This window comes from Marmota flaviventris, chromosome 2 (genome assembly GCF_047511675.1).
Source record: "Marmota flaviventris isolate mMarFla1 chromosome 2, mMarFla1.hap1, whole genome shotgun sequence".
NCBI classification, from domain to species: Eukaryota; Metazoa; Chordata; class Mammalia; order Rodentia; family Sciuridae; genus Marmota; species Marmota flaviventris.
In genome coordinates this window covers 91888125-92129567 of record NC_092499.1, presented here as the reverse complement: position 1 = coordinate 92129567, position 241443 = coordinate 91888125, and the positions used below count along the sequence as shown (strand labels likewise).

The following is a 241443-nucleotide window of genomic DNA, read 5'->3' as shown; positions in this document are numbered from 1 at the left end:
CCTCCAGTGTTCCAGAAGGTGCTTCCACTCCGACTTGAGCTGGGGTAGGGGCTCAGAGGGACCCAGCGGAGGGCCCAGTCGATTGCCTTGGCGCCAGAAGAAGCCGCTAGTTAGGATGTGTCCCCGATAAGTACTGTCTGGCAATTCCGCAGCCTCGCCCTAAGTGAGGGAGCCATCTTGTCCCTCTGTCTCCGAGTTTATATCGTCTCCATCTGTGTTTGTGCGTCTGTATTATCGTCTGGCGGTTTTTTTTTTTTTTTTTTTTTTTTTGGTCACTGCCTGCCAGGGTCCTGGTTTCCATCCTCTGTTTCCCTGTCCTTGCCCCAGGCCCTGGGTGTGCTCAGAAAGGCTGCGCAGTATTGGGACAGAATGACCTTCCGGGCCCTGAGTCCCTGGTGAGTTGTTATTCCAAAGATAGTGTTTGGCTAGTCTCCATCTCTGCTGAGTGTAGGACTCATGAGTGCTATGAGGTCAGACTGCAGCAAAGGGGATTTGAGTAAAACCCAGGAAAGACCTTCCCAACTACAAGTGATGTGACACCGGGAAATCAGTAACCTTAGGAGGCCCTAGAGAGTTCTCAAAACAGAAGGGGTAATGTTTGAACCAAAAAAGAGGTGACGGTTCCCAAACCAAACAATCAGGGAATGGGAAGGAGAATTGAGGAGGCCTGGCACTGTTTTATGACTTACTGGAATGTCTTTATAAAAACGGTGTTGTGAGTCTACCCCACCAACCCATTCCTCCAGGTGTTTCCCCTGCCTGTTCTGCACTACAGCCTCTTTTACCAGGATACAAGAATCATTGTGTGAATATATGTACCAGACTGAAGGCCTGTCTTTTACCCTAGGACGCCAGCTGCCGTCTTCTTCTTCTTCTTTCTTCTTTCTTCTTCCATTTACCTCACTCTTTGGGGATGGTAGAGGGTGGTAGAAAGGAGCAGATTATCTGATTCAGCAAGGCTGTCTGTGAACCACATTCTGATTGGGCAGTGTCTATTTGTCAAATACCTCACAGCAATCCTGGTCCCTAGCATGGAACGTGTGCTATGGCAAAACAGCCATTGCATTCTCTATCCAATTGAACATGTCTCTGAAAATCCTTTTTGTAGCAGAGAAAGGGAAATGAGTACTGGTAGAACATTAGTTGGTGGGGATGCTTCACTCCATATGACATATGAGATAATGACCCCCACCCCCATTTGCAGCTCTGAATCTGGAAAACAGCATGAAGAGATGTGCAGACCTCCTTGTCTGCAATTGGAAAAGAGTACTATGTGGAGGCAGAGAGTCAGAATGGATTGTGGGAATAGGTAGGGGTCAGTTTCCATAGCAACTCTAGAGCTAAGGCTTTTAACTGGCATAGGGTCTCAGAGTAAGGTTCAGCAGCAGTTAACCAGAGGCTCTGCTTTCATCAAGTCTAACACAGAATAGACAATAGATCTTAATGGTACAGGAAAGGATTGCACACTGATCAGATGGTATCGGGGCAGAAATTCAGGCCTGTAATCTCAGATCCTGCTAGAGTTGGGTTTTATTAATTATAGCTGTAAATATAGACTATGATAAACTAGAATCACCTATGTGTGCTGGATGAGTACTCAGCAGGACCTTTGTCAAAGGCAGACAATGTCAGAAAGGTTAGCTACAGGTTTCTCTTTTCCAGTCACTGGGTGATGATTCCATCATATTATCAGAAAATAGTTTTAAGTGTCAGATTGCACATACTGTTTATTCAGAGTGCTCTGAAAAGAAAATTGTATTCATATCTGTGCTCTAGAATTTTACAACTAAAGGCAGAAAATACAGATGCATATGTGTACAAAATATGGAAAGCTGTATAAAAAATTAAGAAAATACATATATAAATTACAAAGCATATTTTTACATAATAAGGGTTTTTAAAAAATTTTTAGTTGTTGATAGATCTTTATTTAATTATTTATTTATATGTGATGCTGAGAATTGAATCCAGTGCCTCACACATGCCAGGCAAGTGCACTACCACAGAGCCCCAGCCCCAGCTCCTACATTATAGGTTTTTATATAATAGGTTTTCACCTATTACGTGTAAACATTTAGGAAGTGTACTGTGGCAGAAGCCTAATAGCAAAAGGATGTCATTCAAAGACCCATCCAGGGGGATTGTTAGGGATCTGCCAATATGCATGAATGTGAGGTACGTACACGAGGGTGTACAAGGTGACTATGGAGTCTATTATAGTGTTTCATTTAACTGTCAGTCCCTGTATTGACCACATAAGAGCTTTGGGGAACTCCCTCATTCTGTAACTTCTTCCACGGTCTTATCAAGCAAGATTGGCAGATATAGCGGTACAACTAATGTTTTCAAACTGTTTGTGCTGAAGGACCTTTATATTGTGTAATGGGTCTCTTAAGGGTGTATTACTGAAAAAGGTAGTTAGAAGAGGAAGGCAGTAGTATAAGCTCTTGCCTTGGGTGCGCACTGGAATGGGCACAACACAAAAGATAGAATAAAATCTCAAATACTATGAAAGGTGTTATAGCTTTGGCTGTGTTTGAACCAGTTAGGGAGTTCTCAGCCCCAGGCCTCTCTGAGTTCATAATATATGGTGGTGAATTATCCAATAAATAAACTAAATAAGTACATTTACATAGTGGGAGAGCCATATCTATAATTTTTCTGAAAATAGCTTCATATTTTATATTAAAAATAAAATATTGAAATTGCCAAATGAGAAAAATCATTTTGTGGCAATTAATCACATTCATCTTGAGGTATGTGTATGTATGGTAAGGGGAAAACATCATAATCTTTTTTAAAATTTTTTTTCAGTTGTTGATGGACCTTTATTTTATTTACTTTTATATGGTGCTGAGAATCCAAACCAGTACCTCACACATACTAGGCAAGCACTCTACCACTGTGCTATAATCCCCGCCTGAAAACATCATAATCTTTGTAGTGTTTAAAATCTTCATGAGATTTCAACGAGCTTTGGTAATTCATAAAGAAAAGATGCTGGTTTCTCTTCTAGCCTGATGAATGTCATTAGTTTTTCTGGGGATTTGAGCTCATTTGGCAGAATTCCAGCATGCTCTGCTAGATGGTATGGTCCTACCAACCAAAATATCCAAAGGGAGCCGCACGCAGCTCAGATTCCCACCCTGTACTCAGTTCTGCTTATGATGCGTTCTTCATACAGAGAGAAGCGTGTTGGATAACAAGATTGCTGTGTCAGAGGCTTATTCTTGATTTTTTGGGAAAATACTATGATTATAATGCATACCAGCAGTCATAAGGTCATCTTTTAGCATGAACAGCTCATTCATCTATAAAGGACAGATGTAAAACAACCTCTAAAAAGACTCTGAGTACAATAATCTCTAGAAAGTCTGAAATGGATGAGAAATGCTGCAATTATTACTATGTGTGCTCCACAGAGGAGGCCCATAATAAATATTTATTGAGTAATTTTCTTAATTATTATTTATTCACACTAAGTAAATGGGTAGGACAAAGGCAATGAATTTACCTTCCATCTACAGAGCATTGTGAAGGACAATGAAGAAATTTCCTTTTCATCCTGTTGCCCCATGCTCTTTTATAAAGAAAGTGATCCTCAATGTGAATAAGAAACCTTTATGGATACTGTCTTCCTTTATTACTTCCATTAGCCTGTGGTCTCTGGCACCATCCTTTACTTTAGTGTGAGCAAAGCTATCTCTTATTGTGGGGAACTCTCAAACCTAAGTGTATGGTATTACTCAATTTTGAGATCATGACTGTGTGAATCAAATTTTGCATTATCAAGGGAATACTCTCTGTGTGTTTCATTTGCTGGCATACAGTGAGTACTCAAACAGTTTTGAATAAATTATGGACATTGTGCTAAACGTATTTAAGAGGTTGTTCCATTTATTTCCCAAAATACCCCCTATAAGGTAGGGTACTATCATTATAATTGTATAGGTTGGGAGAATAAAGCAACTTTATTAGAGAAGGTAAGCAACTTGCCTAAGTTCATGTAGTTGGCAAGTAAGGAAGTCAGTTTAACAGAAGAAGCTGTGTTTAGTTAAGTCATATTCCTAATTATCTATGGAATGAAATGAAACCTTAGTTTACAAATAAAGTAAAGCATAAAGGTAAATGTAACTAAATATCTAGATGGGAATTAATCATTCAAGAAAAAAGGGATAGCCTAAACAGAAAGTATAGAATGAGGGAAAGATAAATGGTTTAGTTTGACTGAATGAAAGGGGTAATGCAGAATATATGCAGGAGGAAAGGTTGGAAAGGGAAGTTAAGGTATATTATGAAGGATCTTCAAGAAAGAACAGAAGAGAAAGAAGAGGAAAAATATTTGTGATTTTGTGGTATTGTAAAGTCCTCAAGGTAGTAGTATGCTTTGCATATTCAAAAAATACAAGGGACCTAATGTGACTCTAGCAGAAAAGTGAGAGAAAGAAGAATAGAAGATAATAGGAGCCAGATCACATGTTAGCCAGGAGCAGTGCTTCACACTTGTAATCCCAGTGATTTAGGAGGCCGAGGCAGGATAATCATAAATTTCAGGCCCCCCGGACAACTTTTTTTTTTAGATGTTGATGGACCTTTATTTTATTCATTTATTTATATGCGGTGCTGAAAATTGAATCCAGTGTCTCACACATGCTAGGCATGCACTCTACCACTGAGCCACGACCCCAGCCCTCAGCCTGGACAACTTATCAAGACCCTGTCGATCCTCAGCACCACATAAAGATAAATAAATAAAATAAAGGTATTGTGTTTAGCTACAACTAAAAAATAAATACTATTTTTTTTTTGGTAAATAAAAAGAAAAGACCCTGTCTCAAAGGGAATTATAATGCACCAATAAAACAATCAAAAAGGGCTGGGGTTTTAGGTCAGTGTAGAGAGTGCCCTGGATACTGTCCTCATTACCAACAAAACCAAACCAAACAATACACACACAAAACTCCTATGAAGATTTGATTTTTTTTTTTTTTTGCCATGCTAAGGTTTGGGTCCAGGGGCTCACAAATGCCACACAAGTGCTCTACCACTGAGCTACATCCCTGGCCCCATCACTTGATTATACTCTCCATAGGCAGATATCAGTGGTACATGTTTATGGTTGCCACAAGTACACACTGCATGAATAAGTTTATATCAAATTCTAGAATGGGCAAAATTAATCTACAGTGACAGGAAACAAATAATTGGTTGCCTATGGCTGGTTATTGATTTCAAAGGGTACAAAGGAATATTTTGGGGTAATGAAAATGTTCTGTATTTGATTGGGGTGGCAGCATCAGACAAGGCACACACACTATACATTTGTCAAACTCAATCAAACTCTATATTTAAAATGGATGCATTTTGAGCGCTCAGCAGTAGAGTGCTCGCCTAGCACATGTGAGGAGGCCCTGGGTTCAATCCTCAGCACCACATAAAAATAAATAAAGATATTAAAAAAGACTTGTTGATGAACATATGTAGTTGCTTTTATCATAAAACAAATCAACCTAAATATCCAGCAACAGAACTGATAAAAACAAATTGTAGTATATGTACACAATAGAATACAACTGAGCAATAAAAAAGAGTGAACTACTGATATATGGCAACAACATGCAAAATGTTGTATAGAGCAGGGCGCAGTGACTCACTGCTGTGATATCAGCTACTTGGAAAGAAAGGTGAGGCAGGATGATTCCAAGTACCAAGCCAGCCTAGGAAATTTATGGAGTCCCTGTCTCAAAAAAAAAAAAAAAAAAAGGTTAGGAATGCAGTAGCTCAGTGATAAAGTACCCCAAGTTCCATCCTCAGAAGAAAAAAAAATTTTTTGTGGTACACTAAAGAAACTGGCCGCCAAAAACTACACGCTGTTACAATTCCATTTATATAGAGAATTTATTGTAGAGAATGGGAATGTAGCTCAGTGGTGGAGTGCTTGCCTAGCATTTGTGAGGCCCTAGGTTTAATTTCTAGCATTATAAAAATTAAAATAACAATAAAATACACTAACTTCTCTTTTTTAAATTATTTTTTTAGTTGTTGATAGACCTTTATTTATTCATACGCAGTGCTGAGAATCTGCTGAGAATTGAACCCAGTGCCTCACACATGCTAGGCAAGTGCGCTACCACTCAGCCCCAGCCCCAGCCCCAGCTCCAGTAACTTCCCCCCTTTTTTTTTCCTCCAGTACTGGGGATCAAACCCAGGGTCTTGTTTGTGCATGATAGACAAACTCTTTACCTCTGAGCTACATTCCCAGCCCTTAACTGTACTGCGTGTGTGTGTGTGTGTGTGTGTGTGTGGTACTAGAGACTGAACCTAGAGGTGCTCTACCACTGATCTACATCTGTAGCCCTTTGCTAGTTTTTATTTTGAGATAGGATTTTGCGAAGACTGGCTTTGAACTTGCAATCCTCCTGACTCAGCCTCCTGTGTTTTGCCCAGCTTAACTGTACTCCCTCCACTTTATTCCTTCCTTTCCCTTCCCCCCCCCCCCCACACACTTTCTTTCTTTCACGGTACTGGATGAACCCAGGACCTTATTCATGCTAGGCAAGTGCCCTACTACTGAGCTATATCCCCAGCCTAACTCTTAATTTTTAAAATATTTTTTACTTGTAGATGGACACAGTACCTTTATTTATCTTTATGTGGTGCTGAGGATTGAGCTCAGGGCCCCACACATTCTAGGCAAACATTCTACCACTGAGCCAATACCCCAGCCCACTAATTTTTAATGAGAATATGCTCTAAGGTAAAAATCAACTATAAAGAAATGTTAAACTGCTTTCATTGGTTATCTCATTTTATACACACACACACACAACACACACACACACACACACACACACACACACACCCTGGAGCTAATATACATGTAGTAAACCAAAGCAAAAAAAAATTACATTAATGTTATCAGGAACCAAGACATTGATCATAAGAGAAAAAGCTACAAATATAAAATCAAAGAAGCAGAGTAAAATCCCTGAAATCCCAAAATTTAATTGGAGAAACTAAACAATGACCAATCTAGTAGCAATCAGTGAGCATGCTAACCATCCAGATTGGGATCCCTAAATACCACTTTCTACTAAAATGAACTGACATGCTTTAGAGAAACATCTGATTCTAGATATGAGGCAGAAATTATCCAAATTAAACATCTATCTTTTTTACACCAGAAAGCAAAGAAGCCATCAAAGACTACTAGAATCACATCAAAAGGGCTCTGGAGCTAACCTGAAGGGATGCCCCCAAAGATGGGACAATATACATTTCAAAATGAATAACTGCAGTAACTGTAATAACAATGAACAATAACATATCATATTTGAATCAAAGCATATCAAATATGTTAAAAATTCATGGGCGCATTATTATTCTAAAAAATCATTGATTGTCTTTGGAGTATGCAACATTACCTGTCATATTTTTGAAAACTAGTAAATAAAGGGAAAAAAATCAAGCATTTATCACAACTTTCCTTAGGTAATCAAGTACTTGATGAGGAGAAAATTCTTTTTTATAGAAATCCAGCTAATAAGTGAAACTATATGTGAAAATTAGAATATCAACATTTTGTTGCCCCTCCCATGAAAATGTGGCAACATTTGAACCTACTAATCAATTTTAACAAAATGGAAATACATTCAATCAAATGTTAATTATGTGCCTCCTGTTGGGTTAAAATAGAAGGTATAGCTGGGCATGGTGCGCATGCCTGTGATTTCAGTGGCTCAGGAGGCTAAGGCAGGAAGATTGAACCTCCAGCCTCAGCAATTTGGTGAGGCCCTAAGCAACTTAGTGAGACCCTGTCTCAAAAATAAAAAAGAGCTGGGGATGTGTTTCAGTGGTAAAGCGCCCCTGGGTTCAATCCCTGGTACAAAAAAAAAAAAAAAAAAGAAAAAAGAAAAAAAGAAAGTGTAAGATACCACTTATGATGTATTCTTTTTTTTTCATATTGTAGAGTGGATATATTTTATCACATAAGTATGCTTTTATTTTGTTCTTTTTAGTTATATACATGACAGTAGAATGTATTTTGACACATCATACATACATGGAGTATAACTTCCCATTCTTGCAGTTGTACATGATGTGGAGTTACACTGGTTGTGTATTCATATATGAACATAGGAAAATTATGTCTTATTCATTCTACTGTCTTTTTTTTTTTTTAATTTTTTATTGTTGGCTGTTCAAAACATTACATAGTTCTTGATATATCATATTTCACAATTTGATTCAAGTGGGTTATGAGCTCCCATTTTTACATTCTACTGTCTTTTATGATGTATTCTTGCAAAAAAAAGGAAGATGAATCTAAACAAGTTTTTATATCCAACTCCCTACAATTTTAATAATTCTCCACTTAGGTATTAGATTGACTTTGAGGTATCAGTCTAATACCTAAGTGGAGAATTATTATATATAGTGTTATTATGTATAATATGTGTTTGGGATTTGCATATATTTATAATTTTATTTATTTATATATATATATGTAAGTTCGGATTTTGGAGAGGTGTGGTCTGAAGATAGAAAGTTGGGAGACATTGACACATTGATGGTATTTACAACAATGAGCTGGATGAGATAAAGATAGGAACAAGAGTAAATGAGGCACAGTGGCACATGTCTGTAAATCCATTGATTCCAGAGGCTGATGCAGGAGGATTGCAAGTTCCAGGTCAGCCTGGTCAGCTTAGGGAGACCCTGTCTCAAAATAAAAAATAAAAAGGGGTGGGGATATAGCTCAGTGGTAGAATCCCCTGAGTACCATCCTCAGTACTGGGGTTAGGGGGAGCTGGAGTAAACAGAATTTAAAGTATTATTAGTACTCAGTAAATATATTCATGATTATCATATGATTAAAATTCTTTCTTTTGACTTTTTAACATTTCTGCAATATTTTTATTGTATCCTGTATCGTAATTTGTATACATGTCTTATCTCCTCAATAGATTATAAGTTTTTTTTTTTTTTTAATATTTATTTATTTATTTTTAGTTCTCGGCGGACACAACATCTTTGTTGGTATGTGGTGCTGAGTATCGAACCCGGGCCGCACGCATGCCAGGCGAGCGCGCTACCGCTTGAGCCACATCCCCAGCCCAGATTATAAGTTTCTTGAAGGTAGCGATTGAATCTTGTTTATGCATTGCTCCTCCTCCACTACTACCATGGAGTCAAAATGGTGACTTGCATGTAAGTGAATTGAAATTAATAAACGAACTTGAGTTCATAGATAAATTTTTGGTCAAGGTTATGGGTTTTCTGACCTTCTCGGGCATAAAATTCATGAGATTCTATGTGATAAGCTCATATGTGAGCAGGACAGAGGTGTGTTACTGTTATTGCAACTAGCTCTGAATTTATTAGTACATTAGCTCTGTACTACCCATATCAGCTGTTTAGACCCCGCCTGGTTGAGATGACTCTGAGTAGAATGAAGGGGACAACAGTAAGGTGGGGAGTAGGACCCAAGGCTAGACACTTGTGCACATGACTTTATGTAAACACACATTTACCTCAGAAGAGTAGTGCACTGTGTTCTCTGAGGAAGTGGCTCTTATTATTTAGATTTCTCAGTCCCAGAATCTAAAAATTCACTTTTTCCCATTGGGACTTAAGAGTTGCTGGGTTTTTTTGTTTTTTGTTTTTTAATCTACAAGAAAAACTTTTTCACCTTCTACTGTCCTAGCTGTAATTCCTGACAGTTTCCAAAAGCTCCAAGAATATTCCTTCTCTTATCATCTTATTACTGTTGAGTGCAGATACTAAGCCTACCCAGCTCCAATCTTGGATAATTTGGTACTACTTTTTCTTTTTTCTTTTTACACAACCACAGTATAAGTACCAACATCAGAAAAATAACATTGGCTCAGTACTATTTACATAATCTATAGACTTTATTCAAATATCACCTGTATTCCCATTAGAGTTATTTATACAAGAAGAAAAACCAAATTCTTGTCTAGAATTAAATTTTGGATCACATGTTGCATTTAATAATCTTGTCTGTTTAGTCTTCCCAAGTCTGGAAAAGTTCCTCAGTCTTTCTTCACCATTCTTTCCCTGCCACCCTCACCCCCCACCTTTTTTTTTTCCTGAGATGAGATCTCATTGTTTCCCAGGCTGGCCTTGAACTCCTGGGTCCAAGAGCTTTTCCTGCCTTAGGCTCTCAAATAACTGGGACTATAGTCTTACATTACAGTGCTTGACTTTCTTTGCCATTCTTGATATCTCTCTCTTTCTGAAGAATATGGATATTAATTTGTAGAGCATGCGTCAATTTGGATATGTCCTCATGATCAGATTCAGATTATGTGTTTTGGGCAGGAATACAATTAAGAATACAATTAAAGTGATGTTGTATCCTTCTTAGTGTATCTAAGTGACCTGAACCCAGGGTTGCTTAACCACTGAACCACATCCCTAAAATTTTGTCACCTTATTGGTGATATTATTTGGAATCACTTGGTCAAGTTTGTGAATACCAGGTTTCCTCACTGCAAATTTATGATTTGTTAAAATAATTTAGTATATCTTAGGGAAATAGTTTGAGACCATGTGTATATCCTCTTTTGCATCACATTGTGAGTTTTAGCATCAATAATATTTATTTTGAATCATCTTTGTTGTGAAATATAATGCACAAACTGAAAAAAATGTATAAATTTATGAGGTATAAATAATACACCTGTATAATGACCCTGGTAATAAAAATAGAACATTTCTAAGCATATCCATTGACTCGTAATGAATTACAACCCCTTTTCCACTCTAAAATTAATAATTAGTACTTTTATAAAAATTTTATTATTAAGAAAAAAATTATGATTCAGATATTCATTTTTCAATACTAAAGTCTAGTGTTGTCTTACTAAAAATTTTTTCTTCTTGTAGTAAAGTCTGCATAACAAAAATCTCTACTATTATAATCAATTTTGGTTTTTGTGATGCTAGGGATCAAATCCAGCTTTGTGCATGCTGGGCAAGTCTCCTAGTGTCAAGCTATATTCCCAGCTCCTCATTATAACTTTCTTTTGTTTGTTGTTTTTGTGGTACTAGGGGTTGAGCCCAGGGGTGCTCTATAGAGTTACAGTCACAATCATTTTTATTTTTTATTTGAGACAGGGTCTTTCTAAGTTGTCCAGTATAGCCTCAAACTTGCCATCCTCTTGCCTATGCCTCCTGAGTTCTTGGATTATAGGTGTGTACCACCACACCCAGTCATTATAACCAGTTTTAAGTGTTCAGTTCTGTAGGATTAAATACACTCACATTGTGAAAAGCTATCACCACCATCCATCTATAGCTTCCTAAACTGAAGGCCCAAAATGAAGCTCTGTAACTTGTCAAACAGTTAACTCCTCATTTCCCACTTCTCCTAGCCCCTGGCAACCACCATTCTACTTTGTGTGCCTACTCTATACATCTCATAAATGGAATCTAATAATATTTATCATTTTGGTGTCTGGCTTATTTTACTTAATATTGTGTTTTCAAGATACATCTGTGTTGTACATGCTAGTACCACTCCTTTTTTTTAAGGGGGGGGGTAACCAGGGATTGAACCCAGGGTTGCTTAACCACTGAACCACATCCCTAAAATTTATTTAGAGTCAGGGTCTCTCTGAGTTGGTTAGGGCTTTGCTGAGTTGGTGAGGCTGGCTTTGAACCTGTGATCCTCCTGCTTCAGACTCCCAAGCTGCTGAGATTATAGGTATGCACCTGGGCACCCGACTGAATGTTGGTACTACTCCTCATTCTGATCCTGTAATCTTGGCTTTAGGGATTGGAAAGCTGATATAGAGGAGGAGAACCAGGAACTTTTAAGTCATTGGTAGATAATTTTAAGGAAAAGGGAATCAGCAAAGGCATCGGATGCTACACAGGTAAAATGATAAGGTAATATGACAAGTTTCAGAATCAGTCATTAAGAAACCTTTAAAGTAACCATTTTGTACCTGAAAAGTGTGCTAGGCACTACATTTAGGACTAGTGAAGCCAGATTGCACATGGTTCAGGAGTTACCAGCATGGAGAAAGTGAAATTTGCAGGGAAATGAAAGAAGAAAGCCTGAGAGCTTGATAGAAAAATAGAGTGGTGGGGCAATTTTACTGGGATTTGGAGATTTGAATACTTCTATAAGAAGAGAAAAGAAACTGGAAAAGGGACAGGAGGTTGGGGGAAATGGCAGTCTATCAATATTCAAATAGGTGAAGATTCTGTCAACCCCCACCCCCAAACCTTTCTGTTTCCAGGTAAGTGGCTCCTGGTAGGGTTGAGCTCTTTGGTCTACATATTTGAAAAGGTGGGAGGAAGGACACTGCAGATAACACTACAATAAAAATTGTGCTTGGTTTCTAACAGAGATTCACACTAAGAGGATATATAGCTCACTGGCCAGAAAATGAAGACATCTAAAGGAGTTGCTGGGAGCTGGGGTTGTGGCTCAGTGGCAGAGTGCTTGCCTCGCACATGGGTTCCATCCTCAGCACTACATAATAATAAATAAATAAAACACAGATATTTAAAACAACAACAACAACATAGTAATTATGTTAAAAAGGGGGGGCGTTGCTGTGTGCTGCTTTGCCACATTATCTTCAGAATCTCATCTATGCTTGGGACATGAAAGATTGGGGCTCTGGGAAGGTTCAGAAAGTGGTTAAAATGAACAGGAGTGATAAAATGTGATACAGACACACAATGGAATATTATTTAGCCTTAAAAAGGAAGGAAATTCTGACACAGACTACAATATGGATGACTTTGGAGATAGTGAAATAAGCCAGAAACAAAAGGACAAATATATTGTTACACTTTTATAAGATAACTACAATACGCAAATTCATAGAGACAGGAGAGAGGATGGTGGTTGCCAGGGGCTTTGGGAAGAGGAGAATTGGCAGTTAGTGATTAATCAGGATAGTTTTTCTTTGAGAAGATGAAAAAATTCTGGAGATGGATGATGATAATGGTTGCAAAATAATGTACTCATTACCTTCTGAATTGTAAATTTTATGTTATATATTCTTTTTTACCATGATTAAAAAATGAATATCAGTTTTACAAAATGTTAATGTGTGAATCTAGGTGGAGGGTTCATGAGAGGTCACTATTAAATCTTTTTTTAAATTACATTCTTGTTGTAGCTTTTCCTGTTGTTTTGAATTTTTTTCAATATAAAATGTTTACTTAAGAAAATTAATAGGAGGAAGTTCTGTAGAGATAAGATGCACATATCAGCTGGGAATGTGTCTAATGCAGATGTCACAGGTATCTACAGTTGTACCAGCCTTGAGACTGAGGTTAATATAGTTAATTAACTACCTTAAGTAAGTTTGTTTTCACATCTTAATTATATCATCACCTCTTTGTTGACTTAACCTCCTTCATGAGGATGTGCATTTGAAAATTTTTCAGTTTCTTCTGTTTTGTTACAATATTTTAATTACAAATTTCTAGAAACACGTACATGCAGTCTTTGGATAACAATACATTGTAAAACCCAAAAAAAGCTTTATGTCAACTTTTAGCAACTTGTCACCACTTTTCCTCAATCATGGCTATAAAAAACTTCTGCAGTTATATAGACTAGGTTCAAATTCTACTCCCTTACTAGCTCTGAGACGTTGTGCAATTTTTTCATCTCTCTAAGCTTTGCTCCTTTCATCTGTAATCCTCAGAGCTATCTGGCTATTAGGTAAGATAACATAAAGCGGCAAAGTAATTGCCATATGGAAAAATGAAGTATATGTTATTAGTTATATCACTGGTATATAATTGGTCATGATCATGTAGATTCAAGTGTAATGGAAGGCAGCTGAGGGGTCAGAATCAGTTAATAGAGTAACTGTCAGCTAGTAGTACCTTACTATTGCAGCTTAAAAGAGATATATAATTGTTTCCCTATCATTAAATTTAGTACTTGTCTGATCCTCAGTGGAGTTCTCTGCCACTGAGCTCCAAACTATGAGTTTCCAGAGGAAAATCATGAAGCAAATCTAATGTCTGATGAATAGAACCTGTAAGAGAAGATTAAACTGCCTGAGATTCTTCTGCTTAGAGAAGTCCGTGAGGGGACCTCAGAAAAACACTGATAAACCAAGTAATGTAACGTTTATATTTGTTTGGTTGAGATTTATTGTGAAATTATAGGACCAAATGAGATGATCCCAACTTGATGTGAATCTGTCCAGGTTTTAGATATACTAGTTAAAGACAATATGAGAGGAAATGATTTTAAGATCTAGAAGGAAGGATTTAGATTAAATGATTAGAAGAAAAGTTTCTGACAATGAGTTGTGTTAAACTTTAAAGTAAGTTAACATAGGGACTAATAGAATTTTCTTCTGTGGGAAGACTTTAGAGGTAGTGCCGCAGTCTGGCTGGGCACAATCAGGAGCCACTTGTCAAAAGAAACTAACTTTATTTTTAGAACCACACACGCCAAACAAAACAGCCTCTCAGGAAAAACCCTCAGAGCCCAACTGCCACCACCGGCTTTCCACAAGCCTCTCTCTCCCACACAAGCTTCTCTCCACCTCCCACAATCCTCCTGCTCTTGAGGCCGATTGGCTGGGTCACGTGGGCGGAGCCAAAAAAGTCCCCCAATGAGCAGCTCCGTGGTCTGAAAGGGCAGGGAAACAGCCCAATGAGCATCACCGCAGAGGAGCCAATCAGCTAGATGTTGCTGGGGCTGCTGTGAGCCAATCATCAGCCGGCAGCTGGAAGTTTGCTGGGGCCCCTTCGGCTGTGGCTCTCAACATCTCCCCCTCTCTGTTTAAACAACAAGCATGTGGCTTAGGGACCGTGCCTGCCTTAGGTTGTCCAATAGTACATATGGTCCTTTGGTACCATTGCAATTGGGTCTTACCCGTCACTGACTACCGGTCCAGTATATAGCCACACCTGTGGAGAGGTCTTTGTACCAGCGGGGGGGTGAGGTTCTTTGCCTCACCTCTGTTGGCCCCCAAATTTTAGCTGGACGATCATGACAAGCAGAAGGGAGGAAGATACACCAAGCCAATTGACGGCTCCTTTTGGAAAAATTGTACCACCAATGACATCATCAGCAAAAATACCCCAACACTACCACAAGTCGCTGCACCAACAGATAGTTCACAATGCATACAGGTGAGCTCACAATGTGTCCAGGCAAGTTCTGCAAGCAGTTCAGTGATGGCTATTGTAGAAGCTGTAGATTGGTTTTATCTTTGACTTCACCAGCACTGGGATGAAGATAGGAATTCTGGCAAAAATGGCTAAAGAAAAAATTATGTAACATTACAGAAGGCACTAAAATAAAACAATTTTCTTAACAATTTACATTGTCTTCACCGGCACTGGGATGAAGATAGGAATTCTGGCAATAATGGCTAAAGAAAAAATTATGTAACATTACAGAAGGCACTAAAAGAAAACAATTTTCTTAACAATTTACATTATCTTTAAGAGAATTATTAAATATAATGAAAAGGAAAGGTGAAAGTAAACAAACAGATCTGTTAACCTACTTTTTTGTTTACATATTAAAACAATCCTCAACAGTTGTTTACCCAATTTAAATTAAACCATATAAATCACGTGAAAAAAAAATATTTGGATCCATTTTATCATGAGCGCTCATCATATATGATATATGGACATACATACATTCAAACATATAACACAAAACACAAGTGTGCACACATAATATAATACATACAACACATAACATTATAGTAAAGGCCTTATAACTTTTTACAGGTGAAATCTCCATTGCAATGTTTAAAAACTCTATAGTCAAAGAATAGAACTGATCAGCAAAACATTAACCTAGGTCTGTATGAGCTCAAAAAACAAAATAGAACTTCATGATATGGCAAAGGGCAATAATAAAATAGATATTGAAAAAAGCATCCTGGTTCTGTTGCAGATGTAAGAATAGCCAAACTGGAGTTTTGGATATCCGTTGTTATGGATTTGAGCCAAATCATCTTCTTTTTGGTCTGTAGAAATCGCTTTAGTTAATCTTTCTGGAATCCAAATCGGCTGCTGTTCTCCCTGTGGAAACACACAAACAGACCCCCGACTCCAGACAATCACTGGGTCAGGACCTTGGTTAATCTCTCTGGAATCCAAATCGGCTGCTGTTCTCCCTGTGGAAACACACAAACAGACCCCCGACTCCAGACAATTACTGGGTCAGGACCTTTCCATTGTCCTGTTAGAATATCCTTCCAAAGTACCTTGGGCTTATGCACATTTTTTGGACACATATGCCTTTCCGCAGCACTAAGTCCTGATGAATCCAAATTTAAAAAGTTTAGAGTAAAAAGGGTTATTTTAAGTTTATCTTTGGGGAATATATACCCCTTCCCAATTCCTTCTTTTTGCTTTAATAAGTACATTTTAATAGTTTGATGAGCTCTTTCAACTATGCCTTGTCCCTGTGGATTGTATGGGATTCCTGTTATATGAGTAATGCCAAATGTTGAGCAAAATTGTTTAAAAGAGGTAGAAGAATAACCAGGGGCATTATCTGTTTTTAACTGTTTTGGAACACACACAGTGGCAAAATTTTGTAAGCAATGAGCTATAACGTCTTTAGTTTTTTCTCCGGCATGAAGGGAGACCATCAAAAATCCAGAAGAAGTATCAACTGTAACATGCAAATATTTTAATTTTCCAAATTCTGGCAAGTGTGTGACGTCCATCTGCCAAATATGGTTAGGTATCAATCCTCTAGGATTGACTCCAAGATTAACTTGTGGTAAAAAGGTCACACAATTTTGACATTGTTTTATTATTTGTCTAGCTTGTTCCTTAGTTATTTTAAAGCGCTTTTGTAAAGTATTAGCATTGACATGGAACTTTTTATGAAAATTTATAGCTTCTTCTAGTGTAGAGAAAATATGTATGTAATGTGTAGTTTTATCTGCTAAATCATTGCCCAAACTAAGGGCTCCAGGCAATCCTGTATGTGCCCTGATATGTCCTATAAAGAATGGATCTTTTCTGTCCCAGATTAGACTTTGTATAGTGGAAAGCAAAGAGAAAACAGTAGAAGAAGGGGAAATCCTACCAGCATCTTCAAGAGATACTATAGCATTAACTACATACTGACTATCAGAAAATAAATTAAATACAGAATCTTTAAACATCACAAAAGCTTGTAAAACTGCATTAAGCTCTACCTTTTGAGCTGATTGTTTGGGTACTAAAAATGTAAAAGTTTGATCAGGGGTACCTACTGCTGCTGTACCATTATTTGACCCATCAGTGAATATATTTGGAGCATTCATGATAGGTGTTTTTCTTGTCATTTTTGGAAAAATTACAGGATGCAATGACCAAAAAGACAATAAAGGATTAGATGGTAAGTGGTTATCAAATGAAACATTAGATTTGCACATGATTATTGCCCAAGTATTTAACTCATTAGCTAACTCATCAATTTGATTCATAGTATATGGAGTAATAATTTTATTGGGAGAAATTCCAAACACTCCCTTTGCTGCTTTTATTCCTTTGAGTATTAATTGTCCTACAGCCTCAGGATACCTAGTAAGAATAGTGTTAGGAGAATAAGATAAATGTATCCATAATAATGGACCTTCTTGCCAAAATACTCCTGTAGGAATATTTTTTGTTGGTAGTACAATAAATAATAAAGGCAAACTTATATCAATTCTATCCAAATGCATATTTTCCATATATGTTTCAATGATTTTTAATGCCTTTCTTGCTTCAGGCGTTAACATTCGGGGTGAATTTGGATCTGATGGACCTTTTAGGATATCAAATAAAGGTCCCAACTCTCCTGTTGGTATACCTAAATAAGGCCTTATCCAATTTATGTCTCCTAATAACTTTTGAAAGTCATTAAGTGATTTGAGTTGATCTACTCGTATTTGAATTTTTGGTGGACGGACCATGGTTGAGGATAATAGAACTCCTAAATAATTAATTGGAAAATTTAATTGTACTTTATCTATTGCTATCTCTAGATTATAATTTTTTAATAAGTTTGTAAGTGTGGCATAACATTCTAGCAATGTGTTTTTATCTTTGTGTGCTAATAATACATCATCCATATAGTGAAATATTTGTAGTTCAGGATTTTGATTTCTAAGTGGCTGGATTACTTTGTTAACATAAATTTGACACATAGTTGGGCTGTTAGCCATCCCTTGAGGGAGTACTTTCCATTCATATCTCTGATCAGGACCTTCATGATTCAGTGCAGGGATAGTAAATGCAAAACGTGGACTATCCTCAGGATGAATTGGAATTGAAAAAAAACAATCTTTAATATCTATAACTAAAACATACCAGGTTTTTGGCAAAGCAGACAATTGAGGAATCCCTGATTGAGCAGGTCCCATAATAACCATCTCATTATTAATGGCTCTTAAATCTTGCAATAATCTCCATTTACCAGATTTCTTTTTGATGACAAAAATGGGAGTATTATGGGGAGATACAGAAGGTTGTATATGTCCTTCTGCTAATTGTTGTTTGACCAGGTCATGGGCTGCTTATATCTTTTCTTTAGTCAGGGGCCACTGAGGAACCCATACTGGTCTTTCTGATTTCCAAGTAATTTTTATTGTCTCAGTGGCCCTTTCTGAAAATCCAACCCATGTCTGTCTGTTCCTTGATCTATTTGTATTGGTGCTGCTATACCTTGTTCTTGTTTTTCTAATCTTTTTCCTTTCCTAAAACCTTGTCTAGTCATAATAGTGGGTGCATTTTGGTTGATGTTATTTGTTAATGTCAAACCTAATTGATCTAGGACATCTCGTCCCCATAAATTTACGGGAAGATGATCCAATACATATGGTTGTATAGTTCCTTCACATCCTTCAGGATCCTTCCAATCTAATACCATTGCACTTCTATGGGGATTAGTTGACACTCCTAGGCCTCGAAGCGTTTGAGTGGCTTGTTGTAATGGCCAATGTTTTGGCCATTCTTGACGAGAGATGATGCTAAGGTCTGCACCTGTATCCAGTAGCCCATTAAATTCATGTCCTTGAATATTTAGTTTTAGCATGGGGCGAGAATCTAAATTTAAAGAAAGCATAGCCCAATCTACACCTGTGGAGCCTAATCCCTTGGAACCTCTTTCTACAGTACGACTGGAAAATTTATCATGTAGGCTGGGTATTATTAGTAACTGTGCTATTCTATCTCCTGGTGAAATTACTGATATACCCTTTGGAGAACTGGCTATAATTTTTATTTCACCTTCATAATCGGGATCAATTACCCCAGGACTTATCATAAGTCCTTTTAGAGTAGAAGAGCTGCGTCCCAATAATAAGCCTACTGTTCCTTTGGGAAGAGGTCCTTTCACCCCTGTGGGAATGATTTGAACTCCCATCTCTGGAGTTAGTACTGCTCTGGCGGAGGCGCAGATGTCCAACCCTGCGCTCCCTCTGGTTTGTCTGATGAGGGATCTGATGGACAATGTGTCCTGGGCACTACCCTGATGGGGTTGCTGGGTTCCTCCAGTGCTCCGTATATTTGTGGTTTTGGGCCCCGGAGCATTGGGCCCCCCTGTCCATTTTTTGGCAATGGAGCCCGATGCCTTTCTCCACGATATCGTGGATAAACACCTGGTCCTTGTTCGTTTTTTGATAATGGAGTACCCTCTATGGTGGTTTGAGAACGGCATTCATTAGCCCAATGTCTCCCTCTACGGCATCGTGGGCAAATACCTGGTATTCTAGTCCTTTGATACCTAGTTTTGTTAAACCCTCCTCCAATGGGGCAATTCCTTTTAAAATGTCCTGTTTGTTCACAATTGTAGCATGTTCTTGGCCTGGCATCTAAAGCCTGTTTTACTGCAGCTGCCACAATTTGCCCTTGTTCATTAATGTCTCTGGCATCTAAAGCCTGTTTTACTGCAGCTGCCACGACTTGCTCTTGTTCATTAATGTCTCTACATAATTTAATATATGTGTTTAAATCTTCATGTTTCCATGGTCTAATGATATCTCTGCACCAATGATTTGCTTGCTCATAAGCCAGGTGTTTTAGTAATGGCATTGCTTGTTCTGTATTCCCAAAAACTCTGGTAGCTGTTTGAATAAGCCTATCTACAAATTCAGCATAAGGTTCATTAGCTCCTTGTATTACCTTAGATAATTGACCTTGTAAACCTCCATGTCCTTGTAAAGTCTTCCATGCCTTAATTGCATCTACAGCAATTTGTGCATATACACCAGGATCATATGCAATTTGTTGCTGCTGATCCTCATAAGGTCCCTTTCCTAACAACATATCTAGATTTCTCTGAGGATAACCAGCTGCTGCATTTCGCCTAGCCGTCTCCTTGCAAAATTCCTCATTGGCAACCTTCCATAACAGGTATTGTCCTCCATTTAGCACAGCTTTACACATATTAGCCCAATCTGCTGGCGTCATGTTCAAGTTGTTAATGGATTCGACCATGCTTACAGTGAAGGGTGCTTGAGGACCATAGGTTGTTACAGCCTCTTTTAGCTGCTTCACTGTTTTGAAATTTAAAACTTGGTAAAATCGCTGCCCTCCTGCCTCAAATACAGGGCATGTTAATATTTGAGATCTTGTCTCAGGATCCCAACTATCAACTGCGGGGGTTGGGGACCTCCCAGCATATGGAGGTGGCCTTGTTAGTTGGACACTTACGTCCTCTGGTGATAGAAAGGTGTTAGTAGCAGTCTCCTGTTGTAACTTTCCCCCTGATGGCTTTTTCTGTTTTACACTTTCTTTCTCTGTCTGACTAGCTTGAGAGGCCTTCTCTTTTACTTGAATCTTTTCCTCTGACTAACTTGAGAGACCTTCTCTTTTACTTGAATTATTATGTCTTCTCCTTCCTCTACCATTGTCTGAACTGAAGGCTTTGGATTAAGCAAACAAGATACGAATGTCCACAATGGCAATGTGCCAACTGGCAGAGTCCCTGGGCTTTTCTTTTCTATTCTTTTTAAATCTTCACCATGATGGTTCCATTGTGATATATTTAACAACTCCTCCTTAAAAAGCCATGGGCTACATTTTTGTATTGTATCAACGTATGCCCTGACTGTTCTTGATTTTACTGAGATGCCTCCTTCCTCTAACAATTTACTTAACACTCTTTCAGTTTGTTTTTTGCTAATTTCTGATCCCATATTTCTACTATAATACAACCCAACAAGATGACGCCAAACAAAACCGAGACAGAATGAAATAAAAAGGGAACAACAAAAAGTCATTATAGCCTTTCTATCCTCCTGACATGTGCATCCGTCCTTTCTCCCTATCTGTTCCTCAGACGTAAATAGTTTTTCCTCAGATGTGAGCGGTTTTTCTTCCGTCTCACTCATCTCCAGGGACAGGCAACTTAAAACAAAAGTGAAGCAAAATAAAAGAGGAATCTTAAAATGGCTACCCATCCTCTCGCCCTGCCCTCAGGGGCGAGCAGTTTCACTTACCCTCAGTCGCTCCCCCTGCGAGCCACCAAATGCCGCAGTCTGGCTGGGCACAATCAGGAGCCACTTGTCAAAAGAAACTAACTTTATTTTTAGAACCACACACGCCAAACAAAACAGCCTCTCAGGAAAAACCATCAGAGCCCAACTGCCACCACCGGCTTTCCACAAGCCTCTCTCTCCCACACAAGCTTCTCTCCACCTCCCACAATCCTCCTGCTCTTGAGGCCGATTGGCTGGGTCACGTGGGCGGAGCCAAAAAAGTCCCCCAATGAGCAGCTCCGTGGTCTAAAAGGGCAGGGAAACAGCCCAATGAGCATCACCGCAGAGGAGCCAATCAGCTAGATGTTGCTGGGGCCGCTGTGAGCCAATCATCAGCCGGCAGCTGGAAGTTTGCTGGCAGCTGGAAGTTTGTTGGGGCCCCTTCGGCTGTGGCTCTCAACAAGGTAGATTAGATTTCTGTCTGTGTGAGGTGGCTTAGATAAATATATACCTATAGATAGGTAGATGTACTGATGGTCCTTTGCAGTTTAGGAGTCATTAAAGGCCTATGACTTACCTGTCTGCATTAAGTCACAGTCTCAGTAGCTAACCATTCTGCCTATATTTTCTGATCTTTTCAGATAATTTAATGATTAATTTTATTGCCACACTGCTGAACGAGGAATTCACAGTTTTTCTTCACAGTTTTTTTTTTTAAACTCTTGATTTATTTAGTAATGGAATGGCCAGGCTCATTTATTTATTTTTAATCATGTTTCTCGATATTTAAATCACCTGGTTTCTTTCTTTCTTTCTTTTTTTTTTTTAGAAAAAAACAAAAAACAAAAAACAGGACTTTATCATTCCCATCACAAAGGGCAGGTCTTTGCAGGGCAGAGGAGCAAGTTCCGACAGTGTGGAGGGGCCCATACTTGCCAGCAATGAGAGGGTTCTGCAGGACCATAGTGACGGAGTTCTTGCTTAGAAACATCTTGGAGATGTAGCGGTCCTTGTTGACTGGCTTGAACAACTATTTGCCCTTGCTACTCTTGGGGACCTTTGTGCCCATATTCACATTTTCTGCATTGTGTTGCAGTTCCTGTCAAAGGCCTTTACATGACCCAGGAGTTTCTTCTTGTTATGGCAGCTGATGAGCACTTGGGTATGTTTTTTGACTGGCTTGGCGAGCACAGAGAGTGGAACTGTGTTAAATTCCTCTTCTTCCTGCTTAAGCAACTCCTCTGGGCTCATCTCACTCTTGGACTTTTTGAGAAAGCTCATAGTGGTAACTGCCACCCTTTTTAGTTTTATGGTTTTGACAAAGAGTTGTTTGTTGAATAATTAGGAAGACCTGTTTGTTTGTGTCTAGTTAGTGTTATGTCACTAACTATACTGGGTATTAAAAGAACTTGGTCCTTTGGGGATTACATTTATTTGGTCACTGGTCTTTTGCATTGGAGTGGAGAAAGAGAGGAGACAATTATAAATGATTTTAAGATTAAGAAGTGAAATGTGGGGCTGGGGATGTGGCTCAAGCGGTAGCGCGCTCGCCTGGCATGCATGCCGCCGGGGTTCGATCCTCAGCACCACATACAAAGATGTTGTATCCACTGAAAACTAAAAAATAAATATTAAAATTCTCTCTCTCTCTCTCCCTCTCTCTTTAAAAAAAAAAAGTGAAATGTGTCTATTGTGTGGTTCATTTCACTTTTTTCTCTACCAATGAAATATTCTAATTATATTCTAGTTATAGTAATAATAGATTCTAGATTTTTTTCAAGACAATTTCATTTCAGAGTCAGTCCTTTGGTTCACATAAATAACATATACTCAGTCTTTTGGTTTGGAAAATATGATCACCGTAATTTACAGCAGCAGGAAGAAGATTGGTAGGAAGCTCCACTTTAGCTTAGCTTATTTCAAGTGCCAAATTGGACATTTATAGAAACAGAGAATCATATTTGGGCTGTGCCTAAATAATTCTGAGCCTGGGGTACAGATATAAAACTACCTCCTATTCACTACCTACTATGTATACAGTTGGCATTGTGCTAGGTACTTTCTCTATTGACAGCTGTTCTGGCTAAAATTCTATGCTAGATCCACCGCCATTTAAATAGAAACAACAACAAAAACCAAATACATATGTCTTATGGTGTCTAGTTCACTAATAGTTGTAACAGCTGCCACACCCTCTATAAGACCCTGGCATCATAATTAGGATAATTGAATCTCAGGGCTTGGAGGATCTTTGAGGTTATAGAGTTCGATAGAATGACAGCTGTTCTCTTTACCACGGATCTGAGAATCACAATGCTCAATTCTCTCAATGGGAGGTGCAAAACATGTCTGGGGCTGTAGTCTCTGTAGGCTGTGATCCCATAAAATAAAGTGCGAAGATAAACAAATGAAACCTTGAAATACCTTCCAGGCTGGAAAGGGCAATGGGAAGAAATATGGCTTACTGAGCCCCTCAGACAATGTAAGAAAACAATCAATCAAACAAAACCCCCCAAAACCTAAAACTGGCAGAGGTGTAAGGTGAGAAGCTTCAGGCCCCTTGAATACAGGGAGAGGCCCTCAAAGGGATCTTGATTGACTTTGGTAAATCCCAAAGATCCTTCCTTCTCATCAGCTCTGAGGTACTAGCTACCCTCAATCCTCCTCTTTGCCCTTTTATTATTAGAAAGCCGGGAAACTCTTTTTTTCCATGGAATAGAGGGAAGGGGCTTTAAGGTACATGAACGATAGAAAGCAGGTGGAGATTCTCAAGGGTCTGAGTAGTGGAAAATACAATCGTCTTGGAGACAGGGGAATAGATTTCATGCCCTCTCAAGGTCCCTTCGGTTCAAGGATACTGTCATTCTCTGGCTGTACTAAGGGGAGGGCCTGCAACGTCCAAGCTGCCATGGAAACGCGCCGCCGTGTTCCTTTTTCTTACGTTGGGGCGGGGCATTCCGCCTCAGCCACCTATCATTCACAGGCTTTCTTGAGTGGCGAGCAAAAACAGCGAATGGGCGATCGGATTCTGCGTGACGCGACGGGAAAAGGGGGAGTTCGCGGCCGGTGGCGGCGGTGGCGACAGTGGCGACCTGGGGATAGAGCTGGAGGGACCTGGGGAACGTGCAGAGACCTCTAGCTCGAGCGCGAGGGACCTCCCGCCGGGATGCCTGGTACTGCTTGGAGAAAAGTGGGGGCTCACATGGCTCTGAAAGCTTGGGTTTCGGGTCTGAAGGGATGGCTGACCGGAGGGGGCGGGGTGGCAAGCATGGCGGCGGTGACGGGGAAGGGGTTGGAGGACCCTAAGGAGGGGGTGGGGAAGCAGGAGCTAGGAAGGCTGAGTGGTCTTGAGGAAGCGTGAAGGGCTGTGGGGGTTCCAGCGAACAGAGGTTACAAAGCAGCATTTTGGGGGCAGTAGAGGCGGCCGAAGGACGTAGGGAGAGTTGTGGGGGGATGGAAAAAGGGGCGGGGAGAGTAGAGGTTAGGAAGGAGGGGAAAGGGTTTCTGTGGGTAGGTGATGAAAAAGAAGAGGGAGGGAAGGATAGGTAGGCTTATTGTAAATAGCGAGGAAACGGGAGCTTAAGAGGTATAGTAGGAAAGTGCTTGCAGCGATTGCAAATATCGTGTTCTAATCGAAGGAGCCCTGGACTGGTCCCCTTCCCAGCCCTGGTACTTCCGCCCCATTATTTAGGCTTAAATTCCGTGAGGAAGGCGCTTGTAGGTTACAGAGAACCGATCTTTTGTTATTCCATTCCAGGGGAGCAGATGGACCCTACAGGAAGTCAGTTGGATTCAGATTTTTCTCAGCAAGATACCCCTTGCCTGATAATTGAAGATTCTCAGCCTGAAAGTCAGGTTCTAGAAGATGATTCTGGTTCTCACTTCAGTGTGCTGTCTCGACACCTTCCGAATCTACAGACGCACAAAGAGAACCCTGTGTTGGTGAGTGATATCTTGTTTGAAAACGATGGAGCAGTTTTTCCCCCAATTCAGCCCAACCAGCATACATAAGTATTTAGAAGATCACTATCTTTTGGATAAAGTTGGTTGGGAAAATGAAATCATTTTGGACTGTTAGAATATATTGGGGAAATTATATATGTATATTTCCTAGGATGTTGTGTCCAATCCTGAACAAGCTGCTGGAGAAGAACAAGAAAACAGTAATAGTGGGTTCACTGAACATTTGAAAGACAAGGCTGCAGGTGAGGTGCTTAAAGCTATCAGTCCCTTTTGCATTTTTTTTTAAGGTGTTGTTGGAGCAGAGTGGATTAAACATTATATGGTTGTGATGAATGTATGTAAGGAAGTCTAGTGCAGTATCTGGTGCATAGTTAGCATTCAAAGATTCATGATGTTCAGATGTGGCTGACTAGATTGGTATTGTCTGAATTTCTGAATTTGTATGAAAGTTTGTTGGTAAATGCCTTTTGTGCTAATATCCCATTATTATTATTATTATTATTATTATTTTTCAGTCCCTGTGGATTCTTCTCATTTGGATACATGTGGCTCCATCAGTCAAGTCATTGAACAGTTACCTCAGCCAAACAGGACAAGCAGGTATATTAATGTTTGAAGGAGTTTATTTAAATTTATCAAGAGATATCAACTCTTATGAGCACCTGTTGCCTCATCCCAAGGATAAATCAATCAATCTTTTTGTGAATTAGGGAATGGGTTTTGAGGATGGTATAGATAGTACTGATGTTGGGAATCTCTCTTTTGCAAAGGTAAATTTTTTTATAGCTGAATATTCAAATTGTAAGTATTCTATCTTATGCCTGTGAAACAGAATAAGCATTTCTCTTAATAAAGATATAACTTCTTAGAAGAAAATATTTAGGCATGTTATCAAAACTATTAGGTGCTGGGCATGGTGGTGCCTGCCTATAATCCTAGCATCTTGGGAGACTGAGGCAGGAGGATTGCAAGTTCAAAGCCAGCCTCAGTAACTCAATGAGACCCTGTCTCTAAATCATATATAAAAAGGCTAGGGATGTGGCTCAGTAGTTAAGTGCCTCTATGTTCAGTCCCTGGTACAAACAAAAACAAGAACAAAAACCTGTTAGGCGTGCTTTCTATTTACCAACCCAAAGTACCTCACCAGTTTTAGTCCAAAATGTTTAAATTGTACCATAAACAGTATTCATTTACTGTGTCCAGTTTTTGAATTCATCCTTTGCATTAGGCCCTATGTTGTATGTTTGACTCCTAGAATTGTCTGTGCTCTTCTTTGACCTTAAGAGAATTGGGGCAGAAGACTAATTTTTTTTAATAACTTTGTTTAATTTTTTTTAATATAGTGCTAAGGATAATTTCCAGTGCCTCACATGTGTTAGGCAAGTGCTTCTGTTTCTATATTCACCTGCTTTACTCCTCTTTATTATCTTGCTTTGCTTTCTAGGCATTTAAGTTTATAGTATCTCTTTAGGAATACATTCTAGGCTTAGCTGTGTTTTTATGGCTAAGCACCTTATAATTTCATTTAAATTCTATCCACAAAACAATTGTACAATAAAGGCATTGTATTTCTTCCATTATATACTAGGAGAAACTGATGGGTGAAGAAGTTAAATAACTTTCTTTAGAATACATTGATAGCAGGTGACAGAGCTAGGCTTTGAATCTGTTCCTTTTGATTCAAATGCTTTTTCCTTTTTAACTGTTCAGTGCTTCTTAGTCTTCTGTCCCAATTCTCTTAAGGTTGAAGAAGAGCCCAGACAACTCTAGGAATCTTGAGGTGTCAGGGTAGAAACAGGACATAGTAAGAGTAAAGTATTGGCTTGAGATGATTGAAGACTTGTTTTAATTTTTTAAAAATAACTTTTATTTGTTTCATTCACTTATTTATTTATTTTTTTATATGGTGCTGAGGATCAAATCCAGTGCCTCACATTTGCTGGGCACAACCCCAGCCTCAAGACTTGTTTTATCTTAAAAAAAAGTGCATTTTTTTCTGGTATATTTTATACTTTGTATTTGCACATAAATTTCTTCCATAGCGAGTAGAAATGAATGCTTTAGAAAAGTCTGCAAACTTGTGGGCTCATGGTTTTTATTAGACCCACACATGGTAAAATATGTTTGAATTAATTGGCAAAATTTAAAAATGGGGAAATTTGTTGTAAAACCTGGATTTCTGGTTTCTGGCTTTACTGGTCTTTATTGGCAACAATTGGTTGGAACTGTGACTAGTAGCTAACCTCCCCTAGATGAAGCGTGAGAGTGCAATGGTTTTCCGTAGTCCTACAAGTCAGTATTGAAGTTGGACACTGAGGATAGGTGTTTCTTTGTCATTTATCATAGTGCTTGTGCTTTTGTTTCTATACTCACCTGCTTTACTCATCTTTATTACCTTGCTTTGCTTTCTAGGCATTTAAGTTTATAGTATTTCTTTAGGAGTATATTCTAGGCTTATTTGTAAGGCTAAACACCCTTAGTCATGAAAAGGGGGAACCGGAAACATGCTACCTACATTTTGAAGGAAGAGGTATTGTTTGAGAAGTTCCATACTACTACAATTTCTTTTCTGCATCAATGTGTTATTGTTTCTCTATTAAAAAGATTGTGTTACTATATTCAATAATAATGTGCTGGCACTGTGGCATGTACTTTAAAGGGGTTTTGTTTTCAGAGATCTTATAATTTAATAGGGGAGACAGATTTAGACAAGTCATTATGTAAGTAGCTCTTCATTTACGATTGTAACCATTGTGAAGAGGAAAAAAAACCTAATATGGGGAATAAGGGAACACCTTTTTTGGGGAATGCAATCTAAACAGTAAACATGAATTTGCTGGGAATAGTTGAAGGGCTAAGGAAAAGCATGCAGTGTGAGAGCAGGAGCTTTCCAGACATGAACTACAATTGCAGAGGCTATGAAGCTGAAAGGAGTTTGAGGTTGATTCCAAAAGATTGAAAATTCTTTAAATCATGTATTAATGATGAATTTATCTTTATTTATTAAAGCAGATATTTTGGGAAGAAAGTCTACTTTGGGAAACTTTCTCTGTCATAAAATTCCAAAAAATTTATCTTACCTTATCTAATGTCCTAGTGATATAGCCTGACATACCTAAACAGGGAGTGTCCTAAAATATAATACAGAAGAAATATAGATATTTTTATTTTCCCATTAAACTGTTTTTTTTTTTTTTGTTTTTTTTTGTAGTACTAGGGATTGAACCTATGGGCACTCTACCACTGAGCTATATCCCCAGCCCTTTATTCTTTAATTTTTTAAAAAATATTTATTTTTTAGTTTTAGGTAGACACAACATCTTTATTTTTTATTTTATGTGGTGCTAAGGATCGAATCCAGTGTTTCATGTATGCTGGGCGAGCACTCTACCCCTGAGCCACAACCCCAGCCCAGCCCTTTATATTTTTTGAGATAGGATCATCTCAAATTGCCCAGACTGGCTTTAAACTTACCATCCTCCTACCTCAGATCCCCAAGTTGCTGGGAACACAGGTAAATGTTACCACGCTTGCCCATCAAACATTTTTAAAATTAAGATAATTTTAGATTGATATGCTATTATAAGAAACAATACAGGGATCCTGTATATACCTTGCCCAGTTTCCCCCAATGCTAACATTTTACAAAACTATAATACAGTATCACAACCATTTTTTCAACATTGATAAAATCTACAGAATTTATTCAGATTTCTTGTTTTATTTGTATTTGTGTACAGGTGTGTATATTGAGTTTTACACTGTTTAATTTTCTGTGTAGTAATGTATCTACCACTACAGTCAAGATAGTGAACGGTTCCCAATACACGAATATCTAGTGTTGCCCTCATAGACAAACCTATCTCTCTCTTCACTTAAACCCCTGGCAACCACTAATTCATTCTGCATTTATAAAATTTTATCATTTCAGAATGTTAGATACATACATAACTTTTTGGGATTGGCTTTTTTTTCCCCCAACAGCATAACTCCTGGGAGATCCACCCAAGTTTTGCCGATATCAGTAGTTTATTTCTTATTGCTGAGCAGTGGTATGGATATACCACTATTTGTTTAACCTTTTATTTATTGAAGTACATCTGGATTGTTTTCAGCTTTTGATTATTGTGATAAAATTACTATAAACATTTGTGTATAGGTTTTATATGAACTTAATTTTTCATTTCTTTGGGATAATGCCCAGGTTTTCAATTGCTTTGTTGTATGGTAATTGCGTCTTTAAGAAAATACTAGACTATTTTCAAGAGTTTTTGTATTGTTTTATAGTCCCACCAGCAATATATGAGTGATCCAATTTCTCATTATCCTTGCTAGAATTTTGTGTTTTTTTTTTTTTTTTTTTTTGGTGGAGGAGTGCTGGTGATTGAACGCAGACCTTTAACCATGCTAAGCATGTCCTCTACCACTGGGCTATATCCCCAACCTCTTCACTAATTTTTATTTTGGCCCCTGTGATAAGCGTACAATAATATCTCATTGCGGCTTTAATTTGTGTTTCCCTGTGGCAAATGATATTGAATATTTTATCAGGTTTTTATTTACTGTCTGTCGATCTCTTCAGGGATGCCTGTTCATATCTTTTGCCCATTTTCTAATTGGATTATTTTTCACAGTTGTGTTTGGAGAGTTCTTTATGTATTCTAGGTACTAGTCCTCTGTAGAATATGTGATTTGCTAGTTTTTTCTCCTACTCTGTATCTTTTCATCCTGTTCACAAAGTTTTTCACAGCAAGTTTTTAATTTTGATGAGCTATGTTAAATGTATGTGTGTATTTATTTATTTATTTTGTGATACTGGGGATTGAACATGGGAACTGTTAACACTGAGCTACATTTCTAGCCCTTTTAAATCAATTTTTTTTGGAGAACAGGGTCTTGCTAAGTTGCTGAGACTAGCTTACTTGTGATTGCTTACTTGTGATCTTCCTGTCTCAGCCTCTTGAGTAGCTGGGATTATAGGCATGCATCATTGTTCCTAGTTGCTAAATATTTTTGAATAGGATAATATAAATACTTATTTTATTTTTTTAAGTTTATAAACTGGATGTAGTGGCATATGCCTATAATCCCAGCTCCTCTAGCAGAGGCTAGAGGATTGCAAGTTTGAAGCCAGCCTCAGCAACTTAGTGAGATCCATTCTCAAAAATAAAAAAAAGTTAAAAGGACTATATCAGTGGCAAAGCACCCCTGGGTTCAATCTCTAGTGCCTCCCCCAATCCCCAAAAGCCTAAAAGTGAAAAACAGTTCTTCCCTGTCCTAGGTTCTCTTTTACAAAGGCAACACTTCATTTTTTGCTACTCTGAAAGATTGTCTTCCTAGATCTAATACTGTTGTAAAACTATAAATGTTTTTTTCTGTGTAAAGTAATAATATTGTACTGTCATCTCTTATTTTATCAGATTAGAACAAATGAATTCTGATAATAAGAGATGGGAGTTTAACTCATCAGTAACCCCCCCCATTTTTTTCCCTCCCAATTTTTTTTTTTTTAAAGAGAGAGAGAGATAGAGAGGATTTTTTAATATTTATTTTATTTTTCAGTTTTCGGTGGACACAGCATCTTTATTTTATTTTTATGTGGTGCTGAGGATCGAACCAGCGCCCCGCGCATGCCAGGCGAGCGTGTTACCGCTTGAGCCACATCCACAGCCCCTCTCCCAATTTTTGATAATAATTATTTTAGTTCTTCTGGCTCCTTTTATATTTCTAAGTAATTAAATTTTATTTTCTTTTTACATTATTTTTAGACAGTGAAGAAAAGTTTAACCTCAGTACTATTTTTTGTCTATACTCTGATTTATTTTAACCCTCTTCTATTTACTTAATTATTTTATAAATATTTTAATTGAGTATTTCCTACATGCCAAATGTTCTTGGGTTTTAGGGATACAAAAGGATCAGAAGAAATTAAAACCCTAGATCTTTTTTGGGGGGATGGTACTAGGCATTGAACTCAGGGGCACTCGACCACTGAGCATGTCCTCATCCCTATTTTGTATTTATTTAGAGACAAGGTCTCACTGAGTTATTTAGTGCCTCACTTTTGCTGAGGCTGGCTTTGAATTTGCGATCCTCCTGTCTTAGCCTCCCGTGCTGCTGGGATTACAGGTGTGCGCCACCACGCATGGCAAAACCCTAGATCTTAATGTGGCTTACATTCTTGTATGGAATGTAGTAATATATGAAGATTAAGTAAGTAAGTAAATAAATATATATGTGTGTGTATATATATATATATATATATATATATATAGAGAGAGAGAGAGAGAGAGAGAGGGAGGGAGACCATTTGATATTGATAAGGTCTGAAGAGAAAAGTAAAAGGTAAGGGAATAGGAAGGATTAAGGAGTTACAAGTTTAAACTGGGTGAATAGGGAATGCTTCTCTGATGAGACATTTGATTGAAAATCTAAAGTGAATAAGTGATCTCTGCTGTTACCTAAGTTAAGTACTGTCCATACATAGAGAATGGCACTTGCAAAGTATGGACATGACTGGAGTATTTGAGAAATTACTAGGAGGTTAATATGATAGGCGTGGATCAGACTAACAGAAATAGGAGAAGAGTTTTTTTTTTAAAGAGAAAAAAAAGGAGGACCAGTTTATGTAAGCTTTATGGGTTAACATGAGCAATTTGGCTTTTATTTTTGGTGAGATAGAAAGGCATTTAAGTGTTTTGAGCAGAGGAATGCCTGATCTTAGATTTTTGGGGCAGGATGTGGAGATTGAATCTAGGGGTACTCTACCACTGATTTATATTCCCAATCCATTTTATGTTTAATTTTGAGAAAAGATCTTGCTAAGTTGCTCAGGATCTCACTGAGATGATGTGGCTGTCTTTGAATTTTCAGTCCTTCTGCCTCAGCCTTCTGAGTTGCTGGAATTACAGATATGTGCCACAATGACTGGGTAGAATAAAGGGGAGACAAGGGCAGAGCCATAAAGACACTCCAGAAATTATTTTAGGAAACTACTGAAATAACTTAGGTAAAATATAACAATGGCTGGTTTAGGGTAGAAGAGAATGAAGAATAGTGATATTCTGAGATTTGAAAATAGGATTTAAAGATGGATCAGATTTGGAGTATAGAGACAGGAAGGAGGTAACAATAATTCTAGGGTTTTGGTTCAAGCAAGAAGAATAGTGTGGCTATTAATTGAGATGGAGGAATGCAGGAGGAATAGTTCAGTTTTAGACAGGTTAAAATTGAGCTATCTTTTGAGCATCCACCTGCCTGTACAAGTCTGAAGCTCAGGGGAAAGGTCTAGGCTGGAATTTCACATTGCAGAGTCTTTAAAAACAAACAAAAAAACCTTTATTTTATTTACTTATTTTTATGTGGTGTTGAGGATTGAACCCAGGGCCTCGAACGTGCTAGGCAAGCGCTCTACTGCTGAGCTACAACCCCAGCCCTCACATTGCAGAGTCTTAAGCATATCAAAACCAGGAGTCTGGATAAGGGGGCGAATATAGCTAAAGAAGAGGTCTAGGGACTCACTGAGCCCAACAGCATTTAGAGGTCAGGGACATGAGGAAGAACCAAGAGACTGAGAAGAATCAGATAAGTGGTTTTGTGCTGTCTTTTTAATTGCTTCTCTGGTACCTTTTGTCACATTTGCTCTGGGACTTTCCCCATATTTTGCAAGATCATGAATTTGGTCCTCCCAGTTGTATGGGAAATGTTATGTTTTATTTTATTTTAATTAATTAATTAATTAATTTTTGGTGCTATGGATTTAAAGTGTACTTTACCACTGACACATCCCCGTTCCCCACCTTTTTTTCCCCCAGTTTTGAGACCGGGTCTCCCTGTTGCTTAGGGCCTCACTAAGTTGCTGAGGCTGGCTTGGAACTTGTGATCCTCCTGCCTCAGCCTCCCTAGTTTTGGGATCACAAACATGCGCTACAATGCCTGGCTGTTTTTGTGAACATGTTTGCTTAGTCCTTTTTCTCTTCCTTGGATCATGGCCCCCAACTCTGCAAGTCTGTTTTCTCCTCTTTTATGTTAAAGTTAGGTTGAATGCTCTTTGTATGAATTACTACATGTAGAAAGTTGTAAGGAAGCAAAAAATGTCATCTCTAATCCTGCCACCCAGAGGCTAATTGCTGTAAACATTTTGGCATATTTGTTCTTTTTTTGTGCATTTAATTTACATAGTTGACATCACATGGAAAGTAAGTTTGTATGTAACATTTTTCCTGAGTTCTTACTTTAAAAGTTTAAAAAAAAATTTTTTTTTTAGTTATAGATTGACACAATACCTTCATTTATTTATTTTTTATAGTTGTAGATGGACAGCATGCCTTTCTTTTATTTATTTTTTTATTTTTATGTGGTGGCTGAGGATTGACTCCAGTGTTTCACATGTGCTAGGCAAGCATTTTACCACTGAGCTACAACTCAGCCCTATTTCAAAAGTTTAACTTACAGAAGAGATTAAAGAATATGCGTCTGTTCTGTGTATGTTCATGTGTGTGTACTTTTATGAAATACTGAATGGTTTGAATACTTTAACATTTGTCCCCTAAGAATAAATATCTTATATGATATGATCATAGTGTTATTATTATACCTTAGAAAATAATAACTACATATTATCAAATAATATAGTTCATATTCATATTTTCCCAATTGTGTCAAAGATGTCTCCCATATTGGTTTTTTTTTTTGTTGTTGTTGTTTGTTTGGTTCCAGGGATTGAACTGGGGGCACTTAACTACTGAGCCACATCCCCAGTCCTATTTTGTATTTTATTTAGAGACAGGGTCTCAGTGAGTTGCTTAGCGCCTTACAATTGCTGAGGCTGGCTTTGAACTTGAGATCCTTCTATCTCAGCCTCCTGAGCCACTGGGATTACAGGCATGTGTCACCATGCCTGGCCCATATATATATATATTTGTTATTGTAGATGGACAGCATGCCTTTATTTTGTTTATGTTTATGTGGCGCTAATGATTGAATCTAATGCCTTACGTGTGCTAGGCAAGTGCTCTGTCACTGAGCCTACAGCCCCAACCCTCTACCATATTGTGTTTGTTTTTAGAATTAAAACATTTTGTTTTGTCATAAGAAGCTTTATGAACTAATATCAGGTAATGGTATTAATTAATGTGCTAGGCAAGCATTTTACCACTGAGCTACAACTCAGCCCTATTTCAAAAGTTTAACTTAATGAAAAGTAATACTTAAAGTCATGACAGAGAAGATTGTACAAGTATGAACATTACAGTATTAGGGAAAATGAGTAGGGTTTCATACAATTGACAGAGGTGAAGAAGCCAGTGTTGTTGAATTAGTACTTAATTCTTTAGAATATGCATGCCCTGACAATACAGAATACCTTGATCAATGTTTACCATTTGTTTTATCTTTTTAGTACAGTGGAAAAAATGTGGCATTATTCCTTCATATTGGTTGTACATGGGGGATTGTTAACACCCAAGTGATAACAATCAATTAAAATATTGTTTAATCCTGCAAGACTGTTATAGCATTTTAAATAACCTGCTTACTTTCCAGAATACTTACAGGTAATTTCACATTAGTGAAATTTAATTTCACATTAGAGCAAATTTGAAGCCCACCTGAAAGAATAAAGGAAGTTCAGTAGCCATAAAGCTAAGTATGAAATAGAAAAACCCCATGGTAAGTTTTAAACAGCAGCTCGGTATAAATTTCCAATACAGTAAGACTGGGAATGAAGAGTTTTTGTCCAAAAGGAATATTCCAGTGAACTTTTGAACTTTGAATAAAGAAATTTCTAGAAAAACTGAAGACTAAAGAGTAAAAAAAAACTGAAGAAGTAAGAGTCTTCCAGCAAAATTGAAATTTAATTTTCCAGTTTTCCTTCTCCCAAAAAACTCCAAAAGATACCTTTGGTAGGCATAGATTTTTAAATTTTCATATTTAGAATTAGCACGGCAGCAGCAAATAATTATACCAGTATTACTCAGGATTGATAGTTTTTATTTATAGAATTAATTCCTGGTTTGTCATAAAAGGCTTGTAGAAATGACAAAGTTTTACTATGACAAACTAATTTGTAGAAATGACAAAGTTTTACTATGACAAACTAATTTATCTACAGTCTGAAAGATCTGGAAGTTCTGCTGGCATTAGTATCATTTACAGTGGCAGAAGTAATTAAGTAACTGCTGAAATAACATTAATCAAGCTTAAATTTCCACTGAGAACATTTTATAGTCAGAGAGTAATGTTAACAATATCTATACAGAAAGGAAACAGATATTATGATTTCAGAGATCAGAGTCTTAAGTTATAAGATGATTTCAGATTTTCTAAGTTTAGTTGATAAAATGGTTTGATGGTCTAGACTCACAGAACAGAAAACAGATAAATCCACATCACTCCACCCCTTGGTAAACAAAGAATTGTTTATCCTTTTCCTTGTATTATTGCAAATATTGATGCCAAATACCCTCAGCTACCAAATTAAGATACACTGAATGATGTATATATGAGAAGTTATGATTAAAGTTTTAAGTTCAAAGTCAAGAAATAGACTGTTTTTTAAAAAACATGGTAAGGAGAAAGAAAATATCTATGTTGAACTAAGAAATACTTAAGCAAGGTTACAAATGACTAATAACTAAGAACAATAATCTTTTTCAGTATCTATTTTTTTTCCTTTGCAAAAAAAGCCATTTACAGTTCAACAAGTTAATTTTTATAAATGCTAGGCATATATTTGTGCCAACCCATTTTAGTATGAGCAATTAAGTTTTAACTTTATTTTATTTATTTTTTTGGACCCCGTATCCAGTCTTGTTTCACACATTGCATTTGATTGTTTCAAACATTGTTAATGTTGGCCCAATATTTCATTTTATAGATTATGGAATTATTTAGTCATTTTGCTAATGCTAAACTTAACAGGTTGTTTCCTAATAACAGTAAACTTTTAGAAGTTAGTTTACATAAGGATCTTTCCACATTTCAAATTATTTCTTAAAATTGAAATGTTTGAAATTAAATTACTGCTATGAACATATTTCCAAGTTGTTCTCCAGAAAGGATCCCTTTATTTTTAAATGTTTTATTATTTTTTGGTACTGGGGATTGAACCCAGGGATACTTAACCACTGAGCCACATTGCCAGTTCTTTTAATATTTTATTTAGAAACAGGGTTTTGCTGAGTTGCTTGGGGTCTTGCTAAGTTGCTTTGAATTGTCGATCCTCCTGCCTAAGCTCCCAAATCACTGGGATTACAGACTTTATCACTGCACCTGGCTGTTCTTAAATTTTGAAAAAAAATTATTTTTGCAATACTGGGGATTGAACCCATGGAACACTCTTAATTACTGAACTGCATCCCTACCCTTTTTATTTTTTACTTTGAGACAGGGTCTCACTAAGTTGCTTAGGGCCTAAGTTGGTGAGGCTGACTTTGAACTTGTTATCCTCCTACTTCAGCCTTCCAAGCCACTGGAATTACAGGTGTGTGCCACCGTGCCCATATACTCTGTTTTTATATAAACAATATGATTATGTGTATCTTACCTTAGTTTGGGTGGCACTGAGTAGTAGAATGGTATTTAAAATGTTTTTTTTCTGATTTGTTTGGTAAGATTGGTTTCTTTGATTCTTTTATGTGTGTAAAGGTACTTATTATTTATTTATTTTTTTCAATGAGTTGACTGCTGTCATTTATTGGGAATCTTTGTATGAATTCTTTTTTTTTTAATTTAAAAAATGAAATTTATTACAGTAATTGAATTATAATTAAAGAAGAAACCAGGCCCAAATGGCTTCAACAAAGGAAAAAATAACTCAGTCTTCACAAAAGGAAAGAACAAAACTCATCTACAAAAACTCTTCCATAAAATAGAAAAAATGGGCAGATTCTACCAATTAATTTTGAGAACAACCTAACATTTATACTAACCTGACAGTTATAATAAAGAAAATTATAGGTCACTATCACTTATTTTTTTAAATTTGAAATCATGCAGACTGTTTCCTGTATGATTTATTGCATTAGAAATCAATCACCTTAAGATATGTAGAACCCCATCCCCATGTCTCAACTACTTCAAAATTAAACAGCATATTTATAAATATCTCACAGGTCAAAGAAGAAAGCACAAGAAAAGTAAATAAAAAGTGGGCTTTTGTGGTACTGATGACTGAACTGAGGGGTGCTCACCCACTGAGCCATTTTTTATATTTTGTTTAGAGACAGGGTCTCACTGAGTTGCTAAGTGCCTCACTAAGTTGTTGATCTTTGAACTCATGATCCTTCTACATCAGCCTCCCAAGCCGCTGGGATTATAGGCATGCCCATTGCGCCCAGCCTAAAAAAGTGTTTTGAATTAAGTGATAACAAAAGCTTAAAATATCAGAATTTCTGGGATGAAACAGTACTCAGATAAACACAATTTAAAGTACTTGTATCAGAAAGAAGTTAGATTAACAATCAGATTACTTTCAAATTAGATAGTAGGGAGGAAAAAATAAGAGTAAGAGCAGAAACATGAAATAGAAAAGAAGTAATACAGCTAAAAGTTGATAAAAATCTAAAAAGTCTAATCAGGAAAAAACACAAAAATTAATTCTTTATGTTTTATGTAATTTAATATTTTATTATATTTGTTGCAGGTATTTTCCTAATTTAGTGTTTTAGTTCTATCATGTTTTTTGATTGTTGTTAACTTCTTTTAAATACATAGTTTTCTTTTATATTTTGTTGTCTATGAACCTTTACTTATTTTTATGGGTGTTGAGAATCAAACCCAATGCCTCACACACGTGCAAGGCAAGTGCTCTACCACTGAGCTACAACCCCAGCCCCCTACATAGATTTTTTTTTTTAATATTATATTTTTTTAGGTGTAGATGGACACAACACAATGCCTTTATTTTTTATGTGGTGCTGAGGATCGAACCTGGGTCCCGCCTGTGCCAGGCAAGCGCTCTACCACTGAGCCACAATCCCAGCCCCCTACATAGATGTTTTAACTTGCATTTTATTTGGACTTTCCAGTTCTATGTATCCTAAGGTTTTTTACTATTTTTGTGAACTTTGTCCAATTTAATAGCTGTGTTTTTTGACTTCCTTCCTGCTTATCCATATACATCTTTTCTTATTGCTTATCAGTAATTCTTCTGAATACAAGATTTTTAAAAAATCACTGCTTGTAAATAAAGTTTTTTTACCTTAATTCTGCTTTATTTTTGTGTAACTTGATTCAGTGCAGTATATTAAAAGTTGTTGACTTTTTGGGTACTTTCTTAGGTAGGAGGACCAGAGGGGTGAGATATTTTACATTTTCGAATTTGGGGAAGAGGTATTTGATATATGTAGGGAGTCATAGTAAAATTCAGGTGCTTTGAACAGTGGCCCAACCTATTTGGAACACATGATTTTGTCCTTCCTCTGTGTAGTGTTCTGGGAATGTCGGTGGAATCCACTCCTGATGGAGAAGAGAAGGAAGAGTTGGAAGAAAAGGAGAAAGAGGAGGTAGAAGAAGATATTTCAGAAGATACTACACACTCCTTTGCTGCTGAAGGTAGCTTATGCCTTCCTTTTTCAAGATAGTAGATTGTTTTATATTCCTTTAATGTGATAGTGTAGATGTCTCAATTTTGTTTATTTTATCAGGTTGTTTTTCTCATGATTAACTTAAGAGTCATTAAGAAATTTGCTCATAATTTACAATTATGAGCTTTATGAGCTCACTATTCCACAATTTAGATCGCTAACTTGGTGTTCTGGAGTTTATAGCTCTTTGGATAGTCCCCTTTCTGCATATTGACTCTTTCCTCCCCGCCCCCCCCCTTTTTTTTTTACCCTAGTGCTTGAGTTTGAAGCCAGTGGTGCTTTACCACTGAGCTCCATCCCCAGCCCTTTATATTTTTTATTTTGTTACAGGGTCTCACTAAGTTGCTGAGACTGGCCTCCAACTTGGTGATCCTCCTGTCTGAATCTCCCCAGTAACTGGGATTACAGGGGTGCACCACCATGCCCAACTTCTTCCTCCTTTTTTTTTTTTTTAAATAATCTTTTTAGTTGTAGATGGACACAGTATCTTTATTTGTTTATTTTTTTATGTGGTGCTGACCATTGAACCCAGTGCCTCACGCATGTGAGGCAAGCGCTCAACCACTGAGCTACAGCCCCAGCCCCTTCTTCCTCCCTTTGTATTCATTCGTTTTTGTATATGTTTAGCATCTGAATTGCTGTTTGTGTGGGTGTAGTTTATGGTACACCTTTAGAATATAGACATGGTCTACCATATTAGATGCTGTAATATTTTGTGGTACTCAAGTTTTTTCCTGCCATATATTTTTCCCCTTCATTTTTAATGCATTTACTCTTGATTTTTTGGTGTTGTTGTTGTTGTTATTTTTTTTCATGGTGCTGAGGATCAGACATGCCTCATGCATATTAAGCAAGCACTCTACCACTGAACTACATCCCCAGCATCTTTTTTTGGGTGTGGAGGGCGCCAGGGATTGAACTCGGGGACACTCAACCATTGAGTCACATCCCCAGCCCTTTTTTTTAAAATATTTTTTTTAGTTGTAGATGGACACAATACCTTTATTTTATTTGTTTGTTTATTTTTTTTAATGTGGTGCTAGGGATCAAACCCAGTTCATCATGCATGCTAGGCAAGTACTCTACCACTGAGCCACAATCCTGACCCCCCAGCCCTTTTTTGAATTTTATTTAGAGACAGGGTCTCACTGTTCCTGAGGCTGGTTTTGAACTCCTGATCCTCCTGCCTTAGCTTCCAGAGCTGCTGAGATTATAGTCATTTGCCACAGTGCCCAGCCCTAGCATCTTATTCTTGATTTTTTGGGAAAAATTTGGGGGCCAGGGCTTTGTGAAGGACTTAACATGACCCTCCCTTTTTTTTTTTTTTTTTTTGTACTGAGGATTGAATCCAGTGGTGCTTAACCACTGAGCCACATCCTCAGCCCTTTTTTAAATTTTGTTTAGATACAGGGTCTCACTGAGTTGCAAAGTGCCTCACTAAGTTGCTGAGGCTGGCTTTGAACTTGCCATCCTCCTGCCTCAGCCTCCTGAGCTGCTGGATTATAGGTGTGTGCCCCTGTGCCCGGCTTTTATTTTATTTTTTTAATTAGTTATATATAACAGTAGAATGCACTTTGATACGTTATATATAATAGAGTATAATTTCTCATTCTTCTGATTATACATGATGTAGAATCCCACTGGTTGTACAGTTATATATGTACCTAGGGTAATAATGTCTGATTCATTATACTATCCTTCCTACCCCTATTGGCTTCCCTCCCTTTACTATCCTCTACCTAATGTAAAGTAACTCTGTTCTTTCCTAGCCTCCCACCTAATTGTGAATTAGCATTTACATATCAGAAAAAACATTTGGTCTTTGTTTTTTGGGGATTGGCTTATTTCACTTAGCAGTATATTCTCTAGCCCTATCCATTTACTGGCAAATGCTATATTTCATTCTTCTTTAAGGCTGAGTAATATTCTATCTCACTCACACACACACACACACACACACACACACACACACACCACATTTTATTTTTTTATTTATCCATCTGTTGAAAGGCACCTAAGTTGGTTCCATAGTTTAGCTATTGTGAATTGAGCTGCTGTAAACATTGATGTGGCTGTACCACTGTAATATGCTGATTTTAAGTCCTTTGGGTATAAACTGAGAAGTGAGATAGCTGAGTCAAACAATAGTTCCATTCCAAGTGTTCTGAGGAATCTCCATATTGCTTTCCATAATAGTTACACCAATTTGCATTTCCACCAGCAACTTTTCCCCTACATCCTTGCCAACATTTATTGATTGTATTCTTGATAATTGCCATCTGACTGGAGTGAGATGAAATCTTAGAGTGTTTTTGATTTGCATTTCTCTAATTGCTAGAGATGTTGAACATTTTTTCTTAAATTTGTTGATTAATTGCATTTCTTCTTCTGTGAATTGTCTTTTGAGTTCCTTAGCCCGTTTATTGATTGGGTTATTTATTCTTTTGGTGTTAAGTTTTTTGAGTTCTTTATATATCCTGTAGATTAATGCTCTATCTGAGGTGTATGTGGTAAGGATTTTCTCCTATTCTGTAGGCTCTCTGTTCACATAATCTTATTTCTTGGCTTTGGGAGTCTTGTTAAGGAAGGCAGTTCCTAAGCCAACATGGTGAAAATTTGGGCTTACCTTTTCTTCTGTTAAATTCAGGGTCTCTGGTCTAGTGCCTATGTCTTTGATCTACTTTAAGTTGATTTTTGTGCCGGGTGAGAGATAACAAAATTTCATTTTATTACATGTGGACTTCCAATTTTCCCAGCACCATTTATTGAATATTGAATAAGCTATCTTTTCTCCAGTGAATGTTTTTGGCACCTTTGAACATGACCCTCTTTTGCTAAGGGCCAGCACCTGCACATTGATAATGTTGTAGAATTGTAACTGATTTCTTGGAATTTTGTTCCTAGATCCTGCCTCATCACAGTTGGGCTTTGAGGTTCTGGAACTCTCCCAGAGCCAGGATGTTGAAGAACGTACTATTCCATATGAAGCGGATAAGGAGCAGCTACATTCAGTAACCACCAACTCTGGTTATACCAGGCAATCTGAAACAGATGCAGATACTGGTATGAAATATGTTTTCTCATTTTTGGATTTTTTTTTTTAAAGTGTTTTCCTCCCTTGCTAAAGCTAGTCATTGTTTTCTTTGATAAGTTTTTTACCAAAATTAATATAACCTAATATAAGTGAGTTTGCAGAGTTGGCTGGTAAATATTTGTCAGTTGATGGCTTGCAGATTGAAGTTTCCTGTTAAGTAGGTAATTGATTACTTTTCTTTTTTTAGAATGGTGTGTGTTTGTGTGTATGTGTGTGTGCTTATTTATTTATTTGATACTGGGGCTTGGAATCAGGGATACTCTACCATTGAGTTACATTCCTAGTTCTTTGTATTTATTTTAATTAATTAATTTGTTATTTATTTTTGATACCAGAGATTGAACCCAGCCCTTTTTGTTTTGAGACAAGGTCTCCCTAAGTTGGCTTAGGATCTCACTAAGTAGCTAAGGCTGGCTTTGATCTTGTGATCCTCCTGCCTCTGCCTCCTGAGCAGCTGGGATTCCAGGCATGCACCACTGCGCCTGGCTATTCTTTTTAAGACAGGGTCTTGCTAAGTGGTGGGTAAGTGGCTGAGGTTAGCCTCAAACTTGTGATCCTCTTGCCTTGACATCCTGAGTTGCTGGGATTATAGGCATATACCACCTTGCTTGGCTTGTATATATTGTTAAACTGGATTTATTTCTGTTGAAGTATTTGCCTTCTAAAAATCATTTAGGTGGCTGGGTAGTTGGCACACGTCTGTAATCCCAGCGACTTGAGAGGTTGAGGCAGGAGGATCGTGAGTTCAAAGCCAGCCTCAGCAACTTGGCGAGGCCCTAAGTAACTCAGCAAGACCCTGTCTTAAAAAGAAATGCCAGGTGCTATATTAAAAAAAAAAAAGTGAGTGGAGGGCTAGGGATGTGGCTCAGTAGTTAAGTGCTCCTAGGTTCAATCCTTGGTACCCCATCCAAAAAAAAAAAAAAAAGTCATTTAGGTGGACCAGTAATATAGCTCAGTTGTAGGGTTCTTGTTTAATGTGTGCTAAGTCCTGAGCATGATCCTCAGTACTGGAAAAAAAAAAAAAAAAAAAACACATTTAGGACTGCTTCTGGTACTTTGATAGATTAAATATTTCCTTCCTATCTTCTTCTTGTCTTCTTCTAAAACTTGAAGCAGTTAAGCATGAACAGTCCAGTGAAGATATCCCTATGGAAGAACAGCCCAGCAAAGACATCCCTGTAACACTAGAGCCCAGTAAAGGTATACATGCACTAGAAGAGCAAAATCTACCACCTACAAGGTAAATATATGTATGAAAAAAAATATATGTATGGGTTTTTGCCTTTGGATTATATTAACTTCATTTTGCCAAGTGAAAACATTTTTAGAAATTGTTGATATGTTTTTTGCCCTTTGAAATTGGTATATTTCTGTCCAGTAGAAACATTGATGATTCATAAATATTGGTCATTTTTGCAATATGTTTGTTCTTATCTTACTGTGGGCCTTTTAAAAGGTGATTTATTGCTGCTGTAACTATAAGCCTGACTCTATAATCTTTAGTTACTCTCCTCTGTAATCTTTGCCCAGAGTCTGTAGGAAGTCTTTTTAGCTTCTCTGGTGTTAGGCAGAATCACATGAATACAATGTTTGAAAACCTACTGTTTCTATACTTGAGCATCAAGATTTCTTTGGATCTTTAGGTATCCTGCATCTGGTAGTTTATGATATAGATATATATAGATTTCTATTAGTGTTTTAGCTTCTTAACTTGGTATGAATTTGAAGAGTGAAGATATGCCTCTGCTCTGTGATGATTATTTTATCCAAAACTTTGCCTCTGATTATTTTACCCAAAATTGCCCCTGATTTGTATGTGAAGTTTGGATATGACAGGAAAATTGAGATGCTTCCAGTTTGGGATGAGGATGCATAAGCATTCAGTTTTGTTTTGTTTTTTCCTTCAATAGGAACAGTGGGATTTCTTGGGTATGGTGGCCCATGCCAGTAGTTCAGGAGGCTGAGGTAGGAGGGTCTAGGGTTCAAAGCCATTCTCAGCAAAAGTGAGGTGCTAAGCAACTCAGTGAGACCCTGTCTCTAAATAAAATACAAAATAGGGCTGGGGATGTGGCTCAGTGGTTGAGTGCCCCTGAGTTCAATCCCTGGTACCCCCCACCAAAAAAAAGAAAGAAAGAAAAGAAACCCAGTAGGATTTGAGGTCCTAAACAAAGTTGAATATTAAGAGAAGTTGTCTTGGGCTGGGGATGTGGCTCAAGTGGTAGCATACTCACCTAGCATGCATGGGGCACTGGGTTCGATTCTCAGCATCACATAAAGACAAAATAAAGATATTGTGTCCACCTCAAGCTGAAAAAACACAAATATTAAAAAAAAAAAAAAAACAAGGAGAAGTTGTCTTTCTAATGTAAAATGCTTAACTTAACAGTGGCAAACTTTTTAGATTTTTTCTTTAAGAAAACTAGAACAAAATCCACAATCTGCAAAATAAACCATGTAAGAAATTCTTCCAGCTAGTATTTCTTCCTGAATAGGTGAAACCTCTGGGAAGGGGCTGAAAATGAGTTTCTTAAATGTGTGAGTATTGTCATTGTGAAGAGCTCTTGGTTTGATCATGGGTTGATTAGATCAAATGGAAAAGATCAGCTGAAAATAATAGGTGTGTGGCAGTAGTGCAGAAGATAGTTCACATATAAGTACTTTTCTGGGAAGGTCATCATTTGATTGCTTCCCTTAGTGGCTTTGTGTTCTGGATCAGAATTCTTTATATAGGTCTGGATAACAGCTCATGTGACAAAAATTCCCAGATCACTTATCAGAAATTTTGGAAAGTTCAAAGTACAGGGTGAGCAGAATTGAAAAGAGGTGTTGCTGTGTGAGAGACTGAGGCAGGCTTTGAAATGGGCTGAGGCCTTTGCAAAGTAACTTAATTCACTTTCAGTAGGCAATTACATAGATTACAACCTTCTGCTATTCTTGAAATCATTGATGAAAATCACAAAACAAGTAAAGTTTTTTAGTTAAAAGATCAAAGCAATTGAACTTAGAATCCTTTTCTCCTGATGCTATGAATTTTCTAGGTCAGAAGACATGTCTTTTAGTCCCAAAGTGTCTCTTCCTGCTGTGGAAACAAAAGAACAAATGTGTGCTCAAGAACTTCTGGAAGGTGGACTGCAGGTTCAGAAGTCACCAGAGCCTGAGGTTTTGTCAACCCAGGAAGACTTGTTTGACCATAGCAATAAAACAGGTACATAGGATGATCAGTTATTATAACTCCTTTTCTCCTCTTATTTCTGAGGTTGCTGTTTTAAGGTAGAAAGCACTTTAATAGTTATGCTGACATGTTTGTGAAATGTAATGAAAATATGTTTCTAGCCTATTAGTGAGAAGGGCTTCTGGGGAATGATTGCTATTTGACATTTTAATATAAGTTTCTCTCTTTGGAGATATTGAAGAATAATAGCTAATAAAATATATTCGATAATATGGACAGAGTAGCCTTTTTTTTTCCTGTTACCATGTTTACTAATGCCTCAAGTCCTAAATATTTTAAGTCAGGTTTTTCATGTTCACTTTGTTTATTAGTTCACCTGCCACAAAAAGTAAGTTAAAAATCTAGCAGAAAGGACATAAAACAGAAGACTACAGTGGTATTTGCTTCATACTTTTGTATTCTCCCACCCTCCCCATTTCACAACTTCAGGGAGCATGAAAGCATTAGTAATAACCCTCAAAACATAACTTGTTGCTAGGTGTAGTGGAGCATGCCTGTAATCCAGCAGGAGGATCTCAAGTTCAAGACCAACCTGGATAACTTAGACCCTATCTCAAAATAAAAAGTGGAAAGGGCTGGAAATGTGGCTCAGTGGTAGAGCACCTTGGGTTCAATCCCCAGTACTGCAAAAAAAAAAAAAAAAAAGAAAGAAAGAAAAATATTGTATTGATTAAGGAGATAAGGAAATAAGGCTGTATTCTTTTACTATTTTGTGAGATAGATTTAGAAGGTCACCAAGAAGCCTTCACTGAAGCTACAGGTTGTTTTTAAGACATTTATTTTTACTTAGGATTAATAAAGTTGACATTCCATTTGTTGCTAAGGAGAAGAATCCAATAGGAAACTTCATGATACATGTCAGTGATGGCTGCTTATATATTCTTTTATTAATGCATTATCATTTTTCGTCTCCTTTGAGGAGGCCCAAGTTCTAATTATGAAAATTGCTGCATTCGTATCATCAGGTGTCATGCGCTTTGTTTTGACTTCTCCCATCTGCATCATGGCATGAGCTTTACTACATCTTAGGTAGACCTTGGAATAAAAGGCTCGCTTGCTGTTTTATAATAGAAGCATCACAAGGAAGAAGAGCAGCCAAGCAGAGGTATAAGGATTCTTTTCCTCTCCAAGCTTAGATTATGACAGAAAGGACTAAGGAACGCTTTTCATCAATTCTTTATTTTAAAAACCCATAATTTTTGGGGGGTTGATGTTCACAGAAGATTTGTGTTGTATTGACAGTCCATTAATTATATACAATTAGAAAAGAATTTCTGCCCTCTTAAAACATGGTTGAAAATATGGATGTTACTGTTTTTGCAGTACTGAGGTGTTTTTTTTTTTTGACAACTCTGTAATGGCAGTCTGAGAAATGAATGCAACCAGAATTTCTGTTTTTCCAATAGCTTCTGATGGTTGCTCCACTCCTTCAAAGGAGGAAGGTGGGTGTTCTCTGACTTCCACACCTGCTACCACTCTACACCTCCTTCAGCTCTCTGGTCAGAGGTCTCTTGTTCAGGAGAGTCTTTCCACGTAAGTAAGCCTGTAATATCTTGGGCCAAAGCAACATGTCCCTGAGGGTCATAGGCTGTTTTTGAAAGAGTTAAAGTTGCCTGCTAGCTCAAAATTCTTCTTAGAACCAAAAGAATCTGGGCTTTAGAGTTTTGGGAAGGAGAACTTAGTGGCACTATTGAGGGAAAATAGATCTGGCTTTCCAATGGAGGCTTTATTATAGCCCAAAATTTTCACTATGAAAGAAAATGTTACATATTCAAAACAAGCTTTCTGCTCCTCCATTTTACTAACAGTTTTTCCCATATAACAGTATAGAGTGGAGAATAGGTTGTTATAGTTGACAATTAAATGTATTTTTTCATCTCTGTAGGTAGAGCAAAGAGGTTTGTTTTTTTTAATAAAATTTGCATAGTCTTCCTATTATGCAAAAAATGGAGTAAAAAGATTTTTTTATCTGTAATCTACAAATGAATTATATTTTTAACGCTTATCATGTTTTTCAAAATCATGATGTTCTTGTGTCTGGTTTCCCATTTCGTTCTTACTCTTTAAAAAAAAAAATTCTTATATTAGAAATGTGTGGTGTGGGAAATAGTTATTCAGTGGTTCTTCCACTGGTCTCATATTGCTTTGTGGGGGAAATTCTATTATCTGAATGACTTAGATATTTTTTCTATTAAAAAGTAAAAACTTTGGGAACTGTGGTTATGGTTAAATAATCTGTGATTCTCTCTTTTTATAAAGGAATTCCTCAGATCTTGTTGCTCCTTCCCCCGATGCTTTCCGATCTACCCCTTTTATCGTTCCTAGCAGTCCCACGGAGCAAGAAGGGAGAAAAGGTGAGCTCTCTTCATCTGTCTGTTGATCTAAGATTAAAAGAGGGCTGATGATGTTGCCCACTGGTAGAGCCCTTTACTAGTATGCAAGAAGCCCTAGGTTCCATTCCCAGCACCAGGGGGCAAAAAAAAGCAGCATTGCATCTCTTCCTTCTTGCAAAATATTCTGTTCCTTTATACTTTAGGTCACTGTGCCCTACGCTATTCAGGAGGACTCCTGTCTCTCTTTCAGTTATATAGCCTAGTGTAAAGTGCTCTCCTCAGTTGCTTTTCTAGCATAAATTCTTCTTAGATTTTTGTAATACTGACTCAATTTTTACAAAGACCCTTAAGGAAAAAAAAAAATAATAGTTGGAAGTTGAACTCAAATTAATATGGTGAAGAACTGGATTTTGAATTTTTTTTTTTTTATTACTAATGGTCTGGTAGTCTCCAATAGCATGCTAATACATCATTCTGGTGAGAGAGGACCAATAATTCTTTCTTATACTCTTTATAAACTATTTTTTGCTATTATTAAAATAGTTTTATCCAGCGGTTGGCTAGGAGCAAGTGGAAAAATTTAAATTTATTCACATTCTGAATAATGTGAATAAATTTAAATTTTTTTGAGGACTTAGTGATTTTATATTACTTTATTCACATGAATACTTCTCTTTTCATTTGCCTGGTTTACCTTACTTATCTAAACTGCTCTTTTGCTCTGCCCTCATCTTCTATCCAATTATTTAATACATTTCTAAATTCTGCTGTTTCTACAAAGAAGTTTTTTCTAATTTATGATTTTCTTCTTTTCATTCTTTCAGGTATTAATAATATTATAATAGCATATATTTGTTGAGTACTTAGTATATGCTAGACACTGTTCTAGGTGCTTTTCTTTGGTTTTAGGTGTCTCTCTATGGTTTTTCTCATTGAATCCTTACAACAATCCTAAGAAGTAGGTATTTCTTTTACAGAAGAGGAAATGGAGGCACAGAGAGATTTCACACCTCATAAGAGGCAGGATTTGAACTTGGGCATTTGCCTCTAGAGCTTTTGCTCTTATCTGTCCTGTAATGTGCCTTATGTGGTATCCTGTTGTTTCTGCTTGAGTACTGTAAATTTACAATTTAATTGTTTTTCAAGGGTAATTTATCCATAATAAAAGTTAATTTTAGAGTTTCTTCTGCTAGCAAGTTTGTCTCTAGCTATTTTCTCTTAAAATTGAATTATCTAAATAGATTAATATGATTCTAACTATAATGTGATTAGTGACATCTTCAGTTAAAAATGGTAAATTCATTCTATTAAAAATTCTGTTAGGGCTGGGGATGTGGCTCAAGCAGTAAAGCGCTCACCTGGCATGCACTGGGTGCTGGGTTCGATCCTCAGCACCACATAAAAATAAAATAAAGATGTTGTGTCCACCGAAAACTGAAAAATAAATATTAAAAAAATTCTCTCTCTCTCTCTCTCTCTCCCCCTCCCCCCTCCCTCTCTCCCCTCTATCTAAATTCTGTTAATGCAAGTTAAGTTTGGTTAATTCTTAGAACAGTTTCCTCTGTCTTTAGTGCAAACATTGAAAATATATAAATGTCATTATATTAAAAATGCTGTCTTTGTGATCAATACTCATAGAAAGTTTGGAAAATGTATAGGAAAGTAATGAGAAAACAATAAAATCACCTGTGATACCACAATCCATATTGAATTACAATTATCATTTGGATATAGTCCTTTCAGAGTGTTTTCTCTTAAATATGAAAAAGCGTTTTTACAGGCATCATATTATATGTATGATTCGGTTTTCTTTTTTCCCTATGTAACATATTTTCCCTTGTGAGTTGTATTTTATTTTATATTTATTTATTAATTAAATTTTTTTTTTTTAGTTGTTAATGAACCTTTATTTATTTATTTATTTATATGTGGTGCTGAGAATCCAACCCAATGCCTCACACATGGCTAGGCAAGTGCTCTACCACTGAGCCACAACTATAGCCCATGTAAAGCATTTTTATATATAGTGCCTAAAATAGCAGGTCCTTAATGTGCCTTCTCAAGACAAGGTCAAAAGGTGCAATAAAAATACTTAGCACAGCTGTGGGTAGTGTATTAAAGGCTTGTGGCACCAGCTTCCAAATTAGCATTAGACCTGTATGCAAGATTGAGGCCAAACTAAACAGATACAGTAGGTGTTGGGAGTGTGGTTGCTAGTTACACAAATGTGGATTTTGTGTAAAACTAAATGGCATAGGAAGTTTTATGAGAGGTCTAGAGGAAGCCTAGTTGGGGTTAAGCTGTAAGGGGGAAAAGGCTGGCTCTAAGGAAGGTTCTGGTAGCCTACAGGTGGGTAGTATAGTATGAGAAAGCAGTGTTTTGTGTTTTGTGTGTGTGTTCCTTCCTGAGTAATTGGTGTTAGGTTTAGTGTCTTAGTTCTTTCATAAGTCAGTGCTGATTGATATTAGTAGGGTTTTTTTTCCTTCGTCTTTCTTTTAGCATCCACCCCTCTGCACTAAACAGTTGTTAATGCAAATATAATGAGTTAATAAATATGTAGATGTTTATTCAGAGTGCTGAACAAGTTCACTGCCTTATAAGGCCTGGGGCAGAATATGTGATGATTAAATTAAATGGCATGATCTGGGTATTCTTACACACACAAAAAATGAGCTGTATGTAATTAAGAAAGGGGCTCAGAGGAGCCAAGTTAATTTATCATATTTTATGGGTGGGTGGGTAGGTATCCCCAGATGAAATCCCATTTTAATCTGTATATAAAAATAGAAGTATGGTCACCCTTCCTGAACCTTTCCCAAAGAGGACATATTGCTATGCCCCAATATATTATAATTCCATTGTTTTTCTGAAACTTAAAGTCACTATTAGAAGCCAAAATTGCTGTATATAATTGTTGGTTGTGATGCTGAATTGTAATATTATGATTCTTTCTTTCTTCCTTTCTTTTTATTTCTTTCTTTCTTTCCTTTCTTTCTTCTTTTTTTATAAGTAGATGAGCCAGTGGATATGTCAGTGTTGTCTGAAGCAGGACGAGAGCCTTTTCAGAAAAAACTTCAAGGTGATGAACCTGTGGAAGTAGAAAACGCCCCTCTCCCACCTGAGCCCATTGTATTACCACAAGCCTCAACACCAGTGTCTCAGAGCACACCAGTCTTCACTCCTGGATCACTTCCAATCCCATCCCAGCCTGAATTTTCTCATGTGAGTATTGTGGAAAAAGTTCTTTTCTCCTAACATCTTTTTTTTTTTTTTCTTGTGGCACTGGGAATTGAACCCAGGATTTCGTTCATGTTAGGCATGTGCTCGACCACTGAACTGTATCCCTAGCCCAACATCTTGTTTTATTAAAACAGTTTTATAAAATTCACCCATTTTAAGTGATCAATTTAGTGATATTTTGTAGAGTTGTGCAGCTGTTATCACAATCTACTTTTAGAACATTTCAAAGTCACCAAACATTTTAATACACTTTTTGTTTAGATTTTGAACTGTTTTTAAATATTTTAAGCATTTTTATTAATTGTTGATGAATTTTTAAATTTTATTTATTTATTGGTATGTGGGCTGAGAATCGAACCCAGTGCCTCACCCATGCTAGGCAAGCGCTGTACCACTGAGCCACAACCCCAGCCCTGTTTTTAAATATTTTGAAAATGTTATTAAAATTGAAAAGGTTCATGAATCATTATTCTGTCTTAAAACTAATAGTTTTTTTCTTTCTACATGTCTACTTTTTTAAAAAATGAAGCTTTTCATAGCAAACACAACTATAATCTTCTTTTTCCAACCAACATTGTGTCACAATAATTTTCAGTGTTATAGTCATGTTCACGATAGCCTTTCGAAAGTTGTGTAGTATTTCTGAGTGAATGTACCATAATTTAATTAATCATTCTTATACTGAGAGCATCAGAATGATTTTTAATTTTCTGGTATATATTTTCTTCTGACAACAAGGGAACTAATATCTAATTTGCATAATTTTAAAGTTAAATATTTAAAGAAATTAAATATAGGTATCAAGATGAATCGAAGGACCTTAATTACATCTAAGTGACTATTTGTTCAATCTAAATGTCTCTTCTTGTAAGACTTTACATAGGACAATTGTGGTGTTATTAGGATTATTTCTTTTATGGTTCTTGTTTGCAGGTGTTATAACCAGAGTTAAAATGAATTGTAATGAAATATGCCATGATTTTAATGAGAAGGAGACAGCAGGAAGAAATAATTTAATTGTTTCCTGGTGTATTAGCTTCTTTTGTCCAAGACTTCCATTTTATGCAAATTATTAGGTCATTTGGTGGAGTGGTTAAGAACTAGGACTCCAGAGACAGAATTTCCTGGAGTCACTACTTTGCTATTACTATCTCTGTGATCAATTGAAACCAAGCCTCAGTTTCTTCATCAATCAAATGTTGAGATTGATACCATCTACCCCCTAAGGTAGTCATCAAGGATAAATGAGTGGTAAATACTGCATAAGAATATTTATTGTTGACAGTGAAAGAGCTGAAGATAAGGTCACATAGAACTGAAGTGGATATTCAACCGCTATATATCTTTTTTTTTAGCTTTTATTTTTCTGTCAATGATGTACATAAACATAATGTAGTACAGAAGAGTTATCAGAATTTATGGATAAGCTATAAGCTCTGACATGAAGCATTGAGAAGAATTTTCCAGAAAATATAGGTGATCTTAAAGACTGTGATAGATGTTTATTAGTGACCAAAGAAGATTTTTATGGGAATGATGTCTTTGAGAAGGTATTCTTATTCATGGGGGTGGGAAATGATGCCTGGTCACAGAGAACTGACTTTATGCAGATCAAGGCACTATTTAAAGAAATTGTTCTATATTCAACATTTACCAAATATATTAAGGAAGCTGTAAAATCAATAATGAAATTCTGAGACAAATGAGTGACTCCAAATACAGTGTAAAGATTCTGGAAGCTACTATGACTCTAGTCAAATTTCTTTGGACTCATATTTTAAAATGTTTCATTCAGTGAAGCCCTTGCCTTTTAGAAAATCTCTTAAGAAGCTGGGTGCAGTGTGTATACTTGTAATCATAGCGCCTGGGGAGGCTGAGGGCAGGATGGTTGCAAGTTCAAGGCCAGCCGCAGCAAGTTAGTGGGGCCCTAAGCAACTTAGGCCCTGTCTCAAAAAAAAAAAAAAAAAAAATAATAAGAAGGGCTGGGGATGTGGCTCAGTGATTAAGAGCCCCTGAGTTCAAAAATAAAAGAAAATCTCTTAAGAGGCTGGGTATGGCAGTGCTTGCCTATAATCCCAGCTACTTGGGAGGCTTGGGCTGAGGCAAGAGGATCACAAGTTCAAAACCAGCATGGACAATTTAGCAAGTTGCTGTCCTAAAGTAAAATTTACAGAGGGGTGGGGATGAAACCCAGTGGTAGAGTGTTTGCCTATCCTGTACAAGGTCCTTGGTTTAATCCCCAGTACCACCAAAAAACAACAATAATTTAAAAAGAAAAAAAAAAAAAAAGAGGATGTTTATAATATAGCTTTCAATTTTTTTAAATTAAAGATTTGATTTGAGGTAATTAATAAACATTTGTAAAAGTAAAAAAAGTTAAAAATAACATCTCTCCCCAGTTCTATTGGAAGGCAGCCTCTCAGTTTTCTAAGTTTATTTTCCCCCTTTTTGATATTTATCTCCATAATTCTACGTACCATGATTACATTTTTATAAATTCTGGTTTAAAAAAATTTGAGCTATTTCCCCATCTTCTAAGTATAAATTATATTATGATTTATTTAGATCATTATTTGAATTAACATGGCTGTGTAAACACTAATTACAGTAGAGCTTGTGGACTATTATCAGTCAATTGTCAAGATTTCCTTTCAGGGGCTGCGGATGTGGCTCAAGCAGTAGCGTGCTCGCCTGGAATGCGTGGGTCACTGGGTTCGATCCTCAGCACCACATAAAAATAAAATAAAGGGGGCTGGGGATGTGGCTCAAGCGGTAGCGCGCTCGCCTGGCATGTGTGCGGCCCGGGTTCAATCCTCAGCACCACATACAAACAAAGATGTTGTGTCTGCCGAAAACTAAAAAAAAATAAATATTAAAAAATTCTCTCTCTCTCTCTCTTAAAAAAATAAAAATAAAATAAAGATGTGGTGTCCACCGAAAACTGAAAAAAAAAAAAAAAAAAAAAAAAAAATATATATATATATATATATATATATAAAATCTCTCTCTTCTCTCTCTCTCTCTCTCTCTTTAAAAAAAAAAAAAAAAAGATTTCCTTTCAAGATGTTCTGGAGCCTCAAATTTTTTTTCATCTTTTTGGAGGAACCTCATTTGGAGTCTACTGATTTCTAATTGTTTCTAATTGTTGTCCTCTGTGCCTGGTGCATAACCGTAACCTCCCTGGACTGTCATTCTTGGAGTTTCCTCTCACCTTTGTTTTGGGTATTTCTTAGACTCTATGTCTCAGTAGTCCTTCTTTTCTTCTGCCTTCTCCTCTTCTTTTTCATCTTTCCCTTCTTTTTTTCCCCCCCATCCCCACTGCCTCCTCCCTTGTGCATACTAAGTATATGCTCTATCACTGAGCCACACCCCCACCCATTCCATATCTTTAAAAAATTTTTTTATTAGTACATTATAATTGTGACATATTCAAATATGCACATAACATAATTTGCTCCATTTCATTCCCTAAGTACCTCTCTTTTCTCTCCTCTCTATATTTATTTGATTTTCTCCCTCATGTTGATGGAGGACATTCTCTGGGAACTTTTATTCTATTCTCCTACTTGATTTATAGTTTATAAAAGTATAGAATTGTAAATTGGTAATGTTCTTACTTTCAAAGTTTGTTTTTATTTTGGTATTGGGGATTGAACCCAGGAGGGCTTTACCATTGAACCATGTCCCTAGCCCTTTTTATTTATTTATTTTTAATATTAGGTCTTGCTAAGTTGCTTAGGGCCTTACTAAATTGCTGAGGCTGCCTTTGAACTTGGAATCCTCTTGTCTCGGTCTCCTGAGTTGCTGAGACTACAGGCATGTTCTACCACACCCAACTTTTAAAGTATTTGAAGGCAATGTCTGTTGTCTTTGGATTTACAGTGTTGCTGTTGAGAAGTTCAAGGCCATTCTGATCCTGATTTTTTTTTGTGTGTGTGCGCGCTAGGAATTGAACCCGGGGTGCTTAATCATGGAGCCACATCTCTGGCCCTATTTTATATTTTATTTGGAGACAAAGTCTTGCTAAGTTGCTTAGGGCCTTGGTAAATTGTTGAGGCTGACTTTGAATTTGTGATCCTTCTGTCTGAGCCTTCTGAGCTGCTAGGATTACAGGCATGTGCCACTGCACCTGGCCCTTATCCTGTTCTTTTATCTTGTGACATGTCATTTATTTACTTATTTATTTTTGACATTATGGGCCTTTATTTTGTTCATTTATTTATATGCAGTGCTGAGAATTGAACCCAGTGCCTCACACTTGCTAGGCAAGTGCTCTACCACTGAGCCACAACCCCAGGTTCTTGTGACATGTTTTTTTCCTCACTCAAATCCTGCAGGATTTTCTTTTTGCTCCCAGTATTCTGAAATTTCCAAGTCTTTGGCATGGGTCTATTTTCACTCATTGTATTGGATGCTTGGTAGGCCCTGTTAGTTTAGAAACTCAAATTCTTCAGGAAATTTCAGATATTTAATTTCTTCCTCCATGTTTTTTTCCCCCCTGTTTTTTAATGGAATACCTATTATATGATTTTTTTTTTTTGATGGTGGTTTTCTATTGTATGAATGTTGCAACTCCTAAAGTAGACTTTAATTTTCTTATTCTGTCTCTTAACTTTTTATCTCTCTTTTCTGTTCAACTTTTTGGTTGATTTCCCAACAGTCTTTTTGTTTTTTTAAAAATAGTTTTATTGAGATGTAATTCACATACCATATAGTTCTGTGTAAAAGGTGCAATCCAGTGACTTTTGTTTTATTTTATTTTATTATTTTGAGGCACTGGTTGTGGAACCCAGAGAGTGTCTCCAGCTCCCAACAACCTTTTTTTTTTTGTGGTGCTAGAGATGTGTTATGGTTTAGATATTAGGTGTCTCTCAAAAGCTCACATGTGAGACAATGCAGGAATGTTCAGAAGTGAAATGATTGGGTTCGGAGAGCCTAAACAAAATTAGTGAATTAATTCCCTGATGGGGATTAACTGAGTGGTAACTGAAGGTGAGAGGGTGTGGTGGAAGAAGTGGGCATTGGAGGGCTGCCTTTGAGGGGTATATATTTTGTATCTGGCCAGTGTAGCGTCTCTCTGCTTCTTGATTATTATGTGAGCTGCTTCCCTCTGCCACACTCTTTCAATTTGATGTTCTGTCTCACCTCTCGCCCCAAGGAATGAAGCCAGCTGTCTATGGCTTTGAACTTGTAATCCTCCTGCCTCAGCCTCCAGAGCTGCTGGGATTACAGGCTTGTGCCACTGCGTTGGCCCCAGATAGGTTTTAGTTGGTTTGGTTTTGATGCTGGTGTCAAACCCAGGGCTTATGTATGCAAAGCACGAGCTCTGCCACTGACCTATAAGTCCCAGTCCAGTTTTGTTTGTTTTTATCTCTTTTAAGTAGGGGCTTCCCTTAGGTGTCTGGGAATGCTTCATTATTTGATGATATTTAGGGTTTTTTTGTTTTATTTTGTCTGTGGTATTGGGGACTGAACTTCTCTACTCATGCTAGACAAGTGCTCTGTTACTGAGCTATACCCTCAGCTATTTGCTGATGTTTAAAAGTGAAATACCAGAAAGATGATTGGTAGTTCTCTACTGGTGGTTGGGCTTGTTGTTTCTGGGACTCACTGTAGTGTGATCTGTTGGGACATTTTGTTAAGACTGCCCTAATGTCAATAATTTTGATTGTCTTGGCCTTGTCAGATTCCCCAGGGAAATGTCTAATCTACTATATCTTGGCCTGGCTGTCATTGTACTAGAAGTTCATTAATGGAAAAGGACTTTGTGTGTTGGGGGGTATTCAGAACATAGGTTTCATTCAGCAGGTGTATTTTCTTTTAATCCCCCAGTTTTCAGTATATATTGATAACTACCTCTTGTCCTCCAGTCCAGGGACACAATACTCTCTCTAGGGAAGAGGAGGTTCAAGGAGAAAGGATAGGGGAGTTCAACTGCTTCTTAATTAGATTTCCAACCACTCTTCCTCCTGTTTTTAACACCACCCTCACTATGCTTCCAGAATTATCTGGTGCAACTGCCAAATCTTGTGACTTTTATTTTTTTTTCTGGTGGGGATTTGGGGAGTGGTTTGGTTGCATAATTCTGGTTGCTTCTTTGCTTTCTCCACTTAGGAATTTAGCTTTCATTAATGTGCCAAATAGATTATCACTCTTCCAGAATTTTTTTCTGGAAAGATAACTCTTCCAGTTATTATTTCTTCTTCTTCTTCTTCCTCTTCCTCCTCTTCATCTGCTTATGCTGCTGCTTCTCTTTCCTTCTCCTTCTTCTTAAAAAAAAAGCCCCTTTATTATTGCTTATTAGGGTTTCAGAAAGAGTTCAAGTAGATGTGTATATTCACTTAGCTCTTTAAAAAAATTTATATTTTAGTTGTTGATGGACCTTTATTTTATTAATTTATTTATATGCAGTGCTGAGAATCGAACCCAGTGAATAGTATTCTATAATGTGGACACCCTTATTCATTAACCAATAAATGACATTTGGGTTCCTTCCAGTTTGGGGCTATATTATGACTAACACTTGTTATGAACATTTGCATACTTATCTTTGCGTGGACATATGTTTTTATTTTTCTTGGGTAAATGCCTACTAATAGAATTTCTGTCATTTGGTAATACATGCTTAAGATAATATTGTACTGTTTTCCAAAGTGGTTGTACTTTTTTGTGTTCCTACCAGTAATGAATGAGAGTTCCATTTGTTCTATACACATACTTGCCAATACTTAGTTTTGTAAGTTCTTTAAACTTTAGCCATTCTTGTGATATATAGTGCCATTTCATTATGATTTTAATTTTCATTTCTGTTGACACTAAGGCTATTATGTCTTTGAATTTTAATATCTGCTTTGTGAATGCTAGTGTGTTGTGAGATAGTAGAAAGTAAAATGAGTACATACTCCTACTTTGTGAGATCTGAAATGGGCTCTTTATATCCCAAAGATTGTTATGTAACAGAGCCCATCATATGCATGACTCAAGTTTAGTAGCTTGATGGTATACAATTAAACTTAAGTGTCTTCCTACTCTTGAAAGGGTAAGGTAGCGCTTTTAGGTTTTTGTTTGGATTATGCTTATTCTCTATCACTGATTTTATAAGGCCCAAAACAGTGTCTTGTGTAGATAAAAGACTGGTGATTTGAACTTTGTATTTCTGAATTTATTTCTTTTTTTTTAATACCTTTTTTTAAAATTTATTTTTATGTGGTACTGAGGATTGAACCCAGTGCCTCACACGTGCTAGGCAAGTGCTCTACCACTTGCTACAACCCCGCAGCCCATAGAGTACTTTTATTTTTTAAAAATATTTATTTTTTAGTTGTAGTTGGATACAATACCTTTATTTATTTATTTATTTATTTATATGATGTGCTGAGGATCGAACCCAGGGCCTTGCCTGTGGTAGGCGAACACTCTACCGCTGAGCCACAACCTCAGCGCCCCCCCACCCCCACTACTTTAATTCATAGAGTACTTTAATTCTTGATTTAGAAATTTTAGATGAATGCAAGAGTTAGATATAAAAGAAATATGATTGTGGTAATTTGTCACTTTTTATTCTTCCTTAGGACATTTTCATTCCATCACCAAGTTTGGAAGAAAGATCAAATAATGGGAAGAAAGGTGGAGATTTGCATAGTTCATCTTTGACTGTTGAGTGTTCTAAAACCTCAGAGATTGAACCAAAGAATTCTACTGAGGATCTTGGGCACTCTTTGACAGGGGATTCTTGCAAGTTGATGCTTTCTACAAGTGAATGTAGTCAGTCTCCAAATATGGAGAGCTTGAGTTCTCACAGGATTGATGAAGATGGAGAAAACACACAGATTGAGGATACTGAACCCTTGTCTCCTGTTCTCAATTCCAAACTTGTTCCTGCTGAAAATGATAGTATCTTGATGAATCCAGCACAGGATGGTCAAGTAGAACTGAGTCAGAATGATGCTAAAATCAAAGGAGATGACACAGAGAACAGAGATGACATTAGTATTTTAGGCACTGGTTGCAGAAGCAGAGAAGAAACTGTTGCAGAAGATGTTTGTATTGATCTCACTTGTGATTCAGGGAGTCAGGCAGTTCCTTCTCCAGCTACTCGATCTGAAGCACTTTCTAGTGTCTTAGATCAGGAGGAAGCTATGGAAATTAAAGAACACCATCCAGAGGAGGGGTCTTCAGGGTCTGAAGTAGAAGAAATCCCTGAAACTCCTTGTGAAAGTCACAAAGAGGAGCCCAAAGAAGAAAATATGGGGAGTGTTCCTTTGCACCTCTCTCTGACTGAAAGTCAATCCCAAGGATTGTGTCTTCAAAAGGAAATTCAGAAACAAGAATGCCCAGAGGCTATGGAAGTTGAAACCAGTGTGATTAGTATTGATTCCCCTCAGAAGCTGCCAGTACTTGACCAAGAATTAGAACATAAGGATCAGGAAGCTTGGGAAGAAGCAACTTCAGAAGATTCCAGTGTTGTCATTGTAGATGTGAAGGAGCCATCTCCCAGAGTTGATGTTTCTTGTGAACCTTTGGAGGGAGTGGAGAAATGTTCAGATTCCCAGTTGTGGGAGGATGTTGCTCCAGAAATAGAACCATGTACTGAGAATAGATTAGATCCCCAGGAAGAAAAGAGTATAGAATACGAGGGAGAAGTGAAATCAGCAACTACAGAAAAGGAACCTGTAGAGGAAGACTCTCCACATCTTCCCTTGCCTTTAGTGAGAGCAGATGAACCTTCCAGACCTGACCAGGAAATGAAACAGCCCCAACCTCAAGAGAAAACAGATAACTCATTAACAGAAGACTCAAAAATGGCTAATGCAAAGCAGTTAGGCTCAGGTATAGATGCCCAGCAGCTTGACAAGGCCTCGGCTCATGTTTCACAAAGCTTCTGTGAAAGTTCTAGCGGTGAGTGTGATGTATATTGTTCTAAGTATACAAACAGATTATAATTTATAATGAAAGATAGAACTAAATGCTTGTGTCAGAGCTGAACATTAATTTGAATTTCTGTTTATGAATGGCCAATAATATTTGGGAAATTTTAATAAGATTTTGTTGCAAGTTGTAGATGGCATTTATAGATGCAGTTATTTGTATCAGAGATCATTTGAGATTCATCAGCTTTGTAACTCAGGAGTAGTCATATGAGTATTTACAAGTTTTACCCATCTTTTTTTTTTTCTTTTTTCTTAGGTCCTACTTTTGTGCATACGTTCTCTTTTCACATATAAATATGTGAGAGAGAGAGAGAGAGAGAGTGTGTGAGTGTGTGTGTGTGTGTGTGTGTGTAGAATTGTTGTATATGTACATTTAATTTTTTTTCCAGTGTTGATATCAAACCTAAGGCCTGGCACATGCTAGGCAAATGCTCTGCCACTAACCTACACCTGAAGCCCTAATATATTTTTATATTTCCACAATTATTTTGAAGTACAAGGATATTTTTAAATAATAAAATCATATTCAAAACTCTTGTTACTGAGTATGCAGTTCCTGGTTGTTTCCTCCTATGGCCATTAAGTAAAATTTCCAAATCTGGTTCAACATATATATCTTTTCTTAGTGGTGGTGCTAGGGAATCTTGTGCATGCCAGACAAGTGCTCTACCACTGAGCTATGTCCCCAGCCTTTAACATATGTATATTTTAAATCTTAAACTAGAAAAGATATTGATTCTTGTTTTTTAGTCTGTTTTATGAAATTCGGCATCAGAACATAGATTACTTTGTAAAATATTGGTAGGATATCATGTGTGACATTAGCTGCAAGAATTCAAACTTTCTAAATCTCCAGTTAGTATAACATAAAAACAAAACAAACTCCAAAAGCAAAAAATAAGAAACACAAAATACAAACTTAACAAGTTTGTAGGGATATAAAATTGAGAAAATGGCATTTGGACCACATTGTATCTATCAAACCTTTTGGTTTGCCTGGAGTAGTCACAGTTTATTCCTGTTGCTTAGATGTAGAATGTATTTTGACATATTATACATACACGGAGTATAGATGTGATTTTTTTAAAATACTTCTTTTTGTTTTATTTTTATGTGGAGATGAAAATGAGACAGTGAAGACTGGGTGAAGATAGTGGCAGTGCTGCCTCCAGGGCCTATAAAAGTCTCAATTTTCTATTAGGTTGTAATGATGCAGTTAGACAAATGGTCTTAATTGTGTGTGTGTGTTGCGGCGGGGGTGAGGGTGGGGTGGTTATGGGGATTGAACCCAGGGCACTCTACAACTGAGCTACATCCTTAGCCCTTTTTTAAAAATTTCATTTGAGATAGGGGTGTGCTGTCATGCCCAGCTTAAACTACTTTTAATAAGTCTTACCTGCTACTGTGCAAAGGAAACTTTTTTACCAGGAAACAATTTTCAGTAATTAATGCTTACAGATTACATTTACATATTATGGCATGTCACATAGAAGGATCTACTTGAAGGGTTAAATACTGATTTTTCAAAAGTCTGGATTATTAGTTATAATATAGAAGATGGTTTCTGTCAAGAATACAGTAAAGGTAATCTTTCATTCTTGATTCTTTCAGGAATGAGGTTTTCTGAGGTGTTTTATTGTTGTAGTTTCTATATTTCTTTCAAATTCTTTGTTGTAAGGAATCAGCAGAAAATGAATATTTATCTACCTGATGTGTTTTCCCTTCTGTAACTATGGTGAAAGTCTTTGCCAATTAGTGTAGTGTTGAGATTCTCCATTCACACTCTTTATAATTTCTTTAGCTGAGCATATATATTTTCTTTTATTTCCAGAGACTTTTTCATTTTCTCTTTTCATCCGTTCACTAATTTATTTTCCTCATAGATGTAAGTTTGTTTTTTTTTTTTAAAGGAAAGAAGTATCAAGGTAATTGGTATTAATAAGAATAAAAGTGGGAGCTGGGCATAGTGGCTTATGCCTGTGATCCCAGTGACTTAGAAGACCGAGGACGGAGGATTGCCAAGTTCAAAGCCAGCCTCAGCAAGTTAGTGAGGACCTAAGCAATTTAGTGGGAACTTGTCTCAAAAAGTGTTGGGGTTGTGGCTCAGTGAGCTCCCAAGGTTCAGTTTGGGTACCAAAAAACAAAAACAAAAAAACAAGAATAAAAGTGAAGTGGATGAAGATGAGAGAGAGAAACCATTTTCATAAATAGTTTTGACTGGGTGTGCTCAAGTATCACTATTTTGAACTAGCCCAAAAAAGTAATAACAATTTTCAATATATTAGATTTAAGAGAATATTCTAGCACAATTCTTATTTTTCCCCAAACATGATCACTTTATTAAAAGAGATAAAACTATTAGGAAACCAGAAAATATGATTTTGGCAATTTGCTCATTCTGATTAGCAAAATTTTGGACCTGGGACCTAATTAAAAAGTAGTTTGTATCTTAACGGATGTTGTTTATAATAATTTAATAACAACTAACCAAAATGTGTAAAGGGGGATGCTCATGTGTGGAATTCACCATTATGCAGAGATTTAGATGTGAACATTACTACTTTGGCCTAGAGTGAGTGATCAATACTCCTGAATCCTAAACCCTCAGATTTTTATTTTTAAAATAAATGAGTATTTTGAAGTCCTTTGAGCCATGAGATCCTTTGTTACCTCTTTTTTTTTGTTTGTTTGTTTTTTGAATTTTTTTTTAGTTGTAGTTGGACACAATACCTTTGTTTTATTTATTTATTTTTATGTGGTGCTGTGGATTGAATCCAGTGCCTTACATGTGCTAGATGAGCATTCTACTGCTGAGCCACAACCCCAGCACCGCCCCCCCCCTCCGCTTTGTTACTTCTTTTGCAGATTATTAAGTATTAACATCAAACTTCTCTTTGGAGAATCCTATAGACTGCTAAGGATTATAAATGAACTCCTTGGGTTCATTAGCACTGCAGTGAATTCTATTATCCAGATTCTACTTGAAACTATCCAAATTTTCATCACTGTGTATCTCCAGATGTACTGTTTGAAGTTCAGATGTTTTTATGTTCCTTTTGACCCCGTGTTCCTCAGGCCTTCCAAATTTGGGACTTCTGTTTGTCTGTTGTCTGGTCATATATTTTTTGTCAGTCCTATTGTTGATGGCTCTAAAGAGAGCAGAGAAAATAGTAGGAGATTAATTTGCAGACTTGGTGAAGGTGATAGGAATAGAATAGAATTTGGGAACAAAGGAAAGAGCAATTGAGATTTTTTGTAGCTGTCCTCATTTTACTTATTTTATACTTCTGTTTATCATTGTTTTGTTTTCATTTTTTATTTCAGAAACCCCATTTCATTTCACTTTGCCTAAAGAAGGTGATATTATCCCACCATTGACTGGCGCAACCCCACCTCTTATAGGGCACCTAAAATTGGAGCCCAAGAGACATAGTACTCCTATTGGTGAGTGAATAAAAAAAAAAAAAAATAGTGATTTTTTTTTTTTTAAGGCAGGCTTTTGGAGTTATCATTCTTTGTGCAAGTGATATTTTTAGATCTGTGGAGTTGGGCCTGACTGATGAAGTTAATTTTTTGTTGTTGTTTTAGAAGAATAGGGCTTGGTGTTTGATTGTATGATTTTGCTCCCAAGATATAAGAGGTGATGAAAAGAATGAAAGAAAGGGTGGAGGGATGGAAGAGGGAGAATTACATATAAGAATTTTATCACATTATTTGCAGAGCAGTAGAATCTGAGCGCTAAGTAGTTATACAGAATTGTTTTATAAGGAAGAGATGAAAAGTAAGGTAGAAGTACTATTTATTCAGAAACCTGGCTAATCGTCAGTCTGCTGCTTGACAGGGCAAGACTTAGATCCTCCTTCCCTGAAGCAGCCAGTAGACTTCTACATTAACCTATTTGTTTTCTCTAGTCAGTGCTGGGAGGTAACAATCATGCCGTCTGGAGTCTCCTGCTACCTATGCCTGATGCTGGCAGATGTGGGTTGGCTGAGGGCTCATGCAGCATCCTTTGTCCAGATGCAGAAGTGGAACTGAATCCTGTTGCTCCTCTTAAGACCAGGTGTTAATACTAGTTCGTAGTTGTTGATACTTGTGACAGGATCTATCCTAGGAACCCCTTCAATCCTGCAGAGTTTTGGAGCCAAACAGGCAAATTGATGACCTTGAATTGCTGTTTTTCTTGTTTGTATTTTAGTGTTCTTTCTTTCTTCCTCCCTGCCTCCCTTCTTTCAGGTATTAGCAACTATCCAGAAAGCACTGTAGCAAACAGTGATGTCATGTCTGAAAGTATGGTTGAGACCAATGATCCCATACTTGGGAGTGAAAAAGGGGCTGCTCCAGAAGTGGATGAGAAACTGTGTCTGAGAATGAAACTGGTCAGTCCGGAGACAGAGGCGAGCGAAGAGTCTTTGCAGTTTAGCCTGGAAAGTAAGTTTCATTTTATGTTAATCTTGGGTAATTAGTAGTTCTAAATCATCTGGGAAGTATTGATTATCTTCTGTTTATAATGATTGGTACTTTTATAATTTAACTAGATTTGTGAGGTCCTATTCTCAATTTTTTTGGTTTCTGTTTTGATACTGGGGATTGAACTACTCAGGGGCACTTTACCACTGAGCTGTATTTCCAGTCCTTTTTATTTTTTATTTTGAGACAGGGCCTCACTAAATTGCTGAGGCTGGCCTTGAACTTGTGATCCTTCTGCCTCAGCCTCCTGAGTCGCTGGGATTACAGGCGTGTGTCACCATGCCAGGTTATTCTTATAGATTTAATTCTTTGCTTTTGGCTAGTTCCTGTCATGTAACTGAAGATATGCCATTTTATAGTCTCTGTTGTTTCCTTGTATTTCTGTATTAAACTTGTGTTTTCATTAAATAATTGTTTTTCACATTCAGAAATAGTTCATAAGAAGGTAGAAAATTTGAATTGTGGATTTTACATTGTAGATTTGTGTTGACTCTTTCTCATATGAATTGTAAATTGTTTGGTATGGCTGGGAAACAGGAGAGTACCAGGAAGTGAATGCAGAATAGGACCAGGTTCTGAAAGCCGTTTTACATCATGCTGAGAAGCTTAAGAATTTAGACAGGAAAGTTGTAGGATCATGTTTGCTTTTTTCGAAGGATTAGTTATGTGTTTTAAAATTTTGTACAAGATGATTCTGTTGTTTGCCTAGCCCATTTCCTATTCTTCTGCCTTGCAAAATCCTACCCATTCTTTAACCAGGAAGTGGGGTTATTGGTAGATGGGATATAGATGAGGGAATTACTTTGAGAGGTGAACAGAATAGAACCATGGGGCTAGTTAAAGTGAAAGTAAATAGGGGCAGAAAAAAATTACTTTATACATATATTGTATCATCTCATTTTCATAATAGTGGGCCAGGGTAGGCAACCATCTTCCCATTTTATTGGTGGGAAACAGAATGGTTTTTAAGTTATGTGCCTAATGTCATAATTGATAAAAGGTTGACTGGACTTTGAGTCAGATCTAATTCTAATGCTGTTTAAGGGGGCTAGAAGGGGAAGGAGTCTCATAGAAGAGATTGTAAAGGACCGTTCAGAGAGGAGAAAAAAATGGGTGAGTAGCATGAAGTGATGGAAACCTACAGGGAAGAGAGTTACAAGAAGATAATGTCAGATACAGGAACTGACGTCTAGAAAGATGTGCCTGAAAATGTAGTTGGATTTGGCAATTAGGATTCATTTGCTAACTTAGACAAGAGCCATTTCAGTGCAGTGGTTAGCTATAATGAAGATAATTGGGGAAAAATGGGGATGAAGAGAAAAATGAGCAACAAATGAACTCCATACTTTTAAGAAGTTTATATGAGAGGGCTGGGGTTGGAGCTCATTGGTAGAGTGCCTGCCTCACATGTGTGAGGCACTGGGTTTGGTCCTCAGCACCACATAAAAATAAATAAAGATATTGTGTCCAACTATAACTGAAAGTATATATATAAGTTTATATGAGAAAGGAAAAGAAAATGTGGTAAGTTATAGGGAAATGGAGGGTTGAGGGATAATTTATTATTTTTACTTGGGAGAGACCTGAACAAGTTTATACTGAAGGAAGGATCCAGAATGGAGAATATAGGTTAAAGATGAGGGAACAGGTAATACAGTTGATGAATCAAGGTCCTGAAGGAGTTGGGAGGGAAAACTTTCAAAGAATGCATAGAGTAGGTAGGCTTTTTTATTTGGCTGTACTGGGTTTTGAACGCAGGGCCTTGTGCACTGAACTGTATACCTAGCTCTTTTTATTTTATTTTGAGACAAAGTCTAACTAAATTGCCCAGGCTGGCTCAAACCTGCAATCCTCCTGCTTTCTTAGCCAATAGGATTTCAGGTGTATGCCAGTGCACCCTACTAAATAAGAGGGACTTCTGTTCTCTCTTACCAAAGGGAGTACTTTTAGCTAATAAAGTTTGAGCTTTTGTCAGACACTTTACATGTATAGCTATTAAATCTCATAACCTGTGGAGTATGTCCTGTTATTATCCTCATTTCATAGATGAGGAAACTGAGGCACAAGAAGGTTGAGCACCTTCTCTAGTCACACAGAAGAACCTGGATTCATATCCAAGTGGTCTAGTTCTAAAACTCTAATGTTATTCTGCCATTCAGTGCTTACTGACTTGAATAATTAATGGGAAAGTAGTACATGATTTCATCTTTTTTTTATCATTTTTTCTAGAAAAATAAGAGCTCATCAAGAAAGAGTATGTGGTGCTGGGTGAGGTGGTGCACACCTGTAATTCCAGAGGCTTGGGAGGCTGAGGCAGGAGGAGTGCAAATTCACATCCAGCCTCAGCAACTTAAGAAGCCCCAAGCAACTCAATGAGACCCTGTCTGTAAATAAAATATAAGAAAGGGCTGGCTGTGTGGTTCAGTGGTTAAGTGTCCTTGGGTTCAATTCATGGTGCCAAAGTGCAGTGGAGGGTGGGGGAAGAAATGTGGTAGCTTTGAATCTTACTTTACATCTGAAAGAGAGAAAAAAATGTGGTAGCCTTGAATCTTACTGTAGATCTGAAATTGGGAAGAAAAAATATTAAGGATGATCACATCTGTAAACAATACCACCTTTCCCAGTATTGAGGGCACAGTAGTATGCACTGTAGTCACAAACCTACAAGGATGGTCCTGGTTTATCTCTACTATATGAGGAGACTATGAACAACAAAGTAGTTTACCCTCAGATTGGACTAAGTGCAGGAGCTTGGACATGGAGCTAGGTTTCTGTTTCAGAGCCAGGGCTTTAACCACTGAAATTCACTTGCCTTCTTGATGGACTAGATTTCATTGAGTCACAAATATTTTAGAAATATTAAAAAATATTTAAGGGTAATTTTTTTCTAAGAGCAGAATAAATTCTAAGTGAAAATTCCTTGACATTAGTGATATTCATATGAAAATGAGTCTTTTTAGTATCATCCTTAAATCTTTGGTGTAGGTTCTTTCTTGGAAATGTATCTTATTTTTCAAATGTCTTATTTAAAGTCCTTTGGGAAGAACTTGGGTACGTTCTGTTTATGGGTATTCCTAAAGTGGTACTATATTTGCACATCAACCCAAAATATTTTCCTTTATGTCTTTTTTTTTTTTTTTTTTTTTGTACCTGGGATTGAACCCAGGGGTGCTTAACCACTGAGCCATATCTAGCTGTTTTTTGTATTTTATTTTGGGGCAAGGTCTCACTGAGTTGCTTAGGGCCTCATTAAATTGCTGAGGCTAGCTTTGAACTCCCAATTCTCCTGCCTCAGCCTCCCAAGCCACTGGGATAACAGGCATGCACTACCATACCCTGCTCTCTTTCTTTCTTTTTTTTTTTTTTTAGTTGTATATAGACTCAATGCCTTTATTTGTTTTTATGCGGTGCTAGGATCCAACCCAGTGCCTCACACTTGCAAGACAAGTGCTCTACCAATGAGCTAAAACTCCAGCCCTTTTTATCTTTTTTATTAAGATATATTTTAATTTTCTTTTTTAAATTCTTAAATTGCTTCAAATTATTTTTATGACTTAAATATATATACACATACATACATACACACACACACACACACACACACACACACACACATATACATATATTTTTTGGTACCAGGGATTGAACCTCGGGGTCACTTAATTACCTAGCCATATCCCCAGTGCTTTTTTTTTTTTTTTTAATTTTTTATTGTTGTAATGTTTTATTGTGAGACAGTGTCTTAGTAAGTCCTTAGTGCTACACTAAGTTTCTGAGATTGGTCTTGAATTTGCAATCCTCCTGCCTCAGCCTCCCAAGTCGCTGGATTATAGGTGTAAACCACCATTCCTGGCTAATTTTAAAATTTTTTATGTGGGGAGAGATGAATTGGGATTCAGGAGAAGCTTAAATTTTATTATTTTTTTAAATTTTCATTTTAAACGTTACTGTTATATTTCTGTTCAGACTGACTCGTTTTCTGTGGGAAATTAGAATTAATTGGTAGAAATGAGAAAAACTTACCATTAAATTATAAGAAATTTGTTTATGTTCATGTATTAGTCTTATTTCTATTTCTTTTTGTTATTTGTTGCAGATACTAGTAGAGCAGGATAAAGGTTTTTAGTTGTGATACTGAATTCTGTTTCTCTTTCCTCTCTTTTATTTTTATTCAGAGCCTGCAACTGGTGAAAGAAAAAATGAATCTGCTGTTGCTGAGGCTGTTGCCAGGTAACCAGAACTGGTTGCTATTTAGAGGAGTTCAATATAAAGCTTCTGGTAATGAAGGGAAGATGATTTATCAGCAGATATACAAACTTAGCATGAAACTCCAGCATAGATTGAGGAATGTTTTGACTTGATCAGAGGCTTTCTTATTAATACTTTTTAAGTCCAAGACTTTGCTATTTAAGGCTTATCGTCCTAAAACTCAGCGTTTAGAGGACTTTGCTCTTATTCATGAGAGTGCGCCCCTCTTCCCCATTGTTCTTGCTTTTGGTGAGAAAATAGAGGACTGAGCAAGAATGAACTGTGGACGTTGTTCCTTCTGCTCTTTTGTACTCATCCACAGGCCTTAGGCCTTTCTCTCTTCTTTCTGCCAAATTAACTACTATGTTGAGCTGTTATTTTTGCTTTGTCACGAATGCCGTAATGCTTTGAGGAAAGTGTTATCCCCTACTATAGTTTTCATGGTGAAGCTTTGCCATCTTGTGGCTGTGAGAGAATTGTTTCATTTATTTTTGACCAGAGTCATCCAGCATGAAAACATTAACAGTAGTTGGTTAAATAAGGGTCAGGTTTCTTCAATCAGAGGCTAGACAGGTACTTTAAGTAAGTAAAATAGACTAGGTACAAGACTGTTGGAGTGTTGAGAATGGCAAACTGAATAGGTGCCCCATTTAAAACAGTATATCCCTGTTCAGTTATAGCCAGTGGTTGTTATTTGTGAATGCAGATTTACTATTGTCACATGTTTAAATTTTTTAAAGAAAAATTGTGTGTGTGTGTGTGTGAGAGAGAGAGAGAGAGAGAGAATGAAAAGTAATCCTGAGGTTTCAAAGTTAGGCAGCAAACTGAACCATGGCTTTGAGGGTAACAGAGGGGGTAGATAGATAGATAGATAGATAGATAAAATAGATTGGGATTGAATCCAGGGCACCCTACCACTAAACTATATCTCCTAGCCCTTTTTAAGTTTGTTTGTTTTGTTTTTTTTTTAACTTTGAGACAGGGGTGTTGCTGAGTTGTCCAGGCTGGCCTCAGACTTGCTATTCTCCTGCCTCAGCCTCTAGAGGTGCTAGGATTACAGGCATTTACCACCATGTTTGACAGATATCTGGATTTTTAAAAATAAAATTTAATACTTGTCAGTATACTAAATTCAACCTTCATTTATGTTGACCCATCTCCAAATTCTTTGATCTATTCTTAGCCATGTCTTAGTTGCTCTCTGGACTTTTATATATTTAATCTGAATGAGCACCTTATGTTTCTTATTTGGTAGAAAATTCAACCCCCCCCCCCCCCCATTTACTTTCCAGTGCTGAGGATCTAACCAAGGGCCATGTGCATGTTAAGCTAGTGCTCTACCACTGTGCAATACCCCCTGCTCAAAAGACCCATTAATGATATGTGGTCATAAAAGTTGAAGAAAGTGGCATTTGTATCTGGTCTCTTTGACTTTAGCAGAATTGTGTGCCAGGCAATTGTTATTAGCCTGTATATGTGCATTTTCAAAGGGGATTGAATGTAATGCTGAAGCTTTTGAACCCTTAGGGCATAATGTAAGGTGGAGAAAAAAACCTTGAGCAGAGGGTTGGGATAGTAGATAATGGAATGAGATGAAATTCATTAGTATCTTTGTGAAACAAATTTGGTATGTAAGAAAATGTTTTTTAAAATTTTTGATCATTGATTTTTACCTTTGAGTTCACCATAAGAAGTCACTTAAAAGTAAGCTTTTTTTTTTTTAGAATATTATAACTGATCACTGCTTCCTTTGCATTTAGGTGAAACTTTTAAGTGTTACCTGTAACTGGACTGTATTCAAATTTCTTGGCATCACTGTATTTCTCAATCATGTTACAATGGAAAGTTTCAGGAGTGATAGAAACTTTTAAGCACTAACAAAAATAGAAATATAAAGCATGACCATGTTTCAAAGATTGCCAACTTGTGGCCATTCTTGTTTCATTTATAAATACTTCCAGCACCCCCTTCTGCACTGGATTATTTTGAAGATAATTCTAGCATTATGTCATTTTATCTGTAAATATTTTAATGCTATCTCTAAAACATAAGGGTTTTTATTTTAAAAAGTCAACCACATAATTGACAATGATTTCTTTTCTCTCCCTCTCTCTCTCTCTCTTTTTTTTTGGGTACTGGGGATTGAATTCAGGGGCACTTGACCACTAAGCCACATCCCCAGCCCTATTTTGTATTTTATTTAGAGAGGGTCTCACTGAGTTGCTTAGCACCTTGCTGTTGTTGAGACTGGCTTTGAACTCGTGATCCTCCTGTCTTATCCTTCTGAGCTGCTGGGATTATAGTCATGTACCACTAAGCCTGACTGACAGTGATTTCTTAGTGTTATCAAATATCCAGTGGTCAGATTTCTCTGCTCATTTTTTTTTTTTTACAGTTTGTGTCAAAATTGCATTTGATTGATAGGTCTGAATGCTTTCTTAAAATTATATATTCCCCTCTCCATCCCTCACATTCTATAGTTTCTTACATTCTGGATTTTAATGATCACATCTTTATAGTATTTAATATAGTACTCTGTCTACTTATTTCCAGTGAATCTTACTTGAAAGTTTATTAGGCTACTTTGAAATATGATAAAGAATTTGCATTTTGGTGTTTGGAATGCAGGGAAGGGATTCCCTCTTAAAGGATAATCTCCAGAGGTACTTTTTCTTCCTAAACTAACACCATATATTGCTTTAATGTATTGTCTTAGTCCCCAGAAGACCATGTCCGTGTTTAGCTGTATCTGTGAAGCCCGACAAGAGGATGAGACTGTGGGTGAGGATCCCACCTCTGTACCCATCAGGTAAAATTTATTTTCACAGCATTTTTGGGGGTATATCAATTTTGTTTGGTACCAAAATTCATATGTACTGCTACTGTTTTGTGAGCTTGAGCTTTTTTTTTTTTTTAGTCTGGGGAACTAGGACATGTGGATTGAGTCATAAATGAGATGTTATGAGAAATTTTAGTAAATATTTTATAGATACAGATTTTATCTGCCAGTTGTATTAGTTCAAAATGACTCAGTCTTCATAAATTTAATATGTTATTCTGTTCTGAGGTTTGTTTTTTTTTCTTAGCTGAAGAAATAATGTTTGCTTTTAACAGATTTTTATTCTCTTAGTTTCCTATAGGGCAACATATGAGATGCTTAATATCTCAAATTTAAAAAGTTTTTCAACCTTAATGAATTGATTTTTCCATAATTTCTTTATTTCATAACCTTTTAGGATACTCTGAAGCAAGAAAAAGCAAACAACAAAAAATCTCTTGAGTCAAAGTGTTTCTTTTCTATTTAAATTATTACAAAGTACCATGTTGGGAATATATGATTCTTACATTTAGCATAGGGGAAAAAGAAATGGCAATGGAAGTAAACTTGTATTTTCATTATTAAGTAGTATCTTTCATCTCTAGAATTCATTGATTTTTTTAAAATAGATAATGTGATGATAATTTGTTAGTAGGTATATCCCTAATAGTGTATTGGTAGCATTTTTTCTGTGTTCTAGAAATAGTTAGAAGAGACATGTCAGTGCCTTTACTGGGTAATCTGATTATTAAATGTGAGCTTGTTGATATTCTTAGGACTTCATTGGCCTTGATGGCAAGAAAATCAGAGCCTCTTTTGTGTTCAAAAAAAGACTCATTGTGTCAAATATCACTTTGTGTGATTCTAAAAGTGGTATTATGGCCTAGCTTTTACTAAATTTATTGATGGCATTGTATCCTTTTTATTAGAGTGATTTAAAATAGAGGGGCAAAGGGAAAAAGAAGAAAACTAACAAAAAAAAAATGTTAGGAACATTAACCTTTGGTAGAACAGGACATGGGAAGCAATCTGGATTTGATTGCAGTTGTTCCATGGTCAGACCTATACACAGAACTGAATGGTTACAACTTTCTTAAAGTGGAGACTTATTTATTCTTCCCTGATTCACTTTGGATTAATTTTATCCAGGCTTTTTTGCTGCTAAAATTTGCTTTCTTAACATCTGTTTCCAAATCTTGGTATATAGTGACCAGAGTACAATCATGTAGCTGTAACTAATGGAGAAAGAAGTGTGTACTACTTATAATTTATTGGATTTCCTTGCTTTTAAAGCTCTTTTCTGATGCCAAAGATTCTTCCTTTGGTGATTATTGAGACATTAATATACATTTTCATGGTGGATTTTTCTTATGGCTTTGTTTTTATCTAAAGATTTATAAACTTGGTAGGAGTGGGACAACACTTTTTGCAATATATATGTTGCAATTATGGCTTTTTTTTTTTTGAGAAAAAAGAAAAAGTTAATTGCTTTGCTAAAGCAGAGGAGAAACACAGGGAACTCCTGTCCCAAAGGCTGTGATTCTGCCCATCATGGGGAACAGGGTTTTTAAAGAGGTGATTCAGAGAAAATGAGATTAGGGAGGGGAGATCAGGAAAGAAAAGATCAGGGAAAAGAAGAGCAGGGAGGAGAAGAGCAGGAAGGAAGAAGTTAAGGAAAAGAAAATCAGGGAGGAAAAGGTCTGGGAGAAGAAGATTGGGAAAAAGAAGAAAACATGTAAGTTTCAAAGCCACAAGGAATATAGTCAAAGCATCAAGTGAACCCCTGTTACATTTCTCCACTGTCAATTTCTGGCTTCCATTTTGATGGAAAGTGGGTGATAATATCTCAAAGCTACTTCCTGGTGAAATGGGGTGAAGATGGGGGAAGTAACTCAAAGTCCTTGTTCTCTATCCTTGTTCTGGGTGGGATGTGGACAATTAAGGGCATTCAGCATCAGAGTAGTTCAGAAATCTACAGTGGCAGATAGCAGGTGACTGGACAAGGCATACATAGGGGTAGGGATCATGCTAAGACAACAATAAAAATAGCAAAGCATTAATTTTTTGTAAACAATTAGCACAAAAACAATTAGTATTTCAGCCAGTCTCTGAAAACCATGAGGACAGTAACTCAATCTTATCAGTGAAAAACAGATCAAGTTCTTCAGTGTATAAGAGATTAGGAAGATTTGTAGGTCTATGAAATCAGACTCAAATTAACTCAGGACAGATTTGCAACTCTAGTGATCATTATTATTAGACACTCTCACACAAGAACCCTTCCTTCATAGCCTCCAGCTTTACTTAAGAGTCAGCTTAGATTCCTCAGAGATCACTCTTGGAGATGTGTGCGAAGCCTCTTGGCTCCTTTAGCTTTCCTCTACCAGTGGTGCCACCTGCCAGGATGGCTCAGGCTCTGGCTGACCACTTGTGGCTTCTCTTGAAAGTATCAGGGACATTTCTGTCTCCAGTGACCCTCCTCTTTGTAGAATGTACACTGATTGGCTTACTGTTCTCTAGAGTCCTCTCTATTAACCAGAGTTGCAGGGCCCAGAGAGGGGTCCCCTTTTTCTGTGTATCCTGGCTGACCTTAGAGGGCAAGGGCCAAATGTTGGCTGCTTTTCCCTTAGCCCTTTTACTTCCTTGACTTTGTCCCAAGTTTTTGGTTTTAAACACCCAGAAAGCAATTATTTTTTTTTTTGCCTCTGTATTGCTCTTATTAATTTATCATCAAATCTCATCAGTGAATACACACACACACACGAACTTGAGTGGCAGAGCCTGTACTTTTAACATTAATCATTTGAGCAATGCTAACATGAGAATGATAAATACCAAATTTCTGATATTTTGGTAGGGGAATCTGCTGAATATTGCTAGTGTGGTAATGAGTTGCTTTTGGTCTTTAAAGAGGGAAGAATTCTGATTACATATTTGGAGGGGGTAAAAAAACCAACCTTAATACTTGAGGGGGAAGAAAAAGTTCAAAATAAAATAGAACTTTAGGGCTGAGGTTGTGGTTCAGTGGTAGAGTGCTTGCCTTGCACATGCAAGGCCCTGGATTAGATTCTTAGCACTACATAAAAATAAATAAATAAAATAAAGGTATTTAAAAAAATAGACTTTACTTTAGCAGTGAAATTCCATTCAGAGGTTCTACCCCAATGTCTTAGTCTCTTTGGGCTGCTATTATAAGCTGTCATTACACTGGGTAACTTATGTTTTGGAAAGTCTTAAAGCTTTGGCAAACTTGATGTCTGGTGAGGGCAAGGGCCTCACTTTCTATGAGGAAGCTCTCTGAGGTCTCCTTTATAAGGGCATTCATGAGGGTTCTGCCCTCATGACCTTACTCAAAAAGGCCTTACCCCTGAATAAAATTACCTTGGGGGATAGTATTTAATTTATGATTTTTGAGTGGACACAGATATATGAGGTAAAATGTGTAATCTTACTCAAGGGTGGGAAGTAATGGTAATTGAAATTATTAATTGAATCCTGACCCTTTTGGCTTTTGACTTACCTTCATTTTTGCTTAACTAATGATATGTTAGATATCTTAAAGGTTTAAACATAAATATTCAATTCATATAGAAGGTGAATTGAGTCTCTTGGTTTTCTTTTTTGGATACCAGGGATTGAACTCAGGGGCACTCAACCACTGAGCCACATCCCTAGCCCTATTTTGTATTTATTAGAGACAGGGTCTCACTGAGTTGCTTAGCGCCTCACTAAATTGCTGAGGATGGCTTTGAACTCACAATCCTCCTGCCTCTGCCTCCCGAGCCGCTGGGATTACAGGCATGAGCCACTGCACCTGGCGAATTGAATCTCTTTAATTGCTTTATTTTGTGCAACTAGTATTGGTTACACATCTATACAGTACTTTTTTATATATGATCATTTATAAGACTTGTTAGAAGTAGGTGCTACTCATTATGAGTGTCTCTTCTTCATTGGAGCATAGATCCACATTCAGCTGAAGTTCCTGAGAGCACAGAAGTTTATTCCTTATCCTTCCTCAATCTTCTATTATATTAAACTGAATGGAACAACATAGACACCTTAAAAATGTTTTCTTTTCCTCATTCAAGATCCAGAGCAAAGCAAGCCCTAAAGAGCTATTCATGCTTCCTTTATTCTTTCTACCTAGGTGAGTTCAGCTGCTAAGAATGAGAGCTGCTCCCAAATAGGAGAAAGCCCAAATTCGGTCTTTCTTTGGCCAAATACTTAAAGCAACAAACATATGATGTGGTTTCTACAGTCTCAAGGTTATCTTCAGGATTTATTTCAGTTTATGCCTTATAAAATGTGATACCCCAAACTGAAACATATTCTAGATGTGATCTCAGCATGGTCAATTACGAATGGATTTTTTAATCTTTATTCTGGCTATTTAAATATTATGTAGACTAAAAATGCACTAGTGTGTGTTTATTTAGTCTTTTAAAATTTTTAGTTGTAGATGGACATAATACCTTTATTTATTTTTATGTGGTGCTGAGGATTGAGTGCCTCATGTGTGCTAGGTGAGCGCTCTGCCACTGTGCTACACCCTCAATCACTGTTTATTTAACCTTAAGTAGAGTTTTCAGCTTATTGATTCAGAGAATATTCATTCTTTTGTTCAGCTTACATGTATTAAGCACTCGTTTTGAACTATGTGTTACATGTTTTAAATATAAAGATGAATAAGATGAATTTCTATGTAACCTCCTAATTTGGAGTTAGCCTGGGCCCTTTTTATTCTGGAGAATTGTTAAGGACATTTAAGTTCCTAGTCACCTCAGAAAGCATGATATTTAATTTATAGGAGACATTCCGCAAATGCTTGTGGAATAAATGAGCAAATCACTGATGCCTAAGTGGAAAGACTAATGAGAAGAAATGGACTGTATCTTTGAGAACTATCTTTGAGGAACCAAGTTACTCTGAAATTTTATCTGTAAATATACCCATTTAGCTAGCAAAACCAGAATCTCACCAACAGCTTTCTCCTTTAAAGATTGGATTTCTCATGCACAAGAGAAGGGATGATTATAATTGAGCTTGAGACAATTTTAAACCCTAAGAAATCCTTTTTTGTTGTAACTCAGGAAAGGAGAAAGCAGGCTCGGGGGAGCCAGATCAAGTGTGTTTTTATGGGGGGGACAGGAGCTCTGTTGTAGTAGCCCCTGGGCCATCACGTGGCAGCAACAGGTGCTTAGATAAGTGCAAAAGCCAACAGTGTTCAGAGGGAAAGGTGTTCAACAGTGTTCAAAGGTGTATTGTGTCTACTGCACATATGGGAGGAGGATGCATTCTACTTTCACTCTTTATTGCCTGAGGTTTCCACAGGTGACTTCCTGACACTCTGTGGGCAATAGCTTGGATTTAGAGACAACACACCATTGCCCTATTCCATTCACTCATTTATATTTATGTATGAGTTGTAGTTTGGAAAGAGGTTCTCAAACCAAAGCTTACTTTCCTTTTCATTTATTAAATTTCTTCCTTAAGTATCATTGTGAGATGCAAAGGATTTTATATTTTCAATTACTTGATGGTGTCCATGTCTTTCTGAAGACATTCAAATAAAAACTGTAAACACTGAAGACTCAGGAAGAGCCACACTTGGTATGTAGCTCTCCGGTTTCTCAGACTGGCAGAGCTGTAATGATGGCTGACCTCTAGAAATGTCCTCTTACTGTTAATTGGAGATGGTCATTTGTTTTCCTTAGAAGTTGCAAATAATCCTTGAAGGGTTGATTTCCCATCTGTACTGTCTCCAAGTTAGTGGAGACTGCCATTGCAAATAAATATTCTTCAGCTCTGATTCCTGTTCACTAACCTTGATTCATTGCTATGCAACTGATGGCCCCTATCATTTTTTTAAACCCCTGATAGAGTTCTCCAGTTCATCAAATTCCTGATAGCTTAAAGGGTTTTTGTTATAGCCAGAGGCCAGGCAGGCCATTTCAAACTGCACCCTCCCCTCAGCCAGATATTAAATTGCCTTACTTAAGATCATTGTAGGTGGATGGAGGTAAATATTGCATGGATTTTTTGTGTCCTAAGAAAAGGTGATAAAGATGCTAATTAGGCATATATTAGAAGTGATTCTTGGAAGTTATTGTAGGGAATTAGATTATATGCACTAAAGTACTATGATTTTTTTTTCTGATAGTAAGGCAGAGTAGGAGTGCAACATTGAATAATGGAATTTCAAGTTCATAGCAATTCAATGTTTATAAGTCATTATTATTAGTGGAGGCTATTTGCTGTCCCTTCATGCTGTGGGAAGGTAAAACCAAAGCTACTCCAGGAGAAAGTAATAATAGTACTCAGAGACTGTCAACATTAGGGTAGAAGCAACACTTTCCTTGGAGACAAACTGCTGAATAGATGTGTAACATAGCAGTATAAAGTGCAATGCAAGTTCTATTTATATCTAAGCTGTTTAACTTGCAATATGCACATTTTGAATTTTTGAAAAATATTTGTGGTAACATTTAATATTCTATTTGGCATGGTGGCACATGCCTGCAATTCTACCAATGACCTGGGAGGCTGAGGTGCGAGGATTGCAAGATCAAGGCCTGTCTCAACAACTTAGTTGAGATTCCATCTCAAAATAAAAAGGACAGGGAATGTAGCTCAGTGGTAGAGCACCCCTGGTTTCATTTTTCAATACTTAAAAGAAATATACATCTACTATCAAGAAAATCAGCAAATATCTTTATGTGGCCACACTTAAAAGGTATAGGATGGCAGGTCTAACACATGCAGTAATTTGACATCAGGGCATTCCACATTAGGGTAGTTAATTGTGTTGGATGAAAAAAAAAAAACTTCCTGGTAAAACAACTTAATGTTCTAGTAAATCAGCTTTCTATTAAGTCTATTTCTACAGACTTAAAATCAGCATGCTACAATGATGCAGCCACATCATTTATACACAGCTGTTCATAATAGCTGAATTCACAATAGCTGAACTATGGACCCAATCTAGGTGCTATTCAACAGATGAATGGCTAAAGAAACTGTGGTATATATACACAATGAAATATAACTCAGCCTTAAAGAAGAATGAAATTAAGGCATTTGCCAGTAAATGAAAGGAACTAGAGGATATTATACTAAGTGCAATAAACCAATCTCAAAGAACCAAAGGTCAAATGTTTTCGCTAATTCACAATGGGGAGGGGAAAGAATAGAGGTAATTTGGACTAGACAGAAAAAAAGTGAAGGGAGGGGAGGTGGCATGGGTGTAGGAATGATAGTAGAATGAATTGGACATTATTACTCTGTTTACATATATAATTACATGACCTTTGTAACTCTGCATCATGTATAACCAGACAAATGAGAAGTTACACTCCATTTATGTATGTTGTGTCAAAATGCATTCTACTGTCATGTAGAGAACAAATAAAAAAATATTAAAAAAAAAAAAAAGATTGGATTTGATTTCTTAAAGTTATTAGCCAGGAGGAGATAAATGGTATCTGTAATGCTAGGTATCAGTTAAGGAATCTTAGACCTATTCATTAACAAATGAGACATCTTAACCTAGTTGATTTTTTTTTTTTTTGAAGTAGAACTCTAAGCTGTCTTGTATTGTCTGTGACTTCAGTGATGTCTCTACATCTTAATTTTCACCTTATTTTCCTGCATTAGGTTTCAGTGGTCATAACTACTGTTAGGAAGAAATGATATGACCATTTTAGCCTCATGATGGAATGGTCCTGCTACCATTACTTGTTCATAGGAATGCAATTGTGATGGGCCTCACAAAGTGATGTGCTTGGCCATAGTAATTTCTCTCATCCTTGTGTTACTAAAATTGTCTGAGTTCCCCATTGCCACTATACATTCTCTGTTTCTCTTTTGTTTTCTGTCTTATTTGACACAACATCCTGGTTCACTTCATCCATTTTCTGTTGCTAATAACATAGTACACAGTGTGGGTAGGTTATAAAGAAAGGAGGTTTATTTGGATCATAGTTCTGTTCCTAAGTCAAGGGGCTGCATCTGGTCGTGGCCTTGCTGTCAAGAGTCTCATGATAGGGCAGGGCATCACATTATAAAAGAGAGGGAGTTGCATGTATTAGCTCAGGTCTCTTACTTGTGCGGAACCTACCCTTATGACCTTATCTAATCTTAATTATCTCTCAAGTCCCACCTCTAAAATGTGATAGTTGGATTAAGTTTCAACCCTCTTAATCCCGTATGACCACATGAGTTTAAAAGGGAAGGAACCATGTTCACACCACAACACATTGTTTTAATTTTAGGGGGAACTTACTCCATTTTCCAAGTACTCAAGAAGAGGAGGAGAAAGAAAAATTGGAAGTTGATCAAAGGATTAGGCAGAGTGAACAGCCTATGAAGCCCATCAGTCCTGTTGAGGATTCTGCCTCTCTTGCCTCACATCAGAGGATCACACAGGGGCCATCCAGCCCTCAAGAAGAAGTGATGGAGATGGATGTACAAGAAGTCCAGAAAGGACAGAACACCAATCAGGAAAAATCTAGTAAGGCCTTGATTGAAAGGCCTACCCAAAATAATATAGGAATCCAGACCATGGAACGTTCTCTGTGGGTCCCAGAAACAGTTTCAGCTGCAACCCAGACAGTAAAGAATGTATGTGAGCAGGGGACCAGTACTGTGGATCAGACCTCTGGAAAACAAGATGCCACCGTGCAGACTGAGAGGGGAAGTGGTGAGAAACCAGTCAGTGCTTCTGGGGATGATACAGAGTCACTCCATAGCCAGGTGAGAGCATACCAGAACACTTCAGAGGCCTTGCTTTTGACTGAATACTGAGAATTTAAGTTGTAACACTTCTTCCTAATGACAACTCTTAGAAGTTTTGTATAGTTTTGTTCAAAGAAAAGCAGCTTATCCAGGATAGAGTTAGGGTGGTGAAAATTATAGTTAACTCTACAGTGGGTATTGTTTTAGGGAAAGTGGACTAGTGCTAGTTTGTCAAATAGGCCTTTAGTGGAATAGAAAGCAAGGATACAGTCTGGGTCCTACAATTTTCTCCACAGTCTTTTCCTTCTGTTTCCATTTCACATCCTTTGTTCTAATTATTAGAGCTAATTAATTATCTCTCCCCTAAATCTGTTTCACCAGCATTTCCAGGAATTCAGACAGTAGAAAATAAAGTGTATCACAGTAGTGGAATCAGAAAGAACAGTGACAGGCATAGAGAGATAGGGAAGGGTCCAAAGTGACTGGGAACTAAAGGAAAGAGGCTAAGACTAGAGACAATGGGACTGATGAAAGTGAGGTTAGAGGAAGAACAGGTTCCTAGGATAGTGTAGGGAACTGTGAGTACTAGTAAAAATTGAGTAGGTAAGAGGATAAGAGTAGTAGAAATGTGTTAACAATAGAAGTTCATAAAGTTCAGTTGGCATTGCTTTTTATCTAAAGAACAGTTGGAACTGTAAATTTGTATGTTAATTAACAAGGCATCATCAAAATGAGAAAGATTATAATCTAAGAATAATGTACTTTTAAGTATCAAAATTTGCTTAAATACCCCTAGACATAAGCAGTATTAGGTCATTTCACATCAAGGCATGCTGACACATATCTTTCTAGTGTCTGACTATATAGCTGGTCCATTTTCTGACTTATCTATAGATGAATAGAAAGCAAAGCAGCTGGAAAGTTTCATCATGTTAGATTCATGAATCCTCTGAACAGCACTCATCATTAAGAAGTTGATTTGTGATTCTGGCATTTACCGTTAGACCTGTGCTTGTGTTCTGTATCTGTCATAGGGGGAAGAAGAGTTTGATATGCCTCATCCTCCACATGGCCATGTCTTGCATCGCCACTTGAGAACAATCCGTGAAGTGCGTACAGTTGTCACCCGTGTCATCACAGATGTATATTATGTGGATGGAACAGAAGTAGAAAGAAAAGTTACTGAGGTAATACCCTGGGTCTGTGTGGCAAGTTTCTTTGTATTGAAAACTCATCTTGCACACCCCTTTTCCTATGCCACTAGTTCTAATACTTGGTTTTCCTCCTTCTCTTCCTCCTTTTCCTCTCCTCCTCCTCATTATTATTATTATTATTATAAAAGATATAAGAATTGGGTTAAAAAAGAGAAATTCTGTATTCTGTGTTTTCTTCAAGCATGGCTTGCTCTTTGATCTTTGGTCAGTCCCATTAGGTTTTTCCTTTTCTGTAAAAAACAGGTTGATAAATCTCTAAATCTTTCATGTATACAGATTTTATGTATCAGGGGCTGGGATTGTGGCTCAGTGGTAGAGTGCTCGCCTAGCATGCATGAGGCACTGGGTTCGATCCTCAGCATCACATAAAAACAAAATAATATGTTCACCTAAAACTAAAAAAATACATAAATAAATAAATATTTTTTAAAAAAATTTTATGTATCATTTTAAATCTTTTGAAACTCAGATGAAGCTTAGAATTCCCTTTTTAGATGCATGTGTTTCTTTGTTGTTGTGTTTTATTTTAATTTGTTTTAGTTATACATAGATACAATATCTTTATTTTGTTTATGTATTTTTATGTGGTGCTGAGGATCAAACCCAGTGCCTCACATGTATGAGTCAAGTGCTCTGCCACTGAGCTACAATCCCAGCCCCTCCTTGTTGTTTTTTATGTCTAGTCATTATATTCTTTTTTGGTCTCTATCTGTGTATTGTCATAGGTCATGGACTTGTTGGTAAGAGATGCACCTTAGTTTTTCAGTGAGATTCATTATGGACTTACTAATATGTCGTCAGTACATAATATTGGTATTTATTGACTTGTTAATGAACAATGTCATTTATTGACTTAATTTAGATTTAATATTGGCTGAGATTAGATAGATTTTCTAAAGATCTGAGATCTTTATTGGTACATATGGTAGTATGTGGAACTATTTTATTAATTGATAGGAGGCACAACTATTATCTTCCTCCTTTCTTATCTCCTTTATCCAGACATTTTTCTGTAATGATAATAATAACCCTATTTAACCCTACATCGTGGCATAATTGTGAGCTAACCATGTAGAAAGTTGTGCTTAGGAAGAATTAAACTCTGGTATATATGTTTCTTAAATGGAACATTCCTATTGTTCAGTAATATACAGTTGTGATCCTCATGTTAGATAACATTTGACATCAATTTGAGAAATTGTCTTTTATTCTTTATCATATACAGATTCTCAAAAATATTATAAAATATTGATTTATCTTCTTTTTTCTTTTCAATGCTGGGCATGGAACTCAGAGCTTCATGCACTGAGCTACATCCCCAGCTTTTTTTTTAATTTTGAGACTGAGTCTTGTTAATTTCCTAGGGCCTCAAATTTGTAATCCTCTGGCTCAGGCTCCCAAGCAGCTGGGGATTATAGGCATGTGCCATCATACTTGGCTCAACTTTATTTTTAAATATTTATTTTTTAGAAGTAGTTGGTCACAATACATTTATTTTTATTTATTTTTATGTGGTGCTGAGGATCGAACCCAGGGCCTCACACGTGCTAGATGAGTATAGCTGAGCCACAACCCCAGCCCCATTAAATATTTTTTAAAGCATTTTTGTTCATGGATTTTTTTTTTTTAAGTTGATGATAGACCTTTATTTAATTAATTAATTTATTTGTGGTGCTGAGAATCGAACCCAGTGCCTTACACATGCCAGTCAAGTGCTGTAGCCACAACCCCAGCCCTGTTCATGGAATTTTTTATGTCATGATTTTGGGGAATTTATGAACTCAATAGTTTTATTGAAAAATAATTTGCCTTCGTGAAAAATTGAAACTGCTGTAGTCCACATTAGTATAATATATCTGTGTCAGATATACTGTATTTTATATACACAGTATATACAATATACTGTATACATGGTAATATATATACACACACACAGTATATTAAATAGAATATATTATATTGTGTATATAGTATAGTATATACAGTAATATATAATATATTGTGTATTTGTGCCAGATACACTATATTGTTATACTTAGTACTTCATTTAGTATTTATTCTGATACTTTCTAAAGTATATATTTCTGGAAACAATAGTACTGTTAGATAGAGGGAAGAGTTTCATGGTCATGAATAAGTGTAAGATACCAAATGTTATTCAACCCTATCACTACCACCATCGTCATAGAAATTCACATATAATCACATTTAAGGTTCTGAGAAGAATTCTGGTAAATATGGCTATTTTAGTCTGTTTAACCAAGTACTTCCTGAACTTATTTTTCTTTGAACATATATTAAGATAATGCCTATTATATGTCTATGGAGTATGGTTTGTTAAACACTAATTAAATAAAATAATAATAAAGACTAATCTTTAAATAATAACTTTAATATTTACTCACATAACATTTGTTATGTACCAGGGATTATTATAAGAACTTTAGTGAACTAACTTATTTAATTCTCAAAATTTTGCTGTGAGCCGGGCATAATCCCTACGGTGCATTATGTAGCACCATAATCCCTGCGGCTCAGGAGTCTGAGGCAGGAGGATTGCAGGTTCAAAGGTTCAAAGCCAGCCTCAGCAATTTAGTGAGGCCCTAAGCAACTGAGTAAGACCCTGTCTCAAGATATAAGGGCTGGGGTTGTAGCTCAGTGTGTGAGGCATTGTGTTCGATTCTCAGCAGTGCATATAAATAAATGAATAAAATAAAGTCCATCAACATTAAAAAAAATTGAAAAAAAAAAGGGGCTGGGATTCAACTCAGTGCTTAAGCACCCCTGGGTTCAATCCCTGATACCCCCCCTCCAAAAAAAATGCTGTAAGATAAGATAGGGTTATTATTATCATTTTGTAGATGAGGACACAGAGGCATAAGAAGTTAAAATATTGACTAAAGTTTTGTAGAGCCAATAGAAGAATGAGTATTCAATTCAGGTGGTATAATTTCAGAGCTTGTGTTCCCAATCTCTACATAATGCTGCCTTTGAAGACAAAAAGTGATATGTGCCAAAAGAAAGGCACATATCATGGTAGTTCTAAGGAGGAATAAATTCATTGGAAGATAATTTTGTTTAAGTCTTTTTGGGTGAGAAAAAACATTTTGAGATGGACATTAAAGATTTTAGATATTGGGAGATAGGAGGAAAGGGCTTGGTGAGCAGAGGCACAGAGGCAGAAAGCAAAGAGCATACAGAAACAGTTGGTGGGCAGCACATAACAGACGTGTGTGGGGTGGACAGGGATTTGGGCAGAGAACTCTGGGGAATACTCCTAGGTGTAAAACTATTCATGTTCTGGGAAGGAGAGAAAACATAACAATGAAGAACTTTGCTTTCTGTCATCTCTTACAGCTCTTGTTTCTTTTGTCATCTTTTGAAGATTTTTTTCCTGTGTTTGCCAGCAGTTTCCTAGTACTGTGGCAGACACTGGGACTGTGAAGATGAAGAGATAATGTTCCTGATCTGTAGGCACTTACAGTTGACATGTAACAAGACCAGAACTTGTTGACTGCTGTAGTAGAAGGGTTGGAGGATATGCTAGAAATAAGGGATGGAGGCTACAAGCCTATTTGAGGAGGTCGAAAGGCCTCACAGAAGATATAGTGCTCAGAGGAGTATGGCAGATAACACTAAGAGGTAGGGTAGGAGGATATTCCAAACAGAATGCAAAGTAGATGCAATGCTGGATTATTATTTTTACTCTCAGTGACAAAAACATGTTTGGTAAGGAAGGCTGAGTAAAGGTACTATTGAGATTGGTAACGGCCTAGGGCCTAGTGCTTTATATGTCATAGAAAAGAGGATAGACTTTTTAAAAGTATTTTTATTAGTTGTTGATGAGCTTTTTTATTTTATTTGTTTGTATGTGGTGCTGAGAATCAAACCCAGTGCCTCACACATGCTAGGCAAGTGCTCTACCACTGAGCCACAGTCCCAGCCCAAGAGGGTAGATGTTTTTATCTCCTGTGTTGTGGGAATCATTTAAAAGTTTTTGGGAGAAGGAGTTACATGCTCAGATTTGCATGTTGGAAGTGTCAGATTGGCGACAGGATGACAGTGAATTGTAGTGGGTTGAGATTAGAGGCATAATTTAGGAAAGAGATAATGAATGTCAAGGTAGTACTGAGGCAGTAAGGGCTGAGAGGAGAGAATAGATGCAAGAAATATATAAAGGGAAAAATTGATAGACCCTTGTGAACTCCTGAATGTGAAGATTTAGGCAAAAGGAGCAATCTAATATGACGCTGGGTAGCTACATAGATGGTGGTACTGTGAACTGAGACAGAGAAAATAAGTAGGCTTCTGGTTTGCAAGACAAGATCCTTCATTCAGTAAACATTCACTGAGGGCCTCATTTGTGACAGGCACTGTACTCTATTTTGGTATTATATCCAGAGAAGATGGTTAAGATTTCTGTCTTCATATAGCATATGGGGCAATACACAGGAAAATAAGTGAACATATTCACTTTTGGATTGATGCAGTAAGATGTAAATCATAGCAATTTTGTTAAATAAATCATTTTTTAAAATAATTAGTTTCAGGTGGACACACAATACCTTTATTTGATTTATTTTTATGTGGTGCTGAGGATCGAATCCAGTGCCTTACACGTGCTAGGCAAGTGCTGTACCACTGTGCCACAATCCCAGCCCTAAGTAAATCACTTTAAACTGGGGGAAAAAAATAAAGCCATAACAGGCTAACTTAGAACTTTGGCTCCAATCATTATAAGAGTAGGAGCCTCTACTGTTTTAAAGGCAGTTAGGCTGGCTATTGATTTTTGGACCTGCTGTAAACTGAGATATAGCCTAAGACCCCTACTTATTTGCCATGTCTGAGAAAATAAATCATCTTACATTCTGGGCTCATGACACCTACTTTAGTTAAGTGATCTTGGCAGATTGTACTAACTTGGATCCAGTTAGAGCCAGAAAGTTGGATAATAGGAGATAGTAATTGGAGAGTGGCTTCTTTGTAGTTGAGACTTTGGGGGTGTACAATAAGAACCTATAAGTAGATGCTGAGGTCAAGTAGAGGAAAAGGATAATGATGGTAATTAGTTCAGAAAACTAGGAAGTTGCTGTGAGTCATCTAATGGATGTGAGCCATTGAGAAGATGATAGAAGCAGAGATGGGGAAGGCAGGAGGGCTGTGAACCAGTAGTTAAGGTCATCATGTGAGAGTGATTGGAAGGATACTAGTAGATAATAGAGGAAGGGGAGAAGATGGTTGAAAAGAAGAGTGGTTTGGTAGGAGTATGAGGTTGGGAAATAGAAATGGTATTTATATTAATAGTATTTATGTAGCAGGGAAATCTTACCCTTTTAAAACTCTTTTATGGAAGTTTGGTTGAAAAAAATTTGCCTTCACTAGATAGAGCTGCTGGGGATGTGATAAGCACTGTGGATATCTAGGATTCATTCATAGAGGCAAGGAAATAAGAGGTTCATAGATTGAGTTTTGAATGTGTTAGATTTCAGGTGTCCGGTACATCCAAGGGGAAGAATTTGGTAGGTGTTTGTGTCTCAATTAAATGCCAGTAATTTAATTGAGTTTGTACTGTTAGATCGCAGGGGTTGAGTGTGGTAAACCTACCTAGGGAAAGCATATAAGAATGAGGAAAGAAATGAGAACAGAATCCTGGAAAATACCAGTTTTAAAGGCAGAGATAAAGGAGCCCCAAAAGAAGCATAAAAAGGAGTAGCCAAAACAAGACTCCTAAAGTGCAAGAAATAAAATCAAGAATTAATAAATGTGATGGACTCAAACTAAAAGCTTCTTTTCAGCAAAAGAAACAATCAATGAGGGCTGGGGATGTGGCCCAAGCAGTAGCACTCTCGCCTGGCATGCATGCGGCCCGAGTTTGATCCTCAGCACCACATACAAACAAAGATGTTGTGTCTGCCGAAAACTAAAAAAAAAATATATATATATTAAAAAAAATTCTCTCTCTCAAAAATAAATAAATAAAATAAATAAATAAGTAAAAAGAGCAGTTTCTTTCTCAATGTAATATTAGGATACTTAACACTAAATACTTCCGCTTCTATGGAACTTTAAAAAAAAAAAAAAAAAAAAACAAAGAAACAATTAATGAGGTGAAGAGAGAGCCTACATTTTGAGAGCAAATTTTTGCCACATGTCAGATAGAGCACTAATCTCCAGGATGTATAAAGAACTCAAAAAACTTCACACACACAAGAAACAAACAACCCAATCAATAAATGGGCTACGGAGCTGAACAGACATTTCTCAGAAGAAGATGTATATTTGATCAGTAAATATATGAAAAAATGTTCATCATCTCTAGCAATTAGAGAAATGCAAATCAAGAAGCATAAAAAGGAGTAGCCAAAACAAGACTCCTAAAGTGCAAGAAATAAAATCAAGAATTAATAAATGTGATGGACTCAAACTAAAAAGCTTCTTCTCAGCAAAAGAAAGAAACAATGAGGTAAAGAGAGAGCCTACATTTTGAGAGCAAATTTTTGCCACATGTCAGATAGAGCACTAATCTCCAGGATCTATAAAGAACTCAAAAAACTTCACACACACAAGAAACAAACAACCCAATCAATAAATGGGCTACGAAGCTGAACAGACATTTCTCAGAAGAAGATGTATATTCGATCAGTAAATATATGAAAAAATGTTCATCATCTCTAGCAATTAGAGAAATGCAAATCTAAGATTTCATCTTTACTCCAGTCAGGATGGCAGCTATCAAGAATACAAACAATAATAAGTGTTGGCAAGGATGTGGGGGAAAAGGCACACTCATACATTTTAGTGGGACTGCAATTTGGTGTAACCACTCTGATAAGCAGTATGCAGATTCCTTAGAAAACTTGGAATGGAACCACCATTTGACCCAGCTATCCCACTCCTCGGTCTGTACCCTAAGGACTTAAAATCAGCATACTATAGTAACATAGCCACATCAATGTTTATAGCAGCTAAATTCACAATAGCTATACTGTGGAACCAACCTAGATGCCCTTCAGTAGATGAATGGATAAAGAAACTGTGGTATATATACACAATGGAATATTACTCAGCATTAAAAGAGAATAAAATTATGGCATTTGCAGGTAAATGTATGGAGTTGGAGAAGGAAAATATCATGCTAAGTGAAGTAAGCCAATCCCAAAAAAACCAAAGGCCAAATTTTCTCTGTGATATGTGGATGCTGATCCATAATGGGGCAGGGCATAGTAAAAATGGAGGAACTTTGATTGGGCAAAGGGAAGGGAGGGTTGGGTAGGGGCCATGGGGGCAGGAAAGATGGTGGGATGAGATGAATATCATTACCCTAGGTACATATATGGTGTGATGCTATATCATGTACAACCAGAGAAATGAAAAAGTTGTGCTGCAATTGTGTACCATGAGTCAAAATGCATTCTGCTGTCATATATTTTTAAAAAATGCATTCTACTGTCATGTATAACTAATTAGAGCAAATAAAAAAAAAAGAAATGCAAAAAATAAAAAAAAAGGAGTAGCCAAAAAGGTAGGATAAAAAAAAGAGAATTATGTTATGGATTTTAAAGAAGGGAGACGTAAAAAATAATAATTTCATAGGATTAGCTAAGTGTATGTATGTGTGTACATTGCATATTGTCTTCCCAGAGAGACTGTAAACTTGTTGATGGAAGAGTCATATTATACTTCTCTGTATCCTTTCTGACATTTAACACAGTGTCATGTGAACAGCCTACACTCAATGGCAGATGTTGTAACCTGTATGCTGTAATTTCTTTATTGTGTGCCTATAGGGGACATTGCTGATTGGTCCTTTGAACCCTGGGGTTTAGCCTCAGAAGGCTTAAAACTAGGCTCTATGCAGCCACTACCAGCCCATTAAAGTGGGAATGTGAGATGAAGCCAAATTGACATTCTTTGTTCCCTTCGTACTGAAAACTCATAGATTGATTACAATCATTTCGGTCTTCATTTTTTCTACAGTGATAACCATTTTTAGTCCATTTTTTACTATAATTGTCTGCTTCCTTGATCACTTATTGAAAGGTAATATAGAAAAATCATGTTAAAAAGTGTGTAATTAATGCTGCCACTGTTTGTGTTTGTTTGGATTTTTTTTAGTTGTAGATGGACACAATACATTTATTTTATTTATTTTTTTAATGTGGTGCTGAGGATTGAATCCAGTGTCTCACACGTGCTAGGCAAGCGCTCTACCACCGAGCTACAACTCCAGCCCCTGCCCACTGTTAGTGAAATACTTGGAAGGACTCCTAATGACCCATTTTCTCCTCTAACCTAACTACCTACCTCCTTGCTTTTCTTCACTAAGGAAATTACCACTGTCTTCTAGGTTAGAATTTTTGCTAACAAAAGGTTGCAAACTTTTCCAATAAAAAGATAACAGCTCAGTATAAAGGTTTCTTTCTTATTAATCATTTGCTATCTTTACTTTTTATTGAGATTTCATATATACCCAGTAAAATGAACAGATCCTAAGCATTGAGTGACCTTTGATTTTTTTTTTTTCCCCTTAGAGACAGGATCTTGCTAAGGAGTTAGTTGCCCAGGCTAGCCTGAAACTTGCAGTCCTCCTCCTTTAGCCTTCCAAGTATCTGAGATTTCAGGAGTTCTGACAATTTTATGTAACTACTACTCAAAATAGATACAGAACATTTCTATTATTTCAGAAAGTTCCCTCCTGATTTTCACTTTTCTGAATTGAAATTTCTTGCTATCTCTAGAGGATTTTCAAACCATCACATTGGCACTGTTACTCTGCTTTCTTTTAGCTTTTGTATCCATTTCTTCTCTGCAGGAGACTGAAGAACCAATTGTAGAGTGTCAGGAGTGTGAAACTGAAGTTTCCCCTTCACAGACTGGGGGTTCCTCAGGTGATCTGGGGGATATCAGCTCCTTCTCCTCAAAGGCATCCAGTTTACACCGCACGTCAAGTGGGACAAGTCTTTCAGCCATGCACAGCAGTGGCAGTTCAGGGAGAGGAGCCGGACCACTCAAAGGAAAAACCAGTGGGACAGAACCTGCAGATTTTGCCTTACCCAGCTCTCGAGGAGGCCCAGGAAAACTGAGGTGCAGACAGGGTCTCCCAAGAGAGAGTCACAGCAGGGGCAGGGTTGCTGACATTCTAATATCACAAGAAAAGGGGAGTAATGGGAAATCCCTGTCTTCGATTTAGGATGAATTGACTTCGTCTTCATCTCCATTTATTCCTTTCCTATTTGGGGTTGGTATGGGAGGAGCCCTGTGGAAAGTAGATTTTGTTGGCAAAGAAGCCCTTGAGAAAATGTAGAAAACAGGTGAGGGAACTTTGGGAATGCTGGGCAGTTGCTTCTACCACCCCTGTATTCTGCAGCCTACCCACATTTTGGTTGGGAAAACAGGAAGTTTGGGATGGTGGCCCCACTTGATGTATCTCTTAGCTTTTTTTTTTTTTTTTTTTTTATCCTTTGAAGGGCAGAAATGGGTGTGCTGGTTTTAAGGGCAGCAGTAGGAAGTTTTGTCAGGAGGGAGTAGACATTCATACAGGAAGATGTCCTTCATTTGTTATCTCATACTTTGAACTCTCTGGCTGAGATTTTGGTGGTGGATGTGTGAACCACCTTTCTGCTGCCCTAGCACATGTAGATTGGTTGGAGGGCCACGGGGAGACTATGAAGGAGGATCCAGTAGCAGGTACTATCAGACTAACCTGTTTTCATTCTCTAGTCCTAGAAAAGGGGTCAGTCAGACAGGGGCGCCGGTGTGTGAGGAGGATGGTGATGCAGGCCTTGGCATCAGACAGGGAGGGAAAGCTCCAGTCACGCCACGTGGGCGCGGGCGAAGGGGCCGCCCACCTTCTCGGACTACTGGAACCAGGTACCCCGGGTAGTGTGAGATAAATTTAGTCTGTGACTTGTTCAGAAAATAATAGGAATAGAGAGAACAGATGGGAGTAGAGAGTGTGTGGGGTATTCAGAGGGAGAAGAGGGTCCCATGCTGACTGGGGAGTGGGCAGAGTGAGACCATGAGAGCCCAAGTTTACTTATGCCTATGATAAGGTTAATAAAGAATGGGCTACCCAGAACCATAGACAAAGGAGTGGGGAAATTGGTAGATATGAACTTCTGTCTTATATTCACTGCCTTTTTCTGTCTCTTTTATCTCTTTAGAGAAACAGTTGTGCCTGGCCCATTGGGCATAGAGGACATTTCACCCAGCATGTCACCAGATGATAAATCCTTCACCCGAATTGTGCCCCGTGTGCCAGATTCTACGAGACGAGCAGACCTGGGTGCTAGCGCTTTGCGTCGAAGTGATTCTCCAGAGATTCCTTTCCAGGCTGCTACTGGCTCCTCTGATGGCTTAGATGCATCCTCTCCAGGGAACAGCTTTGTAGGGCTCCGTGTTGTAGCCAAGTGGTCATCCAATGGCTATTTTTACTCTGGGAAAATCACACGAGATGTTGGAGCTGGGAAGTATAAATTGCTCTTTGATGATGGGTACGAGTGTGATGTGTTGGGCAAAGACATTCTTTTGTGTGACCCCATCCCGCTTGATACTGAAGTGACGGCTCTCTCGGAGGATGAGTATTTCAGTGCAGGTAATAAAAGAACTAGATCTGTAGAGATTGTGCCCTAAGACTGTCTATATTCTATTGTGTCAGTAATTACCAAGACATCTCCTCCAGCCTGTTCCTTTTCTAGGATCTCTAAAGTCAGAGATTCCATTACTATGAAACAGTTTATTCTTACCACTTGGTTTTTTGTTTGTTGCATTTTTTAAATAAACTTTTTGGAATAATTTTAGATTTAGAAAAAAAATTGCAACGTACAGAATGCTGATAGCACAAAGTTCCTGTGTACCCTCTATCCAGCTTTCTTTATTGTTAGCATCTTAAATTGGCATGACACATTTGTCAGAAACTAATGTTAGTTCCATACTATTAACTAAACTCCACACTTTACATGGTTTTCACCAGCTTTTCTTTCATGTCCTTTTTCTGTTTCAGGATTTAATCCAGGATATCACAGTATTTTTAGCTATCATGTTTTCCTTTGTTCACATCTGATTTGTGGCAATGTCTGTCTTGTTTTTCATGACCTTGACAGTTTTGAGAGTACTAGACAGGTATTTTATAGAATGTTCCCCAGTTTGGGTTGTCTAATATTTTCTCATTAGCCTGGAGTTATAGGGTTTTTTTGTTTGTTTATTTTGGTACTGGGAATTGAACCCAGGCACTTTACCACTCAGTTACATCCCCAGTCCTTTTTATTTTTTTATTTCTTTGGAGACAAGGTCTTTCTAAGTTATTGAGGCCTTGCTAAGTTGCCAGTGTTGGCCTTGAACTGGTGATTCTCCTGTTTCAGCCTTCTGGGACACTGGGATTATAGACAACGCACTATGATACCTTGCTTAGTTACGGGTTTTTTATAAGAATGTTAAAGAGCTGAAGTACCCTTTCACCATATCATATGGGAGCCAAGGGAGATATATGACATCACTGGTGATGTTAATCTTTATCACTGGTTATGGTGACATTTGTCAGAGTTCTGCACTTTCAGTATTAGTGTTTTTCATTTCCATATTCTGTTCTTTCACCACTGACTTTTAAACTTGCTACTTGTTTTGATAGGAACTTGGTAGGTGAGTGTGGCAAGTACATTCAGATCTTTTAACACAGGAAGAAGTTGTTAGTGCTTCGTTTGCATGCTTGACTTCAATTGCTGTTTGGTTTTTGAAGAATGGTGCTGCTTCTTATTTTTGTAGAAGCCAATATTATTGATGGTGAGGGATTTGAGTGTGTGTTTACTATTTCACGAGCTAAGTTTTGAATATATTGGCTTCTCTGAACTAATTTGGGGATGCTTGTTTTTTGTTTTTTTTTTTTCATTTAAAAACATCCTGACTGAGGATTTTCTTGACATGGATTGGGATATAATGGGCAAAGCGTCTTTCTGTTGCAGTCTTCCGAGCTCTCTCATATTTGGAATTCCCTGAGTATTTGCTGTTTGGCCCTTTATTTGTGTTAATTTTGGATAACATCATCAGCTGTATGAGGCATCAATTAGGAGCATCACATAGATTGGGGGTCTTTTATGATCTTTGATTCACAGTATGGATCAAATGCATTTTTGTTCTTTGAAGGACAAAGCCCCTGTTAGGAGCTCACTTTTGGCCCTTTTAAGACAGACAATTTAGTATCCAGAGTGAATAATGGCAGTAAGGGGTAGGGACTCTGTTCCATTTATTGAGTCTGTCTTCTATTGTCAACACTAGATTGCTTCTAGTAGTAGTAGTTCTCCATTAGTGTTAAATGTATTTTTGGCCTTGGGCTTCTTTGTCTTTTTGAGTTGATCTCTGTGACTTAGTTTGGTGATAGAGATTGAAGCTAGGAGATGAATAAACAAGGGGAATGATTCTGTGGAACAGATAGGAAAGAACCAAGGCCTGCTTTCTTCTCTGTAACTTTTTTCCTTGGTGAGATTCTGGGTTTCTTAAACACAAGTTAATAGGAGAGAAAAAAAATTGTTTATAGGAGTGAAAAATGTTAACAGTAAGTCCTTGTTTTTTTTTTTTTTTTTTTTGTCTTTTGTACTAGATATTGAATCCAGGGGCACTTTACCACTGAGCCATGTTCTCATCCCCCCCCCCCCCCCTTTTTTTTTTTTTTTAAATTTTAAGCCAGGGCCTAGCTAAGTACTGAGGCTGGCTTGGAACTTAAAATCCTTCTGCCTCAGCCTCCTGAGTAGCTGGGGTTACAGGCTTGTACTACCACACCTGGCTCAATAATGCCTTGTTTTTGTTTTATATGTGGTATGTATATGCTGTAGATTGTTGATTGATAGAGGAGAAGAGGTATTTGTAACATAATTGGAAATAGGCCTTTCCTAAAATCACACAGCAAAATTAGACCTAGGCTCAGGTCTGCTTGAATTCTAGTCCATTTTCCTTTTATGCCCCATATTGTGTACCCCAAACCTAAGGACCTTATATTCAGGTTCTGAATCAGAGCAAGAACAGGAAAGTAGGTAACGGGGAGGAAAACTTAGGTAGAAGAAAGAGGATTTACTTTTTTCTTTTCTTTACTCTGTATCTCTATTCTGATTTTGCTACACAGCACACACACACTTACACATGCTTTTTTTACAACAATGTCATTTTTCTGTTTTCTTTTTCTTGTACTGTAGATTGAATCCAGGGGTGCTTACTCACTGAGCTATATCTCCAATCCTTTTTATTTTTTATTTTAATACTCTCTCTCTAAGTTGCTTATTAGGTCCTTGCTAAGTTGCTGAGGCTGGCTTTAAACTTGTGATCCTCCTGTCTCGGCCTCCCTAGTCACTGGGATTATAGGCCTTCACCACTGCAAAGCTTATTTTTCATCTACAACTTAACATAAGACGTGACCACTCAGCTTCCAAAGAAACCATAATGGAAAGGTTTAGTAAGTTATAATGGAGTTGTTAAGAAACCGCATGCCATTTCACTTGAAGGGAACCATTTGAACCACTAACAATCCATAAAAGTGGCCTCGAGAAGCTTCAGTTTATTTCATAACTGAAATTTTTCTTAATCCTATAGTAGTAGCTAAGTATGTCCTAAGTGTTACTGTTTGGAATTTACAACTGGAATTCTGTTAAATCTTAACATTGAGTCACTATTGGATCTCTGAGTTCCCTGTCTCAGGCCTGCCTTGCCTTTTGAGAGGGTGCTAAGCAGCTCAAAACAACATCAGACTTCTTTTATGTTTTTACCCTCCAGGAGTGGTGAAAGGGCATAGGAAGGAGTCTGGGGAGCTGTACTACAGCATTGAAAAAGAAGGCCAAAGGAAGTGGTATAAGCGAATGGCTGTCATCCTGTCCTTGGAGCAAGGAAACAGGCTTAGAGAGCAATATGGACTTGGCCCATATGAGGCAGTGACACCTCTCACAAAGGCAGCAGACATCAGTTTAGGTAAGGCCTTTGCTTTTTGAACAACTGCCTGTGGGACCTTTGCACTGCTTAAAGAGGGAGGAGTGGTTTAGAGCCATCAGCAGTGTTTCCTTAACTTCTTTCAGTATGTGGCTTATCAGATGGTGATGAGCTCTCATTTCCTGGAGAACTATTCCCTCATCTGTTTCCTTCCCAGTACCAAATAGTCCTTAGGTTTTTCTGGTCTCCCCAGTTGTATAGGGGATGAAACACATCTCAGTCATGACAAAGACTGAACAGGAAATAAGATGGCCTTAAAAAAGAGGCTTCCTGCCTCTTTTGGAGGTGGGGAAAAGGCACTTTGGCATCTAAACCAGGTTCTTCTCAGGTTCTTGGAATTCAGGCCTAGACCACTTGATTTGACTGATCTTTGGCTTATCCTTTGTAGACAATTTGGTGGAAGGTAAGCGGAAACGGCGCAGTAACATCAGTTCTCCAGCTACTCCCACTGCCTCCAGCAGCAGCAGCACAACCCCTACCCGTAAGATCACAGAAAGTCCTCGCGCCTCCATGGGTGTTCCCTCAGGCAAAAGAAAACTTATCACTTCTGAAGAAGAAAGGTCCCCTGCCAAGCGAGGCCGCAAGTCCACCACTGTAAAACCTGGTGAGCGATTCATTTTGTCTCATTTCCCTCAGCAGATGATGGCAGAATGCCGAATCTGGTGCTGAAGAGATGTAGCCTAATACCTGGCAACGGCACTTCTGTCCTAGTTATAGTGGTTGGGTCCCATAAGCCTATATGTGGTACTAGAGGTAGTTAACTGCATCCCATGTCCCCTTATACTCAACAGAGTTCAAGTGGGGTTAAATAGGAGGGGAGGACTTGATAACAAATATTCATTGACTCCTGTTTGGGTTCTTGAAGGGAAAGGAATACTGAATTTTAAGCAGAATCAAATCAGGTGAGATCTCTTTCTTTGCATCATCTTCTGCCTCCTAGGAATTCTGCTCCCATCTCTGCTGCTCAGACTTTCTCAGACTTCATATTGAAGGTTTACCTCAGCCTGTGTCTCCGTTCTGCCTACTTTTCTCTAAGCAACCCCTTTCTAGTAGCTTATGTTCAGTGTTGAGAGGAGTTCAATCCATATGTTATTTATTGATTCTCTGCAATGGCTGACTGAGACCTGTGAAATAATTTTGGAAACAAGTCCTCAGTCTGCCCTGATGGTATTCTCATGCCAGTGCACTGATGAAATTCTGCTGGTTGTCACTATGTCCAGGCAGCAGAACTCCTTTTGTTTCCTGTGTGTTTGTTTTGTGTTATCTCCTTGTCTGTCTAGCACCACTACTGTGTTTTGAGGTATTTAAAAACAACAGCATCAGCAGCTAACTTTTATTGAATATTTACTGTGTGAGGCATGGAGCCTGCTTCCCATGTATTTCCTCAGGTGTAATCCTTTGAAATATAGGTGCTAGAATTTGTTTTCCAGTTGAAGAATCTGAGGCACAGAAAAGTTGGCTAATTTTCCCAAAGTAAACCAGGATTCAAACTCAGGCAGCCTTGATTTCAGAGTCCAGCCTTGTACATGTGATATCATATTGCCTCTGAGACTGTTCTCTTGCTGCTGGTTTTATTTTAGGGAGGCATGCATGACCTGTCTGTCATCTTAGCCTCCTAGCAAACCTGTGATTCAACTTCTCCAGGTCAGGTATCTGCTTTCTTCTCAAGGACTTGACTGGGGCACTTTATAGCATGGGTGTTCTGGGAGTCCTAGACGGACTGGTTCACTTAACATACCCAGGTGTTGGAAACTAGGAGTTAAGACAGGGTATTTTGATGTGGCTTCATCTACATGTAAAAGCACTTTACTATCAAGTATTCTCTGCACCATTCTGGTAAGGGTCAGATATGGGGGGGTAGGAGAATTTCTGGGCACTGTTCTTGGTAATAAAAAAACCCTTTTTTTTAAAGGCTGCTTCAAAATATCACATATCCTGGGGGAAGTCAGAGCACTGGGCAATGAAAGTGGGCTGAAGACTTCTGCTTTTCACTCTTACAACTCCTTGTTTCTATTAGAACCACCTCTTAACTTCAGATGGCCAAAATGTATGGTTTGGATACGTAAAAACATACTAGCGATTTTCACTTACAAAAACATTATCATGGCTATGTAAAATTTAACTGTAAATTTCTCTTCATTGTAATTTGACCCTGTGTTGTTGGCCATTTAGAGTGCTTGGCTGTAGTAACAGTCTTTGGGTCATAGCTCAGAAACATTCTTTAGGGCATGGCCTACCCATCAGATCATGCTTGGTGCTAGGGCCTTTATATCACCTAATACCTGTGCTCTTTTCCAGGTGCAGTGGGGGCAGGAGAGTTTATGAGCCCCTGTGAGAGTGGAGACAACACAGGTGAACCTTCTGCCCTGGAAGAGCAGAGAGGACCTTTACCCCTCAACAAAAGCTTATTTTTGGGCTATGCCTTTCTCCTCACCATGGCCACAACCAGTGACAAGTTGGCCAGCCGCTCCAAATTATCAGATGGTCCTACAGGAAGCAGTGAGGAAGAAGAGGGTAAGGCCCTAGAAAGCCCTAGGGACTCTGACTTGAATGTTTTCTTCATTTTCATTCACTTTATGTACTGGTTGGTCCCCTACTGAAGCATGGCAGGGGCTGGGCAAGTGGCAATTAGGATCTTGGATAAGGAACTGAAAATTAATTTGTGTCCTGCTTCTCGGTTTATAGTTTCCACAGAATTCCTCTCAGTGAATGGTTCCTCAAAAGAACCTGGTAAACAGATGGGTGATAGATTTTTTTGTCATCTGTTTTACATATAAGGAAACAAGCTGAAAGAGGTTAAATAATTGTATTTTGTCTATAATGATGGCAGACTTGGAATTAGAACCAAGTGGTCACTTTACCGTCCTGCTGCCATCCAAGTCAGTCATGAATGCCCTACCATCTTTTCTATTTGTGTTCTAGGAACAATTTCTAGAGGAAACTCAAATTGGTGAGTCTTATTCTCTTGAGGTCTAAGTTTAAGACTGGGAGTGTGTGTGTGCTGCCCAGTGCCCAGGATAATTTGAGAGAAATAGCTTCTAGGCTTTTTTTAGCTCTCGTATTTTTATTTAACTGTAAACTAAATTTATATAGTTGTCACTTTGTGTTTTGGGTGAAGGTTGAAAAGAGGAGAGGTAAAATTTATTTCAGTATTCTGACAAGTATGTGATCTATGAGAGAATGAACAGATACGAGTGTGTACTCTACTGTAAGTAACTGACAGTAATATCCAAATGTGTCTGTCAAGGCTAAAGGACTAGACAGAATGATGGTTTTACAAGTCAGAGCCCTAATGTTGAGTCTTACAAGAGTTGAAATTAGGGAATGTGGTTGAAATAAAACAGCATTAAAGATCTGTGATTATTGGCATTTCAGGTGTGTAAGATGACTTTCCTAATTTGCCAAAACTTCTCACCAACTACAGCCATGTGGACAAGGACATGGGAAGAGTGATCAGTGATCAGAAAGTTGAAATTAGGATTTATGCTATTTGGGAGGTGCACAGAGAGGCTGTAGATAGAGATGCTCTGGAGCAGGGAAGTTGGGTTGTGGGAACAAGTATAATTAATGTATGGGATTTTCAAGTGTCCCGTGTGTGTGAAGCCTAGTTTGTCTTACAGAATTCAGATATTTATCTTATGGGAGATAAACAAGGTATGTGAGGAGTTTCCTAGCCAAGAGTTTAGTTTTACTTTGATCACAAACATTGATCGGATATTTGGGGAGTCCCTTGAGGATTCTGTGTAAAGGTGTGTCCTGGAATTAAAACAATGTTGTCTTTTTTTATTTTTGCTTTCACAATATTGCGCTAATAAATTCTAAGCCCTTTCCTAAAGTAGCACTTTACAAGATTATACTACAGATGTTTTGTTACTTGGCACAGCATAGTCAAAAAGACTAACTTTGGTATGAGATCAGGCTGTTTCTTCAGTTCCCTAAAACTCTGTATGCCTGTGTTGAGACCTAACAAACTCTACTCAACAAAAATTAAATGAAGAGGAATTTGAAGGTTTTTATTTTTTACTTAGAAAGTATAATTATTTTATGCATCAGTTTTATGTTGGTTCCTTCATACTTATCCCAACAGCACCAGAATCCTTGATTTTTTTTGCAAATGAGAATGCTTAAGGTTACCTTTATCTCAAGAAGGCTGAAGATAGCAAAGGATCATTTTAGTATAGCTATTACAGGTGGCACACACCTGTAATCCCAGCTACTTGGGAGGCTGGGGCAGGAGTATATCAAGTTGGAGGCCAGTGTAGGCAACTTAGCAAGACCCTGTCTCAAAAAATAAAATAAAAAGGTGGGGATATAGCTCAGTGGTAGAGCACTTGCCTTGCATGTGTGAGGCCCACGTTCCATACCCTGTACCACAAAGAAAAAAAGAAAAAGAAAAAACATTCTCTGCTGAATTAATAGTTTTTTTTTTTTTTTTGATGAGGCAAAGAAAAAATTACAACTTTATTTGAGATATGTAATTTCAGCAAACATATCCATTAAAACACTTAATCTCTTCATCAGCTGCACAGAAGTTTATTTTTAAACAGATATTCAAAATATTTAAGCCCTAATCCTATCACAGCTGCAGCTGGATCATCAATTATAGAGTTACAGGTTTATGTTCACTCTCACCAAAATGTCTTACAACATTACAGTATTTGTTTTGAGAATATTTTTCATGTTGATGAATTAATAGTTTTTAAGAAACTATGTGTAATAGATTTTATAGATAAACAGAAATTATTTGATGCCAGTTTATAACAGGAAGTTGGTAAAATATTTAAGTTCATCTTATGAAACATTATTAATGAGTTAGGAATATGGCCCTTGGTTTTGTTAGATGGCATATCATCAAGGATCATCAAACACAGACATTGACTCTGGAGTTGAGTTTATTTTGTAGTCTTATCCTCGTTCTAGATAGTGGAATTGAGATCCTCTTCATTTTAGTCTCAAGTTGGGCAGAGCCCTCTTACCTCAAAAGTAAACTGAATCCAAATTAAAGTTGAGAAGAATTGGAGAAATGGACTGCTTAAACAGGGAATACTGATCATACAAATATAAGAAACTGTTATGGGGGATTAAAATCTAAATGGGTCAGGACTGGAATCAGATATAAAATAAAAAGAAGTCTTGAGAATCTCGAGTCAAGGACCATGAAAAGTGTCAGCAGAGACTAGGTGTCTTGGTGCTAAAGATTGTGACATAATACATTAGCAAAAGGATGCTATGACAAAGCTGTGTTCTGAATTTCTTATAACCATTTAGTTTCTAGTTTGGGTTTTCATTTTGAAAAGAATGTATACAATGTGGAATCAAGAAAAAAGCAGTGAAAGTGAACAGGCTGTTCTGTCACACCTAAACAAAGATGCAGAGACCTGGGATGGGCCATCACCACCACCTGAGCAGCTCCAGCAGGCAGGGAGGTCTCCAAAGGGCATCTCTACAAGGGGTCTGCTCTACCAGGTTTTACTACTGGGGACAAGGGGGAAAGGGAGTGATCCTGGCATTGAACTTTATGCATTGGGTTGGGTTTTTTATTTGCGATAAAATTCAGTTAATTAGCACATAATTTCCCAGAAATCCTAATTAACTAAAATCTCTAATGTCTTGCTTTTCTTTTCTTTTCTTTTTTTAATGTGTTATTATATATGAGAGGAGCAGATGGCAAGAAAACAAGCTCAAATTAGATATTTGCTCAAAAGAAGCAATTTCTAATTGCCTAGGGTCATTACAGCTTCAGCCTCATCTCTCATATCTTCTACTTCACCCTCAAGACTGTAGAGCAGTCATTGATGTTCAGTGTCCTGAGGTACTTCAAGATCATCAAAGGTAGATAGTTTTCCATGAAAAGGTTGAAACAGGATTTTCTGATTAACCTTCACTTAGTTAAAATTTTAAAACCATAATTTCTTTGTGCATTCTGGTTTACCAAAGTTTTAGTGTACAGGGGGTAAAAAAGGCTAATGAAGTGGGAATTTGAAGGCTTTATTTTATACAAAAAGATAATCAGCTATTTATCTCCACAGAAGGCAGAACTAGAAGTAGGTGTAGTTTGCCACAAGATTTAGGGTAGACTTAAGGACAACTTTCTGATGATACGGTTATTCAAATTAGAATAAGTCACTTGGGAAATGGTTACATTGTCTATTTCCATGAATAGTCCCTGATCCAAATCTTAGTGTGCAGGATCCTTTGATGATTTTAGGTCTAGGACCTACCTCCATTCCTCCTTTTCCCACTCCCTCCTGCTCTTGTCCCTTCTTTTTGGCAGCATTTTATAGGCCTCAAGACAGATTTCTTTCTGACTCATGGGGAAGCCCTTGTTTTTGGGGACACACTACTATGGAGATAGCTGGGGAGTAGAAAATGAGGCAGTCAGAAGCAGGCATAAAGTAGTAAATAAGAAACCAATCAATTCAGTAACTATTACCTTGGTTATCTGTTTTTTTATATAGAATTTTTAGAAATTCCTCCTTTCAACAAGCAGTACACAGAATCCCAGCTTCGAGCAGGAGCTGGCTATATCCTTGAAGATTTCAATGAAGCCCAGGTGAGGAGTCTTTTTGTGTAGCTGTCCAGTGTGGCAATAATGAAAGTCTGCTTTCTTTACTGAGAAAAGGCCCGAGAGGATCCAGGAGGTTAGATTAAAATAGCCAGATTTCAGGAACTGGGAAACTGTCAAAACATTGCATGAACCAGATGCAGTGGTAAAACACTTGTAATCCCACCAATTTAGAAGTTGAGGCAGGGTGATTGCAAGTTCAAGACCAACCTGAACAACTTAGTGAGACAGTGTCTCAAAATAAAAAAAGAGCTAGGAATATAGCTCAGTAGTAGAGTGCCCTGGGTTCAACCCCAGTACCCAAAAAGTGGGAAAAAAATGTCATTGCATAAAGTTTAGCTTTTATTCTGTATAAGGAAATGTATAGAAGTTGGATTAGTTAATGGCTCTGGTTCTTCTTCTGGGATAAAGCATATTGAAATTTATGTTTAATAGAAATCCCTTTCATGTTGTTGATTTAACTTAAAAGGACAAATACAGGGGCTGGGGTTGTGGCTCAGGGGTAGAGCGCTTGCCTAGCATCTGCAAGGCCCTGGGTTCAATCCTCAGCACCACATAAAATAAATAGATAAATAAAATAAATGTATTGTGTCCAACTACAACTAAATAAATATATAACACACACATACATATATATATATACACAAATATATGTTACACACACAGATAAATATTTAATAGATATATCAAATACATGGGTTTTGGTTGTTCCTAAAAGGACTTAGGTCCTCAGATGAGAGTCAGGGAGAATGTTTAGGGAAACATTTTGAGTTTTTGAGAAAAGTGGCCTCAGTCACAAGGACAGACTAAATCATATTTTGGAAGAATCTGAAAGTCTTCCAAGCTCTTCTCCATAGCTTATTAGAGTGAAGATCTTTCCATCTGTTCTGTTCCTTCCAGTGTAACACAGCCTACCAGTGTCTCCTAATTGCGGATCAACATTGTCGAACCCGGAAGTACTTTCTGTGCCTTGCCAGTGGGATTCCTTGTGTGTCTCATGTCTGGGTCCATGACAGTTGCCATGCCAACCAGCTTCAGAACTACCGTAATTATCTGCTGCCAGCTGGGTACAGCCTTGAGGAGCAAAAAATTCTGGATTGGTGAGTATTTGAGAGCCCATCCAGAGCTGAAGAGATAGGAAGACAGCAAGCTTTTGGAAGAATCTAGGTGAGAGAATAAACGTTTTTAGAAACTGGAATGTCTGTAGAGTAAATTACAGAATTTGGATGTGAAATGACTTCACCAGCTCATCTAGCTTTGTTTCCAAAGCTTAGTTCCATATTGGCTAGGAGCCCTTTGAACATGTGTGAGAATTTATATGTAGGTTCAATATTCCCAACCTATAAGGTCAGGGAACAAAGTTTTAAGTAAGCACTTAAAAAAAAAAAAGCTCAGGCACATGATTCAGATTATTCCTAGCCCCTGGACAAACATGGTAGTCAGAAGGGTAGGATCAGAAGGCCAGGGATCCTGGAGAATACACATAATTCACCAAGAGGGAAGGGAAGGGAAGGGAAGGGAAGGGAAAGGAAAGGAAGGGAAGGGAAGGGAAGGGGGTGCCTTAGTACAGGGCTGTTTTGAAAGAATTCAGATGTACCTGAGTTTCTTTGCAGAATGGCTGTTTGTTGGTCATTATCTGTCATGCTAAGATCCTTTCCAATTCCAAAGGGCTTGCTCTCTCTGAATCCTTCATAGGCAACCACGTGAAAACCCTTTCCAGAATCTCAAGGTACTCTTGGTATCAGATCAACAGCAGAACTTCCTGGAGCTCTGGTCTGAGATCCTCATGACTGGAGGGGCAGCCTCTGTGAAGCAGCACCATTCAAGTGCCCATAACAAAGGTACCAGAAAGTGTGTGTGTGTTTTGTTATTATTCCAAGTACCCCACTATCTGTTGGGCCTGTGGTGTAATCTGAGTTTTGGTAATTTCACCTCATCCATTTTTTTTTTTTCTTTTCTTTTTTGGTACTGGGGATTGAACTCAGGGGCACTCAACCTCTGACCACATCCCCAGCCCCATTTTGAATTTTAGAGAGAGGGTCTCACTGAGTTACTTAGCACTTCACCATTGCTGAGGCTGGCTTTGAACTCGTGAGTCTCCTGTCTCAGCCTCCTGAGCCACTGGGATTACAGGCATGTGCCACCACACCCAGCTTTACCTTATCCATATTTCTAAGAGAAGAAAAGTACCACCATTAAGAGGTGTGTCAACATAAGTGAAGCACTGAGCTGTTCACGCTTCTGTTTCCAGTAGTATATTTGTTAAGACATTTCTACAATGTCAGCATATGTTTTTGGTTGTGATCAGGATTGTTTGACATAACAGGGCTTTACAGTTTGGGTAGACTATACATTATTTTTTTCTGTTGTTGATGGACCTTTATTTTATTTATTTATATGTGGTGCTGAGAATTGAACCCAGTGCCTCATACATTCTTAGGCAAGTGGTCTACCACTGAGCCACAACCCCAGCCCACATCTGTCTTTTTTTTTTTTTTAAAGAGTTGTTTTGTTTTTTTTTTAATATTTATTTTTCAGTTTTTGGTGGAAACATCTTTATTTTTATGTGGTGCTGAGGATTGAACCCAGCACCCGTGCATGACAGGCAAGCGCGTTACTGCTTGAGCCATATCCCCAGCCCCCTACATCTGTCTTTTTCATGGAGGACTAAATTGGCATCCTTTCCTCATTCACTTTCCCCTACTCCTTGCAGATATTGCTTTAGGGGTATTTGATGTGGTGGTGACAGACCTCTCATGCCCAGCTTCGGTGCTGAAGTGTGCTGAAGCATTGCAGCTGCCTGTGGTGTCCCAAGAGTGGGTGATCCAGTGCCTCATTGTTGGGGAAAGAATTGGATTCAAGCAGCATCCAAAATATAAACACGATTATGTTTCTCACTAAAGATACTTGGTCTTACTGGTTTTATTCCCTGCTATTGTGGAGATTGTGTTTTAACCAGGTTTTAAATGTGTCTTGTGTGTAAGTGGATTCTTTGCATGGATCTTGTATATAGTTTTATTTGCTGGACTTTTATGATAAAATAAATGTTGAATCTCTTTGGTTGTAGTAATTGGGATTTCTTCATCTGTGTCTTTGAGCCTAATCTCAGAATTAACAAGACAAACATAGTTATCTTTGGAGGTTTTTAGGTTGCTCACTTTAGGAGGACAGCTAACTAATGAAGATAAAAATTTAAGAGTTTAAGGAAAATTTTGAGGCATCATTATCAAAAAGTTATCCCAGGCTGTCCAAAATGTTATGTTTCCAAAAACTCAATTTTAAGGTAGGTCAGAGACCAGGTTAATATGCCAAAAGTTGAGTGGAAGAGGAGAGAGCTCTAAGTTTTTGACTGTTAAAGTTTCTCTCCATACACAGAGCTGAGCTCACTGACAGCTGACCTATGGGTATTCCCCTGACCTGAAAAAAATTGAGTGGTCAGTGACCATAAGCTTGATGGGATGACTTTCTGTAAGAAAAAATATTGAAAACTCTAGTGGGAGGTCCGATATATTATTAATGTCACAATTGCTAGAAGCTCTATCTTCCCTGTACCTAGCATCATCCCTGTTCATGTACTCTTGTTCTCTAAACAGAGCCCAACACATTTTCTATAGGGAGCCAAACAGGAACAATTCCTAGGCTTTTTGGGCCATCTGGTCTCTCAGGACTACTCACCTCTGCTGTGAGAAGATGAGTGCAATTGTAGGCGATAGGTAAACAAATAAGTGTGACTGTTTAAAATAAAAACAAAACTACATTTACAAAAACAAGCAGTAAGCCAGAGTTTGCCAACCCCTGCTCTACAGGCAGGGGAGGGAGGGAGGGGAGGGAGGAAGGGATGGAAGGAGGGATCATTTCTAGTTGACCACTGCACAGACTAAGGGAATTATAACATGGTGGAAGAGGCAGAGATGAAGACCAGATTCAGTTCTGCAAATGAGACCAGAACACCACACTTTTTCCAATTTTGGAGGGAGATGTTAAGTGAATATTTACTTTATTCACACTGATACCAACATTAATGATTATCCATGATGATTGGGTCATATCAGGGGAACTTTAATTCCTGTCACTTGTCACAAGGTAGAATAACTGGCCATAATTTCCAGTAACAATTTGACTCCAATTTTCTCTTAAAAGATCTTTTTCATTGGTGGAAAAATACTTTAAATATATTGTTACCAACTAGAATTGCCCTTTTACCTGTCCATATGAATTGGAACTTGCAAAATTCTTAAGATTCACAGGTTTGAAGATCCTTAAGGCTGGAAGGCTCATAAATTTTAAAGGAGGAAAGAATCTGTGTAGGCATGTTACTTGATACAGGGAGAAGGAAAGTCTTTCTCACCTTTGTATTTCTTACTTGCTGGTAACATCCAGCATTCGACCTATTTGTAAACATTCCTTTTTTATATATAATCCCCTCTCCCCCCCCACACACAAAGAAACTTCTGATCTTTGTCATTTACTACCGTATTTCCCACACCTTGAATAGAACCTAGGCACATGGTAAATGCCCCATAAAAAACTGATGAATAAATAATGAACATGCCTAGCAGATGCTCTTAGTGTAAAAGGATGGGAGCCTTGTATGGTCAGCAGAGGGACAGCTGACTCCACAGGTTCTCCTTGGTGTGGGCAGTCACATTCCAAATGGGAATGATGGGAAGGACTTCTACCTTTGGATTATTTCTAAGAGAAAAGGTAAAGCCCTCTTACTAGGCTGCAGATATTTGGTGAATGGCTAGAGAATAGGATGAATCTTCGGTAACAGACTTGAGAATGTGGTGAGAATAACTGTTATTTCGGCTTATGAACCAGTAGTTTTCACATCCCGAAACTACAAAAGAAAAAAAAAGAGCCTCATTTAATACCATGCTTTCCTAAGATTATCTTCAAGGAAATACAAATCAGTGTTAAGATAATGTCATCTTAATACTCAAGAGTCTGACTACTGATAAAACCACTTTAAAAAAAAATCTGCTCTGAGGCATTTTAGTGAGAAAGAAAGGCAATGAAGTTCTTTTCTGAATGGAAAGAACACAGACCTGAGAAGCCAAACACCAGTGGATCTCACTATTAGATTAAAAAAACTTCAGTGAGAAGGGGTGGTCCTGTCCTTTCACAGAATTAGAAGCTAGGGGCCAGCAAAGCACAGTGCCTTTGCTACAAAGGTAGTTTGTATCACAGCTGGGAGTAGAAGGCATACTTCCTCCCAGCTCAGCAATCCACAACCTCGCAAAGGACTTCAAACCCCTCTCACTATCAGGTGTTTCATTATTTTCCTATGATGATGATTTTTTACTGGAAAAATAATCTTCATTAAAATAATTAAAGATGGTCAGACACATACCTGTATCTCTGAGCCTTGTTTATAGAATGAGGGTATTTGGGATCAAATGATGGCTAAAGTCTCCCTTCAATTCAGTTCTGGAATTATGCAACTCATTAAATAGCTACACACACACACACACACACACAGTTTCCCAAGGGTTGTCCCTACCTGCCCAGAGTTCCGCCAGCCTGGGTGTAGTATTTGTTATAATCTAGTCGTAACAGTAGTTGAGCCAAATCTGAGTTGATCTGATGATTCCGGACACTGGAGAGAATCTTGAATAGAAGTGAAGACTGGCGGCTAAAGCCCTGCAAAGAGGGGGACTTAAGCTGGCATTCCCCTAAAACTCACCAGCTCTCCATGTGGAGGCCTAGAGCAGGAGAGTTCCTTGCTCAAAATTCCACAGAATCACCTGGTTCCCATTGCTTTTTTTTTTTTTTTTCAGTGCTGAGGATTGAATCAAGGGCCTTGTGCATATGAGGCAAGCACTCTACCAACTGAGCTATATCCCCAGCCCCCATATTCCCATTTTTATTAGCTCCTAAAATGATTTGGTCCATAAAATTCATGACTTTTTATGAAAGTACTTTCTCACTAGTAGGAATTTAGCAGCCGGTTTCAAGTGAATATAATTCTATCATGTACAGGAGTTGGGAGAACTTTTCTTTTTCTTTTTTTGTTATAGGCAGATAATTATAATCTCAGTGAGACAGGAGATTAGCTCAAGGAAGTAAGGATGTAGGATGTGAGAAAGCACAATGCCAATGCACATTAGGTGGGCTGAGTACATTCTTCAGGGCTGAACTATTTTTGAACACTGTGAGGTGGCATTTTAATCATCTACTTCAAAATCAACTGATACCAACATTTTAATCTTTGTATCTTGTTATTTCTGTGTATATGTATTGGGGAAATGCTTTATTGACTTGGAGGAGAGATCATGAATTTTCCTTGGGCAAGACCACCACTGTCCTTTGGATAGGGCTGTACACTTCCAATGGCGAAGCAGACTCACCTTCACGAGAATGCTCAGCTGGGCAGCTCCACGCTCATCTAGAGGGCCCAGGTTCTGACTGACCAGTGAACAAAAACTGTGACAGAGATCTAAGATTTCATTCAGGCAGTGAAACACCTACCCAGGAAAGCGAGTTAGCATTAGGAAAAAAGGAAGATGCATCTGTGAAGTGAAAAGATTTGGGAAAATGGTCTAACAGTTGACCTCCCATATCTGACCTCAGGACAGACAAAACCACTTGCAAGGATGCTAGCCCCTCAAATGCAACATGTGCAAAACAGAATCATACCTTGCCTGCATTATTCTCTTAATCCACCCTGCACAAAACTTTAACTCTATCCACATTAATCATAATTTCTTAGAAACAGTGTGTTCCTACCTGTGAGCTGTGGTGTTCCTGGTATCTGGGATACTCTTCTCTGTAACATCAGTTTAAGCCCCACACTCAGTGAAGTGCTTCTTCCCCATTGTAGCCTTTAGTGAGCTTTCACTTCTCTGCTGTATTATCTGTACTGTTCACTTGGCAATTGTTCAGGCCACTTGTGTTGTTATCAATCTTTGTATGAATATATGTTTTGTTTCTCCAACTAGATTGTGAGCTCCTTAAGGGCAGAGCCATGACTTATACCTCTTTGTATTCCCAGTGCCTTGCATATAGTAAGCACTCAATAAATATTTAATGATGATGACTTGCTCTAATAGTCTGCTTTTCCACAAGGATGCACCCAGGCCATGCATGAACAGGGTCTATCTAACAGTGGTTTTGGTTGTTTTCAATTCATGGAATCCTCTGGAGTAGCATATACATAACTCATTTTTCCTTGGTGTTGCAAAAGTTCAAATCCCAAATACTAGAACAAAAAGAAGTCTATAGCACTGGTACTGTGGTACACTCAACCAGCTCCCATCACAGTTAAAGGAGTCACCATTGTGCTAGAAACTACAAGAGGTTATTATTTTTTTTTTAAATCCTAGAATTAAATCAGCTGTGAGCTTTCAAAAAAAATCTGGACCCCTCTCTAGGAACTCTAATTAAAGTGCTCTAGATCCTAGATTTTTTAAAAGGTCCCAGATGATTAAATGTACAGCCAAGATGAAAAAAAATGTCACAAAGGAGACATATGTGTACTTACAGATATATACAACTTTAAAACAACTGGTCGATCCTGGTCCAACAGATTTCTAAGAAAATGATCTCTTTTTGTTGGTTTTTCTATAGTGTCAGAAGGATTTTTTAGTTTCTTTAACTCCTTCTAAAGGTTAAATATATAATTCTTTTATCTATAGCTGTTCACCATATCCTATGATACACATTTCAGAAATTCAAACACATTTAAATTCCCTGTTAACATTCTCTTTTGGTTTTGCTTTATAAGTTTTTAAATGGAGTTGAACAAGTATTTAATGATAATTTTATATCCTGTCAATGCAGAGTATCTAAAAGAACAGTCAGTGCAGTCTAAGAAAACCAACCAGCCTTACTTACAGGTTTCAATAAGATAAAGGACTGAGCCAGCAAATTGCTTAGGAAGTGGTCGTGAGCCAATCGGATGCTTTCAAAGTCTCGAGTAGAATTGATTTGATGAAGCAGCTGTGAGAACTGAGACTCCAACACATCTACCTGATAGACAGTTACACAATTTTTAGCACCTTGCACATTCTAAGCACCTTATTTCATTCTGTCCTATGCTTGACAGGAAGAAACAAATTCATTGTCCCCACTCATCTTTCCTCTAACAAAGCCATGTTCAGGCTAACCAAAGACACCCTGATACTGCCCAGCCCTGTAGGAAGTTATCTGTGTAATTCTTAACCACCCTCAATGTCTTAGACCACTCTCCACTGCCCCAACACATCCCCTCCACTGACTGACTTAATTCTAGAGAATTCCAGAAGTTCTAGCAAACACTAGGACAAGTAAACAATTAATGCTTGCTGATAAAGATCCTAATTCCTTATTCCCCTTTATCTGTGTATTTCCAATTTTCTCTAAAATGCCCTCAAGACTCGTGCCTAGTGATAAAACCCCTGATCTTTTTCCAACTCTAAGCACTTTGCCAAACAGAATTCCTCTGTCTCCTGCCAACCTTCTAGATTTCTTTTCACACCCCTTCCTTCTACTAATCCCCAGAACACACCTGGAGATAGTATTGAAGATTATCTACCAAGAAGGCCATGTGATTTCTTAGGCGCCACTTGACTGCATCAGTCTGGTTGGACTTGAGGTGTTTACGCTGCATTTGTAGGGCCCAGCAGTGCTGCAGTTCAGCTTGGACCCGGCGCACACTCAGTAAATACTTAAAAACAACATTGTACCTAGGACAGAAATATCAGGCTATTCAAGAAACAAACCCCCATGCCCGTCTACGGGACAGACACAGACTCTGCTATCCACCTCTCCCCCAAAAGGCAGGTAGGAAAGAATGGCTAGAGATGTGAACAAAGACACTGTGGCTTCTTTATACAATGAAATCTTACACAGCAGTCAAAATGAATGAATATGAACTGTATAGCTGTATAACACAACAAAATGACTCTTAGCAATATGATTCTGAATGAAATAGGTAAACTGCAAAAGATCACATATGACCTTTTAAGTAACTCTTAAAACAAATGAAAGCAGGGGCTGGGGATGTGGCTCAAGCGGTAGCGCGCTCGCCTGGCATGCGTGTGGCCCGGGTTCGATCCTCAGCACCACATACAAAACAAAGATGTGTCTGCCAATAACTAAAAAATAAATATTAAAATTCTCTCTCTCTCCCTTCTCTCACTCTCTCTTAAAAAAAATGAAAGCAAAAAAAATATGAGGGAATATAGTTTGATATTACAAAACTGTACATCGGGGTTTATATTAATAATAGTCACCTTGACAGGACGGGGAAGGACCATGTAAGTAGATGAACAATAATCATCAATGTTCTAGTTTTTATGCTAGGAAGTGATGTGATGATGATGTGTGTGGGAAGGCAGGCAGGTAGGAGGGTCTTGCATGTACCAAAAAGAATTTGTTAGCAGACCCCTGCCTCCAACAAGCTGAGGGGCTAAATGCTTACTGCTGAGACCCTGTACTGAGAAAACCCAAGAGAAGAACAGCTAGTTTTTGGTAGAGTTAGAGATTTACTTGTTCACAGGCAGGTTTGCAGAAGACAGTCTAATTCCACTAAGTTTAAAAATTTTTTGATATACTTCAAATGGAAGAGACGTACTGAAATAGTAGACCATCTCTGGACATGATTTGAACACATCTAACAATATAGACACTTTTTAGATAAAAGTAAATTGCATTACAGACTGGATTAGGTTATAGAGATTATTGTTAGTTTTCTTGAGTGTGATACTGGCACTGTAGGTCTGTTGAAAACATCCCTTTTTGAACTGCACAGGAGCCAAGCGAAATAGCATATCTGGGATTTGCTCTAAAGGCTGTAGCACAACACAGGGGAGGGAAAGTTGAAGGAAGCATCTTAATGCTGGTGGTTACTGAAACTGGATAATGAGGATGGAGACTTGTGTTATAGTCTATACTTTTGTTGATAGTTAGAAATTTTCATAATAAAAAGTTCAAAAACAAAACTTCCAAACTAGATTTCTTCAAGAGTTAATAACATATCAAGTGAGGAGGAAGTGGACTACGGGCCTGTGGGATGCTGCGGGCTATGGAGCTTTGGAGGCTCTCTGGACAAGGTCCCTGCAGCTTGCTGGGCTCTGAACCTGCTGTAGAATCTTCTCCCTAGAACTTGTCTAGCTTACATCAAGGCTGTCATTGCATAAGTGATGCCTACTCTAAAACAAGTAGACAGAGGCTGTACAGAACTGGGAGGATGGAAAAAAAGGGGTTTAAAGAAGAGATGGCCCCATTTGCTTATTATTTTTCCTTTTCTCTATTCCTCTAGCCTCATGAGCATGACAATTTCCTCCCTTTCCCTACAGCTCTGGTTCCTCTGGTTTGGGGATATGAGGTCCTGCAACAGCACTGGGCAGGCTCTCATGATATAGACAAGGCTGGCCTTACAAAGTCTCATACCACCTTTATTTCACGCCCCCAGAAGGGTGTCCCTGTTGCCTTTCTCTGGATGTAAAAGGAAGTGATCTCCCTAGAAGCTAAAATCCATAGCAAACACTTGGGCTTTCTCAAGTATAGCAACGAAAAAATATTATAAATGTTAGGGAGGAAACTCATCAAGTCTGATGGAATCACTAAGGTCCAGACTCTTAGTGTGGTACTGCACACCTCATTCTCCTGAGGTTACAACTGGCAGCCTATAAACTGCTTGTTATTTTGCAAGCTTTTAAAAAAAATTATGTTTATAAGTATATATATCCCCTTCCCATTCATTCCAGTTCCCACCATTCCCTACGGTGTCATGTCTGTAGCCTCACTTATTAATGTGAAACTGTCTTGTCTCTGAAGACATGAGTTTGCAATTTCTGATTTGTAGACTGTTAAAACAAAACAAACAAAAAAGTAGCTGTCTTGGTCCATCAATTCTATACATGCTAATTTCTTTCCTAGGAAACAAGGTGGATAAAATTTACCTCTAACAAACTCCAAAATACTCACTTTTCCAGGACAGCTGGGGTGAAGAGAATGTGTAGAGGCCATTGTACTTTGTAGGAAAGACCAAGGGCCGCCCAGCCAGATGCAGGGGCTTCCCGGGGGGAAGTTTCCCGAGAAGGTGCTTCTCTTGCCTGAGTAGCATCTGCTAATTAATTAATGATCAGGAGAAGAAATGAAAAAAATAAAAAAAGACAAATTGGTTAATCCAGAGTCAGATTCAACAAGGTGAATAACATTCATGGAATGAGTATTCACTGGTGTCTGCAGTGTGACAGCACAAGGGACACAAAGGTAGAGGGCAAGGAAATTGCTATGTGAGGTTCTCTTGAAGGGTCTTTTGGATTCTTTTTTCAATGTTATAGTCTGGAGGCTGGAAGTAAATAAATAGACACCATTCCAGCAGCATTACCAAAAACAAACAAACTACAAAAAATACATCCTGGGCATCTCACTAGACTTCTGGACTTTTTTTTTCTCCTGTAAAAAATTTGGGTACTATATTCATATTGCTGGTGGCACTGCAAATTGGTGCACCCACTCTGGAAAGCAGTATGCGTATTCCTTAGAAAACATGGAATGGAACCACCATTTGACCCAGCCATCCCACTCCTCAGACTATACCCAGAGGACTTAAAAATCAGCATACTATAGTGACATAGCCACCTCAATATTTATGGCATCTCAATTCACAATAGCTAAACTGTGGAGCCAATCTAGATGTCCTTCAATAGATGAATGGATAAAGAAACTGTGGTACATATGCACAATGGAATATTACTCAGCATTAAAAGAGAATAAAATTATGACATTTTCAGGTAAATGGATGGAGTCAGAGAAGGAGAATATCATGCTAAGCAAAATAAGCCAATCCCAAAATATCAAAGGCCAAATGTTCTGTCTGATAAGTGGATGCTGATCCCTAATGGGGGGAGGGAGCATGGGGAGAATGGATGAACTTTGGGCAAAGGGGAAAGAGGGAAGGGGAGGGGGCGTGGGGACAGGAAAGATGGTGGGATGAGATGAACGGCATTACCCTAGGTACACGTGTGACTGCACATGTGGTTCAACTCTACTTAGTGTACAACCAGAGAAATGAAAATGCGTGTTCCATTTGTGTACAATGAATCAAAACGCATTCTGTTGTATATAACTAATTAGAACAAATTTTTAAAAATGAAAAAAAAAAACGGGTACTGGACTAGATGGTTTCTTTTTTTTTAATGTTTTACTTTTTTATTAATAGCACAGATCTAGTTGAATATCTTATATCATGTAACATAGGAGAAGCAATAAATTATAATTTATTGCATTTACATAGAGATCATCCCATAGACATTGTTTTATTAATATTCAAAATTGTCCTCAAAAGTAGGTATAGAGGATTGTGCTGAACTGTAGTAGACCTGCAAAGAACACATGCACTCCAGCTGCCTTAGCTCCTCCATTTGAACTTGACTGGAAAAGGGCATTAGAAAGAAAAGCTAACAGCTGAAATTGAAGATGCCAGAACGAAGAGTTTAATACACTTCTTTCCAACACTAATGTAGGATCCATGAGTTGGGGACTCTTTCTAGCACTGCCATATTTCTAGCAATTAAGAAGAATGTCTTAAAATTAGAAAGAATTCATTAAATTTTTACATGAATTTTGGAGCTATCTATTGTCACAGTAATAGATCAGACATATCCTCTTTTCCTACTTTGATTATTTTACAATAAATGTGGGGAAATAGATCTATTTAAACAGTTAAGGCAATTTTCCCCTCCACTTACAACTTTGCATACATAAAAATACGTGAATACAATTGTTATTAACCATTTTCATATTCTCATTATGATTCATTTTGACATAATTATAAATGCATGAAATATAACGTGCTTTAATTCAGTCTGTACTCTTTTTTTTTTTAATTGGTTGTTCAAAACATTACAAAGCTCATGATATATCATCTTTCATACATTTGACTCAAGTGGGTTATGAACTCCCGAATCACATCGGTTACACTCTCACATTTTTACATAATGGCATATTAGTGACTGTTGTATTCTGCTACCTTTCCTATCCCCTACTATCCTCCCTCCCCTCCCCTCCCATCTTCCCTCTCTACCTCATCTGCTGTTGTTCAATTCTCTCCCTTGTCCCCCCCCCCTTTCCCCTCACAACCTCTTATATGTAATTTTGTGTAACATTGAGGGTCTCCTACCATTTCCATAGTGAGGAAAAGATTAACATTAAACAGAGACGAGTGGGGGGAGAGAAAGGGAGAGAGACTAGATGGTTTCTAAGGTCCAAAATTATATGTTTCTGTGGAGGTAGATAGAAGCAGGGATGGGAAAATGGATGGTGACCAGGAGGACCAGAAAGGAAGCAGAAAAGAACGGCAAACCTTTGTGCTCCTTTCCATGATACTCGATTGTCAAGTGCAACAGAGGAAGAAGGTTGTCATCATCCAACAACACCTTGTGTGCTGACTGTTGAAAGGCCACGTTCACATCTGCAAGAAATAACACATGGGTTGACAGGAAAGCTAACAGCAGGATGCAGCAGACATGTGTTCCTTTGCCTGACCAGCATTCATTTCTCCTTTTCTTCTTGTTGGTGACAGCATCCTGAGAGTATCATGCCTGCCCAACATAGTTCTTGTGGTTCCAGTGAGCTTGGAAATACCTGATTCTAGGATGGCAGGCAAGCCAGGCATGAGCAGATGGAATGTAAAACTCTATACAGCTACATTTTGTTTAGGGGTATAACATGACTCAATTCAGGCCAATCCAGAGGCTGTACTGAGACCCTTAAAGAGTATAGCTCTGGTCAGAATAACAGAGACTTAGTAGGATGTAAAAACTTGACTAGAGTCTACCATTCAAAACAGGTCTGTCCAAGAAGAAAGGCAGAGGTGAAGATGGAAAGAGACCAAGTTAAAGGAATCACATAAGCCATTGGAGCATTTTGCCTAAAGCCATCACACCTCTAAGTTTTTCAGTTATAAAAATCAATAATTCTTTTTCCCTTTTTTTCTTACATGAGTTTGAATTGGATTTTCTGATATTTGCAACCAAAAATGTACTATATAAGTATAGTGGATATCTATTGTTTTACTGACTAGAAAAATAATCATAAAAAATAAATCATCCTGAAATAATCATCTGTATTATTATTCTACCTTTATTTTTTTTTTTTGGGGGGGGGGGGGGCTCTGATTCCTATTTAGCTCTCTTCATGTGGTCTAAATGGGAACAGTCATTAATTGATCTAGGGGTGGATGCTGCTGAACTAGTGTCTAACCTCTTCAAGTGATTCAGGAATAGGCATTTGATTTGGGTTGAGCCAAGCAAAACCCTTCCCCTGAAATTCTTTAACTTGCTATTGAGAGACCAGATTTGGTTTCTTCAGTAGAGGACACTGGGAAGCATGTTCTTGATGGCCCTAGAAAGTCAGAGTACATAACAGACAAAGACAAAATACAGTGAGAGAGAATTCTGATAGTATCCAAGTCCCTAATTTCAGATGTTGTGAGGCCCAGTTGTACCACTGTTCCATTAGAGTTTTAGATATAATAGCAAATAAATCCCCCTTTTCTAACTAGGTGAGCTCAGGTTAAAATAAAACAGTTCTAATGTAATACTCTAAGTGGCAATAAGTCCCAATATGCCATATATGTTTTTTTTTTTTTTTTTCTGATGAGATGAAATACCTGGTTTGAAGGCCTGTACCAACTCCTCCAGGTAGGGTCACAGGGCCAAGGTGCTGTTCCTAATGATCTCAGGGTGAAGCCTACCTGAAAGTCCCATTTTTGAAAGCACTGCTCTGGTAACTCACCAGGCTGCTTGTATATGGAGCAGGCCTAAAAGCATCAGTAGCAGCCAAGAAATACCCTGTAACTTCAGTATGCTGGTATTCTCAGGGTCACAGGGCAATTACCATGCTCAGTTACTGCAGTGGGTGGTGTTTTTAACATGTGTTGAGCTGTGTCAATGAAGGCCTGAAAGAGTTCTCCTCGTCCCAGAAGGTAAAAGTCTTTAATGATCTGAGGAAAGAATTTCAATTTACAATTCAGTAAAGCAGGATCAGGAGGGCCTCATTATCCTGAGGAAATTACACAATATATTTCCAATCTTATCAGTCTGAAAGACATAGGCATTTTGAAGAAGCATTCAGAGCAGTTTCTCCTAGTAGGATGATGGCTTATGTTTTATTTCGTTTATGCAATGGCAACATACTAAAACCAGAAGCAAGTAAACTCCCAAATCTTTGTGCTACAGTAGATTTGTAACACAAGGTACTTTTTGCTCACTTGAGAAAGAGCAAATGAGTCCACTGTGCCAGTCTGGGTACAGGCAATCAGTGCCCCCAGGAGAGGTCAAAGAATGTAAGCCACTGCCCACCAGCATTATGTTGAGAATGAAAAGAATAGCTGTTATTACCTTCAGCTGACCCAGCAGATCTGACTCCTCTACCATCAGCTTCCAGAGATGCTATGAAAAAAACCAACAAAACAGGGACAAATGTTCATTACAATGAAAATTCCTATAAGAAATGGTTTTGTACAAGTTCTGCCATGAATTGATAAAAGAATATATACATAACCAAATTCAGTTTAACAGTTTAAAAAACCCATGAAGATGGAAATGTTCTGAAATTTTTGATAACAGTCATGTAACATTTGTGAATATAGTAAAAACCACTGACTTAAAAATGGCTACAATGTTGTGCTTGTAATCCCAGCTATTTGGGAGGCAGTGGCAGGATGATCAAGAGTTCAAGGACAGCTTGGGCAATTTGTCTCAAGCTAAAAATTAAAAAGGGCTGGGGGGAATTGAAATGTTGAATATTATTATGTGAAATCTGTCACAAAAAATAAAATTTCAAACTATGAACATTACTAAATTGAGGTTTAAAGGAAGGAAAAAAACCATATTACCAATTACCTTAATAGATTCAGCTAAAGCACTTGATAAAATTTTATATTTGTTCATAATTTAAAAAAAGGAAGGGAGAGGAAACATCTTTATTCTGATAAAGAGTATATATCAAAAACTCACAGCAACTACTTCTCAATGGTGAAGCATTAGAAGAAATTCATTTAAAGTCACTTAACTGTACTAAAGACTTTGCCAGTGCAGTAAGGGGAAAAAGGTGTGTGTGTGTGCATGTCTGTATATGTGTGAAAAGCCAAACTGTAACTATTAACAGATGCTATCACTATCTGCATAGAAAGTACAAGAGAACTGATAATACAGACCATTAGAATTAGTAAGAGAATTCAGTAAAGTTGATGAATAATAGACAGAAATGAAGTATATAACCATCGTGAAAGGTAAAGTCACTACTATAGGATTTGTCCAGTGAAGTGACCAACAGTGGTTTAGGGTGCTGGGATTTACCACCCTTGGACCACTAATGGTCCACCCTCCTCTATCTCTGACTTACTGGAACTGACAAGATTAGGAATTGGCCTTTGACCCTTCTCCAGTACATATTACTAGACAAAGGCAAATAGAAGCTCACAGGCCAAGACAGACATGGGTAGAATAAAAGGTACAACAGTCCAGACAACTTTGCCCATGTGAAGCATTAGTTTTAAAACAGGCTGTGTGGTCGTTTCAGGGTGCCATCCAGAACCCCTCTGCATGCTCAGATACTTGTTACCCACAGGTGCTGGGAGTCTTGCCTGTTTGTCAGCAGTTCAGGGACGGTACTTGGCTAAAGGGAGCTTCCTTACCCAAAGATCCTCTTCTCCCTTGCTAAAGGCAGCCCACATCCCAAAACTGGCAGATTCAGGGGTATAGTAGCTTAGCCCCTTAGCCCTTTGGACATTTCTGAAGGCCATCCTAGTTTCAGAGCTCTGCAATATGATCACCCAAGGCTCCTATTGGAACTGCATCACAAAGTATCTTCTCCCTCTGATTAATTCTGCTTCACTCACTTATTCCAACTAAATCCTAATCTTAGAATCTGTTTCCTGGGAAACCTGACTTGGAACCTGAGCCAAGAATTTAAAATACTCATGATAAACATGCTTAAAGAGATAAGGACAATGGCAATGTAAATATATAAAAAGAAAACAAAAAGAACCAAGTTGTTTAAATAATTATATAGCCACATGCAAAAAATTTTTTAAATGATCCATACCTCACACCATATAGAGAAATTAACTCAAAATGATCACAGACTTAAATATAAAGCTGAAAACTATAAAATTGAAGAGAGAAAATAGAGGGAAAAATCTGTGACCTTGGTTAGGCAAAGATTTCTTAGATACAACACTAAAAACATCCATTAAAAAAAAAAAGATAAGCTGGGCTTCATCAAAATTAACAATTTCTGCTCTTTGAAGGAGACCGTTAATGGAATGAAAAGAGAAGTCACAGGCAGTGAGAAAATAAGTCACATATCTGCCACAGGACTTATATTCAGAATACAAAAAAGCTCTCAAAATTCAACAGTAAGAAAATAAAAAGTCAACACAAAATGGGCAAAAAGTGGATGAAAAATATTTGACATCATTAGTCATTAGGGAAATGCAAATTACAATGAGGGAACTACCCAAATTTCTATCAAAGACTGATAAACATTTTGGTAGAAAAAAAGGAAAACTACTAAGCAGAAAAAAGGAATCAACTACTGATAAATGCAAATTGGATTCATCTCAAAATAATATATTTAGTAAAAGATTATTTTCTCCTCCAAAGAGTGCATACTGTGTAATTTCATTTTTATAAACTTTAAAAAAATGCAACCTAACTTAACACAGAGTAGAGTAGTTACTGGGGACCCGAAGTATAGGAAGAATAGGATATAAGTACACACAAAGGTTGAAAATAAAGGATGGAAGAAGCTATCATGTAAATAAGTCCAAAAGAAAGCTGGACAGTGAGTGATCTTAACAATATGAATGATATTATCACAGGTGACACAGGACACTGTCACGAGCCAGCCATGGGCTATGTGTGTGAGCCATGAGCATCTGAGCAATGTCAGTCAATCTGTTGACCACAAGACATCACCAAGCAACCCCCTGAAACCCAATCCCTTGCCTTATTTGGGTTGAATGTCTTCCCCTTAAATAAATAGGATGGTCTCAGGTGTGCTCTCTCTCCCTTTTGTCTGCATCTCTTGCGGGAACTAGTGTTGAGAGCCACAGCCGAAGGGGCCCCAGCAAACTTCCAGATGCCAGCTGATGATTGGCTCACAGCTGCCCCAGCAACTTCTAGCTGCCAACTGATTGGCTCCTCTGCAGTGATGCTCATTGGGCTGTTTCCCCGCCCTTTCAGACCACAGAGCTGCTCATTGGGGGACTTTTTTTTGGCTCCGCCCACGTGACCCAGCCAATCCGCCTCAAGAGCAGGAGGAGTGGGGGAGGTGGAGAGGCTTGTGGGAAGCCGGTGGTGGCAGTTGGGCTCTGAAGGTTTTTCCTGAGGAGCTGTTTTGTTTGGCGTGTGTGGTTCTAAAAATAAAGTTAGTTTCTTTTGACAAGTGGCTCCTGAATTGTGCCCAGCCAGACTGCGGCAAACTAGGGCCGAGGAGCCATCACTGGACACCAAGAAAAAGGTACTTTCTGTGTCTCTGTGATTATTCAGTGCCAACCCAATTCACCTGGAGTGACCCTGACTGATTTAGTTGCATGTCGTGGCAGGTCACCATGTGATAAAAGGAAAAATACATACATTGTATATATGCACATAACTAACATATAACCTCAAAATTATTAACTAGAACATTCTTAGAATTCTAAACACAGATTATATATTCTCTGGGCACATGTGTTGAGAGCCACAGTTGGAATGGCCCCTGGCATTTTGCCAGAAGGAATGGTTGAGAGGTGACACCAGTGAGCCATTAAGATGATGATAATTAAGTTAAGCTGTGTATAATTGCTGTGACTGGATGATGCTGGATTGAAACAGGCTGTGTATTCAGTTGTATATAGAACCCTGCTGTCTGGCAATAGGGCAGCTCTGGAATAGGGCGGCTCCTGCTGCCTCGGGCGCCACTACTTTTGAGTTCTCCCGGAGTGAGTTCCGGTTGAGCTTTCCGGGGATTCCTGGAGAGTTCGAGTTAGTTGGTGAAGTTCCGGTGGAGGGAGTTCCGGTTGGTGTGTGGTGTTCCTGGAAGGGCCTCGTGGGTGGCGTTCGCGCAGGAGTTCGGGCAATAAAGGAATTCCTGTTTGAACCTACAAGTGCCTCGTGGCGGCTCGGTTATTTTGTGCCCAGCCAGACTGCGGCACACATGCACAATAATTAAAAACAAAAAAGCCAGTTTTTGCATGCCTATAATCCTAACTACTTGGGAGGTTGAGGCAGGAGGATTTCAAGTTCAACACCAACATGGGCAACTTAGTGAGACCCTGTCTCAATATAAAAAAAAGGTCTATGGTAGAGTGCTTGCCTAGAATACATGAATACCACAATACTGCAAAATGACAGCAACAACAAAAGCCAGAATCTCTGTATTAGTCCCTAAAGGAAACTGCACAAAGGAAGAATATGTAGACTATGTTCTCCACTATACTGCAAGAATTTAGAAGAAATAAATTCCTTGGTTACAAAGAAAATAAAGAATTATTTAGAACAGGGACTGGACTGTAGCTCAGTGGCAAAGCACTTGCCTAGCACATTTTGAGGCACTGAATTAGATCCTCAGTACCACATTTAAAAAAATAAAATAACAAGGGAAGGCACACTGTTCATCTACAACTACCAAAAAAAAAAATTATTTAGAACACAATGATAATGGAAGTTCCACATGCCAAAAACTTGTGGGATACATTCAGAGAAATATTTAAAGTTTTATATGTATTTCTTATGAAATAAAGGTTAAAAATAAAGGAATCAAGCTTTCAACTTGGAAAAATTCAAAGAATTAGGAAAGCATTACAACTGACACCACAGATCATTAGTATTATAAACAACTGTATGTCAAAAAATTTGATAACTTAGAAAAAAATGGATAAATTCCTGGACATATATACCTTACTAAGACCAAATCATGAAGGAATAGAAAACTTGAACATGCCAATCAATAATAAGTTACAAAATTAAATAATGAATAAAAAGCCTCCCTGAGAGCAGATGGTTTCTCTGCTGAATTCTAACAAACATTTAAGGAGCTAATACTAATTTTCCTTAAGTCATTCCAAATAAACAGAAGAAGAAGGAATATTTTGAAACACATTATTATGGTACGGACATGAGATACACTCCCCACAAAACTCCTCTTTTAAGGCAGGAATGTTCAAAGATGAAATGATAGGACTATAAAACCTGTAACCTACTCAGTCTATCTACTTTGAATGAAGTAACTGGGTGGTAACTATAGGTAGGTGGGGTATGTCAGGAAGAGGTGAGTACCTGGGTGCATGCCTTGGAAAGGGCTCATCTTCCCTGTGGCTGCCTGTGACTGTCTGTCTCTCTCCCTTCTCTAAGTTGTTCTTGTCAGGTATTTTGGTCACAGCAATACAAAAGCTGACTAAAACAGAAACTAGTACTAGGAGTGGGGTCATTGCTATGACTAACCTAACCATGTGATTCAGAATCCTTTGGAAATGATTTGCAGAAGGAATTTGCAAATGTTTGAAAAAACAGGCTGGAGAAGCCTTAAATTTTGTTATCACCCAGAATGCAAATAGTAATATGTACTGTGCTCATAAGGTTTCAAAGAGAATTGAATTACAAGAGGCCACTTGTGTTACATTCTGGCAAAGAACTTGTCTACATTTTACCCATGTTTTGAGACTTTGTATGAGGCTGAATTTAAAAGTAATGGGCTAATTAATCTGGTAGAGAAAATTTCAAGGCAGCATAACATTCAGGAAGTGTTATGGATACTGCCAGCAGCTTTTAACCAGGTTTACTCTGAGAATTATGAAGAAAAAACAACTAAAAGTTTTTAAAAACTTGCAGTTTGGCCAGAAAAATGCTCATAAAGCTGAGGCAAATGAAGATGTGATTGTTAAAAGAGATCACAGATACTAAAGAGATGCGAAGTACTAGGCAGAGACAATAGGAAAGGTGCCTTAAGTGCACCTCAGGAATCTATAAAACCACATTCACTGTAGGCTCAAGAAGGTAGAAGTGAAAATTCTTTTGAGATCATGGAGGTGCCCTGTCTCCATAGGAGGTGCCTAGAAAGTTATTTCATCCAGGCACTCAGAGGCCATTGGCATGATCCCAGAGAGCTCAGCTACTGCACAAGCTGACAGCAGATCTGGTGCTGGTTCTGCAGGGACACTGGATGCTGGAGTTAGGGGGTCATGGAGGCTTACACTGAAATTTCAAAGGCAGTCCTGGGAGGCTAGGCAAAGTATAGTAGGGTTGGAATCCTACTATATTCCAACTCGGGCTGCCCTGGGAGTATGAAGCGAAGCTGGAATGAAGACCTCAGAAATTAAGAGTGGCCAGTAACATGGACTGTCTGCTGACTAGAGAGAGAAGGCCAAGCTAAAAAAGAGGTCATGTGCACTACAGCAGGCAAAGCCAAAGGGGTGTGACTCCTAGGCCCTTTGGAAAGAACATATCACTATCATGTGTCCTACATGCTATATGTAGAGTTATAGGTAGAGTTATTAAACCTGTTTGCCCAGCTAGATTTTGGTCTTGCTTTGGCTCCATTCCTTCTTTCTATGCTCCTATTTCTCCTTTTGGAATGGGAATGTTTATTCTGTACCACTATATTGGATATATGTCATTTGCTTTTGATTTCTATAGGGACTTACAGCCAGTAGTTTGATCTGAGTCTCAGAGAAGACTTTGTACTTGGACTTTTGGGCAATTCTGCAAGTGTTAATGCTATGTGACTCTTGGAGATGAACTAAATGCATTTTGCATTGTGAGACAGACATGAGCTTTTGGGAGCCAGGGGTGGAATGTTATGATTTTGATGAGGTGTCCCTTCAAATGAAGGTCTGTTTTCAGTGAAATGATTGGATTATGAGAACTGTGACCTAATCAGTACATCTTAATTTGAATGGACTATCTGGGTGGTAACTCTAGGCAGAAGGCATGGCTAAAGGAGATGGATCACTGAATGAGTGCTCATCTTCCCTAGGGCTGGCCTGCTTGCTCATGTGTGTTTGTTCTCCCCAACACCTTCCTCTTTCCTGGCTACTATGAGGTGAACTGTTTTCCTCCACCCTGCCCTTTGGCTATGATATACTACCTTACCTAGGGCCCAGAGTAAGACTGAGACCTCTGACACCATCATCCCTAAATAATCGTTCCCTCCTCAAAAGTTTTCTCATCAGATATTTTGCTCACAGCATGCAAAAGCCAACTAAAACATGCATACTCCAAGACTAGCATTACCTGGATTCCAAAACCAGATAAAGGCAGAAAAATAATGAAAAACTATAGGTCCACATCCTTGACAAAAATAGATGCAAAAATCCTGAACAAAATACTAACAAATGGAATCCAACAGCACAATGAAACAATTATTTACTATGAACAAGTGAGATTCACCCCGGGATATAAGGATGGTCCAATACAGTCAAATCAATAAATCTGATATGCTGCATCAACAAAAAGGACAAAAACCATATGATCACTTCAGTAGATGCAGAAAGGGCATTTGATAAAGTTTAACACTCCTTCAAGATAAAAACTCCCAATAGGGTAGTTTAATAGTAGAGCACTTGACTAGCATGCATGAAGCTCTACGTTAAACCCCCAATACTGCAAAAGAACAAAGCAGAAAAAAACAAACTTTGAAGAAATTCAGTTTTAAAGAACATACCTCAATATAATAGAGATCATATATAACAAACTAACAGTTAAAATCACATTGAATGGGGAAAAGCTGAAAGCCTTCTTAGTAAGACCTGGAACAAGATAAGAATATCCAACCAGAAATAGGAAAAATTGTGCTCTATATGTAATTGTAATGCATGCCGCCATCATATATAAATAAAAAAAAAGATAAGGATATCCACTTTCACCTCTTTTATTCAACATAGTTCTGATAGTACTAGGGAGAGTAATCAGGCAAGAGAAAGAAGGCACATCTCAATTGGAAAAGAAGTTGTCAAAATTGTTACTGTTTGTAAATGATGAGATCTTATGGCAGAAAGTGCCAAAAATTCCACCAAAAAAATTTTAGACTAAATGAGTTAGAAAAGTTATAGGATAAAAAAGCCAGTGGTGTTGCATTATGCCAATAGTGAATTATCTGAAATAGAAATTAGGAAAGCAACCCCATTTACAATAGCTCCCTCAAAAGTAATATATGTAGGAATAAATTTAACCAAAGAGATGAAAGACATTTACAATGATAATTATAAAATACTGGTGAAAGAAATTGAAAAGAATACATAAAAGTGATAAGATATCCTATGTTCATGGATTAGAAGAATCAATATTGTTAAAATGTTTTTACTACTCAAAGTGATCTAAAGATCCAATGCAATCTCTATTAAAATACCAATGACAGTCTTCACAGAACTAGGAAAAACAATTCTAACATTTACATGAAACCATACAGAAACCCTGAACAGCCAAAGCCATCTTGAGCAAAAATAACAAAACAAGAGGCATTACACTATTTGACTTTAAACACACAATGCTGTCACAAGCTGTCCATGGGTTGCATGTGGGTCACCGCATATCAAAACCTAGTGGATAGAAACATCTGGTGTCTGGGAATGACCGGTGGACATTTTCTCTGGTCAACTGCCAGGGACAATGTGAATTTCTAACCTGCTCTGCCGTGTCCCATGGAGCAGCTGAGATGCGTGTGACCTGCCAAGATGCCAATCAACCTGCAGACTGCAAGATATCACCAAACAAGTCTCCGTCCTTGAAACCTTACCCCTGCCTTTGATGTGCCCCCTTAAATAAACCACTGAAGCCATTTCCTTTTTCTGGTTCCAGCACCCATATGGACTAGATACATCAGGGGCTTGGCTTTTCTGTAAATATATTTTTATTTGTGTTTTGCTATTCACTAAGTTATTTGAGACTAAGTTTCCAGGTAGCTTCACCCTCCTCGGCAGGAAGAACCACCCCCCCAAGGAGATGCTGGCTGTCACCCCGTTACAACTCTATAGCAATCAAAACAACATGCCAGCATGGTGGCACACACCTGTAATTCCAGTGGCTCAGGAGACTGAGGCAGGAAGATTGCAAGTTCAAAGCCAGCCTCAGCAACAGTGAGGCACTAAGCAACTCAGTGAGACCCTGTCACTAAATAAAATACAAAAAAAAAAAAAAAAGGCTGGGGATGTGGTTTAGTGGTCAAGTGCCTCTGAGTTCAATTCCCGGTGCAAGTCTCCCCCGGCCCCACCACCCTGCAAAACAGCATGGTATTAGCATAAAAACAAACACACAGATCAACAGAGCAGAATACATCCTAAAAGTAAACCCACACATCTGGAGTAGCTGATTTTGGACAAAGGTGCTAATAAGAACAAGCACTGGAGAAAGGAACACCTTTTTAATAAACGATGCCAGGAAAACTGGACATCCACATGCTGAAGAATGAAACTAGAACACTATCTTTTTTTATTTTTTATTTTAATTTTTTGGTACTGGGGATTGAACTCAGGGGCGCTTAATCACTTGGTCACATCCCCAGCCCTTTTTTACTTTTTTTTTTTTTTTTTTTTTTAAGAGACGGTCTCACTGAGTTCCTTAGGGCTTCACTAAGTTGCTGAGGCTGGCTTTGAACCCACTATCCTCCTGCCTCAGAGCCACTGGGATTACAGGCTTGCACCACCATGCCTGGCTACGGATTCTCTTATGAGCTACAAATATCAAATAAAAAATGTATTAAAGACGTAAGACCTAAAACTATGCAACTACTATGCAAACATAGGGGAAACACTAGGCAATGTAATGGACAAGAAGGTTTTTGGACAAGAAACTGAAGTACAGGAAACTGAACAAAAAAAGATAAATGGAATATGGCAAACTAAAAAGCTCTGCAGAGCAAAGGAAACAAACAGAATGAAAAGACACTCTACAGAATGGGAGAAAATATTTCCAAGTTATGCATCTGACAAATACATAAGGAACTCTTAAGAACTCAATAGCAAAAACCTAAATTACCTGAATAATAAATGGGCAATAGCTCCAAATAGACATTTCTCAAAAGAAAACATACAAATGCCAATGGATACATGAAAAAATACTCAATATCACTGATTATCAGCGAAATGCAAATCAAAGCCATAATGAATGGTATTATTAAAAAGACTAAAAAAAATAAGTACTGGCAAGGATGTGGTTAAAAGGGAATCCTTGTCCTTTGGCTTTAGCAGGAATATAAATTAGTACAGCCACTATGGAAAACAGTATGGATAAAAAATTACAAATAGACCTACCATATGATCCAGCAATGCCACCACTGGGTATGTATCTGATGGAAATGCAATCAGTATGGTGAGGAGACAGCTACACTCCCAGGTTCACTGTAGCAGTAATCACAATAGTCAAGAAACTCAATCAACCTAAGTGTCCGTCAACTCATGAATTGATTAAGAAAATGAGAGACAGAGGGGCATGGTAGACCACCCCTGTAATCCAAGTTTCTCAGGAGGCTGAAGTAGAAGGATCACAAGTTCAAGGTCAAGTTGATAAGACCTGTCTCAAAAATCTAAAAATAAAAATAAAAAGGGCTGAAGATATAGCTCAGTGATAGAGTGCTTGCCTAGCATGTGCCAAAGAACATAAAGAACATACCTGTGTTCCCTAGTACTGGAGAGGGGGGGGGGGGAAGGAAAAGAAATGTGGCACAAAGCACACTGGAATACCATTCAACTATTAAAAAAAAATATCCTGCCATTTGTGTCATGATAGAACTGGAATTCATTACACTATGTAAAGTAATCCTGGCACAGAAAGACAAGTACCACATGATCTCACTCATGTGGAATCTAAAAAGGATGATCTTACAGAAGTTGAAAGAGAGACAGATAGTAGGAGTTAGCAAAAGGATAGGAAAAGGTTGATCAATAAACACTACGTTACAGTTAGTGCTTACATAGAGCAAAAAAATTCTGACGTGTTATTGCACAATAGGGTGAGGTAGATAAAAATAATGTACTATACATTTCATAAAGCTAGAAGAAAGGATTTGAAAGTTTTTGCATAAAAAATGTTTGAGATAAATATGCTTAACCTGGTTTAATCACACTTGAAGTATACATACATGGAAACATTATATGGTATCCCTATATATACAATTTTTATGTTTATGTATCAGCTAAAAACTGTTTTAATGTAAAACATGAAACAAGGAAGAAAATAAGGAGAAATGTAGGCATCAATGAATTTTAAAAATACATCTAGATGAAATGAATAAGTTCCTAAAAATTTTTACATTAAGAAGTAAATGTTTGGGGCTGGGGCTGGGGCACAGTGGTAAAGCACTTGCCTTGCACGGATGAGGCACTAGGTTTGATTCTCAGCACCAAATAAAAATAAATAAATAAAGATATTGTGTCCATCTACAACTAAAAAGAATTTTTTAAAAAAGTAAATGTTTATTCCACTATTGTCATGTATTTAATATATAAATAAGAAGTAAATGTTTTATGTCAATAGGTTTTAAACACACTGAACTGTAAAGTTTTCCTTCCTAAAGAAACTTAAGCTTATCAGGAGGCTGAGGCAGATGAATTGCAAGTTCAAAGCTAGCCTTAGCAACTTCGTGAGGCCCTAAGCAACTTACCAAGATCCTATCTTGCCATAAAAATATAAAAAAGGGTTGAGGAAGTGGCTAAGTGGTTGAGCGCCCCTGGGTTCAATCCCCTGTATAAAAAAGAAAGAAAGAAACCTAGTTTTTCAGGTAAATTCAAACCTTTAGTAAGAATTCCTGTCTTATATAAGCTATTCTAAAAATTAGAAAGAACAGGGGCTGGGGATGTGGCTCAAGCGGTAGCGCGCTCGCCCGGCATGCATGCGGCCCGGGTTCGATCCTCAGCACCACATACCAACAAAGATGTTGTGTCCGCTGAGAATTGAAAAATAAAACAAAAACAAAACAAAACAAAAAAACTCACTTTAAAAAAAAAAAAAAGAACAAAAGCTACATTTTATAAGTCCATTTTATAAGGCTTATATAATCTTTATTCCAAAACCACGTAAGAACAAGAGTAAAACCATAGTTTTTTCCACTAGCAAATATAGATGCAAAAAAAAAAAAATCTAAATATTGTATTGGTTAACCAAATCCAACCATATGCTACAAAATAAAACATCACAATGGAATACAGATTATTCTAGGAAGATTGGACATCTGAAAATTCTAACCAGAAATTTCTATATGAATAGACTAAAGGAGAAACATAAAAGCCAGAAACTGTACTTCTTATTAATACAAAAGGGGCAGTTGATAAAATTCAACATTTACATAACAACCCTTAGCAAACCAGGAATAGAAGACAATTACTGTAACCTAATGAATTTATGTTCCAGAAGCCCACATTAAACTCTATAATGGAGAAACTAATATGTATAAACTTCAAGGGCTAACAAATCATGGATATTTATTATTATCCCTACTGTTTAACAATTTACATAAATATCATCCTAGCTGTTGTATATAGTATTAAAGATCCCAGCTAAAAGAGAGAAAAAAATAATTCTAGCTAATAATGTAAGAAAAAAAAAATTTAAAAATTGCAAAAGTCTCATTACTTGCAGATGCTATGGTCAACTACCTACAAAATAGAATTGAACTATTAGAACTAAAAGAGTTAAACAAGTTGCCAGGTTTTATTAACTTACAAAAATTAATAATAATAATAATAATAATAATTATTATTATTATTATTATTATTATTACATAATGCAAGTTGAACCAGGGTACTTTACCACTGAGCTACCGTTGCAGTCCTTTCTAAATTTTATTTTGAGACAGGGTCTCACTATGTGCCCAGGCAGTCCTCAAACTTACTAGCCTCCTGCCTCAGCATCCCAGTCACTGGGATTATAAGTATATGCCACTGTGTCCAGCTTTAATAATATTACTTATATAAGCAATAACCAACTGAAGATATAATTAAAATAAAAACTACTAAGTATCGGAGAATTTTTAAAAACTCTTTTGTTGAAGGATTCTAAGATACAGAAAAGTACACAAATCATAAGCTAATAGCATGAGAAATTTTCACAACTGAATACACTTCTATAACCAGTCCCCAGATCAAGAAATGGAACACATTGAACATTATCAGATCGCAGAAGCCCTTATCTCCCTTCCATTGACTAAAGAAGAGCCAGTACTATCTTAACATCTAGCACTGGGTTAATTCTGTCTGTTTTTGAATTTTATAGAAACAGACTGCTATGTAGGTATTCTTTTTAAAAACTGAAAAAAGCAGGAAAAGATCAGAAAGACTCTTCCTTTTTCCTTCTGGGCACACTATTTGTTTTCATTATTATGTTATCATTGTTATAATACTTCTCAAAGCAGTCTATTATCTACAGTTCTAGGAAACCTCAAAAGAGTCAAAAGAATCTGAGCTTTGATTCTTTGCCTATTATTTTTAAAAAACTGGAAATGGGGCTGGGGTTGTGGCTCAGCGGTAGAGCGCTTGCCTAGCACATGCAAGGCCCTGGGTTCAATCCTCAGCACCACATATAAATAAATAAATAAAATAAAGGTATTGTGACAACTACAACTAAAAAATATTTAAAAAAAAAAACCTGGAAATATTTCTAGCAATGTATTTATTTCAAAATTTCAAAAGAACAATTCTGATACCTCTTATAACTCAATAAAATTTTACTTTTCTCCATTAATTATATTTTCCAAGGAGTTATACACAAAGACAGGGCAGAAATAGATTTACTAAAAAAGAAAAAGGAATTATAGATACTAGCTCCTTTTAGACAAGAACCTGCCTTGGGCTATAGACAGGCCAGCAAGTGTCTTGAAATTTTAATGAAAGAAACATGAATTCTAGATAACAGATTATTGCCCATAAAGCATCAAATGAAATGATATTTCATGGCCATTTTAAAACGTGTGATTCTGGGTCTATATCATGGCTATGTCTTTGAAACCTAAGACTTTTTGAAACAGTAATCAGAAAAGGAAACCACATTTGTAATAGATTATTATGCTTCTAGCCTTAAGAAATCTGATGCTAAGCTCCAAGTACAGACATAATGGTGGTTTTTCAGCCCTGTTGGTGCTTCAGAATCACCTGTAGAAGTCTGCCTGTTGGATGGCAGATGGTTTCTTTAAATCAAAATGTACCTATCCCTCCTGACCTCCAAATCATAAGCTTTGTAAGAAAGGACTTGGTGTAAGTGCATGCTTTAAAATTTCCCCTGGTGATTTGTCTAGTCAAGGCTGAAAACCATTAACAATTGACTGAAGGTCTGACTTCACATTATCTACATTAGTCACATGCCCATGAACTAAGTATTAAAAGTCATACAACATATGCCCATTTGAAAATTTATTGGTTACAATTTAAACTGGCATTCAAACTTAAGAACACAGAACTCTTAACCTATTCTGAGCTCCAGACAGTTTCACTAACATTTGTTGAGCTTTACTTGGAAGATTATCATATATATAACTGAAATATATGTTATAAAACTACACTAAATTTTTTTTTTCTTTTTTGTGGTGCTAGAGATTGAACCCAGGGCCTATGTGCATGCGAGGCAAACACTCTACCAACTAGCTATATCCCAAGCCTCCTACACTAAAATTTAAGGCACTAAAATTAGAATTATTTGATTCCTTGGAGTTACTGCCAACTACATAAACAGACTGCTGACTGTCAGAAATGAAACCAAGACCTCCTCTTTATTCAACTCATTAACAACAAAAACCCTGCCTTATTAAAAATAAAGTGTTTTCATTTTCTACTTATTAATTCTCTCAAGTCTCTGCAAGCTAGGCTCTAGGCACATGAAGAAGAAACTGGGGAATAATCCATTTTCTTCCTGAAACAACGTAAGATGAAAGACAAACCTCAGCCACAGTACTGCGAATACGATCCACCACCTGCTCAAAATCCACCAAACTGAAAAGTGGCTGCTGCTTGAGTCGATGCAGCTCTGCAGCAAAAGTGTCCTCCTGGTTTTTCAAAATGGATCCTGCGGAATAAGAAGGCACTGTCAAAGGAAGACAGGACAGACAAGGTGTATCAGAGCAGATAGCAGTTTTACCCACTTCTCAGGTACTATGCTGCAATGACAATCCACAAGAATTTTCAGCCACTCTCTCTGACCAGGTATTCTTTGGGCCACAAAATATTACTCAAGAAGTACCTTTGAGGATGTGGCATACTAGGCAAGGAAATTCCTACCTTTTCTAGTCAGGTTCACATTTTGATTCTCAAACATCTGGACAGATTCTCCAACAAAGAGGATTTTTTCAGCAACCCTCACTGGAATGTAGGATGGCAAAATCTCCACCCGTAGGGAAAATTGCTTGAGAGATGGTGCCAGCATGTTCTCTTCCTCAATCAGGCGCTAATCAAGGAAATAATCTGTATCAGAGATGAAGTATGAAAAGGAGAACAAGGAAATATCTAGTAACTCTCTCAACCTGCGATTTATATTTATGTTTATATTCAGAGAATGTAAACCTGAAGTTGCATAATTCTTGGAGAGAGATATTTCATTTTCAAGCAGCAGGATGGCATGGTGGAAATAATACTCTACTCCAAGACATCTTCCAAGAATGTCTATACTTATTCTTTTTCAGAGTCCCTGGTATACTATAATACCAATAGTCTAATTTTCTTCACTTTCCACTAAACTACAAGTCCATTAACCCATTTTTTTTTTCCTAACCATCAGGATTTTTAACACTGCCTGTATTTACTATGTAAAAACTTGGGCAATACATGAGCTTCTTTACTTGTATAATGCAAGAAGCTGGTCTTTATTTTTCCAGGTCTTATATACATATCTGTTCTGCTGGAGTTCCTCAGGCCTTGTCCCAGACCCTCTTTTTCTCTTGCTCTACACTCTTCTGGGATAATCACATCTTCTGTGGCTTCAGGATATATCAGGACAGTTTTAATCTTTTTAGGTAACAGGCCTCTCTGAAATTATAAAATCTATGGACCTACCAGACAAATGTACATATCTATTGTACAGACAAATGTACATTTCAGAGAACCTCTTAAAGCTACCCATGCACCCCAAATTAACTTCTGAGCTATATGTTGATGTCTCCATATTTAGATTCAGAACAAGCTACACTGCTCTCATGAGCCTCAGGCTAAGCCCACTGGACATTTCCTTCAAGTTCCTCAAACTCAACATGCCCCAAATTAGAACCATCTTTCCCCAAACACCACCAGTACACACGCCCTATTAACACACTCAATTGGATGCTGAAGGCAGAAATCATCCTTGATTCTTCCCTCAACCCACAGCCAACCAAATGCTAAGTCCTACTGGTTCTACCTCCCAAACATCTCCCAGACCTATCTGCTTTTCTCTGTATTCACTGTTACCGCCCTTGGTTTAGGGCACTATACTTTTTCTCTAAGTATTCCCAACATTTTCCTAATGGGTCTACCTGCCTACAATACTGATTTTTAAAAATTGATTTCCCACACAGCATTCAGAGTGATCAAAAAGTCTGAACATGTTATTGTCTTGCCTAAAATTCTTCAAGGGCTCCTTCCCACTGTTTACAGGGACCTTCTTTATATACTACTTTATAGTCTCATCAACTGCCACCTGCCCTCTCCCCGGCCACCATCTCTAACATATATTACTTTAGGCTTTGACCATTTCAACTGAATCACTAATGGTTCCCCAAACAAGCCATGTCTTCCACAGGATCTGTACCTTTACATGAATCATTCACTCTGCCTGGATATATCTTAACCTGCCTCCCAAGTCCTTTGCAATTCAGACATAACATTCCACTGAAAACCCTTCTCTAGTTACTCCAAAACTCTACTCCAAGACATCTTCCAAGAATGTCTATATTTATTCTATTTCAGAATCCCTGGTATACTATAATACCAATGGTCAACTTTTCTTCACTTTCCACTAAACTAAAAGTCCATTAACCCATTATGTACCACTATTCTAGAGAACACCTATAAAAAAATAAAATTTTATAGCACACCTATGAGATTCCTCAATTTAAATTTTTATAGGTGTCCTATATATAGGATGATGGGACATAATGGGTTAAGGACAAGGATTACATTTTGTCTATGTAGGCATGACATCCAGAATCATGTCTAGTATGTAACAGGCATTCAATAAAATGTTGTAACAGTATAAACAGATGGCTGGATGGATGAATATGGGCAATACAGGACTTTGAGAAGTCTAATCAAAACTCCAAAAGGCATTTTGAAAAGCTACAGGGTAGCTATTATTTGTAGAGATGAGACTTATTACCTCTTAAATGCATACAATGGTAAAAGGGGAAGCAAAAAGAATCTCACAATTAAATTTTCTTTTTTTCTGGTGCTGGGAATCAAACCCACAGCCTTTTACATGGCAGGCAAGTGCTATACCACTGGGCTATATCCCCAGAACCTTGCAATCATATTTTCTATTTTCTTCTCTCATAATAGTTAAGAGAAAGCAATGTTTACACCTAAAGAATTTAGGGAAGGTGCTCAGACTATGATCTCTGAAGAGGAATCAGCAAAAGATGATTTAGTTGCAGACTTTTCTGACTCCTGGCAGGAGTACGCTGGGCTTCTTGCTGTGCTCTCACCAAGTCCTGGAGTTCTCTCAGTTGTTTTCCTGTCAATCCCCCAATGCCCAGATCCTCCTCATCCTCTTCTGACTGGGCATTTGTATTACCAGAAGATGGACCCTGTTTGATAAAGAACTCTTCATGCTGGTCCAGTAGGAGTCCATGTAGCATCCACGCTGAGAGCTGTTTATACATGACCCCATGACACACAGCCAGGATTCTGAGGAGAGAGGAGAGCAAGAGCTTTAGTGGTCTACTTAAAGAATATGACTTGAACCAGCACCTCAGAAGCCATGCTACAGGATAAAGAGAGGCCTGAGAGTTTGGTGAGTCATAGGGGAAATAACAAATTAAGTTAAAAATAATTGTGCTATTTTAATTTAATTATTTGTGGATGAACTAAGTAATTAAATTTCCATAGTTGCAGCCTACATTCTGAAGTTGAAAAGGTTACATAAATGTTGTGATACTCTTTTGGGAGAGGCACATTCTCTTTCCTTTCTTTGTGTAAAGTTTCAAAACTGTTGAATCTCATTAAGTTGAAATGGACTTAATGGAGTCTCTTTTTAGCTAACACAGTATTAAATTTATTCTTCTTTTTGTTGAAATTACATAGAAAAAGAAGATTCAATGTTAGTGCCAGTAATATATGAAAATGCATTATCTGACAAAATGCAGAAATGAAAATAAAATACGGAAAGATTGTTAAGAAATAGAATATTGAGATAGTCTCAATGGATTACCTACCAGATAACAGATTAATTACAAAGGGGAAAAGAAACTTCTATAGTGGAGAGATCTGATGGACAAGAGACCTGATCAAACTTCACAACAGCAGTAATGGGCTAAATTTACTTTCTGTGCTTTCTGGTATGATGGAATGAGAAATACTATCACCTATGTTGTTTTCTTGCCAAAAATATTTAACCTGAATCTAATCATGAAGAAAGAATCAGATAAATCTAGATTGTGGAACATTCTATAGACAACTGGTAAGGGCTCTTATAAAAAGTCATTATCATAGACAACAACAAAAGGCAAGGGGGATCATTCCAAATTAAAGGAGACTAAAAAAGACATGACAACCAAATGCAGTGTGAAAACTGATTGGAACCTGAACTGCAAAAACAGTACAGTTGTAATGGACTTTTTGGAACAACTGGAGAAATGTGGATATATTCTAGATACTGTATTATGGAACCAATGTTAGCTTTCTTAGGTGTAATATGGTACTAAGGTTAAATAAGAGAATGCTTTTTCTAGAAATACAAGATGAAGTTTTATGGTTAAGTGTTAAGGCATCTGCAACTATGTCCTAATGATTCAATTTTAAAAATTAGGGCATGTGTGTATTTCACACATACCCAAAAGGGAAATAGAAAAAAATAAATGTGGCAAAATGTTAACAACTGGTAAAACTAAAGAATGTACAAGTGTTTCACTGTAATATTCTTTCAACTTTTTTGCAGGTTTGAAATTTTTCAAAAGTTGGGAAGAAAAAGAAACTACAGGAGCTGGGCACAGTGGTGCATACCTATAATCCCAGCAGTTTGGTAGGATGAGGATCTCAAGTTCAAAGCCAGCCTCAATAATTTAGTGAGGTCCTAAGCAACTTAGTGAGACTCTGTCTCAAAATAAAAAACAAGAAGGGCTGGGAATGTGGCTAAGTGGTTAAGTGCTCCTGGGTTCAATTCCTGGTACAAGAAAACAAAAACAAAAAAACTACAGGAACTCAAGCCTACTATTTTTAGTATACTAACTCAATAGACTGTCTCTTTTTAAAAAGTCAAATTGAAAACCATTTACATTTATGAACATCTATAAAATTTGATCTCTCAAAATATATATCAAATACATATATCAATATTATTTACATGAGATTTTATATTCTGAATACATAATAGAGGCTTCAGTCCCCATTGCATGTTTTGGAAAGTTTCCTGCTCTGCTGAGGGTTTACTTGTTCAGTGTTTCAAGAGTTGTGTAGATTAAGAGTTGTGAGCCAAGTGTAGTGGTACACACCTATAATCCCACTGGCTCCAGATACAGGATAACACTTTATATCAACTCCTATTCTATACTCAACTAAGTGGGTAAAATACAGTAGAAAATGTGGATTGTAGCACCTGGGATTCAGACAGGAGGATTGCAAGTTCAAAGCCAGCCTTAGCAACTTAGCAAGACCCTAAGCAACTCAATGAGACCCTGATTCTAAATAAAATATAAAAAAGGGTTGGGAATGTGGCTCAATGGTTAAGTGTCCCTAGGTTTAATCTCCAGTAGCAAAAAAAAAAAAAAGTTGTGAAGAGGGGCTGGGAATGTAGCTCAATGATAGAGTGCTTGCCTAGCAAGTGTGAGGCCCGGAGTTCAATCCCCTGTATGGTTTTGGGGCGGGTGGGGGGAAGAGTTGCGAAGAGTCTTATAGATCATCTACTACAATTAATGCTACACTCCATTTTTAATTTTTAATATTTACTTATTTTTTTGTAGTACTGGGAACTGAACCCAGGGGCATTTTATCACTGAGCTACATCTCCAGCCCTTTTTTATTTTTTGAGATAGGGTTTTGCTAAGTGGCTGAGGCTGGCCTCAAATTTGCAATTCTCTTGCCTCAGTCTCCCAAGTCTCTAAGGTTAGAGGTATGAACCATCATACCCTTCCATACCGTCTTTTAAAAATGAGGAAGAGGAGAGTGAAAAGATCCAAAAAATAACCTCTAATAATACTCAACATTAATTTTTATACAATTGTAATTATTAAAACAAATACAATTTTGTTTCATCTTTCAGTAAGTATCATATGAAGTTTTTTTACATATTACTATGGTGTTTATAATCTTAATGGCTTTATAGTCTATCAAGAGAATATATCTTTATTTAATTTTTATTCTGGTAATTTTCTAATTTCCTGATAAAGACAACCTTGCATATGTTTATGACACTGTGGGATTACAAAGTATTTTAACACAATACTGGCTACACATATGCATATTTAAGCATAATAAACAGTATCTGGCACATGTAATGAGAATCCTGCAAGGATAATGAGATCCAAAAATTAAAAAAGATTGCCTCAAGGTCAACTTGGCAGTTAACCCTGGCTTTGATACTTTATTTTATAAGCGTCTCTTTGCAGATGATCCTGAACCACCATAAGGATTACATGGGCTCCTCTGCTTATAGGATTTTCTATCCTGGTCAAAACTCTACCCTGAGGGAAACCTGAGAAGACCTGAAAACAAAATACAAGAGAAGTCAAGTTACTTGACCTCCCCCGCTATCCCCAACCTCAATTAATCCATCACTTACTTTTCTAGTGCACTTCGAACAGGAGGTAACCCTCCACAGCTGTGTTTGTAGACTGTTTCTAGGATTTGACAACCATGAATCTGAGGAAAATACAGACTTGTCAATCTGGATTCAAACAGTTCAAGCAATATCAATTCATATTCTATACTCAACCAAGTGGGTACACTATAGTAGAAAATGTGGATAAACTATCTCACAAGACTTCTGACAGGAGTTGTCAAAGATGGGCTCCTCCCCGCAAGCACCATCCACATAATGTGTAGATAGGCAGTAATGCAAATTGCAAGGAAAGAACTCAGCAATCTGCATCTTTTTTTTTTTTTTTTTTTTGATAGTGCTGGGGATTGAACTCAGGGCCTCACACATGCTAGGGAAGCACTTTACTACTGAGCCCCCTCCCTTGCCCCCTCAAGGTGATTCTTATGTGCAGTGAAATTTGAGAACAAATGCACTAAAGAAACCAGAATCATTTACAGTCAGAATTCCAAAATCATGGAAAGTTTTTAATTTCAGGATAAGACCCAATTCAGAATACCTGTAAGGTATATACTCCCCCACAAATTCACTGCCTTTGTGTACTTTAGGCTGTGTGTGTGTGTGTGTGTACTAGTTCCTGGGAATTGAACCCAAAGCTTCATATATGCTAGGCAAATGCTCTACCATTTAGCTACATCCCCAGCCCTTTTTTAATGTTTATTTTGAAACAGGGTCCGCTAAATTGCCTAGGCTGTCCTTGAACTTAAGATCCTCCTGCCTCACTCTCCTGAGTTGCTTGGATAAAAGGTATATGCCACCTAGATTTTTTATTTTATATATAAAATATTCATATATTTTATTGTATAATTTATTTTATATATAAAATATTTATATTTTATTGTGTAGTTTATATATCATAAAATTAAATCATATTGTGTGTATCATTTAACAGCTTTTAGAAATTTATAGCATTGTGCAACCATCACGATGTTCTATAACATTTCATCACTTAAAAAGAAGCCCCTCTCATGCCTGTTGTGATCAGTCCTCATTCTCTGCCTCAGCCTGTGCTCTTGACCACATGTATTTCTTTTTTTTTTAAAACTCTGTAGAGCCTTACTTAGCACACTAGTTTCTCTATCACCTTTCTGGCAGGAAGGAAGATTCATCCATCTGTAATTCTTTCATTCGTTTTCCACTCTCCTTCCTATAGCCAATGGAAGCTGGAAAAAGTAAACTTAGATGTGCAGTCTGGGAATACTATACTTTCATTAACTCCACTAAACTAGAAGGTTCATTGGGAACCTCATTTTTGGGAAGTAGATTAGTATTTTACAGCACAGTCTTTGCAGTCAGATAGACCTGAGTTTATATCCCAGCCCTACAACTTACTTGCATCTGTGTGACTCTGAGCACATTCTTTCACATACTTAACCCTTTAGAGGATTGAATGTGATAATGTATGTAAAGCATTTAGTACAGTACCTGCTACAAATATCTAACATAGAGCAAGTGCACAATAAAAGCTGGACATTGTAATTTGATGAGAGCAGTCAGCTTTGATGGGCCACAGAAAGCCTCCCTACTGGTTTTGTAGGCAGAGCATGAAAGTTTCTATATTCACAGAGCAAAATTAACACAGCAATGTGGCAAATTAATTATGTAACTAGTTACATTCAGCAAGGTGAACATTTTTTTTTAATATCTCTTTAGTTGTAGATGGACACAATACCTTTATTTTGTTGTTATGTGATGCTGGGGATCAAACCTAGTGCCTCACGCATGCTAGGTAAGGGCTTTACCACTGAGCCACAACCCTGGCCTTAGGTGAACATTTTTAATATGCTAATGCATAAATATGAGAGCTTAAAAACATGTAAACTTGAGCTAAACATGTTTATTCTCCTTGTCTATTTGGTCCAATTACAGACTGTAAACAGCAGAGTAGACTCTTCTTCTAATATGAAATCTCAAAGCAACTCATTCTTCAGAGTTGTTATGATTTGGCTGTGAGGTATCCCCCATAATGCTCATGTGCTAACCAATGCAGGAATGTCCACAGGTGAAATGATTGGATGATAAGATCTATAACCTCATCAATGGATTAATCCATTTGATGCATAATAATCTGAATGGACTACTGGGTGGTAACTATAGGCAGGCAGGGCATGGCTATAGGAAACAGGTTCCTGGGGGCGTAGCCTTACAGTATATTTTTTGCCTGGTTCTTCTCTGACTCTCTGCTTCTGAGCTGCCATGAGTTGAACAGCCTTCCTCTATCATACCCTTCTGCCATGATGCTTTGACCTCACCTTAGGCCCAGAGCAATGGAGCTGGCTGACCATAGACTGTGAAACTGTGAACCCAAAGTACACAACATCTTCTCTAAGTTGTTCTTGTCAGGTATTTTGGTCACAGGAATGCAAAGCTGACTAATACAAGTTGTTAACTCTGCCAAGAAAGAGTATTCTCCTTGACATTGGGAACTCTTTAACTTTTCAATGAATATCATGAAAACTTGGGACAAGAATAGGCAGAGTTTAACTAATAAACATCTGTATTTTACCCAGTGATTTTATAATTCTCAGAAAACTGCCAGCACCTTAACCATACATCTATCACCTTCTTTCTAAGAATTAACTTTCTGCTTCTCCTCAAGACCCAGACTCAACAGTTCTATACCCTTAATGTAAATTGCTCTCACCTCCAACTATTCATAGCATTTTTACCTTGCCCCATGAACATTCCTGGATCTATCTATTAACATTTGTCTGTTTTCTGAACCAGGTGGTGCTTAAAAACAAGGCCATGCCTTCTTTTTATATTTCTGACACTTAGCATGATATATAAGTAGATTCTGTTGAATGAGTAAATTAACAAGTAAAAAACTACTAAGAACTAGTATATTTTTCACCAAAAAGAATGTAAGGCAACCTTGATTATTAATATTTCCTTGGTATTTGCCAGAGCAAAAGCAAAAAGGAAAGTTCTCACCTTTTGACTTTTAATTTGCTCTACTACAACCATCACAGAGGGAAAAAGTAGTTGGAACTGCAAAGTAGAGAATAATTAAAGGTAGTTAATCAAATGCAGAGGGAAAAGAATCAACTCAGGAAATGCTTTTTTTCTAAATAGTTCAAGTTAAGACAAATGACAATACCACAGAACAGTCAAGAGTTAGTATATACTAAGGCAATTTGATTTGGGGATAGGATGCAAAAAAGAAGAAGATAGCAGACAGAAGTAGTATCTATTTCTGAGGCTGGCATAATTTTTAATATTGAATTCAATGAGAACATTAACATGAGACATTAATTATTAACTAAATTTGGAACTCTTTAAGCAATTCTGATGTAGTAAAGAATACAAAATGCAGAAAATATAAAATGCTGGACTCTGGTACTATAAGGAAAAACATTCTCAAAAGAGTGGCATAAATAAGATTATTTTAATAATGTCAACAGATTCCAAGGTATTTTGTTACTTGGACGCATACCTGATCTAAGGAGTAATTGACATGTGATATGGAGAGATGTGGGTCAGCCAGGAACTGAAATAAAAAACAAGTAAAAAACTACTGTAATTAGGGCTTCACAAAAAACATCTTGAATCAATTTCATGTATAAAACTAGAAGAGAATCTGAGAATGGGCTTAGTGTTAATTCTACGCTACAGAGCTCACTCAGGAACCTTTGCCATGATTCCTAAGCCACTTTGATCATGATTTGGGCATGATCAAAGAGAGAACACTGTACCCTCCAACCACAAATAGCTCAGTTTTAACTACCTGACCTTATCAAAGAACATCTTCGATTTGAGACTATGCTCCAATCTGCTGTCCCAGAAGCATTGCTTCCTACATCTCCACTTCCTCACCTCTTGTTCCAAATCAAGCAGTGCTTGGCGATAAGGCTGCAGAACTGAATCCAGCCCTGTGCAGAAGGCCCTCAGATAGATTCCATGTAGCCCACCTGATCCCTGCTGAGATGGGTGGTGGTCCTGAAACCAAACAAAGAAAAGTCAACTTCTTAGCTCAGGCCCTGAAACTTGAGGAAGACATTGTCCTTTATTAGTGGTATTGTTTTCATTTAAATAATTACAAATCAAAGGAATACTTCAGAGAGGAACACCCAGCAGAAGATATTTTGAGCACTGACCTTTTAAAATGTGGTATTTTAATTTTCCAAGCAGTCCCAGATGTCACAACCAACCAGAAGTACTCTATAAAGTCAGTGGAGATTTTTCCATAAATCAATTTTGGCCTTATCATTCCCAGCTTAAATCTCTTTGGTGGCTTTCTATTGCCCCAGAATAATATCCAAATTCCTCTACATGGCACACAATAACTTCTGCATTCTGGCCTTGACCCATTTCTCCACAATTATCTTTCACTGCTTCCAGCTGTGCATTCTCATTTCCATGGTTCACCAGATGTGCTTTGCTTCTCTCTTACCACTACAGATTTGGACTTGTACTCTACTTCTGTCTGTGTGCCTCATCTTTCTGACAAACACCTACTCTTTCTGCAGGACCCAGCTCAAGCACATCTCCTCTGCAAAGCCCTTTCTAACTCTCTCTTGGGAATTAACAGTTCCACCTTGTTGCTTTCGTAACATCCTACTTAGTGAACTGTACTTTTATTTAGATGTCGTCCTCACTAGACCATGAACTTCATAAAGCTAGGAACCATACTTTACTCATCTTTGTATCTCAGCTTCTCACAGTTCTTTGAACAGAGGGTAAATATTTACTGAATGAATAAAATGACCTCAATCTTCCTCCCAACATATCTTCTCTTGCCTGGCTTGGCAATTCATCAAGAACATAAATCTGAGAGTCAACATGGCGGGGTGGTCATGAGACTCTCATCAAGGGGTAATATACAAATATAGCTTATCTTTCAGGAAACTTCCAAGGGTTTTTTGTTTGTTTGTTTTTGTTTTTGTTTTGTAGGAGCATCTTGTGTAGTTTTTATGTGGGGAACTGTGGTGAACATTTGTAAGAGGTTATGATGGACGATCGTCTCTCTGGCTACATACTGACTTGGGTGATCAGACACTGGTGGTGGTAGGTCACATAGCAAAAATCAGCAACAAATGTGATAAGAAGCTTGGAATGAGGGGTTAGAAAACATATTGTAGCTAGAGGATGCTGCAAAGTATACTAGTAGTTCCTAAAGATAAATCCTTACAGCCACCCTAAGAATAGCCCAGATAGGAAAACAGCTCAAATCTGGCAACCAGCCAATTTTGTTTTGATCTTCTGTCATTGCAGAACACTGAATATCTTCACTTACCACAAAATGAAAAGGAAAATAGATTTATTTTTTTTTCTTAAGAAAAAAAAGTAAGTTACTATAGGTTTCTTTAAAATTTGAGGAAATAGGAATTCATATATCATGGACAATAAAATTCAAGTAGTCACATTAACAGAAGATAGGCTTTTTTTTTTTTTTTTTTTTGCGGAGGTCAGGAGTATTGGGGATTGAACTCAGGGGCACCTGACCACTGGGCCACATCCCCAGCCCTGTTTTATACTTTATTTGGAGTCAGGGTCTCACTCAGTTGCTTAGCCCCTCACTGTTGCTGAGGGTGGCTTTGAACCTGTGATCCTCCTGTTTTAGCCTCCCAAGCTGCTGGGATTACAGGTTTGCACCACAGTGCCAAGCTGAGGATACTGTCTTTTCTTTTAAGCGTCATATACAAAAAACAACTGGCAACCTTGCCTTCTCTTATTTTCAGTGATGAGAAATTCTTAATTTATTTCACACGAATCACCAATGAATTCACTGAAAGCTTGACAGTTTCTACCCTCTAAAGGTTTACATCCTGAGATCAGAATCCCACCTGTTGCTGCACATGGCCTGTGTACTGTTCAATGAACTCAGTAAAGCGAATATAGTCTGTGCCAAGCCGGCAGAGTCGATTCAAGACGCTGGTCTCACTGGGGTGGAGAAACGGAAAGTCCTGGGACACCTGCAAGAAGAGGGACATTGACAAAAACATTGATGCCTGCTGGCCACTGCCCCATATTTTTGGGGTGCTTAAAATGTTTCATACTATCTTATCTTTTCCTTTCTTGTTATTTTCCTTAAGATGCCCACTTAAGTTTGGTAAATTCCGAAAGGTATTTCCAAACCACTTCAAAGGTGGTATTCCCTGTTCTGACCTACTTGCTTCTCAAATAGGTTAACATATGGTAAATAGTGTACATTAAAGATAAGTCAACCTCCCCAGAGGCAGCCACTATTACCTATTTCGTATGCAATCTTCAGAGGATAGTCTATAGAATGTGAGGGTTTTTGACTTGGTTCCAACAAAGTCTCTTAGCAGTATTGATCAAACAAGGGTCTGCAGACATATTTTTAGGATTTACAAATTCCCTATAAAATTTTAAATTTTGTTTTCATTGCATTAAATCTCTAAAATTAATGTAAATACACTATAATTTGTAAAAGTACCTTGTAACTAGCCATATAAATTTATTTATATTTGCATTTCTATTTTTAATTTAAATGAAGGACAAATTATAACCTAGCTGTATAAAAGTTTCACAGCAATTCAAATTTAAAGTAGTGGATGGGCTACAGTAGTAGCTCAATGGTAGAGCACATGCCCAGTACAGGTGAGGTACTGGGTTCAATTCTCAGCACCACATAAACATAAGTAAATAAAATAAAAGTACTGTGTCCATCTACAACTTAAAATAATAATATAATAAAAAAAGTAGTGAAATATATTTGTTCAACCACATTTTTAAAATGTGGCAAAAAACACAAAGCCTATTGTTTTAACCATATTTAAGCACAGAATTCAATGGCATTAAACACATTCACACTGTTGTGCAACCATCACCACCATCCAGCTCCATAACTTCATTTCTCCTAACTGAAACTCTGTACCCATTACACACTAACTCCTTCTTCTGCCTCCAACCCCTGGCAATCACCGCTCTACTCTGTCTCTAGAATAATATGATACATTATTGCCTCATATAAGTAGAATCATATATTTGTTCTTTCAGAACTGGTTTATTTCACTTAGTATAATGTCCTCAAGGTTCATCTATGAAGTAAAATATGTCAGAGTTCCTTCCTTTACACTGTGTATATGTGTGTGTGTGTGTGTGTGTATGTATGTATATACACATACATACACACACCACATTTTGTTTATTCATTCATCAGGTGATGGACACATGAATTGTTTCTAACTTTTGGTATTGTGAATAATGCTTTATGAACATGGATATAAAAATATCTTTTGAGACCTTGCTTTTATTTCTTTTGGGTATATTCCCAGAAGTGGAATTGCTGGTCATAATGGTAATTCTATGCTTCTTTTTTTTTAGGAATTGCTATTTAATTTTTCACAGTGGTTGTACTATTTCACATTCCCACCAACAATGCACAAGAGTATTAATTTCTCCACAAGATTTATTTTCTATTATTATTATTATTTTTTTTTTAGTTGCAACCATCCAAAAGGATGTGAAGCAGTGTTTCATTGTGGTTTTGATTTGTATTTTTCTAAGCATCTTTTCATATGTGTGTTGGCCATTTGTATATTTTTCCTGGAGAATCAACCAACTTTTAATGAACACCTACTTTATCCCAGGCAGTGTGTTAACATTCAGACATAAAAGAATGAACAAAACCATTCAGTTATTACTTTAAAACAACTTGGCATATTACATGTTCATATTGTGAGTATTGTACTTTATGGATGCCATCTTTATATGACAGTAATAAACAGGCAAAGAACCTTTGTCACTGATCCACAATGACTTTGTTAGGAATCTATTTAATATAGATTTTAATGACACAACATTAATCATATCTTCAAGTTACAAATTTAGGAGGTAGCCTGACATAGTGCTTAACAACCTGATCTTTGGAGACTGCTTGGGTTTAAATCCCTGAGCTGCCTCTTATTTGCTTGAAAGTTTAGGTAAGCGACTACACCTCTCTGTGCTTCAATTTTCACACCTATAAGTGAAAATAATAATTGTGAGAATTAAATAAGCTAATATATGAAAAGCACATGTGCCAAGCATACAGCAAGTGCTCAATACATATAAGCAATTTTTAAATTACTAACAACACTTCTCTATCCAGTTATCAAGTGATATCCCCATTATAACTGGCATTTGAGCATTTCTTGTTGGCAGTTTTAGAAAAGTTTAAGGTCTAATTATTCTGAAATACCAAATGATATCTTGAGGCTTCTGAAATAATTTTATATAACATACTCATATTAACTGGCATTCTATACATTAGAATTATTGAAGTAAAAATAGAAACTATAGAGCCAGATCTGTAGTTAAAGTCATTCTTTTAAACTCGGTGTTGCTACTTTAGTTTCAGAAAAATAATATTATATGTCATATCAGATCTGTATTTTTGTTTATTTTGGTACCAGTGATTGAACCCAAGGTCACTTAACCACTGAGCTACATCCCCAGCCCTTTTTGTTTTTGAGACAGTGTCTCACTAGTTTGCTTACAGCTTTGCTAAGTTGCTGAGGCTGACTTCAAACCCACAATCTTCCTGCCTCAGCCTCTCAAGCCACTGAAATTATAGGCATGTACCACCACACCTGGCTCAAAACTGTGTTTTTCAGTCAGGGACAATTTTCACACCTATAAGTGAAGATAATAATTGTGAGAATTAAATAAGCTAATATATGAAAAGCACATGTGCCAAGCATACAGCAAATGGGACATTTGGCAATGTCTGGAGACATTTTTGGTTGTCACAATTCGGGGGATGCTACTGGCTTCTAGTGTGAGTAAGCTATAGAACTAATTAACATCCTACAGTACACAGGACAACCCCTACAATAAAGAATTACCCAGTCCAAAAATGTCAATAATGCAGGTTGATAAACTTTGCATTAGAATAGTGTTAATTTGAATTTCTTAATGTTGTAGTTTTGATTAATTTAACTTGTAAAACTACTTGTTTTTATGGTTGTCAAAGAGCAATATGCTTGAGTTTAGATCTAGTTTCATGTGGACATACATTCGATATTACAATAAAAATGTTTCATAATCCCTAGGCATTTGTGACAATTTTTCCTTTTAACCAAATGTGAAAAACACTGCTCTTTTGAAAGTAAGCACTATTTGCTGCTTTTGTCTTCTTTCATAAATACCAGCACCTGCTGTGTGGCAGAAATTGTATTCTGAGTACATGAATGAATACCATGTGGTCTTTGCCACCAAGGGCTATCTATGCAGGAAAAAAGGCTATACACAGGTACTAGCATTAAATAATTATGAACTTTCATTAGTCTCAGAAAGGAAATAAATAAATTGCTGTGATAGAAAATAATGGTATAAGGGAAGGATATTTATTTAAAAATATTTTTTTTTAGTTGTAGATGGGCAGAATACCTTTATTTATTTATTTACTTTTATGTGGTGCTGAGGATTGAACCCAGTGCCTCACACATGCTAGGCAAGTCCTCTCCCACTGAGCTACAGCCCCAGCCCCAAGGATGTGTAATTTAAAAACGTGGTCAGAGAAAATTTTTCTGATGAAGAGACTTCTCTCTGAGGAAAATACCTGCTTGAGATATTTAAATAAGAAAGGAAGGAAAGGAGATAATTATTTAGTTGTGGCGCTCTTCTCTGCCTCCCCAGCCCTTTTTCTATAATTTATTATCTCTTTTTTAGTTAAAATATTCAAGTACCCACAAATACTTTTGGAACATTGTATTCCTATATGGCATTGTGAGTTCTACAGGGGAAAAATGAAATACCAACCCAGTCTTCAAAGATCTTACACACAAAAATTAACGATTCAAAAAATTCACCTAAACTCCCAAACCCCAAAATCAAATTCACAAAGAAAAGGAGAAATCTATTTGACTTATAGCTTTTAGTGACCAAGAATGTAATTTGCCCATCCACCTTATCTACATCAGACAGACCTATATCCGTAACTTACTTTTGCATAAAGCTTTCTGAGCTTCAGTTTTGCTCATTTGTAAACTGCGGCTAAAAATACTTAGATTACCGAGTTGAAAGAATTAGGTAATATTCCTAGAAGCAGAATTAGACGAGTAGTTCAGATACTGGAGCAAGAGATCTGGGTTCAAATTTAAGCTCTGCTAATTACTAGCCATGACCATGGGAGTTAACATTCTGTAAAAGGAATATAGGCGGCTGTGAGGATTAAATGTGATAAAGCCCATGCACAATATTTACCACACAGCCCTTCCTCCTCTAACATTTCTGACTACAAGAAGGACTCCTCCCAAGTTCTTTACCTAGTGCAGTAAGGAATAATGGTCCCCTACCAAGTTTTTCACCCAGTGGGAAAGGAGTAATAAGGGAAACACCGCATACTCTAGAATTCATTTTTTCATTCAGCAAAATTTGCTGAGCACTTACGTGTGCTGAAAGCTGTGAATTTGGAACAGCCTTTAAAACTTAGTTTGAAACAGAATGCAAGAGTGAAAATATAAAAGTACACTTTTATATCCAGTTCCCCAGCAATTCTCGCTCAGACTCCTCGACCTTAGGAAGGCCCCCTCAAAGGAGGGACCATTCAGGATCGGCCCTCGGTTTCTCATCCTAGGCCCGGCGCCCTCAAGGCATTTACATCCACAGCGGGCCCCTCGAACTGCGCTCCAGTGACCTGGCCAGGAAAACGCTACCCAGTGCTGCAAGCCCTGCCCTTCAGACTCCGCCTACAGGCACTGGCTCAGGTGCACGGATTCTACATTAGCTGGTTCCCGCGCTCGGAACCCAACACTGTACCTGCAAGCCACTCCTCTTGTTCCAGGTGAATATGGATCCTGGGTACCCGCTCAGAGCCAGAAGCAGTTCGTGGATCATTCCCACGGCGGAATCCTTAGATACGTCGCTTCCTCCTTCAGCGCCCCTCCAGGCGACCACGCCAAGGGAGCCTCCTCTTCGACACACGCACTGGCCTCTGGCTTAGGCGGTTTACCCTGAACCCGCCCTAGCAACTGCAGCCAGAGGAGCTGACGGGAAGCCGGGAAGGAACCAGCGCGCCGCGTCCCGGAAGTGTACCGAGCTCGGCTGGGCGCACTGCTAGCTCCAGTTCTGGAGTTTTGGTAGCTGCCTTTGCGCATGCGCCCCCGGTGCCCCGAGTTGCCGGCTCGAACTTCCGGCTTGGGAGCTGCACTGAGCGACTGTGGAACCCGGGCTGGGTTCTTTCCCGAGTGGGTGAGGCTGGCTTAGGGGCAGAGATGCAAGTGGGTTTGGGGACAGCTCTAGCGGGAGACGCTGCCAGGGTGGGGCCAGAGGGTGCCCTCAGGGTGGCTTAGCCCGGTCAGAAGCCTCTGGAGGGATTGCGCTACATCTCTGAGAGTGACCCGGCCAGAAGGGAGCCAAGACAAAGAGTCCGGAACGCCGCACCCTCAGCTTATTGAGCAGAGCTCGGCGCCTTCGAATCCGTAGTACTCAGAGTCCCTGGCCAGCGCCCAAGCTCGTTCTCAGGAAACTCATTTCTACTGCCCCTGGGACTTCCTCTCTCCATCAATTCAGTGTGACTCTCTTCAAGTTCTCCAGTCCTTGCTTCCGTACTCAAAACCAACTTTAAAACGCGAGGTTTCACGTCAGTAACTCCCTTGCTGAGCGGTTCTTTTACTGTGAAGGAAAACAAAGACTTGATATTCAGTACTTGATTTTTGCGTGGACTGGAAATCGATAGTTTGTAGCCCGAGGGGACGGGGTGGACGCAGAGGTCCTCGGGAAGGACTGGAGGTACTAGGGGAGATCAGCCGTGACCCCTGGAGAGAGGCTTTTTGTTGCCTTCCACAGGATGGTCTTTAGATCCTCTTGAGCCCCCATATGGTTCGAACTCACGGTGCAACATTGATCTGGGGAGTTAAATGAGATCAGATTCGGAGAAAATGGGAAAGGAGCAGATAGTACTATTTTCTGCAGCTTCCTGGGGCTGCCCTGTAAGTCGTCAAGAAGTGCAGCTTTTTAAAGATCATCCTTCTTGCTCATTGTTAACTTGCTGCCCTGAGAATGGTGCCACTTAGATGACCACTTGGAGCATGTAAGAAGTTAGGCCTGCTCTGGCAAGGCTGTAGACATGTGAATACATTCCTCTGTTAGTGTCATCTCTACTCTAGGAAGAAACTTCTTTTACACAGAGAGAGACTCATCTTCATTTAATTCTTCAAGGACATGGGAAGATAGGTGTAAACCCTGGAACTCTGACTCTTAATTAAAGGGAAGCTGCTTTCTGCTATGAATGATGGCCAAACCCACTTTGAGAGGGAATGGCCCTAACTCTGAAACCTTAAGACAACGCTTCAGGAAATTCCATTACCATGAGGTGGCTGGACCTCGGGAGGCTTTCAGCCAACTCTGGGAACTTTGTTGTCGGTGGCTGAGGCCAGAAGTGCGTACCAAGGAACAGATTGTAGAATTGTTGGTACTAGAGCAGTTCCTGACTGTCTTACCTGGGGAGATCCAGAATTTGGTACAGGAACAATGTCCAGAAAATGGAGAGGAGGCAGTGACACTGGTGGAAGATTTAGAAAGAGAGCCTGGAAGACATGGACCTTCGGTGAGAAGGGAAGGGGAAATTCAGAAGTGTGAGACTGGGAAGGGGCAAGGGTAGAGGGCCAATTTAAAGTACAGACAGGCACAAGTCTCCCTTATACTTCTGGTCTGCAACAGGTAACTTTTTCAGGGTGCTCGCATGAAGATTCTACCTGTGTGTAATCTCACCTTTCTTGTCACAATGAATTTTTGTTCATTTCATACTTTCTTACTTGATGGGGAAGAAAGAGGATTCCCCGCCCCCCATCCTGTTGCTTACTGCTTTGGTCTTTTCCTTCTGGTGTTCCAGCTGCTTTAAGCTAATGATAATGGAATAAGGGCTTTGCTATAACCTCCCAATACCCCTACAACTCTAGCCTTAACCTAGAAGGATGAACTCTGAACTCTGGGTGAATTAAATAATCTCCTCTGGGAATGCCTCTCACTATGATCTTGCAGTGACAATTGATGGGGGTTGTTTCTAGGTCACAGTCTCTGTGAAGGGGCAGGAAGTGCACTTGGAGAAGATGACACCCCTGAAATCATCACGAGAGTTCTTAAGTGTTCAGCAGGAGTCAATGGAACCCCAGCCCAGGAATGTACCCAAGAAAGAGAGGGCAAGAAGTCCAGACCTGGGACCACAGGAACAGATGAACCCAAAGGAGAAGCTCAGACCTTTTCAATGGAGTGGTGAGGAGTAGTAGATTCATATGGGAAGTTAGAATGCCATTCTAAGTTGGGAAGTAGGGTTGGGGATAGTGAGTGGGAAAGGGATTTCAGTGGAAATCATAGAATGTGTGGTTATTGGGTCTCCCTGAAGACATGCAGTATATTGTAGACAGCCCGCCAGTATATTGTCTTCTTATATGTCCTCTTTTGATAAGTCTTTTAAGAGAATGACTTCCTAGTTTTTATCAGGACTTGGAATTATTCTGTTAGTAATGGTAATAGTAGATCATATTTTCTAGATAAAAATGCTTTTCTATACTGGTGAGCACATCTTTTAGTTGTTTTACTTCTCCAAATTAAATCATACTTGTGTTTTTAAGCTTTCCCCCATAATCTCTATTCTCTAGACCTTAGCTTTTATTATTCTCTCATTTGGAACTTTTAAGTTCTCCAAATATGATAATTGTGGAGAACAAAATTATGTGTATTATTCCAGTGAGGGTGTGTTAGGTAGAGGCTGAGTTAAGAATTTTACTTCAGAATTTTGCAATATCTTCTTTCAGTATAGCTCAACTCATAATTATGGGAGGCTTTTTGTTCACCTAGTAACTTTCATATCTTTTCTTCAGTGCCTTTGTACCTAGTCTCTTATTCTTGGTCTTGATTGGTAGAACTTGTTTTTCTTCTTTGTACTCTAGTGAACTCCATTTTGTTTGTTTTTTTTCCCCCTTTGATGATTTCATTTAAAACTTGTTGAAGTTCCTTTGAATTCTGATCTTATCTTTCTTGAAGTTTGATATTCCTTTCGGTTTAGTCTTTCAGGTGAAATCCTCTAACCTCACACACAGACTTGCAGAGTTTATCAGTTCCTAAACACCTACAATGTGCTCAACATTTTGCAGGGTACTCTACAATAAGAAAAGGTACCTATCCTCAAAGAGCTTACAATATGATTGCAAACTATAAATATGTGCTAAACAGAACTGTATTGAAACAATGCTTAACAACAACTTAACAGTGTAAGTACTGTGGGGGTTTGAAAGAATGGAGATGAGGTAGGGCTGTAGTGAAGGCCTCTTGAAGGCATTGGCAAGTATAGCTTCTTGAAGGATGGGTTGAGTTTGGGTAGGAGAAAGGAAGTTAAAGGAAAGGTACCAAGTGGTGAATAACAGTGTAGTTGTTCTGGGAAGGAAAAAATAAACAGAAATGGACAGTGCAAGGCACTAAGGTTAAGGGTTAAGGCTCAGCAGAATAGTGTGTGAACTAAGGAAGCAAAAGCCTGAAGTTCGGGGCTGGGGTTGTGGCTCAATGTTAGAGCACTTACTTGGCATGTGTGAGGCCCTGGGTTCAATCCTCAGCACCACATATAAATAAATAAATAGAAGATCCCTTTACAACTAAAAAATATTTTTAAAAAAGAGCCTGAAGTTCGGGTGACTGCTGCAGTTATCCTCAAGTGAGAGGATCCAGGGTCTGGAAACAGGAATGGAGAAGAAGGATGTATTAAGAGAAACAGTTATAGAATTTGATGCCTGAGTATGAAGGAAACAGATGAGTTGAAGACAATCTCTTCTCCCCTCTCCTCTGAAATCACTGTTTACTTCTCTAGCCTGAGTAAAGAATAGGAGACAGGAGGTAACTATTTCTAGCAGTGCTACAACCTGTAAATAATGGTTCAGAAGGCTAGGGAGCAACTTGGAATAGAATTATTAACTCTGAACATACAACTGAACCTTTTCCTCTCTTGTCACTCTGCTCTGGAAAATAAAATACTTTTTATCTTTTGAGGTTTCCTATATTTTCCCCATTCTTCAACTCAACTGAACTTTCTGAAAACATTTCCCTAGATACTTCCTTTATAATCCCTTGGATAAAAAAAAGCAGAACTGAATTCAGACATGTTTTGTATAGTCAGTCCAAACTATGATTCCCTTTGTTTGCTTCTCTGTAAGCAGGATTTCCATTTCCTAAATCCGGTGTGGTCTCCAGGTTGGAGCAGGGAGAGCCATGGATCTCAGATCTGCTGAGCTCCAAAGAGAAAGAAGTCCCAAAAGGCAGCCACACAGGTGATAGACAAGTACATGCTGATATACTATCATCCAAGAGAGAGAGAAACTGGGTGGAAAAGGATCACTGGGGCTTTGAGGATGAGAAGGTGACAGGTGTACACTGGGGCTATGAAGAGACCAGAACTCTCCTTGCAATTCTTAGCCAAACTGAATTTTATGAGGCTCTCCAAAACTGTCATCGAAACAGCCAAGTATACGGGTCTGTGGCTGAGAGACTCCGGGAGTATGGTTTCTTCCGAACCCTGGAACAGTGTCGGACAAAGTTCAAAGGTCTTCAGAAGAGCTATAGGAAAGTCAAGAGTGGCCACCCACCTGCGACCTGCCCCTTCTTTGAAGAAATGGAGGCACTGATGAGAGCTCAGGTCATTGCTCTGCCTAGTAATGGCCTTGAAGAGACAGCCTCTCATTCTGGCCAGGTGAGTAGTGATGCAGAGACTAAGGAGCCAGGACAGGAGGCCTGGCAGCATGAGGAAGGAGCAGAAACAGCTTTGGCTGAGGCTTCTGACAGTGATGAATTGGACCTGGAGGCCACCCCCCAGGACTCAACTGCACCTGTCCTGTTCCGAAGCCCAAGTGGTAAGAAGTTTTTCTTCTGGGGGGTTTGGGATTAGAATTGAGGAGCAGTGAGGCTGCATATGGAGTCTAGAATATGCCACCTGCCAGTTTGGTCCCTTTTTTTCAATTCTATATATAATTCATTATGTTTTGGGGGAAAATAATAGTAAGGAAGATAATAGTAAGTAGTCAGTTGGTTTTTGAAAGAAATACACTCAGAAAATTCAAGAGTGTCTTGAAAAAGAATATCATTCCATTCCTTTATTAAAATATTTTTCCTGATTATAAAATCATTGCAGGCTCATTGAAAAAAATGTTGTATTTTATTATCTTTTCTTTATTTTTTTCCATCACTAATATAAATATAGGTAAGTCATAAATGTTGCTCATGTGCTAAATGCTTTTATTCTCATTATCTTTGTTCTTTTCATCTTTTTCCCACTGCCTTTTCTCTTTCTTCCAATTCTTTCCTGTTCTCCTTTACTCACAGTGAGTGGAGAATCATGGAAGGAAAATAATGTCCAACTGGCTCTCAGGTGAGAGGAAGAGTATTTGAACCCTCTTTCTATCCACCTTGGGCACCTTCAGGGAGCAGAGACTATAATCATCCTAATATCCTTTCCTGAAAGTACTACCCCAAGTGGGGGACGTGCAGCACTAGCATGTGTTCAAGGAGACAGTTTGCTCTTGCTTCCTTCCTCAATCTGGCTCCTGTCCATCCTATACTCCCTGAATACTATGCATGACTATAAGGTCCTTATTTTATACCCTTCAAGTCTATGCTATTGCTGGGCTTGCTTCATTGAAATTGTGGCAAATGAAGAAAGGCCATACTAGAAATTTGGCAGCGGTATGATTCTGGAAAGAGGCAGTTCCTTAGGGTTTTAAGTCATTCTGTGGGAAAATGAATTCATAAGGAAATAGGACTGGTGGAAAATGAGTGATCAGAGAACTTAAGGATAACACATTGTGGATGAAACAACTAATTGAAGGTCTTCTTACCCTAATCGGTGGTATACTAGTTTTCAGAATTCCAGAAAAACACTAGAAGGATGGGGAAATGGATTCTATACACTTGCTTTAGTATACATAATAATTGTTTCAGTGATCAGATGGAAAGGTCTTTTTTAAAGTTTGCTGAATTTGCTAAAGGATATACAGAAGCATATAGATCCTGAAAACATAAAGTATTTAATTAAAACATGAAGTTTTAATCTAGGAGTGATCTTAGGTGATTTTTATTTTCTTTTGGTGCTAGGATTGAACATGGGGCCTCATGCATGATAAGCATGTGCTCTACAACTGAACTACACCTACAGCCTAAATCATTTTTCTTGATGCAGTAGATAGGACTGAGTCATTGCAGCTCTAAAGATCTGGTTTAAGTAGTGCTGAAATTTCTCTTCTGGTGGCAGGTGTACACTGGGGCTATGAAGAGACCAAGACTTACCTTGCAATTCTTAGTGAGACTCAGTTTTATGAAGCCCTCCGTAACTGTCATCGCAATAGCCAGTTATATGGAGCAGTGGCTGAGAGATTATGGGAATATGGCTTCCTCAGGACTCCAGAGCAGTGTCGGACCAAATTTAAAAGCCTACAAACCAGCTATCGGAAAGTCAAGAATGGCCAAGCACCAGAGACCTGTGCATTTTTTGAGGAGATGGATGCTTTGGTGAGTGCCCAGGTTGCAGTTCCATCTAGTGATGGCCAGGAAGAAGAGATAGTGTCTTGCCCCATCCAGGGAAACAGTGAGGAAGAAGTTGAGAAGCAAGCTGAGGATGCAGAAGAGGCCATAGAAGAAGATTCTGATGATGATGAAGAGGATACTGAGATACCCCCAGGGGCTGTCATGAACCGTGCTCCAGTCTTATTCCAGAGTCCCAGTGGTAAGATTATTTTACTTCTTATGACAAAACATAAAAGAGAAGTAATGGGATTTAGAGAAAAAAACCATCAGATTGAGAACTGGCCTCTCTACCCAGCTTTCATGGATTCTTCTTTACCTTTATCTCTTCCCCCTCGTTTCCTGTTAGCTTAGTGAGCTGAGGTTAACTTATTCATGTGATTTGTCTTTTCACGTTCTGACATAGTGGTAAACTGTAAATTTGCTGTCATTTATGTGTGTGCTGCTCAGATTTCATCCTGTTTACCTGTTAGGGAATTGGATAACTTTTTCATGTCATGTACCCATAATAGGATGAATTAAAAGTTGGCTCTCATGCATGTTTTTCTTCTAGTTTCAGCAAGTATATTAGCTGTAAGTCTGTGTTCTTCACATGTGAAAACTTGACAACCCTTTTCTTTAGATAACTTTTGTAGAAATCAGAGATTTCTGTGGAAACTGACTGAATCTTAGCTGCTGTATTAAAAAATATATATATGGCTTCCTTCCAGGTGGGAAGAAGAGTTGTGATTTTTGGAGTTGTACCTATATATGTATGTGAATCTGGGCTGTGTTGTTTATTAACTGATTGACTTTAGAGCAAGTTACTTAAGCCCCAGTGTTGCTTAGACCTTGGGCTTGGGTAGCTCCATGGTAGAACATTTGGCTAATGTGTAAAGTCCTGGGTTCAGTCTCCAGCACTGCATAACAAAAACAAAAACACTGTCAGGGTTGATATAAATGAAGCACCTGTCACAGTGCCTGGGCACATAGTAGGTGTTCAAGAAATAATGGTTTTCACATTATTATTATTATTATTATTATTATTATTATTATTATTATTCGGCTCAGGGGCACTCCACCACTGAGCCACATCTCCCCCTATTTTATATTTGATTTAGAGACAGGGTTTCACTGAGTTACTTAGAGCCTTGCTTTTGCTGAGGCTGGCTTTGAACTCATGATCCTCCTGCCTCAGCCTCCCGAGCTGCTGGGATTATAGACATGTGCCATGGCTACTTCCACAGTCTTTTTTGGGGGTCCTGGGGATTGAACTCAGGGGCACTCTACCAATGAACCACATCCCCAGCTCTATTTTTGTATTTTATTTAGAGACAGGGTCTCACTGAGTTGCTTAGCACCTTGTTTTTGATGAGGCTGGCTTTGAACTCAAGATCCTCCTGTCTCAACCTCCCAAGCCACTGGGATTACAGGTTTCATAGTCTGTTCATCAACATTCTTTAAGGATGTCCCATGAACCTCAATTCCATGGGATATTTATTAGTGTATTCTACTAAAAAATGACTTTTAGATTTGAAAAAATACTAAGTAGACCTATTAGAGGCTCACAATACACTCACATATTTGAAGTTCTGAGATTTTGGGCTAATCTAGTGAATTTCTATTTCATGGAGCATCTCATAAAACTAGACTCATGCGTAGGAACTGCATTAAGTGATACATACAGACTGACATTCAGCATTCTTTTGCTCTTAGATTTAGTCTTGGGAATTTGGGACCCAAAGTTTACATAAAACATCTGAATAAGTACAAATTTTCAGAGCCTAGGCCCAAAGAAGCCTGGCATGTGGTACTTAGAATAGTAAAATGTTGCTGTAGCAGAATACTTGGGTATTAGGGTAGATGTTTTTGGAAATTTATTTATTTATCTACATATCTATTATTCTATTTATTTATTTAAGCGAAGAAAATGTTTTAGACATATCCTAGTAAAGTTTTTCTCTCACAAGTCCTTTTTTAAAATATTTTTTTAGTTATATATGGTCACAATGTCTTTATTTATTTTTATGTGGAGTTGAGGATTGAACCCAGTACCTCATGCAAGCCAGGCAAGTGCTCTACAGCTGTGCTACACTTCCAGCCCTGAAGTCCTTTTCTTTGAAAGATACTAAATATTTTTCTACTGTATTTATTTACACCATATATTGGAATTTGAAGGGGAGGAGATTTATGAGAATTCTTTCTGAATACAGAAGTTTCCCAAAACGTTTTCCTGGACATTTTCTTCTAATCCTTTTAGTTACTGACAAAGAACATGAACAAGAATACAATAATAGATCTGAGATGTAGCAAAAATACAGCATTAGAAAGTATCTTTCCTGTATACACATAGTGATAGTCTTCTCTAAAACTTTCTTTTACTGAGAGGACTTTCTAAAGATCCTGGCTACTCAAGAAGTGTTAAAGAATATATTAGCCAACTCTTATGTGGATTATGCAGCTGAGAAACATGTGATAGTTTACTAAGTAAAGAAGTAAAACTTTGGGATTTTAATACTATTAGTAATTTGGGATCAAGAGTTCCCTAATTTTTTTATATTTCATCATCTAGGATAATATTAGTTTTTCCCAGGTTTGCTTTCCCTGGCACATATAATTAAGGAAATGGATAACTTTTTAATTCTGTTCTCACACCAGGTTTTGAAGCTGGATTTGAGAATGAAGAGAATTCAAAACGGGATATTTCTGAGGAAGTACAACTGCATAGGACATTACTTGCAAGGTCTGAAAGGAGAATTCCCCGTTATCTTAAACAAGGTAAAGACAGTGAGAGTGAATGTAGATCAGGAAGACCGTGGGAAAAGACACTAGAGGAGAAGAGAGGAAAACTGACACTCTCAGAGAAGAGTTTAGGTAAAATCATAAGTCATCAAAGACTTTGCTTGGGAGAGAAACCCTTTAAATATCTCAGATATGGTAAAAGCTTTGGCCCAAACTCCCATCTCACACATCAGATTTCCCCCCAGGTAGAAAATCCATATAAATGTGCTGATTGTGGGAAAAGCTTCAGTCGGAGTGCCCGCCTCATTAGACACCGGAGAATCCACACTGGAGAGAAACCTTATAAGTGTCTTGACTGTGGGAAAAGTTTCCGTGACAGTTCAAATTTCATCACCCATAGGAGAATCCACACAGGAGAGAAACCTTATCAATGTGGTGAGTGTGGAAAACGCTTCAATCAGAGCTCAAGCCTTATTATTCACCAGCGAACTCACACAGGAGAAAAGCCCTATCAATGTGAAGAGTGTGGAAAAAGCTTCAATAACAGTTCTCATTTCAGTGCACATCGGAGGATACACACAGGAGAGAGACCTCATGTGTGTCCTGACTGTGGAAAGAGTTTCAGTAAGAGTTCTGACTTACGTGCACATCACAGAACCCACACAGGAGAGAAACCCTATGGATGTCATGACTGTGGCAAGTGCTTCAGTAAAAGTTCTGCCCTTAATAAACACCGAGAAATCCATACACGAGAAAAGCTTTTGTCACAGTCAGCACCTAAGTAAGCCTCTAAGGATAAATAAAGAAAAGAACCTAAGTACATTTATTGTTTGGGAAGTTCCAATATCAAGATCCATCTCCTATTCTGTGCCCAACTGGCCTAAGAAGTAATCCTTAGGGTTTATATCATTGTTTGTTCCTTAAGTTTCTTCTACACCTATAGCCAAATTCCCAATGCAATCATTTTAAGAATAAAAGGAAGATTTCAGTCCTTCACCTTGCCTGTATCTGAAACCCCTCTTTTCCTCTCAGTGCCTATGTTGTTCCCTTAATAGAGATAACATGGTAGTAGAGCTTAGGAATTTGATATGCATCTTTTTTTGACTCATCCTGTCATTCAGCTGCATTTCAGTTGGAAAAATCCATCACAGCAGCATTTCAGAGAGAAGTTGTGAGACTACTCATTAATTGGGTCTAGCTCTTCTTTATATCGTAATGAAAATGCTAAAAAGAATCCTGCTTACTTAAGCCTGTGCTTAGAGTGACATATTTGTCAGGCACATTCTTCATTTATCTTGGAGAACTGAATGTCCATCTTGGTTCTGTCCTGTGAATCTTTTTGTCAAAAAACAGGTATTCTGGGGCTGGGATTGTGGCTCAGTGGTAGAGCATTTGCCTAGTATGTGTGAGGAACTGGGTTCAGTTCTCAGCATCACATATAAATAAATGAATAAAATAAAGGTCTATTAACTACAAATATTAATATTTTTTAAAAAACAGGTATTCTGACTTGGGAAAACAATGCAAACCTTCTATAAGTACTAGGTATTGGACCCAGGGGCACTTAGCTACTGAGCCACATTCCCAGCCCTTTTTATTTTGAGACAGGGTCTCACTAAGTTGCTTAGGGCCTCACTACATTGCTGAGGCTGGTCTTGAATTTATGATCTGCCTGCCTCAGCCTCCCAAGTTGCTGGGATTACAGGCATGTGTCACCATGCCCAGCTGCTGTAATTATTAATAAAGGAAACAGCTGGCTGGCACTGGGGGAGAATGAATAACTTTCAGGAACTAAGTTGCTTTGGGAGACAAAGATCAGAAACCAAACTTAGTTTCTTCAATTCCTTGTAGGGTTAGAATAGAATAACAATACACTCATAGCATCCAGTTTGACTTTTTTCTGTCCCATCATGTGAATTTCATCTGTCCCTTGTAGTCTAGAAGCCCAAAGAACAAGCCATCTGAATGTGATGGTAGAAAAGGCAGTTAAAGCTGCCAATAGGGAATCATCCATTTTCCCTACACTCCAAACACTTAGTATAGTGTTATGCACCCTGTGGGTGCTCACTACAAACCTGGAACAAATAGAAGGTACTGCTGTGGTCCCAAATACCACTTTGTGTCATCTACCCTTTACCCTCATGGCAGGGTAGATGGGAACAACTGTGATCAATGGAGCTACCAATCTACCACGCTTACACACATTCAGCTGTATACAATTAAAAGCAACTCTTCAAACAAGTGTCATTACTCATCTTTATAACCCAATAGTATTGCATTAATTGCCCTTAAGTTCATAGTAGTATGAATGAGCCCTGTAAGGTACAAGTTAAACAGACCCTATCTTTATCCTCACAATGGAAAACAAATAACATTCACATGGACAAATAAGTATATAGTTGCTGCAGACAAAGAAATCTAGAAAGCTAGGTAGTAAAACTACATAAATGTTAAGGTCCAATGTATTAGTGTTTGCTACAAGAAAAATCTGAGGTATTTTCTTCAGGAAGCAGAAAGTATTCAAAAGAGGGGAGGATACTGGGTAAATTAGGGTGGTACGAACAGTGGGAAAATGGTGGAGCAAAGAGCAAAAGACAGAACATAAGGAAGGTTAGATAAAGCTTGGAGCAGCAAAAACTTTACAGATAGTATGACATGGCTCTGCAACAGGCAGAGTATTGAGAGCCGCAGCAGAAACGGCCACAACAAACTTCCAGCTGATTGGCTCCTCTGCGGTGATGCTCATCGGGCTGTTTCCCCGCCCTTTCAAACCACGGAGATGCTCATTGGGGGACTCTTTTGGCTCCGCCCACGCGACTCAGCAAATCTGCCTCAAGAGCAGGACCTAGGAGTCCGGTTGAGGTGCTGGCAGGAAGTGCTCTGGGGGAATTCCTGGAGAGCGTGTGGTAAGGCGTGGGTGCTAAAAATAAAGTTCGTTCTTGGTGAATTGTGCCCAGCCAGACTGAAACATGGAGTGCCAGAGGTAGACCATAACGTGGTCCACTCATTATGTGCAGCAAACCAAACCAGGTACTCGGCTGTGATTTTTTTTTTTTTTTTTGGGGGGGGGTACCAGTTATTGAACCCAGGGGCACTTAGCCACTGAGCCACATTCCTAGCCCTTTTTTTATTTTAGTCTCACTAAGTTGCTGAGGCTGGTCTTGAATTTATGATCCTCCTGCCTCAGCCTCCCAAGTTGCTGGGATTACAGGCATGGGTCACCATGCCCAACTGCTATAATCATTGACAAGGAAACAGATGGCTGGCACTGGGGGAGAATGAACAACTTTCAGGGACTAAGTTGCTTTGGGAGACAAAGGTCAGAAACCAGTATTTGCTGAAGACACTTTGATGAGCAGATCACAGGAAAGATGACACTGGCCAGATGGCCAAGACCTGGGGTAAATAACTATTTTTTAACATTCATGTTTAATTGGAACCCTTTGAATGGATTGAGATCTGGGAGATCAGTAGGAAGACAGAATATTCTTTAATTCATATCTTATTGTGTTAGAGTTTATAATTAGAGCTCTAGTGTTTAAGAATCCTAGTACAAAGAACAGCCTACATTCATTGCCAATTAAAATAAAAGAACAAGAAACACCAGTCTAAAGACGTGCCTCTGAATCTGAGACGGTTTAAGAAGTGTACTGTAACGTCAAGAAAAGAGATTTTTCTTTAGTATATGTATAATCTCGTGAAAAAAAGCATTGGTTTGGGTATCACTGGATACAAATTCTGGTTCCAGATGTCTTATAAGTTAACTGTTCCCTCTCTGTAAAGCAGAACAATGTTTATACCTAATCTGCCTCTCAGGGATACCATGTCAATAAAAATTATGTCCACAGAGTGCCTGTTATGTATGCAAATTATTATGATCAAGTTGTTCATGGTAAGAAAAGATAAATTTTTCCCTGTTTATACCAGAAGTATGTCTGTCTGATTCTTTATGCTCTAGGCAGTGAAAAAAAATTTACAATGTAGTAAAAAAGAATTTAGAACAAAAATACTTTCTTTTATATGAATCCATGTCCACAATCCATTAGAACCCATCCTAGGCATAGGGAATGAGTCTTATATGAAAACATCCAGGACCAACCTTCCAATCTCCAAGAGAATGTACAAGAAAAATAGGGCATGAGCATGCTGTCTCACCAGGTGAAGACCTAATTCATATGAAACTACCTCGCAAAATATTAAATGCCACCCAATCTGCCATTCATGAGGATGGGAAGAAGCAAAAAATAATAGACTTCAAACATTGTAAGAGAAACTAATGCCACTATTTGGGGAGCAAGATGACCTAGGCACCTCTCACTTTTTAATATCCATAAAGCCTTTGTAGGACCAGAGGTACTAATAGTTGTCATTTATTTTTATCAGGTGTTTCCTTAGTGTTGCACTTCTTTTTCATATTTTCCACATACTGTCATTCTTCCTTTGATTGCTTGTCCTCTATGACTAATACCATAGAATTTAACATTTATATGTATTTGCTGTGTTGTTGCCATTTCTCACTTACTGTAATACAAGTTAGAAGCTGAGTCTTGTCAACTTTGTGTAGCATTATTTTTATGGTGACCAGGTAGGGAAGGGAGAAGGGAAAGGAGATGAGGTAAGAATGTAAAGATGAATCAGTTCTTTCATTATTCAATTCAAAATCTAAAATCAAAACTTAACTCAATTAGCTATGTTATGACATGGATGTCTCAAAGTCTTCGCATATAAAATGTTACGGAGTATTCTCTGAAACCATGGTGCTAAAAGTAATATATGATTTATTTTACATATGATACATATAAAATAAACTTATTAACTTGTTTCTACTAGGCCCACCATAGAGTTCTTTCACAAACATAACTTTTGAACCACTGGAAATTAGGTTAAATATTAGAAATAGAAGCCCAACGTGTCTTTTTTTTTTTTTAAAGAGAGAGTGAGAGAGAGAGAATTTTAATATTTAATTTTTAGTTATCGGTGGATACAACATCTTTGTTTGTATGTGGTGTTGAGGATCGAACCCGGGCCAAACGCATGCCAGGCGACCACGCTACCGCTTGAGCCACATCCCCAGCCCCCAACGTGTCTTAAAGGTCAAAAGGGTCTGGCCAGAAGAGCTCCGCTGTGATCAAAATATGACAGCGTAGATCATTTAACACGCATATATGTATGTATATTTGCATAGATTCCCAGGGGTATTTGGTTAAACCTATATAACCCAACAGATAAATTAGGGAAATGATTTTAAAGTCTTCCACAAATACTGAAGTCATCAAATTATTTAAGTAGAATTTACTTTAAAAATATTTTGTTGATATCTTCCTTAAACACAGAACAGAAGCTAAAGGACATTCATCTCATTCTACACAGTGAGGTATATACTCAATAACTTTATGCTGAGTGTCACCAAGCACCTGAGTATTTCTTTGGCCTCACAAATCTCTGCTTGCCCAAAATTGGCATTTAAGAATTTTTAACAGACAAGAAAGCAATATTTATGGGGCTGGGGTTGTACCTCAATTGTAGAGTGCTTGCCTAGCATGTGTGAGGCCCTGGATTCGATCCCAAGCACCATATAAAAAAAAAACTAAATAAAATAAAGATATTGTGTCCATCTACAACTAAAATATTAAGAAAAAAGAAAGCAACATTTGAAGAGACAAGGATGAAGTTCTAATAAGCTTAGTGGTCTTGATGTAGAACTAGAATAGGCAAAATTAAGGGGCACTCCAGATAAGTACAACTCTTGACCTCTGTGTTCATTTGATGTATTGATAAGACACAAGCTATATATGCTCTTAGCAACAGAGAGAGCAGAAGTAGCAGCTAGACTGGTGACCAGGTAAATATGGGATGGGATTCAAAGATGAAAGGGGATATATGCACAGGATTATCTACTATTATCAGTAAAAGGTAGGCATATTTTTCAAAATGCCAAATCATTGAAAGAGTCAAGAAAATAAGGCTTTCTGAGGGCCTATTCCAATCTGCATACATATAGTTTTTGTTTGTAACTTTTTTATCTTGATATGATTTCAATTTTACAGGAAGAGTTCCAAAAGGAATTCCTATATATCTAGATGGACCAGTTTTATTTTTCCCATTTGCTTTCATATATATATATATATGTACATACATATATATATATATATATATATATATATATATATATATATATATATACACATACATACACACATACATACACACACATACCCCTAAATATATTTTTTAAAAAATCACCTGAGTTAGAATAAGTTTGCCCTTTTCTCCTAAATACTTAATATCAAGTATTTCCTTTTAAAGTATAAGAACAAAGACATTCTCTTAAACCTTAATAAAGTTTTCAAAGTCAGTAAATATAAAATTGACATAACATTGTCTACTCAAATTTCTTCAACCATTCCAATAATTCCCATTATAGTAAATTTTTTCCTTGTCCTAGATCATGTTTTATATTTGTCATTTCCACTCCCTCACTTTGTAGTGCTGGGGATGGAACCCAGGGCCATCCTGGAGTGCATGCTAGGCAAGCACTCTACTGCTGAGCCACACGCTCAGCCCTTTACTCTTCTTTAATCTTAACTTGCCCTTTGTTTTCCTTTAGCCTCACATTTTTAAAGAATATTAGACTTTTTTTTTTTTTTTTTTAGAATGACCCTCACTGTTTAGGTTTATGTCACTGATGTTTCCTCATGATTAGATTGAGAGTGAGCACTTTGACGATTAATAAAAGGGATGTTTTGTCTTTCTCAGTGTGTCAGGAGGCACATGATGTTAAGTTTGTCCCAATATTGGTGATGTTGATTTTGTTCTTTGGCTATGATATATTTACCAGAATTCTGTTATTTTCCCCTTTGTAATTAATATGTGGAGAGTAATTTTGAGACAATGTTAAAGATCCTATCCCTCAAACTTTCACCCATCAGTTTAGTATCCATTAGTTTTCTAACTCCATCCTTTTTAAAGTATAATATTAGTATACTGTAAGGAAAAGTATTCCCTTTCCTCCTACTTATTTTTATTAGTATAAACTCATGGATTCTTACTTTAATGGGTTAAAAACCTATCACTGTCATTTATTTTGATGTTCAAATTATCCCAGATTTGGCTAGTAAGAACCTCTTCAGATTTGCTCTTTTGTTCTTTTGTCCTTTGTGCACTTCTTATTTTTTGATGCAACAAGGTATTCCAGGCTCATTTGTACACTTTCTGCCATGACCTTTTTATCAGCCTTTAATTTTATATATTGACCTCATATTCTGTGGGACCCTGATGGTGCATTTTTTTAGTTCTACTTGTTCTTGGTAGATTCCTTAGGATTTTCTATGTAAATAATCATGTTATCTGTAATAGAGATATCTTTCCTTTTTCTTTTCTAATCTTCCCTCCTTTTACTTTTTCTTTCCTATTGCACTGGCTAGCTAGGATCTCTACTTCAGATGAAGACCAGTGATTAGAGCATATATCTTTTACTTGCTCACAATCTTTAGAGGAAAACATTCAATACTTCACTATTAAATTTGATGTCCAGGGCTGGGGTTGTGGCTCAGCGGTAGAGCGCTTGCCTAGCAAAGTGTGAGGCCCTGGGTTTGATCCTCAGCATCACATAAAAATAAATAAATAAAATAAAAGTATTGTGTCCAACTACAACTAACAAATAAGTCTTAAAAAATTTGATGTTAGCTGCAGATTCTCATAAATTCTTTTGTCAGCCAATCTATGAATTTTAAATTTTGAAACTTCACACAGGAAAACTTTGCTGTACTCATGCTCCTACACCGAGTTAAGGCTAGCATGACTTTTATATTGTGAAAATGATTTCACAACAAAGTTAATAAATTAAAATCATTTGTCCCACTAGCTTTAATATACATATATATGTGTGTGTGTGTGTGTATATATATATATATATATATATATATATATATATATATATATATATACACATACATATACATATATGTGTGTGTGTGTATATATATATATATATATAACAAAATTGTTTATACCATTTTCAATGAAAATATGATGTATATTTTCATATCATTAAATTTTGTTCTACAACATTTTAGAGGCTGTAAAACATGCACATTTTGAGGATAAATAATATTTTTTAACTATGCAATATCTGAGTGGGTGGGGGTAAAGAATAATATAAAGCTATATAAGGTTACAAACAATCTAAGAACTTCAAAAACCTAAGAGCTTCCCTCTACCCTGTTCCCTAAAAGAAAGACAAACAAAGCTTATTAGAAACCTTTAGTAATTGAAATTAGGGATGTCATCATCCTTTCTTTTCTCATACCAGGGAAAATATACATTCTAACAAGAAAAGCAATTCAAGCATACTTTGGTATCTAATAAATTATCTTACCATTCAGAACTAATCTTAGTTGTTCCTTGTCTTCAGCTAAAGGAGCCATGATATGTGAGTTTATGTAAGTCTGTGTGTGGTCCATTGTGTAGGGGAGGGATCATAGGAAACCTAAAGAATTCTAGTAACCCCAACATTATCACTACTAAAAATAACTTTTGAACTGAGGAAAATGTTGAGTACTGGGGTGGAAATCCTGGCAGCTTCCACAAAGAAAAAGCTCAAGTGACAGAAACACCTGAAAATAGAAACTGCAGCAGTTTCCTTCTCACTCCTCAGTCAGCTACTGTCTCCTAAATTGGAGCAAAGACTTCAGTCCCTCTCAAGTATTGACAAGGACAGTCATGAGAAGGGCAAAGCCAGATTTTAACAGCTAGCTTTGTAACTAAGATACCCAAAGTAAATGAACCTTGACTATTAGGCATTCACACAACTCTATGGTGTCTGGTGTGACCTGGCATTAACAGTCTTGGGGGATAATACTTAAAAGAGTTAAAGTAAATGAGGGGAGTCTAATTAAAGTAAGCACAACATAATACAGAGCTATTGTCAAAAGCTTGAAACTTTAAAGGTATTGGCGATCATATGTTTCCTCTTTCTCCTTACCTTACACTAGTAATCCCAAAACTTTTCCTAATGAGAAATTGGCATGGAGGTAAGCTATGTAAGACCTCAAGGCGAGCTGAAAGCAGAGTTTTGAGATGACACTTGATTCCCTGCTTCTGCTGGTGTTCCAGCAGTTGGAGTTCCTCTGCTTCTGCTGGTGGGTGGGGGTCTATGTAAGGATGCAGGCCTCTGTAGCCAAAAAATGTTGCATCCAGTAATGATGGGCCATGCCCTCCAGTCTTGCAGCAGACCCCCAGGAGCTCACCACCAATTTCTTCTTGTTTCTGGATTCTTGTCTCATGAATTTGAAGAATGAAATCCACAGACCAGGATGAACAAGTGTAAGGACAGGGTTTACTGAAGAATAGAAACAGGAACAGAACTCTTGCAGTACAAGAAGGCACCGGATAGCAGGTTTTCTCCGTCTGAGTGTGCTTGTCTAGGGGTTTATATAGCACTTGGTTCAGTGTTATTGGTCCAAACTTAAGCAAATCAGGGTTTGCAAAAGTACTAATGCCACTGTCCAAAATTATGCTAATTTTAAATCCTATTTGGAAAAGTACTAACACCATTGGTTAGTCTAGAATTCCATTCAGGTTTGCGGTGCTTCCATTTTCTCCCCGCTTCTTGGGAAGCAGGAGGTTGAGGTCAGTGAATTGCACATGTTCAGTAGGGGCAGAGGTCCCTATGAAGCCCCATGGTGCCCAGCAGAGCAGGTGTGTGCACTATTTGGGGCTGAGCTGTGGTGGGATGACAGGTCAGTGTGTCTTGGCTTGCCTATGGCATTGGTCCACCCTGGTTCAGGCCCTCTGCACTTCAGGCCCACGCTGGCATGGTAGTCTCTGTGCAGCCATGGCCCACACTTGCTGTCTGCACTCCATCTGACCTGGGCTGCTGCTCTACCACTCCACTCCTCCCCTGCTGCTTCTTGGTAGGAACCAATGACTGTCTGCATGGCTTGGCAGCCAGGGAGCCATGTCACTACTAGTCAGTTTAAGACCTATTTACTGGTCACCTGCCATATGTAAGGTCCTGGTGATAGAGCCCATTAATTTGCTATGCTTTGAAGGAAGTGGGAGACAATTTACTGAATGGGACATAAAAGAAAGATCTTGTTTGCAACATATACAATAGTAGTTCATTCACTTTGGGCTGGGGATGTGGCTCAGTGGTAGAGGATTGCCTGGTATGTTTGAAGCCCTGGGTTTGATCCCCAGAACATCAAAAACAAAACAAAACAAAACAAAATTAGTTCATCATCTTATATCTCAAAAGTGTAACACTTTGGGCTTCAGATTTTTCCACTTCTTTCTCAGTTCAGATCTAGTGCTGTCAGAAGCAAAGATGTAGCTGATGGATTCATAAGACAGATCCCATACCTGAGACTTGGTTAAATTAAATGTTTCAGCAGCCAGTTGGTACTCTTGAGAAAGGTATGTCGCAAAAACACCCTTATCATCAGTCTGTCAATATAAATAAGAATGTTTCAAAATAAGTAAGGAAAATACTTTTTTAAAAATAACTCTCTTCTTTATATTTTCTTATTTACCAAGCTTCTTTAAACAGTCTAAATAGGAGCCTATAAATGTATATATGCATATCTGTAAGTAAAGAGTCTTATTTATACTAGAGCAGTGTTTCAACCTTGGCTGCACATTAAAATCACCTTGGGAGCTTTTAAAACATCCATGACTAAGACTTACCACATAATTTCATGGGATGGGTGCTAGGGTTCGGTATTTTAAAAAAAATTCCCCTAGATATTGTCCAGGACCCTTTCCTACAGACCCAGACCAGAGTCACCCTGGCCCACTGCAGCCTCTCAAGGACCAACCCCCTCTTAACTCCTTTAGTCAGGCATTCCACTCAGGCATTCCCCTCAGGCACTTAAAGCAGCCTAAAAAAGAGAGAGAGAGAGAAAGAAATACTTCTTGAAAACACCTTACACAGATCACAGAAGGATGAGCAATGCTGTACCAAAATCCAAAGTGATGCTGGTCATAAGATGGAACTGTCTGACTTTTGATGTTTGAGGTCAAACACAGTTCTAGATGGAAGGGGGAAAAATCTCATTAAAAGCAATAAATAAACTCATACAGTGTTCACCAAGTGGACCCATGAGAAATATTTACAAACTATGCTGGTTTGCAGCAGTTTTATTATTCTTCACAACTGGCCTTTCCTTTTGTGTGATATAAAAATTTATGGGGCTGGGATTGTGGCTCAGCGGTAGAGCACTCGCCTAGCACGGGCGAGACCCGGGACAATCCTCAGCACCACATAAAAATAAAAAATAAAAGGCATTGTGTTGTGTCCATCTACACCTAAAAAAAAAAAAATTATAGTTCAACTAATGTAGTTGTGCAGGAAGTATGTGCTACACATATGGCAACAACTGAACCAGACAAGGAGTTAATACTCTCTTCACAGCCATGTGATTCCCTTTCATTACCAAAATGGAGAGGAAAGAGAAATGTTATAAGCCAGTCATGATGAACAAGACAGGAAATTATGACAGTGGAACAGAAGCATTTTTGAAGGGCTATTGTAGTTCCTCCTGGTCTTATAGAGTGGAGACCAAAACAAAGATAAGGAAACTTTTTTAGCACTGCATGAGAGTTACAGCACTATAAAGAGGCAAAAGTGGGCCAAAGACTTTTCCCATGGCTTCTAAGAAAACTTCTGAACACTCTTACCCAGACCATCCATTCACTGCCTGCTGCTTCTAGGTAAGTTCACCTTAAGAATTACTTGTGCTATTAACAAATTCCTACCTTGAAACCCTGTACTTGGCTCCTCAGCCAGAGTAAAACACTTCACTGACTTGACTGCTGGCATCTGCACACTTGGATAAAGAAGCCTCAGTACAGGTCCACTGAGTCCAGGTGATGCTCCCTCACTTAGCTGGGAGCAGAGCTGGGCCACCACACCAAATAAGATCATTATGAAAGAAATTTCCATTCTCTCTACTTTTGTGGATATTTAAAAGTCTTAGTAAAAAGAAAAAAAATCTCACTATGAATTGCTAAAAACTCTATAAATACTTTAAAAGTATACATCAAAGGTTTTTTGTAAACTGATCAATTTGTAAATTTAGCAAATTGACCATTCAGTAAAATGATTTGTATTCACTTCTTATCGTCTTCAGAAAGACCTTCCCTGATCATCAAGAAAGTGGTTATCTGATCACTATTTTATCATCCAGTTTAATTTTCTTCATAGAACTTAACAGTGATATTTTCTTATGTATTTGCTTACTATCTTTTCTCCACATGAGTTACTTGAGAAAGAAACCCTGTCTGTTTTGTTTACTGCTCTATTAACAGTATTTAAGAACATTAACAACAAAGTAGGCACTTCATAAATACATACACCATCAAGTGTGTAAAGTTAACAGACATGTAAAAATATATTTTTTGAATTTTCCATAATTAGTTTTTAAATAAATGCCACATATTTTATGACACATGTCAATTTCATAAAAGCTATTTTCAAAATCCTGGTGACCCTCAGTCCTTCAAAAAATACTTACTGAGGATTATTGCAGTGAATAGAGAGGGACCCACTGTCATGGAGCTTACATTATAACAGGAGTTAAAACTCTCACTTAAATGAGGCTCAGAAAACATACATCCAATGATTCTTTGAATTTCTATATGATATTTATAATTTTAGAACAGTACTTTTCCACTTAGGGCTTGCAACCTGGGGGTTGAGGGACAAAGAGCCAGAGGATTGTCTGAGAGACCTGAAACCTAAGCCTTACCTAGTGGGATTTGGTGTTGCCTCACAAAATCTACCAGATTGAGGGATCCTTCCTCAGAGGAGTTGAGAAATGTTCCATGTCCAATTCTGTCGGGAAGTAGATCCAGGAGCATTTGTGTTTCTTTATTTTGGTTTGGAATCTTCAGAAAAGTAAGAAAAAGGGATTAATGATCTCTTTCAGTTGTTCTTACTAATTTTTTTTCCTATACTGTGTACTCTTGTCCCTCTGTGTAGTTAACATAGATAGCTTTTTTTTTTTTTTTTTTTTTTCGGTACCAGGACTTGAACTCAGGGGCACTTGACCACTGAGCTGTATCCCAAGCCCTGTTTTGTATTTTATTTAGAGACAGGGTCTCACTGGGTTGCTTAGTGCTTCATCTTTGCTGAGGCTGACTTCATGATCCTCAGTCTCAGCCTCCCAGGCTGCTGGGATTATAGGCTTGTGCCACTGTGCCCGGCACCTTTTTTTTTCCTGTTCTTTTTTTGGTGCTGAGATTGAACGCAGGGCCAGGTACTCTACTACTGAGCTACATTCACAACCCCTTCTTCCTTTTATTTATTCCTCAATATTATTCTACATTAATTTCAGTAATAACAATAAACTTAAACTTACTACAATCTTACTTTGTGCCATTCCATATCAATTCTTTAAAGCTTATAACATTTTATGATTACAAAGTGTTAAGATGAAGAAATTAAAACTCAGAAAATTTTCAAAAAACAATAACACCTAACTCTGTATGCATGTGTGTTTTGTGTTATGTCTGTATGTTCAAAGATATTCAAAAAAGATTTAGAGAAATATAAAAACAAAACTGTTAACAGCATTAACTTTGGGGAGCAAAACTGAAATGAGAAGGGGACTTTCATTTTAATGTTTTTTCCTTCTGTATTATACTTCCCTACACTTGAAATTTCTTCAGATACATAAAACTTTTGTAGTTAAAAATATAAAGTATTTTTAAAAAGTTGTTCAAGGGCCTAGAGCTAGTGTATGGTAGAGATTATGGGTAAAACCTAACTCCATCTGATTCCAGGGCCCAGACATTTCTCACACAATGTGCTCATGTTCTACTTTGACAAAGCTCACTACCACAATTACCATTAAAATATCCAGCTGGACTGTTTATCTCCTAGACAGCCCAAAGGCCCAAAAAGGTAAATGATCAGAACATTTTGAAATGAAATGTTACAATTCAAAGGAGCAATAGAAACTACTGTGCAACAGAAACTAAGGTGCGTACCTCGGCCAGAAACCTCAGCAGGTGCATACCACCACACCGAGCCCTTACCATTAATTACATTTAAAAATATTTCATGGTGGGTGTGGTGGTACATGCCTATAATCCCAGCAACTCAGGAGGCTGAGGCAGGAGGATCACAAGTTTAAGGCCAGCCTCAACAACTAAGCAAGGCCCTAAGCAACTCAGTGAGAGCCTGTCTCAAAATTTAAAAAAAGTGGGCCTAGGGATGTGGCTCAGTGATTAAGCACCTGTGGGTTTAATCTCTAGTGCCAAAAATATAAAAATCTACAACTAAAAATATTTCTACATTTCCCCTTCAAAAATGTTTTTCTAAGCCAGGTTTATTTTTACTCACAAATAACTACTATATTCTATTAGAATCTGCCCTCTTTTACTAAAACAATATTATTTACCTCTGAAAGATGCAATGCCAACTTCAGACCTGCTTTTTTAGCTTCTAAAAGAGGTTCCAAGAAATCTTTGGCTTGTCCTATCTTGAAGATAAAAGTTAAAATGAGGATACATAGGAATTCTAGGCAAACTGAGGAACTGGATATTCTGTCCCAACAAACAAATAAATAAAATAATGGCAGACCAATTCATTTGCACATTTTATAGAATACCTACAATGTGCCAGACACTTTGGAGAATACAAAGCTGACAAAGGGACAGTCCTTGCCCTCTAAAGCCCAGTATCAGTGAACCTGAGGTCAATCAGCTAAACGTGATATGCAGTCAACAAATTTTATTTCTGGAAAGATATCTAAATATGCAGTGCTCAGGAGAACTCACTTGATTCAGAAACATTTTATGATTACTAAAAAACTGTTAAATTAAAACAAGATGCAGAATAGTCCATGTTTAGATAAAGTCATCAGAACCAGTTTCATTGAACACTAATCATTCAGAGGTTTTCAGCCAGATGATTTTGCCCTCCAGAAAATTTCTGGCCCTTGCTGGAGACATTTTGGTTGTCACATGGGAGGTTGCTACTGACATCTACTAGGTATTGGTCAGGGATGCGCTAAACATCCTATAATGCTCAGGACAGCCCCCACAACAAAGAATTATCTGGCCCCAAATGTCAAAATATCTGCTTAAATCTTTCACTGAAGCAACTCTAGACAACCATTCTTATCTGGGGATTCTATGAGAATAAATAAGCCCTAATACTCTTAAGACATCCATCCCCTGTACCTAATGAACTAACTTCTCTTCCATGCATATGAGCTGGTAATAGTTATGCACTATCTTTAGAAGAATGGAGAAAGGGCTGGGATGTGGCTCAAGCGGTAGCGCGCTTGCCTGGCATGCGTGCGGCCCGGGTTCGATCCTCAGCACCACATACAAAGATGTTGTGTCCGCTGATAACTAAAAAATAAATATTAAAATTCTTTCTCTCTCTCTCTCTCTCTCTCTCCCTCTCTCACTCTCTCTTAAAAAAAAAAAAAGAATGGAGAAAATGGTTATATAATGAGGAAAAAAATTTAATGATGCTTAATTCTTTCACAGAATTTTAGCTGAGAACACCTGCTCTAGACATTCTGGTCATCCAAGGCAGAACAAAGCTTCATTTACAGAGTATATGCTGGACTCTCTGGAGAAGGTAGGATGCTCCACGTTAATGCTTACCCCACTGAATGCTTCTAACATTAAGAAATAAAATATATTTAGAAAAAATAACTTACGGTAGGGTCTCCACTGAGGTCAAGGCCAAGAACTGTATCTTCAGTAGAAAGGAAGAACTCTTCAGCAAGTTTAACAGTCTCCTTGGCTACTGAAGGGCCGCCTCTTCTGTCAATTGCCATCAAATATCTTTAATATGTGAAAAATAGATGAAAATTATAATGATGCAAATGAAAAAGACAACTCTAGTGTGGCTAGATAGGTATAGCAGGCCACATATAATACAAATTACTAGGGAAAATAAAGCCTGCACCTAGACAACATGAAATTTTACTTTACCAGGGAGAATGAGATGTGAATTCTTAAATAGCATCAAATACCTAGTTAGAACTCTTAGTTTGTATCTGAAAATATAAACTATTTGGAACATCTGGATGATAAAATCTTTTTGATTAAAATTAAAACAATCTTTATATTAAAAAATCTAGTTAGTGTTCAAATTTCTAATTGTCTCACTTGTTTTATTTATTATTTGATTTTTTACAGTTTTAACAGTTTCTTGATACAGGATTCAAATAAGGTCTACATCTTGAATTAGTCAATGTATCTCTCTCTTTTTTTTTTTAAATCTATAGCCACTCATTCCTCTACTTCCCCCAGTCCCACCCACCTCTTGTCTTGCTATTTATTTATTGAAGAAAATCAGGTTGTTCATTTTGTTGGTTATATCCTGTGTTAATATGTTTCTACTATCTCTTCTATTTCCTATAAACTGATAATTGGATCTAGTCTAGAGGCTTAACCAGAATAGATTCAATTTTTGGCAAGAATAAATAGGTGGTAGTGTGTTCTCAGGAAGGCTTAGATTCATTATTTCATTAGGGTACAAAATTAGTACAAATTCTAATTTAAAAATGTATCAAATATCTGATTCATTCTTCATACATTAGTTGGGATTCTATAGGACTCAAATACCCAAAGAATCCCTGGTAATATTGTTGTGATTTTTCTCCAGCATTTATTAATTTATTTATTCACAAAATAAATTCCTTTAGCATTTGTTCATTTATTTACAAAATTTGGATCAATTATATAGAAAATACAGGGTCTTTTCCTTCACTCAATCTCCTGTACCATTAAGTAACGGTAGAAAATAGTAAAACTAATATTTACATACCATAATGTAATTGACCTCTGATTGCTGGATATTTTAGGATGTTTTCTTTTTTGTTATAAATAATACTACAATAAAGTCTTATGCACAAATTAATCTATTTCCTTATAATCCATTTCTAGATCTGTTTTCTTTATGATTCATTACTGTTCAGAGCAAAAACCATCAAAAATCTTGACACACTGCTCTTTTGAGAGATTTTATTAATTACATATGGTATAATAATAACAGCAGTGTATAACTTCACAAACACTAGTTCTATTTTTTTTTAACTTCTGAAACAATACTGTAATCCCCTTTTAAGATTACCCAATTAATGAGGTTAAATATTTTATATGATTTCCTTTCTTCATTGTATTTTTGTCTTCTGCTGGGTCTTTCATTGGGCTTTTAGTCTAATTAAGCTTAAGTTTTTAGAGATCTTATAGCCTGAAACTCTTCAGCTAACTTGCCTTCTTTCTTCACTCAAGGACTTACTGAGTCCCTACTATCTGCCTGTTCTTCAAAGTACTGGAGACATAGTGGTAAAGTAAAGACAAAGTCTTTGGCCTCTCTGAACTTAAATGCTGGTGGGCGGGTATACGCACACAAATAACGCAAGATAATTCTGTGTCTCTTATAAAGAATGCCATAAAGGAAACAGATGGTGACTAGAGAATTTGTGTGTGTGGGGGGGGGTGTGTGTAGGGGAAGGGTATTTAAAGTGCTAAGGAAGGTGCTTCTGAGGAAATGACAACCAAATTGAGACCTGAAGATAATGTGAAAAAGCCTACTGTACAAGGATATGGTGGAAGGTGAAAATGGCAGGAAGTACAAGGTGCTAAGTGGGATAGTTCTGGCCTATTTTAGGAACAGAGCATAGACCAGTGTGTAGTAATTGAGGATAAATGGTCTAGATAAGCTGTAAAAGTAACAGATGCAGTAAGACCACAGGGACCATGGGGGCCGTGGTAAAAAGTCCAAATCAGCTTAACAGCACTGAGAAGCCATATTCCACTTAAGTAAAAATACTCAGAATTTTAATGCCAGATGACTAAATTCAGAATTGTAGTCTTATCTTAAACAATAGAGGTCTTGATTTTATTTTTTTTCTCTTATAGGTAGAAATCAGTTAATGGACAAATTTTTAAAAATCTATTACATCTATGATCAAAATATAAAAACTTCACATTCTGGTGTTTTTTGTTTGTTTGTTTGTTTTAATGGCTAACTACTAAGGTACAATCTTCTTACCTAACATCAATGTCTAAATTTTCTTGTTTAGACTGTTTTATACCCTCAAGTATGGATTCCACATAAGTCTTTTTAGTCATTCCTGGAAAGAACACACAGGAAACATACATAAAGAGATCATTAACTATTTCATCTTTCAACTTTAGCATCCCTATATGAACAATTACATTTTCACTTCATGCTATAACAGAGCATGGTTAAAGCTTTATGGGTACATTTTAGTAAATGATAATTGTAATTTAACAAACTTGAAAAAAAAAGTAATGGTAGAAAAACGAAAGAGAAAAAACATGGCACTATTGGGAAGTGGTGGAACCTCAGGAGGTAGGGCCTACTTGAAGGAAGTAAGTCACTAAGGGCTAAGACCCTGGGGGACATACTAGGACCCTGCTTTCCCTCTCTCTTTCCACATGTCAGTTACCATGAGGTGAGCAGTTCTGCTCCATCATGTGCTCCCCACCATAATATTCTGGCTCACTGGCCCTAGTGCTACAGGCCTTCAGTGAGGCAGAAAGGTCCCCATGAAAATAGAGAATAATAGTATAAAAGTTAGTGCTCATACTCCCAACTTCTAAACACATGAATGATTAAAGTACATCGGAAAATGGATAGTATGTTCATTGAGAAGTAATTGAATTCTACCAGTATCATTTTCTCTTCTAGGTGTGCTCCTCAGTTCCAGGTACTTGACACCATCATCTGCAAATTCTTTAATGACATCTTTTGTGACCTGATAATAAAGGCAATGTACACAACATTACTAATGTTAGAGCTATGGTCACAGTGGAAGTGCCAAGTGGCACAGCTTTATTTCATTTATTAAATCTGATTTGTGACCAGGCATGGTGGCACACACCTTTAATCCCAGCAGCTCAGGAGGCTGAGGCAGGAGGATCATAGGTTCAAAGTCAGCCTCAGCAATTTAGCAAAGCTGTAAACAACCTAGTAAGACCCTGTCTCAAAATAAAAAATAAAATAAAATAAAAAGGGCTGTGGATAGTGGCTCAATGGCTATGCACCCATGGATTCAGTCCCTGGTACCAAAAAAAAAAAAAATTTTTTTTTTACTTACAAGAAATGTTAGAAGTTTCCCACATGGTCACATCCCTGATAGAAACCATGACAAAGCTGCAACATTTCCCATCATCCCTTTCATTCCCACATTAAATCCAAATCTGTATATCATCCACATTCTCCTGTGCTTTTAACCATTCCTCTATTTCCAAGTGTTCCTAATAGCAAACTGATAAAAACAAAGAAATAAGGCAAAGCCAACTGGAATCATCCATGTGTGTATAGTGCTAAGAAATGTACATATAGAAATAAAGAGCTAAAATGATTGCTGGTGTAATGACTGGGCATTACTAATCTGCTACATAGAGTCATGGTTTAAGGTTCTTGTCACATCACACAACTAAACCGGTCAGGGTTACTCCAAGTGAATTTGGGGAATAAATAAGACACAGACACAGAAAGTACCTTTTCTTTGGGTTCAGTGACTGCTCCTCAGCCACAGCTCCCATAAGGGGGGCAAGGCAGGCAAGAAAGAGAGCCTACCAGTATTAGTTCAGCACGTACTGAACCCTTTTATTGGGGATAAGCCATTTAAATGAGGCAAGGGGACCAGTTTCAGGGGGTTGAGTCTTGCTTAGGGTTTCAGGGAGTTGATTTGTGATGTCTTGCTGTCAGAAGGTTGACTGACATCTAGGAAGGTCACGCCCATCTCACGGGCTGTGTGGGGATCATAGGCAGAAGGAGCAAAAAGACGGATACATCGCCCGCCCAAACAGAGGAGCAACATCGGTTCAGTCCACCCTGTGCACTCAATGCTCATAGTTCACACACACACACACACAGCCCATGGCTGGCTTGCCACATCTCCCCACTCTAATCACTCAAAGCCAAGGGGTACTCGGTTCCCATGTGGCAGCTCCTGACAGGTTCTCATTCTTTTTTTTTTTTTTTTTGGTGCTGAGGATCAAATCCATACATATGCCAAGGAACTTAATCACTGAACCATGTCCCCAGCTCCATGTTATTTGGGGATGAGTTGTATTTTTCAATAAATTCTGGCAGGGTTAAATTTTCCCCAGAAATATTTAGGAAAATTCCCATTAGGCAAAGAAAGTAGGTGATAACTAAAAGCAAAATGGTATCTAATACTGTACCAATTTTAACAACCCCAAACTTACTAAAACATTTTCCTTTTCTACCATCAATCCTAAGAAAAATCTAATCTAGGTGAAAATAGACCAGGTTGAGGATGCTATGACAGCCTGGCCTAGTTACCCTTTCAATTGGTTTTCTAATCTTAATCTGCTTTGACTATGTGCACATAAGCATACAAGTCTAGAATCCTGACAAAGGAACAGAGTTAATGTAAATGGATGGATAGTTCAAATTCAGCAGGAGGTCTGAAAAACCAAACCCAGCTTAAAATACTACTACAGCATTCAAAATCATGGGACACTCCTATATCATGTAAGATGCCCCTGCTACCTCCACTACTGGGCATAACCCTGCAGCCTCCACCTTCATTGCTGGCACCTGGCCCTGTGATTGCTCCCCTAGAACCTCCATCTTGCTGCCAATGTCACCACCAAAAGTGTGGGTCTCATCTTTGCAAACTGGATCTTATCACTACCCTAGAACTGAACAGACCAGAGGAACCAACTCATCCTACCCCAGCTAACTTGAGACTAACATAGAAACCTGTTAGAGAATGAAGAGTTGGGCTGAATGAGGGTTTGAAATACCAGTCCTTTCCAGTGACTAAAGTGATCATATCCACTATCCAAAGCCCTCCTTTTCTGAGTTTTTTTTTTTTTTTTTTGGTGGGAGCGGGTACTGAGGATTAAATTTAGGGACACTCACCCATTGAGCCACATCCTCAGTCCTGTTTTGTATTTTATTAGAGACAGGGCCTCACTGAGTTACTTAGTGCCTAGCTTTTGCTGAGGCTGGCTTTGAACTCTCGATCCTCCTACTTTAGCCTCTGGAGCCACTGGGATTACAGGCATGCACCACCGCATCCAGCTCTGATAATTTTGGTATATATGAAAACAAATGATTAATGTAAATGTTGCTGGCAGGTCTGGGACAAGAATAAAGTGAAGAAGATTTATCAAGACCCAGTGAGGCCTGTGGAATCATCCCTAACCCACATCCAAGAAACCTTCCCTGGGACCCACATTTTATCTGCCAGGTTTAGCTCCTTCTGTTCCTTGCCATAGGTACTGAGGGCAACTCTTCTCTGTTTTGGGTTTTCCCCTCCTCTGGACTGAGAATATCTTTTCCAGTCCTTTTTCCAGATAAAAGTACATCACAATTTGTTAAGTTCCTAAATTGGAAAGCACATGGGTTCTGGAATCAGTTAGACAGTTCTGCCACTTACTCTCTGTGTGAGACCTTGAACAAGTTCCATTTAACCTCTTTTTTGTGGGGATGGGGGGTAGTGCTAGGGATTGAACCCAGAGTTCTGTGTAAGCAAAGTGTGTACTCTACCACTGAACTACACCTTCAATCCCCATTTAAGTCCATTTTTCACCTGCAACAAGGGAATAATAAAAATACTATTTAGAGAGAAACACTGAGTGTAGTATCTGGCACACTTAATAACGAATACATTTTCAGGCTACATTCCAATCCTCTCTTTGACATTCAAAGTCACAGGTCACTTTGGCTATAGTTTTAAGTGAATTCCCCCACTCAGTGCCACATTTACAAGAAAAATGTTTTCTTGGTATATCTAAAAAGAACAAATAAAAAATGTTTTTGAAAAAACAAAATGTCATCTTGGTCAGATCAATGATACATAAGCCAGTCTTCCATATAAGACCATGATGCTTCGGATAAGAGAACACAGTGGTGTCCTTTAGTCCATCATCCCCTGAGAGGGCACAATTTCTCTAAGGATTAATCACCCAATCCCTAAGTACTTCATAAACTTCATTGTCCACCCAGACAATTAAAAATCTCCTCTAGAATACAGATAAGTCTTACCAAAGACATGGCTGTGTGAGGTCAAATATTTCATATGATATATTATATATGGAAAAAAGGACCAAATTTTCTCCTCCATGGTGATCTTGGTTCTTTCCTTATATCTTTTACATTAAACAGTTTTTTTCTTTTTTAAACATTAAGTCTTAGGAAAATGTCTTAAAACTGGTTTTAAAAAGAATTGCTACAGGTGCTAGGGTTGTGGCTCAGTGGTAGAGCACTCACCTAGTGCGGGTGAGGTGATGGGTTCGATCCTCAGCACCACATAAAGATGGATAAATAAAGGTATTTTGTCCATCTACAACTTAAAAATATTTTTAAAAAAGAATTGCTATAAAAAAAGAAACATTTGTCACACACTTTTTCTTTTGCAGGCGAGTGTACCAGGGCTTAAACTCAGGGACACTCAACCACTGCGCCACATCCCCAGCTCTATTTTGTATTTTATTGAGACAGGGTCTCACTGAGTTGTTTAGAGCCTCACTTTTGCTGAGGCTGGCTTTGAACTCACAATCCTCCTGCCTTAGTTTCCCAAGCCACTGGGATTACAGGCATGCACCATTGCACCTGGCTCATCAGACTCTTAAAAGCAAAAGGTCATTTTCAACAACAGAAAAGCATAAATTAGTCAATAATTTTTAAACCATTCTAAAACCATAACTTGTAACTCATTCTAAAAATTCTTTCATGTCTCACCATTAGAATATCTTCAGGGCTAGTAGTAAGTTGATGAATAATTTGAAACATCTTGAAACACCTGCAATATGAAAAGTTTTGACATGGTAGTCACAAAAAACTTGTCACTCAAGAGAAACTCCCTAAGCTGAATTAATAAATAGATTTTAGGCTAGTAGTAAGTATATATTTAGGTTTACAAAGAACCACAAAATAGGTTTTTCAAAAATTATATATATCTGGAAAGATAATAAAATGACTGAAAATAAAACCTTATTATCTAACCCTGCCTCTGCTGCCAGTATCAGCAAATGGAAAAAATCAATACACCTTTACTTCAAGTCTAAAGAATATTCTAATATATCATAATTCATAAATAACACAAATCATTAAAAATACTGTCAATAGTCTGACAGTTGGAAAATGTTGTTAAGTTATATTCTCCATGCCAGATGATCACCCTCTTTTTTTTAACTACTAAAATCTGAAGTCTTATATTAAATTACTACAATCTCAAAATACTGATTTTAAAAAAGCCAGGCACAGTGGCATGTGACTTCAATCCCATTGGCTCGGGAGGCTGATGCAGGAGGATCATAGTTCAAAGCCAGCTTCAGCAACTTAATGAGGCCCTGAGTAACTCAGTGCGACCCTGTCTCTAAATAAAAAATACAAAAACAGTCTGAGGGGCTGGGGATATAGCTCAATGGTTCAGTGCCTGTGGGTTCAATCCCCAGTACCAAAATGGGGAAAAAAAAAAAAAAGAAAGAAAGTATTTCCACAACTCCCCAAACTCACTCTTCTAGAGTTCTTTTCTTTCCCTTGTCAATCATAGTCATATGATCATGGATTTTAAGATTTGGCTTCTTGGCTATTAATTTCCTCATGGTATTAGAACTAATGGATCCATTTAAGTGGGCATGAAGTTCCTAAAACAAGAGAATACAATCAGTAAGATCTTATCAAGCATACTGACTATTAGAGTGAGTTACATAACTTGTAAAGTTTACAGATTCTACCCATAAAATTTACTTTTGTTTTGTGGAAAGAAACAAAATAAAAATCATTGTAATGAGTAACCATTCAAGAATTCTCACCACTTTTGGCAATTCTGTGTAAAAGTTGGTCTTCCATGGCTGCTGCTGTTCTTCTACCTCCATGATTTTAGCAGGGAAAATCAATAATTCTTCTCCACTCTTATTCTTGATTTGAATAATACATTGTATTTCAGCAAATAAATTCTGTGGTCCTAGATTTTCTTCAGAATGCTTTACTTCCATGCATTTTTATAATATTGACTCGATATGTAGCTTTGGGCTCAATTTCACCTATTTTAACAAATGTGAATATTTTCAGATGCTGACATATAAGCAAATAAATAGAATAAGTAGAATTTTTCTTTAAAAGGTAAAAGCGCCTACAAAACTAACTTAAATGAGGTGGAGAAGTGATTAGTAAGCAGTAATTAACAAACAAAAAATAGGAAAAGGCCTCAAGCTAATAAGAGGTATATTAAAACCTGAAATTCAATAATATATTCCTTACCTATTAGCACTTTTTTTTTTGGCTTTTTCATTTTTTTTTAGTTCATTTTCTCATTTTTATTTATATGAATATATATCCCATTGAAAATCTAAAGGATATTTTTTATTGTTGCTGATCTATGGCTTCTTTTATTATTATTATTATTTATTATTATTATTATTATTGTTATTATTATTTATTATTCTATTAGCACTTTCTATAAAATTACTTCAAATATTAGAAATTGTGTAAGACCTATTTCAAGTAAAAGTAAAAATAAATTTGTATATTTTGGGGACTGGGGATTGAACCAGGGCACTCAACCATGGAGCCACATCCCCAGCCCTATTTTGTATTTTATTTAGACATAGGGTCTCACTGAGTTGCTTAGGGCCTCGGCAAGTTGCTGAGACTGGCTTTGAACTTGTGATCCTCCTGTCTCAGCCTCCGAGCCACTGGAATTACAGGTGTGCACCACTGTGCCTGGCAAATTTGTATTTTTGATTGTTTAAAAAACATAAAGGGGGCTGGGTATGATTTTATAGTTCAGTTGGTAGAGTACTTGCCTCGCATGCACAAGGCCCTGCGTTCAAACCCCAACATCACCACAAAAAATAATAATAATAATAATTATATATATCAGAGGTGCTGGTATCAGATAGACTGATACCAGATAGACTTTTACCAGTGCTGCATTCTAATGATTGTATGACCATGTCACTTATGCCTCATGACTTCAGTTTCCTTATTTGTAAAAATGGGAAAAAAAACAGAGTAGCTCTAAGGATTAATAAGGTAAATTGCTTCATTAAAGTGCAAAATCATACCTACTCTTGCATAGGTAAAGTCAACTTACCATAAATTGACTTACAGGTTGAATATCCCTTACCCAAAATGCTTGGAAACAGAATTGTTTTAGATTTTGGAATGTTTGTTTCATATACATGTTTCACATAGGGTCTAGAGGTAATTTTACACAATATTTAATAATTTTTTACATGAAACAGTTTCATGGTGTGAAATTTTCTACTTGTAGCATGGTCAGTGCTCAAAAAGTTTTAGATATTGGGCATTTCAGATTTCAGATTAGGAAAGCTCAACAGGTATAAAGTAAATGTTAATCAAAATATTCCCCCCACACACAAAAAAAATTCCTAGGACTGGGGTTGTGGCTCAGTGGTAGAGTGCCTGCCTAGCACATGTAAGGCACTGGGTTCGATCCTCAGCACCATATAAATAAATAAATAAATAAATAAAATAAAGTTATTATATTCAGCAACTAAAAATGTTTTTAAAAATTCCTAAAAAAATTATTTTAAAATTCATGTGGAAAACTTAACTTATAAAAGTAACCAGAAAAAAAATTCTGAATCCCAGAAGAATAATACTCAATGTTAGTAAAAGTATGAATAAAAAGTCTAGTGCGTAAAGAATTTGCTATAGTCTTTTTAAGAAATAATTTGGCAATATCTGTCAATGTAAAAAAAATCCACATATTTTTGACCCATTAATTCCACTAATAGGAATTTATCCTATAATAGATATGTACAAGTATTTTATTATAGAATTGTTAATAGCAGGAAAAAAAACTAGAACTAACCTAAATGTTATCAGGGTACTGACTAAATTATATATCCATCAACTGATTATCTATGACTGTATGCAAAGATTTACTATAGAGTGCCACTTTCAAAAAGTAAATATATTTAGGAAGATGACATTTATTAACAGAATGTAAATATGTATGTATGTATACACACATACACTCATATATAGACGCATGAACATTTATTTGTATCATTATGCCTAAAACAATTATGAAAGGATACAAAGAAAATTGTTACCACTAGAAAGTAGGCTGAGAATAGGAAAGGTTCAGAGTTATTTTACTTTTGTTTACCTTATATATACTTTTGTGTAACCTAAAGTTCTTATTACAAAAAGCATGTAATCGGCATTTGCAGGTAAATGGATGAAGTTGGAGAATATAATGCTAAGTGAAGCGAACCAATCCTAAGGCCAAATGTTTTCTTTGATATGAGGATTTTTACATAAACTGAGATTTAAAAAAACACTCATAGACACATAATGGCGAGTGTGGGAGTGGGAAGGGATGGATGGGAGGAATGGAGGAACTTTAGATAGGGCAAAGGGAAGGGAGAGGAAAGAGGGGCAAGGGGGTAGGAATGATGATGGAATAAATTAGACATCTTTACCCTAAGTACATGTATAAGACACGAATGGTGTGAAAATACTTTGTGTACAATCAGTGTCTTAAAAAATTGTGCTCTATATGTGTAATATGAAATGAATTGCATTCTGCCATCATATATAACAAATCAGAATAAATAATTTAAAAAAGTGGCAAAACTAAATAAAAGCATGTAATATTTGATTTTTTTAATAACTTAAAAAACAGTACTTGTGAAATACCTTTAGTATCATGAATTGCAAGAAGGATTTTATGTTTAGAGAACAGAATGACAGCCTAAAAAAGCACTTAGCTCATTTTATAATGCAAGCCTACAACAAACCTAACAGGTGGCCAACTTTCTGTATATACTTTCAACTCTATTCCAGGATACTGAATTTATTTTGTACCCCACTCAAACTGTCCTCCAGACCAACCTTTAGTTGTAAGCAAATTTTACTGGCCCACTGACAACAATGTCAATCATGGAAATCTAAAAGCCACCCAAACAGTCATGCTGTTCCTTGCCTAAGATTCTGCTTCCAACAATATCAATCCCTGCCAAATCCATGCTTCCTGGGCTGATTTTTGTGTGGGTCAGAAGAAACTGGGGTGGGGGAGAGAATCTAAAAGGCAATGAACATTGGGGTAAGATCTTTCTACATTAGTGGTATTTCATTGAGTTAGAGCAGTACCAGAACCAAATCTCCTTTTTCCCAGGGAACATTTTTCATACTGCCATCCCTTCCAAAAAGGGAACTCAGAATCATAAAAGTATTTGTTACTATTTATTATGTACTTACTATGAGAAAGGCACTGTGTTAAGTATCTTAGAAAGTTTTTTTAAATCCTCACAACTCACGAGGTATTATTATCTCCATTTTACATAAAATGAGATTTAAAAAAACACTCATAAGGTACCCAAATCATAGTTTTGCTCCATTTTCTTCTTACATATTTTTCTTGCTCTGCTCTTCGCAAAAAAAAAAAAAGTAGTATTTTAAACATGGCATCTATTTTACTAACTTGTCATTAAATAAATTTGTTTCTACCAAGCTAGATTTTTTCCCCAAAGTCCTTCAATTATTCTTTTTCTTTCCCAACTGGCCTGAATCAACACTGAGATACCTCAAGAGCAACACTTACGCCCCTCATTTTAGAGATGAGGCTCCAAAGAACCAGAAACCTTAGGTGAGTCCTTTTTCACAATCTCTCCAGAGGCAATTCTAAACTCAAGTGTTCCACCAGATCCATCCAACTTACACTAAACTGCCACCAACTCTACAGAGAAAATAGAAAACATTAAGTATGAATTCCTTCTATTTTTCTCTGCCTTAATCTTTTCTAAACTTATCTTTAGCCATATTCTTTTGAGTCAGAGAAAAATGCTAATGTGTTCTGGGTCCCACTTCTTCCTATCTATTCCAAGTTGTTACTGCACCAATGAGTTATCGTCTCATTTTTCAATTTCTTCAACTTGTCCCTCTCTGATAGCTGATTTCCTTCAGGGGAACAACATGCATATGCAGTATGTATTTGCTTCCACCTGAAAACAGAAGGGGGGGAGGACTCAACTTTTATCTCACTTTCTTCATTAGCTACTACTGCTGTTTTCTCCTTCTGAATTAAGCTCCTTGAAAGCATAATTTAGCCTAGATGCCTCCATTAACTTATCTCTTATTCACCGAAACATGGATTCTGCCCTGATTGTTGCACAAAAACTGTTTCTCCCTAAGGTCATTTATGAGCTCTTAAGCATCAGAGCTAAATTATATTTTTCAATTATCAAATCTTCATCCTGATCTAAGCTTTTTCTTGACTCTAGTATGCAAATGAGCTGGACTCCAAAACTCATGCTCTTAACCATTATGTGCTACTGCTTGGAGTTAAATATACTGAAATCCATCCTGATTTCCTTCTCTATTTCAGCCTGTCATAAAATTAATAAATTATAAATTTCCTAAATACCTCTGAAAGCAGTTTCTTATTGGTGACTGCTAAACATCCAATTTGGAAACTTTATTTTAAAATATAACCTGGATTTCCTCCTTAAAAGCAGGCTCATAACATGTTACAGGAAATAATCATCTCTCTTCCATGACCTTTCACGGACATACTCAATATCACTTTAGAGTTACAGAATTTTGGAAGTGAAGGGGAGTAACATTTTATAGATGAGAAACAGAGGGTGAGTCTTTTACTCATTCTTAACCTAGCACAAGGAATACAAGGTAATCAATAGTATATATCTGTGGGGGGCAGTTATAAATATTTACAAATTATCTGTAAAGGTCTGTTTCTTCACTTTCCATATGGCCCGATTTTAGATTTTAAACAGGCTCTCTTTTGTACGACGAAAGCATTAAATAAATTCGCAACTATCATTAGCATCCAAGAAACGACTTCTTCTTGCCCTCCAAAGTCCGTGGTGCTGACCCTTCTTCGCCCCTACTAAATCCTTCCTTCGCCATCCAAGGAAATCAGGTCGTCAGTTCCCACACTCACCTCTGAGAGATGTCTCAACTATTAGGGCCCAGGTAGTTTCCCCTCAGACTGAAAGAGTGGGAGAAAGGTGACAACCCGCTCTCCCCTACACACGCTGTCACTGAGGTAGCAGGGTGTCTTCTTGAGGAAACGTAATTCAGAGAATCAAAGAAAGGTCATTCACAGTTGAACTCTAGGACAAGTAACACCCTCTTCAATCCTGATTGGAGAGCTGCACTCTTCCCGGAAGTGACGTAACTCGTACATGAGGGGGTGACCTAGAGGAGGGGTAGTTTTCGGTACCGAGGGGCGTGAGATCTGTAACTAAAGAACAGCGGAGCGGTTCACTAGTGTGACGGAAGCCGTTCCTGAGTTTCTCCTGACCATGGGCCCGCGGAGCCGGGAGCGGCGGGCAGGAGCAGTACAGAGTACCAATGACAGCAGCGCTCTCAGCAAGAGTTCCCTAGCCGCGCGTGGGTACGTGCAGGACGCCTTCGTCGCGCTGTTGGTTCCGGGGACCGCGCGCCGCGCGCCGCTTATTCACAGAGGTTACTACGTCCGTGCGCGCGCTGTGCGGCACTGTGTGCACGCCTTCCTGAGGCAAGCGCGCGCGTGCCCTGAGGCGCCTCGCTCGCAGATCTTGTCTTTGGGCGCGGGTTCTGACTCGCTGTACTTCTGCCTCAAAACTGATGGCCTCCTGGCCAGGGCTGCAGTGTGGGAAGTGGATTTCCCGGATGTGGCGCGGCGCAAAGCCGAGAGAATTGCAGAGACACCGGAACTGCGCGCGTTAACTGGGCCTTTCCAGAGGGGCAGTGCCGCGTCCGTTCTGTGCTTTGAGAGCTTGGACTACCACATTCTGGGCTTGGACCTAAGGCAGCTCCAGGAATTGGATGAGGCCCTGGCCTCCGCGGGCTTGGACGTGACCACACCCACTCTGCTCCTGGCCGAGGCGGTGCTGACTTACCTCGAGCCGGTTAGTGCTGCCTCCCTCATTGCCTGGGCAGCCCGGCGATTTCCTGATGCCCTTTTTGTGGTCTATGAGCAAATGAAGCCTCAAGATGCATTTGGGCAGTTCATGCTGCAACACTTTCAGCAGCTGAATTCTCCCCTTCATGGCCTGGACAGCTTTCCAGACGTGGAGGCCCAGCGGTGCCGCTTCCTTCAAGCTGGCTGGACTGCCTGTAGTGCCATGGACATGAATGAATTCTATCACTGCTTTCTCCCTGCAGAGGAACGCTGGCGGATAGAAAATCTTGAACCCTTTGATGAGTTTGAGGAGTGGCATCTTAAGTGTGCCCACTACTTCGTTTTGGCAGCCTCTAGGGGAGACACCCTGCCCCAGACTCTGGTGTTTCCACCTGCAGAGGTATTTCCTCGAGTAGATCCTGCTTCACCTTCAGGAGTCTTGGATGCCAGAATAGTCACTAGTGACAATCAGGGCTCAACCCTTAAAACATTCGGCCATGCCTCTGTCCTCCTGAGCCCTGGCATTATTCTCAGTGCAGGAGGATTTGGAGAACAGGAGAGGCGGCACTGCAGAGTGAACAAGTTTCACTTGCTGTCAAGAAATAGTGACTCTGAATGGAAAGGCTTCCATATAGACAGTTGGGGGACGGGAACCCAGTGGGATGGACGTCTTTATCACACCATGACAAGACTTTCAGATACTCAGGTTTTGGTTCTGGGAGGGAGACTGTCCCCAGTAAATCCAGCCTTGAGCCCTCTACAGATTCATTTATTTAAAAATGAAGATAATAGCACTGAGAGCCTGAATGTGACAGTAACAAGGGCTGGTCCAGGAAATTTCACTTTGTCTTGTTGGCGGCATTCAACAACTGAAGTGTCCTATAAGAATCAGAAATATTTGTTTGTATATGGGGGTCGAAGTGTGCTAGAACCTGTACTAAGTGACTGGCATTTCTTGCATGTAGGGACAATTGCTCCGGTCAAGATCCCAGTGGAAGGGGAAGCACCTGAAGCTAGGCATTCCCACAGTGCCTGCAGTTGGCAAGGGGGAGCCCTTATTGCTGGAGGTCTTGGGGCTTCTGAGGAGCCATTGAACTCTGTACTCTTTCTGAGGCCAATCTCTTGTGGATTTTTCTGGGAATCAATAGATATCCAGCCTCCTATTACCCCAAGGTACTCCCACACAGCTCATGTACTCAATGAAAAGCTTCTACTGGTAGGAGGGGTCTGGATTCATTCTTCCTTAGTTCCCGGAGTGACTGTTATCAATTTGACTACAGGATTGAGCTCTGAGTATCAGATTGACACAACATGTGTGCCACGGCCATTAATGTTACACAACCATACTAGCATCCTCCTTCCTGAAGAGCAACAGCTCTTGCTCCTTGGAGGTGGGGGTAATTGCTTTTCCTTTGGTACTTATTTCAACCCCCATACAGTGACATTAGATCTTTCTTCCTTAAGTGTTGGGCAGTAAAGACTATGAACTCTTAATCTATTCATGACCCACTAAAGTAGACAATATAGGTTTCTACAAATTAGACTTGAATCTGGCTATAGATGTTGCTACTCCTTCCTCCTTCCTCTTTGTTTTCCTCCTTAGCCCTCTTAAGTGAAGAAAGTGAAAAAGGGTATTAAGATACATACCAACAATCAGACAGATACACAAATATATATATCAACTATACAGTCCCAGAGTAAGGGCCTTTGCATTCATGTCCAGTTTATTGAACTTCTACCAATCTTCAAATCTTAGTTTAGCCATTTATTGACTTACAGTGGCTTTTATACTAAGATAAATACAAAATTTCCTATACCTAGGCTTTGTGACTTGAGAATGTACCTTAGAAAAAGTTGCACACAGATTCTTGGTAAGAATACAAGTTGAATATAGTCAGATGAATATGGAGAACATGGTATTAACCTAATTCTTTGTGTATAAAATCTAAGTGAACACAAAGTTTGATTAAGGTATTGTGCTTTTAAGTGCCACTCAATTCAGCTTTAACAAGAAATGTTGTATGACTATTGAAAACCATGTTTTGATTATTTTTTGCTACTTGTTTTATATTTATTTAGATTTATAAGTGCCAATAAACCAGATATTTGATGCCTCAATTCATATTGTACATGGTATAATAATGTTTTATTCCAGATCTACTCTACCTTACACTATCCATCCCTATGTTCTGTGTCCACTTTACCTTGATGGACTGCATCAATCAATTCTCTTGTCCTCGAGTTTTTTTTATTGATTCCTGTTAGTCAGAGACACTAAAAGAGGGGAATAGGGGCAGAAAGACTGAATCAGGTATTCCCAGCCCTTCCCCTGCCACTCTGCAGATTGGTGGTAGCAACATTCTTAAAAGGCTAAAATTTTATCATACTATAGTCCCGTGCTGTAAGACAGTGCTCTAATTATGTATTGCTACAAATGTCAGAAGTTGATCATTTTCCTTAACCTCTTCAGGCTTAGGAATTGTAATGGCTCTTTGTTAGATCTGAGCTACACTGTCCAATATAGTAGCTATTAGTAACATGTAGCTATTTAATCAAATTCAGATTGACACAACATGTGTCATCTTCATAATTCCTCTCTTCCTTAGGGTCTTTTTTTTTTTTTTTAAGAGAGAGGGAGAGAGAGAATTTTAATATTTATTTTTTAATTATCGGCAGACACAACATCATTGTTTTGTATGTGGTGCTGAGGATCGAACCCGGGCCGCACACATGCCAGGCGAGCGTGCTACCGCTTGAGCCACATCCCCAGCCCCTTCCTTAGGGTCTTCTTAGAAGAAAAGTTCACAGAGCTGTCTCCCCTCTCCAAGGTTATGCCCTAGGGAGATTTTTGTTTTTCTTTGTCATTCAGTGAAGGAATTAAAGTGCATTGGACTTATTTCTCAGTTTCTCAATACTAGCTTCTGCCATATAATAAAAATGAGAAATTTGAGGTGGGCTTGTGGCTCAATGGTAGAGCACTTGCCGAGCATGCGTGAGGCACTGGGTTTGATCCCAGCACCACATAAAAATAAATAAATGCCACTTTTTTTTTAATCCATTCATCCATTGAAGGATATCTAGGTTGGCTCCACAGTCTAGCTATTGTGAATTGTGCTGCTATAAACATTGATGTGGCTGGTCCCTGTAGTATGTCGTTTTTAGGTCTTTTGAGTATAGTCCTAGAAGAGGAATAGCTGGGTCAAATGGTGGTTCCATTCCCAGTTTTCCAAGGAATCTCCATATTGCTTTCCAAATTGGCTGTACCAATTTGCAGTCCCACCAGCAATGTATGAGTGTACCTTTTTCCCACATCCTTGCCAGCACTTGTTGTTTGACTTCATAATGGCTGCCATTCTTCCTGGAGTGAGATGGTATCTTAGAGTAGTTTTAATTTGCATTTCTCTGATTGCTAGAGATGTTCAGGTCCTTGGCCCATTTGTTGATTGAGTTATTACTCAGCACTAAAAAAATAACAAGATCATGGCATTTACAGGGAAATGGATGGCATTGGAGCAGATTATGCTAAGTGAAGTTAGCCAATCCCAAAAAAACAAATGTCGAATGTCTTCTCTGATATAAGGGAGGTGACTCAAAATGGGGTAGGGAGGAAGAGCATGAGAAGAAAATTATCTCTAGATAGGAAAGAGAGGTAAAAGGAGGAAAAGGGAGGGAAAGGAAGGGAGAATGGGAATTGCACGGAAGATGGAAGGAGACCCTCATCATTATACAGATTACATGTATGACGATGTGAAGGAAAAAAAAAAAAAGAAGTGTGTCACATTAGATTGGGTAGAGAGAAGTGAGGGGAGGGGAGGGGAGGGGGCATAGGAAGGACAGCAGAATAAAATAGACAGTACTATTGCTGTATGTATATACGTGACTGTACGACCAATGTGATTCAGCAACCTGTACACTCAGAAAAAGGAGTAATTATACCCCATTTGATTCAAATGTATGATACGTCAAGATCACTATACTGTCATGTGTAACTAATTAAAACAAATAATAATAATAAAAAGAAAATAAATAAAATAAAGTTATGGTATCCATCTACAACTAAAAAAATATTTTTTAAAAATGAAAAATTTGGTTGGTACATGCCTTTAATCCCAGCAATTTGGGAGACTGAGGCAGGAGAATCCCAAATTCAAGGCCAATCTTGGTAATTTAGCAAGATCATCAACAATTTATTGAGAACTTGTCTCAAAATAAAAAGAACTGGGGATGTAGCTCAGTGGTAAAGCACCCCAGGATTCAATCCCCAGTACCAAAAAAAAAAAAAAGGCAGGGGTTGGGGGGGATTTGAATACAGGAAAGTGAAACTTTCAACTGAAGATATTTGATCATTCATCTGTTCAACACTTAAGTGTTCTAAGCAGCTATATCAGTGAACCAAAAATAATCCCTTGTGGAATTTACACCCTATGGGGGCAGACAAGAAATTAAACAATAAAACTAATAAGCACATTGAATATTATATTAGAAGTGATAAGGACTTTGGGAAAAAAGTAAAATAGGGTAAGGGGGATATCAGGGGCTCATATGGGTAGAGGTAGTGTGTTACAATATTAACTAAGGTAAATAGGGTCCCTCTCTTGGTGAAGTGAAATTTTAGCAAAGACTTGAGAAGCTGAGGGAGTTAGCTGAGTAGATTACTAGGAAAGAGTATTTTAGACAAACGGAATAGCTGGAGCAAAGCTTCTGAAGCCATTCATAAAGAATTTCAGATTTTAATCTGGCTGAAAAAGGGGAGTTGTGCAGGGCATTGGGTGATACCATTTGACTTTTTTTTTTTTTTTTTTTTTTAACAGACTTTAGTTTTTAGAGTGGTTTTAGGTTCACAGCAGAACTGAAAGGAAGGAACAGAAGTTTCCCATCCACCCCCTTCTGGCATGCATAGCTTCCTCCACTGTCAACACCTCTCATCTGGTCATTTTTGCTACACTGAATCTACATCAACACACAATTATCACTTTGACACATAATTATCAATTTGAACATACATTGACACACAATTGTCATTCAAAGACAACCCAGATGAAGAGGCTTTCTATATCACAGATTTGTGTGGAAGGAGATCCGAAGGTTGTGTATGTTGGATGTTTATAAAACATGCAAATGAAGACCCAAGTACTTAAATACCTATTCTATAGCCTTTTTTCTTGTCCTCTGCATTCAGTCACCTTTTCCATTTCCTTCTATAAATATCCAAATCAAACTTAGGAGTGGGAAATGGCTGAATTGGAAACACACACTGTGGCTTGAGGAACAGGAGAACCAAATCCTCACAGCCCAAGTCTGGCTCTTGGCTCTTTGAACCACTTTTATTCAGACCCATTGTCTTGTCTTTTTCTGATTTCATTTTTTCTATATTTTATCTTATGTACTGTGTAATTCTTTATTAGCAGCTTTTTTTCCAGAAACTAGAATTGGATATTCACTGTCTCACAAGCTTATCCCTTGCAATCAGTCTCTCCGCACACCATCTCCCCTCCTTCTGCATCCTATTTACATGACACTATACCTACTTCCTGATGTACTCAGCCCTGTTTCATGCTTCCATTCCTTTACTGACAATGTTCTTCCTCCCTGGACTCTTAATTCTGCCCCTATAATCCCACTTCCATGCTGTCCTAACCATGTTCACACAACTCCTACTTGATGTTCAAAGCTTCTTTGCAAAGTATTCCCTGATTCTAATCCTCCCCTGTTTCAGGCTTAAACATGCTGCCCTTTTGTATTGCCGTAGCACCTTGTAAATATCCATACTGAATTTTTCATTTGTGTTATAATCTGGTTTTTTTTTAACATGTTTTCTCCATATTGAAGTTCCTTGGGGTCAGGGGTAGTATCTTTTTCTTTTTCCTTTCTTTCGATTAATTAATTTTTTTATTCCTATTTGTTATGTAAGACAATAGAGGGGTAGTATCTTATTCATCTTTGTATTCCCAATACCTAGCACTCTATAAGTACTTGAACTGAACAAGGGTGTCTCACTTGTTAAAGCCAGACCTTTCTTACCCCCTCAATATAGTAAATCCCATGCCACTGCCTTCCTGGGAAAGGGGAGAGTAGCAGCAGAGAAAGCTTTGAAACATAGATGTGATAATACATACCAGCTTTTAGGAATCCCATGCTTAGTTCTGCTTCTTCCTTTGCCTCCTCCTTAATCTGGTGGATAGATATAGATATCTGGTGGATAGAGATAGAGGTAAATAACCACATATTCACCATCTCACAAGCTTATCCCTTGTAATCAGTCTCTCCGCACACCATCTCCCCTCATTTGGCATCCTATTTTTATGACACTATACCTACTTACTGATGTACTCCGCCCTGTTTCATGCTTCCATTCCTTTACTGACAATGTTCTTCCTCCCTGGTTTTTTTTTTTTTTTTTTGCATTGTTTTAGAATGCCAGAATATGAATCACATTTTTATAAGAAAGAAGGTCCACCCCACTGTGACTTGAAAATGTAAATTACACTCTAGTCCAGTTTCCTTTAATTTTTTTTTCCAGTTAAGGTTTCAGCTGAGCCCCTGGACTCACACCAGTGTCAGTTCAATGACATAGGTTCAGCTAGAAAACACAGCAACTTGAAATTTCTGTATCCTGCTATGTGCTATCTAACAGTTCATTTAAAAGCCCTAATAGCTCTTATCTATTGTATAAGTCATAGTGCTTATGGTAGAAATGCTAGAAAAAGCAAGATCTACTATTTAAAAACATTTTCTAGGATTTTCTGATCAGATTGGGGTCACATTATTTCCCTTTTTCCAAACTATGAATAAAATTTTCTCCCACAAACACAAAGAACATTAACTTCAGGATGACAGAATCAAGTGGCTGATGGCTCTTTTGCATGACTCTTGTTTGCCCAGTATCTGCATGCCAATTCCTAGAGTTGATGAATCTCCTCACCGACCACTGATTGCCTTCTCTTGCCTATACTTGATAAGAATAATTCCAAATACCTAAAGATATTAAGATTAGGACACCAAGATATCGTAATATTCTGCATGCCCTTTTCTTAAAAGATGAGAAATATGGTCTGCAAAATTAGCTTGGGGGAGACCTGCAGGGGAAAAATATTATTAAAATGAAGAATGAAAACACTGCTACTCAGGATTGGTGAGAAGTAAAATATAAACCTGAGAAGCATAGATAATCTGTAGTCACTGGTAACCTGAGCTAACTTTTACTATCCTGAAGACCTGACGAGAAAGAACTGTGAAAAAGCTCACCCTGGACAATTGAACCAATGGTGTCCATGCAAGTAGTAGTTTAAGATCATGGAATTTGGAGTCAGACAGACCTGTGTTTGAATCCTGATTTTACTCTTCCAGGTGATCTTGGGAAAATTACTTAATATCTGGAAAATCTCAGTTTCCACATCTGTAGAATGGTTACTATAATGACACCACATTATAAGTTGATGGTAGAATTGTATAAAATGATGTCAATAGAGCATTTAACACAATGTGAGACATACAATAAAAGTATAAGTTAACCCAAGACATGTCAAGATAGGGAGGAAGAGTCTACATCCTTCCCCAAGCAGTTTGTCCCTAGAGTTATCAATCAGTCCATTTCTAAGGACTGTTTAACACTGTGCAAGATCTTGTGGGAGGAAACATGGTCTCTACCCTCAAGAAGCTTACAACCTAACAAAAACCAATGCACCAAAGCAACTGGAGAACAATTAGTAGAACAGAATGTCTTCAAGTCAGAAGAAACCAGATAAAGAGCTGAGTGCAAAGCTATGTAGTTTCACAACTACATAGGTGATTCTTAGAAAAATGCGTTTTGATTGGAGTAGATAAAGAATGCCTCAAAGTTAATATGGCATTTGTGCCTATATTGAAAGAATGAATAGAATACAGAACAGAAAAAATAAACACTTATCAGGTGGTAAATAAGGATCAGGCTTTTGAAATATTTCAAAGGTAGTATATATTGCCTTCTTGATGATTCTTATTTGGTTCCCTTAGCCATTAGTACTAGGCTAGGAGGTGTAGAAGAGAGGGAAGACATAAGAGAAAGTGATGAACCCAGCCTAATTCCATCTTAAGATTGGGAGCCATCTTGTCACAAAGTCATGAAAAGTTAATTTCTGTTTTACTATAAATTACTGAGATTTCTAAGCTTGTTTGGAATTCCTGCCCGTGCCTTGAATTGAACTCACCCATGCCTGGCTTTCCCTGACCAGATAACAACCCTCTCTAAAACCTTAGTGGAGCATAATAAATCCTGGCTCCCCCAACCAGATAACAACCTTCTCTGAAACCTCAGTGGTACCTCATAAATTCTGATGTTGGGATCTGAATTTATTCCCTACCTTGAAATATCATGCCACATAGAGCATTAACCTGTTATCTGCCTTTGTATTATGCTTGTCAAAATCCCCTTATCTGTAAGTTCTCAAGACCTCCCCCTTTGCAACTTTTTGTGCTATAAATCTCATTCTTGAAGAGCTGGGGGTGCTGGTTTCTAGCTCGCATTAGGGGAGAGAGTCGCTGATTAGCTCTCTTTGTGTAGACAAATACAAGCTGGCTTTAATTTGATCTAAAATTGGAGTCTGTGGTCTTTCCTTTGTGTCAGGGTTCAACAAAGGACCGTCTACATGGGAAAATGAGCTGAAACTCCTTCTGGTCCTGGAAGAGAAAGACAAGAAAGGGATATGGCAAGAATCTAGGAGTATCCTGGTTTCTTATCCTCCCTTCTCCATCTCTACAACTCTGAAGAGGAAGAGTAAATGGTGGTAGAGGAATCCAGATGGATTTAGGTAACTCCCAGTTCAGGGACTTAGTTCTCAATTCTTTGGGCAAATCCTGGGGAAACTGTAAACTGCTCAGAGAGGCTCCATAATCAACATGGCACCACAGCAATATGGGGCCAACCAGGAATAATTCAGAAATTGCTGTGAGTATGAAGATCTGAACTAGCACCATAGTTTTTACAGCCTGTGTGTGGCAGGTAATGGAACCAGAGTTTCTTCATAACTAGTGTGGAGGCCTGGGGTCAAACTAAGGGAAACTACCAAGAGGGAACATAAACTTCAGTGGAAGAAAGAGGAGTCCAGAATGAGTTTCAGAGAAAGTGGGTCAACTTGAACCTCAGCAGCCAACACAGAACACAGCAGAGCCAAAGGAGATCACAGGACATCCAAGATTAGAGAGGAGCTGGAGGCCTGTGCTCCTGTCCCTGTGAGGATATGTGAGCTTCCCCCACCCACGGTGTTCAGAAGTCATCTTAGGAAGAGGGCAGTTGCCTCGGTCTGGCTGGGCACAATTCAGGAGCCACTTGTCAAAAGAAATGAACTTTATTTTTAGAACACACACACCAAACCACACAGCTCCTCAGGAAAAACCTTCAGAGCCCAAGTTCCACCACCGGCTTCCCACAAGCCTCTCAACCTCCCCCACTCCTCCTGCTCTTGAGGCTGAGGCTGATTGGCTGGGTGGAGTGGGCAGAGCCAAAAAACGTCCCCCAATGAGCAGCTCCGTGGTCTGAAAGGGCGGGGAAACAGCCCAATGAGCATCACCGCAGAGGAGCCAATCAGTTGGCAGCTAGAAGTTTGCTTGGGCCGTTGTGAGCCAATCATCAGCTGGCAGCTGGAAGTTTGCTGGGGCCCCTTTCGGCTGTGGCTCTCAACAGGCAGTGAGTGAAAGCTATGTCTTGAGAGTGGAGAAACAGCCTAAACAAAGAGTTTGAATTTTGAAATGGCTAAAGGAACACAGTTACCTAAGGTTACGTAGTTAGCAAGTGGTGGAGCCCCAGAGCCTGTGTCCCCAGTCACTACACTACACTTGGACGTCACTGAGCCGGATGATTTCTCAAGTGCCTTGGAAGTTGCCCAAAAGTTGAATACCATAGGTACTAGGGAGCCATTATGGATTCTGACCTGGAGACCTGTATGGTGTTTAAGGAAGACCAGTCTGGCAAAGTCCTATAGGATGGTATGAGGAGACTCTGAAAGCAAGATAAAAATGAAACTGCAATATCTATATAACATAGGCCAGAAATGATAACAGCTTAAAGTAGAGCAGTTACAACAAAAACACAAGAAGGAACATATCACAGACTACTTGTAATAATAATAAAATTAGTAGCAGACTGTTTCACCCACTTATTATGTGCCACCACTGTGCTAAATATTACCTCATTTGACTATCACAGCAACTGTTATTTTTAGTCTATTATTTTAAGTTTGGTATTTTTCCTTTTCAAAAATTAAAAAAAAAAAATTGCAATACTAGGGATTGAATCCAGAATCACTCTACTACTGAGATATACCCCTATCCCTTTAAACTTTTAATTTTTGAGACAGAGTCTATGATAAATTACTGAGACTGGCCTTGAACTTGGAATCTTCCTAACTCAGCCTCCCAAATAGCTGGGATTACAGGTGTATACCATCACACCAGCTGCTATTTTTCTCATTTTAAGGAAATGAAAGTACAGGGGCCATTAAGTAATGGGCCCAAGGCCACATAGCTGTAAGTGGTTAAGCCAGGCATCAAACCCTATGTGAGGTTGTAAGGAAAATTTGCAAAGCAGTTTGGAAAGGAAGTAACCTAAAGGTTCCAATGTAGTATGATGTGAAATTCACTGGAAGAACATTCCTGAGAATGATCGTTTAAGAATAATATTCTGTCTGTTCATAGAGCCCAAGATCTTAATCAGTCTTCTGATCATGGGGGAAAGAGATGAAAGGATCAGAGATTACATCAAAATGCTCATTTCTGAGATTAGAAAATGGTGACATTGATGACAGAAATGGGTAGTTGGAAAGGAGAGATAGTTAAAGGGGAACTCATAGAAAATGAGTTTAGTTTAGGATATGTTGAGTACGCCAAGATGGCATGCACAAATCAATTGCCCACGGGCTGGAATGAGATTTAATGGAACACAAATGAGTTTTGTTTTTTTTTCTTTAGCCCGATCTGTAAATTTGAGCCTTTGGTGAATACAGGGGAAATAGTAATGCCAATCTTCAAATTTAAAGGTTTACATTATTAACTTGGATCCTCTCTTTTGCCTTTATACTATAATAAATAAGAAAAGAGTAACCTGTGTTCTCTCCATGATACTAGAGGCATTTACATCAAATGACAAGTGAATTTAGAAATCTAATGCAGAACATAAATTGTCATCATTGATTTACATTCAGCAGAATACTTTTTGTGGTAATGTGACTCTTTTGTGAGCCTCAGCAATTTCTAGATGCTGGACTCAGGCTTGTGGTTACTCAATAAACATCTTCACCTTTCCTTCTTTCTTATATCAAATAAGGTGTCAACAAGCCATAGCCCTGCCTTCTTCATTACCAAAAATCCTGAGTCATTTGCTAAGGTAATTACTGTGGGTAACCATCTTAGCATAGAAGGTGAACTATCCAGAAATGGAATGGATCAATGAGTAATGAAGTACATTACCAGCTGGTCAACCTCTGTAGTTCTGGCCAGGGGCTCCTTCAACAAAAACAAGCAAGGGAAAACAAAAAGAAGGGCAGACATGTGACTTTAAATAAGTAGTCATAATTGTTTCTATTTATTGAGAACTGACTCTGGGCCCAGAACTGGGACAAGTGGTTTCAAGAATTATCTCTGTAATCCTCACACCCTATAAAGAGGAACTATTATCATGTCCTCTTTGAAGATGAGGAAACTGAGGCTTAGAGAAGGGATGTCATTTGTTCATGGACACAGGCCAATTGTAAAGAAAAGATTCAAATTCAGAATTGAGAATCCTGTCATAATCCAATGTCAAGGTAATTCCAAGGTGTGGACTGAATCCAAACACACTACACTAATCTTCCTTTTTAAAACAACCACCACCACATTTTATAGTACCAAACTGGAAGAGTCAAGCTGACACTTCAGGGAACATGCTGCTGGTTGGACTGGCCATACAGGCAGCATCGACCCTGCCCCTGAAATGCCAAAACTCCCTTCTCCTCATTGTCAATCCAGCAACCTGAAACCCATTTCTGTTGACTTTGAGAACTAAGCCTTACATAACTCTTTATTGCCTTACTTCTTTTATAGGCCTATGATTTCATGCCACATCAAATAAGGAAGGCACTGGTTTCTGTCACAGTAGTTGAACACAAGTCATTAAGGAGAACCATTGTCCTTTTGTCCAAAACAGCCTACCAAGCATGGAGCTATGATAGAAATGTGTGGTATTTCCTGGGGATGGTGTAGGGCAGGCAAACATCCCAGGTGCCCAGTCTATCTTACTGGGAAGTGAATTAACATGGAAATCATTCTCTCATCTGGAAATTTGCTGCTGTTCTACCAAGTAATTTAGAAACCTGATCCTTTAATCTCCCTGTCTCACATCTTTAACCTCATTTGATCAAAGTTAAAGAATGGGCTCTAGCTTTCAGATCCTCATATGAGGATATAACTGCCCACATTTTAAAAAAAAAAAGATGTCTGCCCCTAATTAAAGCCCTCTGAGACTCATCTTTATGTCTTTTCAGGACCACAGGAAAGTGTCGATTTCAGGAGGACTGAGTGAAAATCTGGCCAAAATTTAGTGGAAATGCCTGCTGTTTTGAACCTGGAAACATTGCTTAATGGTTGCACATGGCTCCTGGTTATCACCACACCCCTGAAGTATTGGTGAAACCACAGGACACCTCTGACACCTTATTTCATTTTTTTTTTTTTTTTTTTTGTACTGGGATTGAACCCAGTACAGGGTGCTTTACTACTGAGCTATATACCCAGTCCTTTTTATTTTTTATTTTGAAGTAGGATCTTGCTAAGTTGCTAAGGGTGATCTCAAACTTGCAATCTTTTTGCCTCAGCCTCCTGAGTCACTGGGATTGCAGACATGCGCCACTACACCCAGGTACCCTGTCTCATTCTTGAACACTATCCAGATGCTTCCCTTCAGAATGCTGTGTTTACAAACAAATGGGGCTTCCCATTCCTCTCTCTTTAATGAACATCCTCACTCTTTGCTTTTATAAGGAACTCTATTTAACTGATTCATTTGAAATTATTTATGGGGCCATAAACAATTGGTAGGGGAAAGGAAGGCTCAAGAGAAGGAGACCAAGATGTTTGTAAAAGTACTACAGCTCTTTCCTGACCTTAAACTAACACATTTCAGGAGATGAAGCCATCTCTCACTCAAGGCTTCTGGAGAAAGTGTTGCAATGATGGCTTAGCTGTCCTGGCCCCTTGCCTAGGTGCAGGGTTTCATCTGCCAGGGTTAGAGAACAGCCACACCTCACCTTAATGATTTTTGCCTAAAGTCTGACCCAACCAATGAGAATTCAAACCAGAATAATCATTAACAACACTAAAAACTGACGCAGAATGATCATAGCCTGATTTCTTGTCAGGTTCTAAATAAACTTTCCATCACCTAGCCCAGCTGCTTTTCTTCTGGTTTAAAAGTTGTTCAGAGAGTTGCTTGGGTTCATTCCACATTTGAGCTGAACCTTCCCCAAACAACAGGCAGGGAATTGTCAGCACAGGTGGAGTCCTAGGAACTGGGACAAGGGCTTAAGAGCCGTGGAACCATGGGATGAAATCAGGCAAGGTGTTCCCTTTCCCTTTGTCTATAAAGAGAGCAGAGGGGTCTCTAGGCTATGGCCAAATCTACTCATATGAATTCGGTATAGAGCATACTTAGTCAGTTAGAGAGTATCTAGCAGATCAGAGTGCATACTCCTTATGGAGTGGTTCATGCCCTTTTAACAGAGGTGGGAAAGGCAAGACCCTTCATGGCAGTCACATGGGGCATAGAGACATTTTAGAACCTGGATCCACCACTGGGTGACCTGAGGGAAGTCATGTAATCTCTCTGAGACACACTTTTCTCATCTGTAAATTGGGTATGATAAAAGTATCCACTTTACAAGATGTTTGTGAGGATCAAAGGAAGCAAGTATATTGCATGGTCCTTGTTAAGTAGGGCACACTGAAAGCAAATGCTGGTTTTCATCTCTTACCTGAAGTTCACATCAATTCCAGATCATCAGGGAACTACTGTCCTTGGATCTGTGCAGTGAGACCTTATACCTCAGAGAGCATGGCACTTTGGAGTGCCTTCCTCAAAGTTTTCTGAACCCCTCTCCCAGAAGGAGAGTGCTGCCACATGGGCCCCCAATTCTGTTTTTCCTCTTTGGGATGCTCTCTCAACACCCCTCCCTCCCTCTACTCCCATATGTGGTGTTGACCAGATGCCCTGAAGAGTTCCATGACTCCTATTTGTGGAGTCATCTCTGGGCCCTGTGTCCAGGACCAAGTTCTAGGAGGGCAGCCTGGTGAGTGGATCATTGTAATTTGGTATTTCTTTGAGGGATCTTGCAAGATTGAACTGTCAGAATGGAGCTGATGTGCTAGGGTGATTTAATCATTCTAGGGTGATTTAAATTTTTATTTAGAGTTCCTGCAAAAATATTTGCCCAGGAACCCTTCAAACTCTAAGGGTATTTCTGCTTCTGGGAACTTGAAAACACTGCTCTTCATGGGTGGTAAGATTTATGTGGGCTTGTATTAAGCATAGTAATTATTAGTATAAGGACTCGCAAAATTATCAAATGTTTAAGCTTTAAAAATGGCAACAATTTGAAACATTACCTTTAAGTTAAAATTCCAGAATCATCCCCATTTCCTCCCCTATCCATCAGGCTCCTATATTTCTCATACTGTCACCAAATCCCATCAGTTCTAACTCTGCATTTCTCTCAAATCTAGCCCCTTCGTTCTATCTCTAGCCTTCGTTCAGGTCTCCAAGGGGCCTTTCTCCACCTGGACAGTGAAGTCTATTGCCTGACTGCTTCCAGATTCTCCCCATACCATTCTTTCTCCTACACTGACTGTGTCATCATTCAAAGCAGCATCATTTACAATAGCCAAAAGATGGAGACAAATCAAATGTACACTAATGAATGAATGGATAAACAAACATGGTATACCCATGCAATGGAGTATTATTATTCAGTCAGACAAAGGAATGAAGTGCTGATACATGCTTCAACATGGAAGAACTTCAAAAACATTATGCTAAGAGAAAGAATCCAGACACAAAAAGCACATATCATACGATCCCATTTATATGTAACATCCAGAAACAGGCCAATTTATAGACACAGAAAAAAGATTTGTGGTTTGCTGTGGTTAGGGGAGAGAGGAACGGAGAGTGACAGTTTCATCGGTATGGAGTTTCTTTTTGGAATTGTGGAAATGTTCTGGAACTAAGTGTGGCTAGAATTGTACAACATTGTAAATGTACTAGATGTCATTGATTTGCACACTGTAAAATTGTGAAAATGTATTAGAACAACAACAAAAAAAGGTGTTAGCAAGCTGTGCACTGTTATGGGCACCTGGGGCTCAGTCTTGCGAGGAACCTGTAGGGAGCCAGACAGAATGTACTTCAGTATTTTCTGCCCTGAAGGAGGCCAGAGGAAACATTTACTCACATATCCTGATCCCCAATGGTTAAGGTTTGCCCCATGGTTCTCCCCTTTCCAGGTCTGCACACGTGTGAGTGCCTGGCAGTGTTGTGGAGTAAACTAGTCAATAAAATCAGTAACAGTGTAAGTTATAGGTTATAGCAAGATAGATGATTATAAAAGCAATAGACAGGCCTAAGACTCCATTTTGCTGCCTTCTATAAAAAACTATTATGAGAACTATTTCTGAGAGACTGAAATGAAAGCTGTCTCCTTATAAAAATTGTTTTCCTGTACTTTGTACCCCACAAAATGTAATCAACTCAGGAAATAGTGATGGTTGTGATGAGCTACATCATGGGTTTGAGTACATTTATGGGTCTACATGACTTTAAAATAGATTATCACCCCCACTCAGCTGAAACTCAGGATACGGTTGTCTAACAGTTGTTTGGATCCAAGATGCAATTAGGCTAACTTTTTTTTTTTTTTAGCCTCTGTAACTTGCTTGCTTACAGGACACTGAGAAAAGCCCCTGAGTTAGGGTCATTGTCCTTAAATTCCCAAGTCACGGGCCAGGAAATTGCTGTTCTCCCATAGAGCATTACGGGTGGGAAACAGTCCCTGGCCAGGTAAATAAAGCTCCCTTTTGTTTGAATTAGGACTTAAAGTGTTTTCTGAGGCAGCTCCCCATAACAGCAAGGCAGAGAAGTCCTAGGGCAGAATGTAAGAGATTCCTGATGAAGGTGTGCTGTCAGGTCACACCAACTGCTGTAGAAATAACTGGAGTTAACTGGAGTTAAAGGCAAGCAAAGGGAATGTGAAGTAGGACACAATATATGTTTTATACACCTTCAGCTTGAAATCCCACAGGTAGAGACTCACAGAACCAAGAAGTAGGTAGGGAGGAGAGAGAACAGGAGAGAAGTCTGAAGAATTCATTTCACTCCCTGGTCTTCACTTTAGCTTCAGAATGTCATCTCCTCTCTCTTAAGTAGCAGTTCATTTTTAGCCTACCTTCTCCCTCTCCACCACAATCTCCTGTGGTTCAAGATTGCCCACCCTGTTTCTTCCTCAGGGAAGTCTTCCTCCACATGGTCATTAGGTCTCCATTTTCTCCCCATCCATCAGCTTCTTCCTGCCATCAATTTTCTCCCAAATTATTTAGAATCCCTTGTCCTTAATTTTAGTCACTCTCATGTAACAGTTCTAGACTCACCTCTGTTAGCATTTTCATATCATTCATCTTATTAAATTACTTACCTTTGGTGAAACCAACTCCTAGGTTTCTCCGTGGTCACATGAGATAATTAGAGAACAACAACAAAAAACATGATAGGACATCTCTCTGTGCTAGAGATGACCTTTTCTGCACTCTAGTCTGTATTCTTTAATAATAGGACCTTTGTGTCTAATTGAACACATTGCTGCCAGGGATGAAAGACTGCATTTCCCAACTGCCCCTGTGTGAAGGAACAGTCATATAACTAAGTTCAAGCAAATGAGGGAGAATGTTGAAGGTTGCAGCAGGAAAGCTTAAAGAGAACTGACAGTGGTCAGCTTTTCATTGACTCAGCAGTCCCCTTTTTCTGCCATTTGATGCAGCTCCTGTGGTCACCTTGAGTCATGAGGTGACCTTAAGGATAGAAGCCACCAGCAAAGATGCTGAAGCAAAAACCAGTAGTTTCATTCACTAATGTAAATTACACCAACCATAGTCTTAATTCCAAAATTCTCTTCTGTAAAAGAGAAATTAATTTTGTTCTTATTTAAGCTGCTATTTTTTCTGTTTTCTATTACACGAACTCAAGCCTAATAAATATAATCACCAATCTCAGTAGAGCCTGGAATATCACCCCCAAATGCTACACCTTTTTCTGGCCAATTTATTAATGTATTCTCTTCTGTGGCTTTATCACTTTCCTCACATATATCTGACTTTTCACTTCCTATCCCATAGTTGGCATGTGACTGGGTCTTCTGTTTACCTGGAAATACAGAAGTCATCATTTCACCAGTGATAAACCCAGCCTAATTCCCTCTTAAGATCAGGAGCCATCTTGTCAAAAATTATAAAAGATTCATTTCTGTTTTCTGATATGAGGACTTCTATTTGGCCTGGCCGTATTTTGATGTTTTAAACATGCTTGGAATGCCTGCCCATGCCTTGAACTCACCCATGCCTGATTTCCCCTGACTAGATAACAACCCTCTCTGAAACCCTAATGGTGCCTCATAAAATCTGATGATGGGATCTAAATTTACTCCCTAAGTGCTGAACCATTTAGACCATTAACCTACTACCCGCCTTTATATTATGCTTGTCAAAATCCTGTTATCTGTAAGTTCTCAAGACACCCCCCTTTTGCAACTTTTTTGTGCTATAAAACTGCGCTCCTAGAGAGCTGGATCACTGTCTTCTACGAATTTCAGGAGACAGTCCCAGCTAGACAGAATTACAAGCTTGCTTTAATTTGATTTAAAATTGGAGTCAGTGGTCTTCTCTTTGTGTCCTGGTTCAACAATCGGATCAGAATCTCTCAAATTCCTGCCACCAACTTCCCTGCTTTCCCTCATGCCCCACTGCCTCTCCTCTTTAACAGGAGGGATTGCATCCCTTTTTCACCTGAGACACATCTCTCCACTCGGGGTCTGGGTCCCCTACCTCCCATCTTTTTAGTAACCATATTCTCCCAATTATTTCGAAAGTCATAGAAGTAGAAGTCTGTGTGCACAACTGGTCTACAGACATGTTTTATTTGGATTATGTAGGGTTTTTTTTAATTTTATTTTTTAAATTTTCATTTTACTTAAATTAAGGAATCATTTGCACACAGGTTAAATCCATTAAAAATGGAACATGAGCTTTTCCCTAAGTCTTTATGGAGGTAGGATGTCCCTTTGTGTGGGGTTGGTAGCTGGTGGTGAAGCCAGAATTAGAGAGGCAGTGTAAATGGGTAAATCGAGTAAGGTCAGATCAAGGAGGCCAATTTTGAGTGAGTCCAGGAAGTTGGAGACTGTCCCCTGAAGGACTGAATTGTTAATCCCTTCAGAATCCTTCCTCTACCCTCATCAAGAACGTGCCCCTGCTCCAACCTGTTGCTAAGGTAGCCTGTCCCAGGAATTGCCCCTCCCTACAAGGAGCTATAAGGTTGTTCATTAATGTGTCCTGGGCTGCACCACCCTGCCTGTTCCCCTTCAGCCTACCTGTTTCCCACCTTTTGGCCATCCCACCTAGCATTTCCTAGGCCTAGTCATGTACGCAGGAAGGAGAAAGATTAGGGGAAGAGAACAGGAGAACAAAGGACGCCTTAAGACATATAAAAAGGGCAGAACACCTTGCTTCTTGGAATACCAGGATACCAGCTATGGCCCCTTTCTCCCTCCCAGGAGAAGTCTATGTTACCCCTTTTTAAATAAACCCTGCTTTATATGCTTGCCTCGGCGTGCTTCTCTAATGTTCAAACTTCACCATGTGGGGAATCAGGGCTCATCACTGATAATCGGAGGTATCAGTGGCAAGGACAAAGAGAACTAGAACCTTTTTGTTTTTTAGAAAGATGTTTCTGATAATCTTAGTTGAAGGGGCAGCTGTAGTGTTGTAGGACAGATGAAGCTGGACACCGTGGAATTAGGAGGAAGCAGGGTTATTAGCTGCAGTGGTCCAGAAGGGGGCTTTTGCCTCAACCAATTTGTCCCTCTGAACCCCGAATTCTGAAATGTTCAGAACTTTATACCCAGTGTGTATGGGGAGGGGGCACTCAGAGGCTCACAATCTACAGAAGTCCACATAAAAGTAGGGTTTTTTCCTACTGTTCTGGGCAATCAACACAGGCCTGGATACAAAAAAAAAATCAAGGACACTCTGCCAAAATCAGTTCCTGGTAAAGGGAGAGTTCCCCTCCCCCTTCCCACCAGCTGATTTCCTAGGAACCTAATTTGCACCATTCACTCTTATCTTTTGGATTGTAAAGGACTTTCTCTAAGATCTAACTGCTTTTCTTTGAAATGTATATGCCCCTTTGTCTCCCTTATCACATTCTGCTTCTGTAAACACACTTGCCACGTGAAAACTCTTTTGCAGAAATTCTTGCTCATAGTCTGAGAACAGTGAAGGTGAGCATCTCTGGAGAAGCTTAATTAAGATTTTTCTGTGGGGGAGGGGGTGCCACTACAGTAGTAATGCCTATCTCCTCAGTGTCTGTGCCCCATGTCCAAGTGGGCTTTCTGGTTGACACTGAGGCCAGGTGTTGGAGTCGCCCTGGGGAGAATCAGGCAGTGGTGGGCTGAGGGTCATCAGCTGCTTGTGTTTTTCTGGCAGGACCACTGCATCAGGAGCCTGGGGTCCACAAAATTCAAGACCCAGATTCTCAGTCCACCCTGAGGAGTGAGCAAACATGAAAAAAAAAAAAAAAAACTGAATGGCGGATTTAATACAAAATACTGAAGGGATCAGCCCATCAAAAGTTTGCATATTAACAAAAGGATCACCAGCACCTGAGCATTGGAGCCTGGAGCATTGGCCTTTCATGAGATTTGGAGTAAGGAGCACTGAAGTGGCAGGAGCACTTCATCCCAGGGGAAGGTTATATCCTCCAGAGGATGGTCAGTTCCAGGGATCAGTAATTTGAATTAATTAATTTGAATTCTGAAAACTTAAACAGCTTCAACATTTGATACAGAAACATGCTCACCTTGTGTATCAGCCAAGAGACTATCTGGCAACTTTTTCTAGGAAAGATGGTGTCATTACCCTGCCCAACAGCAGCTAGCTTTTAATAAGTGTATGTATACAAATTGGTTGCCATTATATTGGAAGGGTGAGATCTTTAAGCCAGAAACTGTTCATCGCTCTTGAATACAGTTACAGAAATTATGGCAATGGAAACAGACACACAGCACATGGAGATGCAGAAAAGCAAGGTTTATTCAGCACCAGTGCAGGCTCAGCAGTCTTTTCCAAAAGCTGAGCACACCCCTTTGTTCTTAATATAGACTTCTGGATTTCAAGACTTTCTCATGCAAGTAGCCTTGATCTCAGGCAGCTCTGGTTCCTGCCATAGCTGCTGAGCAAGCATGAATTTGAAGCAGAAACTAGCAGGTTGCAGCTATTAACAGAGATAAAAAGAATCATCTTAGGGTCTGGGCTGTAGCTCAGTGGCAGAGCACTTGCCTAGCATGTGTGAGGCACTAGGTTCAATCCTCAGCACCACATAAAAATAATAATAAAAAAATAAAACAAAGGCATTCTGTCCATCTACAACTACCAAAAAAGAAAAAAAAAAAAAAAAAAAAACATCTTAGGAAGGAGTTACTGCTTGAATATAATGTCTGTAATGACCTTCAACTAGTACCATAACAAACAGTGGTCTTAGGTGTCAGTTCTTAAAAACCTTGAGACAATGTTCAGAAGGAGCCTACACCCTCCAGTCTCTTGCAATCTCTGCCACCCTCCTTGGTTCCTTACATTCCACTGCCTCACTTATGTAGGTAAAGTGCCTGGCCCCTTGGACATTTGGGTTAGAGGTATATCTAGATTATTCCTTCTTTTTAAATCAATTTCTTCCTATACATTCTTCCCTATCAACATATAAACTCGCATGTTTCTCAGACATTAGAAAAAAAAAGTTGGGTTTAGATCTAATATTATGGCTACATTTCATATTTCTCTCTCTCTTTAAATATTTTTTAAGTTGTCAATGGACCTTTATTTTATTTATTCATATGTGATGCTGAGAATCAAACCCAGGACCTCACACTTGCTAAGCAAGCGCTCTACCCCTGAGCCACAACCCCAGCCCCCCCCATCATTTCTCTTTGAAGGAATCACCCTTGTGTGAGAAACACTGTGTCTTTTCTCCTATAAAGTGAGGGATTCATACTTACTTGGGAATTTGGAAAAGAAAGAAAACTAAAAAGCCCTAAAGTCTCATTTATAGAGGTTTGAAACAAAGGTGAGTGATTGTCAAATACTACTTTTTTGTGTGATGGTCAGTACTGGTCAGTACTGGGGATTGAACCCAGGGCCTCATGCATGCTAGGAAAGTGCTCTACCGCTGCCCTGAATTGCCGAAGTCCGGCTGGGCAAATAACCGGGAGGTGACAAGCAACTTGAAGGTTGAAACGGGAACTACTTTATTGCAAGTGAACTCAGCGGGAACTGAGCGAGAACTCAAAGTAGCAGGCACCCAAGGTAGCGGGAGCCGCTTCTCTGCCGGACAGCAGAGGTATATATACTTAACTAATTACACACAGCTTAACTTAATTAACATCATCTAGATACAGCAGTCAGCCAATAAGGAATCCTCATCATCTTAATGCCTCGCTGGCGTTGCTTCACAAACCACTCCTCCTGGCAAAGTGCCAGGCGCCATCTTGACTTGATTTGCATCCCCCAAAACTGAATATTTTTTTTAAGTAGAAAATAAAGGGACAGTGAGAAAAATCAACTGGCCTCTGCCTCTTGATATCCTGAGATTTTCCTTCCATTTATTATTTTTATTTTATTTATTTATTTTTGGGTACCAGGGATTGAACACAGGGGCACTCAACCATTGAGCCACATCCCCAGCCCTATTTTGTATTTTATTTAGAGACAAGGTCTCACTGAGTTGCTTAGCACCTCACTTTTGCTGAAACTGGCTTTGAACTCTCCATCCTCCTGCCTCAGCCTCCCAATCCACTGGGATTACAGGTGTGGGCCACAACACCCAGCTCGATTATTATTTTTTTATTTTGTTTTTTTTACGGGGGGGGGGTACCAGGGATTGACTCAGGGACACTCAACCACCAAGCCACATCTCTAGCTCTATTTTTTGTATTTTATTTAGAGACAGGGTCTACAACGAGTTTTTTAGCGCCTTGTTGTCTACTGAAGCTGGCTTTGAACTCACAATCCTCCTGTCTCAGCCTCCTGAGCCGTTGGGATTACAGGCGTGCACCACTGCGCCTGGCTCAATTATTATTTTTAAAATAATAAAAATAAAGCCTGGCAAAAGGAAAGGAAATCAGTCCCCAACTCTGTCAGAATTCGTAGTATATGTGTCCTCTTCACCAATGCAATCCCCAACTCTATCAGATGTCTTTTCCTGTCCTACAGCATCATCAAAACCTCTGTCACTAAGTTAACAATAGTCTTCATACCTCAGACTTCATTACTTGATTGCTGGGCAGCACTTCCTACTAATAAGCACTCTCTACTTCCTCAATGTGAAATTGCTGCTTTCTCTGGCCACGGTGTTTCATAAGATGCATCTCTTTCAGCCTGAAGCCTCTCATTCTCTTTCTTTGGCTTCTTGGGACAATTACCACCTGCCAATCCTGAGTTTTCCTCCTGCTTCTCTGGGTGCTGTTCTGCCTCCATTGCTTATTCCTCCTCCTCTACCCAACCTTCAATGCTGGAGTCCCTCTGTCCTAGGCTCTCTTCCATTCTCACTCTATAATGGTTCCCTAGGTGCACCCATCCCTGACATGAATTACTATCTATTTATATCTCTAATCCTGACCTTTCCTCTTAGCTCTGGGTTCATCTGTTCAACAGCTTAATCAACCTCTCTGTTATAGGTCTCACAGACATCTCAAACTCAGATTATAGGTCCTGAACTTGACCCATAATCTGACTCTATTTTTTTAAAATTTTTTTTAGTTGTAGATGGACACAATACCTTTATTTTATTATTATATATTTTTTTTATGTGGTAGTGGGGATTGAACCCAGTGCTTCATGCATGCTAGGTAAGTGCTCAAGCACAATCCCAGCCTCGGTAATCTGACTCTCTAACTCCCCAAACTTGGTCATCACACACCTGTGTTCTTCCAGAGAAAAACATGAGACCAGGAAGCTTATGACTAATGATGTCTTGCTCTTCCTCACTCCATATATCCAATTAATCACCACAGCCTGCCAGTTTTAGGTTCTTTTTTTTTTTTTTTTCACATTTCAAAATTGGTGCATTAAAGTTTTACATAATGATGGGGTTTGTTGCATATTCATACACACACAGAATATAACAATATAATTTGACCAATGTCACTCCCCAGTTTTAGGTTCTAGAATCCTTTACTGGGAGCAACTCTAATGCCACTACCCTGGCCCAGTCTCTTTCATGTTTCACCAAGATTATTGCAGGAATCTCACCTCCTGCCTCATTCAGTCTCCACACTAAAGTCAGAATGATCTTTTAGGAATAAATCTGACATTTGACTACCATATATAAAACTCTCAATGTTTTCTCATTGCTCTTAGAAAAAAGAATCCCAAAACAAAATCCCAGACTTGCCTTCATGTCATATACTCTGTTCCCCTTTGCTCAAGGCACTTCAGTGAGCATTCTCTCATAAATGTTAATGGAATCACACTTGCTTCCACCGTGGAGTGTTTGTATAGCTGTTCCTTTTGTAAGAAAAGAATCTCCCCATTTAGTATTATCTCATTCTCAAAATTCCCAGTCATTTTCCAAAACAAAGTTAAATGTCACTCCCTGTGAGATCCTTCCAATAGTGGCATTAGAGCTATTTCCAGTGGAGGATTCTTGAGGCTTGATACAGCCAAATAATCTGTGTCTTCCTGGAGGTTGTTGAAGGAAATCATGACTGTCACTAAAACAAACTAGAATATGTAGTGCTTACCATTTGAGAAGCAGTTGGTTTCTAATATAGGCACCTGTCATTAGTGCGAGGCCCCAATGTGAAACTGCTGCTTTCTCTGGCCACTGCGTTTCATAAGATGCATCTCTTTCAGCCTGAAGCCTCTCATCTGCTCACTGTTTTCACTTCTACTCTGCTCTGGAAGATAACTATCTCTTTGGGATAGTCTCCAAGAGAATCCCCCAAAATAGGGTTCTTCGTATTTCCCATCATATCATTCTAAATCTACTTTTCTAATTTGATGAAAAATCTGTGTAATTATATTTGCAGAGCCTAGAACAGTACATGGCACATAACAGGTGCTCAACAAATGCCTGTGAAATAAATAAATGAAATTCATGCATAATATGAGAACATTTATCAATACAAGCTCATAGGGTTGTTGGTAGCAGAATTAGGCATAAACGTCTACCCTAGGTTTTAGATGGAGAAACTGAAGAGTACTCTTCCTCCATCACTTTCTAGGGGGAAAAAGAACATCCTGGGGGGGAAAATGCAGAGGAAGGAGGTTGAGGCATAGACAACAATTATTCTCCTTGGATATTTAGTTATTGAAACAAGTTTGAGACAGACGCAGTGGCACATACCTGTAATCCTAGCAACTTGGAAGGTTGAGGCAGGAAGATCATGAGTAAGAGACCAACCTCAGCAACTTAGAGAGACCCTGTCTCAAAATAATAAGCAAATAAATAAAAAAGGGCTGGAGATATAGTTGAATGGTAAAGAGCCCTTGGTGGTTCATTCCCTAGTACTGGGGTGGAGGGTGGGGAGAGAGAGAGAGAGAAACAAGTTTGAAGACCTGGAGTGGTGCAGCCTGAGGTTGAAGTCATACAGGCAGGTGAAGACAGGAGAAGTACAGCTCCCTAGCAGCAAGAGACTTTCAGAATGGGTATCCAGTGTTCAATAGCAGAGGCTCAGGAACTGATCCCAGGTAGAGGGTATGGCTGGTTTCTTAACACCTCCTGCCTTGCCCTCCTGGCCATATAACTGAAGGCCTCTGTGAACCTCCCAGGCTTGTGGACATCAACCTGGTAGGGCCAGTCAGCCAGTTCTTGAAGAGTGCGTCTATTTTCACTCTCTAAGCAAGACCAGCCAGTACAGAAGCAGGATTGATCTGAGGATACAAGTAAGAAATCCCCCTGGGGGTTCTCTAGGACTTCTGGGGCAGGGACCCTGAGAAATCCACAACTTGCAGCCAGTTTCACAGGGGTAGAATTGGTGATATATATTTATTAGAAAATTGACTTTATTTTGTAGATGGCTAAGCCTGTTCAGATGGGATCATCTAAGTGAACACATGGAGAGTCTAGAGAGGAAGACAAATTATACAAATGACTATTTAGAGATTGATAAGACAGAACAGCAGTGTTCCAAGAGAGCAAAAATGGGGGAGGGGGAGGCTCAGCTAGCCAGGGAAAGCTTTTGTGAGGAAGTGACATTTCAGCTGGGCTCTGAAGAAGGCAAAAAGAACAGCCAGGGAAGGGAATGGCTTGGGGATGGACTTTACCTTGGGAATTCAGTAATTGGGAAAATCAACTAAAAAATACCAGCAAACTAGGGAGAGGGAGAACTCAGGATGGTGTGGCTGGAGATGTGGTCAGGGTAAAGTAAGGGGGCAGAACTTTGTTCTATGTTAAGACTGGACTTTGGAGCAATGCAAGCCATGGGTGAGTTTTAAGTTGGGGTGAGGCCTCATCAGTTTAAGTTGGACATGATGTCTTCAGTTCCCCAAGAATAATCAAGCCAGAAACACTCAAGAAGGGAACGAGGCTGGACTCTGTACTATCCCAAATTCTCCATGGTTGGGAATGTCTCTTTGGGAAGCTTAGCAGCAAGTCTTGACATAAATTCTCTCACTACCATGACTCTCATATTTTGAAGAATCATAAAATATTGCCATTATTGCTAGTGAAAGTGGTTAATGCTTATATAGTGCTTTGTGATTTCCACAAACATTATCTATTTTATTCTGAAACCAATCCCATGAAGTAGGAATTGCTATTAACCCCACGTTACATGGGAGCCAAGTGATGCTCAGCAAGTCAGGTGGGAATGATAATAATGTATAAGATGCTATTATATGGTAGTGGCATGGAAAAATAAAAGCTAGGGGTTGTCAAGAACTCAATTTGATCAGTGATGGCTAAATTTTAATACCAACAGCTATAAAACTCAAACATCTAAAGCAGGTCAGGGAACATAGCTTTAATTTTGCAAGTCTGACACTCTCAAGCCCGTGGCTCCTTTTTCTCCATATTGAGAACAACTTCTTTATAAAGTAAGTTTTATTTGCTGCAGGCATTCCTGTGCTAGGTTCAGAAGAAGCCCCAATGATCCACACTTTTCCTACCTTGCTCATGCTGGGCCTTCGGCCTGGAACACCTTTCTTAATGTATCTCTCTTCTCTCAAATCTTCTTCATCCATCCTGCAGTGGCACATCACAGACCACAGTGTCTTTTGAGCTCCTTCTCTGGATCTGCTCTATGGGTTGAGCCTGCTTCCCTCCGCAGTTTCCCTTGTGGAGGATATGTGTGTGTGTTTTGTCTCTGCCTATGGATTCCAACCTCCTTGGAGTTCAAGATCAGCTCTTACTCTGTGTGCTTTAAATCTTCTACTATGATACCTTTAACAGTATAGTCATTTAGTACTTGTAAAATGAGTGAAGGAATGAAAGAATGAAAAGTTCAGTCATCCCTCAGTATCCAAGGAGGCTTGGTTTCAGGAGCCCATCTCCCCCAAGATACCAAAATCTGCGAATGCCCAAGTTCTTTGGGGTAAAATGTGGTAGTATTTGTATGTAATCTATACAATTCTTTTATTTTATTTTGTAAGACATACATTTGACAAAGAACTGTTATTCAGATTACATAAAGAACTCCTTAATTCAACAGAAAAAAGACAAAAAATATGACTTCTTTCCTTCTTCTTTCCTTCCTTCTTGTGGTCCTGGGGATGTAATCTATACAATTCTATCATCTACTTTAAATCATCTCTAGATTACTAATAATGCCTAATACAAAGTAAATGATATGTAAATATATGTAGTTATTATGTATTGTTTGGGGAATAATGACAAGAAAAAGAAAAGACTATATGTGTTCAGGATAAACATAACCATCATAGGCCTAATTTACATCCCATCTGCATTCGGCTGAATCTGAGGATGTAGAACCGGTGGACACAGAGGGCCAATTTTAGTAGTAGAAATTGGGACACTCAGTCTTATAATGGAGCCCTTAGGGTTGTCCAAATGGAACCTCTCCAGTTAACCCATATAATACCATCATATTTACTTTTATTTTGACACTGAGAAACCTGACATCCCATTTGTCTTAGTCTGTTTTCTATTGGTATAATAGAACACTGCAGACTTGGTGATTCATAAAGCATAAAAGTTTATTCAGCTTACCATCTGGAGTCTGGGAAATTCAAGGTTGAGGGGATGCGTGTGGTGAAGACCTTCTTGCTGGTAAAAACTCTGCAGAGTCCCAAGGTGATGGAGGATTTCAAATGATGAAAGGGTTATATATAAAAGAGAATCAAACTTACTAGTATAATAGGCCTACTTAAAATATTAACCATTAACCCATTCATCCATTAATCTGTTAATAGATTAATCCATTCATGAAGGCAGAGCCCTCAAGACCTAATCATCCCTTAAAGGTCTCACCTCTTAATACCTCACAATGGGGATTAAGTTTCAACAAGAATTTTAGTGGAACATTCTAACTACAGCACCATCTAAGACCCAAAATAAGAGATGTGAAAGCTTATTTTTACAAGGAAAAATTCATTATATTGTTAAAGCTTTATTTTCAAATAAGATGGTAAATTGTTTGATATGGAAAATTCCACTTTTAAAGAAATCATATTGGGGCTGGGGATATAGCTCAGTTGGTAGAATGCTTGCTTTGCATGCACAAGGCCCTGGGTTCAATCTCTGGCAAGAAAGAAAGAAAGAAAGAAAGAAAGAAAGGAAGAAAGGAAGAAAGAAAGAAAGAAGGAAAGAAGGAAGGAAGGAGAGGGAGGGAGGGAGAGAGGGAGGGAGGGAGGGAGGGAGAGAGGGAGGGAGGGAGGGAGGGAAAGGAAAGAAAGTAAGTCATATCTTCAAGGTACAGTATGTTTGCAGCTCTGATAGGAAAAAATAAATAAATAACCAACCCACCTGTGCATTACAAAATAATAGGAAGGAAATTTACCAAAATCTATACCTCCGTTTGCCAATAAAAAAATCTATATTCAAAATATCATTTATGTGAATTAGAAATAGTATGACAAAAATTACTTTTGAAAATTTGGTCTTCCTCAAAAGAGCATATATTTTTACTATAAATTATTTTTGGCATTAGTAATCAGTTATTTTTCTGAGCCAAAGTATAGCAACTTTGACAAAATAAAACACAGAGTACTCAGTAAATCTTTGTTAATGAATGAGTTTAACATGTCTGACTGGGAAACATTTCTCAAATACACACCATACATTCAAAGAGGCAGGATACCTGACAGAAAGTTTGGGTTGTAATAGGTGTAGGAATTTTGCAATGAATCACACGATTATCCCAGGGTATTATGCATCCTACCATGCCTTCCACAATGATTAGTAAACATGTAAGTAAATAGTTTTGTGTTTTCTTTGCAGCATTTACTCTTTGATCAGTCTGAATCCCTCCCCAGGAGTATTGAATGGATACTCTCTTTAAACTCCTGCCATGGTCTTCCGACTCCTTTTTTCACTTTCTCTTTAAAAATTTTTTTTCTACCTGATTTCTTTTTTTTTTTTTTAGAGAGACAGAGAGAATTTTTTTTTAATATTTATTTTTTAGTTTTCGGCAGACACAACATCTTTGTTTGTATGTGGTGCTGAGGATCAAACCCAGGCCGCACGCATGCCAGGCAAGCGCGCCACCGCTTGAGCCACATCCCCAGCCCTCTACCTGATTTCTTTTACACTCCAACTGGAATTTTTTTTTTTTTTTTTTTTTTTTTAGTTCTGGGGATTGAACTCAGGGCCTCAGGTACTGAGCTACATTCCAAGCTCAGAAACTTTTTTTATTATTATTTAGTAAAATATAAAGAAGAAAATCATAATCATTCACAATCCCTTTGCTCTTAGACAACGAAAGTTTCTTTCTTTCTTCTTCTTTTTTTTCCCCTGTGGGGGTGGTACTCAGGATTGAACTCAGGGGCACTGGGCCACTGAGCCACATCCCCAGCCCTATTTTGTATTTTATTTAGAGACAGAGTCTCACTGAGTTGCTTAGCGCCTTGCCATTGCTAGGACTGGCTTTGAACTCTCAATCCTCCTTCCTGCCTCAGCCTCCTGAGCCACTGGGATTATAGGCATGAGCCACTGTGCCCGGCCATAGTTTCTTATATTTTCTTCCATCTTTTAAAAATTAGTCTATAAACATTGCTTACCAGGTGAGTAAGCTGCAATGTTTTGTATCCTACTTTTTCCTCCAGTTAACATCATAGAAACTTCACCAGCTTCCTTTTTAATTTACAGCATAATTCACCATTTCCACTTGCCTTACTTTTCTTCAAGAGGAAAAGCCTTCTGGGTCCTAAAGGGCTGTACAAACCCTTTTTCGTGACTATTTGTCTCTTGCCTTCCTCGGGGCAGCTGTTTTTTCACTCATCCACTGACACTGTTGGGGGAAGCCAGACTGAGCCAATTCCAGGCTTGAAGGGACAGGTCCAAAGGGACAGATTCAAGCCAAGCTTTGCCTTCCACATAAGCTTCAACAGGAGACCACAGGGAAAAGATCCTTCAGCAAATGTTTTAAAGGCTTAAGGCTGAAGCTCCTTCCCTAAAGTAAAACGCACCTGGAACAACGGGGAAATTTCACAAAAGGGGTGGGAGGAGGAGGAAGTGGCAGCCCCACCCGACTCAGGGATGGAAAGAAAGGTTCTAGTAGGATGACTGTAAATGCTCAGGGAGGCAATTAGGTCTAGAATCCTAATGCTGACTAGTTGAAGGGCTTTGGCGGACGGGAGAAGGAAGGAGATGGAGCAGGGTGAGTACTGGCAATCTGTTTAATATTTCTGAGGTGCTGAGAGGGGAGAAGTTTGGAGAGCGTAAGGGGTAAACAAGAGACGATGGTTAGTTGTGAAATCTGGCTCCTTCCTATTTTCCCATCTTCATCTGGACCTTGGGGCACAGATCACACAGCTATTCATTGTCCATCTGAAGCCGTGAACAAATTTTTCTTTAAAATGTTGAATCTGGGATAGCCTTGGGAAATCTAAGGGGTCTTGGCAAGTCTTGGTCCCTGCCATCAGGTGTCTTTGAGTACCTGAGAGGCGATTTCTGTGGCTAGGCCTGGAGCTGTGGGAGGACTCTTTTCAGGTCCTTGACACTTCTTTGCTCTGGTTTCTCCTCTGGTTCTCAGCTCCCCATTGAGACTTGCTGTTCCTGCTCCTGAGCTCAGGTCCCTGGCCCCTTTAGGATCCTCTTAGAGCCTCTGCTGTTTAGGACCCAACTCAGTGTCTGCCAGGAGAGGTCATCTCACTTGAGTTATGCATTTCTTTATCCTGTACTAAGTCAAATATCATAGACACTATTAGAAATTAAAATGTGCTGGTTTTAAAATATAATTCAGAGTTTAAGATAAAAGGTTCAAGTGGCTTGTCTCTGTGCCCCATTTCAGGGTATTTTTGTGCTACATTCTAGACTATCTTCCCTCTGGGTTATCTTCAACTAGGTAAACCTAAAATGTTACATTATCTTTTAAAATAATGTACTTTTTTAGTGGGGGAGTGCTGGGAATTGAGCCCAGGGCTTTGTACCTGCTAAATTCATGCTCTACAACTGAACTACACCCCCAGCCCCTAAAACAGAATACCTTTGTCAAACAAGCAATACATGAAAATTTATTCTGGGGCTGGAGGTGTAGCTCAATGGTAGAATGTGTGTTTAGCATGTCAAGGCCCTGGATTCAATCCCCAGCACCAAATAAATAAAATAAGATAAAATAAAATAAAAATATCTTACACATACTTGCAAAAAGTAAAAAGTCTGTAAATTAGAACTTAAAAATCAAATACCCCTTTGCATACATACACACTCCCAAACCTTCTTCTCCCCTATGGGAAGGCACCTATACTTAATACCTATGTTAAACCAAGTGTGGTGGTGCATGCCTATAATCCCAGCAGTTCAGGAGGCTGAGGCAGAAGGATCACAAGCTCAAAGCCAGTCTCAGCAAAAAGCAAGGCACTAAGCAACTCAGTGAGACACTGTCTCTAAATAAAATATAAAATAGGGCTGGGGATGTGGCTCAGTGATTGAGTGTCCTTGAGTTTAATCCCTGGTACCCCAAGAAACAAAAACTATGTTAAAAGTTTAATCAACTGCTTTCAAATAATATATTATATAAAATTGTATGTAAATCATATAAAAATTTTAATAAAATGTATACAAATGAGATATAGTACATATTATTTGACAACTTAAAAAAAAAACTTAGAAGTATATCATGGAAATCTTTCCATGTCAGTGCACGTTGGTTTTTCAAAAATTTGCAAAGACTTACCGTTTTTCATTCTGGGCATATAAGCACAATTTATTTAATACATTGGTTAACTTGTTTAAGTTTGTTACTATCTCTTTCAATCGGCCTCTAGATTGTTTCTAATTTTACTCCTTATAAATAATGCTACAATGAATGTCCCTATTGATATCACTTTGTGTATGTGTACAAATTTTTTTGTATGAAAGATTTCTGAAAGACCAACTGTTGGATCAAAGGCAATAACCACTTTAAATATTTAATAAATATCAACCAATTTTTCTCCAAGAGGTCTATCTGAATTTACACTCCCACCGTAAGTGTATGAGACAGCCCATTTCCATACGCCTTCAACAACATAGGTTATTATTTTTCTTTTAAATATTTTTGAGTGAATCAAATATAATCATCGTTTTAATTTGCATTTCTATGATAATAGCAAGATTGCCTTAATATTTCCATCCAGTTTTATATATTATGAATAATAATCCTTTGTCACATCTGAGGCAAAAGACCTAATAACCCGCTGGGCACAGTGGCACACACCTGTAGTCCCAGTGACTCCAGAGGCTAAGGCAGGAGGATCCCAAGTTCAAAGCTAGCCTCAGCAACTTAGAGAGACCCTGTCTCAAAATAAAAAATAAAAAGGGCTGTGGTGATAAAGCACTCCTTGGTTAAATCCTCAATACAAATGAAGAAGGAGGAGAAGGAAGAGGAGAAAGAAGGAGAAGGAGAGGAAGAGGAAGAGGAAGAAGAAGGAGAAGAAGAGGAGGAAGAAGAAGGAAAGAAGGGGAGGAGGAGGAGGAGGAGGAGGAGGAAGACCTAATAATCTAACTTGTACAACCTACCAGGGAACACCTTTCTCCTGCCAGCAGCTGTTCTAATTGCTGAGTACCAGATGTAAACAAATAGGTAATCGCATAAACACCAGTAGGCAAAAATAATGTTCCAAGGAAACGAGATAGTATTAAGTGATGAACTGAAAAATAGGTGGTTCAGAGCCTAGAAATTATAGAGCAGGGAGACATATATGGGGATTCCTGGAGCTGGTACTGTCCTGACCCATGAGCTACTTGAGGGTTTGTGTCTTCTTTGGCATGTAAGTATGAGGAGGTTGAGACAGAGCTGTGGTTTTCATTGTGTTGTGGGGACTCCTTGGGATCTACACAGAAACCTTATAGAGGAGGATGCCTGCCAGTGCTTTCACCAGGGCAGCTGCTCTTAGGTCCGTTTATTATGTTGTCATTTGAAGAAAGTACAACAGTTACTTGGGGATTGGGTGAGGACAGTCAAAATCTCCACACCAGCCACCAGCCAGAAATTAAAAGCTAGGTTCTAGAGTTAAACTATATTGATTTAAATGCCAGTTTTTCTGCTTTTTAGGTAGATGACACTGGGCAAGTTACTTAACCCCATTGATCATCTTTCTACTTATCTGTTACATAGAGTTGTAGGAATAGAAGAAAATAATGCATATAATTCTGGAGCTTAATAACACTAAATATTAGCTAGATAGAAAACTTGTTGCAGGTGCTAAATTTCCCTACATTCTGAAATGCTTGGGAAAGATTTCAGGGAGGAAGTTGATGGTGAGTTTTGCTTGAAGAACTGGTTCAATAGTGACCCAGAGATTAGGGAAGGGGCAGGGGCTGTCCAGAGGTGAGCATGGTACATTAGGCATGAAACACAGTTATTTTAGGAGCTATTAATAAGACACTTTTATTCTTGCACACTTAAGGGGGCATAGAACACTGCAGTTATCTTACCACACAGGAATCTCTTCATGTGCTTTTACACAAATATACCCTTTCACATTTTTTAAAAGGGAGGAAATGAAAAAGAATGAAGTATTTGTAAAAGCCCCCAAACCAACAATAATAATGAAAAGTGGAAAAAGAAAAGAAGCTGAAAAACTGAGGGACAAAGACAGAAAGGAAGGAGTGAGTCCACCTGGCATTTAGTGGCTGATGCTAATTCTCTCTGTTGGCTGTGCCAGATATAACTTGCTCTCTGTGGTCTCCACCTGGAGCTTCCCAGGTCTTCACCACCAGCCTGATGGTGCAGGACCTTGTCTGCAGAGGATTCCTTTAACCAGCCCCAGTCTTCATCCACACGAGCTGGGGCCTTAGAAAGCCCTGCAAGTCAAGTCATTTCTCCGTGCATTTATTAGACTGCCACATGCCTGTGGTGTCTGTCTCTCACACATGAAAGGTGGTCCCCATTTTCCCCTTAACAACACCTGGGCTTAAGTCTTCTTTAGTCTTTGGCTTAGATCATTGTGCCAAAACTCTCACTGCCTTCCCCACTCTTGTCTTTTTCCCCTCTGGTCTGGGCTAAACACCAAATTAATCCTAAAGTACAGCTTTGATCCTGCCACTCCTGTTCAAAAACCTGTCTTTAATCAAAGTAATGCTTTTCCCTAAATACAAAAGGAATGCTTGTTCAAATCAAAAGCTGGGAGAGCGCTGAAAAACTTAAAGAAAAATTTCCCACAATTTCACTGCCTAACAACAATCTATATATACTGTTTCAATCTTTTTTATTTTAGTTTTTATTATATAGGGCATCATTTCCCCCAGGTTCTTTGTTCTTTTGTTGTTATGGTTGCTGTTGGTGTCCTCTTTGTTGGTTACATCAGGTAAGAGGAATGAAGATTATGTATTCAACTCTTCTCATAGGACACTTGTATCACAATGAACATTCTTTTGTTTATATTGCATAAGAATGATAATCTTCTTAGTAAAGAATTCTTAGAAGAGAAATTTATGGGTTAAAGGTATTGATATTTCAAGGCTTTCTTTTGTTTTGTGATAAATATTGATAAATTACCCTTAGAAACGTGTAACAGTTTATCTCCCCTGAGGGTTAGAAATACCTGTTACCACTGAACCAAACAGCACTGGGAGCCAAGCCTCTCCTTAGCCTGGCCCTGCTGTCCTCACAGGCTTATCCCCTCCTCTCCCCTATATCCAAGTCCAGCTTTGTGTGTGTGTGTGTGTATGTATATATATATATATATTTTTTTTTCCAAGTCCTGCTCCTTCCCCATAGGAAAACATCTAGGCTTAAAATTCTTGTGAACAATTTGATCAACAGCTTCCAAATAATACTAGATGATATAAACTTGTTTTACACAGATTAGATTATATAAAATGTATTATCTGTAGATTTGCTTTTTAAAAAAGCATCATACATCTTTCCATGAAATCTTTCCATGTCAGTGCATGTTAGTCTATTAAGAACTTGTAACAACTAAGAGTTTTTCATTTCGGGTATATAAGCACAATTTATTTAATACATTTGTTTATTTGTTTAGTTTGTTACTATCCCTTATTGATGGACCTTCAGATTATTTCTAATATTTGCTCTTATAAACAATGCTGCAACAGATGTCCCTATTGAAATTAAATGTGTAGTTTTTGTTGTTGTTGTTGTTGTTTTGGTGGTGCTGGGGTTTGGACCCAGGGCCTTGTGCTTGCAAGGCAAGCACTCTACCAACTGAGCTATATCCCCAGCCCATGTGTAGATATTTTATACTAAACATTTTTTCAAGAACAATTATTGGATTGAAGGCAATATCCATTCTAAATGTTGATGGTAATTGACTGATTTTTTTATGGTAATTAACTGATTTTCTCTGTATGAATTTACTTTCACTCCCATAGTTAGTATATGAGACAGCTTATTTCCATATACCCTCAATAAAATAGGTTATCATTATTCTTTTAAATATTTTTAAATAGATCAATGTAGATCTCATTATTGTGTTAGTTTGCATTTCTGCGATGATAGGCTGTCTTCTTAATATTTACAGCCACTTTTATATATTATGGATAGCATTCCATTGTTTTTGCCCTTCTGATGGATTACTCCTCAAATATCATGCACACATGCATCTGCCCCTTCAGCAAACATCCCTGATCATCTACCAGGAAAGGCAGGAAATTATGAAGTTAAAAGGGGGGAAGACTCTGGAGCCAGCCTACCAGGATTTGAAAACCAGCTCTACCCAGCACCTTCTTGCACATCAAAAACAATATTAATACTCCATTACAGAGTGGTTGTGAGAGCATAAATTATCTTAGACACATAAGATTCTTCAAAGAGGGACTGCCATGTAGTTAAGAATTCCATGGAGCTGGGATTGTGGCTCAGAGGTAGAGCACTCGCCTGCCATGCGTGAGGCACTGGGTTCGATCCTCAGCATTACTTAAAAATAAAATTAAGATATTGTATCCCTCTATAACTAAAAAATAAATATTAAAAAAAGAATTCCATGGACATTAGTGATACCTTTCTGAAATTAGATTCCATGCTTCATTCTAAGTTTAGAGGAATCTACGTTCAAGAAGATGACTGAAGTCTCTGCTTATGTGAAACTAATTCTAAGATGCTATTATTAAGTATTCCACAGAAAATAAAGTGTTGTGATAGCAAGTGATTGTAGAGCGAGAGGTGGAGCATTATATTCAGTGGCCAAAGAAAGCTCCTATCCTCTGAGCCAGACCTGAGTTGTGGGATGGAGGCTTCCATGAGAGCAGGGCTGTCTCAGGTTTTGATTTCTCAGAAGACAGGAGTTTCACTTCTCAGAACTCCCTGCAGGCAAATCGTTGATTTAATGTCTCCTTTTAAAAAAAAAAAATCTGATAATATATCAGGATATGATTATGTAATTTGATCCTTTTATACCCTTGACTTTGCGTTAGTCATTCATTAGCGCCAGGAGTCTTGTCTCTGGGGCTCACCTCTCCTCTTACTCATGTCATTAACTCCCAAGGGACTGTGGCCAAATCAGGCGTTGTGGGTGCTGACGTGTTTTCACTAATTGAGCCTGCTGGATTTCCTGCATTGTTGAACCTCTTCCTGATCCTCTTGGCTTTTTTTTCTGTCTCCCTTGGAAGCCCTTGCTTTTATTCTCTTAAGTCATCATCTCCTTGACATGAAAAGCCCTTCAGTGAGCTAAATACATAATTATATTAAGTGGAATTAAAAAAAAACCCTAAGTGTCTTGTGGAGAATGCATTTTCTCAGTACACTGCAAACTTGGACAAGGAGAGGAAGATATCTTTCTTCTCCTCCCCTTTCCTTCCCAAACTGAGAGAAGCTACATAAAGCCAACCTGGAGCTGGTTACACTTAGGAACCATGCTCAAGCTTTGAACAGGAAAGGCTTCCCTGGCCCTATTCTCTCCTGTGCATGGAAGGTAAGTGCTCATCACTGCCCCTGGGAGGTATATATAGAATGAATGAGAGGCTTCCTGGGAAGGCTCAGTGGTCTTGGTAGGAAAATATCAGGCCCCTCAGGAACCAATGAGATGCAAACAGTTTCCAGCAGAATCTAGGCCTGTTGCTTTCAGAGTTTTGACTATGACCTACATTTGGTTTATATCATGGTCAGTTACACAAAAAGTTGTCCTTGTTCTACCATGCTAAGAGAAATAAGCACGACTCTGAAAGTCAAAGGTCCAGTGTTTTCTCTTATGTGGAAAAGAGAGAGACAGAGAGAAGAGAAAAAAAAAGGAATTAAAATAGGGAGATCTCACAAAAATAGAAGGGAAATATGTAGAGGAAGGGAATGGAGAAGAGAGGGAAGACAGGAGGGCATGAGGAAATACTGGAGGATGAAATACCAAATCATGCTGTACCCATGTATATACACAATGAATCCCACATTCATACACACACACATATATATACATATATACACACACAATTATAATGCACTAATTAAAATAATAATAACAAAAGGGAGATCAGTAGAGTAGAACAAATAGGGGAGGGAGGAAGGGATGGAAAGGGAAGGTATGGGGAATGAGATTATGAGGTTATCAAATTATGTAATGTGCAAGTATGAATATGAATCCAACTTTTGTGTATCATGATATGTACCAATAAAAATAAAATTTAAAAAGTATCCTTGTTCTTCCTATGTGTGATGCATTGTGATATTTTCTAACCTATTTTTCTTAATAGTGATCACCTTTTTTTCCAAGTTTATTCCACAAACTACTAATGGGTTGGATCTGAAGTTTAAAAATTGCTGTTGAGAAACTGAAAGCCACCTGTCTTAGATCTTTTCCTGAATTTTCTGGTTTCAATGGCATATCCATTTAAGTGGCCAAATTACATCAAGAGGCTTAAAAACTTTGTATCATTTGGTTCAGTAATTCACCTTTGATGAATCTACCCCAAGGGAAGATTGTTCCCAGCAGGATGATCAAGAAACCTCAGTGAACATTCTGTTTTCAGCTAAACATTTGATAAACTTATGGGAAAGACAGAAATGTGAAAGCTGTGTTTGATTTTAGACTTCAACTAAAATTTTTAAATATCTAATTCAACTATTTTTACATAGAGAATTAAATATAGTCACAGCTAGTTGAACAATTATACCCAGAGTACTCCTAATAGCTCAGTGTCAACCTGGAGGACAGTTCTGAGGATACTCCATTGGCCTCCCAACTTAAGCCCTGGTGCTCAGAACCATCTTATTACCAATTAATTGGAGAAAGACAGTTTTGCCAATCCACAGATGGCCAAGTAAAATATTTGGGTGAAAAAAAAATCAGGATTCAAAAACTTCAGACAGGAGAGATGGAAAAACAGAACTAACCTTTGTGGAAGTTCAGAATGCAAAGGGTACAAAAACTAACTGGGAGCAAATGAGAGTTTTTCCTCTAGGATTCTATTTAGCCACATCCCTGGCCTTTTCCCACTAGATCCTAATAGCAGCCTCTCTCCGGTCATGACAACTGAAATGTCTCCAGACATTTCCAAATGCCCTGGGTGGGGGAGATTTCCTGTTGCGGTTCACTGGGATAATTTTTTTTAATATTTTATTTTTTAGTTGTAGATGGACACAATACCTTTATTTTGTTTACTTATTTTTATGTGGTGCTGAGGATCGAACCCAGTGCTTCATTCTTACGAGGCAAGTGCTCTACCACTAAGCTACAATCCCAGCCCTCACTAGGACAATTTGGTGTTCTACTAAGGGAAAGACTTAACAGGTTTTCATTGACAGTAAACACAGTATACATCTGCAAAAATAGCTAAGTGTGCAATCTGAGGCTTCTTAATACGTGGGTATTAATGACCTTCTCATTTCCATGAAGTTGAAATATGATTGCCTCCCCATTTTTCAGATAAGGACACTGATGTCTGGCAACATAAGTGGCTTGTTCAAGGTCTCACAGGAAACTTTCCAAGGTGGTAACCTGGGGCTGTGTCACTCCAGAGCCAGCATGCTACGAGACTTTCACTATCATACACTACATGTACTTCCTAGAAAGCAGTCAGGGCCCTCCTCAGAGACCTGGAACATGACTGAGAAGCAAGCAATAAGTTACAAATAACCCTAAGCCTGCCTCATGTCCTAAAATAGGAACATGCCTTGGAGTTGAGGCCCCAGCCTCCAGTCAGCTCAACTTCATTTCTACAAAATGTTAATATGTTTATTCTTATGTCAGCAGGATCATAAAGTAAATTTCAGTTATCTGGAATCATTTTGTCTTCTGGGTAGCCTAATCCTCCAGCACTGTGGCTCCGGGTCCAGGTGTGGAGGTTATCAGAATGGAAATCCTCCTCATCACTGGCCAGGGCCTACTGAATTGCCCTCTGAGGCTGAGTCATGAAATTAGGAAGCAGGGAGGCAGAAGGGCTAAGAATGAACAGGAATATTACCTGTCAGAGTCAGGTTCTACAGAAATGACTGAAAAACTTTGGGGACACCTATACCCAGAGAGTCACAGCTGGGCATTTACCCATCCCTTCTTCTCCCCTAGTGGCAGCCTTGGAGCTCAGGTCTGTTGACCTGCAGAGCCCCAGGAACAACAAAGGGCACCACACACAGGAGATGGGCCTGAAGCGGCTCATTGTGCGCAGAGGTCAACTTTTCAACCTCCAGCTGAACTTCAACAGACCCTTCCAGCCCCAGACAGACTCCATCACCTTTGTGGCTGAGACCGGTGAGCTCGCCCTCCTAGGCTCTGTGCATTCCCTCAAAATGTGGACATCAGCAGAGTTGGTCTGCAGGATCCCTGCCTCTTCTTTCTGAGGAGCTCTCACCCCTCTTCTCCTGGGATACCCCAGGACCCTCATGCTCAGTACCCTGCTGTTAAGGAAAGATTTGGCCAGCTCAGCAAACTCTGAAGTTGTGGTCATAACACCCCAATTTTAAGTACATAGGCACTCACCCATGATCCCATCTATTCCCCATGAGAAACTTTCAGGTAGGTGCTATTATAATCTCCATTTTACAGATAAGGAGGAAAAAAAGTGAAACAAAGGCACAGAGATCTAAAGTGGTTTACCCAAAGACTCTCAATGGCAGTAAAAGCATTAAACTAAAGGACTTAGCAAGTAATGGGAAAGGTGAGGATTCTTCCAGGCCACAGGAATCCTATACCACAAAGATTTAAAAAATAGGTAATATTCCTGATAGGTAATATTCCTGTTTTCTTATTTTATTTTGTTCTAATTAGTTATACATGACAGCAGAATGACTTCAATTCATTGTACACAATTGGAGCACACCATTTCATATCTCTGATTGTATACAATGTAAAATCACACCATTCATGATGACTTTCTCATTCCACCATCTTCCCTACCCCCATGCCCTCTTCCCTCCCCTCACTCCCCTCTGCCCAATCCAAAGTTCCTCCATTCTTCCCCTGCCCCTGCCCCCCATTATGGATCAGCATCCACATATCAAAGAAAGCATTTGGACTTTGGTTTTCTGCTTAGCATGATATTCTCCAGTTCCATCCATTTATTTGCAAATCCCATAATTTCATTCCTCTTTAAGGCTGAGTAATATTCCATTGTGTATATCTACCAGATTTCCTTTATCCATTCATCTGTTGAAGGGCATCTAGGTTGGTTCCATAGTTTAGCTATTGTGAGTTGACCTGCTAAAAACATTGCTGTGGCTGCATCACGTAGTATGCTGATTCTAAGTACTTTGTGTATAAACAAAGAAGTGGGATAACTGGGCCAAATGATGGTTCCATTCCAAGTTTTCTGAGGAATCTCCGTACTGCTTTCTATAATGGTTGCACCAATTTGCAGTCCCACCAGCAATGTATGAATATACCTTTCCCCCACATCCTTGCCAACATTTATTGTTGTCTGTATTCCTGATGATTGCCATTCTGACTGCAGTGAGATGAAATCTTAGAGTAGTTTTGATCTGCATTTCTTTAATTGCTAGAAATGTTGAACATTTTTTCATATATTTGTTGATTGTATATCTTCTGAGAAGTGTTTGTTCAGTTTGTTATCCCATTGGATTGGATGATGATGATGATGATGATGATGATGATGATTTTGGTGTTAAGTTTTTTGAGTTCTTTATATATCCTGGAGATTAGTGCTCTATCTGATATGCATGTGTATACCACATAGATTTTTGAACCTCCCTTTGGGGTCATTTTCTCCTACATAGGACCTGAGCCCACAGAGCTGCTGGGAACACGAGCCTCATTCTTACTTACACAGGCCCGGCAAGAGAAAGTCTGGAGTGCTTCTGACTTCACCATTGACTCCAACTCTCTCCAAGTCTCGCTTTTTACACCAGCCAATGCAGTCATTGGCCACTACACTCTGAAAATAGAGATCTCTCGGGACCAAGGTCAAAGTGTGACTTACCCACTGGGGAATTTCATCCTGCTTTTTAACCCATGGAGTGCAGGTAGGACTTGCTCAAAGGTTATAATGCTAACCTGATCCATGGAGAACTCTTGAGAAAGCTTAGAAAATAAATTGTAGTCTATATCAATGTAACATAGTATCATGTGCTCGAACTAAACATCACCTTTATCAAGAAATTTTAATGGCACCATGAAAATATTCATAGGATGACCTCAAACAAAATTAGTTCCGAAATTGGAAAATGATATGCTTGTAATCGTATTAAATACATGTCATAGAAAGAAAGTGGACGGAATATATTACAATGTAATGATGGGTGTCTCTGAATAGTGGGAATGAATGATTTTCATTGTCTTTTTTCTGTCCATCAATAGTTTTGAAAACCTTAATAAGCTTATAAATTTTACAATCTATATTTTTTAAAGTATAAATTACATTTCTGGCCTCTGGAGAAGCACATGCTAAACTTTTAAGGGGATCCAGTGTTAATATCTGTTGCCATCAATTCACTGACTACTCCTCCGATTTTCAGAAAGCTACTGTCATTACTGGTTTTTAATTGTATTGCTCTGTTTTTTGGTTTGGGGTTTTGTTCTCTCTGCGACTCTTTACTGCTCAGAGGACGACGTGTACCTGCCAAGTGAAATATTGCTGCAGGAGTATATCATGAAGGATTATGGCTTTGTTTACAAGGGTCGTGAAAGTTTCGTCACCTCCTGGCCCTGGAACTACGGGCAGGTAATAGGATCCCCTGGGGTGGGTTCCTAAGGCTGGTCACTACAACTCTGTTAGTTCATGAAGGACAGCAACAAAGGGTACAGTATGAGCTGCTGGGTCAATTTCCCTTCCAGTGAGAGGGACAAGGAAGAAGGGGGAGGGAGATACCCTTCCTTTTTCACCTTTTATGTTCTTATGGAAAGCTAAAACATATTCAGAGTAGACAGGTGAGTATAATAAATGTCCATGTACCTATCTCTCAGTTTCCACTAGTTTCCACTAGTGACCAATTTATGGTTTGACAAATGATAGCTCATGGGTCAGTTGTGGCCTACAGCCTGTTTTGTATGGCCCACAAATAAAGAATGTTTTTCACATTTGAAAGTTGTTGAAAAGAATTTCACAAGAACCATTGAAAATTATACAAAGTTCAAATCTTGGTGTCTATCAATAACATTTTATTGGAACACAGCCATGCTTGTTTATTTGGAGATTGGGGATGCTTTTGTGCTCAATGGCAGAACTGAGTTATTGAAACAGAGGCCATGACCTGCTAAGGCTGAAATGCTTAATACCTGCCCTTGCCCAGAAAGACACGCCCATCTCTGGTCTTTACTCCTTTAATCCTTTTTTCACCATGAATTTTTTTTTAAGCAAATTGCAAAACCTTATCATTCAATCCAGTATACTTCAGAATATGTCTCCAAAAAATGATTCCTTTTGAAAAATCCACAATAATCAAAAAGAGGAATAGTAATTCTTCAATAACATCAAATATTCAGTCCTGTACAGAGGGCTCTTGGGCTTGAACAACTTCCATTCCTATCACCAACCGCGGTGCGTATAGTTTCTTTCTTTCTTACCTCAGTCCTGTGCACAGACCACAGGGGGAAGAGTTGGGTAAGCTCTGGGAGCCTTGCTGAAGGAAATCCATTCTCCAAGTATGGCAACTTGTGGAAAATTTGAAACTGAGATGATACCAGTGTATTAGACACATGCCACAAACACACATTGCAAACCTATGTCAGAAGTTTACACTGGACTTTCCAGTGTTCACAGAGTCAGCTCTGAGCTCCTCTACCTGGTTTCAAAACCTGTCACAATCTTTCCCCCCACCCCCTGTTGGCCCTATCCCTACGGATCCATCTGATCCTTTTTTGGTCTCACAAGTCCACCAGATAAGGGACTACCTAAGTCCTTGGGACCTACCATGCTCAAAGACCTCAGGTAGATGTTCCTCACTCTCCTCACTTTCTGTCTACCCCATCCATCCAAGCCCACTAGTTCAAATCCTTCTCTGCTCTCTTCAGTCAAAATGCATTCTCTGCATTTTCTATCAGAGCCACCTAGTTTACTTTTTCACAATTCCAAATTTAATACATTCCCAATTTGGTTTATAAGCTCATGGAAGGCAGGACCTTGTCTTATCTTTAGCCCCTACATCCCCACCACATACACACCCTCCCTAAAAGTCTGCCAGGGACTCAAAGTTTCAGAATTCTAGACATTTTTGCTCTTCTCTCTTTTCTCTCTTGAAATGGCTTGGAAGTTTGAAGAAGACATCATAGATATCTGTTTTGAGATCCTGAACAAGAGCCTGTACTTCTTAAAGAACCCATCCAAAGACTATTCCCAGCGGAATGATGTGGTGTATGTGTGCAGGGTGGTGAGCGCCATGGTAAGGATAGAGGCTTCCTGCCCCTGTCTGAGGATAGTCTGAGTTTCCCCTGGCCCTATGGAAACCCACTTGTCTGTGCTTTGCAGATCAACAGCAATGATGACAGCGGCGTGCTGCAAGGGAACTGGGGAGAGGATTACTCCAAGGGCGTCAGCCCCCTGGAGTGGAACGGCAGTGTGGCCATCCTGCGGCAGTGGTCAGCCAGGGGTGGGCAGCCTGTGAAGTATGGACAGTGCTGGGTCTTTGCCTCTGTTATGTGCACTGGTGAGTGAAGAATCACTCAATCTTCACCATGTCCCTTTGAGACTGGGCTCATAAAGTTTCAGTAGCTTGCTCATGGCCCCACAGCCATGGAGTTGTGGGCATGCATGCTCTTAACCAATGTGCTACGCAGTCTTAGAGGGTCAGCTTGTTGCAGTCACTCCATGGTCTCCTTGATGGCATAGTGAGATTGTTAACATAGCCACCTGGATAAAGCAGCTTGTAGTCTCAAAGCAGAGGTAAAATGGCTTCTTTCTGCCATCCATTTGGCTTCTTAGCTCAAAGTGAGCCTGGAGTCAAGGAACAAGGTCAGAGAGCTGGGGTGCAAGCAGATGGTCTGGGATAGCTACCTCATGGAGGCTTCTGTCTCATGAGGAATGGCAACTAGAGATGTATTACCTTGCTAGTTATATTTAAGGAGCATTGAGACTTTTATGCATTATCAGTTATTTACAATTCAGGGTAAAGTCATTGGCCAGATTATTTGTGAATTCGAGAGAGAGACAGAGGTCTGCCTGTCTCCCCCATGTAAGGCCAGCAGACCTTCCACATGGCTGCCTTGTCATACCGTGGTGCCCAGGATACATTTGCTCAACTAACAGGTTGACTCTATGTTGGAGAAGGCAGGAGCACAGGACAGAAAGTACAGAGACAAGGGCCAAAGCTCTAGGCTTTTCTGAGAGGGTCAGCATAGACCGGCAGTTACATTCAGGTGCTCCAAAGAGAGAAGAGGTTTAAATCTGAGTGTCCAATCAAGTGGCCTCCCTTGCCTATTTGTGAAATGGGGCTGAGACTCTGCCAGAACTTAGTATTCTTAGTTTTGCCTTGGCCTGGGAAGTCTGCCACAGTGGCCAGGCAGGTATTATGGAGATAGGCTCAGGTCTTCCGACTCTGGGGTCAGAAGGAGAAGGACTAGGTCCACAACCTGGCTCCATTTCCAAGCCCAGTCCCCTCACAGGCCAGTTCTGAGGCCACTGAGTGGGAACAGCTGCTCTTGCCAACTGCCTCTGGCCATTTACAGCCCAGGCCTTGTTCACAGGAACTGTGCTAGGATTGGATAGGTGACTATAGACTTCTTGACGGCTCTTCAGCGAATCAAAACAAAAGGATTGATCTCTTTCAGCAGTCCTCTTACACTTCAAAGCATTGTGCACTTCCCAGCAGTGTCAGTTGGCACCGGCTGCTCCTCCTGAGAAGGAGACAGACGGGATGGGACCAAAGTGTTAAACAAGGTTACAAAGTCACGCCTGGCTGTTGGCTTGATTTCATCTGACTCTGGGCAGGTTGAGTGTGTGTGTGTGTGTGTGTTCTAGATTTGTGGCATCTTAATTCAGCTTTAAGAAGCCTTTGTAGTACTATCCTAAGAAGCCACAAGAGGGCGCTGCTGCCTTATCAAAGATGGTCACTGCCTCCGGATGGTTTTTCCTTGTCTCTGATGGCATCTTCTATTGTATCTCTAAAAGTCTACCATATCCTTCCATCCATTCTCTAATGTCCTACTTCTCTCCCCCAACTCTTGTCTTCAAGTAAAATTACAGATCCCAATTTTTTTATACCTTTATTTTATTTGTTTTTTAAAGTTTTATGTGGTGCCAGGGATCAAACCCAGCACCTCAAGCATGCTAGGCAAATGCTCTACCCTGAGCCACAACCCTCGCCCCACAGATCCAGAATTTAATTTAATTTTTAAAATTTCTTTGTACTGGCGATTGAATCCAGGGGTGCTATGCCATTGAGCTACATATCTAGTCCTTTTTATTTTGAAACAGGTTCTCACTAAGGTTGGCCTTGAACTTCTGAGCTTCCTGACTTCAGAGTTGCTGGAATTATAGGCACTGTGCCCAGTTAGACCCAGAAGTTTATAACTGAAAATCATCTAGTCCAACTCCATTTTGTTACATGCAAGAAAACTAACCCAGAGAAGTTAAGGCACTTAATTAAGGTCACTCAGCTTCTCTTTGGAAACTGGCCATAGATTTAAATTTCTTTCTAATTAGATGTTTTAGGTTTTCTGTTTTTAACTTGGACAGTTGCTGTGTAGAAAACGCCCTAAATGATAAATTGATCCATTAATTACTGTTTTAAGTGACCATCAAATTATTTCTTTCTCTTGTGTGATGGACACCATTGATGGGGCAGGTACATAGCAGGGTTCTGGGCCTGGGTATGGTGCTCTGGGAATAAAGGAGTTATTTCAGGTGTGGACCTACAAGAATATTGACTCTTTTTTCTCACCAGCTTGAAAGTTAGAAGTTATGCAAAATTATGCAAAACAGTAATTCTGCTTGACTTGCGCTTAGCAATTCTTTCTTCTTTTTCTTCTCATTAGTAATGAGATGCTTAGGTGTTCCAACTCGTGTGGTTTCTAATTTCCACTCTGCACACAACATGGATGGGAACTTGACGATTGATACCTACTATGACCAAAATGCAGAGATGCTGCCATCTGAGAAACAAGACAAAATATGGTGAGGGGAACTGTCTGGAACAGATCTTTGCTGTGCCCCAGACAGGGAGGAATAAATACTTCAATGTGAATTGTCTCTGACCCAAGAAGCAGTGACATATTATGGAGAATTATGTCTGTGAATGAATAACCTGAATCTAATCATGAGGAAAGATCAGACAAGCCCAAAATGGGAGCCATTCTGGTAAAATAAACAAATACTGTTCTCAGAATGTCAATGTAATAAACGAAGAAAAGGCTGAGGAACTGTTCTAAGATCAAAGGAGACTAAAGGTGCTTGACCACTAAATGCAATGTGATCCTAAATTAAATTTTATACTGGCTGGGAAAGGATGCTATAAAGGACGTTATTAGGTCCACTGACAAAATTGGAATATAGACAATAAATTTGATAAAAGTATTATGACCTGTCCCCTTCGGGGGTCCCCCAGGTACCAAGCACTTTTGAGCCCATTAATTCATGTGATCCACCTTCTGAAGAGGTGCTAAGTTTGGTTAACTGCACAGGGTTATGTAAGAGAAGATCGCTATATTTAGTAAATACATACTGAAGTATGAATGTACATATCTGTATCAATATTGAAAGAAAGTAAATAAAGAAAATGTTGATAATAGATGAATTGGGTATATAGGTGTTCTTTGTACTTTTTTTTTTTTTTTTTTTGCAACTTTAAGGTTGAAATTACTTTCTAATCAAAAGAAAAAAAAAAGAAAAGAAACAATGATAGGAAGCACTCTGCCTAGTATTGGGTACCTGGTAGATCCTTAGGAAATTAAGTCCAGTCTGTTTTCTCCCTTCTACAGGAACTTTCATGTCTGGAATGAGTGCTGGATGATCCGAAAAGATCTCCCACCAGGATACAATGGGTGGCAGGTTCTGGACCCCACTCCCCAGCAAACCAGCAGCGGTGCGTGAGGTGGCAGGATCCCAGGAGGACAACAAGGGTGACTGACCATGAGAACAGGAGGCCAGAGAGGAGCCATGTGTTCTCACTTTACCCCCTCCCCAGAGTCATAGCTGAGACAGCTTTGGATTGGGTCTAACCTTATGACTGACAGAGGGATCACCCAGATAGTCACTGGGCTGCTCTGTTCTTTCCTCACCGGTGACATGGGGAAGATGGTAATGGCAAAGGCCTCTTCAGAAGGTGGATCACATGAATTAATGGGCTCAAAAGTGCTTGGTACCAGGGGGACCCCCCAAGGGGACAGGTCATCAGTGTCAACTGCCCACCCTTTTCCCCACTTCCCATGGCCATGACTAATTGCATTGGTCCAGGTGTCAGAGTCATATCCCACAATTTCTGTTGCCTCCACAGGGCTGTTCTGCTGTGGCCCTGCCTCTGTGAGGGCCATTAAGGAAGGGGAGGTCCACCTGGCGTATGACACCCCTTTTGTGTATGCCGAGGTGAATGCCGATGAAGTTATTTGGCTCCTCAGGGACGGCGAGGCCCAGGAAATCCTGGCCCACAACACCAGTTCCATCGGGAAGGAGATTAGCACCAAGATGGTAGGGTCAGACCAGCACCAAGACATCACTGGCTCCTACAAGTATCCAGAAGGTGCTTGGGCAGGGGATGAGAGGAGGGGACGGGTGAAAACACCTTTCTACTGCTCCCCAACTTAGATGGCTTCAGGTTTAAACCATCACCATGTATTCACTTCCTCCTCCTAGGGGACTATCCTGGACCCTGGGCATGTGACCCTCAGGTATGGGTGTCAGATTTAGCAAATAAAAATACGGGGTGCCCAGTTAAATTTGTATTCCAGATAAATTCAGATAAACAAAAGAAATTCAGTATAAGTAGATACCCAATGGTATATATGACATATTAAAAAGTATTCACTATCTGAAATGCAAATTTAACTGGGTGTGATTTTTAGTATGTTTCAAACATTGCATGCAAATATTAAAAATTATTTGTTGTTCATCAACAGATTCAATTTAAATTAGATATCCTATATTTTATTTGGTAACTCTTCTCAGTGTTATACCATCATCTTTCTGTGTCCCTGGCAGTAGCGGTAGCAGTAGTGGGGAAGATGGACACTCAGAAGGAAAGGGCTTCAGGGCCTGTGGGAGGGAGTGGACATCCCCATAAAGAGAGCTGGGGTGGAGTCAGGTCACCTGAGAACTAAAGAAGGCTCTGCCATGCTCTAGCCACGAAAGCTGAACAGTATTACCATCCCTGTGCCTCCACTTACTCATCTGTAAAATGGGATAACAGTACCTCAGAGGGTTAAATGAAGAATTCACAGAATGCACAGGGAACGGACCTTTGGCACACAGTAACTGCTCTAGAGGAGTCCACAGTATGGGAATATTTTGGGTCCAGCCTTAATGTTGAGTAGCCACCAAGGGCAAGGGTTGAAGCTTACTTTATTTATTTATTTGGTACCAGGGATTGATCTCAGGGACACTCAACCACTGAGCCACACCCCAGCCCATTTTTGTATTTTATTTAGAGACAGCGTCTCACTGAGTTGCTTAGCGCCGCACTTTTCTGAGGCTGGTTTTGGACTCACCATCCTCCTGCCTCAGCCTCCTGCACTGCTGGGATTACAGACATGTGCCACTATGTTGGACTATTTATTCATTTATTTTTTAATGTTCCTTTTTACTTATTTTTAAAATTTATTGGTTCTTTTTAGTTATACATGACAGTTGAGTCCATTTTGATGTAATTATACAAGCAAGGAACATATCTTATTCTAATCAGGACCCCAGTATCTCTCCTTTTCCTTGCTTTCCCCATCCCAGATTGCCCTCCTTCTGTTGATCTTTCTGCCATTTGCCCATAGTTATTTTTATTTTAAATTAATTTCTTGTGGATGTGCACAATGGTGAGATTCACTGTGGTGTATGTATGTACATACAAAAGTTATGTCAGATCCATTCTCCTGTCTTTCCTTTTCCTATTCCCCCTCCCTCTCTTTGCCCTTTGTCTAATCCACTGAACTTCTATCCTTCCCCCGTATTGTGGGTTAGCATCCACATATCAGAGAAAACATTTGACCTTTGGTTTTTTTGAGATGGGATTATTTCACTTTGCATGATAGTCTCCAGATCCATTCATTTAGCTGCAAATGTCACAAGGTCATTCTTTATGGCTGAGTAATACTCCATTTTGTGTGTGTGTGTGTGTGTATAAAACACATTTTTTAAATCCATTAATCTGTTGAAGGGCACCTAGGTTGGCCCCATAGTTTAGCTATTGTGAATTGTATGAAGCTGTATTTAAAAGGCTTAATGTATGTCTTCGGAAAGATCCTGGTCGGGGGAGAAGCCTCTGGCCTTGATGATGATGATGGTGTTGTTGGTGGCAATATTGATGACAAAGAGTAGTGCTGAGTACTTACGTTCAACAACTCACTTAACCCAATATATATATTCATCTGTATGAAGAAAGCAGGTACAGATGACAGAATTGAGCCTCAGGAGGAGAGCTGGGAGTTGAGTTGCTAGTTTCCCCAGGAAGGTCATTGGTTCTTTCCACCCCTCCCCATGGATGTCTTTGCTGTGTCTCTTTCTGCCAGGATCCCCTGAGGAGCGGTCTGTATTCATGAAGGCTTCCCGGAAAATGCTGGGACCAAAGGGAGCTTCATCACTCCTCCTGGATCTCCTGGGGTCCAGGGTCTTTGAGGATCAACCAGTGCAGCTGCAGCTTCACCTGGCCAGGATGCCAGTGTGGGGCCAAGACGTGCCGCTTATGCTGCATGTCTGGAGGGTACCAGAGAGAGCCCACCCCAGGGGTCCCATCAGACTGGTGGTGCGCTTCTGTGCACAGCCCCTGCTGCATGGGGGTGGCACTCGGAAGCCCCTTTGGAGGCAGATGGTGCACTTGAGCCTGGACGTTGGGAAGGGTGAGTGTTGGGAAGGGTGAGTATGAGGCAGGCCTGAGAAGGCACCTATAGGGAGGGGAGCTTTGGGTCCATGAACAAGATTGGGCTGTTCCAGTTAGATCACAGAGAATCCCTGCCCCCACCCCACCAACACACACACACACACACACACACACACACACACACACGCTGCACAGTGAGGCTGCCGTCATTGGTAGGAAGTCGAATGCCAGCTGTTATACTTCTGATGCCATCCCACCAGGAGATACATAGCAGTGAGCTATGGGGACAGTCTCAGGGTAAGCATGTTCTCTCTCGTTCTCTTTCTCTTCCTCCCCACTCTCTCCCACCCTGTTTCAAATCTCTTACCCATTCCCTAGTCTCGGAATGTTGTTGTTGTGTGTGTGTGTTTTTCTTTTCTTTTTTTAAATATATATTTTTTATAGTTGTAGATGGACAGAATGCCTCTATTTTATTTATTTTTATGTGGTGCTGAGGGTCAAACCCGGGGCTCACACATGCTGGGCAAGAGCTCTGCTTCTGAGCTCCAGCTCCAGCTCCAGCTCCAGCTCCAGCTCTGTGTTTTTTTTCTTTTTCTTCTTCTTCTTCTTCTTTTATCTGTACTCAAGAGATACAATGGCCGCTCCTCCTGCCCTACAACAACTACAGAAATAAGCTGACTGATGAAAAGTTGATCCGTGTGTCTGGCATTGCTGAAGTTGAAGAGACAAGGCGGTCCATGCTGGTCATAAAAGATCTCTCTCTGGAGCCTCCCCTCTTATCTATTGAGGTGAGATCTCTGGACAGAGATGGGGGCCCAGTGGGTCTCTGACTCACAAACACAGGGGCTGAGGGTTCAGTAGCAAACAAAACACTGTGCCAGCCTCAGACACCAACACGGTATGGTGTTGACTCATGCTCTGTATAGAGTACAGAGCAAGACCTGGAAACATCTCAGAGAGGGGACGGTTTGCGTAGGCTGCACAAGAAGGTGCTGTCTGGAGAAATGAGATGAACATGAAGTCATTTTAAATAAGGAAACTGCTTTCCAAAGGCAAAGAAACAAGACAGGCAGTGACTAGGAGATGCAGTTGAGCAGGCAGATCTGAGACCATAAGGTGAAATTCAAAAGGTGACGCTAATAAGGGTGATAAGAAAAATGAGAAGTGAGCCTCAGATTTCAGGTTTGGGAGCAACCTGGGCAAGATCCTGATACGGCTCTTGCATTCGGAAGGAATGAAGGGGAAGTGGAGGAGGGCAGGGGTTTTCCTCATTTCCTGTTATGAGTATTTTCCTTCCCTGGAGGCTCCTTACCCCACTATCCCTCCCACTCCCAAAGACTTTTCCACTGTCTCGTCCAAACCTGGCTCTATACCTGGTGGCTTTGTCAACATCAGGACCCACCCCACCCAGAAAGATATTTGGGAGGCTCTAGATCCGATCATAAATCTGCTGGCCCACTCCATGGTTTTCACCTGGGCCCACAGTCAGGTAGTTGGCCAAGTAATACTGGGCAGCCTCGGTGGTGGGGCAAGTAGTAGGCCCACGTGCAGACACAAGCCTAGTGCTGAGATGGGGCCCCTGCTTGCTACCTGGAGGACAGCTTTGGTTGCAACAGGGCCCTGAAGCAACATAGCAGAATGGCAGGTGGGCTGTGAATTGGTCCCCATCAGTAGGTGACCTAGGAATGATTTGTGTGACTGCTGGATTCTAAAGTTATTTTAACCTATTTTACTTGGACATCCTCATTAGGGACTTGGTTCTTTATTTGAATTCCAGATAAGTCAGGGTGTGTTATTTCTTCTCCTTGATTCTCTGGCCAAGCCTGAACATGCCCCTACTGTGATTGGGGTGATCAGAGCTCATGACTCCTTTACTGATATCCATCATGTAGCTGGCACAATCATAGGCACAGGGGTTCTAGAAATGAGTAGGACAGAATCCCTGCCTCCCACTCACAGGCCAAGGCTTGTCAACCCATGACACCAACCTCAAGAGTGAAGCTCTGAACACACCTAGAAAAACTCAAGAGTGTGTTCTGATGATGTATATGGAGGTACCCCGCACAGGGGATAGAACTTGGTCTGGGGTCTGGGCCTGCTGTGTCAGGTCCATGGGCTTCATTGTTTCTTCCCTGATGGAGCAAAAGGGTGGAATGATGTCACTGATAGCACATGGGTGGCACATGACACTCCTTCTTTATCTTGTAACTGGGTCAGACACTACTAATCCACTATGATTGTTTTGGATTTATCCTTGGGATCCTGTTTAACGCAGAATTGCTGTTAGCTACCACTAACTCTTTGCAGCTGGCACTTCAGTTGAAATCTAATAGGTATCTTGAACTAGATGGAGGAGAGGGAAAGAGATTTTAACTTTGTTCCTATTCCTGATTGGTGGTAGCTTCCTGAGGTATCTTGACCTTCTAAAAGAGGCCAGTGTGTTAATCTCAAACATCCTCAGCTCTTAGTTTTCTCTCCCAACTGTATCACTGAAGCTCTGAATAGCAGTCCCTGGTGGTCACGAGCAGGATGGGGGAGGAAGGTCATTAAATAGAGTACAGAGATGAGGCTAGCTGCCCAGGATACCTGTGCTCCTCTCTACACAGGTCTCTGAGAGGGCTGAAGTGGGCAATATCCTGAGAGTCCACATCACCCTCACCAATACCCTAAGGGTGGCCCTGAATAACTGCATCATGGTGCTGGAGGGAAGTGGCCTCATCAACGGGCAGATAGTAAAAGAGTAAGTAAAGCCATCCATCCACCTCTTGAGCTGATCTCTGAGAAGCAGTGCCTCATGGGAATCATAGGACTCTTCTCAGTCTCTGGATGGTGCCTCTTTTCTCCCATTATCCCACCTTCCTCAGGAAAGGTGGAGCTTGGTGGTGCTGGAGAGCGGGAGGGGTCCTGATCACCCACCCAACCAGTCACAGTTCCCAGCTCTCCTTGACTTTCAGTCTTGGGACTCTGATGGCTGGACACACCATCCGAATTCAAGTGGACTTCTACCCTATCAAGACTGGACCCCGCCAGCTGCAAGTCCTCATCAGCAGCAAGGAGGTCAAGGAGATCAAGGGCTACAAGGACATCTTTGTTGCTGCAGCTACAGCATCCTGAGCCCTACCTTGCCCTCTCATAGCTCTCACCAGTCCCCCGACCCCCTGTAGCTCCATCTTGTTCCTTTCTACTCCTGATTGCATTCTCTTGGCTCCACCCCTGTCCTGGTGTTCCCACCCTGGGAACAAACAATAAAGATGTCTTTAGTTGTCTTCTCCTATGCTAACAAGCCACTTATTGCTACTAGCCTGGCTGCCAGCTGTGTGGCTAGATCCTCCCTTTTCCCTCTAAAGGACCTCAACCACACGATATGTCCGCCATGATTCCCTCTACAGCTTCCTCTCCGGAATTAAGGATTCCCCCAGAGGTAGGTCTGGTGAGGGTGTCCTGGATGGGCTGAGAGGACAGAAAATGCAGTGCCAAC

The 241443-nt window shown here is 38.6% G+C and overlaps 6 protein-coding genes and 1 pseudogene across 12 annotated transcripts; 4 read left to right on the top strand and 3 right to left on the bottom strand.

The window, feature by feature from the left end:
• Nucleotides 1-21832: 21832 nt before the first annotated feature.
• LOC114084746 (small nuclear ribonucleoprotein Sm D2 pseudogene) lies at nucleotides 21833-22721 on the bottom strand (annotated as a pseudogene).
• Nucleotides 22722-24517: 1796 nt separating this feature from the next.
• On the top strand, nucleotides 24518-104901 carry Tp53bp1 (tumor protein p53 binding protein 1). 3 transcript variants are annotated; one of them, XM_071608178.1, is made up of 28 exons: nucleotides 24518-24613; nucleotides 25198-25382; nucleotides 25555-25645; nucleotides 25919-26003; nucleotides 38833-38957; nucleotides 41894-42052; nucleotides 43200-43323; nucleotides 45122-45288; nucleotides 46722-46848; nucleotides 47575-47669; nucleotides 50662-50870; nucleotides 58460-59786; nucleotides 63143-63262; nucleotides 64052-64246; nucleotides 68461-68515; nucleotides 71250-71342; nucleotides 79625-80105; nucleotides 81122-81274; nucleotides 90114-90385; nucleotides 91022-91171; nucleotides 91465-91895; nucleotides 95057-95248; nucleotides 95655-95870; nucleotides 97565-97780; nucleotides 101725-101819; nucleotides 102732-102931; nucleotides 103527-103672; nucleotides 104545-104901. In XM_071608178.1, exons 1-28 carry the CDS (start codon nucleotides 24607-24609, stop codon nucleotides 104730-104732), a joined length of 5904 nt encoding a protein of 1967 aa, XP_071464279.1. In that variant the 5' UTR covers nucleotides 24518-24606; the 3' UTR covers nucleotides 104733-104901. The 3 variants fall into 3 exon arrangements, with proteins under 3 accessions (XP_071464279.1, XP_027781827.1, XP_071464280.1); XM_027926026.2 differs by having other exon boundaries at nucleotides 43197-43323; XM_071608179.1 differs by lacking the exons at nucleotides 24518-24613; nucleotides 25198-25382; nucleotides 25555-25645; ... (8 more) ...; nucleotides 58460-59786; nucleotides 63143-63262 and adding an exon at nucleotides 63269-63878.
• Nucleotides 104902-105811: 910 nt separating this feature from the next.
• Tubgcp4 (tubulin gamma complex component 4) lies at nucleotides 105812-148680 on the bottom strand. 3 transcript variants are annotated; one of them, XM_027925155.2, is made up of 18 exons: nucleotides 148433-148678; nucleotides 143512-143640; nucleotides 141542-141664; nucleotides 141162-141215; nucleotides 140660-140716; nucleotides 137690-137769; nucleotides 134400-134601; nucleotides 132007-132172; nucleotides 131670-131794; nucleotides 117164-117214; nucleotides 116661-116766; nucleotides 115126-115233; nucleotides 112743-112884; nucleotides 110320-110497; nucleotides 109668-109802; nucleotides 108182-108298; nucleotides 107335-107474; nucleotides 105812-106671 (listed from the first exon to the last, which is right to left on the bottom strand). In XM_027925155.2, the coding sequence occupies exons 1-18, from the start codon at nucleotides 148508-148510 to the stop codon at nucleotides 106659-106661; spliced, it is 2004 nt and encodes a 667-aa protein (XP_027780956.1). In that variant the 5' UTR covers nucleotides 148511-148678; the 3' UTR covers nucleotides 105812-106658. The 3 variants fall into 3 exon arrangements, with proteins under 3 accessions (XP_027780956.1, XP_027780960.1, XP_027780964.1); XM_027925159.2 differs by having other exon boundaries at nucleotides 112743-112881; XM_027925163.2 differs by lacking the exon at nucleotides 108182-108298 and having other exon boundaries at nucleotides 148433-148680.
• An 840-nt stretch (nucleotides 148681-149520) lies between these two features.
• Zscan29 (zinc finger and SCAN domain containing 29) lies at nucleotides 149521-158890 on the top strand. 2 transcript variants are annotated; one of them, XM_027925150.3, is made up of 5 exons: nucleotides 149521-150221; nucleotides 150682-150886; nucleotides 152821-153510; nucleotides 154905-155375; nucleotides 157811-158890. In XM_027925150.3, exons 1-5 carry the CDS (start codon nucleotides 149904-149906, stop codon nucleotides 158677-158679), a joined length of 2553 nt encoding a protein of 850 aa, XP_027780951.1. In that variant the 5' UTR covers nucleotides 149521-149903; the 3' UTR covers nucleotides 158680-158890. The 2 variants fall into 2 exon arrangements, with proteins under 2 accessions (XP_027780951.1, XP_027780946.1); XM_027925145.3 differs by having other exon boundaries at nucleotides 152818-153510.
• Nucleotides 158891-166817: 7927 nt separating this feature from the next.
• Mapda (N6-Methyl-AMP deaminase) lies at nucleotides 166818-186992 on the bottom strand. 2 transcript variants are annotated; one of them, XM_027926010.2, is made up of 11 exons: nucleotides 186817-186992; nucleotides 181694-181924; nucleotides 181395-181525; nucleotides 180618-180678; nucleotides 176562-176649; nucleotides 175920-176001; nucleotides 173575-173701; nucleotides 172300-172380; nucleotides 170644-170782; nucleotides 168824-168924; nucleotides 166818-168340 (listed from the first exon to the last, which is right to left on the bottom strand). In XM_027926010.2, the coding sequence occupies exons 2-11, from the start codon at nucleotides 181874-181876 to the stop codon at nucleotides 168146-168148; spliced, it is 1188 nt and encodes a 395-aa protein (XP_027781811.1). In that variant the 5' UTR covers nucleotides 181877-181924; nucleotides 186817-186992; the 3' UTR covers nucleotides 166818-168145. The 2 variants fall into 2 exon arrangements, with proteins under 2 accessions (XP_027781811.1, XP_071464281.1); XM_071608180.1 differs by lacking the exons at nucleotides 180618-180678; nucleotides 181395-181525.
• Nucleotides 186993-187077: 85 nt separating this feature from the next.
• Lcmt2 (leucine carboxyl methyltransferase 2) lies at nucleotides 187078-190155 on the top strand. Its single transcript, XM_027926009.2, has one exon. The coding sequence runs from the start codon at nucleotides 187181-187183 to the stop codon at nucleotides 189236-189238; it is 2058 nt and encodes a 685-aa protein (XP_027781810.2). The 5' UTR covers nucleotides 187078-187180; the 3' UTR covers nucleotides 189239-190155.
• Nucleotides 190156-196452: 6297 nt separating this feature from the next.
• Nucleotides 196453-241233, top strand: Tgm7 (transglutaminase 7). Its single transcript, XM_027926011.1, has 13 exons — nucleotides 196453-196547; nucleotides 227128-227310; nucleotides 228792-229037; nucleotides 229617-229735; nucleotides 231264-231392; nucleotides 231479-231656; nucleotides 233983-234121; nucleotides 234925-235028; nucleotides 235440-235682; nucleotides 237658-237984; nucleotides 238593-238753; nucleotides 240572-240705; nucleotides 240920-241233. Exons 1-13 carry the CDS (start codon nucleotides 196538-196540, stop codon nucleotides 241077-241079), a joined length of 2133 nt encoding a protein of 710 aa, XP_027781812.1. The 5' UTR covers nucleotides 196453-196537; the 3' UTR covers nucleotides 241080-241233.
• The last annotated feature ends 210 nt before the right edge of the window (nucleotides 241234-241443 follow it).

Excerpts from the sequence above, each read along its gene's own strand:
- Mapda (XM_027926010.2), bottom strand. The coding sequence starts at position 181,876 with ATGGAAGTAAAGCATTCTGAAGAAAATCTAGGACCACAGAATTTATTT. Across the intron at positions 180,679-181,394 it reads AAGAAAAGAACTCTAGAAGA|GTGTTTCAAGATGTTTCAAA; the intron begins GTGAGTTTGGGG and ends TTCATATTGCAG. Across the intron at positions 176,650-180,617 it reads GCCCTGAAGATATTCTAATG|GTCACAAAAGATGTCATTAA; the intron begins GTGAGACATGAA and ends CTTTATTATCAG.
- Lcmt2 (XM_027926009.2), top strand. The coding sequence starts at position 187,181 with ATGGGCCCGCGGAGCCGGGAGCGGCGGGCAGGAGCAGTACAGAGTACC.
- Tp53bp1 (XM_027926026.2), top strand. Across the intron at positions 63,263-64,051 it reads GAGACATAGTACTCCTATTG|GTATTAGCAACTATCCAGAA; the intron begins GTGAGTGAATAA and ends CCCTTCTTTCAG. Across the intron at positions 95,249-95,654 it reads GGCAGCAGACATCAGTTTAG|ACAATTTGGTGGAAGGTAAG; the intron begins GTAAGGCCTTTG and ends TATCCTTTGTAG.
- Tubgcp4 (XM_027925155.2), bottom strand. The coding sequence starts at position 148,510 with ATGATCCACGAACTGCTTCTGGCTCTGAGCGGGTACCCAGGATCCATA. Across the intron at positions 137,770-140,659 it reads AGCAAATTAAAAGTCAAAAG|ATTCATGGTTGTCAAATCCT; the intron begins GTGAGAACTTTC and ends TATTTTCCTCAG. Across the intron at positions 108,299-109,667 it reads CCTTTATCTTATTGAAACCT|GTGTTTCACTGCCTGAATGA; the intron begins GTAAGTAAGGCT and ends TTTCCTGGGTAG.
- Tgm7 (XM_027926011.1), top strand. Across the intron at positions 227,311-228,791 it reads CACCTTTGTGGCTGAGACCG|GACCTGAGCCCACAGAGCTG; the intron begins GTGAGCTCGCCC and ends TCTCCTACATAG. Across the intron at positions 231,657-233,982 it reads TGCCTCTGTTATGTGCACTG|TAATGAGATGCTTAGGTGTT; the intron begins GTGAGTGAAGAA and ends TCTTCTCATTAG.
- Zscan29 (XM_027925145.3), top strand. The coding sequence starts at position 149,904 with ATGATGGCCAAACCCACTTTGAGAGGGAATGGCCCTAACTCTGAAACC. Across the intron at positions 150,222-150,681 it reads CTGGAAGACATGGACCTTCG|GTCACAGTCTCTGTGAAGGG; the intron begins GTGAGAAGGGAA and ends GGTTGTTTCTAG. Across the intron at positions 153,511-154,904 it reads CCTGTTCCGAAGCCCAAGTG|GTGTACACTGGGGCTATGAA; the intron begins GTAAGAAGTTTT and ends TTCTGGTGGCAG.